Source organism: Microtus oregoni, unplaced genomic scaffold (genome assembly GCF_018167655.1).
Source record: "Microtus oregoni isolate MIOR12 unplaced genomic scaffold, Mior012 000002F_ref0000024, whole genome shotgun sequence".
In the NCBI taxonomy this organism is placed as follows: Eukaryota; Metazoa; Chordata; class Mammalia; order Rodentia; family Cricetidae; genus Microtus; species Microtus oregoni.
In genome coordinates, this window is record NW_024543061.1 from 82,539,940 (window position 1) to 82,828,297 (window position 288,358).

Genomic DNA, 288,358 nt, shown 5'->3' on the forward strand with positions numbered 1-288,358 from the left:
GGTGGTGGAGGTGGTGGTGGTGGTGGTGGTGGTGATGGTGGTGGAGGTGGTGGTGGAGGTGGGGGTGGTGGTGGTGGAGGTGGTGGTGGTGGTGGTGGTGGTGGTGGTGGTGGAGGTGGTGGTGGTGGTGGTGGTGGTGGAGGTGGTGGTGGTGGTGGTGGTGGTGGTGGTGGTGGTGATGGTGGTGGTGGAGGTGGTGGTGGTGGTGGAGGTGGTGGTGGAGGTGGTGGTGATGGTGGTGGAGGTGGTGGTGGTGGTGGAGGTGGTGGTGGTGGTGGTGGTGGTGGTGGTGGTGGTGATGGAGGTGGAGGTGGTGGTGGAGGTGGTGGTGATGGTGGTGGAGGTGGTGGTGGTGGTGGTGGTGGTGGTGATGGTGGTGGAGGTGGTGGTGGAGGTGGGGGTGATGGTGGTGGAGGTGGTGGTGGTGGTGGAGGTGTTGGTGTTGGTGGTGGTGTTGGTGGTGGTGGTGGTGATGGTGGTGATGGTGGTGGTGGTGGTGATGGTGGTGGAGGTGGTGGTGGTGGTGGTGGTGGTGCTGGTGGTGGTGGAGGTGGTGGTGGTGGTGGTGATGGTGGTGGTGGTGGTTGTGGTGGTGGTGATGGTGGTGGAGGTGGTGGTGGTGGTGGTGGTGGAGGTGGTGGTGGAGGTGGGGGTGGTGGTGGTGGAGGTGGTGATGGTGGAGGTGGTGGTGGAGGTGGTGGTGGTGGAGGTTGTGGTGGTGGTGGTAGTGATGGTGGAGGTGGTGTGCATGCAGGAAGGCACTTGTGCACATGCAGAAGCTAGAGGAGAATAGTGGTGTCCTGCTCTACCACTCTGCGTCTTTTTCCTGCACGGCTGCAGCATCCCCAAATATCTGTTTTCCGCCTCCCTTACTTGACCTCTGCTGTACAAGCTGAAGTTCTCCGTGTGGTTGCACAGTGGTAAAAACTGTTGATGCAGGGCTGGGATGGTTTGTTGGTCAAGTGCTTGCTGTACAAGCATGAGGACCTAACTCCAATTCCCCCCAAAAGTCCTTTTTTAAAAAGTGGGCACAGAGGCACATACCTGTAATCTCAGCCCTAGGAAGGTGGAGACCTTTAGGCTTTCTGGCCAGTCAGCCTCACAAAATGGGTAAGCCCCAAATCTAGTGAGAAACCTTCTCTCAAAGAGTACCAAATGGAAGCATTTGGGATGTTGAAATGTGATGAACTTCCAAGACGGTCTGACAAATCAAGTTGAATGTGAGGCCACCTTAGCTAGAGAATCCAAAACAGAAAGGACAGTCACTTGTCTAAAATTTAGTTGAAAGCCTAGAGATGGCAAGAGTTAATACAAAGCATAGGAAAAAACAACAAAACAAGGGAACAATTATTATACACACAGAAAATTGTAAAACATCCCATCAAGAAAGACAACCAACATCACAGAGCAGAAACTTCCCTTTCTCACGGAAAATGCAAACACCATTGAAATAGTTTTATCTTGCACGTATTCGTGCTCACTGGAAAGCATTGTCCATGCCTGAACCCATCTCAACAGAGTTAAGTGAAGATTGCCAAGCACGAAAGGGGGTATACAGCAACTGTCACAGACAAGCAGAAAACTTGACTCAGCACTTGGAATGGGTTTTTAATTGCTCTGTTTATCAATCGTATATATAAGGTCTGCAAGATGGTTCAGAGGGTAAAAGCACTTATCATGAAACTCTGATGACCCAAGTTAAATCCTTGGATTCCACATAAAAGTTGAAGGAAACACCTGACTCCACTAATTGTCCTCTGACCACCATATGCCTACTACAGCACACAGATACATAAACTCATAGCCACCCTACATACAGTAACAATGAATAAAACATTAAAAGAAATTTAATGTATATAATCCTAAATCGTATGCATGAAAATTTTATGTGTATGTATGTAAAACAATTTTTAGATTGTTCATCCTAAAACTGTAATCCAGTTTCTGGGCCCCTAGCATGTTGAAGTTGGGTAGCAGGAGATGCAAGCCAGATTGTAGGCAGAGACTTCTCATTTGTTTCCTGGCCACCCAGACCCAAAATAATCACACAGAAACTGTATTAATTACAACACTGCTTGACCTATTAGCTTTTTATTAATTAACTCTTACATCTTAAATTAACGCATTTCTATTATTTTGTATTTTACCACAAGGCTTATGGTTATTGGTACCAGTGTGCGGGCATCTGTCTCCTGCAGCAGCTACATGGCTTCTCTCTGACTCTGCCTACTCCCTCCTCTTCTATCTACTTGGAATTCCTGCCTTGCCCTATTCTGTGCTGCAATAGACCCAAAGCAGATTTGAGGGGGAAATTCTGTCAACTAATCTCATCTAATTAAGGCGTGGTGACCTGGACCCCAGAAAGAAAAACTGGGAGGACCCAGATGCTTGGTCTCTCTCTCTGCACAGTGCCCACCAGACAGATAGGAAGTCGTACCTCCCACTCTTGCAGCGTGAGTTTTCCCCTCTTATCCATTAAAAATAATTGTTATTTTTGAGCTGGCCTGGTTATTTATTGTACTGACCTAATTCACTACATCTGGTGCCCAAACGTGGGGCCACTACAGTCTCATGTGCCCTGCTACCATGAACATAGACTACCCTCTCAGCTTCCCTCAGCTCTGTGCCCCATGCCCCACAGCCCGCGCCACCAGAGCAGGACACTATTGAACAGCCAAAGAAAGTCACAGAACACACGATCTGTGATTTATACAATAAATAAATAAATAATAAATAAATAAATAAATAACTTCTTGATTTGAGTATTTTTCAGTATTCCCTTTAAATTCAGCCATCTAAAACCAAGCACGTGGATTCAGGTGCACCCTGACACCTACTGGCAGGCAACGGTTATTGCACCTGCTCTAGCTGATTGGACCACAGGTAAGATTTATTATTTTGAATTTTAAAAGGGCAATATGTCAGAAAATCTAACCATCCAAGCTTTCCATAGCCTTTTCACTTTACACCATGTGTGAGGTCTTACAAAATACATATGATGTCTCTCCTACATTGCTATTTCTAAGATTCACTTTTTTTCTTGTACTCTCTTTTTTTTCATAAAATATGGTTTAGCAATAGGAAAATGACACAGTCTTTACATACTGAATCCAGGCTTTTTAGAAAAGAAGTTGGAAATCTAAGGAAGACACAACCATCTTAACTAACAATTTTCAGTTGACTGGGGTACTTTTAAAAACAATACAGACTGATACCAACCTTTTCAATAAAGAGATTACACATCTAAAGGAGGATACTAGGATTTTGTTTAATACGATTCAGTCAACTGAGTTTTTTTTTTAAAAAAAAAGGTACAGTCTAGCACCCATGGCCACCCTTCTGTCTGAAGGGTCCTTGGACTACCAGGCATCCCTGTTTCTGTGCTGAGGAGTTCCATCCAGACAGGTGAGTGTGAACAACCCCCAGGGCAGACTGTCCTGAAGCAAGCACAGCTCCCCAGCTCCTGCTGCACATTTGTTACACATGACCCAGCCTCTCCCAAGCCTGCCCTATTGTCTGCAAAGGCCTTGGCCCGGGAACATTTCCAGCTCCTGCACTAAGGCGACCCACCCACAGGGGTGAGTGTCTGCCAGCCAGGCAGGCCAGAAGGTTCCCTCAAGGGAGTGCAGGGCATCTTCAGCTTCTGCTGCAGGGTCTTCTGTGTTCCACTCGACCCTGTCCTCCCCCCATGGCCACCCTGTCCTCCCCCCATGGCCACCCTTTTGTCTGAGGGGTCCTTGGAATACCAGGAGTCCCTGTTTCTGTACTGAGGAGTTCCATCCAGAAAGGAACAGTTCCTGCACCTACACTGAGGAGATCCACCCAGAGAGTCAGTCACAGCAAAGATTGGATCAAGAGAAAAAAAAAAAGATTGGATCAAGACACCAAGACTCTCCTGGCTGCATTTGAAGGAAGATGGGCAGGCACCAATGCAAGAATTCCTCCAACAACCTGAAAGGCAACATGACATCACCGGAATCCAGGGGTCATGAAACAAGAAGAATTGAACACTCTACTCCAGAAGACATAGAAGAAATCAACTTTAAACAGAACTTTATGAAAATAATAGAAGAACAGGAGGTGAAAAACTGCTGTAAAGAAATGGAGATGACAAACAATAAGGTAGAGTAAATGAATAAATCTCTCAAAGATAACCAAGAAAACCAAGAAAAAGCAATTAAATAGGAAAGGGAAACAGTTCAAGACTTGAAAAATGAAATGGAGGTAATGAAGAAAACACAAACTGAAGGAAGGCTGGATATGGAAAATTTGGGTAAATGAACAGGAACTACAGAGACAAGTATTACCAACAGAATACGAGAGATAGAAGAAAGAATCTCAGACACTGAAGATACGATAGAGGAAATAAACTCAATGATAAAAGAACAGAACAAATCCAAGAAATTCTTAACACAAAACATACAGGAAATCTGGGACACCATGAAAAGACCAAACCTAAAGATAATAGGGGTAGAAGAAAATGAAGATTTACAGTTCTAAAGCCCAGAAAATATATTCAACAAAATTATAGAAGAAAACTTTCCCAACCTAAAGAAGGATATTCCTATGATGGTACAAGAAGCATATAGAACACCAAATAGACTGGATCAAAAAAGCATCCCCTTGCCATATAATAATCAAAACACAAAACATATAGAATAAAGAATGAATATTAAGAGCTGCAAGGGAAAAAGGTCAAGTAACTTTATTTATTTATTTATTTTTTTGATTTTTCGAGACAGGGTTTCTCTGTAGCTTTTGGTTCCTGTCCTGGCACTCTTTCTAGACCAGGATGGCCTCGAACTCACAGAGATCCTACTGCCTCTGCCTCCCGAGTGCTGGGATTAAAGGCGTGCGCCACCACCGCCCGGCTCAAGTAACTTATAAAGGTAAACCTATCAGAATACACCTGACTTCTCAATGGAAACCATGAAAGCCTTGGTCTTGGATAGATATGCTGCAGACACTAAGAGACCATGAATGCAAACCCAGACTACTATACCCAGCAAAGCTTGCATTCACCATCAATGGAGAAAACAAGATATTCCAGGACAAAAACAGATTTAAACAATACGTAGCCACAAACCCAGCCTTACAAAAAATACTAGAAGGAAAATCACAAACCAAGGAAGCCAACAACACTCATAATAATACAAGCATCTGAAAACCCTCCACCAGCACAACTCAAAGAAGGGAAACACACAAACACTACCACCAGAAAAAATAACCGGAGTTAACAACAAGTGGTCATTAATATCACTTAATATCAATGGACTCAATTCACCTATAAAAAGGCACAGGTTAAGAGAATGGATACAAAATCAGGATCCAACATTCTGCTGGTTACAAGAAACATACCTCAAACTCAAAGACAGACACTAATTCAGAGTAAAGGGTTGGGAAAATGTATTCCAGTCAAATGGACCAAAGGGTTGGGAAAATGTTTTCCAGTCAAATGGGTGTGGCTATACTAACATCTAACAAAATTGATTTCAAACTAAAATCAATCAGAAGAGATGGAGATGGACACTTTATACTAATAACAGGAACAATTTATCAGAAGGAAGTCTCAATTCTGAATATTAACACCCCTAATATAAAAGCACCCATATATGTAAAAGAAACATTACTAGAACTCAAAGCATACATCAAACCCCACACTCAAATAGTGGATGATTTCAACACTCCTCTCTCACCATTGGACAGGTCAACTAGACAGAAACTTAACAGAGAAATGAGAGATCTAACAGATGTAATGAACCAAATGGACCTAACAGAAATCTATAGAACATTCTACCCAAACAGAAAAGAATATACCTTCTTCTCAGCATCTCATGGAACCTTCTCAAAAATTGATCACATAATTGGTAACAAAGCAAACATCCATAGATACAAATGAATTGTAGTAACCACCTGTGTACTATCAGATCACCGTGGAATAAAGTTAGAATTCAACAACAATTCTAACACAAGAAAGCCTACAAACTCATGGAAACTGAACAGTCAACTACTGAACCATCCCTGGGTCAAGGAAGAATGAAGAAAGAAATTAAAGTCTTCCTTGAATTCAATGAAATTTAAGACACAACATACCCAAACCAATGGGACACTATGAATGCAGTGCTAAGAGGAAAGTTCATAGCACTATGTGCCCACATAAAGAAAACGGAGAAAGCACACAATAGAGACTTAACAGCACACTTGAAAGCTCTGGAAAAAAAAATAAGCAGATTCACCCAGGAGGAGTAGAAGACTGGAAATAATCAAACTGAGGACTGAAATCAACAAAACCGAAACACAGAAAACAATAAAAAATAAATCAATGAAACAAAAAGCTGGTTCCTGGAGAAAATCAACAAGATTGACAAACCCCTATCCAAACTACTCAAATGCCAGAGAGAACACTCAAATTAACAAGATCAGAAATGAAAAGGGGGACATAACCACAGATACAAAGGAAATTCAGAGAATCATTAGATCATACTACAAAAGCCTGTATGCCACAAAATTGGAAAATGTGAAAGAAATGGATACTTTTTTAGATAAATACCATATACCCAAATTAAGTGAAGACCAGGTGAGCAGTTTAAATAGACCTGTAAGTAGTGAGGAATTAGAAGCTGTCATCAGAAACCTCCCTACCAAAAAAAGCCCTGGACTAGATGGTTTCAACGCAGAATTCGACCAGAACTTTCAAGAAGAGTTAATACCTATACTCCTTAATGTGTTTCACAAAATAAAAACAGAAGAGTCATTGCCTAACTCCTTTTATGAAGATACAGTCATCCTGATACCAAAACCACACAAAGACCTAACCAAGAAAGAGAATTACAGACCAATCTCACTCATGAACATCGATGCAAAAATTCTCAATAAAATACTGGCAAACCGAATCCAAGAACACATTAGAAAAATTATACATTATGATCAAGTGGGCTTCATACCAGAGAGGCAGGGCTGGTTCAACATACGAAAATCTATCAATGTAATCCACCATATAAATAAACTGAAGGAAAAAACATAAGATCACTTCATTAAATGCTGGAAAAGCATTTGACAAAATTCAACACCCCTTTATGATAAAGGTCTTGGAGAGATTAGAGATACAAGGTTCATTCCTAAATATAATAAAAGCAATATATAGCAAGCCGACAGCTAACATTAAATTAAATGGAGAGAAACTCAAAGCCATCCCACTAAAATCAGGAACAAAGCAAGGCTGTACACTCTCACCGTACCTCTTCAATGTAGTGCTTGAAGTTCTAGCAATAGCAATAAGACAACATAAGGAGATCAAGGGGATTCAAATTGGAATGGAAGAAGTCAAACTTTCATTATTTGCAGATGACATAATAGTATACATAAGCAACCCCAAAAACTCTACCAAAGAACTCCTACAGCTGATAAACACCTTTAGTAAGTTGGAAGTTTACAAGATCAACTCCAAAAAATCAGTTGCCCTCCTATACACAAAGAACAAAGAAGCAGAGAGGGAAATCAGAGAAACATCACCTTTCACAATAGCCACAAATAGCATAAAGTATCTTGGGGTAACTATAACCAAAGAAGTGAAAGATCTATTTGACAAGAACTTTAAGTCTTTGAAGAAAGAAATTGAAGAGGATACCAGAATATGGAAGGATCTCCCATGCTCTTGGATTGGGAGGATCAACATAGTAAAAGTGACACTTCTACCAAAAGCAATCTATAGATTCAATGCAATCCCCATAAAAATACCAACAAAATTCTTCACAGACCTTGAGAGAATAATAATCAACTTTATATGGAAAAACAAAAAACCCAGGATAGCCAAAACAATCCTATACAATAAAAGTACTTCCAGAGGCATTACCATCCCTGACTTCAAGCTCTATTACAGAGACACAGTAATAAAAACAGCTTGGTATTGGCACAAAAACAGAGATGTTGACCAATGGAATCGAATTGAAGACCCAGATATTAATCCACAAACCTATGCACACCTGATTTTTGACAAAGGAGCTAAAATTATACAATGGAAGAAAGAAAGCATCTTTAACAAATGGTGCTGGCATAACTGGATGTCAACCTGTAGAAGAATGAAAATAGACCCATATCTATCACCATGCACAAAACTCAAGTCCAACTGGATTAAAGACCTCAATATTAATCTGACCACACTGAACCTGATAGAAGAGAATGTGGGAAGTAGTCTACAACACATGGGCACAGGAGACCACTTCCTACATAGAACCCCAGTAGCACAGACAATAAGGGCAACATTGAATAAATGGGTCCCCCTGAAACTGAGAAGCTTCTGTAAAGCAAAGGATACTGTCATTAAGACAAAAAGGCAACCTACTGATTGGGAGAAGATCTTCACCAACCCCGCTTCAGACAAAGGTCTGATCTCCAAAATAAATAGAGAACTCAAGAAGCTAGACATTAAAACTCTAACTAACCCAATTAAAAATGGGGTACTGAACTTAACAGAGAATTCTCAACAGAAGAAATTCAAATGGCCAAAAGACACTTAAGGTCATGCTCAACCTCCTTAGCAATCAGGGAAATGCAAATCAAAACAACTTTGAGATACCATCATACACCTGTCAGAATAGCTAAAATCAAAAAGAGCAATGATAGCCTATGCTGGAGAGGATGTGGAGTAAGGGGCACACTCATCCATATTGTTGGTGGGAATGCAAACTTGTGCAACCACTTTGGAAATCAGTGAAGCGATGTCTCAGGAAACTGGGAATCAACCTACCTCAGGACCCAGCAATTCCACTCTTGGAAATATACCCAAGAGATGCCCAATCATACTACAAAAGCATTTGTTCAACTATGTTCATTGCAGCACTATTTCTAATAGCCAGAACCTGGATACAACCTAGGTGCCCCTCAATAGAAGAATGGATAAAGAAGGTGTGGCACATGTACACTTTAGAGTTTAACATTGACATCTTGAATTTTGCATGCAAATGGATGGAAATAGAAAACACTTTATTGAGTGAGGTAACCCAGACCCAAAAGATGAATATGGTATGTACTCACACATAAATGGTTTCTAGCCATAAATTAAGGACATTGAGCCTATAATTCATGATCCCAGAGAAGCTAAATAAGAAGGTGAACCCAAAGAAAATCATATAGTTATCCTCCTGGATATTGGAAGTAGGCAAGATTGCCAGGCAAAAGTTGGGTGCACGGGGGTGGGGGTGGGTGGGGTGGGTGTAAGGGGAGATGGGGAGAGAGAAGGAAGAACAGGAGGACTGGGGAGAGCTTGGGGGAATGGGATGGTTGGGATGGAGTAAGGGTGGATATGGGAGCAGGGAAGCAGATATCTTAATTAAGGGAGCCATTTTTGGGTTGGCAAGAGACTTCACTCTAGAGGGGTTTCCAGGTCCACACAGATGTCCCCAGGTTGTTCCTTGGGCAGCAGAGAAGAGGGTGCCTGAACTGGCCTTATCCCATAGCCACACTGATGAATATCTTGCATAACACCATAGAACCTTCATCTGGCGATGGATGGAGATAGAGACAGAGACCCACATTGGAGCACTGGACTGAGCTCCCAAGGTCCAAATGAGAAGCAGGAGGGAGAAAATGAGCAAGGAAGTCAGGACCGTGAGGGGTGCGTACGCCCACTGATATTGTGGGATTGATCTAATGGGAGCTCACCAGGGCCAGCTGGACTGGGACTGATGGAGCATGTGATCAACCTGGACTCTCTGAAGGTGGCTGTCAATGAGGGCTGACTGAGAAGCCAAGGACAATGGCACTCGGTTTTGATTCTACTGCATGGACTGGCTTTGTGGGAGCCTGGTTTGTTTGGATGCTCACCTTCCTAGACCTGGATGGAGCGGGGAGGACCTTGGACTTCCCATGGGGCAGGGAACCCTGATTGCTCTTAGGACTGGAGAGCGAGGAGGAGAGAGAGGGGGGAGTGGGAAGGAAATGGGAGGTGGGGAGGAGGTGGAATATTTTAATAAATAAAAAAATTCCCAAGATCTAAAGGCTGTCCCCAAATTCTATTAAATTATTAAATGAATTAAAAAAATAAAAAACAGAAAGTAATCATAAAAAAGGTATAGTCTAATAGTAATTCATTTAAGGAGAGATTCAGCACTCTGGAGAAGGAAACAGCTGATTTGACACTTAATATTAATTCATTTAAAGAGAAGTTCAGCACTCTGGAGAAGGAAACAGCCAATTTGGCACATAAAATCCAGTCCATGACAGTGGTGCTAAAACAGTATTTGAGAGGATTCACACTATTGAATGTATTAACTGGATTCTGACAAAGAGGTATGACAGATTGATAGAATGTCTCTCCAAGAAGGTAATACACATACCATAAAGATTATGTCCAAGGATGAGATATTATCTCTAATGGACAGACTTCATACCTTAGAATCCTAAATGAGGGCATTACAGCAAAATACTGGACAGGAGATCCAGATCTTGCAGAAGGCAATGGTAAACAGATTTAAATAGATTGAGAAAATTATCGACTTTGATGACCAGGAGCAAAAGGTAATAAGGCAAAATTTAACTTCGTCAGTATGTAAAACTCTCTGGGATAGCTTCCCCAGAGTTCTACCTACCTTTTCAGTAATAACATCAGAAAAAATAGCCGGCTCCAAATACTCTAATATTATCAAGGAACATACATGGAAGCCCTACGTATGAGTGATTTAAAAGAAATTAAACAAACAATTGTGACTTACGGACTACATTTGTCCTTTGTTAGAGAGATGGTCAAAACCTGGATTTTCAGTAACAAAGTCGCACCTCACGATTGTGCTCAGTTAATCTCAGCTGTCCCTGAAAGTGGGCTGCAATTGCACTGGAGATGCCTTCTTAAAGAGAAAACAAGAATTTCAGAGCAACAGTAAAGAGCAAGAGAAACTGAGATTTCCATAGATCAAATTCTAGGTGATGGACTTTACTCTGATCCTCAGGACCAAGCTCTTTATGAGCACACCCTGTCCGTATGTGCCACAACAACTTTAAAGGCGTGGGACAGGGTTCAGGAACCAGGACAGAGAGTGGAATCATATCTTAGAGTTAAAAAGGGTCAGAAAAAACCCTTTAGCAACTTTTTGCAAAGACTAACTAGAGCCATACAAATAGGGATAACTGACCCAGAAGCTAGATGTATAATAATTGAATCTTTAGCTTATGAAAATGCCAACATAGAGTGCAAAAGAATCCTGGGGTCTTTAAAGATCAAATCAGCACCCGTGGATGAATAGGTCTTGCATACAATAAATGTTGAGATATTCAGCTATGGTACTAAAGCGTGGGTAGGGGAAGCAATTTCCAATGGTAAGAGAAGACATCAAAATACCAAATGTTTTAATTGTGGTAAAATGGGACATATGAGAAGGGATTGTAGACAATGGATTTCCAGGAATAATGCCTCTTCTGGGAATAGCAGGAATGGGAGAACTCAGCCTTCAGATTTATGTAGGAGGTGTGACAAAGGCTGACATTGGACCAATGAATGTAGATCAACAAGAGATAGACAAGACAACCCGATACCATTGGAAAACGCTGTGGGGGGCCTCTTGCAGACCCCCATGACAAATGTGGTCCAGTCATTCCCAGTTACTGTGGATAAAGTGTCTTGTCAGAAAAATTAGAAGGTCCCATGCCTGCTGTCAAAAACAATAATGGTCTAAATGATGAGATAAATGTAAAAAATGACTCAAGAAATCTGATGGTACAGAGGAAACGTATATTCTGGCAGACTTCTATAAATGAACAAAGACCAAAGCTAAAGGTGTGTATAAATGACATTTTTACTGAAGGCTTATTAGACACGGGTGCAGATGTAAGTATCATTACTCCAAAATCTTGACATCTGAATTGGCCTCTTTAGGAGGTAGATGTTCAGTTCATGGAAATTGGAACCCTATCTCAGGTAAGATAAAGCACACGATGAGTTAAATACATTGGACCAAAAGGACAAATAGAAAAACTAAGGCTATATATAGCCAAAATTACAATAAATTTATGGGGTCATGACCTATTGCAACAACGGAATACCCAGATTAACATTCCTACAGCCCCTAAAGCTTATATTTCTGAGGAAAATATTAAAAGATATTACAGACAACAAACACCAGGCATTTGGGCTGTACAAAAACACAAAGCAATGGATAACCCTTCCGATGTACCAACAACCCTTCCTTTAAAATGGTTAACTAAAAAGCCAATATGGGTTAAACAATGGCCTTTAGCTGAGGAAAAGTTACAGGCTTTAGAACAGCTGGTAGAAGAGCAATTAAATGCTTGACATATAAAAATAACCTACCAGCTCTAGGAATTCTCCTGCATTTGTTGTTAAGAAAAAAAATCTAAAAAAAAAAAATGGAAAAGGTGACACATCTTAGAGCTATCAACAAGGCTATTCAACCTATGGGCCCTCTGCAATCTGGAATTCTTCTGCCCTCTCTGCTACCAAAGGGATGGCTTCTCAAAGTTATTGATTTAAAAAATTGTTTCTTCACTACACCTTTACAAGAAAAAGATAGAAAACAGTTTGCCTTCACAGTGCCTACTTATAATAATTCTCAGCCTACTACGAGGTACCAGTGGACTGTCCTCCCACAAGCAATTTTAGAGGATGCCGTCCCCTCTCCCAACAAAGTTTGCCCTCAGGCTTAGGGACATCATTTAGGGGTTGATTATAATTGGTATACAGTTGAGGGATGGGGAAAAAATTTTATAGGCTCAGGGATCTTTTTTTTTTTAAAAAAAAAAAACAAAAACCAGAGGGATAATTGGATGATAGGATAATAGATTAGTATTTATAAGTTATTGTTTTTAGACTATTATATTGGTATAGATTCTTGTATATTGATACAAAGTTAAATTATATTGAATATTGTATGGATGTATGCTTCTACCTGTTTAAAACATTGTTTATATATTGATATATATCTACCATATTACAGTGTACATTACTACCTCTGATAAAGATACTTATACATTGTTTACATTTAAAGGTCATTGTCCTCATTTATTGCACAGTTGTTTATTGTCTTAGTCTTTAAGTTAGATAGTTATTGAGAATTATAGATCAGTAGTCATCTATGTTTGTCATATTTATAATTAGACTAGTCAGGTTCTCTAGATACATAGAGATTATATTCAGTATAGATAATCTTCAACCTCTTCAAAGAGCTGTAAAAAAAATGGCTTTTAATCTAACCTAGAGTTCCATGGTAATGAGACACAATCACTCCTGACAACACTGATCTATTCCCAAAAAAATGTTAAGCACCAAAGACACTCTACCTGGAGCTTTTCTTCTTGGCAGAACTGGTCTTTGGGCAAAGAAATGCCCATACCTCAACTACTGACAGAGATACAGAGTATCTGTAAATGGATAAAACAGGATCATCATATCCTGCCAGGTGGGGATGGAGACACTGCTCTCAGTAGGTGGGGATGGGGACAGTGCTCTCATAGGTGGGGATGGTGACAGTGCTCTCAGTAGGTGGGGATGGTGACAGTGCTCTCAGGTAGGGACGGGGAGAGTGCTCTCAGTTGGTGGAGACAGGGACAGTGCTCTCAGTAGGTGGGGATGGGGACAGTACTCTTACTAGCACCTCCGTCAATACCTTGAGTGACAATAGAAAAAAAAAAAACCTTTCAAAATATAGAACCTGAACCAGAACCCTCTTCTGACTCCATTTATACAAAATGAAAAGTCATAGCAACAGGAAGGTTATTGCCAGCAAAGACCTGTAAGGGTTGGGGCTGAAGACTGGACACTGCTGCTGGGCACATGCTGCTCTGTGTGAACAGAGAGGTCTAGACAACACGTGGTGGCGGCCATGCAGCTCGAGGCCACATGGATCAGCAAGGAACTGCATGAAAGGGGCAAACTCCAGGCATGAGAGTCCTTGGAAAGCTGTGGTGAGCTGCAAAGGGCCAGGTCGACTGCCTGTCAGACTGCAGCTCTGCAAAGCACACCTCCCAATACTTCTGTGTGTAGACCGCTGGGCTGCAAGCTGGGTGTGCGCAAGAACTTACAGGTGTTTGTCATGACCCATAACCATGCCTGCCATCTAAGAGACATTCAGTAGCAGGCACTGAGCAGCTAACTGCCCAAGACAGCAGGGGTGCCCCCCCACGGTGATGCGGACCCACCGTGCAGTAGGTGCTCAGTAGATACTTACTGACTCAGGCATGAGAGCAGACAGGAAATGATGCCATGACTCAGAAACCGGTATCTCATCAAAAAGGCAAAGAATTGGGAATACTGTTTATAAACTTTTTATTTAAAAAATAAAATTATAAACAAAATACAGAAAAATATTGACACCTGTGTAACAATAAGATGACTTTTCATCTTTAGGGTAATTTACTGTTCTGAGAGAATAAAATGCTAACTTTTATAAGGGAATTCCATGGGGTAAAGGAGGACTTTGATATTTCATTAGCAGTGGGTACTTGGCATAGGTAAGACTTAATACATACATTCAACACTTCACAGCATATTCAAGTCTCATTTCCAAGTTCTATAGCAAACAGTGTACCTCACCAAAGTCCCCTAGTAAGAGTGCAATATAATATTATTAGAAAACAATCTGGTTCTTCCTAGGTCGACTGTACTTTCACTACTTGAATACATTTTACAATGGTCTCTACCCAGTTGAAGCCAAGCCTCTTCTAGACAATTACATATGAAGCAGTAGTTAGTCGAGAGGCGCCCTCCCTCCTTGATGTGGAGGCCTCCTGGGAAGCTCCTCAGAGCATCCGGGTCACACTGCAGATGCACACTGTAGAATCTTTCTTTGAAAAGTGGCTGAAGCACATCACCTGCCCAACTAACAAGTTCCTCATTTCAAGCAAGAGATACTGGGAAACCCACATAGTAATTTTCTGAAAATACACAGTAGTGTCCTCTATTTTACAAATCAACTACGGACTTGTTAGCAATCTGGATTCCCACTTAGTTTTCTAAGTTACAGAAGCTGCATATCCCAGTCTCTTGACAATCTTCCCATTTCATTTTTAAATATAATTTTACTAAAATCAACATAAATTACAAGTAACTCCCATAACTGAAGGTGCTAGATTCCATGGGATCTGTCTGTGTAAACAAGCAAATGAAATGTAGAGATAAGAAATTCTTAAGTCTCCAAGACGTCCACACAAACCAAACCAACTCATGCCCACTCCTCCTCAGTTATCTACCCCCGCTGAGGTTCTCATCTGTGAAGATGCTGACAAACAATGGAGACGGACGAATTTCACTCAGTTGAGCTCCTTCTGTCTTCAGGTTGTGACTTCTCCAGGACATGATGTCTGGCAGTTGACAGCAGACTGTTGAGTTGACATGGCCTCTAAGTCAGATTCACGAACAAAAACCACTGCGTCACCACTGACATTTATGAGACACTGCGCCTGTAAAGACAGCAGACAGAAGTCCAGGAGCATGCAGCACCGAGGTCATATGCCTGCTGTGCACGGGTTCTGGTAGAAAACCAAATCCAGCACAGGCCAATCAACCACTAGAACAACCCAACAGAAGATGAGGAAAGAAAAAGTTCACAGGAAAAGAAATCCAGAAAGCCTGAGAACACATGACAAAATATTCAAGCCCACCGTAAATCAGAGCTCTGCAAATAGACAGTAAGAGACCACACCACGGATACTGGGGAGACGTGAAAGCTGGACTTTACTAGGTGCTGACAGAGGCACAGGCAGCAAACACAGGTACTGGAGAAGAGCAGCCACTCTGAAAGGCAATGTCATCTCTCGCAGAGCAGGAAAAGCATGCAATCTCCAACCACCATTCCAGCCTGTACTTTGTATTTTCCTCTAGAGAAAAATCTTGGATGGGACTTTTTACTACAACATGTTTATAAAAGGAAAATAATTAAAATAATGTAAATACTATCAAGGAGAAAGTGAAAATATAGTTATACCTGATACTAAACAGAAATGAAATTGGCATAAACTCTACCAACATGGCTAAGCATCATGAATGTGATGAATTATTAATGAAAATAATTAGAATATGCAAAACAGTCTCAATGGAGGCAAATTTTATCATTATAGGAAAACTACAAACATCAGAGGCCTTCCCTTTGGATATACTCACTGTGCTAACCCCTTATATCCATGTTAGTTCTTACAGCACTGTATACATCAGAGAAACAGTCAACAGATACTACCCACTGCCATCAGGGGACAGCTGAGGATTCTGAGTGACCAACACTATGGAGTGCTGAGTGGCTAAAGGAATAATTAAGACAATCTTTTGGTCTTGAACTGAGAAAGTCACCAAGAAAAATAAAGTGATAAAACAAGCTACAGAACCATGAACACAGCAGCACTGTGCAGACGTGGGGTGAAATGTACAGCTGTTCGTGTGCAGTTAAGACTCTCTCTGGCATGCTGTGCCCTCAGGAACAGAAGTGACATTAAAATACACAAGAAGAAAAGTAAGGCACTAATGACTTCGGCTGTGTGTAGTAAAGAAACTGAATGGCCTAAACACAAAACGGGGAGAAACTTTTCCATTTACTTATTTTTAATGTTTTTGAGACAGGGTCTCACTATGTAACCCTGGTGTGGTGGTTTGAAAGAAAATGACCCCCGAAAGCGAGTGGCATTATTAGGAGATGTGGCCTTGTTGGAGGAAGTGTGTCATTGTGGAGGCAGGCTTTGAGGTCTCATATATGCTCAAGCCATGTCCAGTTAGTTCAGACTACTTCCTGTTGCCTGCAAGTCAAGATGCAGGACCCTTGGCTCCTTCTCCAGCACCACGTCTGCCTGCAGACCACCATGTCTGCCTGCATGCCACCATGTCGGATCATAAAGGACTAAATTTCTGAAAATGAAAGATGCCCCAAATAAATGTTTTTCTTTCTAAGAGTTGTAGTGGTCATAGTGTGCTGGGGGACAATGGTTTTACCCTGCAAAGATTTATTTCTTGTACTTGTTTAATAAAATGATGATTGTCCCGTAGTCAGGCAGGAAGTAGTGGCAGGGCAACCAGATGGGAAGTAGAGGTGGGTCAATGAGAACAGGAGAATTCTGGGAAGAGAGTCAGTCTGCAGTCATCACTCAGAGCACGTAAGCTGTGACTGCCTCACCGATAAAGGTACCAAGCCACATGGCTAATGCAATTAAAATTATGGGCTAATATAAGTTATAATTTGTTAATAAGAAGCCTGCGCTAATAGGCCAATCAGTTTATTAACTAATGTAGACCTCTGTGTATTTCTTTGAGGTTGAATGGCTGCAGGACCGGGTGGGACAGAAAACTTGGTCAACAATGGTGTCTTTTCACAGCCATAGAAACCCTAAGACACCTGGGTAGCCTGGAGCTCTGGGGACCAGGCTGGCCTCAAAGTCATATAGCTCTGCCTGCTTCTTCTACCTCCTACATTTGTTTTTTAATTGAATTTTTGAAGTTTGAATCTAGTGCAACTCCAAAACATACATTAAAATACAATATAAAAAAAGACTACATATATGGACAATATATCTTAAAAATATAAAAAGCAACTAGGTCAGGATGGTTCCCTCAGTGTGAAAAAACACACAGGCTACCGCAGAGTGTATGGGGTCGGGGTATGGGACTGTGGCACTCTAGCCTGCACGTGTGGAGACCAGAGGCCAATGCGTGACAATGTGCTCTCCTACTGTGACCTGCTTCACCAAATGTAACAGAAAGCTGTCTTCTAGTTTCAGACTAGGACTATTCTTTAACATCTCTCAATGTAGTGGAACAAACGAATAAAAATATGTAAGTTATGAATTGAAAAGGAGGTTAAATGGTTTATCTTTCTTAAGACACTGACTAAATTATTGGCTCTGAAATAAGACTAAGGCTGTGCTTAAGTTGGCGCTCTTCTTACACATTTATGGCAAAAGTCCACTGTGAGGATAACGTTATCCATAAAAGCCAGGAGTCCTGAGAATGCAAACGATCTGCCCTTAATTATAATCATCTAAGTATACGGCTAGCAGTAAAATTCGTACCCACACAGACACACACATCTACTCTTCTCATTCCTGTGAAACTGAAATACCGGACCTTGAGTGCAGTATCTGCCTGCATGTTCCCTGTTCTCGGGGCACAAGTACTTTTGCTCATCTATCGTGAGTGTGAGGCAAAAATATGATTTCTGGTATGTGCCAAGTAGAATAGGATGGAGCATGCTGCTTTCAAGACACTCTGTTACTTATATAATTATTCAATTTTACAAGAAACCCCTAAAATTTTTGAGCTATTTAGTTAAAATTAATAAAAGAATGATATTCTAAGGTTTAGTCTAGTAAGACCTCTTCTCATTACATACCCCATTTACAGAGTAACATTTGGTAGAAATACTGTGAGGGGCACCTCAGCCCTCCTGAGAGGAGGCACAGCCACATCCATATTCCAAGGCTTACCAAGAGAGTGGCAGGAATAGTAACTCCAGCAAAGCTTAAGTAAGGGTGATAACTACTCACGTGGGATATGGAGCAGAGCCTGAACAATGATGACTGTGTGAATAATAAAGTCATTTAAGTACGCTTTAACAGCTACAGTCAAAGTTCTGAAAAGCAATTCTTTTAGAAGTGAATGGATGGAACAGGCCAGAGGGTCAATTCTCCAACTTCTTACAGATATTTAGTCATCTCACCTGGTTCTTACTGGGATTTTCCATGAAGACACACTGCTTCATAATGTAGGAAACAACAGCATTCCCTCCCAGTGCGGCAACGTGAGCTCTTACCATGGCAAACACTTCAGCAATGAAAGCATGGAGGAAACCACTGACTCCTCCTTCCTGCAAAGGACAGACAGACCACTGCATCATACACAGGGTAGGGCCATGCAGAAAATGTCAAAAGCCAATAGTACACATTCTGAATTGCCTCAATGTAAAACACAGTCATTTATATTTTCCTCATAAGGGTTTTTTTTTTTTGCATTAATAAACATACTTGAGTAAGGATTTTAAAGTATTCATTAAATCTATGATAAATTGTAGTTTGCCCATCACTAGCTGATGTGGGATTCCCCTCTGTGTGCTGTAAATACCATTAGTTAATAAAGAAAGCTGGCTTGAGTCTATAGCAGGGCAGAACACAGTTAGGAGGGGGGAAATGATGGAGGAAGGTCATTGGCTAATAAAGGCACTGCCCTGGCCCATTTTATTGGTTAGAAGATAGGTGGGAGGAGGAGACAGAACAGAACACTGGGAGGAAGAGGAAGTGAGCTGAGTCTCGACAGCTCTCCTCTCGGGAGCAGACGCCTGAGAGAGACGCCATGCCCCGCTCCCGGGATGAAGCTCCGACCCAGGATGGACATAGGCTAGAATCTTCCTGGTAAGCGCACCTTGGGGTGCCATACACAGATGATTAGAAATGGGCTAAATTAGTATGTGAGAATTAGCCTAGAAGAGAATGGGCCAAGCAGTGTTTAAATGAATACAGTTTGTGTGTTGTTATTTCGGGCATAAGCTAGCCGTGCGGGCGGCTGGGGTGCTGGGGACGCAGCCCCGCCGCCCTTATTACTACAGGGAAACTAAACTGAATGCTGGGAGAAAGGAAGCAGAGTAAAGAGAGAAACCATGGAGCCACCGCCAGAGACAGACACGCTGAAACCTTGCTGGAAGGTCACAACCTTGAGGTGATATACAGATTAATGGAGATGGGTTAAATTAATATGTAAGAGTTAGCTAATAAGAAACTAGTGCTAATGGGCCAACCAGTGATTTAATTAATACAGTTTCTGTGTGATTATTTCGGTTCTGGGTGGCTGGGATAAACAAACAGCCTCTCATCAACAAATTGGTGCCAACATGGTTGGCTAAAATCCATTTAAAACCTGATAGGGCTTGAAAAGGAATTCTAGACACAAAAATCCAGAGTTTAACACAGCTTCTTGTTTGCTGGCAGCATGCCACAGCTCCTTTGAGGGAGGTTTTCCCAATTCAGCGGAAGCAGAAAAGAAGCCACGTCATTTTGAAATGCCAGCTTTCTGGGCCATGCTGCCAGCATGACCTCTGGCTCTTTCAGGAGACCGAGGATTTGAATGAGTTTGTGAGCAATGTGCTACAGCTTGCTTGGTGACAACATGGACCAGCTGTGTGCCTTGAGATGGGGTATTGTACATGGCTCTCAGAGGCAGTGAGCAGCTCCGCCATGCTGGACTGGGCGGGGCAAGCAGGCAGTGCCATATTTCCCCTAGCAATGGTGCCGCTTAAGTTCATAAGAAGGGCTTAGCATTTTAAGAAGCGCTTCTGGTCAGAAAATAATTACAGATATGCAATAAAGACAAATCTAGACATAAAAGACCTCTAAATGGGTCACAGTGTCTTTAAAAATGTACGTAGGCTTGGGATACAGAAGAAAAAAGTACGGAGAGTTATAAAAAGAAGTGAATGGTTTATAAAAAATGAAAGTCTTTAAAGAAATAGAGTACAGACAGTCATAGATTAAAGGAGTAAAGATAATAATATAAATATTAAAAATAATAGAGTAAGAAAAGTCACATAAAGATGTGATACACCGAGAGTCTGGATTATGTATATTATTGCGTTTTCTTTGAATTATTTGACTGTGAAGAAGCTAAGTACAGAGAAACATTTTATTGTATGGGCTGCTAAGCTAAAGCAGCATGTATATTAGAAAGTTATATTGACTTCAGAATTTGTGTCTAAGGATATTATGCTTTGGAAAAGAGGTTCTTCTTTTGTTTCCACAGATGATGAGAACCTTTGGATTCATTTCAGGCTAATGTGGTTGGATGCACCATGAGCCCCTGAAGTGTCATCTTGAACACCGCCCCCCCCACTAAAAGAAAAAACTTCACCCAACAAAAAGCAGGAAGCAGTTTGGAAAAGAACTATGCCCAAATTCCCAAATAATGTTTATAAATGTTTGTTTACATTTAATGGGGGATATGCTATAGAGCTTTGCATTGGTATGAATCTCAGTTTATTAATACATATTTAAGGTACACTGTGTATATGTATTTCTGATCTTGATTAAGGTATTGTGTCTGTGCAGCTCATTTAAAATGTAGTGTAATAGATAATCACCTATAATAGTCAAGCTTGTAGTAATATTAGGTTTTCTAGATGTAAAGAGGTATATTTCAGATGGATAGGGATTCTTTAAATCTTTCAGAGACCTTCAGAATACGCATTTAAAATATTTTAAGAAGTTAGGACTTTTCATGACAGTGAGACACATCTGCTCCTGGTAGCACCAAACTACTTCAAAAGGATGATGGACATTGAAGAGTCTCCTCATGGAGTTTGATAGTCATTTGGGCCAAGAACTGCTCTTGCCTGGACTGCTTGATGAACTGGACATGCAGGACCCACAAAGAAATGACTGCTGAATTTGCCTAAAGGTAAGACATCCTTCAAGGTTCCTGCTTCATTAGAGAACATGCAAGACATTGTACAGGACACAAAAGAAAGTGACTGACAAACTGCCAATATAGGCAAAACTGTCTTTGAAATTTCCTGCTTCATGGAAAAGTCTGCTGGGATACTATGGGCCAATAGGCTGAAGATGGATACCCCAATGGTACAGAAGAACTTTGGGTGACTATTCAGGCAGCGTGATGTCTCTTGTCATTTCTAGAGTTTTGGAAGTTGCTTACAATGCACTTCCTATTTACTTAGGTAATATTATATCCTTCTGGAGTCTTTGATGGACTTGAAGAGTAGAAAGAAATAATATAGTTTTCCTTAGTTATGATGAAAGATAAGATATAAATACTATAACTGAACTGTAATTCTTGCTTGATACCACATTAGATGCGAATGCACAATTCAGCAGTGCACAAATAGCATTGTGTACTATGCTATACACATTGCTAGAGGATAAACATAGTGGTATGGGGAACTTTTTCTATTACAAACCCAACACAACAAAAATTAAAGCTAGTCAATAGCTTACATGCTTTTCTACTTATGTTTTCTATCAGCTCTACTGAAGGTGAAGTTCAAGACAATCAAGGAAATTTCTGAATTAAACTGAAGTTAAGAAAACACAAGAGTCTACTATTAGGAACAAAATTATTTTCTTAAGTACATCTTTAAAAAAAAAGTTTACATGCATGGGTGTTTTGCCTGTATATCTATCTATATCTGTGTAACCCATATATGCCTGGTGTCCAGAGGGGACCGGAAGGGGCACTGAAACCTCTAGAACTGGAGTTACAGATGGTGGTGAGCCACCGTGTAGACTCTGGGAACTGAGTCTGGGTCCTCTAAAACAGCCTGTGCTCTAATCCTTGAGTCATCTCTCCAGCCCCAAGCACATCTTTTTAAACAGCTAAGGAGATCCTCCAGACTGTAACCCTGGGAAGCAACCTCTGTGTGAAACTCCAGAACTAGATCAGCGATCTGAGCCTCCCCTCGGGCGTGCAGCTCTGTACACTCTTCACCAGTTGCCTCTGCTTATGAGGTCAGGAGACAGGAGCAGAGTATGGACAGGTCAATTCGAAGGAGCAAAACTGACTGTAAGGGAGCTCACTAGGCAAGGCAAACATGGGATGCTGCACCTTAGGCTAACAGTGCGGGTCTCTGCTGCAGTGACTCACCATGTAGTAACACTGCAGCAGGAAAAGCTTCCACAATGCATGGCCAGGAGCTTGTGCATGAAGCCTACTATCTAGAAGGCTGAGACCACAGGATCATATGGGCAATAAAACTTAAACGTTCAAAATAGTATAGCCATACACTACTAGGAGCAACTAGAAAAGAAAACAACAGAAAAAAACAAAACATGCCAATTTTGAAACAAACCTATTTTGTCAAACTTAAGTAGACTTCAATTCTCTATTAAAAGGATCTGAGACTACATGGTTTATCTTCTACATCAACACAATTAGAGTATAATTAAGATAGTCTATCTTAAAGAAAATACCCACCTAATTAATTAACCTGTCAGACATTATCCATTCACTTACAGAAAGACATACTGTGCTCGCTCTGTGGCAGGCAGGCTCCCTGCTGGGAGAAGGAAGTGTGCCATGGAGACACAAGCAAAGCACAGCCGAGTCATCTTACAGGAAGGCACTTTCCACAGCACAAACTGCTGTGACAGTCAAATAGACAGAGATAATGAGGATTCACACCTCAGCAATTCAAAAGTTCCCCTATTTAAATATTAATTTGTTTAGCAGCCCTGACTCATAACATAAGATCCAATATAGTTTCCATTTCTATTAGGTTAAATTCCTGAGTTACAAATGACACAATAGAGTGGTCCTGATTTTGTAATTTAATCATATAAAGTTTTATAACCGTCATGTAGCAGTTCCCCATGTGCAATGAGGATGGGGAGAAGCAGCATTCCTGTGCACTGACAAGTCTGAGAAGTGTTGGCAGCGGCTGCTTGTTCATTCCTGGACGCCCCAACACGAAATAACCACACAAAAACTAGATTATTTGCAATACTGTTTGGCCAATAGCTTAAGCGTATTTCTGGCTAACTCTTGTATTTGAATTAACCCATTTTCATTTTATATTTTACCACGAGGGTTGTGGCCTACTGGCATGGTTCTAACTGGCGACTCCATGGCAGCTCCCTGACTCCGGCTGTTCTCTCTCTCTATCTCTTCCAGCCTGGCTATATTCTTTTAAGCCATTAGCCAAAAGCAGCTTCTTTATTAACCAACAAAAGCAACACTATACAGAGGACTTCCCACAGCATTTCAAGCGCCCTCCTACAACAGAAAACCAGCAGGCTCGTTCTTTTTTCAGAGGGAAGAAAGCATAGGGGTAAAGTACCCCTGTGTTTACATCTACTATAAAAATCTACTATTTCTAAATGCAGCTCCTTAAAAACTGCTGTTTAAATTCATATCAGAAAAATAGCTTAGAAAACTTAGATGTCCTGTCAGAGAAGTTTTAAATCTTGTATCAAATCTAAGAGGAAGTCATTTGCTTTATAGTAAGCATCTAGAAGTTCTGCATACAAATGGGCTTAAATCAGGCACAACTCTTACAAAAGGAGTTACTGTATGAAATGTACGTCTTATGTAAAATCCATCCAGACAGGTCACAAACAGGTGGGTCAAATTAAGTGTCTGTATTTAGAAGAAAGCAAAGCTTGACTTTATTACTAACTCTTTCAAGAAAAAAAAATTAAAGTTTTGTAAAGTTACCTCCCGAAGAGAAGTAGTTTCTCTAATAAAAAACATGTTAATGATGCCAAGATATTTTGTTATCTTTGCTCCAGGAATGAAAGAAAGAGGCGTCATCTTAACAACCCCGACTGTCGAACTTGCACAAGGTGGAGCAGAGCGATTCCGGAAATTTCCATCACCCATGGGACTTGCTTTCTCAACCGTCACAGCTAAAATTGGAGAAATAATGGAAACATTAAGAACAGCCACTGGAAACTGGTTAATCCCCTAAGGTTTCCACACAAGTGGTGACAACATTCAGCTGTCTGTGAGACTAAGCCATGTCATGAAAGAAGAGAAATTATCATGCACTACATGCAATTTAGAGAGAGACATGAGAAGCTGGAATGGAATTCTTTGGGAAGGAAATGACATCCCTGCAAAGGAAAATGTGATGCAGTGTAGCTAGACACACAATGATCGGTTACACAGTGGAGAAGGAAAAAGCGCCAGAGCAGTAAGGTAGCTGCTGTAGAAACCAATTATCCGAGGAGAGTGTGAAAGTTGGTACATTCCCGTGCATTTTCCACCTGTTTCAGGCCACTCCATCACTGCTGGCTTGTAGGCAGCCTAGGTAACACTGGGTGTAATACAGTTCTAAATTTCTTTCCCAAACTTTTTTGATTAAACAGCCACATAACTTTAACCTTGACAAGCATCTTGGCTGTCTACCAGATGTCTGGGGAAGTAACAGTAAAACAGTCAGCACCACTTACTAAGTAAGTGCAGTACACCACGTCCTGTCAGTAGTCACCACCACCTACTAGTAACTGCAGTGAACACATGTCCCTGTGTTTTACAGCTCACAACCAGCCACAGAGGCACCATCATGACTGTTTCCACAGGAGGAAACCAAGCCGCCTAGTTGTTGATTTAGCACCTCTAGGGTTAAAAATATGATTCTGGTGATCTATTTACTGCATTGTCCCTCTGAAATGCAGTTCTTTTCCTTTTAATGTAAATCCACTCAAATACTGTTTTCTCAAAATCTGCCAAAAACCAGGATCTAAAGACATCTCTCTAAAGTCCAGCAGTAAGACAAATTGTCTTCTTTGTAGATACACTTGATCCTTTGATACCCTGTCGTCAGACTTAGGAAGCTGACAGCCATGAAGTCAGCAGTTCACTGGGTCCTGAAGAGTGTCTTTCTAACAAGAAAGCTAGCCGTGTCCTCCTAGGTAGGGATGTAATATGCATCCATCTACTTTCAGAAAGCTTCATAAAGAGTGAAATTTAAAAGACAATTCTATATATAGCTAAAAATAAGCAATGAAAGGCTCTAAAATAACTTCTCACGAATGACCAAGTGTCTGCAGCTTTCACACTCAAGTACATGACTGATTGGCAATGTTGTTACTAGGCAGTAAGGTCTAGCCTTCACCACTGGGAAGTCAGGGGGATGCTTCTCGGGTCATCAGAATGTGGTAGAAACGTCCGCCTACTTGTCTTAATTGATCCGCGCCTTATGGTCTGAGCTTTCAGTTTAATGAGCTCTATCCAGCTGCTGCATCTGTCTGCAAAGGAACTGTAATCAACTGACGTTGCTGAAAACACAGACAGAAAACAAAAGAAAACACAAAGAAAAAATATGGATGACGTGTCTTACTCGCCATAATCCTCCTTGATGATGTAACTTAACTTTGCTGTAGCTAGGGAAAGAGTGACCTTTTCAGGCCAGACAGGAGAGGGAGGGGCAGTGGGGAGTGGAGCTTAGACATTCAAGTGTCCAAACCCAGTAAAGCTGGCGGAGGGCTGGGTGCAAGACCATGTGGTCTCAGGGGGACAAATGCAGTCCAGCTAACGCAAAAGCAGAGGACAGACTGCTTATTGTTCCTGCTCTCCTCCTTATAAGAGTTTAGTAGTTTCTATTTGATTTTAATTTATAATTCAATTTATAATCAACCCATTATGAGCAACCCCTTTCCCCACTTTAGCCAAGAACCTAAGCTAAAAAAGCATCAAGTGTTGAAAGCTACTTGAGGGAAACACAAAGGACAACAACAGCCCATGGCCTCACTAGCTGTATTTCTCACTAAAGTATCTTCTTTTCACCACCAATAACCCAGCTATTATACCAGCAAGAAAACCAAAGGGCCACTGTCAATGTTCTGCTTGCAGGTTGGATTTCTGGCTACATGACCTCTGACAAGATTTGAGGAGGGGCAGCTAGCACCCCCTCTATGAACAGTAAAACAGGTTAAAAAGCTGAAACTTGGAAACTAGAAAAACTATTAAAATACTAATAAAATAAAATGAGAACAAAGCAAACAATCGATGAATTTTTAAAACAATCTAGATACAGTAAAACCATATCTGTGGTCTATTCCACTGTCCGGTGCATTCCTCTGCCTGTAATTTTACGTCTACTGATCTACAACTTCTCACGTAGTACGGTGACTGTGTGCTTAGTTAGGCAAACTCACCTCTCTGTGCAGCTGGTGTACCTGAGTTAGAACTCGCACTCTCCAGGTGTTCTAGTAAGACAATACGAACAGCATTAGCTCGATGCTAAGCACAAGCCAGGACCTCTTCCCTGCTGATATTAATATCTTCCGTGAGCCCAAAGAATAGAGTAAGTAAATTTTTACGACTTCATTACAAAGGCAACCAAACACAAGTGTTAGGATTTAAAACACAGTTCCTTCATGTGAAGAATATCCCCATTAATAAATACCTTGCCCAGATGGTTGCTTACTACAACACCAAGCGAGTTTCTGGAGAAAACGTCAACAGTAGCACGCTAGCAGAATAACAGCACAGAAGAAAGGGCCAGTGTGCTGGGGAAGGCAAAGTTGGGGGGGGGGGGGGAGCTAGCACCATGACACCACCCATGCTCACACACATCACCCTCTCCATCTGGCTTTATCAACAGCTCCCACTGGTGGCAGCCAGACTTTGTGGTACTAAAGGGTGACAGATCTCCAGCTAGGTAGGAAGCCGGATCCCCCAAACAGATCCTAGCAGCCTAGAGAGTAGCATCCAGACGGGAATTTGTTGTATATATGTAAAATATTGTGAAAATGTAAATGTATTTTTGCTGCTCATGCTTTCTCTGCACTAGCATATTTACATTTTTGTTTCAAGGAATTATAAAAAAGAATAGCTCATTCGAAACAGTAAGAATTAGTCGGGCCATCCATTTTTTTTAAAGTGTCAACTAAGTAAATGTATTTTCCATCTCTAATGTATTGACATTTTGGTAATACTTTCAAATTAATAAAATCTAACTACTCAAGATATGATTTGTATAGAACATTCTCCTAAACGGAGTAGCTAACAGGAGAGCGTACAATAGTTGGCAGTCATCTAAATGTGGAGTTGATTAAGAAATGGTAATTGGGTACAGGCCACAGATGCCTATGAAGGTGCCACGCTGCAGACATGTCTGAACATCGACCATCATGTCCACAGACTCCATACCTAACTAGTACAGTGCTCTTGATTCAGGAGGCTGAGGAACTGAGCAAGTCCAAAGGAGATGGCACAGGAAGAAGCTGGGGAGGCTCTAACATGTATTCAGAGGCTTGATAGTCTGTAGAGACCCTACAGGGCAGGAAGGGACTCCATACATACATGGAGAACAAGCAGTCCACTACAGGCTTGGAGTTTCCAGGGTTCTTTGGGGTCCCTGCTGAGCAAGACAGACTCAGAGTATTACAGAAAGGACAGCCTCCAGAACGTGATGCAGGCCTTCCCAGCCTCCAGAACCTGAGCCACTGAGTTTCTAGTCTTTCTAAGTCACCTTGTTTTCTGGTGAGCAACACACATTGGACAAAGACAACACAAACTACTAATTCTACTGACTTTTCACTTCTCAACATTACAATTTATCAATCAGCTTTGCTATAAATTTTCTTAGAGTGAACATCTTTTTAAAAATTATTGTTTTAAAACTTCCTACAAATATAATATTTTCTTATAGAGTAAAAGGTATTACAGCCCAGAGTCTTTAATTTTTAACAATGTTCCCACTTTAACATTCAAAGTTTTAAGTTACTATAATCACAACTGAGTTTTGACATTCTTTCAGGCGTTTTATTAATATAATGAAGATTGGATATACTTTATCAATGACTAAATTAATGATGAATCTAAAGACAGATATAAACCTATCCATAATGCTACCTAGATGTGGATGAACTGATAAAGAAACTGCCACATAAGAGTTGTAAATTATTAAGGCATAAAGATAGAAATAAAAGCTTCCATTTGAATAGCTTATAATGGAAAACCAAAAGTAAGATATCAGCAATGTATACATTGAAAAACATATAACAAACTTGCATGTGGGTCACATACTCCAAGTCAAGACAAACAGCCTACACTACTTTCTTCTGTTGGATTCCCTATCAGAGTCCTACAGCCACGCCTGGGCATCCATCCTTCAGCTTCTCTTCTGAGCACTGTCAGCCCTCTGCCTCCTGGATCTCACTGTCCCCAAGCATGCAAAGACAGAGGGAAAGCGACCCTTGTGCTGTTTAAGTCCCTCCTTTCCATCCCATCTCTTAAATGAGCTAGATATGTGTACCCTATTATTACATTCTGTTTCATTCATTCATTTATTTGTTTTGGGGCCTCATATTCTAACAGTCCGGGCTGGCCTGCCTCAGTCTCCCACGTTCTGGGATTCCATCTAGCTTGCCTCTCTGGTTTTCATATCCCTCATTCTCAATCCCGATAGCTTCTCTCCCCTGCTACTGCTTTGGTCCAACTCTATGAAGACTATTTACAGATTCTTTCTTACTGCTGTCATCATTTTGATCATAATTTCAAAATATACAGTCTTTAAAAAGCAGATACAGCAGATATATAAGAGACTATGACTATATAAAGCTATTTGTAGTAGGATAAAGAACTACTATATAGAGTTAAGAATTCAGAACATTTATTTGTAGAAAAAATAAAAACTAGTGCTTACAGATTTCCAATCTTGCTACCACAGTCAGTGCCCCTGTACGGCTACAGCCCCTCCATTGAGCAGGAAGGACTAAGCAGGCACAAAGCAGCCCAGAGACAGAAAACAGGAATGGATGGAAAGGTCCTTGTCTATACTTTTAACCAATAAAAACTAAGCTATGCTAATTAAACTTCAAGATTAGTAAACTATCAACATCTAAACAGAACTATCATTCTATAATAGATTAGATTTACAACATATCTGAGATAGATTTAAAGTAGTATATGGCTTATAGTTGTTTAAGTCTACCACCTCACTGTAACTAATACCTCAAGATTTATGTCTTCAGACTTTTGTTTTTCTGTTTTTGAGATAGAGTTTCTCTGTGCAGCGTTGGCTATCCTGGAACTCAATTTTTAAATCAGGTTGGCCTTGAACTCAGAGATCATTCTGCCTCTGCCTCCCAAGTTCTGGGACTAAAGGTGTATGCCACCACTACCTGGCTTTTTGTTTTTAATATCTTCAGATTTTAAAGTAATGTTAACCTTTTACAAACATTAAAGCACAAAATTATTGAGCTCATCAATATTGTATGAGAAAAAAAAATCTCATTTTAAAACTTTTTTACTGAGGATATCTTCACTTAGGTTCTACGTTTTTACTCTATTTCTCTCTCTTCCTTCTCCAATAGGTATCATTTTAAAGTACCTTTAAAAAATGCAGAAAAAAATGTCCCAAGTGTGGGTATAGAGGAGGCTAAGTCATCGTGGCAGTGTAGAATCTCTTACAGCACAGCCTCCTGGACAAGCTTCGTGGCGATACCATACCAGGTATGTTCCTCCTAAAATCCTGACAGCCTTCACTTGACGTTCTTTAAGAAGTGACGGAAAATCAGCACCTTTTAATATTTCACAGCAAACAAACCTAAGTAACTATCAAGGTGACACTGAGTCGACCAGAAATCTGAGACCAATAAACTTTTGTTACTTAAAAAAATAAAATCAAATTCATCATGAAAGGGAAAAACTGACCATGGCTGGACAATTCAGAGCCTGGTTGACTCTTTACAGTGAATTAGGGTAGATACATGTAATGAAAGCAGTGCATGACATTTACCATTGTGATAACAAAAAAATAATGAAAGGTTTATTTAAAAGCAAAGATGCAATTGTTAATAAACGTATTATTATTGGCTCTTCAAACTACCTTCCCTGTCAACATAAAAAGAGATAAATAAAAAACAACCCCCGCTTTTATAAGACCATGAGTGGAAAGGAGCAGCCAAAGTCTGAGGGAGCAGGCTAGTCCCTGGGCATCCTTCCTAGCCCTCCTGCCTTCCTCAAGAAATATGCCTGCCTCTGCCTCCCAAGTGCTGGGATTAAAGGCATGTGCCACTCCAATATAAACATGTTAGCAACTATAGAACCACAACATATAGAAACTGAAGGAATTTTTAAAATTTAACTTAACTTAAAGGCTATAAGGAAGTATAAAACTTCCAGGTTTCCGACATGAGAAGCCAGGCTGACGGAGGTCTGCAGTCAGTGGGCTTGCACACCTGCAAAGCAGCCCTGCAGACAAGCTTCCCTCCCTCCATCTCAGGCCTCTCATGCTGCCTTTTCAAATGAGCCGCACACACTCCGGGCAGTTCACAAACAGACCTTCTATCCAAATGCTTCTTCCTTTGTTCTTTAGTTCACAGAATATCATTTCATAATGCTGAGCACGTGAGCAGTAGTTGGAACCCATCAGTATGGATGGAACCCATCAGCATGGATGGAACCCCTCAGCATGGATGGAACCCCTCAGTATGGATGGAACCCATCAGCATGGATGGAACCCCTCAGCATGGATTGAACCCCTCAGCATGGATGGAACCCCTCAGCATGGATGGAACCCCTCAGCATGGATGGAACCCCTCAGTATGGATGGAACCCTCAGCATGGATGGAACCCCTCAGCATGGAATGGAACCCCTCAGCATGGATGGAACCCTCAGCATGGATGGAACCCCTCAGCATGGATGGAACCCCTCAGCATGGATGGAACCCCTCAGCATGGATGGAACCCCTCAGCATGGATGGAACCCATCAGCATGGATGGAACCCTCAGCATGGATGGAACCCCTCAGCATGGATGGAACCCTCAGCATGGATGGAACCCCTCAGCATGGATGGAACCCCTCAGCATGGATGGAACCCTCAGAATGGATGGAACCCTCAGCATGGACAGGGCACACTCACAAGCTTCATCCTACTCCTCTGCATCATCCAGTCAGCAATGGCAGCATGGCTAAAATCCAGCTAATGTGCACCCCAACTCCAAACATACATTCTTGTAAATCAGCAACAGATTAAACCTTCATCGACTAGGTTTTAGGGGTGCTTTCTCATTGCAGAGGTTTCTCTTTTCATCCCGGAAAAGAGTGAGATCTAAGGACGCCAAGGAAGATATTTTTCTTAAGATTTACTTATCTTAGGTGTGCAAGTGTTCTGTCTGTATGTATGTCTATGCCGAGTATGTGTACTGACAACCACAGCGGCCAGAGAAGGGCATCAGATCCCCTGAAACCAGCTAGAGACAGTTGTGAGCGGCCATGAGTCCTGAATCCAAACCTGATCCTTAAACTCTGAGCCATTTTGTCAGGTCCCTCAAGAAGATTCTTAACAATAATAGTTTCTTCTCTAAAACTATGTTTACTCAGAAACCTGAACTAGATTTCCCCTTTATCTACCAAGAAGTTAAGGATTGCTAAGACTTTCTGTACAAATCCAAAATTGAAATTTAGTTGATGACAAAAAAAGATGACCAAAGTTACTAGGTGATAAAATTCAGAATCTGAACACGGATTATCTCTTTAAATCTATGGGCTATGAGGTAAACATATATTTCTACATGGAGAGATGGGCCTTACACTGAATGATTTAGTGAACACACACACACACACACACACACACACACACACTTATTCTGTTTTCTACATAATTTGTTACCAAATAAAAGTATGCATAGATAGAACAATTTCAAGTGTTATGATTATGATAATTAATTATCTGTTAAATGAAATATAACATAATATATAATAGAAATATAACATAATATATAATTAATTTTATGCCTAATTGAAAAATAACTTATTATTTCTCAATTAAAAACTTTAGAATAAAATAAAACTACATTTACAGACTATGTAATAGAAGATTAGACACAACAGTTTCGAGAAGTTAAAATAAAAATTATACTAAAAGAGAGAAATAAAGAAAAAAGCAACCCTTTTATTCTTTTCTATAGAATGTAGGAACCAAGAGTATTTTCCCATTAAGGGGAAATTATTTTGCATTTGAAAAACTATCAATTTCTTATAAAAACGATGTCCTCCAATAACAGCTATGGTGTAAAAGATGGAAACATTCTTGGCTAACCTGAACATCCCCCAGACAGTCTATGAAAATCTCAAATGGTAAAGACCTCTACTAGAAGAAAACTTACCAGACAAAAATCACTTTGTGTAAATATTTACACTGGGAACTCAAATCTTCAAACTTTAAATCAATCTCAATCTTAAAACTTTAGTATAAGGATAGAACATACGAAAAAGGGCCTTCACAGTTTATAATCTCTTCACATACTTTGCCCCGTTCATGCATATGGAAAACACACAATGACAGATGAAGGGCAGACTCCTCAGCTGACTAGAGAGGGGGCAGAGCTTCTCCCGTGGGACCAACCTTTGGTTGCTGGGAAAGCAGGAGCGGGCAGTGAGTCCGAGCAGAGCTCCAGCGGGAACTGCAGCAGCTCGTCATTATCCGTAGAGGCTGGAGAGGCAAACACAGCACTTACTGAGCAGTCATCTAAACTAAAAACCTGTCACACAGCTGTAACGGACAAACGAGAACTTAACTTCCTGACATCAAAATTTACCTCTCTGCAGTGTCTTTTCAGCATGGGCTTTCGTGGTCTGTAAAGCCTGGTTTTTATCAAAAGTTATCGCAACTGCTGTGACTGTAACCTAGGATTATAGAAACAATTGTGATCAGCAAAACGATCACTAACAACATTAAATGTCTTACAATTTGTTTTCAGCACCATGGGACACTCTCTATCAACTGACTAGTTTGCCCTTCCTGATTAAGACTCTCAATCAGAAAACTATGGAAACTCAGATATGCAACGTGTATAGCTAGACCTAAACATTTCCAAAAGAGCCTTCTCTGAAAGACAGGGACTGTTAAAGTCATGAATACTGAGCCCCATTCTGTTTACTGTGGCCTCAGTGGGAAGATACATGTGAATCCCCTGCAGATAACCAGTAATAAGGAAATTAAATACACAGCCAGATGCATACTAATATACTTCAGATAGTCTGAGTTAAAACATTGTGTCGTAGTTACTTAGCTATGGTAACAATAAACTAAAAACAGCACAAAGGGCTAGACACCTCTTCCACAATCAATGGCACCTCCAAAGTTACCTGGATTAGCTCGTCTTCAGGCAGAGACACTGTGAAGTTCACATGGCAGAGGCAGCAGGGAGTCATGGAGCGGAGTTTGAAGTACAGGCTCTGCACGGAAGAGAGGACTGGTGACTTACTTCTTCCTTCATGGAACTAATTCTGTCCAAGGACATTACATCATAAAAGGTGAAAACCAAGAAAGGAAAGCAAAACTGGCCCCTCTCTCTGACAGCACAGTGTCAGTGACTAGCTGTCAGTAAGCCTTAAGTGCTTACAGTGTATGATCATGTAAACACAGGACATGAAATCACAGGCAGAACTATCTCGGAAGAAAGATGACTGAGGGGAGCCCGGTCACAGCATGCACTGCAACGAACTAACACAACATTATGGAACCTACCATTTTATGCAAAGAAAATGCACTGATAAAGAATTAATGTTTGTCAACAACTCAGGCTCTTAAAACCACCCTGCAGATGTACTAGATTTTTATGAAAGTTTAGCTACTATATTAAATAGCTTCGTTCACAGTACCAACTCTTAGGAGAGTCTCTCTGTGGCGCAGCTGAGACTGACAGGCATGCGAGGCACGAGAGACAAAGGAGACTGGTCCAGTTAACCTGGGTTCTGAGTGGCAGGCTCCTACCTTGAGCAAGTTCTCACACAGGCCGTTGAAGTTCTTATTGAGAGCTTGATTAGTCAGGTTGAGGCTGCTCAGTCTGACCACTCTTACTGATGTAAACATCTAGGGGTGGGCCACAGAACACAACATCTTGTTATTCTTCCCTGTAAGTCTAATAATTGATAAAACTGGCAAACAATGGATAACTAATGAAATTAAAACGTGTTTGTAATTGCTACTCGGGGTCAACAGGAAGGTATTTAAGTGACACTCACTTATAATGTATATGGTATTTGTTTCAAATTAATAAAACAGTTTACCTGTATTTCTGATGTCCAATTATTTATGCCAGGCATAATTTCTGTATTACAACTATAAAAACCTGCCAAAACAAATTATAATTAAAATGTGATATTTTATTGATTATGGTTTTAGAAATGATGGTTCTCAACAATAAAATCTAAATATAGAACTTCCATTACTTTTGACTACATACTGAGTTCAATGCCACCCTGAGTTACATGAAACCCCATTTCAAAAACAACCATTGACTGAATTTCTAAGCTAAAAAGAAAGTTAGTCCTACAAAGAGGAGCCAGAACGTTGGTGCACACAGGCTTTATCTCAGCGCTAGCTTGCTGTGTACCTGAAGGCGGGGGAACATCCGTGAGGAGGGAGTGCACATCCTCCATGGCATCAGTGTCGTCAATCTGGAGACAGAGAGATAAAACTACTAAATGACATGGCATCGTGGCTTGGATCTAGAAACAGAAAGATAAAACTACCACATAACCACTAAACACAGAAGTTGTCCTGATTCCTTAAAATCACTTTCATTATCTGAAAGGCAGAAGATTTAAGAACTAAGAAAATGCAGAGCCATTTCCCCTGCCACCGCATTTAACTTGGGGGCTGGAGATAGGGCTCAGAGTTTAGAGTACCTTAAATGGCAGCCTCTGGTATGAGAATAGCCCTCACAGGCTCACAGATCTGCATACCTGCTGTCCAGGTAGCAGAACTGCTTGGGAAGGATTAGGAGGTGTAGCCTTGTTGGAGGAGGTGTGTCATTTGGGGTAGGATTTGAGGTTTCAAAACCCATGACATTCCCAGTTAGCTCTCTCTGCCTCCTACTCAAAGAAAAGGATGACAGCACCCACTTACTACTCCATCACCACACCAACCTGCCTGCTGCCATGCTCACTCACTATCATGATGGTCATGGGCTCTTAACCTCTGGGTCTATAGCCACAGTAAACTCTTTTCTTCCAGAAGTTGCCTTGGTTATAGTATCTCTTCACAGTAATAGAAAGGAACTAAGATACCCTCTTCTTGCCTCTGCAGACATCTTCACATATGTTCATACACCATACAAATACATGCATATAAAAAATAAAAATGTAACATAAAGCAAAATTCTAGCATCAGCGAATTTCCCCACAGTAACAACTTTAAATACTTCTAAGTGAAATCTTTTAACGTATACTGAGGTTACATTTATGTAGACTTTTCAAGAAGCTTTTCCAACAGTCCATATATAATATAAACAAGGCTAAACAGAACCATAGTGCTCTCTTATCCCAACATCCCAGCCATGCTTACCTCCACTCTTGTTTAGCTGCCCAGTCATGGCCACAACGCAAGCCACAATTCCCCAAACACTCACAAGCAGGACCACAACATTCCCCATCTCTTCCTTCTCCTGAATCTGTACCTTGCCCTCATCTTCTGCCCACATTGCAAGCACTTTTTCTTGTGTGCCTCTGCCCAACCAGGATGTTAGCAGCTGTCATATCAGTTATACTCCAGACCAAAATTCAAGTGATGCTTAGCCACCTAGAGAGCCTGGTAAAATATTTTTAGGGCCCCACCTTGAAATTCTCTTTTACTAGATCTGAAGTAGAATCCTAACAATCCCCATTTTTGAAAGCTCCAGGAAGTGCTGATATTACAGCTGGCCATGGTACCTTGCACAGCTTCAGAGCCTATGACCTCCTTGAGTCACACTGCTTCTCCACTGACCTCCCCTTTTACTTATCTCAAACTGCAGAACACTGGAGAACAGGTTACTACTTCTGCAAATGAAACTTCATCTCAGGGGACAGAGGGATGGCTCAGCAGTTAAGAACACATACTGTTCTTGGACAAGATCCAGGTTTGGTTCCTAGCACCCATGCTGGGTGGTTCATAATGAATTCCTGTAACTCCAGATCTGGGGATCTAGGTCTCTCTGTCCTCAAGGGGCACCTGAAAAAACTCATGAAGGTGCACACACACATACTCACATGAATAAAAAAAAATTAATAAATCTTAAAAAAACAAAAAGCCTCTCATCTCACTTTAATTGCTCGTCTCTCATGGGAGACATCCTAGGACAGCCAAAGGCACTGTTTGGGACTCTCATCCCAACACAATTCTACCAGCAGCTTCCAGAATCACCGGGGTAAACACACCAGATTCTACTCCCTAATGCTTCCCTCACAACATGCACACGTCATTCAGCTCCTTCCATTCTACAGTAGGAAGATCTCCTGCCCCTCCTGAAGCTACTCTCAGGACATGGCAACAGGAACTGGTCTGAAGAGAGTGAACTGCTGAGCACTGGCTCATGACTTCATGGCCACTCTCTGAAAAGCTTAAATGTCCTAACTGTCCTTTAATAAAGACTGTCACGACAATTCCCTGCACTCTATGAGAATACACAGTACTCAGTACTCAATGAGACAGCAATACTTATCAAATACAGTCATAAAGTGATGCTTACACTGTGTTTGAAACAGTGCATTTTGTGATTAAAGTCATTCAAGTTTAAAAAAAATGACTCCAAATGTTTACTATTACAGGTGAGTATCCTTTCCCTAGAATGCTGGGACCTAAACCCTTCAGATTCCAGTGTTCCAGACTCTGGTATCTACATATATTTAAAGGGTTAAACATCCCTACTCCTAAACTCCAAAGACTAAAATGCTCCAAAATCCAAAACTTTTAACATGAACTTTCAAATTTTGTCTTGGGGGGAGCAGGGGACAAGGAGACATATAGGGCCTATATAGTCTGGAGTGCCAGGATCACAACTTCACACCGGGTCCAATTGACATGGTGCTTGGGATCGCGCACATGGCCTCGGGAACACTAGGCAAGCACCCTACCCCCGCCACAAAATTTGGAATTTCTGGACAATTCGGATTTTAGATCTCTGATGAGGGCTGCTCACCTTGTCTTGTACTATTAGTCCAACCCACATTACCGCATCAGTTACCCAGTGCTAGCTTCATGTCTGCAGTGTCCACAACTTCCTTGATACTTGTAAAACTTACAGTACAAGTTGTATATCAGGTTAGAATTTAATTACAAAATATTTATCTTCTGAAACTTTTAGGACATTATTCCAATGTAGTATTACCTCTAACACGAATGCGTCTTTTTTCCCATGTGAAAGGTCTAATTCTGTAACTTCATCAGAACTTTCTGATTGTGATCTTAAAAGTCTTGAACGCTGTCTAGGTTCTGGGATGGGCGATCCTATAATCTCTTCAGATACCTCCTAAAAAACATACAGTAATGGAGAATGAATTTTTCTGTCTGGTTTTAAAGTTTTATACTAATAGGCATCTTTCTGAGAAGAAAACAATCCACACGATACATTCAGTGAACTCTCTATATAAGTTGAACCTTTCGGGTTATAGAAGACACAGATACTCCTTTCACCTGTAAAGCAGGTTAACTGTCAAGGGCATAACAAGGTCAAGCTGACATCTAGTGCACAGACGGGGAACTACAACAGGCTCAGAACCTTGCCAATCCAGGCTACAACTATTTCTATATACTGTATATATTTTCTATGAAGAATTTCAAAGCACAATTGGTTATATAAAGATTTAAAACTTTTCTAAGAAAGGGCTTTGTTCTTTCATAGCCTTTCTTATCGAGTAGCAATCTTTCCAAGATCTACCACAGTTAAATGTGAAGAATAAGAGAAATATGTGTAATAGAACAAGATAATACATACATATCCAAATGCATGTACAAGTTATGCAATCTGGCATGCTAAATAATCTTCAAAAGCAACAAAACTGATCTTCTACAATCAGTGTATAGTGTCATCCTGCATAGAGTCAAGGACCTGGGCCACAGTGTGTGAGCTCAAAAGGCAAAGCCTGCTACTGATGCCCAGAAACCTCCTTTACAAAAATGAGGGTTACAATAGAGGTTTTCCAAAATATAATATAAAATGTTCACTGCTGGTGTGTGCCTAAAAAAAAATGACAACCAGTGCAGTTCCAAGCCCCCCGTGGAGTGCTGTCGCACACATTCATATTATATACAGAACCCGCCCTGCATGCCTCTGAGTGAGTGTGTTATAATCAACAAAAAATGAGAGAAGAACACAACTCTAAGCTAAAAACCAAATGAGGAATCCATGCAAGGCAGCAGCTCTGGTGGATTTGTTGTTGTTGTTGTTTTTCACTAAAAACAATACTACCTTTTGTGATTGTGAGTTTTGAATTGTGTGACTGCCTCTCTTGCTACTAAATGGTAACACTTGATATTTGGTACAGTCAAGTCTTGTAAATTAGGGTACCACAGTAGTATCATTTTAAAAGTCTCTCTTACTTTGATACCATATACTGTCTTAATGAAATCTGAACATCAAAATATTTTCAATTTATTGAGGAAACTTAATCCAATGGGAGCAGTCAGCGAGGGCTCTCTTCCTAAGAGAAGGAGCACTGACCCACATCTCTATTTAACAGTAAGCGGCTGGAGTTTAAGAGCACACACTTCTCTTGCAGAGAACCGGATCACCTACGTGAGGTAGCTAATAGCCACCTGTAATTCCAGCTGCAGAGGATCCAGTGCCCTCTCTGGCCTCCACAAGCACATGCATTCCTATGCACATACTGCTGCCCCTATATATACATAATGAAAATAAACTCTATAGCTCAATATTAACATATTGAAAGGTGGGTATAGACTGACTGCTATATACAACTTAAAACATAAAATTGTAATATCAATACCAGGAATCAAGCCTGGGTACCAACTTTGTCAAACAGTTCCTAAAAATAAAGACAATTAATATACTTAGTGTCTGAAGGAAGAAAAGACATCCTGGAATAAAATCCATACCTGTTGGAATTTTTAAAATCACAACAGATTTTCTTCTTCCCCAAAAACCTGAGTTGTGTGAAAAGAAGAGCAACTCAGTGTTCTCTGGGTAGAGTAACTTAATTTGTATTCTTATTAAGTATCTGTCTCCAAGAGGCTCTTACAGCCATCCCTCCATATTCATAGGGTAATAGTTCCAGGACCCCATGGATATTAAAATATGCGGGTGTTTGAGTAGGCTTCACAAAATGACAAAAAATCTGCACATAACTTACACACAATTTGTTATGTGTTTGCTTTAACAATTTGAAGAAGTGGAGATCAAATCTAGGGCCTAGCACATTCTAGGCCAGTGTTCTACACTGAGCTACATGAGTTGAAGCTGTATAGACAGTTGTTACACTATGCTGTTTAAGGACTAATGGCAAGACACAGAGCATGAGCCTGCTCGTGGGATTTTAAGTATTTTTTATCTGAGATTGCTGGGGAGCAGATGAGAGTGACGATCAAGTCTGACTCTCACAGCAGTGGGAGACAGACGTGTAAATGAACCTCACTGACACTTGGCAGGCAGAGTGGCTGCAGAGCACACGGGCGATCAGGACGGAGTCACATAGGCAGTAGTGACTTAGTCAAAGAGTAGTGGACACCACCGGAACCAACCAACAAACTACACGGAGCTCCAGTGCAGCTTCATCGAACCCAAAAGGCATAAACACTGTAACAGCATGTTCAAATACCAAAATGTAATAATTATAGAAGAAAAACAATGTGCAAATGTTTATTAGCAAGGGCTATGAGAGCTTTTAAGACTATTTTTCAGATATTAATATGGTAACACTTCAGCATTTCATTGTTTTTACGTTTCAAGTCATTGTCCAACAGAAACACAAAGCAAGTGACACTATATAATAAAGAAAAAAAACAGAACAAATTTTAATGGAATTTTGTTTATCTCATTATACTTAAAACATTACATTTTCAACATGTAATTAAAATAAATACACTGAAGAGATATTTTACACTATCTTTACACTGTTTTCAAAGTGTATTTTATAATTAGAGCAAATCCCAATTCAAGCTGGTTGAACAGCAGAGGCCCAGTGGCCCCACACTGAGCCTCACACTTCTCATCAAATCCCTGAGCCCTCAGTCAGCTTTACCACTCTGCTCCAAGAACAGGACAAAAGCTATAAGTGAAGATGAATTCTGAGGCAGCATATCAAAAAAACAAGCCCAAACTAAATTATGTATAAAATTCTTAAAATGTTACTCAAGCAGTACCCCTTTGTGGGAGTAGTTATCATCTGAAGCTCATTAAAAGTGATTTAATTGTAACTGCGGCACGTTTCTGTTAGTGCAGACTATGGCTGAAGGTGTCTGCACTGTGCGAACAGGGGATGCAGCTGCAAGCTTAGGGGCTGACTATGCAAGGGTGTGAGGCGTCCCCGCTACTGCACTCCCACTTCTTAACAAGGGTCTCATTCTGCAGCCCAGTCTGGCCTCAAACACACAGCAACTGTTCTGCCTCAGCTTCCCAAGTGCTGGGATTACAGATGTAAGTCAATATGCCAGCCAGAAGAGAGAAATTTAAACCACTTACCTAACAAACATTTAACAAATATTTACTGAGAGACTGTTACTGAAAGGAGACCTTCCTACATCGAGACACAGCTGTGATGGAGCTGTACTCCACAGGTCACAGCAGGCAAGAGAAAAAAGTTTAAAACCTTTGGGTGTATACAAAAGCCAGGCCTGTGAACATGCATACACACTCATACACATATATGTAAAGGCACAACCACACGGGCATCACAGGAAACAGGAAGTAACAAGAAGCAAAACTTGAAAGGAGAGCTGCACTCTGTACACTCGAAGTTGGAGGAGTCCCATTCAGAAGGAGATGTTTAAGCAAAGACAGCAGGAGAGGTGGAAAACTCATGTCCACAGGAAGATCTCCTCCAGATACACCACATCCGATCAGTAACTGGTCCATTCCCCTGGCAGGCTCCATCCACTTACCGGAGGATTGATTTCATACAGTTCTTTGTTCTTGGCAATCGTGTCGTTGATTCTCTTCTGCATGTGGGAGATGTGCTGCTCATAGGAGCCGTCATTGGGGGTCTTCCCCGCAATCTGGATCCCACCAGGAGTCGGCAAAGCGGCTAGGTAGACCCCTGTGGCCGACTAGTGAGAGGAACAGGGATATAATCAGAGAGAACATCAAAGGACTGCTCCGTACTAAAGACACATGGCCAGGCCACGTCTATAAGAACACACAAAAGCTAACAAGTGTTGCTCTACTCAGGGATGTTCCTGAGTGATGGAAAACAGCTGTGAAAGGGATTCTCTAAGTAACCAAGTATGCCTTTTAAAGTTTTTGCCTCATTTATTAAAAAAAAAAAAGTAGAACTCTGAGCAGTTTGGGTAGGAGGATATGATGTTCAAGGTAAGCCTGAGGTTCAGTGTGAGTTCCAGACCAGTCTGGGCTATAGTGTGAGACCATGTCTCAAAATATCTAAAATACACACAAAAAAATAACTTGAAATCTAACATACCTTAGCAAAAAAAAAAACTACTAAAACAGTAACCAATGCGTAGACAGTCTGCTTGAGAAGGGCAACAGAGGAGATGCGCTGCAATCACAACAGAAAGGATGAGGTAAGGAATGCGAGCAGCCTCACCCCCATGTGCGTTCTCCCGCTCACTCCACAGCCACCAACACACACAACATACTTGACACATTTATTTGACTATTTAACACAATGATAATTTCTAATTCTTCAGCAGTCACTGTACAAAATCAGTACTGGAAAGTTATGAGAACTATAAAGCAAGGTAAGAATCTACGTGTGTGTTTAAGCTACCACAAGCAGAGCAAAGTGTGAAGAAATCTAAGCATTACAGTGGGTGAAGAGGCACATGCCTGTAATCCCAGCTCTTGAGAGGGAGACCCAAGATGATAAGGAATTCGAGATCAGCCTCAGTTACATAACAAGTTGAAGATCAACCTGGGCTTCTTAAAACCCTATCTCAAAAAGAGTAAAAGCAGGGCTGGCAAGGCATCAAGTAATGGCATTTCCTGCAAAACTTGATGGCCTGGATCATCAGGATTGATGAATCTGCACAGTGCAGGAGAGAAGTGACTGCTACAGGTTGTCCTTTAGTCCCAGCAAGTCCACCATGGTCTCTGCACCACAGGGTGTGCACACACACAAGTAAATGTGAGACAATATCAACAGCAAAAAGAGAAGCATTGAAGTGGGGGTACGGGAGAGGCAGCTCTTCCTTGGGTATCTGTATATTTAAGGTGAAATTGGTCAACTGTCAACTTTGTAAGATTCTATAATAACGTCTACACATCACCTGAAACTAGTCCTGCACAGTACTCTTCCAGAACATAATCAGCATAGCCATAACTTAGTTCCTCAAGTCCACCACTAAGGAGCCCTGCCACGCCTTAACATCACCTAAACACTTCTGCTCCATTCACTGACTGATGACACAAAACAGCCTGGACCTGCAGAACCAGATGAGCCTGGGTTTGAAACCACCGACAGCACATACGACCCTGTCACTCTAGAATGCCAGCCTGTGGCAGCACTGCCTTCTCCTCTTAAGTGATATTCAGCAGGGACTCCCATGTCAGCTATCCTGGAAGCTAGCTTTCAGATAGTTAGAGTTTGGTGCACACAATGCAACAGCACAGAAAATGGCAGGTGGACACAATCAGCATCGCTAGGAAACACAAAAGCACTGCCTGGCGCAGGCCTTAGGTTACACCAATGCCAGAAACTCATCAATTCACCACAACCACTTCACTGACTCCTACATACAAAAATGTACAGCTGAGAACGGTGGTGCATAGCTGCAAACCCAGCCCTCAGGAGGATGAAGGCTGAAGCAGAAGCATCATGATTTTGAGGCCAGCACGTGTTTATTAGCAAAAACCCTCTCTCAAAATTTAAAATAAGTAAATAAATAAATAAAAATTTCATGCTTGTTCTAATAAAAATAGGAAATGAAATAGGAAATATATTTTTTATTTTAAATATAAATTTTATAGAGAAAGACGAGAGTATCCATGGAGTTTTAAGTTAAATACCTCTATGTGTCTTGAAAAGATGGCAGTAAGAGGTAAAATTTGAAAGCTGCCAACACAGATGAGAATCCTGTAAATGTCAACAGCCCCAAATATGAAAATATAATAGAGCTCAGATCAGTGGTTTCAACTCAATAAACTGCAATGATAACTTTTAGACTGATCATAGTCCCTTAAAACTATGTAAAAGTCACTCAGCAGACTCACTTCCCTAAGTTTCTCCAGCCATTAAAGGCCTGATATGTGTTTCTTTAGCTAAGTCTACTTTTGTTTGCTTCTTCTGAGTCAGGGCCTTACTGTGTGTGTGGTCCAGGCAAGCCTTGATCTCCTGATCCCTCTGCCTCAGATGCCTACATGTTGGGATCGTAACGATGACCCACCACATCCGGCTATGCTATCTCTTACAGAACCGCTGAATCCCACACAACAGACTCCAGAGCCGCAGAACTGACAAAAGGCACGCAGACACTTCTCACCAGAGCCGCAGAACTGACAAAAGGCACGCAGACACTTCTCAACTCACCGCTAAGCCCGTCAACATGTTTTCGCCCACTGTGATCTGAAGTCTTAGTCCAAACAAAGCGTTCATTCCTTTCAGTTTGAGCTTGTTCATCAGTTGAGTGTGGACTTCATACTCCATAAACGGCAAGAGATTACTGATAGCTGTGGCATTGGCTTCTGCCTGGGCTTTCTTTTTTAGGCGACATAACCTACAAATGAAAATAATTCCGTCAGCCCACAGTGTTCCTGGTACCATCCTAAGAAATGTCCAGACGGGACTCTGGTTCCGCAGAAGACTTCTTTAGAATTTCCGGTGTTTTGGGTCTGACCTCCAGCACCACTGAGAAAAAGAAAAGACTCCCTAGAAGCATTCTTAGTAAAACACTAGTCTCAAACAGATTTGCTCTACTATAATCTGCTGCTTTGCCTTTACTGTCACTAAGTATGTCTTTACTGAAAGTTCTAGTTCAATTACGCAGGAATTTAAAATCTCAGAATCTCTAGAAATAAAATGATTAATGACCAGAACCACTACACAGTTAAAAATCTTAGATTCTAATGCTGGAAAGATGGCTCAACAGTTAAGAACACTGTTCTAGAGAACTAGAGTTTAAGTCCGAGCACCCAATGGCAGTTCACAATCCTATCAAACTCCAGTCCTAAGGGATCTGATGCCCTCTTCTGGTCTCTGCAGGCACCAGGGGTGTGTGCACATGATGTGCACACATACAAGCAGGCATACACATAAACACCCATACACATAAAAGTTTTAAAAATCTTAGGTTCCATAACTGCGTGTGATACAGGATAGAAGAACAGCAGAGAGGAACGTTAGCTTAGGCACAAATGTTACATGTGCACCCATTATGCAACAGAAAGCCTTCAAAGGGACCATCGTTAGATCAACACAGCACTCATAAATAACAGTAATGACAGCCGGAAGACAGTGGTAAAAGCACTGTGCTCAGAAAACACTTGCAACATAAAAGTAAACACATTTCCAAACAAAAACAGCATGCATTACCAACAGATCATCAAAAAATACTAAAGGAAATATACTTAGGTGGAGGGGGAAATAATCCCAGATGGGAACAGAAGACTGAAGAGGAAAAACACTAAATAGAATAAAAATATATTTTAGAACAGAACTCACCATAACTTTGGAATTAAGTTGTGTGTAAAAGAGGACAATATCAACAATTCCCTGGATATGAATAGGTATTGTACACCAGGTTTATGGCTCTGTACCTCACGGTGTCTTGGGGACACCAGACACAGTTTTCACAAACATACCTTGCCTGGATAAGACAACCTTTCCCAACAACCACTGCATCAGTGGGCAGGTCGATGGTTGTAAAGAGGACATCAGGGACTTTTTGTTTCCGGCAGTTGTAACAGTATGTGAGGTGAGCAGGAAATGGCATGTTCAGCTCATCATATGGTATATGGCAGAATCCGCAGCCCACAGGCAAGTTTTCTTCAATCCTAGGTAAATATATTTAAAAATTAAGACACTCTACTCAAGATTCAGAACCTGGTCATCCTTAGACAAAGAAAACTAGCACACAGGTGTCATGGAGCACTTCTAAAATACCTGTAACATCTACACAATATATATTACAGACACAGTATCTGTGCATAGACCCACACAGCTTATTCCAGAGCAGTGGGAATGCCGCTGCGACTGATAAATTGCTAACAACCATGAAGTCAGGGCTATTGCTACTCCTCTAAGAAAAAGTCATGTTATACTAATTCCGTTGATCATTTGCCATAACGTGACAGAGATGACTTCTGACACAAAAAACAAAGAATAGTCAGCAAGGATAGCATTTTCCTAATGGTTAATAAATAGAAACACATACACACCAAACAAACAAACAAACAAAAATGCTTGGCTGCCTATGGAAACAGAATGATAAGATATTACTGAGGCCACCACGTATTTTGGTTGCAGGACACATAAATACCAAGCTAGGACTGACCTGTAAACCTCCACCTACCCTGCTAACCAGCTCAGTGCTAAGTGATATACAGGTTCTGGAGGAAAAAGTGTGTTACCCAGCAGTGAACCCTGGGAGCTGCAACACCAAAATGTCAGGCAAATGTGCCCATTGGTGGAATAGCAGCATGACTACTGTAAGCAGCCTACCACTTTCTGATTGAATTTGAATTTGATTGAATTTGAAGCCCACTCCACAGGCTGGAGAGGCCATAGGTCCTACTGAGGAACCTACTCTTGTTTTGCAAAATGGACATGGTATCAAACTGCCATTTATAGCCATACACTAATACTGCTCTTAGCCTTGTTCAGAGAAGCTTCTATCTGCAGGGGTGATGGTTAATGCAAAGACTTTTATGTTGTAAAAGTGCCGAGAATAAGGGACTCAATGTCGAGCATTCAGCTCTAAATAAAACATCTGTATAACCCCCACTATGACCAGGGAACATTGCAAAAGAAAGCGTAGAAAGAATGTTAAGAACACAGCAGGATGGGGAGGAGTTCCGTGAGACACCGTCTTCTGTAGTTATCTACACAAGATCTGCACAAAGAGGGACCACTGACATCCACTGTGCATGGAGGAGGAGTGAAGCCCACTCCTGCTTGAGAGGCTACTGACACATTGACAGTTAATGGCTGCTGAGGGAGGGAGAAGAATTTTCTTCAGTGGAGTGGTCATTAGTATGTTGTCTGTGCCCCAGTAAGTAACTTCCAACTCCTGTTCCTAGAAGCAACCCTAATTAAATTCAGTGGGTCACCAAAAAAAAAAAAAAAAAGACATGAAAGCAGAAGGGACCTGTTAGGGAGAAGAAGTGTTTCAGAGGAATCAGAGGGTGATGAGAGATGGTAATGGAGGACAAAAAACACCAAAATATACTAAATACAGATGTGAAATTACCAAAGAATAAAAAAATAAGAAATTATGGGAAAATTTTAACAACAAAAAGGTATTTGAAAAAAAAGTGAGAAAAAGGTATACACTAAGATTGCTTGTTTCGAGCAACTATTTTTACATTTCTGAAAAGCCAAAAGACCTACTTTATGACATACGTATCACAAAAGCTGACAAGGAGCACCCACGGCCACCCCACTCACTGCCAGCAGGTCACAAACAGTGTGACTCCACACCAGTTATCTAACCTCTTCTATAAAACTGGAATGAATACTTAAAAATATTATATGGGGTTTCCTTGGAAAATTAAGGAAGCTACAACTAAATATACCTACCCTACAAATGTAATGTCTGCTTGACAGATGGAAATGCAAGTCCATGTAGCCTGAATTGGCCTAGGATACCACACTAGCCTGCTAAGCCACAATCTGACCTCCTGTTTGAATTCACATTTATTTGAACTCAGGAGGATGACTTAAGTGAAACCATTTTTAATTAAGCACTCTGCATAGATTTGAATATCTACAGCAAAATCACCAGGCACAAAAATCAGAACAGTACAATTTATAAACATCCAAAACACAAAAAGTACAGAAAAAACTTTCTGAGTCCTGAAATGAAGGTAATCATTTTTCTTTCTACTCTCTGATAGTCTCCAAATTATGGCTAGTATGCATTAATAATTCCATGGTTGTGGAGGGGATCTGGCTAAAGTAACCAGCAGGTAAGAGCAGCTCCACCAAGTCTGGTTACCTGAGTTTGACCCTGGAACTCACACGATAAAAGGAAAGAGCTCACATGTACACGCTGTCCTCTGAGTACCACCCACATGTCATGGCGTGTGTGCGACCGCATCCCTTCTACATAAACATGTACAAACAACAGATGTTTTACAAATATTTTATTAGAATTTGCTATACCCATCTAAACCCAGGACATTTTGAAAAACTTACTAAATTAGGTTTCTAAGACACCGTGGACATAGCTCAGTGACAAAGCACTTGCCGAACATGACAAAATCCTAAACTCAACCACCAGGGATCTTCTGCCTTACTCAGGAAAGCAATCAGATGGGACTGTCCCACAGGCGTAGCTGACGGCAGCCTGCCTAGCAATTACATGCCCTGGCTCACTCCTCAGCCCAGGAGTCCAATTCCTCAACAATGGCCCCTAGTTTGAAGGTGCTAGAATAGACTGGCAAGCATCCACTCAAAAGCAGCTACCTAAGGTCCTCCTCTTTCCCAGGTTAGCATATGATTCTAAATTAATAGAATATATTAAATCTTGCAAAGTTATACTTAATTTGGAACTAGAGGACTTTTATACTTTCTTCTTTAGTTTGTATAGTTGTTTCAAAACACAGTAGATGCCAATATTAAGATAATAAATCTAACATATTTACATATATTTATTTACATAGACATTGGATAGTTTCATCTGTTGATGAAAAAATTTTTTACATTTATGGACGTTAACAGTTTAAAGGTTACAATAACTAAGTAAGTTAAAAGTAAGCTAATCTCACCTAATACTTTCATTTTCCATTTCACATGTATTAAAGTCATAAAGCAGCACAATATAGTACGTGCTTTGACTGTTTTGTGAAAGAAGAATTTATGAAAATAAATTCTACTTGTGGTGATGAGACAAAAAGAAGAGAATAAAGTAAAAGAAATTAAAAGGGTCCACTTGAGTTCTTCTGCTGTTACTCCTACATGGGACTTTATCAAGACACCAAGGTGATATATAAGAAAGAATATTCTGGGATAGCTGTACACTGTGTGAAAATGTATTTCTGTGACTGGTGTAATAAAAGCTGAACAGCCAATAGCTAGTAAGAGGTCAGACAGACTTCGTGGAGAGAGGACTCTGAGAAGAAGAGAAGAAACATGGAGAGAAAACAAGAGGCGCAAGATGGAGGAGAGGTAATGCCACATGACAGAACACAGATTAACATCATTGATGCGGTAATTCCAGCTGTACAAACTAAAGCTTTCCTACAAGAGGTCTCTGTGTAGTTATTTGCAAGCTGGCTACAAAGGTAGAATCCTACACAGCTGTTACCAAGTGCCTGGTACTGGCTGCGACAGTCCCCAACTACCTGCCAACTACACAGAAAAACCTCCTGAGCTCTGAGATTTTAAAAAATCAACCTCGCCCTTCTCTGTTTAGGAAAGCAAGCCATGACAACCTCTGTTCCAAAGAGCCCTCCACAGTGCCTTCCTGAAGAAACCGAGGGTTCAGTACAGCTGCCGTGCCAGATGCTGATAAAATACAGACTTCTTCACTGGAAGAGAGAGGGAAAAAAACACAGCAAGTCACATCAAATGCAGACGGCAAAACTACTGCAAATAAAAAGATAAATTAACAGTATAGCTTCCTGAAAGATTAAATAGTTCAAAATGTAAACTCAGTAACAAGCTACCAAACTGTATTACTCTAAATATCTATGAATATTTATTAATATTATTCTAAAAGTACAACTATAAAAATTATCTATAGTGCTACAGTTTAACCTGAATTAGAATCACAAAAGTATCTAAAATAGTATCCAAAATATACCAAATAATACAGACTGTATCTTTCATATATATATATGTATGTATATATATGTATATGTATATATATGACAGAAAACTTACTTTAAAAGGAATTCTTTTAAGTTCTTCATTACAAACTGCCTGTCTTAAAAGCGAAACTAATTAGACAATAACAGATGGAACTGCTGACGGTATCACCCACAGCAAGTGAGACAGTAGCAGATGAGGAACGAGAGAGAGAGAGAGGAGAACAAGGAGAAAGTGTACAGATCAAGACAAAGACCAGACACATGAAGTCTGAGCACAGGGCACCAGGCTTTCAGGCAGACAGGCTGCGAGCACCTGAGGAACAGCCAGAGTTCAGGACAGCAGTGTGCATCAAAGAATTCCATCAATAACAGCAGGAAGGAGGGGATGGAACAGGAGAAAAAGTTAGTAAAGATGAAATTTAGATGCAGAGATATTTTGAGACAAGTAGCTTCTGGCACATGAATCCAGACTATGAAGGAAACTCAACAAACGTAGAGGTGCCTGTGCCCATGACACAGCTTTAAATTCACTACAACGTCTTCATTACACTTTGCACACGTGCATGCACGCTCCAGGACCCACACATGCCTCTCCTCTGCATTTGTGTCACTCATGTTACATCCCCATGACTTTGAACAAGCACCAGTCATCACTGGCACTTCTAAATGACGGACACTCATATTCCACTTCCGGTAACATTCCCACCCTATTCCAGACTTGCAGTCTTCTGGGGTCCTGAACAATACAACTTAACATTGATGTCATACTTCTCCAATGGAATATAAATTTCATGGCAAAAAATCATGTCTTGAGCGTCAAATCCTTCAGGCATAAAAGCATATGGCACTAGACAAGGCAGGACTTCCTTACCAGCAAGCAAGGTGGAGCAGTTATCTAAGTTGGTAGCTAACAAGCGGGAAAGCTACTAGGAGGCTGGAGAGATGGCTTAGTAGCTAAGAGCATTTGTTACTCTCACAAAGGATCCAGGTGTGATTCCCAGCCCTCAAGGGTGGCTCACAACCACCTATAACTACAGTTCCAGGGCATCCAACAGGCACACACATGTTACACATACATGCATGCAGGCAGGCAAAACACTCCTACACATAAAGTAAAAGAAATAAATCTTTTTAAAAAATCTATTCAATGGTAATAGAAAGATTCAAAGGTATAATACATGGCTTGAAACAGCAAAGAACACAACACAGTAAATACCATGGCAGTAATATTCATATTTACTGCAAGTTAATGGCCTTTCTCTGAGAGTAATGATGAACACATGAATAGAGAATCTGGTAGTAAGAATTATGCAGAGTAGAGAAGTAAGACAGCACAGGGTCAAATGGCTCCTTAACTACCACAATTATCAACTTTCTAGAAGGCCATGAAGATGAGTGCTTGTAGGCTGAAGATGGATGCCCCAACAGTACAGAAGAACTTTGGGTGACTGTCCAGGCAGCGAGATGTCTCTATCAATTTTAGAGTTTTGGAAGTTGTTTATAATGCATTTCCTGTTTACTTAGGTAATATTATATCCTTTTGGAGTCTTTGATAGAGTTGAAGAATTTATAGTTATAGTTTTCCTTAGTTATGATAAAAGATAAAATAGATATAAATATGGTAACTGTAGTTTTTGTTTGATACCTATTTTGAAATATGTAATTTACTATGTTAAAGTTAAAGCCTTCCTTTCCTTTTTAAACAGAAATGGGGAAATGGTGTAGGAGGTCCTTCTGTTTACATGTTGCTTTCATTGGTTAATCAATAAAGAAACTGTTTGGGCAGAACTTAGGCAGAGAAGACAGAATTGAATTCTGGGAGGAAGAAAGGAGAGAGAGCAAGCCGCCATTGAGCTGCCAGGTCAGACATGCTGAATCTTTCCCAGTAAGCCACGACCTTGTGGTGAACACAGATTAATAGAAATGGGTTAAATCAAGATGTGGGAGTTAGCCAATAGGAGGCTGGAGCTAATGGCCAAACCAGTATTTTAATTAATAGTTTCTGTGTGATTATTTCAGGTGGCCGGAACAAGGGGCCTCGCTCCCTGTAACAGATGAGGTTCAAGGATGATAAAATAACTAAAAGCAATGAAGACTGTATGTGCCGAAACAACGGGGTCAGAACTGGACATGAAGGCGTAAATGCTAATGGTGGAAGAGCATTAGGTTCTAACCTGAAAGTAAACTTCATAGTTTGAAATGTTGTAGACGGTGTCAATGGATTGGCAAGTCCATAACATACTCCAAAGTCAGTGGCAAGAGAAGACTAGTAACAAAAAAGCCCAATTCTAGCTGCAAGGAGGAAGAGAGCTGACAAGTGAGCAGGGCAGAAGGACAGGCGGTGCAGGAAACTAGCAGCAGAGAGCATAGAAGGTCTTGCATAGCTCTTGGCCGGCCTGGAATTCACTATGTTGCCCAGGCTGGCCTTGAACTCACTGAGACCTCTGCCTCCCAAGTGCTGCCTGAAGACTACCTAGAGACAGTTGGCAATTCCTTCACAAGACACCTAGATCCCCACCAGATGCCCCAGTGGAAGGAGTCAACAGAATCAGCCAAGGAAGTGCTACAGGATGAGGACGACTAAGGGGAGTGCCAGTTATTACATGCTCGTGTGACACTTCAAAGCTCAGAACACAGTTTGTATCCCCATCAGTTTAACAGAGGAGCAGAGGCTCTGGATTCATAGCGATCACGTGGGCAGGAGGCACCTGGAACCTGGTCTGATAGACTCAAGGTCCAGCTGGCCTCCCCACTGCTCCTCTTCTCTGACATGCATCGCATCGCTCCCAGTTCACAGGACCAGCCAATCACAGGGTAAGAAAATCCAAGCAGCCATTTACCAGATGCTGGTTGACTCGCTGTAGCCCACTACAGCATGGCAGCCTAAGGCTTTAGCGTGTGACTTTATCTCCTGTCTGATTTCTGCCCACCACGCATCTCGAGTTTCTGGTTCATCTGAAACATAAAGTTGAAGTCAGTTGACTACTCAGCAGCATATCATACGTTAACAGGAAATGTCTGCAGGCACCCTGACTCGGGGAGATGGAAGTACTGCCCCACGCTTTACACTTCCTGTCCTTTAAAGTGCGCTGACAGTGAGTGAGGCAGACCACTCGGCTCTACCAGCTTTCCTACTTCAAGGGACACTTGCAGGGTATGTCTTTGAGTGTACGCCGTATGTTTTAACAGCTATAACTTACGGTGGAGGTTCCAATCTGGTTTGTTGGTCTGACTGATTTGGGGGACAGGATCTCACATAGCTCAGGCTGGATTCAAACTCACATAGGGAGCTGAGGATATCCTTGATCTGATCCTTCTGCCTCTGTCTTCTGAACGCTAGGGTACAGGCATGTGCCATCACACCCAGGTCAGATTCTAAACTGAGAGGACACATTATGTCTCATCTCACTGAGTGAATGAATACCTTATATGTCCTATGCATAAATTTGATTTAAATTTTGACTTCATATTCTATCACCTACTTTTATAATCCACTACATTCCACGTTCTACCCAAGGTAGATTCACCAATATTTATAAATGGTAAAAAAAAAAATTATTTGCCATTCTTTTATAAAGATATAAGTCCTGGGCAAAGTAACGGTATTAAAAGAACAAGCTAATCTAAAAAGAAAAAATTTGATACGGATCAGAAAAAGAAAGAAAGTACATTTAAAAAGTTAACACAAATAATTTGGTTAATAAAGAAGGGAAAATTTAAACACACAATTTTAAACTCCATACATGGCCTGTAACTTCAAAAGCAATTATGGTCATGGTGACCTATGCCTGAAGTCCTGGCTGCTTGAGAAGCTGAGCACATGAGTTTAAACCTGGCCTTCTCAACAAGCTAGGATTCCTGCTTAGAGACTAGGGATAAGCTAAGTGGTAGAGGCAGAGATAGAGGCCCTGCATTCACTAACATCCCCTGTGATGGGGCAGTATGGAGGAAGGAGGGGCCGCATGCTTTCCAATCATCTGCGTTTTGTGAGTGAACAATCACTGCAAGTGACACTCACTCCATGGGCAAAGGGTTAGAACCAAAAGTGGTGCTAACAACGAGCAGATCCTGACTTGGCTCTTTCTTGTGGTCAGTGCCCCTTTGGAAGGACTGTGAAAGTTCAACGCTAAAGGTTCACGCTAAGCTCTGACTGCATATGATTTACACAAAGGGGCTACTAGTATAGAAACAAGCAGACACCACTTTCTATTTTTACGCATAGTTAGATCAAATTCTTAGCAGAGGTCTTCAAAACAAATGAAGGGGAAGTCTACTCACTAATAAAGGAGAGAAGAAAGGAAGGACGGAAAGGTTAAGAAGCGTGCTAGAACTCACATCCCTGGGATGATTGTGTCTCCTCCGCACGGAGGGGATGAAGGAGAGGGGCAAATGTCAGCCAGCTCTTGATTTAGTCTGGGGTCTGAGACAGAGCTACCCTAAAACTTTCCTTCAGAGAGAGATAAAGAAGCGCAGACTTGAGGAAACTGGGGAAAGATGAAAGAACAAGATAAAGGAAAGAAGAAAGAGAACAGAAAGGCTACACTCCCATACTATGGACCGAGAAATACACAAACATTCAGGTGGTCTTTTGTCCCTAAAGCTCACTACAAACTTGTTCTCACATTCTGGCTGAAATGCATACACTAAGAGTCCACAGTCACCTCTCTAGCAAGACATGCACGCCTTTTCGGTATTCTCTTTGAGATGGGACTGGTCAAGTAGCCTCAAACTCACTATACTGATTAAGCTGCTGGAACTTGCTACAATCCTCCTGTCTCTGTCTCCCCAGTGTGAGGATTACAAGCGTGAGCCACCATGTCTGGACATGTATGCTGGTAATGTCAATTTAACATCCATGTCACCGCATCCTTTTCCAGAAGGAAATTATACTAGAGAACAAGCTATTACCTATGTAGTGTTCTCATCTATCAAATTATCTATAGTTCTAAGAAAATAAGTATAACAAATAGAAATAATTTTGTCTAGAAAATAATTGTTTTGCTAAACACTGTATCAGGCAAGTCTAACTTTTCTCAAGCTCATTAATGGAATTTGCTATTTACTTTCTGAATCGGCCTAGAAGTGTAGAGTCCTTTCTAAGGTAACCATTGTACACCATGTTATCATGGTTTCCTCACAGTAGACCCACCTTATCTGTACCACAAGTAACACATGGTGGATTCCCTGGTTTTTAAAAAAGGGTTTTATAGGCAGCAGTCTAAAACAGCATTCTAAGAATAATGAGGAAATGGAGGGAACTAATTATTTTAAACTTGAAAATTATTTATTAGAAATGCCCAGCATGTTCAAATGGAGCAATCTTAACAGTTCCCTTGAGGTATTTGTAACTACGTAGAATACAGTTACTCCACATCAGACTTACCTTAGTATAACATAAAACAACAGATAGTTGAACAAAGCCATGGAAGAAAAAGGGGCTGATTAAACCTTAAAGGGAGCGAGAGCAAGAGCGAGCTGGCTGAGCGCAAGTGCAGCATTCACACCCTTCAGGCAAGCTCACAAGCAGCCTTCATTTTAACACAGCCATACAAGTGCATGAGATGCCAGTACTGTACTTAGCAAAGTATTGACAAGAGGAAAAAGCTACTTATATGACATGGGCACCAAGGAAGCAAATGGCATGTGTCCACACTCTGGAAAATGTTAAATTTGGTTTGGGCTAAAGCAAAAGCTAAGGAACAAAGGGTTTGCGAAGCAGATTTGGCAAACAGGAGCCAGGAACAGTGATGTTTTGGCGCATGCTCGGGTCAGGTGACAGCATGGACTGAAAACTATGGCAGCTCACTGAAATGGTCACAGAAAGGAATGGCCCTAGAGTCTAGGTGAGAGCGAGGCAAGCGCACAGGAGGAGCACTTTGTCATAGTCACTCCGGCAACCATGGCCACTGTACACAGGAGCAAGGGATCAAAGTTAGAGACTAATCAGTTTATTTAGTATTTTAAAAGATTCTATTTATCTTTAAAGCCTGCACTACAATCATGGCAAAGATGCGCCACAGACTCAGAGTATTTATAATTAGTATGATCTTATTATCAATAAATAATCAGCTATATCACATTTAATCCCTGTAATGGACTTTTTTAAAGTTTAATAACTGCTAACTAAATTTTAATAGGAAACACACTATTAAACCTATTTATTTTATTCACTGTACCAAAGCATAAATCTAACATTCTATCATACTTTTATAAAAAGAACAAAGTCCAGCTTTAAAATGTTTGGCAATTATCCATGTAGTACCTGGGTGCAATGTTAGCCATTTTAGGAAAATATAGCTGAGATGTGAACTTATTTAACCAACATTCCAAAAGTAATAAGAAAATGATTTCCACATTAAATACCATATTCCTAGCATCTATACAATTATTTCTAATTTAAAAAATTAGGAAAAATTAAATCTTAATTATTATACAAATTACATTTCACACTATTTTTAAGATTTTTTTCCATGGGTCAAACTTTTTCTAGGTTATACAAATCTCTTAACATCTTTGCGCAGCTGCCATGCACTGAGCTTTGCTTCAGCACACTGCTGGTCCTCAGGGATGCTGCGCTGTGGCTGGCACTACGGCCCGCTCTGCTCTACTGGCACCTTTCTAGAGCATGGTCACAGCTTGATATCTTGCCATCTCTTTGTTTCAGAAGTGTGGGTGGAACTACTGAAGATTAAAAGCCAATGTGTATCTTGGGAAGAAGAGATGGTCAGCTCAACAGAAAACGCCTGCACTAAACTCAGCCCTTTAGTGGTTTTAGGCAACTACACATCCATAATCAAGGCAAACCCGCTTCCCCAAAGTGCTAAAATCGGTTCTGTCTCAAGTTACTCAACATATTTTTGTTTGTTTGATGAAACATGGCTCAGCAAGTAGCCCAAACTAGCCTCAAACTCACAATCCTGCCTTAGCTTCAAATGGACCATGATTACTGAATATAAGCCATCATATCCAGCTCAACCGAACTTGAAAATGAATATGAGGAGATAAAGGTGTTGGGCTGGATGAAGCGAAGGCTGAACGTGATCATCTCCCTGCTGAGGGATGCAGGGAAGCTGCACTCCCAAACACTGGAGTAACAGAAACCAAAGAGTTCAGGTTCAACAGAGTATACAGACTCAAACTGGGTAGACATTAGAACCAGAAAAAGATCCTCACTGCACTGGAAGTGGTAGGCTGGGTGAGAGATAATATCTAAGCCTAGACGTCAGTCACTGTGGTAACTAACTGGCATACAAACCATACTGCATCTAACTGAATGCTGCTCCTTTTCACAGCCAGACATATAATCCACTCTGTCTATACATCATTTAACAGGACAGTCCTCATCCAAATTACTGGTGCACACAGCAAGCACGCCTTGCATGCTGCTGCTAAGACCTCCTGGCCTCAGCAGTTCCTAAAAACTGAGTACAGTTGAAAATCAGAAGCTGTCTACAGCTCTCACATCAACATCAATGCCCCGGAAAAGAACAGCTGAGACTCTCAGCAAAATTCACACTCGCAGGGAGCCTGCCCAACTTCTAACTAATGACTTAGCTACCTTTCCACGACTAAGTAAACCAGCCATGAACAGGAGGGTAACCTGGGTGCCGATGCCAGGCTCCACTCATATGGGCATGCCACAAGCATTCACTGACAGTGTCAAGAGTGTTTAAGGTTGGTTAAAACAAACAAAATGAATGAACAAATTCAGGTGCTATTCCGTGCTATTTCCCTTCAACCAGCTGACTCGCATCTGTTTTGTTTTAGACTAGGTTTCTCTACACAGCCCTACTGTCCTGGAACTCACTCTGTAGACCAGGCTGGCCTCGAACTTACAGAGATCCGCCTGCCTCTGCCTCCCGAGTGCTGGGATTAAGGGAGTACACCACTACACTCACATTTTCATACAATTAAATGTTTTTTAAAGTAATAAACTTATTTTTCAAGTTTTTAACTGAATTTTTGCTCCCAAAATGAGCTTACTAAAAACATGAATGTGATTAACAAAAAGGCAGCATTTTTCTAATTTCAAACTAAAGCTTACCTTGTAACTCGTCTATGATGATCAAATTAAAAATAAATATTAAGTCCTAAAATTCACAATTCATCTAAAAATATTCTTAAAACTTAAAAAAAAGATCTCAAAACCAAAAGCAGCAATCTCCTTTTAAACAACTGATTGTTCCTAATTCTGGACATAAGACATCAATTCAAAAATCTTGTGTGAAGCTAGCACCTCCCCTTGCCTGAGAGCTGACACACATCTGTTCTGCACACCACATGTACAAGCAAACCCTGCTGACATCATGCTTCAAGCACATCACCCAAGGTTAAGAGTGTAGGGTCCCGAAGCCAGGACACTTAGGCTGTGACTGTGGCTCGGCTACCTTCTACTGGTCCCTTAAGAAAATACTGCCTCGCTTTGCTCACCCACAGAACAGGATAGTCTCCCTCAAATGATCTGCTACTACTGTAAAGCATTCAGATGGGGTCTGGCATGCCGCAAAATCCTCAAGCCTCTCCAGTTTGTCTCCAGGTCTGTGGAGAGGCAGTGTCTGTCAGGATGACCAAAAGGCATGTTATCACAATCTCATTACCGGAATCTCCTGGCATCCCTGCGTGTCATGTGAAGAGCAGTAATGGCTCCGCCTCCTTTCCAGCTGTTAACTTTCACCCTCCCCCTGCCCTGCTTTTCTCAAATTCTGTCTACAGATAGAAGAATCGGGAAACAAAGGGTAACAACATACTAAGTTCTCAATTCATGAAAAGGGTTTGCTTCTACTAGAGCATAAAAATGTCCCATCACTGTGGCTAACATGGGACAAGATGGAGGCTAAGCAGGACCCTTTGTACTCTGAAGGGACTAGCAGAGCATCAGAGGAGCACAGGCTAGGACTGCCTCACAAATGCTGCAGGTTTACAACAGCACAGAGCATGCATTCAAATGGGGTTCAGTATCTTACTGCAAGAATTAGAACCCTCTGAAAACCTGATAGACAGCCTTCAAAGGTAAGCTTACAAATTAAATTAGCACAGCCCCCGACAGTTGGCCATGTCTGCTTCCGCTCTGTATACCACATGCCACAGTAACATACTTCATACTTTTCTATCATCTAAGAACACAGGTTTCATAAAGACAAGGTGACTGGCAATTTTTGTCCTCTAGTGCCTACCTACATAGTACAAAAAATATCCAATTCAGTCATGTGTCACTCAATGATAGAGACATGTGTTCTAAGAAATGCCACACTGGCCAGTGTTCACCACTGTGAAAACATCATGGCATGCAATGACACATGGAAGGCATCCAGTCCCAAGGCAATCTGATCTGATGGGACAGCTATGATGCATGATCCATGACCAAAAAGTCACTACGCAGCAGCAAAACTGTAAAAGCTGCATGGCATATTCTCACCCCGAGCTAAGAAAGTCTAGTAACTAGCAAGTGGTTCTCACTCAGAACTCTCCTTTCTCCTGCTCTTGGATGACTATTATCAAACTGACTGGAGTCTCACATTATTTATGGTGTCAAAGAACTAAAGAAATAAAGGATGAACAATTTTAAATTAAAAACAGTATCAACAATTGTTATTCTTACCAATGGGGTCAATTAATTGTTTGGGTGTTCTGTTTGTCTGCTTGTTGTTTTTAACCCTTGTGTACGGGCGTGTGCCTGCACTTATGACTGCATCATGTACATGCAAGTGAGCCATGGAGGCCAAAGAGGGTCCTGGATCCCCGGAAGTAGAGGCAGAGACAGCTGTGTGCTGCCATGTGAGTGCTGGGAGGAGCAGCCGGTGTTCTTAACTACTGAGTTCAGGCCTAAGTGTGGTCAATTTGTGACATTTTGACATTATGGGATAGCAATAGCAAAATACTTCTGAATTACAGGGAACATACAAAAACTATGTGAATATATTTACCAAACATATCACATTTTCTTCAGAATTATGAAATTGTTTTTTCTAAACTAGTATCAAAATTAGCCTTATTTCTAAAGGTAACTACCTTAAGGCCTGGATCATAGGGTTGCACCATGAACATACTAAACTAAAGGTGTTATCTTTATACTCTAACTGCGCTGTAAATCGTTTGGCTCATTCTTCTGAGAACAGTCTCACATCATAACTTGGGCTGGCCCTGGAACTACCTACACAGCCCAGTCTGCCGCCTCTCATCCCTCCACTCTCCACATGTGGCTCCATACCCACTTCTCTTCTACACACTTCCCATCTGACATTACTCAGTGATGGCAAGATATACCGCTTCTTCAACCATGTCTGTCCTTGCAAACTGCTGTTCTGTTTGCATGAAACAATACCTGTGCCCCAGAGATTTAATTTCTGCCCTTTCCTTTTATAAAACTTCTCTGTCATCTGACCAAAAACTATCATACCTAAAAGCTGCTGTTCTGACAAGATTTCACTTCCTTAAGTTGTGATCGATATCATTTTTATGCACAACCTATTTTTCTAATTTTTGAAAGCTAACCATGTATTGGAATATATTCTTAGTTTATAAAAACAAATCTGATAGGGTATATTTCATTTTCTCATTAAAAAGAAATCAATCAATAAAACATAATCATTTTCATTTCACGGTAAAACCCTGTCTAGAAAACAGGGGTACCTTCCTTAAGAGTTATAAATTAGGATCTCTCTCCATTTGCACAGGCTGACAAAGCCAGATCATGAATGTGACTCACGTGTCGCCAAATAATACCCATCAGAGCTTTTACCTTTGATGCCTGCGTACATAGAACACTGCAAGGAAAGCATCACCTAAAATGCTGAGTCCTTTGGTGCTTTTGGTTCGCTATAAAATACACTGACACAAAGAACTTGAAAAATTCTTTAAATATCAGCTTTAGTACTTAATTAAAATAGTACCAAATTTTAATTCCAAAAAATAATTTTAATATTTATATTAGTAAGAAAATATGCTTTTATCAAAAAAACTAATTGACATTACTAAAACACATCATCAGCTGTCAATTTTTCTTGTTTTTTTTTAATTGCTACACACTATATTCAAATTACTTATAAGAAAAGTTGGAATCTCATGTGGGAGAAGGAAAACTTGCAGATGTAAATCTACCTAAAAATCTATACTGCTATGAAATTTTGGAACACTTCTAGTATTATAAATGAAAATGATAAGAGTCCCATTTCCAGGTAATTTATAAAACAGTAAATATATTCTATTAAATCTAATCGTGCAGGTTAAACATGCTTTAAGGTTTATCAGCTGGCTGTTTAATGTATTTAACAAATGCTGCTTGATGATAAAGCTAATGCCTGTATCACTTACCAGATATGAAAACAATGGCCAAAATGCACAAATAGAATTTAATTATATCCTGAAAGTTAGTCACATAAGCAAAGTTATTCATAATTTATAGTATGGTTTTTATTCACTTTAGCGCACATATTTTTATACTTGCATTTCTATGCAAATTACAAGTTGTAACATAACTATTACAGAATGCATCCACGTAACTGAATTGATCTATTTAATCTAGAACATCTCTAAAACCTCACTGAGCTGCCATAATTTCTGTCAGCATATGTAATACTGAATGACCAGTAAAATACCTGAATTGAAACTATTCCAGTCTAGCAGTTTGTAAGATCTTGTGTTACCCATAATTCCGACAAAAGCTGAGTTCAAAACAGCAAATTAGTTGATCAGTTTTAGGTGCAGAATAGTAGGAATAAAAGAAAAAACTACAAACAAGAACACATTGACAACAGCACTTGACAGGAACTGGAAGACAGACAGCAGAGTTAATAGGAAATAGAGACAGGAAAGGCAGGAGAACAAGCTCCAGTGACCTGAATCATCTGTCTAGTCATTTGGTCACCTGGATGCTCGGGAACCACCCTGTTCTTCTGTTTATGCTTCCGCTTGCCTGGCATTTAACAAAAGACGGTACTCAAAGAACTCAGAAGCCATCACCAAGAGAACTAGTAGCAATGTGGTTTTGTTTTGTTGTTGTTGTTTTGTTTGTTTTTGTTTATTCAAGACAAGGTTTCTCTGTGCAACAGCTCTGGCTGTCCTGGAACTCACTATGTAGACCAGGCTGGCATTGAACTCACAGAGATCTGCCTGGCTGTGCCTTCCAAGTGCTGGAATTAAAGGAGTGTACCACCACCACCCTGCTGGGGCAATGGTTTTAAAATAAGACTGTTTCCCTTTCCCACTGAAAATGAAATTAAAATGTCTCACATTTACTAATTAAAAACTAACTGCAGGACATTGCATGCAGATACCAGCAAGCCCCAGTCTCTCCCGGCAGAGCAGCTCATCCCACTCCAGCATCACTAGTACAGTCTAATCCAGATTTTCATCGACTATTTCATCCCACTCCAGCATCACTAGGACAGTCTAATCCAGATTTTCATCCCACTCCAGCATCACTAGGACAGTCTAATCCAGATTTTCATCGACTATTACCATCCAGCTTTTCTCAACAAATTATGTCCTTTTTCAATAAAAATTACACAAGGGGCTTAGAGAAGCTGTTAGGTAAATGTTCCTTTTCAGTGCATAATATATACATAAAAGAATCCAAAGAGAGTTTATTTTAAATCAAAATAAGATATTGGGACCATCAGCTTATACACTTGTTAAGTTTTAAACCAAAAACAAGACAAACTAAAAATGTAACTCTATAGCATCTCATAGTATTTAGGTACAGATACATGTACTTGAACTTTTGAGAATAGTTCATTAATAATAACTCAGGCTTCCCATGCATGATGGACAGCCACTCTGAGAGGAGAGAAAAGTGGTGAGCTGCTAGCTACAGCACACACAACTCCTTCCGTGAGGACACTCTCCTGGGTTCTCGGCTTTCTTGTAAAGATGGTGAAGTGGCGGGTATGAGAACTCTCAAAAAGAAGATTTTGTAAAAGTAAGATAATTATCATCATTTAAAGCTAATTTAAGTAAATTGTTTGGAAGCAACAAAATGAACGAAGACATCAATGGAATGCATTTCTACAACTGTATTACGTCATTGGTGCCATCAGCCCATCAGGCAGTCATCCATGGAAAGCAGTGGCCATCAGGGTTGGTAGCTTAGTCTTTCCTTACACTGCTCGTGACTGAATTTCCTGCAGAAAACTAGAATTCAGGTCACCTGCATGAATTTAATGTGCTACATGGCAGCAGGCAGACTGCCCTCTAAGAGCTTCAGGGTGTACAAACACCATAAGGAAAATGACATCTGACACTACCATAAAAATAAGAAATGGGGACAATAAATCCAAATTAACCAAATACTGGTGCTGAGATGATGGATTTGCTCACTTTAGAGCTAAATAAACATGACTAGCATTGCCTTTCTGAGGTCTCATTTGCAGCTAGAAGAATTCATTCTTATCTGAGGTAAAATCAAACCACAGAGCACTGATTAAACTTAATTGTAAAGAACAGCAATGCTCTGTCACTCTCAGAAGTACTATCCACAATGTTCCCACCCAATAACTGCAGAGCACTCTTTTCTTCTTTTCCTACATGTCACAAAGGAGTTGCTGGAAGTGATGAATTCATCTTCCAAAATATACAAACTATAGATGTCAGTATCGCTTCAGGTTTGCGGTGCTTCAGCAAATATCTGGGCATGAAATCTGACTGCTTAAGGAGCTGCCGTCATTGATGATGCTTGGTAGAGAGTAAGAAAGTCACCCAGGTATTTCTAATCCAAGGCCCTAATGGTGCCAGCACCCGGCTTCTGCCTTCTGCGTCATTCCATGCTGTACCTAAAAGACACAAGCTACTGCTCTTCCTTGGTTGGCCGCACGGGCGAGTGAAAAACATTAACAACTTAGTGTAATGGCCGTGAAGGCCAAACAGTAAAAAAGTTTATCTCCCTAAAGCAAATAGAAAGCTAACTCAAAAGTTAATCAGTGATCCCCTCAAAATGACACCTCATCAGAAATAAATCAAAATGTGTTCATTTATTATACATTAAAAATAACTAATATATACTCCTTAATTTACCCTTAATTACGATTACTGAAAATATCTCAAAATAACATAGGTCAGCTTATAATCTTTTTTCACTTCTCTTCAGGTTAAATTTGCTTTCAATATTCATAAAAATCCATTTTTACAATTACAACTTAATCCAAAGTAGTAAAATCAAACATATTGGAAGACATACCAGGATTGTGGATCCGGTCTAACAGCTTCACAGAGCGTGCACTAACAACACCACCGACGTGCACGAGGAGTCCGGGAGGGAAGGCCGTCAAGGTGAGGAAGGGGAATTCCTGGTGAAGACAAGGACCAGGACAGAGATGACCGAATGGACAGTGGCAGGCTCTGCTCATGCAGATCCTAGCCCAGGAAATGCATGGCCTGAGATAAATACACTACACCTGCTTTTTCATTAAAACTTCCCAGACACTCATGCTTCCAAATCTGTTTCCTACATCCACCGTAGCATTCAGAATCCAGCTGCCTTATCAATTCTGACCAGAGGGAAATGTTCAGGAGTTCCCAGCTGAGCTACTTAGAACACACTCTTCTCTCTTCTTAAGCTCCTACTCAAACACCATTTCCCAATGGCGCAGGGCTGGACAGCCTGGCAACCCATATGCACTTCTCAGTAATGACGTCTCTCACATACAGGCAACCCAGGCTGTTGGCAAATACTCCCAAGGCCAGCGCCCAACAAGAGACCTAGAAAAGGGGAGTTTGAGACATGAAGTGAAAGGACAGGCTGTGTGGAAAGTGAGAGCCAATCACTGTGTGGCCAGATGCAAACAGACCACATACTGTATGCTAAGCAGAAGAAAGAAGTCAGACAGTAGAGTCAGGGAAGCTGCACAGTCCTGCAAGCCTTCCAAGCTGTGGTTCCCCTTCTGCCATAAGGATGACAAGAAAAATTCAAAAGAAAACTGAAGATAGGGACTCACCGAGAGAGAGCCAGCCCGAGAGGGAAGTCTGTGATTGCCAAAACATGGGCTATGTGCCAGTGTGGGAAAAGTGGATGCAAGAAGAGGTGCCGGCTGCCTGGCCTGCCTGGCTGTGAGTGAGTGAACTTCCCTTAACCAGAGTCACCCATCAACAGCCTGACCACTTTCAACATAGGAAGAGCGAGAAAACAGCCGGACAGAGCCCTCGAAAGTCTGCAACTACTAAGGTTCATGCACTGCATTCCCACGGCATTTCTGTAGAGGATGCTCACACTGGTAGAAAGTAGCTAAGATCTAAGACACTCATCATTCCAAACAAGTTCATCATCGTCAAATTTTCTAGGCCACAGCAGACAAAATGCAATAACCAAAAGGAAAGTGCTACTATTAAAAAGCAGGCACATATAAAAGCAGCAAGATGGCTGACCGGCTGCTTGAAGCATAGATACAAGGCTGCAGAAGCACAGTGCAGAAGGCAGAGCAACTTGCAATTCTCAGCACAGAGGAATAGTCCTGCATACCTCAGGATGCATAAATGTAAAAAATGCACAAAGGAGTATGCATATACATAGACACATTAAAATCCAGTCAAAACTTAGAAGTAATCTTCACTTTAATAATGGCAAGAACTGGTATACTGTCTAAGAAAAGTAAAAAAACAATCCATAGAATTGTTTTTGTTTGACCTAGACAGAAATATGGAAGAGAACAGTAGGAAAAACATGGTTAAAATTCTATAATAAATGTTATCAAAAATTGTATCTTTATTTCCACCTGAATTTTTATACTTTTGATTTGAAATCAGACACATGTAAATGGCTAATGTTATTAAAATGCAGTTAGCTGGGTCCATGGAATTTCCCAGGTTTTTTTTTTCAATATTAAATTTAAATTTTAAAAGGTCCTTAAAATATCTCAGTCCTATGATGATCCAAAAAAATAAAATGTACACTTATCCTTTATACATCCATCTTTTAAATATTAAAACAAGAATCACTGTGAGAAAAAAAATGTTTGTAAGCTATATGAAAAACAGGACTTCCAGGCCTGAGGCAGTAAGGCAGTATAGAGTCTGCCTAACTTTGTGCAGGGCCCAAGGTGCGATCATTTATAAAACAGATGGAGAGATGGACTGGAGGAGGGGAAGTGGGGGAAACAAGAGGGAGAAGAGGGGAGGCGGGGAAGCAGATTAGGAGACTTGATAAGGAATGAGTAGAATGTATCAAACTGAAGCAAGTCAGAGCAGAAAGATAACCAGCAATGCTGCAGAGGTGCAGACTTGCTCTGTTGATGGAGCCTCTCTTACACCCCGTCCATCCAGCCAGCACTGATTCCTCTTACACCCGGTCCATCCAGCCAGCACTGATTCCTCTTACACACCGTCCATCCAGCCAGCACTGATTCCTCTTACACACCCCGTCCATCCAGCCAGCACTGATTCCTCTTACACCCCGTCCATCCAGCCAGCACTGATTCCTCTTACACCCCGTCCATCCAGCCAGCACTGATTCCTCTTACACACCCCGTCCATCCAGCCAGCACTGATTCCTCTTACACACCCAAGTCCATCCAGCCAGCACTGATTCCTGCCCTACACCCCTGTCCATCCAGCCAGCACTGATTCCTCCCTTACACACCCCGTCCATCTAGCCAGCACTGATTCCTCTTACACACCCCGTCCATCCAGCCAGCACTGATTCCTCTTACACACCCCATCCATCCAGCCAGCACTGATTCCTCCCTTACACACCCCGTCCATCCAGCCAGCACTAATTCCTCCCTTACACACCCCGTCCATCCAGCCAGCACTGATTCCTCCCTTACACACCCCGTCCATCCAGCCAGCACTGATTCCTCCCTTACACACCCCGTCCATCTAGCCAGCACTGATTCCTCCCTTACACACCCCGTCCATCTAGCCAGCACTGATTCCTCCCTTACACACCCCGTCCATCTAGCCAGCACTGATTCCTCTTACACACCCTGTCCATCTAGCCAGCACTGATTCCTCCCTTACACACCCCGTCCATCTAGCCAGCACTGATTCCTCTTACACACCCAAGTCCATCTAGCCAGCACTGATTCCTCCCTTACACACCCCGTCCATCCAGCCAGCACTGATTCCTCCCTTACACACCCCATCCATCTAGCCAGCACTGATTCCTCCCTTACACATCCCGTCCATCTAGCCAGCACTGATTCCTCTTACACACCCAAGTCCATCTAGCCAGCACAAGACTTAATCTACAATAAGCAAACACTTGTGAATTATTTGGGCTGACGTCCATCTGAAAAGAATGCTCCAATCAAAAAAATTGCTGCTGTTACTGTCCACGGTAAGCACAGCATCTCCACATCACCAAGACTGCTGGCATATGCGTACACACGCCAGGGCTGTGTTAAATGCAGAAACTGACTTTCAAATCTGCGCCACATGCAAGAGAGGTGCTACTGTACTCAACATTTTAGAAAGCCAAGGAGGGCAGGGCCTTCTATTCCTATACTCCTTAGCAATAAACTTTACCACCTACATTTGTTCTTATTTCTCATCCAGGGTCATTCAGAACTTGGTTTAATGTACAGTCTGTGCATCACACCTGTTGAATTTATAGTTGCTCTTTTTCCTCATTGTCAAAGGTAGCTTCCCCAAGAAGTCAGTGTCTGAATGGCAGTGTGAGAAACTATAAAAAGTCATTCTCTAGAAAGTCCATTGATGTTTAAAGTATCCTTCCCTGTTGTCCCCAGATGGATTTTACTTGTTGTTGCTTTGATATAGGTCAATAACATAAATCATAAAAATATGTGATAGTGTGTCTTTAAAGAAAGGCAGTTGAAAAATCAATTGTTTTATTATATTATTTTCCAGAGATTTATATGGGGTTTTTCTTTAAAGATATACAAATGGTTCAAATTTTATATGAAATATTTTGTTATCCCCAGAGAACACAGCCCAATTCTAAATAAAAACTCCATACTAAAGCTGGGGAGACGGAGTAGTAGTTACGAGCAACTGTTGCTCCAGGGGATGCAGATTTGGTTCCCAGCACCCATGTCATACAGCTCACACTGCCTATAACTCCATGACCAGGGATCCAATACCTTCTGCTGGCCTCCACATGCATACAAACACACACAGACACATGCACATAATTAAACATAAAAATACATTTTAAAAAACAACCCAGCACCATCCCGGCAATGGTTTATCATACAATTTCATCCTACTAATAAGGTACCTTAATTCACTATAAATGTGCTTTTTATCCATGTTTCCCAAAAGTGTGTTCCTTGGGAGCAGGTAAAACACCAGGTTTACTAAGCTTCTTTCCTCTCCTTTTTGTCTCATATCCTTTACTTTCTTTTTTTTTTCTTTCCCATGTAATCCAGTCTGATCCTGAACTCAGAATCCATAAGCCTCAGATTCCAAGAGCTGGAACTGCAGCTATATGGCTCCAGTATCCGGCTCCAGGCTTTCTTAACTGAGGAAAACACACAACTAAAACCTATGTGAATATTTTTAAAACCAAGTGTTATGATGCTCTAAGTGTATCATCGCACAGATGTGTTCGTGCACATCTGCTCACTTCTACTGTACTGCTGCATGATTTTTCCCCAAATAAAAGTGACCTCAAGAGCAGCCAGAGGTGACTGGAAAAGCCAAAGCCACTGTTGCATTTGCTGTTTCTTCTGAACTCAGGGAAGTCAAGGGACTACTACTGCATACACTAATGGCACAGATGCAAAGCAATGATAGTTACATGTCAGCTTTTACACAGTTGTACACAAAAACTGCAGTTCTCTAGACTTTTGTTTGTAATCCTATGAAGACTATAACAACAGAAACCAAGAAAATATAAAGGGGCCGAGCAAGGTGTGAGTTGGGGGAAGGGGAGTTTTCAGGTAATACAAAGTAAGAATCAGAAAATAGGGAGTGGACTCCAACTCCAAAAGAATCAAGTTTAAAACACATGGTGAAGGAAGGAGGCAAATAATACCAGTTGGGTGCCAATTTGTAGTAAAAGAGGCTGCCTGTATGTTCCCGGCTGCTCAGACCCAAAATAACCACACCGAAACTGTATTAATTAAATCACCACTTGGCCTATTAGCTCTAGCTTCTTACTGGCTAGCTCTTACATCTAGAATTAACCCATCTCCATTATTTTATATTTTACCATGAGGCTTGTGGCCTACAGGCAAGATTTCAGCTTGTCTGTCAGGCAGCGGCTCCATGGCTTCTGACTCCGCCCTCTTTCTCCTAGCATTCAGCCTGGCTTTCCCTGCCTAACAAAGTTCTACCTTGCTATAGGCCAACCTGGTTTCTTTATTCATTAACCAATAAAAACAACACATAGACAGAAGGACCTCCCACACCACAGGGCTATTTTTTCTTGAAGGTTGTTTGATAAACCTTCAAGGAATCACATTATTTTATATTAACTTAAAATTATAAACAATAAATACAAGTGTATATATGTGTGTATGCACACAAACACATACACACACAAAATAGCTTAAAGGAAGTTAAGCCACTTGGGCCAACAACACTCCCCTACAAGAACTACAGACTAACAAAAACCCCAAGTACTAAACATGAGAAACCTCTTTTCAAATGGTTGGTATGTAAGGTTCAAACGACTCCTAAACAATATGAACTATTGAAACAGACCTTCACTGTCCCTCAGAGGTCAAGGATGGGCCCCTACTGCTGAAGATAGCACACACTTAGGACAAATGACTCCCAATTTGAGTTGCATCTGACCTGAAAGTTTTTTCCCCTGCACTCTAGCCTCCACAGTATCAGAAAATACTATGCAAGCTGCCAAGACAGGGATAGCATTAAACAGCCCTACCCAGCTGCAATGCCTGTGAGCCACAACAAAGACAACATGCAAGATAGCCTAAAGGTTCAATAGGGCACTCTTGTGGTGGTAATCATAGCTGTCTAAGCATACTTAAAGCCCACACAGCAGGAGGGAAATCATACCTGAATCATAGCTTCCTAGCTAGTGAGGTCATAGACATTAGAAAAGAAACAGCTGCATTCCTAAACCATCTTAATGCCATACCAAATTATAAATCTTATCCTTAGACACACAAGTGTGTAGGATATGCTCCCACTCTCCAAGAATAAAGCTTCTGTTTACAGCAACCTGAGACCACCTCAGGAAACACTGAACACAACAATGAGACCAACGGGTCATGTGGATCCCCGCTCCACAGAAACATCTATAACACAGCTCCTGAAACTATGACTCAGAAAAGCTCTGAAAAAAGGGAGCAGAGAGCCAGAATAACAAGAAGTCTGCTGTGAAACATTCTCTCCTAGAAATGGCTACATAAACAAGCCGGAACAATGGCAATAGCAATGCACACGCTAATGCAGAAGGGTGAAATTTCATGGCGTCCCACCTCTAGGCAAAGAACTACAAGCAACTAATGACTAATAGGAGAATTAGCTCTCTCAGGGATGAACCAACTTATTGACTGTCCAATGCTGAGTGGTCAGCCCTGAAACCATATGCATACAAACAACAAAAACAGCCTTAGCAGGTTGTACTTACATATTTTTGCATAAAAATACATATATGTATGTAATAATAACTTTTTTTTTTGATTTTTCGAGACAGGGTTTCTTCGTAGCTTTTGGTTCCTGTCCTGGAACTAGCTCTTGTAGACCAGGCTGGCCTCGAACTCACAGAGATCCACCTGCCTCTGCCTCCCGAGTGCTGGGATTAAAGGCGTGCGCCACCGCCCGGCTAATAATAACTTTTTAAAAAGAGACTATCAACATAAAAGTGGGTGGACACGGTAGGAGCTGGAGAGAAGGAAGGGGAAAGTGATGAACTTCTACTTCAATTTAAAATGTATTCTAAAGAAACACACACAAAAAACTTTTACCGAGGCATTTTAGTCCCAGCATTTGCCAAAGTTAAAGCAGTATGATTATGAGTTTGGGGCTAGCCTGAGCTATATAGTGAAATCTATGTTAACCTGGGCTACATATTACACGCCTGTAAAGGTCTGTGGCCCAGACAGTGAGGTCACCACCAGCGCTCCACTCCACACAGCCACATTTCCAGCATACCACGTCATCAATCAAGCTTTTCTGTTCGTGTGAATGCTAACATGGCAATTTGATTTAAAAAAAAAAAAAATGGGAGAAAAGCAAAGATAAAACCATTCTGACCTAAAACATGGTTTTAACAACAACAACAACAACAACAAAAAAACACTACACCGCCACTCTGAGCCTATTCTCCATACTTCTAATCTTTGGCTCTGTTTGACTTACTCCATGACCCCAGTTTTAGGAGAGCCTTTGGTGACAGTGGTTGGTGTGCTGCCGAGGGAGGACCAGCCGAAGAGCAAATGCGGCTTTAACACAAACGAAGATTAGCTCATGGGAAGGTGCTTGCCGAGCATGTACAAGGCCCTGGGTTCAATCCCAAGTACTACAAGGAAACTGAGACCTGGGTAGCTCAGCTCACTACTATACTTCAGCTCTGCTCACTCCACCCTAGCGAAAGGGAAACAGTACGTATACGGCTACTTGCAGCATAAGAAAGAAAAATTGCCTAGAGAATAAATTTACAATCTATTGTCACTGAATCAGAAAGAAACAAACTGCTCTCAGAGGCCAACTGCAGAGGGGAGGAGAGTCTTTTCTGGTGCTGTCTCACCTTTGCTCTCTCCCAAGTGCTAGTATAAAAGCAGCAAACAAAGGAAGAGTCTAAGGGCTTACAGCTTCCAGGGCAGACAGAAAGAGCTGTGGAGCTGTCTGAAGCACAGGACAGGACACACGGAACCATGCACTGCATCAGCAGAAAAGAACACGAGCCTCACAGTACTGAGCTCGGGAAAAGCCAGCAACATTTGTTAAGAGCTTAAATAAAACTTAAGTGAACAAGTTCTAACACAAGGCGCAGGCTGTCATACATGTTCAGAAACATACCCTCCTTCTACAGAACCTATGAGGCGATCCTCCCTTAGTAACGATGTTTATAAAGAGAGAAAGAGAAATCATCCAAAAACTAGACTCAGTTTCTCACTCAGCAAATTAAACATTAAGCATAATCATTAAAATAAAATTATACTAGACAATTACTCTATTAATTTTAATCTACAGAAATATAGAGTATTTGTCTTATCTCTAATCAACAAGCCAGTGACAAAAAAGATATCAGCAGACAAACATGTTAATATATTATAACATTGTTTTAATGTAATGTTATTGAGATGTTTTTCTGCAAAAGTATTAGCTATTTTCTTTTCTATATTGTAACTTTAATAGAAAAATAGAAATGATTTCAGCATTCAATAAATTTTCAGGAGAAATATTTTAAAGATTGGAACACAAAACAAAAAACAGAATTTTTTTAACTAAAAGTAAATGTTGGTAAATAAAATACTTTAATATCTTAAATACAATCGATCCCTAAAACTGCAGCATTACAGATATGATCAAAAGTAACTTTCAGGAGTTTAAGCACACAGGAATATAAGAACACAAAGCCATAGCTACAATGCAAGAACAGAAAGAAATGCTGAGTGACTCTTACCCGCTGTTCCAGGGCCGACTGAGTCTGTTGCCGTAGAAGCGCTTTAAAGGGCCCCCCTTCTTTTCCACCACTACCACTTCCCATTCCTACAGGACATCAGCACATAAATAACAACTATAAAACAGCAAGATCAATTGCATTCATCTTTATAAACAATATGAGTCAAAATACAAGAAAATTTTCCACACATTTTACATAGTCTGAGATGGCAACTGATACATACATTTTATTCTACTGTACTAAGGCTGTCTTTATAGCAAGACATCAAAATTCCAGTCACATCTAGCTTTAGAATCAATTTATTCTAATAAGAATATTATTAAAAGGTAACAAATTTTTGATAACATTCAATCTGTAAAATTTAATTTTTAATAAAATAATCAAAAGAATAACTATCACTATGCTAAAAATTTAAGTACACCAAAATATCTGATGACATATAGAGGAGAAACATACTAAGTGCTCATGTAAAAAAACCAGCAGAGAGCTAAAGAGCACGGAATCAGCGTTCAGAATGGAGTTTATTCCCTGCTGATGCCCACTTCAAAAGACAGTGTCACCCTGTAACACTGGGTTCATTCACGAAACTCAACACACACTTTTGGAAAAATAAATCACACATGGGTAAATAAATCTCAAATGTGCACAGTCAAGGAGGAGAGAATCCTGTCTCCTCCCTCTTAAAAGCACTGTTAAGGCTGGTGTCACATTCCTTTCTCTACCCCTTGTTGCTGCTGTTGTTTTGATAGTACCACAAGAACAAGTGTGACCCAGGACTAGTGTGGGATGGGATGGGCGAGAAGCTGGTGCTGCAGACTGGGTGAGCACACCCTCCCTAAGCTAAGATGCACACAGCCACTACTGCAGTGCCTTCAAAGGAACTAATTCACATTCACATTTTTAGCTGCTCTTGGATAAGGAAACAAAGGTTAGCATGTGTGTAGTCCCACTCTGTTCTTTTAAAAATAAAATTTTTCTTATAATAATCTAAACATTTTTAGAGACTATACAATGCTAACTGGAAATAAAACTAAGATATTTATATGAAGCATATTAAAAGTCATAAATAAAAGGTAAGTTTGCAGTGATAAATAAATTACCAGAAAACATAGCAGAATAAGTTGATTAATGTAGTGGATAAAAAAATGTATAGTAAAAGAATACCACCAAAATGAGACTTAAACTGGTTCAAACAGAATAATTTTCTCATGTAGCCTTATGGTTTAGCAACAGGATGGCAGAGGTCTGATGTGGGTGGAGCAGGTATGGAGGGGGCAAAGCATCTACAAGGGTCACTGAGTGAGAACCTAGGTACTGATAGTTACAATAAACATCCACATCCATGCCTGAGACATAATTCTTTTTAAGAATAAAGTTTAGTACATACTCATAATTATCCGTCAAATAACCTCCAATGGCATCTTTGTAATTCTGATTAACTGTCAGTAAAATAACTAATAGACACATAAAGCACACAATAATTCTTTATGGTATAAAGTAATAATATGTTCTCAAAGATGACTTAAAATAAAGGGATTAAAAAAGCTGACATAATGTGATCCTACCAGAAGCAGCCAGGAACAGCTCTTCACTGAAAGAAACACTTTTCCTCAGAACGGGGCTGACAAGGCTAGAGTGATGAGGGGTAAGGGTAGATTCCGAGAGGAGGCGGGACTTAAGGTGAAGGGAACCACAAGGGAGGGGGGTGGAGCTGGGGCACAGGGAGATCCCAGGCCCCTGTGGGTAAGGTGCTGTGGAGGAAAGTAGCAAAGATGCAGATTCAGAAGATCAGAAAATGCAGGAGAAGGAAAGCAATGATGAACAAAACATAACAATCAAATGGATTTCAAATGCAGACAAATTAGCACTGAGAGTAACAACACCCACCCACCAGAAGCTTCTAAATTAACGAAGTCCTTGCAAACTCTGCAGTCATTAAAAATTTCTAAATAACTAACAAGATTGTATGCCATTCGCATCACTTTTAACTGACTTCTTCAAGGACTTAAATTGCCCACCAATTTTTGTTGGTTGGTTGTGTGTCTAAGAACTTGTATGGTTAAAAACACCACTCTTTAGTATTATGATGAAAACTTGTTGCTTCAATCATAAGCACATATCTAAAGTGGTAAAGTCTGGTACCTCCCATGTCACTAGCTAAGATACTGCATACTGTGTTAACAGAACACTTACTGAAAAATTATCCAAAACTACTGCATTGTGAATTCAAAATGGTCAGGTTTTTCTCTCCAGCTTTGGAAACACTAATTAATCCTTTTACTTTCCCTCTAAAATTTTTCAACTTTAACCTGATCATAGTATGATTTACAGAGATTTACATACAAGATTAAAAACCCGTGGACAGTAAAAAGTATGTACAGCAACAGACTAAGTAAAAATAAAGCCCAGATCAAGTGTGTGAGTCTGTCATACACTGGCATTCAAAAATGTCACTCCTGTTGAGAACTTGAGGAAAATATTTTTAAAGTCTAATTTTTAAAAATGTCATAAATTAGATTCTAATAAGTAAGAAAAATTTTAAGAAATCTAACAGAAAAGCAACATTCATCATCAACAGAAAAATAACTTTCTCAGGCTACCTTTATTACCTATGCTCTGTTTTTGACTTCTCAGTTTATAAATAATAGATCAGTCCACCCTACTATTTCTCAGAAGGCTGACTCCTGAATATGGGATTCGAGAGCAGAGAAAGACACACATTGGGCCACTGCTTTGGAAGCGTGAGAACACTGCTCTGCCATTTCCTAGCAAGGCCAGGAGTCTGGGCACGCTAACACACAGTAAGTTACTAAGGCAAGGAAATGTAACACGGCACTCAGAGTCAGCTTCTAAGCAAACACGCTGGAATACACTGTAAACGAGACTTTTAAGAACCCCTACTACAAAGGTCACCGCTAGCACAGATGATGCCAGTCAGAAACCTTGACAGATCTGGCTCAGCCACTTATCTCAACAGTCTTTAGGTTTAGCCTTTTAGAGAAATTAACAAACAAAAGGCCAAGAAAACATTTTCAAACTTTATAAATTAACAAACAAAAGGCCAAGAAAACATTTTCAAACTTTATGGTATGACAAAAAAATCAGTAAGTATACTGAAAAGTAGCCTAGAAGGTGGACTACCCGAACCTTATGTTAGGAGATCCTCCTGTCCCTAAGGGCACACCCAGAGTCCCAGCTGCACTGAGGAGCCAGCAGATTTCAGCTCACAAGGTAGAGAACAGCCTCAGCAACTCAACAAGATGCGGTTCCCAAAAGCATCCGGGAGCTGGGAATGAAGCTGATCGCTAGAATACTGGCTATTCTAGCAGTGTGTGCAGGATGTGCTGGGCTTCATCTCCAGAGCTAAGAAAAAGGGGGCAGAGGAGACAAAACTATCCTAAGTCTATCCTGTTCTGACCATCATGAACATTAAGACCAGTCCGTCTCTTACTCTGTATGTGTGTGCTTCTGTGTGCGTCTGTGTGTGCATCTGTGTGTGCTTCTGTGTGCGTCTGTGTGCGTCTGTGTGTGTGTGTGTGTGTGTGCATTTCATTACAATTTGAATGGTTCAATTTTGGGGGGACAAAGATAGCTAAATGTCACATGCTACATTTCAAAGCATCCATCACTATAAAATACCACTGTATTTTTAACTGTTACTCATAATTATACACAGTAAGCTCTCAGCACCTGTAGGGATTGGTGCTGGAGCCACCATGAACACCGTACTACAGTTTCTTATACAAGGTGGGGTATTATCTGTAAATAACCTATGCACATCCTCCTGTCTATGTTAAATCATCTTTATGTTGCCATATGCTAAGCTGGAGAAGAAGTTCTAGTGCTGCATCATCTGGGCAATAACGAAAAGGAAGCCTGCCTGCACTGGGGACAGGAGCAATCTTCTCAGGGATTTCTGACCTGCAGCTGGTTTAGTATGTTAAGACTGACCATATACTTATGAATAAAGTAACTGTCAAAATAATCAGTGCTGGAGAGGTACGGCAGGGATGGCAATAAAAACAAAAAGAAAGAAACGTGTTTATAGTATTTATATTCAGTGACCATATTTATAAAAAAAAAGGAAAGAAAGAAAGAAATGGTCTATAATAAATAATACTGCTTTGGAAGTAAGATTTTGTTTTGATTGTTTTCACAAGATCTGGATCCATTTTATATTCCTCTTCTAACACTAAAATAAAACATGAAAGGTTATTAAAAATGGTAAACTCAAATTAATATAAATAAAAACTGTTTCAATCAATCTGATAGGAAAACTGCCAGAAATAGTACTTAAAATACCAATACTAGTAAGTCTACAAACTTTTAATCTTTTTAAAAAATTATTTAATTAATTTTATTCTATTTCAGGAAGACACTAATTTAATCTTTTATCAACTTTTTATCAAAAACACTAACAAAAATCCAGAATTCATTCATAATATAAACAGGAGAGGGAAAATTATAGATTTAATGAATTGAAAAATATTCACGGCTGAGGAAATTTAAAATCAAGTTTCACCCTGGAGAGCAAGTCTAGCAAAGCTAAGCACCCTGATCCCATGGACTTAGTATCAGCAATGGCTAAACAGTTAACTGTCACTCAGCAAATAAAATAACTCCTCTATAAAAAAATTAATTTTAATAATTGATATGATCAGTATTTATACTGTCTTTTTCATTTGTTTTTCGTTTGTTTGTTTGTTTGTTTTTGAAGGCAGGGTGTCTCTGTGCAGCCCAGGCTGTCCTGGAACTTGCTCTGCAGCCCAGGCTGTCCTGGAACTTGCTCTGCAGACCAGGCTGGCCTCAAACCCAGCGATTTGCCTAACTCTGCCTCCCAAGTTCTGGGATTGAGGTGAGCACCACCGCCTCCCGGCTACATTATCTTTTAAGTTAACATGTTATCAAGTTAATAAAGGGATGTGAAAAATGCCAATTCCTCTTCTCTTTTTGACTTTTTTTTCTGTTTTTAAACTCAGGACAATATCTTACACTGACCTAATCTTAAAACAATAAGCAAATGGACAGACATCTGTATTGCTATACAACCATTCAAGTTCTGAAATGTTTTCATAAAAAAAACACAAAACTAAACTCTAAGAATAAATAAGGAATAAATTAATAATAATCAAGAATTATGCTTCAAAAAAGCAATTTGACTGTAAAGCACTACGGTGACTATGCAGTGCCTTAGACAGCACACCTCTGGACCTGAATACGAAATGAAGGCTGTCAACATCCAAAACTTGATATCAACAGTGATTAAATTGGTTAAAAGGTCACCCTTCAAACAATGTCTCTACAAAATTTAATTTTAATAACTGAACTGATCATTCACATTCACTTTTAACTGAAATGTGGAAATGGGAGGAAGACTTGGGCGGGAAGCTAAGAAGAAACAGAACAAGCTTTAAAGGAAACACGAAGGGTGGGTGGAGAGCCTTACCAGTCTTGGGTGTCAGACTCAAGTCTGTGTCAGAAGAAGAGGACTGTCGGCTGTAGGACTTGGAAGGTGAAAAGGAATAAGTTTGGTTTTTCAGAGGGGTTGAGGGTCCTGATGAGTGAGGATTGGGATTGGGATCTTCATTGAAGGGAATCCTGCCAGAAGAAGGTGGAGACATATTAAGCAATCATGTGCCAAAGGGCTCGACAGTTGGCAGCATGATCCCAACATCAGGAAAGAACTGGGGTAGGGCCGGCAGTCATTTAAGTGTGGAGCTGGGAATGAGGCCAAAGACAACGAACTGCTGTTTAACCATTCACCATTCTCCAGATAATATTTATCTGCATTGAAACAGTTAATAAGCCAAGTGGAAAAGCAAAGAAGCATGAAATGGTAGACTAATGGGGATTAAAAAAATATACATATTAAAAGGAAAAGTAAAAAGAATAAATAACAAAATATTTAAATAAATGTTTTGTAAGTTACAAAAGAAAATGACCACAAATGGTGTGTGGAAATATCCGCAACTGTCTTCATATTTACACACACACAAGTATCTCCAAAAGAAAAAACTGTTTCCTTATCCTATGGCATCGGAGTACCACAGCTAAAAACACAGCAAGAGGACAGTAAGTAGAGCTACACAGAAACACTGCATTAGAGGCAAACCGTTGCTTACCTGTTTTCCAATAGCTCTCTTCCACAGAATGAACAGACCCTATTGTTTCAAAACCCTACAGACTTTGTACATGAAGAAAACAAGCAAATCAAAGTGTCAGTGTCTGCTTCATTAGAAGCGTTATCAATTTCAATCCTAAACAAACACAGAAATATTCACATAAATACAATTGGAGGGTTCTCAGAATGCAATACCAAAAATCATAGGGCTCTGAGAGGATCTGTGGAAGAGACTTTGGAAGCTGGAAAAACACCTTCGCTTCCATAGTCAGAGCCTTTATGTCAGCTAGACAGAAGTCCTTTATTGAAGCTGAATTTGAAGTAAGAAAGGGAAGAAGCAAAGATTTGTGGTACCTGCCTATGCTACCTGCCTGCCTGCCTCTGCAGCCACTCTGCCCGTGGCCTGTCTCTCCCCAGCTCTGGAGTCTGAGCAGTCTCGTACCAGTATAGATGAGAGTGGGAACAGACACAGAGAAGTTCTGGGTAAGTCGTGAGCCAGTAGCAGTGTGAATTGGGCTGTTGTGAGTCGAGCGGCATCCATGGCTTGGAGGATGAACCAGCGGAGACCTGAAGGAATTTGTGGTCAAAGTGGAAGAAAAGAAAACAATATATACAACAGATTGCAAACGTTATGTTAAAATTATTTTGGAGGAGCTTTTATTAAGGGAGAAAACTTACTTTTTTAATCCCTAGCATGCAAAAAGTTGAAATTAAAAAAGAACAGCCAATAGTTAATGTGTTAGGATATAAGTACAATTTTAAAGGATCAGATTAACAAATCAAGAGCTGTAAATAAGAAAAATAGCAAGTATAACTGTCGATGAAACTATGAAAGACTAAGACTTGAATTTTATTTAAGTTTTTAAAAAAAAAAATACTTGCTTTGTTTTCATCCAAAAAGAACTTGTTATTATGTTTATGAGAGGCAAACACCATAAAAGTGAGGTCACACAGCTTCAGCTTCTTCTAAAGCATGGGGAGAACTGCTTATTTTATTATATTATTTTCTGTGAAGAAAGCTCGGCAATAATTTATGTTTATATGACCAGAAGTTTAAGACAGAGGTACTTAGGAATATATAAGAACAGTCAGCAAGAAGAGAAAATGAGGAAGCGACTAGGTATGAACAGGCACAGCTCGGCCTTTTAACATACAATATATACTGCATAAAAACAGGGAAATCCGGCAACTGGACAGCAAGAGACCATGACTTTCAAACTCCTATGGGACAGATGCTCTGCTGTGCTCTGCTAACATAAGCCTAAACTAAGACACTAAACCTCTTAGAGGTGGTCTGTTTTATAGACACAACTAAGCAAGTGAGTTCTCTCCCCTAAGCGAAAAAGAGCCTTCAAATTCTCCAACTTGGAAGATCTACGACACAGTTCTGAGCACACAAGAAATCACAGGTAAGGCCCTTGGAAAGCATGTGTGTGCCGAGCAGTGATACATCACACAAATGACTTATTTACAAGGAAAGCTCAGTGAGGAAATCAAAGGGATGTGTACTGCTGCACAGCAGCTAAGAGGAAGGAAACTTACAGAGCACACACCTATTAATGCAGGTAAAGCATTACCAACACCAAGTATGAGAGCAAATCAAAGTTCGGATGTACTGGAGTGCTACCATGATGTACTGAGTTCTACCAGTTTCCTTGTATGAAAGTTTGCCTCAAAATAACTCTTTCCAGTGTTAAATACATTCCATCCACTCTAATCCTTCACTCATCTAGATAACCTACTAAATCCAATCTGTTTCCTTTTACCAAATTCCAATCTAAAATCAACAGTGTTATACAATAACCAAACATTAGATAAGTTTTAATAAGCTAAATCATAATGAAAGTTAAAATATCACCCAACCTCATGACAGAGTATAGCAGTTGAGACAGAGCAGCCTACATCCCAAGGGGCTTCCTAAACAGGGCCTACATTGCAAGATGCCTTCCAAAGATCCAAATTCTGCAGGGTGGAACACTTCACTCCAGCCTCACAATTTAAAGTAAATGGCTGTGAGAGCAAAGGAAACACAATTCCTCTAGGCTTTACTGAGGGTCTCTTTGCGGAACGCAATGAAACACAACCCTGTGGCTTTTCTAAGGCTCCACCAAGAAAAACACTGTTCAGTGTCCAGACTACTTCAGAGACACACCTGCAGAAGCCAGGGCGCAGGAGGTGGAAGTAAAACTACATGGTGGCAACAGACAGACTCAGGATGTGTGTATGTGTGTGTTCACTTATTTATTGATTTGTTTTTATTATTCTGAAGTAAAAAAAATCTTACCAAGTAGCCCAAGCTGGCCTCCAACTTGAGAGCCTCCTGCCTCAGCCTCCCAAACATTGAGATTAAAGGCATATACCATGGTAATTGGCTTGAAGAGGAAAGTCTTTAATTAAATTTGGTATGGAAAAAGGAATAGGGTCTGAATCTGCATGCGTCTAACTCTACTTATATCAGCTAAAAGTTCACCCTCTTTCAGGACACATCTTATTTATGCATCTTTATTACAGCATCATGAACACATCTGGGACCTCATGCTTGTTAGGCAAGCACTCTAAAAACCTCTGAGCAACAGCTCTGGCCTCAGGACACATTTGTAATGAAAGAAAAAGCAAACTGAGGTTACAATTTTTTAAATCATTTCATTTTTAAGTACATTTCCAAACAAAATTTGGTAATACTGTGCTAAATCTTGTGAGCAGAATTCAATCCAAATAACTAAAAAACATCAAAGGGGCTAAACAAGAATATGTTCAAGATAAAAAAAAAATCATTTTTTGGAGAACTGGGATCATTTCCGTTTGCCTTCAGCTGAATAATAATGATGTAGAAAATGGATTAGATTCTCTATCTACAGAATTTCGAACCTCCAATAATCTAAATTAGGGAAAAGTCAGCAGCCCATAGCCTGAGGCCAAAGCTACCTGCCATCTGCTTTGTAAAGGAAGTTTTACTGGAACACACAAACTCACTAACTTATACGCTGCTGGTGCTATAATGGTGCAGTTACACAGTAGCATCAGCAGAAGCTAGATCACCTACTGCCCTACCTGAGCACACAGCCTCCCAGTCCTTAACCTAGAACTATCCCCACATCACTGGTCCTTACGGAATTATTAATGGCTCCAGCATGGAACAAGTGTTACTTCACTTGCATGGAGTTGCTCCAATTATATAAATTGGCCAGCATTTCTGGTCTCCAACAAGACTTTCAACATAATTGTTACAACAGGAAAGAAAATCATCATTCAAACATTCTCCACTGACAGTTCAGAACAGCACTTATCTGTAGTATCTGAGAACATGCCAAGAGCACTTCTAACCTAAAAACCCCAAATCAAAATGCTCCAGAACCAAAGCTCTTGAGGACTGATACCCAAAGTGTTTCCTATTTGAAGGTATTCCAGATTTCATGCTTTCAGGTTAGAGATACCCACACTAAACCCTCCACCACCCATGCTCCTCAAAAAGTCTTCCTTTGATACAAGTGAGAAAACACAGGCCAAACCAATCACCAAGATGAGCTTTGCAAGGTATGCTGCCCAATTTTATGGTGGCACAATCTATGGTCATCTGAGAGAAGGGAACCTCAATTGAGAAAATGACTCCATAAGGTTGGGCTGGAGGCAAGCTAGATCATGTTCTTAATTAGTGACTGATGAGGGAGGGCCCAGCTCATTGTGGGGGAAGCCACCCTGGATTGGAGGTCCTAGGTACTACAAGACAACAGGCTACAGAAGTCCTGAGGAGCAAGTCAGAAAGCAGCTCTCCACCATGGCCTCTGCATCAGCTCCTGCCTCCATGTTCCTCCCCTGTCTGAGCTGCTGTCCTGACTTCCTTCAGTGGTGACTAGCGGTGTGCAAGTGTCAGCCACATGACCCTTTCTTCTCCAAGTTGATTTGGTTATAGTGCTTCATCACTGCCAGAGTACGCCTGACTGGGGCACTGGACACAGAGCTTCAAGCAAGGTCTAACTAAGTCTAAACGCCCTTAGATCACAGACTGGGAACTCCTTTGCAGGGATTTCGTATGGTTTGAGTTGTTATTTTTTGGAGTTTTGTTATTGTTGATGATGATGGTTTTTGTTTTCTGTCTTAGTACTGGGTGGAGGGGGCTTTCTGTTTTTGTTGTATTTTATAAATAAAGATAATCTATACCGCCAGTGTCTAAATTATTTACTACCTGGCCTTTCAAAGAAGTTTGCTTAAGCAGGCATAGTGCTGGGCACCTCCATCCCAGCTCTTACAAAGCTAAAGATAGCTTGAACCCAAGAATTTGGGGTGAGTCTGGGCAACAAAGTAAGAACTGATCTCAAAAAGGGAAAGAGAAGATATGAGAGAGAGAAAGGAACGTAAGAGAAAGGCAGGACGAAAGGAGAGAAGTGAGAGGTTTGCTCAGCCTGCCTTACACAGACCCCAGTATTACTAGTTAATGAGATCCAATGTTTATTTTCATGAACTGTTGGCACATGGTAGACACTGGAGGCTGAGAAGCCCATACAAGACAATCTGCAGTCTTCTGTACACACTGCCAACACTATAGCCACATTTAAGCAGCTCCTAGAAAGGAAGGCAAATTCCACACAGGACATGAATATTCGTTCTATGCTTTAAATAGACAACGGCTAAGGATCTCAAAAAGTTTAAGAAAAATCACACAAGTTAAAACCGTATGTTGAACACTGCTACCAAAATGTGAGAACAAATGAAACTTCCAGGTAAAATATGAAAATCTGCATGAGAACAGTTTCATTGATTCATACTTACTCCTTCATTTCTTTGGATGGGGAATTACATGCAGGAAGGAATGCTGCTGGGCTACTTAATTTATCCAGAGTGCACGCTGTTCCTATGGCTCGTACCACTAACCCAGACTCGCCTTCCAGATCAAAACACTGCAAGTATCCAACAACTGCATTTCCTCTCATCTCAAGCACTTTCAAGCCAATCTTTCTCTGTAATTCACCTACAGAAAGAAAGAAACTCACTTTTAACTTCATAAATCTATATTACATACTTTTGTTAAAAAGATTATAGTAGCAATACAAAAACAAAAGTTTAAAAATCATAGATTCTCAGAATTTGATGAGAACTTAAATGGTTAGCTGGTCCAGGTTCCACTTTCAGAGGTAAATAAAATTCTACCGGCAGCAAGTTGAGGCATTTTAAGTAAATGCTCACTCATTCATGTGCCTTATTGGGGAGAAAAACCCAGTTTGGGGTTTGCATTGTATGCTGGTATTCTTATCTCCAAGGTGGTAGATATTTGGATAAGCAAGAAAGATAGACTCCAAATCGAAAGGGATGGAGAGAAAAATTCAATGACTCAAGTATTGAGGCCCTGAGTTCAGATCTGCAGAACCATGTGGTAGGAGAGAAATGATACCTAAAAGTTGCATTCTGACATTCACACTATGGTACATGTATGTATACACACACACACACACACACACTATCGTCTACCTATCTATCTACTGACAGGTACATATATTATATATATGAAATACTTTTTCAAGATCTCAAGAATGACAGCATGCCCTTATCATCCCAGCAATGGGGAAGTTCTGGCTGAAGAAGCCCTGGGACTTGCTGCCCAGCCAATCTGGCCAATTGGTGACCTCCAGGTTCAGTGAGAGACCCTGCCTCAAAAATACAAGGTGCAGAGTGATCAAGGACAAAACCAGATACCAACCTCTGACCCAGATATACACACACATACACATACATGTGCAATTACACACACATGCATGTATACACTCACAGAAACACAGAAACAAGATCTATGTTCTGCTGGCATTTAAATACTGCTGGCCAGGCAAGTGGAAGAGGAGGGCAAAGTGGCTGGGTACTCAGTTCTCAAAAAAAAAACTATCCAAAGGTACCATGTGAACAGAGATCAGAGCAAAGCTCCACAGCTTGCCTGAGCTGTGACTCCAAATGACAGTGAAGAGGAAACTACAACAGCTCTGTCCCTTTACATCACACCGCTCATAACACAACGTCCTTCTGCTAGTTACGAGGGACCTCAAGGGCCAGAGGAACAACTGAATCAATACAGAGTTTTTACTGAAACTAAAGGAACCTGAGTTCAATTTCCAGTGTCTGCCCATATTAAAAAGAAAAGGAGGAGGAAGAGGAGAACTTGGCTTACATTTGTAATTAGAACACTGAGGAAGTAGATTCCTGGAGATCAACTAGACAGCCAAACTAGTCTGGTGAGTTCTAGACCAGTTTAAGACCCTGGCTCTAAAAAACCAATTGTTTTTAAATAAACAGTGTTTGAGGAATAACTGAAGTTGTAAATAGACAGTGTTTGAGGAATAACTGACGTTGTTTGTAAATAGACAGTGTTTGAGGAATAACTGAAGTTGGCCTCCACAACTATGCACACACCTCCGTGACCACATGCAAACACACACACACACACACTCACACACACAGTGAACTCACACATCTAATTCAGATCTCCACTTGTTAAAAGTGTTCAATGGGATGGTACCTGGCATAAGAAATCAACACAATTCACAGTGTTTGTTGTGAAATTTCATGTTACATGTGGAAGGAAAGTGGAAATGCTGTAGGACAATGGTCTGTACCCTGTCACTTGTATTTTAAATAAACGCTGATTGGCCAGTAGTCAGGCAGGAAATATAGGCGGGGCAATGAGAACAGGAGAATTCTGGGAAGAGGAAAGGTCAGCCTGCAGTCATCACCTAGACACAGAACAAGATGTGACTGCCTCGCCAAAAAAGGTACCAAGCCACGTGGCTAACACAGAAAAGAATTATGGGCTGACATGTTATAAGAATTAATTAATAAGAAGCCTGAACTACTGGGCCAATAAGTTTATAATTAATAGAGACCTGGTGTATTTCTTTAGGACTGAACACCTACAGGACCGGGCGGGACAGAAATCTCAGTCAACATGGAAATTTTAAGACTAAGTCAATCAACAGTAATGCTGCTTTACTAGAATACCTGACATTAAAGAAATAAGTCTCTGTCTGGCTTCATTTGATGCCCTTGGTGTGCGAATACGATCAATCCATTGATATTCCGGGTCTTCGTTGACCACAAGTTCTTCTACAAATCCATGGATTACCACAGCTCTGTAGCACTTTGGAATAGATGTTGCTGTTAAAACAAATTCTTTATTATCCTTCTACTAACCACAAAGCCAAACTTACATTTAAATATATATATTTGTTTATATATATATATATATATATATACACAAAAGGATAAATAAAAAAATAAAAAGTATCTGTGTAGCATTTGTGTTTTAGATACATAATGCAAGAATATCTACTACAGAAGTTCAATGAAATTTTAAAAGCTCTCTCAAACAAGCTTTTAAGATCTGTTTTATCTGAAAAGAAATTTCCTGTCATGAGGCATCTCAGTTTTCTCCTATAAGAATAGCAAATATATTTATTGGGGCTGGAGAAATGGTTCAGCAGTTAGGAGCACTGGCTGACCCAGGTTCCATTCCCTGCACCTACACGGCAGCTCACAACTGTCTGCAACTTCGGTTCCAGGGATCTGACACTCTCACACCAAAGCACATAAACTAAAACCAAATAAATGATTGTTTTAAAAAAATGAATAGCAAATATAAACTGTATTTTTAAGATTCAGAGAACAGCTATAGACATTAAATTACTGTTCAACACAAAGTTTAAGAAAAAGTTGAAATATCACAGAGTACCCATAAATCTGTACTGTTAAAGATAAATTTAAGTTTATAAAAACAAAATCAAAGTTGGCAGTTGATGCCAACTTAACAGGCAGAATATTCTTTCCGTCTCACACTAGAACCACTTTCTGAACTGTTGAGGAGTCCCACAGACTGCATGGCCATGCAACCCACTGCTGCAGCGGTCATAGTACTAATCAATAGATACACTGAATATGACGCTCACTTAAATAAATGTATCATTGGACTTACATAAAATCTAGTCAGACTCAAAAGGGGAACATCCACACCAAACTAGACTCTCAAAAAATGTAATCATGCACTGAGGATGACCCACTAACAGAGACTGGCATGCTTCAGAGTACAGCCACACACGTCACTGTCCTGAGGCCTCACGTGTCCAGGCTGTGTGCTGTGCACACAAGTCACTACTGTCCTGAGGCCTCACGTGTCCAGGCTGTGTGCTGTGCACACATGTCACTGTCCTGAGGCCTCACGTGTCCAGGCTGTGTGCTGTGCACACACGTCACTACTGTCCTGAGGCCTCATGTGTTCAGGCTGTGTGCTGTGCACACACGTCACTACTGTCCTGAGGCCTCACGTGTCCAGGCTGTGTGCTGTGCACACACGTCACTACTGTCCTGAGGCCTCATGTGTCCAGGCTGTGTGCTGTGCACACACGTCACTACTGTCCTGAGGCCTCACGTGTCCAGGCTGTGTGCTGTGCACACATGTCACTACTGTCCTGAGGCCTCACGTGTCCAGGCTGTGTGCTGTGCACACACGTCACTACTGTCCTGAGGCCTCACGTGTCCAGGATGCAGACCGCTCCACAGTGCCACCCACAGTTCTCCCTCACTCAGCATTCTATACCATAGCCAAATGGCTGGGGAATTTTTAACAAAAATTTCTAAGAACTTGTAAAATTTAGACACCATTTACTCTAAAAACCAAATAAATAGTCACAGAGTTACAGTGACTGTTTCTAGAAATTTACCATTTTTCTCTCTGGTAACAAAACCAAACTCTAATCTTTTTTTTTTTTTCATTAATCCATCTGAGTATTAGATTTCCATATTTAAAAATTATTAAATTTTCCTGTTAAATAAAACAATGCATTTACTTACTGCAAAAGAATTTGACTCCACATGATGACTGTCTAAATCTATTTAAATCATTGAAGAGATCTACTTTGACAACCACATTGATTTCTCCACGGATACCTATAGATTTAAAAAAAAAAATCAAGTTTTTAAGTCAAGAAAACAACATACTCTAAACCATGATGCAAACAGATACAGTCACTGAGCCTCGAGTAATGCACTATTAGAATAGTAAGGCTGGCTTTACTCTCTATATATTCTCACTCCAGGAAGGTCACTTGGTTACACTGGAGCTAAGTGTAACACTGAGAGAACCATCATGCCCACTACTGCCTAACAGCTCATCCCACTTGAGCCAAGACTGCTTGAAAAGAGCCGCATTTTAAATGATGATGGCACTGGTGGAAAGACTTGCTGAGCTCTAGGAGACGACCCACTAAATACTCACTGTGCTCACATCAACCCAGTGACAATTTACACAGTGTTGGTAACAAGGGCAAGGACAGGGGCAAGAATAAAAAGCCAGTTCTTTATGATAGCAAGGATAGATTCCTAATCCATTAAGACTCTGATTTAGCCTAAGTTTTATACATGGGGCTATCAGATCATGTTGCAATAAAAAGGAATGACCTCCCCTTACTGCTAAACATTCATTATATATCTTTAATCGACTGCCTTGATGTCTTGTCAACTCAGTGCTGATGAAGGAATTCCTTCTAAGAAAAACCTTTACTAATTTACTGACACAAGAGATATATCAAACACAGAGCCCATACTAAGTCAATCAGAAACAATCTTTAATGTTAAATGTCGGGAAACTATTTCATGCACAAAGCTATATATTGCCTTTAATCCAGACCCATAATTAATTACCTCTTTAGCATCACTGACTGACCAGTGAACTCCTGGGATTTGTCTGTCTCCTCCTCTCGAGTTCTAGGATTGCAGAAGGTGTTATGTCTTTATATGGGTGCTGGGGATCTGAACTTAGCAGCTTGTTCTTACATAGCAATCACTTTAATGACTGAGCCATTTCCCCACCCACTCCTCTCTTTGAGACAGGGTCTCTCTTTATACCTCGAACTCACTGACTTGGCTAGACAGTCTGTCAGCCGGAGGACCCCTTCTGTTAGTCCTCCCAGTACTGTGTACTGCTTTGTGTAGCTTCTGAGGATCAAACTCTGGTACTCACGCTTATGCAACAAGCACATTAACAATTAAGCCATCTCCCTAAGATTTGGAGCGTATCTTTATAACTGCAATAGCATTTGATTGTATTTACATCTTTGACTATAAAGATAACATATAATAGATACACTGTAGAAAACAGAGACTGAGGGAAGACAGAGGAAATCATTTATAATCCAGAAATGGAATTATCTAAGCATAAATATTATATCACACATTCTACCAAATTTCCTAATGTTATTACACATTAAATTATATTATTTCAATAACTTCGACACTATCATGTTTTATAACATGAATTCTGCAACTCCTAGTATATCATATTGGTATACCTGTTTGACTGTTTTCTGAAAACTGCATTTTCTTCTGACTGTAAAACAGGGCCTATAATAGGACCTAACCTATTTTAAAATCCCATTTCTCAAATTATTTTATCATTATGAATGTTAGCAAATAGTGGGATATAGATAAAGTCACAATGAACTATACACAAATGTCTCTCTTTGATACAAACATCTCACGTCCTTATTGCTAGGACTCTATCACTGAACTGCCAGACCAGGGGGAAAAACGCAACAGAAGAAGCAAGGCTGGGACATTTGTCAGTCCTGTGCAGGCTCAGCGCTCAAATGAAAGTAGACAGTTAGAACAGCCAGCCTCAGGGTTTCTAGTCATAGAAATCTAAGTTATAGAGAATTTCAAGAAATTTTTATGAAGGTTATTAACTATTGTAGTGAGCCGGACAGGATCGTCATTACAAGATGGCGCCGACATCCTGTCTTGTTGGAAACAAACAACTCCATATTTGGCTATGCCTTTGAGAGCTGCGCGTCCCCCGCTTCCCGCATGCACGGTGGATGAGGATCCTTGAGCCTATCCCGATGCGGTCTGGTGTCAGCTGTTGGTGGCAGCCAATTACAGGGCGACCCGTGTGCCAATTCCCTATTTAAGCAGCTGCCTAAGAGCCCTTCATCCCTTCGCTTCATGCTCTCCCTGCCCTTCCCTTACTGCCCCTTGTTTTCCTGCCCCCCTCGTTTCCTGCTCCCCATCAATCAAGGGTACTCCAGTAAAGCGTGATCTGAGTGGAATCCTGGTGTGGTGGTTGTTCTTTCTCGCCAGTCGAGAGGTCCGCCACAAACTATCAATATGTACCATAATAAAATTAAGATTATCAATTTTTTACAAATTAATCATTGCTCTCCTTCCTCATACTAAATGAGCATGAAGTTTTTGTAAACAGGGTGGCAAGCGTGCTCTGTGACATGATTACAAATCTCCACGCTGCCCTGCTAATGAGTCTTTCTACTGCTCCACAGTGTGTCACAACTCCTAAAAAACACCACATATTTGTGAGAAACTGAATAAAAACAAAGACTGACACAGTCCCTGTGCTGAAACAGCTCTCAGTCACAAAACCCACATCAGCATGTCAGGGACTTCAGGTGTTCCTAGACAGACAGGATGGCCTTGGACTCACAACCGTCCTAAGCAGCCTACCACATACTGGGATTAAAGGCATGTACCATCATTTCTGGCTGAGAATCCAGCTTTAAACAACAAAAAGACTTTATGAATCTTTCAGGAAACAAATATCAGTATTTATCAGTCTAAAACATGTCTTAAAAATAGAATAACAATACATTATTCTGTATTTTACTTTTTCTTTTCCTTTTTTTTTAAAGAATGTTCCACCAGAGCCAAACCCTAACTCTCAAGACATTTATTTTCTGTCACACGGAGTCAGCAGGCATTTTAACTGTGTTTGGAGAATGTAGATACTCTCAGCAACATTCGGCTACTTGACCAATTTTCAAGGTATCTTTTAGGAATATCTTAAAAAGCATGGTACAGCTGAAAAGGTAAGCAGAGAAGATTTCATTTTCTCCCAGTGCTACTCCTTACCATGGATGGTGTCATAAATTGGGAACCACCCTGAGATGACTGTGGCAGCTTCACTATACAGTAAAGGGTCGATGTCAATGTACACCTTGCCGATAGCATCGTTTGCACTGTAAGTATCGTGGTCAAGAACGGTGATCTGCAGAGGTTCATCTTGTAAATCTTCATCATCCACCTAAAAGTACACCCTGAAATTAAATCTTACACCTTTGAAATCTTATCACAAAGCTATACAAACCATAAAGGCATGTTAGGGATTTATCCGTAAGGCAGAGGTAGACAGATCAGCATACATGAGTGTGATAACTAGGGCCAACAACATAAATAAACAGTAGAGCATCTGCCTAGCATAAGACTACAGAAATTAACACTTCCTCAGGAAAAAAGACACACACACATATACACTGGAGACAGGCTTTTTCCATGTAGTCAAGGCAGTCCTAGAACTCACTAGGCAGACCAGGCTGGCCTCTGAGATCTACCTGCCTCAGCTGCCCCAGTGATGGGATTAAAGATGCGTACCACCAAGCCTGGCTTCTCAGAAATACTTTAAATGTTTAGATGTTTCACCTGAGTACCAATAGGCTCAGTAAAAGACTACATTTCCCAGCCTGTTTTGCAAACAGTAAGTTATAGGCACAGCTAGTACCCAGAGCATCTAAGGTGAGAAACCTCTTAAAGAGATTCATCTCTTGGAAACTTTGGAGAAAAGCTACTTCAAGGAGGGATCGTCCCTACAACTGAGTCCATTGGTAGAAAGCTCAGACAGCCGCACTGCTCGGAACGTGGTTCTTTTGAGAAAGACAGGCACACCACACATAAAGATCATTAAGAATGGCAACCACTGCCTGCTATGACGACTTCCCAACTGAACATCTTACTGGCTGTGAACTAAAGCACAAGTACAGTAGCTTTTCAACCTGCAGCCTGGTTTCTTTAGCATATGTAGTGGTTTGAATGAGAATGGCCCCCATAGGTTCATGTATTTGGATATTTAGTCATCACAAGTGGCATTATTTAAAAGGATTAAGAGGTGTGGCCTTTCTGAAGTAAATGTGTCACTGAGGGTGGGCTTTGAGGTTTCAAAGGCCCATGCCAGGTTCAGTCTCAGTCAGTCTCTCTCTCTCTCTCTCTCTCTGCAGATCCATGCCTGCTCCCATTTTCTGTCTCTCTCTCTCTCTCTCTCTCTCTCTCTTCCTCTCTCTCTCTCTCTCTCTCTCTCTGCAGATCCATGCCTGCTCCCATTTTCTGTCTCTCTCTCTCTCTCTCTCTCTCTCTCTCTCTCTCTCTGCAGACTCTGCAGATCCATGCCTGCTCCCATTTAGGCCATGATAATAAGGACTAAAACTCTGAAACTGTAAGCAAGCCCCCAATTAAATACTTTCTTTTATTAAGCTTGTCTTAATCATGGTGTCTTCTCACAGCAACAGAGGCACAACCAAGTCAGAAGCTTCTACCAGGAGTGGGGTATTACTGACAGGCCTGACCACGGTGCTTGCTAACAGAATGGATGAGAGCAGTTGAGTGTTTTAAGTGGGTTAATGATAGTAGGAGGAGCATGGGAGACACTGGTACTGAGAGTGAAGTAGATGATGGTGGTCTGGTGTGGGAGGTGTCAGAGGAGAAGAATGTCAAATGGGATAGCGACGGTTCTTGAGATATTTTGGAGGAGAATGTGGCTGCTTTTTGCCCTTGCCCAAAAAGTCTGCCTGAGATTAAGTTGAAGAATTTGGAAATAATAGCCAAGGAGATTCAAGATAGCCTGGTATTAACTCTACCATGTGGTTATTAGTGATTATTTGGAGTAAGCTAAGCAAGGAAAAATACAAAATGTACAATTTGAGGAGAAAAGGAGCACCAGGAAGTGTACTGGAGATAAGTACAGTGTGCAAAGAAATTTTAAAAAAAATTAAATAAAAGCTTGATACTCAATAGAATAAAGGGAGTGATGACCTCAGGGCAAGAGAAGGAAACCATCAAAACAAAACAAAAACAGAAAGCTGATGAAAACGTATTTGAATGAGAGGATCATGTTCCAGCCCCAACAAACAGAAGAACTTGGCAGCTTTTGCCATGTGGTTCTAGTTTAAGAGTCAAGGATACAAGAAAGGTGTCATAGAATCTCCCTCCATGACTAAGAAAAGCTACTGAGGCCAGGCATGTGTCAGAGGTGTCCCAATATGAAGGCTCAGAGAGGCCATTGTGTGAAGCGGTGAAGGTGAATCCTGAATTGCCTTGGAGACCCCAGAGTCATGGGATACTGCCAAGGAGAGTTATAGACCAGGTGTGGAACCAGCCCAAAAGAGAGAAGTGTGTTGCAATCAACAAAGCTGAAAGGAGTTGGAGATCTTAAAAGTGTTTTGATATCAGATATGGAGATGTATAGTTCACCCTGCTGATTTTAGATGTTGCTTTTGTCTATTATTTCTTGACGATGCTCCTTTAGCCCACTTTTGGACTGATAATGTGTATTATGTGCCACTGTATGTTGGGAGCATATGATCTGCTTTTTTTATTTTGATTTTACCAGAGGTTACAGTTAAGAGATTGCCATTAGTCTCAGAAGAAACTTAAAACTTTGGACTTTTAAACACTATTGAGACTGGGGCTTTGAAGTTAGACAGAATGCATTTTTACATTATGATATGGCTACAAGTCTATGGGGGCCAGAGAGTAGAATGTAGTGTTTTGAATAAGAATGGTCCTCACAGGTTTATATACTTGAATGCTTAGTCACTAGGGAGTGGTACTATCTGAAAGGATTAAAAGTATTAGGAAGTGTGGCACTGTTGAAGAAAGTATGTCACTGGGGGTGGGCTTTGAGATATCAAAAGCTCACACCATGTTCAGTCTATCTCTGCCTGTGGATCAGGATATAACTCTCAGTTACCCCTCCAGCACCACACCTGCTCTTACCATGAGGATAATGGACTAAACCTTCGAAACTGTAAGCAAGCCCCCAATTAAATGCTTTCTCTTGTAAGTGTTGTTTTGGTAATGGTGTACCTTCACAGCAATAAGCTGTGGCTAAGACGGCATGCCTATACCACTTATACCTCTATATTATCTAAAGAATACAAGTCTCGAAATGCCAATATTCAAACCAACCTTATGCCTAACTCATCTCAGAATATCATCCACTTTCACCAGTGCCAGCTCATATTAACATACACATAACTTTCCTGTGTGAACACATAATTATAGTCACCCTCTGAATGGATATACACTGAGAAAAAAGGAAGCTTAAAATGGGCAGCATGTGTGCAGACATTATAAATTAGCAAGTACAGGAATAGGACTTCTATTTTCTTTGTTTCGACCTCAGTATTTCACAACAGGCAGCTAGTCAGCATCCCGACTCTTGTAGAATAAGCTGTGGGAATCCCTACAGCCAGTAGCCTTTAAGTTACCTGCCCACTTGGGTGTGACCTCTTATACTATATATGCTGGTGTAAAGCACACATCCGGCCTCTCTTCTAACTGCGGGATTTGGTTGCTGTTCCCCATTTGAGCAGAGGACTATAACCTGTGAGTCTACCTTAAATAAATAACCCTCTATTATCCTCAATTCTGAGCTAGTGTGGGATCTCTTTTAAGCGTCCATCTTCATCTGGCACCCAACGTGGGGCCAGACTCCACACCTACTGGGTGGACTAACTTAAAGGCCTAACCAGTCCACAGCCCAGAAAGTCTCCCACCCCTGCCTTGTTGGCTTGCTTTGACTGAAGCATTTTTTTGTAAATCCCATGCCTCCACTTCCAAGCCTACGTATATTTATCCAACACTGTGACCCAGAGGTGAATTTTATCTGGATTTGTCTTTATTGCGTATCTGTAATTATTTACTGCCCAAGAGTGCTTCTTAAACTATTAAGAGCTTCTTAAAAAACTTAAGTTGCACCATGGCTAGGGGAAATACGGCACTTCCTGCTTAGCCCGCCCAGTCCAACATGGCAGAGGTACCCGCTACCTCTGAGAGCCATGCACACTGCCTCATCTCTAAGCACACAGCTGGTCCACATTACCACCAAGCAAGCCATAGCACATCGCTCACAAACCCCTTTCAAATGCTCAGTCTCCTGAAAGAGCCAGATCGTGCTGGCAGCATGGCCCAGAAAGCCGGCATTTCAAAATGGCAGCTGCTACAGCAGAATCAAGAAAACCTCTCTTAAAGGAGCCACAGCATGCCACCAGTGAGCAAAGCCTATTGTGGGGGAGGGGGGAAATGCAGCTAAACTTTGTTTCTTAGTGTCTAGAATTCCTTTGCAAGCCCTCTCAGGTTTTAAGTGGATTTTAATTGGCCACATTGATGCCACTTTGGTGAAAGGAGGGCCACTTGGTTACTTGTTCATTTCCCAACCACTCAGTCCCAAAATAATCACACAGAAACTATATTATTTAAATCACTGCTTGGCCCATTAGCTCTAACTTCTTATTGGCTAACTCTTACATTATAATTTAGTCCATCTCCATTAATCTGTGCATCACCACAAAGTCGTGGCCTACCAGGAAAGTTTCAGCGTGTCTACCTCAGAACCTGCCACTTAGCCATGCTCTTCTCTTCCAGAACCTTAACTTCTGCCCCTCCAGCATTCTCCCTTGACCCTTTGTTAGCCAACAAACCCCACAGACTCACAACTACTTCCAATAACCCACAGCAATCACAGTCAATGAGAATTAATCCCTAGTCTTGGTATATATCTCACATATAGCCCATTCTACTGGCTTTTTATAGATTGTGTGCGTGTAAGCCTGCCTGCGTACTACGTGTGTGTGTGTGTGTGTGTGTGTGTGTATTTACATATGTGAGTACAAATGTCCATGGAGGCCAAAAGGCAGCACTGATTCCTCAGAAGCTCTCTAGGCAGTTGTGAGCTGCTCATATGAATGCCAAGTATCCAACTCAGTGCGTCTGGAAAAGCAGCCAGTGTTTTAAGCACTAAGCCATCTCTCCAGCCCCAGGTTGACTTGTGAAGGGTGATAAGGCTCGTCAATGGAGATTTAAGTCTCTTAACATATGGTGATTAAACATCTGAATTTCTATATGTCCAAAAAGAAACTAGCCACTTACCTCATACCATTAAAGAAATTAATTGAAAATTAATCAATGACCTATAGGTAAGCGCTAAACCATGAAATTCTTAGAAGAAAAACAGCAAGTGGGTTTTTAATACCAAAAGCATAAACAGCAACATGAATTTACATTACTGAACTGCATCAAAAAAAATCTATACATCAAAAAAATATCAAGAAAGAAAGTAAAACTTATTGAACAGAAGAAGGCATCTACAAGTGATATGGGAACAGATTATTAAAAAAGATAATAAAAATAAAACATACAAAGCCCTAAACTCAATCTCTAGCACAAATACACATATATATAAGTGTACACACACACACAAAGAACTTCTACATTTCAATAATAAAAAGATCAATAAAAAATTAAAAATAAACTGGGTGTGGTATTGTACTCTTTAGTCCCAGCACTGGGAAAGCAAAGGCAAGTGGATCTCTGTACATTCGAGGTCAGCTAAGGTTATACAAAGAAACCTTGTCTCAAGAGGGAAAAATAAAAAAAGCTCTTGGGGCTGAAGAGATGACTCAGAGGTTAAGAGCTCTGGTTGTTCTTTGAGAGAACCCAATTTAACTCTCCAAGTCTCTTTGGGCATGCACATACATGGTGCTCATACATATAGTCAAGCAAAATACCTATACACATAAAATAAATAAAGTTTAAAGACAAATGTCTGTGATCCCAGAACACTGAAGATGAAAGCAGAAGAACCAGAAATTCAAGGTCATTCTCAACTGCATGTAAATTCTATCACAAGCAAATTGAAAGAAAGAGGAAGCAGATCAGAAGTCACCAGTATCTAGAAAAGGGGAATAGAAACTATGGCTCAAAGAATATGTTTCTGTTTAGGATGACAGAGATGCTTTGGAAATAGTAGCAATGTTTGCAAAACACTGTAAATGCAGCTAGTACTATTGAGGTGTACCTAAAATGAACCTGGGCATGATGGAATGCACCAGCTGTGTAGGACTGAGGCAGAAGGGTCTCAGTTGAAGGCAAGCATGAATAATATTGCAAGACTTGGCCTCAAAACAAAAAATACAACACTGGTTAGAACCAGGCAGAGTGTCACGTGCCTATAATCCTAGCACGTGGGAGGAGGATCAGGAAGTCAAGGCCAGCTTTAGAGACATTATAGATACAAGCAGTTAAAAGGACAAGCCTTTGTTCCTAAGTCTATATAATATAATGCTCTTCAGATCTGATAGATGCTAGAGCCCAAAGGAAACTACAGGAGCATAATGCCTATGAGGACTCATGTTTCTCCTACATTAGCACATATTTTAACTATGATGCAATGCTTTAAAAGTTCAATGCTCCAGCTGGGCAGTGGTGGCACACGACTTTAATCCCAGGACTTGGGAGACAGAGACAGGGGGATCTCTGTGAGGTCCAGGCCAGTCTGCTCTACAGGACAGCCAGGGCAGTTACATAGAGAAAGCTTGTCTCAAAAAAAAAAAAAAAAGGTCAATTCCCAATGAACAGAACAATGAAAGGAAATACTTCTCAGATATAAAAACTAGTACAGTTAAAGTAGAAAGCCTTTATCATGGGGGGGGGGGGGGGGATATCCAAACAGGAGACATTCAACAGCTTACCTCAAATTTAAACCATTCCGAGTTCCACTGAGGATTGAGTGACTTGAGGTACACATCTGTCTTAAAGGTTGTATTACCAAACTTTACCTAAAAAGAGAAGAGAAAGAAGGAGAAGAAACTATTCAAATACACGAGTAAGTGCTAGGTTGGAAGTAGTGGCACATGTCTTTAATCCCAGAAGGCACAGGAGTCAGATCTCTAAGTTCACGGACAAACTAGTTTGTATAGAGAGGTCATCTTTAAAGAAAAAAAAAAAAACTGGAGGAGAGGGAGGTGTTTCGGGGGGTAGCAAATGTTAGTACAAGCTAAGCAAAGTTATGGTTAACAAAATGAAGGAAAAAAGACAGACATCCTAAAAAAGAGAAGGTTGATCTGCCCAGGTGAGCAAGTAGGATACAAGGCACAACAGATCACCTGCTGGTCTACCTGACAACACCATAGGAAACAGAAAACATGCATCATGATATCAGCTCTGAGGAAGGAGCTGGTATGTCCACTTGAGAACAGCTAGAACAAAACACATGTAAAGAAGACATCCTCTTAGCATCTAAACAAGAGAAGCCAGAAACACACCCAATATAAAGACATAGTAGTTCCTTCTTTTCTAACTTCCTGACACTTATTTTTACATCCATTACCTGTGCACACAGTGGTCAGTGATAGTGACTGTACTTTATGTCCCTGTCCTTGAGGACAATCAAAGGGGCTGTATGGAGAGACTACCTCAATTCATAGTGATCCTGGTGTGCACAAAATCACAAGGCCCATAACTAAAGAGGGAAGAGAGCAAGTTAAGACCCTGGTATTTGCTCTCCTACCCCCACGCAAAAAAAGAGCCAGGACGCCAGGGCTACACAGAGAAACTGTGTCTCAGAAAGCAAACAAACTGTCTTCCACAAATGGTTACTGGTGTCAGTGCAACATTATCCCATGAAATTAGCACATTTATAAGGAGAAAAAGTCTAGTGAACAAACATGAATTTTTCTCTTTTCTTTTGATTTTTATTGAGCTCTACATTTTTCTCTGCTCCCCTCCCATTCAACCCTCTCCATGGTCCCCATGCTCCCAAATGCTCCCAATTTACTCAGGAGATCTTGCCTTTTTCTACTTCCCATGTATATCCATGTATGTCTGTCTCTCTTAGGGTCCTCATTGTTGTCTAGGTTCTCTGGAACTGCGAATTGTAGGCTTGTAGTAATAGGAGCAGCGGGGCTGAGTCCCCAGCACCCCGGCCGCCTGGCTAGCTTATGATCCGAAATAACAACACACAAATTGAATTCTTTTGAACACTGCCTGGCCCATTAGTTTTAGCCTCTTAACCCATTTCTAATAATCTATGTAGCACCACGAGGTGCGCTTACCAGGAAAGATTCAGCATGTCTGACCTGGTGGCTGGCTGCATCACCGTCTGCCTCAGAGAGCAGAGCTATTGCGTCTGGCCGGGAGAGGGGAGCATGGCATCTGAGCTCACTTCCTCTTCCTCCCAGCATTCTGTTCTGTTTATTCTACCCACCTATGTTCTAACCAATAAAATGGGCCAAGGCAGTTTCTTTATTTTTTAACCAATAATGACCTTCCTCCATCATAGGCTGGTTTTCTTCGCTTTATGTTTAAAAACCACTTATGAGTGAGTACATGTGATAATTGTCTTTTTGTGTCTGGGTTACCTCATTCAAAATGTTTTATAGCTCGATCCATTTGCTTGCAAATTTCAAGATATCATTTTTTTCTGCTGTGTAGTACTCCATTGTGAATCACATTTTCCTTATCCATTCTTCCGTCAAGGGGCATTTAGGTTGTTTCCAGGTTCTGGCTATGACAAACAATGCTGCTATGAACATAGTTGAGCACAGTCCTTGTGGCATGATTGAGCATCCTTTGGATATATACCCAAAACTGGTATTGCTGGGTCTTGAGGAAGACTTTTCTAATTTTCTGAGAAATCGCCATACTGATATCTAAAGGGGCTGTACCAGTTTGCATTCCCACAAGCAATACAGAAGTGTTTCCTTTACCCCTCAACCTCTCCAGTATAAGTTGTCATCAGTGTTTTTGGTCTTGGCCATTCTTACAGGTGTAAGATGAAATCTCAGAATTGTTTTGATCTGCATTTCTCTAATGACTAAGGAGAGCATTTCCTTAAATGTCTCAGACATTTTGGATTCCTCTGTTGAGAGCTCTGTTTAGGTCTGTACTCTGTTGGGGGAAGGGCCACTTGTTCGTCCTGGCTGTCCAGAACTGAAACAATCACACAGAAACCATATTCATTAAAACACTGCTTGGCCCATTAGCTCTAGCTTCTTATTGGCTAACTCTTATATTAATTTAACCCATTTCTGTTAATCTGTATGTCACCGCATTGCAGTGTCTTACCAGCTAAAGTCTCTGACTCCGCCCTTCTTCCTCCCAGCATTTAGTCCCATCTTCCCCTAAGCTCTGCCCTATCAGCAGGCCAAGGCAGGTTCTTTATTCATTAATGGTAATCACAGCACACAGAGGGGGCTCCCACATCAGTACTCCATTTTTTATTGGATTATCTGTTCTTTTAACGATCAATTTCTTGAGTTTTTTGTATATTTTGGAGATCAGACCTCTGTCTGATGTGCGGTTGGTGAAGATTTTTTCCCATTCCATAGGTTGTTGTTTTGTCTTATTGACCGAACAAACATAAATTTTAAAAGTTGACACCTACAACTACATCCTAAAAGAACTGACTAATAATACCTAACAAAGCACAGGTCTAATGATGTGGGAGTGTCATATATCAATCTGTTGATTTCATTGGTTAATTAATAAAGAAACTGCTTGGCCTGATAGGTTAGAACATAGGTGGGTGGAGTAAACGGAACAGAATGCTGGGAAGAAGGGAAGTTAGGCAGACACCATGCCGCTCCTCTCCAGGGCAGACGCGATGAAGCTCCGACCCAAGATGGACGTAGGCTAGAATCTTCCTGTTAAGTTACCACCACGTGGTGCTACACACATTAATAGAAATGGGCCAAGCAGTGTTTATATGAATACAGTTTGTGTGTTGTTATTTCGAGTATAAAGCTAGCCAGTGGCCGGGAGCTGGGAAGCAGGAAGTGGCCCACAGCTCCTACTACAGTCTAACAACTGGCATTGTAATACACCCCTATGGAAATGCTTTAAAAAAGCATTAATAGCCAGGCGGTGGTGGTGCACGCCTTTAATCCCAGCACTTGGGAGGCAGAGGCAGACGGATCTCTGTGAGTTCGAGGTCAGCCTGGTCTACAAGAGCTAGATCCAGGACAGGCACCAAAGCTACAGAGAAACCCTGTCTCAAAAAACCAAAAAAGAAAATAAATAAATAAATAAATAAATAAAAAAGCATTAATATATCCAAGTTAAAAGACTTTTTAATTCTTATTTACAGCTATAAAGAGGCAACTTCTAATTAACAATAGGTAATGAGATACACTTTAAAAGCAGAAACAGTTCACCTGACAGTTTTTAATATTGGTTAAAGCATTCAAATGTTTTTAACTAATGGAAGGCATTTACAAACAATATGTAGAAAACACACAGCCCATGGCTTCTACTTGGGACTGGGACTGCAGGTGGTAGCCACTGCCAGCTCGAACTGCACTTTCAGCTTTTGTTTCTGTCCCCCGTTTATGTAGGCCTGGTCTAATCATAGCACCACGGTATTCAAAGAAATGTGCTTTTAAGTATTTTAGACAAATTGTTGTTTATTTTACCTAACACTTCTATGTTTGAAGTCAAAGGTTTGCTAGAATTACATATCCACTCAAATATCAAATATATTTAAGGATTCTGGCAAAGAGAGCACACAATATTTTAACTTCTCGGCCCTCTTTTCTCCATAGCAGTAGCTGCGTTGATATTCTATCTTTTTGTCAATTGCCCACTCAACACAACTTAAAAATCTACAATATCCACACTTCCATTTACAAACAAAGACAAAAGTTAGACCATATGTGGTTATTGTGTGAGCCCCTTCTAGTGAAAAGCACAATTCCTCAAAGGAGATTTTATTACGTGGCAATTAAATGAACACTTACAACTGCCTTTAGAGCAGCAGGGATTTTCACTCTGAGGCCTACAGTGAAGTAGAGTGATTTCTACTGAAGCCACTTAATCTGTTCAAATCTGCCTTTCCTCTAAAAACGAGAGGTACAGGGTCATTTCATGATTACATATGACCCATGAAAACACCTGGTATGATGGAAAATACACACTATTTATTTTCTTCTCCTTGTCCCTCAGACTCTTGGATGAACACAAAATGACAGTACGGTTTAGCCAATCTGTACCATGAACATTAATATGAAGATCTATTTATTAAAACTTCCTTTGTAAAAACAACAACAATAACAAACCCCCTTGTCTTACTCCTCCCAGAGATTCCGCAGAAAGACCTTTCTGGATTTGCCTGCAGTGGCGTTAGACAGAGGGTCTTGCACACTACACCCCCGAGGAACATCACTGCTCAAGAGTAGCAACTCCTTCAGCCAGAACAACTTGGACCAAATCGGGTTCACTCACAGAATCACTAAAATCTTCAGGTCAGTAGGAAAAAATGAATTGCAAGCCTGACTACCTGAGCTTCATTCCCAGAACCCATGGTGAGAGAAAAGAGATCCTTGACCTCCCCATGTGCACCATGCACGTGTACAACACACAAACACACACACAATATCTTTTTGATTATATATTGCATGAATTTTACAATGAAATGTAAAAATGTAATTGTCTTTACAGGTAATGCCTCTTAAATACAGGTCTATTTTTTACAGTTTAACATCAGTTTCCGCATTAACTACACTGACAGGGTCTATGATCTAGTTTATATTTACGTGGTGGCACAATTCAAAGCTGGTTGTAATATTTTTAAATTTTAATTTACATTTTAATATGAACAAAGAATTTTATTTATTAACCTTTCTTCTCCTAATTCAAGAGCAATTACCAGTAACTATTTCTATAAATTTTTATATAGCATTAACTTTTAAACATTTTTATCAATTTATATAAGATTTGTATAAATTGCAGTAATAAATACAGCTGATAAAAACCTATGTGGAAGTAAATATTAGTGCCTCCTAAAGTATAAGACAAGTGGTGGGAGATCCAGGCACACTGGAGCTCTGTATGGCAGCTCAGCAGGTCAGCGGGAACTAGCGGAGAGCAAGCGGAAAGCACTGCTAAACAGACTTTGTGCACTAACTTCAAGACTGCTTAGCAATCTGAACTCGCTTTGCCAAGCAGGATTTATTTCCCTATCTCTTCAACACCGACTCTTTTTTCAATTACATATGTTCTATACCTGGCTTTGCCTTCACCAAGGTTGTCCTATTCACTCAAAAAATACTTTTCTGTGCACCTATGGACATTCACCTGTCCTCCAGACACACATCAAATACTTTTCTGTGCACCTATGGACATTCACCTGTCCTCCAGACGCACATCAAATACTTTTCTGTGCACCTATGGACATTCACCTGTCCTCCAGACACACATCAAATACTTTTCTGTGCACCTATGGACATTCACCTGTCCTCCAGACACACATCAAATACTTTTCTGTGCACCTATGGACATTCACCTGTCCTCCAGACACACATCAAATACTTTTCTGTGCACCTATGGCCATTCACCTGTCCTCCAGACACACATCAAATACTTTTCTGTGCACCTATGGACATTCACCTGTCCTCCAGAAGCACATCAAATACTTTTCTGTGCACCTATGGACATTCACCTGTCCTCCAGACACACATCAAATACTTTTCTGTGCACCTATGGACATTCACCTATCCTCCAGAAGCACATCAAATACTTTTCTGTGCACCTATGGACATTCACCTGTCCTCCAGACACACATCAAATACTTTTCTGTGCACCTATGGACATTCACCTATCCTCCAGAAGCACATCAAATACTTTTCTGTGCACCTATGGACATTCACCTGTCCTCCAGACACACATCAAATACTTTTCTGTGCACCTATGGACATTCACCTGTCCTCCAGACACACATCAAATACTTTTCTGTGCACCTATGGCCATTCACCTGTCCTCCAGACACACATCAAATACTTTTCTGTGCACCTATGGCCATTCACCTGTCCTCCAGACACACATCAAATACTTTTCTGTGCACCTATGGCCATTCACCTGTCCCCCAGAAGCACATCAAATACTTTTCTGTGCACCTATGGACATTCACCTGTCCCCCAGAAGCACAGCAAAAGTTCTCATAGCTCGCCAAGTGTGACAGTGCACATCAACGGCCTAACACTGGCAAGGCAGGAAGGCATGAAGGAGGTGGGTTTCTCATTAGGAGCTAGACACCTAGGTTCCGTTACCTCCTTTCCCTATGAGCTCATCTTGCTTACAGCCTACATGGCATAACTTATCCCTTTAACTGTAATCCTTCATTATCCTCTTTCTCCTGCTCTGATTTTCTCCTGCTGCTGGATTATTCCTATTAGACAAATATGTCCTAGAATCTCATTTCCTTAATTGCTAAAAGCTATCCACACCTTAAGGACCACAGATTACTCTCCTTTCTTGCAAAAGCTGCCAATTTGTGCTGCTTTCCCACTCCAAGCATCCTAATTCTCAGGAAGTCCTTAGACTGTGAGCTTCAACTTCACAAGTAAGATCAGTAACCATTTCCACTGGCCAATCTAAACATTTCCATGTTTTCTTTATTGCTTCCAAGTGTTAACACTTGAGGGTTGGGCTGCAAAGAGGGCTCCGGGATTAGGAGTATCAGCTGCTCTTGCAGAGGACCTGGGTTTGATTCCCAGTACCTACATGGCAACTCAAAGCAGTCTTAAACTCCAGTTCCAGAGGACTGATGCTCTCTTCTGACCTCCTTGGACACCAGTCATGCATGTGGTGCACATATATACATGCAGGCAAAACACTCGTACATATAAAATAAAATAATTATTTTTTAAAACTGAAGGTTTCCTCTTTCTAGAAACTTCTTCTCCAACCTAAAACATCACTCATTATTTTCCTTATTTTTTCCCACACTCGTTAACAGTTCCCTTCCCCTTATCCTCCTACTCATAGGACTTGTTTTTTTTGAGACAGCCTCACTATATAGCTCTGGCTGACATGGAACTCCCTGTGTAGACCATGCTGGCCATAAACTCAGAGATCCACCTGGCTCTGCATCTGGGGGAAAAGACATGCACCACCACACCAATCTTTCAAATGGCCCCATCATCAATGTCAAGTTTTTCCAAGGGCAGATACATCCCACTTGGTTAGAGAACAGGGCCAGCCCTTAAGTGGTGGTCAGAGACTTATTTATGTGCATGTATATGTTTGTGTGTGCACGGGCACCTATGAAGGTCAGAGGACAACTTCTGAAAGTCATTTCTCTCCCTCCACCATACAGGTTTGCAGACTGGACTCAGCTGCAGGCACCACTACCTGCTGAACCATCCATCTCACTAGCCCGAGCCTGGGAAAGTTTTAGCCTTGTTCAGGGAAATCCGAGACAGTACATAAGAAGAAACACTGGGTTGTCCTGCAATGCAAGACTCCCCGCAGTGATTTCCCCCTTGTGATGGTTGCTGAATAACCCAATAGTCAGTCACAAGACTAACAATCTAAAGCAAGGCAGCATAAGCCTGTAAACCCAGCACTTGGGAGATCTGGAGACTGAGCCAGCCTGGGCTACATAGTAAGACCTTGTCTCAAAGGAAATCTACCTACACCCTAAGTTAGTTTTATAGATCAAAGTTTTGTGACAAGGTTTTGGGGTTTTTTTTAAATTTTTATTTATATGCATGGGTGTTTTGTCTGCATGGATGTCTGTGTACCATATGCATGTCCAGTGTCTATGAGGGTCGGAGAGGATATCAGATTCTCTGGAAGTGCAGTTAGGCCATAGTGAATGGCCATATGTGTGCTGGGAATTGAACCAGGGTCCTCTGAAAGATGATTGAGTGATATTAACCGCTGAGCCATCTCTCCAGCCCCTACAACTGTCTATGTGATATTTTTATTCATGTGATTTTATCCACAACAGACACTCACAGATCAATTTTCTCACCATCTAGAACACTAATTATTTTGCATACAAATTACCTCTACCTACCAAAAGGTGCAGGCTACAAGCAAAGAAATTCTTGCTCCATTTATCACTGTTCACTGGCACCCACTACAGTCTGATATCCACCAGAGCTCAACAACTAGGCAACGACTCAGTCTGATTAGTTCCCATCTCCTCCTCCTCCTACTACATTTATAAGCAAGTACTTCAATACTGAAATAACAAACACAAACAAAACCCTGTCACACTGTTTGAGCCCAGTGCTCATTTTATTATAAGCATAGATAAACTATATTTTCTATTAGTATGTCTAAAGACAGACTTCAAAATATGTGATACAGGGTCAGCTACATAGCTCAGCAGGGAAAGGCCTTGCCACACAGCCTAACAACCTGAATGTGATCCCTGAAACCAACAGGAGACAACCAATTTCCAAAAACTGTTCTCTGACCTCTATACTCAGGCTGTAGCATGTGCACACCAATACAAACACATACACACCATATACACATATACACGAACAATAGTTTAAAAAGGCCAAGTGAGATGGTGCACGCCTTTAACTCCAGCACTCAGGAGGCAGAGGCAGGTGAATCTCAGAGTTCCAGGCCAGTGTTCTACAGTGTGAGTTCCAGGACAGCCAGGCTACATAAAGAAATCTTGCCTCAAAAATAAACGAACAAACAAACAAAAGCAAAATACATTTTATTAAAAGGGGTGTGGGTAACATGGACTGAAGTACTTTTAATCCACAGCTTAAGCAAGAAAATAATAAAGAGTGCTTGATCTCCCAGTGATGGAGGAAGGTCATTGGCCAATAAAGAAACTGCTTGGCCCTGTGGGTGGAGTAAACAGAACAAAATGCTGGGAGGAACAGGAAGTGAGCTCAGAGACTCCACAGCTCTCTCGGGAGCAGATGCCTCAGAGAGAGACGCCATGCTCCTGGCTCCTGGGCAGATGCACGCTATGAAGCTCCGTCCCAGGATGGACTAGGCTAGAATCTTCCCGGTAAGACCGGTTCTCACAGATTATTAGAGATGGGTTGATCGGGATAACAGAATTAGCCAGAAAGGGCTAGGGCTAAAGGGCCAAGCAGTGATTAAAAGAATACAGTGTCTGTGTAATTATTTTGGGGCATAAGCTAGCTGGGCAGGCGGCCGGGGTGTTGGGGACGCAGCCCCGCTGCCTTTATTACTTCATATGGCGCCCTTCTCATTTACTTAGGTAATATTATATCCTTCTGGAGTCTTTGATTGTGTTGAAGAAGAGATAGATATATTTTTCCTTAGTTATGGTAAAAGATAAAGTAGATGTAAATATTGTAACTATCATTCTGCGTTATAACTGTTTTGTTATATGTAATTTTGCTATGTTAAAGCCTTTTTTTTTTTTGTTTAAACCGAAAAAGGGGAAATGATGGAGGAAGGTCATTGGCTAATAAAGGAACTGCCCTGGCCCATTTTATTGGTTAGGACATAGGTAGGTGGAGTAAACAGATCAGAACGCTGGGAGGAAGAGGAAGTGAGCTCAGAGAGACTCCACAGCTCTCTCGGAGCAGACGCCTCAGAGAGAGACGCCATGCCCCGCTCCCGGGATGAAGCTCCGACCCAGTATGGACATAGGCTAGAAGACGCCTGAGAGAGATGCCATGCCCCGCTCCCGGCATGAAGCTCCAACCCAGGATGGACTAGGCTAGAATCTTCCCGGTAAGACCGGTTCTCACAGATTGTTAGAGATGGGTTGATCGGGATGTGAGAATTAGCCTGTAAGTGCTGGAGCTAAAGGGCCAAGCAGTGCTTGAAAGAATACAGTGTCTGTGTAATTATTTCGGGGCATAAGCTAGCCATGTGGGCGGCCGGGTGTGGGGGACGCAGCCCTGCCGCCCCTTATTACTACATCCCAGCATGGAGCAATGCTGGCCTCACTCCTAACTCACTCTGTTCTTTTGACTGTCACAGCCACAAATCCAGTTTCCTCTTTGATAAATGCTGTTAAAAGACATCTCAAGCCTACCGTGCCCAGAAGGACTGTCTCCTCACTCCATCTATATCCTCCTGCAGAGTTCCAGAAAACGGCCTGGTTACTCCAGAAAGCAAGGAATTGCCTTACTTCTCCTTTGCTTGACCCCTGGCTCCAAACTACCAACAAACACTCTAATCTACTTTCAAAATAGATCTGGAATTCATTCACTTCTTTCCATTACCAAATCCACCGTGTGGGCCTGTGATGTGAACTACAGTAAACTCTCCATTGCATACAACACACTACAAATAAAGTGCCATTTAGTAAGTTTCCCACTGACTTGATAAAACTCAACTCTTAACCACGCCCGTATACCATCAGCCACTTGACACCCCCCATGTGCCACACACGCTCTCCCTTTCTTCACTAAGATGTCTGCCTACTCCTTTATTCCCACAACACGCCAGTCTCCCACAGCTTCTTCTGCCTCCTCATCCTGCTACACACACAAACCGCAGTCTCAGAGCTGAGGCTTCCATCCAACAGGTGTCTGCCTGGCTGGCCCTGTGACTCCGCCTGACCTGATGCTCCTCAACATCCTCTGCTGTACTCTCCTGGGGCACTCGAACAAGCTTCCCTAACTTGTACTACAAGCTTAGTAAGTCCTTTATTTTTAAATGTCTATCTTAGTCACCAACATAAAAGTTCCTTAAAATCAGAAACCAAATCCTTCATAGAGATCATCATACATAATCAGCTAGACCCAAAATAGCACAGGCCTGGCCAACGACAATCAGTAACTAGTCACTCAAAGGCTGGGTTTGATAGCACATGTCTCTGACTCCAGCTACTCAGAGAACTGAGGGAGAAAGGGTTTATTTTTATATGTTTAATTTTTTATTAATTTTTGAAATAGGATCTCAATGTGTATCCCTAACTGGCCTTGGAACTGTGTACACTACACTGACCTCAAAGGTAAGAGATCCACCTACCTCTGCATCCAGGGCATGAGCATTATTAAGTCCTGGCTTGAGACAGGACTTTAATGTCAAGGTAAGCCTGGATAATTTAATGAAACTCTGAGCAAAATAAATATTATACCCATTCAGGCCATCCTGTGGGTAACCTAATTTAAAAAAAAAAAAAATCTCTTTCTGCTGAAAACCCTCTCCTGGTTTACGCTCAGTACGCACATTCTACTCCAAGGGTACCTTACACTAACATGGCGCCCTCAACAGGCCATGTACCACCTTCTGTGCCTTTGCTGTTTCTTTTGCCTGAAAAAAATCCTGGGTGTTCCTCAATGCTCGGCTCAACTGTCAGTCACTCCCTTAGGAACTCTTCTCAATGTCTGCTACAGAGTAAGTTCCCTCACGCAAAAGTAACATTCACCATCCTGCCTGGAGACAGGAACAGCAGAGCAGAGAAGACTGCCCCTAGGCTGTAGACATTAACAAGGTCAGTAATACCAGGCCCTTTATCACCACCCCAAGGCCTCAGCTGCCTAACCCTATAATATGGGATAACACTCCTAGCAGGACTGTTCTAAGAACTAAGAACTTAAAAGTACATAGCACAAATGTGACAATAATGAACCTGATACATGTTAGCTATTAGTTATTAATATCAGCTATGCGGGTCATTCGGCCTAATACTAACTTCAGTTATCTCTAGATCTGTAAGCATCTGACCCAAGAGCAAATGGACTTTCTTCAATGAAAATGAAACTGAGCTTAACAACTGCCATAAAAAAAAGAGGTGTACTGCAGTTAATTAGGTTCTAGAACCTCTAAGAATATTTTATATTGAGTATACTGCCATATACCTTTGAACCCTAAGCATTAATAGCTCAAATGATTATTGCTCTATGGTCTGCCTCGTCACAACTTTTATTATAATCTCTCCTTGGCTTCTTTCAGGTTCTGCTCATTAATTTCCAGGCCGTAGGCTTACGCTAATTTGCATGACTTTTAAACTAATCATTAGGTTTAAAAAGCAATTTTGCAATTGAAATCCTCGGCACTTAACTGACTTCCTACCTCAAGGCAATAAATTACCCTGAGACAGCTCATCTCCCAACCAGTCGACACAAGAGCAGATAAAAGTGCCACTGTTGTGTGACTCGCACGGCTGATTCAGACAGTGTTGGGGAAAGGGCTGGGTGTCGCCGCACCGTGGGACTGCGGCTGTGCCCTGAGGGTTGGCTGCGTGGACACGCTGCAGCCATGGCTCTTAACCTCCGACTCATAAACGAGGTCGTGCGAGCCAGTGAGCGTCTACGCGGCCACACCTCGGACTGGCAGGTGGCCGGGAGGCGGCTCTGACCCCAGAGTCGTATCCCGGGCCGCATCCCACGAGCTGGGGACGGGTGGGCATCCCTCCACGGAGCCGGGGATGGCGGGCAGGGCAGGGCTCGGCGCCCCGCGCTCTCGGAGGACAGGACCAGGCACCAACCTCCACGAAGGCATCCGTCAGGTCACTAGCACGGTCCATCACCGGCAAATGGCGACCGGCCACGATTTTCACCTTCAGCTTCCCCGGCATCGCCGCGGCTCCGGCCTCTCCTAGGATTCCTGCAGAAACAAACAAGCGCGTCTGCGCCTAGCCAGCGCCGGGAGCGGGCGGGGGGGGGGGGGGGGGGGGGGACGGGAGCGTGCGCGGGGGGGGGGGGGTGAGCGACGGGAGCGCGCGCCGCACTCACGCTCTGAGAAGGAACCGAGTCGTCCCGCGCGGGCGCCGAGGCCTCATTCCGGAGGAGCACCCAGAGGAAGGGCGCCGGCCAGCCGTGCTGCCTTGGCCCCGGCGTGCTGCCTTCAGCCGCCAAGTCCGGTCGGCATCCCGCGGAGCCGGCGCCGCGCCTCCCCCGCCTTTCTCCTCCCACCCGGCCAAAAATGGCGGCCGGCGGGGCGGGGCGGGGCGGGGCGGGGCGGGGGCGATCGATGACTCGGTTTTCTGCCCCTTCGGCGGGGCAGATTTGAATTCGCCGGGGCCCGAGGAGAGGGCGGGGCTGAGCTGGGGAGCAGGTGAACCGGCCGAGCCCTGCATCATTCACCCAGCCTCCGTTTGGGTGGGTGTGCGACGCTTGCAGCCAAAGCCAGCGCTCTGGAATCTGGGGTTGGTGACCACCACGCCGCGCTTTGTACGCTAAGGGACAGACTGCTGCAGCCGAGCCTGCTAGAGGAATCTGCTGTTAGTGTTTCCTATGACGGCCACCAGGAAGGACTGCAAGTGCGCGTGGTGGTTTTATGTGAATCTTCAGTTTAAAACCGTATGTGGGGGGACACCTGCCAGAGCTTGGAAGGCTAAAGCTGGAGGATTACTCGAGTTCTTAGCCAGACTTGGCGACGGGAGAGAAAAAAAAAGGCACGCCTTTAATTCCACCACCAATTGGGAGGCAGAGGCAGGCGCATCTATCAGTTCGATGCCAGCCTGGTCTATGATCTACAGCACGCGTTCCAGGCGCCAAGGCTACATGAAGAAACCCTGTCTCGAAAAACCAAGAAAAAGATTACACACACACACACACACACACACACACACACACACGCTCCTCAGATACTGAATAAGTATTTCCTGAAAGACTTGTTTCACTCATAGGCTTTTGTACCTTGTCCTGGGACACAGATGTCACTTAGACTCGAAGAGCCTTCCTTACACCCTTATTTACCTTAGTATGAACTTTTGTTTGTTGAGACAAAGTCTTTCCTGTGGTATATAATCCTGGTTGACCTCTTCCTTGGTATGCAGCCCAGGCTGGCTTTGAACTCGTGGCAGTCTTTCTGCGGGTGCTGGGATGATGGTCTTGCCCGGGCATACCCAGCAATCTAATTATTAAGCATTTACAAGCATAAAGGGGAGGCCTACAGGGCTGGCTAAAAGTCTGCAGGTGATGAGCCTGGAAGAGTTACCATAGTATAAGAAATGAGCCTGATTAGTACTGACCCCACAAAAGTGGAGGATTCTACACCGCTTCAGACTATCAGAAAAAGATTGCGGTTGAGGAACACACACAGGATGGAACGAGATCACTCCATTCCATGTGGCAAAACCCAGCATTCTCAATGTACTCCGTAGCAAATACCAAAAATCAACTTTTAAAATGCCAATGGGAAAATTATAGCACTGAATTTATTAGGAATGCAAAATTCCTAAATGAAGATATCAGCATGATCGTTTTAACTTCAAAAATACAAAAACAGGATAGAAAAATTGCTCCAAGCACTAATGAACCAGAAACATCTTTTCAAAAATAGTCCTCCTGGAGAAGGAATTTGCCCATGAGGGATGCTGAATTCTTCCAAAGAAAAAGAAACGGCATGCTCAAAAGAAAGAAAAATTTCTAAAAGATACATTGTTGCAGAATTTTGGCCTAGAGAGCATCAATCCATTAGAATATAACAAAAAAGAACACAATCTCACATAATTACCTTGGAACCACTGATTGCTTTTTTTCTCAACACTGGCTTTCCTTCTACTGTCCTTGCCAAACTCCAAGGTCCACCATGTGCAAGAACCAGGGTTCTTTATATTGTTGTTTCCCTTCATCTAACCAGCATTTGATGAAATCTATGTGTGAGATTGCTCTTACAGAATCTTCTCAACTGTTTCTTCCTGTTTGTCCTTTTCCAGTTTGGTGAGATTTGGCTTTCTGCTCTAGAACCTTTTGGTCGTTTTTGTCCAGTTTTAAGTCTGATGATAAACACCTCGATGGGGTAAATGCCCACGTGGACATTCGTACCATTGGTCTTTTCTGCTGTCCTTGTTCGTTGTGGATGACATTTCCTACAAACCTGCACTGCTTTGCCAACTAGCTGACCTTTTCAGTGTCCTCACACAACCTGAACTTCATCCTTTGTATACACAGAGATCAAACCTCTGTCTCAGATCTTTGGGAAAGGTGTAGTTACATTGAAATCCCTTTTACCTTGCTCAGGTTAGGAAGATCTGAGAATGGTGGCACATGTCTTTAATCCCAGTGCCGGGGAGGCAAGAAAAAGTAGATCTCTGAGAGTTCAAAGCCAGCCTGGTCTACATAGTGAGCTCCAGGCCTGTCAAAACTACATAGTGAGACATTGTCTGTCCTGCCTCCAGCTCCCTCCCCACAAGAAAAAAAATTCACAAATGTCCTTCAGTTTGACAGATGCCCGCAAGCAATGGTGGTCAAAGACAAGAGCCTTTTTATTGTTTGGATGGAACGATTGAGATGGCTTTTCTAATGGAAAGATATTGCCTTGTTACCATTTCCCTTTTGAAAATGCAAAAGCAAAGGAGAATTGGTGAGACTTCAGAGCCAACCTGAGCTACTGAGTGAGACCATCTCAGAAAGAGGGGGAAGAAAGACTCCCCCGGGGAATGTAGCTCAATGGCCAAGCACTTGCCTAGCACCACAGAGGCTTTAGGTTCAAGCCACAGAACCACAAACAACAACAAATCAAAAAGATGTACAGGAAAGTACAAGAAAAGTGAAGTTTAGCAATAGTTTTTAATGGGGCATAATTCACAGAATTCAAGATGTTGTGATGAAGAAACTATTTGCAAATGACTCAATTAGAGGTTAGCAGGCCCAGCCTCCTAATTAGAGGACTGGACCGCAAAGCCTTTGTGCATACCTGCTGCCCGAGGCATCATCAACAGGAGATTATAATTAAGATGCTTCCTGGAGACTTTCAGTGGAATCAAGCCTGGGTTCAGCTGAACCGGTTCCTAGTAATTGTGGTCGTTTGTTTTAATTAATGCTGGGAATGGTGCTTACTTTCCTGACAAATAAATCATGAGATGACCTCTGATTAGCAGCTTCAGCTTCATAGGCTGCCCTGCTTCTTGCAGATTAGTTTTTAACACAAGCTAGTGTGTATACTGAGTGTTTTCTGCGCATTAGACACCACGTTCAGAACTTGACAGCTTTGAAGTTTCACTGAAATCCTGTAAGAATTGTCAGACTTTGGTTTTGATCTTCTGTAGTGTTAGGAATGGAGCCGTCATTTTAAAAAAAAAAAAAATGATCACACTTGTGTTTCTTTATTTTTGTGTCTATATAGGTATGTATGTATGTGGGCATGTGCATGCCACAGCCACATGTGGAGGCCAGAGACCAACTTTTGGAAGTCGGTTCTCTTCTGCCACCACATGCATCCCAGGGACAGATTTGGCTCATTAGACTTGGCTGCAGGCGCTTTTACCAACCAACTGGACCATCTTGCCAACCGAGAACCAACTTGTTACAGAAAAATAGCCTCTGTTCGTTTGGTTTTCGAGACAGAGGCTCACACTAGTCCAAGCCAGCCTAGAATTCACTGTTTAACACAGGCTGACTAAATACGCTGCTGTCCTTCCAGCTCAGCCCCCAACACTGAGGTAGCGGGTGTGTGCCGCAGTGCCAGGCTCGTACTAGTTTTGCACAGCGACAGTGGTTTCCGAGGGCCTCAGAGCCAATAAAGGTGGGTATGATTCCCGAAGGTCTCTCACACGTGTCTTCCATCGTTAACTTGGGGGATAATCTCTCGGCACACTGTGAAGATATGTCCCTGGTTTAATAAAAAGATGAACAGCTAGTAGCTAGGCAGGATCTATGGGCATAGAAGATGCAGAGCAAGCAGGATGGGCAGTACGGTGACGAGGTAATAAAGCCATGAGGCAGAAAGTAAATTAATAGAAATGGGTTGATTTAAGTTCCAAGAGCTAGTTAGAAACAGGCCTGAGCTAAGGCTAAGCTTTTGTGATCAGTATAAGTCTCCATGTCCTTTGTTGTGAGCTGGCGGCCCAAACAAAAGCCCAGCTATATTAATAACTGTCACATAGAAGGTCACATCCGCCACTGCTTGTCTCTGTCCTCCAACCCACTTATGGCAAAACAGCCCAAGTAATTTATTTGTTGAGCTAAAGTTTCTCTGTGTAGCTCAGGCTGCGTTCAGACTCAAAGCCTCTTGCCTCAGCCCCTAAAGGACCTGGATGACAGGCATGCTCTACAACATCTGGCTTAGGGATTTGTTATCCGCTCTCTCATGTCCCAGAATGCCCTTGAACTGCCTATGTAGCCACGGATGACTTCCAGCTTCCACTTTCCCTGCCTCTATCTTGGGAGTTTGGGGATTACAGAGGTGTACCACCGCTAGTGCAAGTGACCGCCATGTCCAACGTATACAATGCTAATGTCCAACATATACAGTGCTAGTACAAATGACCACCATGTCCAATGTATGCACCGCTAGAGCAAGTGACCACCATGTCCAACATATACACTGCTAGTGCAAATGACCACCATGTCCAACATATACACTGTTAGTGCAAATGACCACCATGTCCAACATATACACTGTTAGTGCAAATGACCACCATGTCCAGCGTATGCAGTGCTAGTGCAAATGACCACCATGTCCAGCATATGCACCACTAGTGCAAATGACCACCATGTCCAGCATATGCACCACTAGTGCAAGTGACTGTTGTAATAGGAGCGGCGGGGCTGCGTCCCCGGCACCCAGCCGCCCGCATGGCTACCTCTAGCTTATGCCCCGAAATAATTACACGGAAACTGTATTCTTTTAAACACCACTTGGCCCATTATATCTAGCCTTTTCTCGGCTAACTCTTGCACCTGGACTAGCCCATTTCTAATAATCTATGTAGCCCTCGAGCTGGCTTACCAGGAATGATCTTAACCTGCGTCTGCCTGGAGTAGGAGAATCATGGCGACTCCCTGACTCAGCTTCTTTCTCCCAGCATTCTGTTCTGTTTACTCCACCCACCTATGTTTTAACCTAGAGGGCCAAGCAGTTTCTTTATTGCTTAACCAATGAAATCAACAGATTGATATATGACACTCCCACATCAAGTGACTACCATGTCTAACATATGCAATGCTAATGCAAGTCACCACCATGTCCAATGTATGCATCACTAGTGCAAGCATACTACCAGCTGGGCTACTTTCCCAGCCCCCTTGCAGAGAGAGAGAATGATACAGCTTGCTATTTTAAAACATACCTTTTTATTTTGAGACAGGGTCATGCTTTATAACTCTAGCCAACCCTAAGATCACCAGAGTAGCCCATGCTGGCCTCAGCTTACTTCCTAGAAGCCCAGCCCCCCAGCTGCTAAGATTATTGGTATGAATCAATACACCAAGGACATACTGCTAGGTTTTGATGATGACACAAAAGCAATTCAGACAGAGTTTTGTCAGCACCTGGTACAAGTGGTCAGCCACAGTAGAGAAATAAATAAACCATCCCATAGGAGATGCAGCAGCCTGGCGGTGGTGGCGCACGCCTTTAATCCCAGCACTCGGGAGGCAGAGGCAGGCGGATCTCTGTGAGTTCAAGGCCAGCCTGGTCTACAAGAGCTAGTGCCAGGACAGGCTCCAAAGTAACAGAGAAACCCTGTCTCAAGAAACTTAAAAAAAAAAAAAATAGGAGATGCAGCTCCTGAAGCCCTGGGTTCCTTTTTCCAGCACCTCATTGAACAGGCACACTGGCACACACACACTGTAATCCCATCGCGCCTGAGGTAGAGCAGCAGGTGCGAAGCTGAAGATCTTCTTTAACACGAGGAATTGGAAGCCAGCCTGGGATAGATGAGACATTTTTCTCAAAAAAAAAAAAAAAGAAAAGAAAAGAAACTAAAACGGTCAATCCCACCATCCTAAGAAATCAGAAAATGATGTCTTTCCTTGTGTGACCGTTTCCTTTATATGAAATTTTGAAAAAGCAGATGTGTAGACCTTCAGGGGACAAAGCGCCGTCAGAAGTGCATTCCTCTCATTTTCACCATCGGATTTGTCTGCGGTTGAGCTCCTTGGCTTCGCGTGGATGGGGCACTGATGGACCCCCCTCCGTTCATTTCACCTTGTCGTTTTCCAGAAACCTCAGTTCAACAAACCCACGTTGTAGTTGCTCTTGCGTCTTGAGATGTCAGCCATTATACCGCATTTCCTCTTGAGCTCACTTTCTTGTCCCTTTGCCAGTGAAGTATCACTGACAATTACAGTTTTGATAGCCTCTTTGGCCGTTATCTGTCCAGAGACACTGCCATTAATTAGATTAATTAAGTTGACACATCATTTCCCAACTCACTGGCTAACTTCCTGCCTTTCTTTATTGTCAGAGGAACACTCTGATAATGTAGCAAGTGTACCTAGAATAGAAACGTTGTAGCTATTTAGCTCTATCTGATGACTTTAGAATGAGCGCACAGCCCAAGCACAGTTCACCATGGACTAGCATTAGTTAATGGAGGAGCACTGACAGTGGACCAAGTTCAAATTACTGCAGCTCATAGGAAGACGACAAGTGAGGTTATGCCATCGTTAGCTGTCCATAAATGACTCACAGGAGATGGGACCTAGTCCACTGCCTCTAGATAGCTGCCTGTGGGTTTTCTAAAATCCCTGGGGGACTTGTGGCTTCCTGGAGCTGGGAGGAGCTCCACGTGTTACCTTACAAAAGCAATGCTCACTCCTCACCCTTGAGCCAATCCTCCAGCCCCATATAACCATCATCTAAGAAATGGAAGCATCATTTTATAAAAAGTAGGCACACGTATATTGTTTTTAACTGAGGGCCACCCAAAGCTAATGAAAACACATAGCAGAGAAATGAAATGGGCAGTGTTGTTAAGTTAGGGGTGACAGAAAACGCTTTTGGATTTTTTTTTAAGATTTACTTTTTGAATTTCGTGCATGTGTGTGAGGCTGGAGAAATGTGCACACGAGCGTAGGCGTGTGTGAAGGCCAAAGAGGGTGTCAGGTTCCGTGAGCTGGCAGTTGTGACGTGCCAGACATGGGTGCTGGGAAACAAACCCAGATCTTTTGGGGAAAAAAAAAATTAATCCTCTTAATTACTGTCAGCCCCATCTGAATATATGTTGCAGCATCACTTTTGAAACCATGTGACTTATGTAATTATAAAGTAACTTGCATAATTATAAAGTATAAAATATCACTTGAAAGCAAAGTGAAATAAATAAACCTAATTTGTAAAAAGATAGAAGAGTACTCACTTAGTTAAGTATTAAATTCCTCAATAGCGTGAAAATTTGTCTCCAACTGAAAATACCCAAGAACAAAAGTAACTGCCAAGAAGTTGTAAACTCTTTTATAACAATATGACAAGTAATGATATTGTTGTACATTTAACAAGTGGAATTATATGTGTGTAGATGCATATTACCCATACATACAAATGTGGTGTGTGTGTGTGCGTGCACACGTGCGTGTGTGCGTGCGTGCGTGTGTGTGTGCGTGCGTGCGTATGTGTGTGCGCGTGCACGCGTGCGTGCGTGTGTGTGTGCACTTTGAGAGACTATGGTGGTTTGAGTGAGAATGTCCCCGTATGCTCACCTACTTGAACACTTGGCCCCTACTATTTGAGAAGGTTTAGGAGATGTGGCCTTATTGGAGGAGGTGTGTCACTAAGGGTGGGTTTTGAGATTTTAAAAACCCATGCCATTCTTGGTTAGCATTCTCTCTCTGTCTTTGCCTCTCTCTGTCTCTCTCTCCTTCCCTCCCTCCAGCCTGTGGATCTAGGTGTGAGCTCTCTAGCTCAGCACAATCTCACAGCTTTTAATCCCAGCACACTAGGGATAGAAGGTGGCAGATCTTTGTGAGTTCAAGGTCAGCCTGGTCTACAATATGAGTTCCAGAGCAGCCAGGACTACACACAGAGAAATTCTGTCTCCAAAAACAAAACGAATAGATACATTGGTCATGGTGTCTCTTCACAGCAATAGGAAGATAGCAGAGGTCATTACCATCTTTCTTTCAATTTGATCAAGAAGCAAGGTTTTCTAAGTAAGAGAAATAAGGATAAGATATACATTAGGGACATAAAATACAGTAATACTGACTTGCAGGTTAAGCTGTCGGGGGCTGGGGGGATGGCTCAGCGGTTGGGAGCTCTTCCCTGCTCTTCCACAGGACTCAAGTTTGGTTCCTGGCACCCATTTTATCAGCTCTTATGACCACCTGTGGCTCCAGCTCTGGAGGTGTGACACGCTATTCTGCCCTCCACAGTCACTGTGCACATATTCATAAGTCACATGGACTACACACATATATACATAATTAAAAATAAAAAATACGTCTTTAAAATATAAACATGAATAGCATAACTTTATCATTATTTTCTCTATTTTGGTTTTGGATTTTCAGTGTTTTAATACAGGCTTTCTGGAGCCCACGTGGTCTGGATTCACTTTGTAGCTCAATCTGGTTTTGAAGTCCTAGTCCTCCTGTCTTCACCTCAAGCCTGGCTTATTTCCACTTCGTTGGTTTTCAGGGTCTCTCTGACTGGTTTGGAACTCACTTTGTAGATCAGGCTAGTCTTGAACTCAAAGAGAGTCTCCTGCTTCTGCCACTGAGGGTAGAGATTAAAGGCATGTATCACCACACTCAACTTTATTTTAACTTTTTCGTATAATTAATTTTATTTACTTATTTATTTTTTACATATCAGCTCCCCCTCCCTCCTCTCTTTCCACCCACCCTCATCTTCCCCCCACCCTACCCCCATCCTCTCCTCTGGGAAATCAATTAAGTCTGTCCCATCACATCCTTGAGGCAGAACCAAGCCCCCCGCCCCCCCATCTCTTAAGAAGATCATGTTGTCTCCCCATAAAGAATGGGATCCACAAAGTCAGTTCATGCATTAGAGTTAGATCTTGGTCCCACTGCCAATGGCCCCATAGGCTGCTCAAGCCACTCCATTGTCACCTGTATTCAGGGATCCTAGTTCGGTCCTATGCAGGTTCCCCAGCTGTCAGTCAGGACTCAGTGCTCTTCTGTGAGTGTCCCCATCGTGGTCTTGCCCCTTTGGTCACATTGTCACTCCTCCCTCACGTCAACTGTACTCCAGGAGCTCTGCCCAGTGGTCAGTTGCGAGTACACACTGTATTTGTCTTTCTGGGTCTGGGTTACTTCACTCAGGATGGTTTTTTTCTAGTTCCATCCATTTGCTTGCAAATGTCAAGATGTCATTGTTTCTTACTGCTGAGTAGTACTCCATAATGGAAATGTACCACATTTTCTTTATCCTTTCTTCAGCTGAGGGGCATCTAGGTTGTTTCTAGGTTCTGGCTATTATGAATAATGCTGCTATGAACCTAGTTGAGCAAATGTCCTTGTGATATGAGTGTGCTTCCTTTGGGTATATGCCCAACAGCGAGCGGTATTGCTGGGTTTTGAAGTAGACTGATTCCTAATTTTCTGAGAAACCGCCATACTGATTTCTACAGTGGCTGTACACGTTTGCACTCCCACCAGCAATGAAGGAGTGTTCCCCTTACCCCACATCCTCTCCAGCATAAGCTTTTATCAGTGTTTTTGATCTTAGCCATTCTGACAGGTGTAAAATGGTATCTCAGAGTTGTTTTGATTCGCATTTCCCTGATGGCTTAGGATGTTTAGCAGTTCCTTAAGTGTCTTTCTGCCATTTGAGATTCTTCTGTTGAGAATTCTCTGTTTAGATCTATACCCCATTTTTTAGTTGGATTTTTTGGTAGTTTGCTGTCTAGTTTCTCGAGTTCTTTGTATGTTTTGGAAATCATCTCTCTGTCTGATGTGGGGTTAGTGAAGATCTTTTCCCATTCAGTAGGCGACCGTTTTGTCTTATTGCCTCTGTCCTTTGCTTTATAGAAGCTTCTCAGTTTCAGAAGGTCCCATTTTTTTATTGTTTCTCCAAGTGTCTGTGCTACTGGGGTTATATTTAGGAAGTGGTCTCCTATGCCAATACACTCAAGGGCACTTGCCACTTTCTCTTCTATGAGGTTCAGTGTGAATGGGGTTATGTCTAAGTCTTTGATCCATTTGGACTTGAGTTTTGTGCATGACGATAGATATGGGTCTATTTGCGTCGACATCCAGTTATACCAGCACCGTTTATTGAAGAGGCTTTCTTTTTTTCATTTTATATTTTTAGCCTCTTTATCTAAAATCAAATGTTCATAGGTGTGGGTTAATATCAGTGTCTATGATTCAATTCCATTGATCCACCTGTTTGTTTTTATTCTTCAAACCAAGATGTTTTCATTACTGTAACACTATAATAGAGCTTGAAGTCAGAAATGGTGGTTCCTCCACATGTTCTTTTATTGTACAAGGTTGTTTTGGCTATCCTGGGTTTTATGAAATTTAATATTGTTCTTTCGAAGTCTGTGAGGAATTGTACTGGGATTTTGATGGGCATTGCATTGAATCCTCTTCAGCTTCGTTCTTCAAAAACTTAAAGTTCTTGTCATACAGGTCTTTTACTTGTTGGGTTAGAGTTACCCCATGATATTTTATGTTATTTGTGGCTATAGTGAAGGGTTTTCTTCTATGATTTTGTTGAATATATTTTCTGAGCCTTTGAGTTGGAGTTCTCCTTATTCTATCCCTATTATTCTTTTTTTGTTTTTTGAGACAGACTTTGGGGCCTGTCCTGGAACTAGCTCTTATAGATCAGGCTGGCCTTGAACCCACAGAGATCTGCCTGCTTCTGCCTCCCTAGTGCTGGGATTAAAGGCGTGTGCCACCACTGCCCGGCTATCCCCATTATTCTTAGGTTTGGTCTTTTCATGGTGTCCCAGATTTCCTGGATATTTTGTGTTAAGATCTTGTTGGATTTTACATTTTCTTTGATCAATGAATCTGTTTTCTCTGTTGTATCTTCAATGCCAAAGATTCTCTGTTCTACCTATTGTATTTTGTTGTTTATGTTTGCATTTGTGATTTATGATCATTTATCTAAATTTTCCATTTCCAGAATTCCCTCAGTTTGTGTTTTCTTTATTGCCTCTATTTCAGTTTTCAAGTCTTAAATCATTTCCTTCACTTGTTTGATTGCTTTTTCTTGGTTTTCTTTAGGGATTTGTTGAGTTCTTCCAATTTTTTATTTGTCCTTTTTCTCCACTTTTTAAAGGGAATTTTTCATTTCCTCTTTAAGGGCCTCAATCATCTTCATAAAGTTATTTTTAAGGTCACTTTCTTCTGGCTCATCTGCATTGGGGTGTTCAGGCCTTGCTGTTTAGAAACACTAGTTTCTGGTGGAGCCATATCGCTCTTTATGTTGTTGAGTACATTCTTTTTTTTTTATATAGTTTAATGTATTTTAATAGCAAACTTACAGGAACAGCACAGAAGACAGACAACATTAAAAACATGTACTTGCATGTAGGACAACTCAGTTAGAAAATTATAGTGAATGATGGAATCTACTGTATGATAAAAATGCTACAAACACCATTTAGTTGCCGTCAATAAGAAATTTACTTATTTTAAAAAAAAATCCAAATGCTGGCATTGTCCAGAAAATTTTAACAGGTTTATTTATAATTTTTATAAAGTTTAACTATTGAAATGTGTTCACTGAAACATATTGCTTGCATTAATGCTTTACATCTTGCATTTATATTAAAAATTCACACACAAATGAAAATGGAAAAACTGCCAGTACCTGATTTCTGTCCCCTATTTTTCCACTCGCAATCATATACTTAGGTACCTTTTGACCCCATGGAAAAAATATCTAACATTCAGAACTACTGATAACAGGAAGAAGAGGAAAAAAATTTTTGAGAATGAAATGTTTCCCCTCATAGTGGACTCTTAAGCACGTTCTCCGCGTATGCGGCGTGCTAGCTGGATATCTTTTGGCATAATTGTTACACGTTTGGCATGGATAGCACACAGGTTGGTATCTTCAAAAAGGCCAACCAGATAGGCCTCACTTGCCTCCTGCAAAGCACCAATAGCTGCACTCTGGAAGCACAGATCTGTTTTGAAGTCCTGAGGAATTTCTCGCACCAGACGCTGGAAGGGGAGTTTGCGGATCAGAAGTTCAGTGGATTTCTGATAGCGTCTGATTTCACGGAGTGCCACAGTACCAGGCCTGTAACGATGAGGTTTCTTCACCCCTCCAGTAGAGGGCGCACTCGTGCGAGCGGCTTTTGTAGCCAGTTGTTTCCTGGGTGCTTTACCACCGGTGGATTTACGGGCAGTCTGCTTTGTACGAGCCATGGTATGGGCACCTCCTTACTTACCCCCCTTCTCCTTCGGCTGGAGCTCGGCAAGCGAGAGGTGGCGCTGGCATTAGAGAGCCGCGGAGGCGCGGCTGCGAACACAATTTGTTGAGTATATTCTTACCTGGGTTGTCTACCTATCTTTTCCTCCAGTTGGTATAGGTGGAGCCAAGGGGGTCTGTCTTCCTCCAATTGGTGGAGCTGGGGTTGTAGCTTTGTTGATTGCTCCTTTGGGTGCAGGCAAAGCAGAGCCTCTGGATCACTGCTTCAACTGGAAGCCAGCCTTCCAGCTCCTTTTGTCCTATAGTCCTGGCTGGAGCATCCTTGTCACCTCCCTGACCTTTGCCCTACGGCACAAGCCATGGGCATTGCTCTGATGGCCTCTGCCTCCCCTCTGTAGCATGAGTTCTAATAGGTCTCTCAACTTTCCAGCGAAAAAGAACTCTTTCAACTTTTAAAACTATTTTTTTCTGCTATGCGTGGTGATGCATGTCCCAAATCTCACCAGAGGGGAGGTTGAAGCCAGTGGATAATTTGAGACTGGGCATCGAAGACCAGCCTAACTAGCTGGGAAGGGGGAAGTCCTAACTGTATTCATAGGATTATCATAGAACTATTGAATAAACATTGACAAAACAGGGCTAACAAATTCTTCTACTTCTTACAACAACCAACAACCAGACATCCTTAAAAAAGGGGCTGGTCATAGGAGTGGACTAAAGGACTCATCAGAGACTTTGGGGACATGACAAAGGAACTTGGGAGCCCAGACTCCCTCTGTCCAAAAGTAGAGCAATCTTGAGCATTGAGAGGATCAATGACGGCTGGATGGTGGTGGCATGTACCTTTAATTTCACTCAGCACTCAGGAGGCAGAGACTAATAGGGTCTACAGAGTGAGTTCCAGGGCAGTCAGGGCTGTTACACAGAGAAACTCCTCTAAAAAAAAAAAAAAAAAAAAAAAAAAAAAAAAAAAAACAAAAACCCAAGGAGGAGGAGGAAGAAGAAGAAAAAGATAGACAAATGACTAGTTGGGTGAGTGGCACATGCTGTACTCACCATACTCTGAGGCAGGAAGATCATGAGTTCCACATTCTGTGTGTGTACGTATGTATGTGTGCACACGTGCATACGGGGAAATAAAAATATGATCCATAAACTACAATAAACTGAAAGATATGAAATTTATAAAAGTTCAGAGTCTGTAATAATATTAACAACAATGAAAAAAACCCTTTGAGACAATGCTGGAGAACCAATACATAAGACTTCAGTTTCATGATAGTAAGAAAACCATATGCATTCAGTGGACACCATACTTCTGGCTCTGAAATGCCATGATATTTCATTTGTATTTTAATAAATAAAGCTTGCCTGAAGTTCAGAGAGTAAAACAGCTGCACTGGTCCATCTTGCAGACCAGGCAGTGGTGACACACACCTTAATCCCAGTAGTCACACTAGTTTGCCATAGAAACCAGGTGGTAGTGATGCTCGCCCTTAACCCAGCACTAGAGAGGAATATAAAATGGGAGGAGATAGCTTTCAGAGGCAGTCTCATTCTGAGATTACTGGAGGCAGAATAGCCTGAGGTAGAGGTAAGAGCCAGTGGCTGGCTATTGGCTATTTTGCTTTTTGTTTTTCTGGTTTTTGTTTTTCTGGTTTTGGTTTTTCAGGACAAGGTTTCTCTGTAGCTTTGGAGCCTGCCCTAGGACTATATCCCGTAAACCAGGGTGGCTTTGAACTCACAGAGATCTGCCTGTTTCTGCCTCTCGAGTGCTGGGATTAGAGACATATGCCACCACCACCCAGCCTGTTTTGCTTTTTTGACCTTCAGTTTGAACCCCAGTTTTTGTGTCTGAGTTTTTATTAATCATGTGACACTGAATTTTGCTCCTTTTCGGGATAAAATGATCTAGTCAGGAACTACAGCGTGTGTCTGGATAAAATGATCTAGTCAGGAACTACAGCGTGTGTCTGCAATCCCAGCACTTGGGAAGTGGTGGAAGGAAGATAGCAGCACTGAAGCCATCCTTAGCTTTGTAGGGAATTTCAAGCCAGTCTGGGCTACACAAGACCCTGTCTCAAAACGCAACAAACATTTTTCTTTTCTCATCCTATGTCTGGAATGCCCATAACTCCTTCCTTCTCTCTGCTCCCGTCTTCAGTTAAGCGATTACTAATCAGGACTCAGATTTCAACTAAGGTGTTAGTTCCTAACGTCTATGAACCCCCAAAATTGACCCGTTTCTCTTGTTATGTAGTATAATAACTAGCTAAAGTTACCGCTTCTGATGTTACAAGCATCATGACCAAATACAGTTAACTAATGTTTCTTCTCCACTGCTAATAACACAAGCCCCACGAAGCCAGCATCATCTGCTTCCCATGCACCTTTGCACCCCAGATCATGGTGCACAGTATAATGTTATTATTGCACATTTATTAAGAAAGGAAAACAGCATAGTCATCACAAGGTCTTGGGAGGGAGCTAGATATAGTGACTCATTTCGGTAATCTAACCACTCAGAACAAGAAGACAGGAAGAGTACAGCTAGTTCAAGGCCAGCTTGGGCTACGTAGTGAACACCAAGTCAGCCAGGCCTACATAGCCAACACCCAGGATTAAAAAGAATAAAGAGAGAGTATTGTGGAATATTACTTTAAAATGTGTTAAATTTGTTTATGTTGTAGAATATTTGTTTAAAAACGCAAAGATGTGTTGCATTCTTTCATGTTGAATATGTTTAACTCTGTAAAGTTGTGTTACTTTGCCTGTCTAAACTCCTGATTGGTCTAATAAATAACTGAATGGCCAATAGCAAGGCAGGAGAAAGGATAGGCTGGGTTGGCAGGCAGAGAGAATAAAAGGGAGAAGAGAGAAGAAGGAGGAGCAAGAAAAGGGAAAAAGAAGGAGAGAAAGATGCTGTGGGTCAGCCACACAACCACACAGCCACACAGCCTCACAGACACACAGACACACAGACACACAGCCGGACACGAAATAAAAAGAAAGAAAAGATATTCAGAAGTAGAGAAAGGTAAGTCCCAGAAGCAAAAGGGATGATAGATAGAAAAGCTGGCTAGCAATAATTCAAGAAAAGGCTGGGCGTTTATAAGTAATAAGTGTCCGTGTGATTATGTGGTGGGCCCCTGCTGCGGGAACTCCTTCAGCCAATAGCTTTTAAGAGAGCGGCCCACTTTGGGTATGGTGTCATGTACCATAAAAGCAAACGAAAAGCGTGTGCAGCCCTCTTGGCTGCTGGATTCAGTTCCAGTTCCCAATGCAGGACAGTGGATAGCTACTCTTTCTGTGAGTTTATCCCCAAATAAATAAACCTTCGTTATACTCCATTCCAGGCTATTGTGGAACATTTTTGTATGCCCAACGTGCCCACATGGCCTGAGTCCATGCCATTGCTGTGCCCTGCTCAGACCCCTGCCTGAGGCCTTCTCCCACCCCACGCAGCTGAACTCTGTAGCAGCTGTGTAAGGTTTGGCTCCAAAGAGTAAAGAGAAAAACAACAACGACAACAACAACAAAATAACAAAACAAGAGAGAGATATATGTGTATCTAACAAGGCTAGGGATTAACAAATAGACTTTAGCTCCTGATTAAAACCTTGACTTTGTCATTTACTAACCTCAAAACTGAGTGAGTTACTTCCCCTTCCTATAAAATAAAGAACATTTTTATTACAAATAAAATAAACATTTATTTATAGTTTCCAGCACAAGGAAGTCCACTAAATATTAGCTACTGCTTATTTATTCATCTGTGCATCAAGCACTTAAATACTGCAGAAACTGCTGAGGAAATCGGAGACAGATTGTGGGGTGGATGGCTTAGTTGATATTCCTGTCCTCACGGGATGCGTTTTACAGGAATGTTTCACTAAAGGTGCATGCACGTTTGTGCCCTTTGAAGAGTAATGGGAGCCACTTTTCAAAATAGGAGTGGGAACACGGCTCGAGGGTTAAAATTACTTACTGTTTTTGCGAAGGACCTGGGTTGACTTCCCAGCGCGCACATGGTAGTTTGCAAACCCCTATAACTCTATGCCCCGGTGTTCTGATGCCCTCTTCTTTTTTTTTTTTTTTTTAAACATTTTTATGGTTTATTTAACTTTATTTTATGTGCATTGGTGTGAGGTGTCAGATCCCCTGGAACTGATCTTCAGACAGTTGTGAGCTGCCATGTGGGTGCTGGGAATTGAACCCCGGGTCCTCTGGAAGAGCAGTCTGTGCTCTTAAACACTGAGCCATCTCTCCAGCCCCTGATGCCCTCTTCTGGTTTCTGTGGGCACTGCATGCTTGTGATTACCAAACAGACATTAGCACATACATACATGCCAGCAAAATACTCTACCCATAAAATAAAATAAATCTAAAACAACCCCCAAAGAGTTAGAGCAAAAGAGAGGGCAATGCAAAAACTATAGGCAGAAGAGGTGCAAGAAATAAATTTTCCGTTATGGTTTGAATAGTAATGTCCCCCACAGGCTCAGATGTTAAATGCTTGGTCCTCAGATGGCAATATTTTGTCAGGAATGACAGCTTTAAGTTGTGGAGCACAGTGGGAGGAAGAAGTAACAGGGGACTTTTGAAGAGCATGTGAGATCCCCATGCTTCCTCTCCCACCCTTACCCCTGGCCTTCCCCACCACAAGGTCCCCCTAGCAGGATGCTCAGGCCAAATGGATGGGGACCAGAGACAAGTATACCAAAGCCATGAACCAAAGTGATGTTTGTCCCTTTTAGCTGTTTGTGTCAGACGTTTGTTGCGCAGACACAAAGATGTAACACACTTCTCCAAAATAACCTACTACAATTGTGGATGTCACTGTTCACTACAATAAGTTTATTGTTGTGTACATGTATGTATTGGATTGTTACTCAGAGCCCACAAGAACAAGATAATTGCATCTTCCAGAAACCGAACTTTTTTATTATTATAAACTAATAGACTTTTTTAAAAGATCCATAAGTGTATTTCTATTTTCTTAAGACTTGATTTTTATTTCTTTCTCTATCCCTATCTATCATATGTCTGTCTATCTATCATCTATCTATCTATCTATCTATCTATCTATCTATCTATCTATCTATTTATCTACCTATCTATCATCTATCTACCTACCTCTCATCTATCTATTATCTATCTATCATATATCTATCATATATTTATCATATATCTATTATCTATCTATCTACCTATCTATCATCTATCTATCTATTATCTATCTATCTATCATCTATCATTTATCTATTATCTATCTATCTATCTTGAGGCAAGCTCTCTCTATGTAGTCCTAGTTGTCCTGGAACTCACTATGTAGGACAGGCTGGCTTTACACCTACAGAGATCCCACTGCCTCTGCCTCTAGAATGCTGAGAGTAAAGGCATGCACCACCATGCCTGGCTCTTGTTATGTGTATGTATGTATGTCTGTGTGGGAATATGTGCTCCCAAGGTGCTGACAGAGGCCAGAAGACAGTGTTGGATGCTCAGGAGCTGGAGTTTCAGATGGTGCTGTGCCATCACGTGGGTGCGGAAGCAAACTCACTCCTCTGCAAGAGCAGGAAGTGCTCGTGACCACCAAGCCATGTCTAGCCCGTGTGGTCTGTTTCACCTGTATTAAGAAAGCCAGGTCAACTTCTTGGAGGAAAATATTCTATTTCATTTGGTCACTTTCGCTGCTTATAAATTTTGTTTATGATAAGCAGTGTCATTGTATAAAAGAATCTGAAAACAAAGTAAGGGCTTCATCCAAATGGTTATTTCTCAATGTGTTATTTGATTAACCTTTGACCCTTCCAAATATATTCTCCCCATCTTGATTATGTTTTATTTTTTCAAGACAAGATCTCAGGATGTAGCTCACAATGGCTCTTCATTTATGATATGAGCTGGGCTAGTCTAACCTCATGATCTTCCTGCCTCAGCCCTCCAGGAGCTGAGATCACCAGTGTGTGCTGGCATGCCCAGGTCATTCATTCCTTTTCAAGAACTTGTAGGACCTCCTGACCTTAGGGCTGCATCGTCCCCCACACCTCTGAGTGCTCTTAGATGTTTCCTCCCTCCTAACCACAGGGCAACTCTAGCCGAAGAGTAGTGAGTATAAAAATAGGCCCCTTGGTTTTATATTTTAAGAAACTGGGCTAACATGGAAATTTGTCTATGTTTTGTGAACACCCCCTCTTTCCTTCCTGTACTACATAAACAATGTCTAATTTTAAAATTCTATTTCAGTGATCATATTTTCTGCAAGTACAAAAATCTAGAGGCAAAAAATTGAGTGTGATTGTATCTTAAAGGAAAATATACAAGACTAGAATTAGGGGCCAATGCTGCCACTGCTCTTACTGTTGCCAAAAACCTAACGTGGCTCAGGTTTGATGGTATCTTTCTCTAGAAACACACACACACACACACACACACACACACACACACACACACATTTTTCTGTTGATCTTGTTTCCCCTACATTAGGGTGGCCCTATTCAAATTTGACCCAAATCTTAAGGCTTCCTTCAATATTTAATGATAACACACTGTACAAAACATTCAGATCTGTAACTTAGACCTCAGAAGAAGGCTGACGTTTCTCTGAGTCACCTGTTCTGGTCTGGAAATCATGTTCTAGCCCAGGTTAGTCTAAAACTCACAGCAATCTTCCTGCCTCAGTCTCCCCGGTGCTGGGATCAGAGATGTGAGCCTGCGCGCCCTGATTCTTTTTATTTTAGATAAGACCTCATGTATCCCAGGCTGGCCCCGGGCTCACTAAATAGCCAAAGCTGGCCTTAAATTTCCTCCTGCCTTAGTTTCCCAAGTGCTAAGAACACAGCTGAGCACACCACACCTGACTATCAGAAAGTCACAAGTTAGGTGCATGGGTAAAAAAAATCTATGAATAAAAGGTAGGACTATAACAAATGACAGCAAAGAAAGTGTCAACTGAATGATTTCAAAAACAAATACAAAAAATTAATAATAGTCTGGGAGTGAACATGGCAGAACCCTCATGTCAAAGGCAGAATTTGATGGGAGGCCAAGGGTTCATGTATATGACTATAAAGGTAGCACCCAGAACTCTGAGGCAGGGTGTATTGATACCTAGGATCTTGAAAAGAGGACAGAATTTGAGTTAGACATTTTGAAAATATTTTTATTTACATATATGTATGTGTTTGTGTGTTCTTATAGAAGAAAGGTATAGAGAAATAGAGAAAAAGAAAAAGCCCAGAGGCAAAAGGTAGTCAAGACAAAATAAGTTAAGAAAAGCTGGCTAAGCTGGAATGGGACTGAACGAGCATGTGATCAAACTGGACTCTCTGAATGTGGCTGACAATGGGGACTGAGAAACCAATGAAAATGGCACTGGGATTTGTCTCTACTGCATATACTGGCTATTTGGGATTCTAGTCTCTTTGGATGCTCACCTTCCTAGGCCTGGATGGAGGGGGAGGGCCTTGGACTTTCCATAAGGCAGGGTACCCTGCCCTCTCTTAGGACTGGAGGGGGAGGGGAAGGGTGAGTGGGAGAGCAGGAGGAAAATGGGAGGAGGGGAGGAAGGGAAAATTTTGAATGGTATTATTTATAAAGCAATAAAAAATAAAATAAAATAAAACAAAATTTTAAAAAAAGAAAAAAAAAGAAAAGCTGGTTAGAAAGAAGCCAAACTAAGGCTGGCATTCATAACTAAGAATAAGCCTCCAGGTGTGATTTATCTGGGAGCTGAGTGGCTGGCTCCCTGAAGAGTCAAAAGAGCAAAGAAAAAAATACAAACAACTACATACGTGCATGAATTATGTGCACAATGTGTGTGCAAGGGCCAGAAGATCACCTGGAACTGGAGTTACAGGCCCTTGTGAGCCACCCAAAGTTTTTCACTGTGAACTGAACCCGGGGCCTCTGCAAGATAAGTAAGCAATCTTCACCACTGAAATTTCCCTTCAGTGTTTGTGTTGGACATTTTTTTAAATATTTATTTATTTATTATGTATACAATATTCTGTCTGTGTGTATGTCTGCAGGCCAGAAGAGGGCACCAGACCTCATTACAGATGGTTGTGAGCCACCATGTGGTTGCTGGGAATTGAACTCAGGACCTTTGGAAGAGCAGGCAATGCTCTTAACCACTGAGCCATCTCTCCAGCCCCCTGTGTTGGACATTTTTGATTGAATCAAAATCTGAACAACAGAAATTCAGTTTAAAATACTCGAGAGCAAATGGCCTAGATGAGAAGCAATGACAAAGTTAATTTGGCCAAAAGTGGGATTAGTGCAGAAAGATGGGCAACTTAGAAGAAATAAAAGTAATGTCTGGGAAAATAACATGACAGCCAGAACTGGGAGGGAAGTGTCCCAACAGTCAAAGGAATTGTGCTGTCAAAGGAAATTGTGGAAAGAAACCCTGATAAAGCTACTGTATCTTGCAGTGACCATCATATGAGATTTCAGGATAAACTGGAAACAAAAAAATCCAGGGGTTTTGTTGTTCTTTCATTACTAAGATAGCGCAAGAGCAGTGGCAGTGCTTGTGGATGGGACGGCTGAGAAGAACATCATTGAGCTGTCTTGTGCTTGGTGAAAATCAAGTGGAATCTGTTGAGTCGATGTCCAGGGGAAGGAAAGTAGGGAGGAAGAAGGTATACAGCTGTGTTTCTAATGGAGTAGATGAGCAGTAGTGGTGGTGTTAGAACAAGTCAGAAATCGAGGAAGATGAGCCAAGAGCTGGCAATGTGGCTCTGTGCACAGAGTACTTCCCTAGCTCATATAAACCTCTGGAATCGGTCTCCAGTATCACATAAACAGGTCATTGTAGATGTGTAGAAGGCTGCTAATTAGTTCCTGGCCACTTAACCCTGAAATAATCACACAGAAACTATAATATTTAAATAACTGCTTGGCCCATTAGCAATATCTTCTTATTGGCTAACTCTTACATATTAATTTAACCCATCTCCATTAATCTGTGTATTGCCATGTGGCTGTGGCTTGCTGGCTAAAGTTCCAGTGTCTGCTTCCGGCAGGGCTACATGTCTTCTCTCTAACTCCTCCTCCTTTCTCACAGCATTTTGTTTAGTTTTCCCCACCTAGCTCTGTTCCCCTATAGCTCTACTATAGGCCCAATGCAGTTCCTTTATTAACCAATGTTATTCACAGCATACAGAGGGGAATCCCATATCACCCCCTTTTCTGTTTAAATGAAAAGGAAGGTTTTAACTTTAACATAGTAAAATTACATGTATCTACTTTATCTTTTATCATAACTAAGGAAAGCTATAACTATCAATTCTTCAACTCCATCAAAGACTCCAGGAGGATACAATATTACCTAAATACATTGTAAACAACTTCCAAAACTCTAGAATTGACATTGACATTTCACTGCCTGGACAGTCATCCAAAGGTCTTCTGTACCGTTGGGGCATCCATCTTAAGCCCACAGGCCCATAGTATCCAGCAGACTTTTCCACAAAGCAGGAAATTTCAGAGACAGTTCTGGCTATAATGATGGTTTCTCAGTCACTATCTGCTGTGTCCTGCAGAATGTCTGCAGACTCTTTCATGAAGCAGGAACCCCGAAGGATCGTCTCACCTTTAGGCAAGTTCATCAATCATTTCTCAGCAGGTCCTGCATGTCCAGTTCATCAAGAAGTCCAGGCAAGAGCAGTGTCTTGCTCAAATAGCTAACCAACTCCATAAGTAGCCTCTTCAATGCCCATCTTCCTTTTGAAGTAGATTGGTGTTGCCAGGAGCAGATGTGTCTCACTGCTAAAGAAAAGTCCTAAGTACTTAAACAGAACCCTAAGTTATTTAAATGTCATGTTCTACTGTTCTTTGAAGTGGTTGAAGATTACCTATTTATGCGGAAAACAATTTCTATGTATCTAAAGAACCTGATTAGGCTAACTATAACTGTTACAAACATGTATGACTATTGACCTCTAATTCCTAATACCTGTATTAGGAGCTGTGGGCTGCGTTCCTGTCGCCCGGCTCCCAGCCACTGGCTAGCTTTACCCGAAATAACAACACACAAACTGTATTCATATAAACACTGCTTGGCCCATTTCTATTAATGTGTGTAGCACCACGAGGTGGTGACTTATCTTGCCTAACCCATATTTAGTCATCTGTGTAGCACCCGTCTTACCGGGAAAGATTCAGCATGTCTGACCTGGCGGCTTGCTTCATTGCGTCTGCCCTGGAGAGGGGAGGCATGGTGTCTGCCTCACTTCCTCTTCCTCCCAGCATTCTGTTCTGTTTACTCCACCCACCTATGTTCTAACCTATCAGGCCAAGCAGTTTCTTTATAAACCAATGACCTTTCTCCATCATTTCCCCTTTTTCTGTTAAAACAAAAAAAGTAAGGTTAACTTTAACATAGCAAAATTACATACAACAAAACAGTTATAAAGAAAGAATTACAGTTACAATATTTACATCTACTTTATCTTTTATCATAACAAAGGAAAACAACTATAACTATCTATCTATTCTTCAACTCCATCAAAGACTCTAGAAGGATATAATATTTCCTGAGTAAATGAGAAGCAACTTACAAAACACTAGAAATCATAGAGACATCTCGCTGCCTGGACATTCACCCAAAGTTCCTCTGTACCGTTGGGGCATCCATCTTCAGCCTACAGGCCCATAGTTTCCAGCAGACGTTTCAATGAAGCAGGAAATTTCAAAGACAGTTCAGTCACTATCTGCTGTATCCTGCAAAATGTCTCGCAGACTCTTCCATGAATCAGGAACCCTGAAAGACCATCTCACCTTTAGGCAAATTCAGAAGTTCTCTCTCTGTGGGTTCTTTGTGTCCAGTTTATGCATCAGTCCAGGCAAGAGCAGTTTCTTGCCCAAATGGCTATCAAGCCCCACAAGGATCCTCTTCAATGCCCATCTTCCTCTTGAAGTAGATTGGTGCTGCCAGGAGCAGAGTGTCTCATTGTTATGAAAAGTCCTAAGTTAAGCCGGGTGGTGGTGGCGCACGCCTTTAATCAGAGCACTCGGGAGGCAGAGGCAGGCAGATATCTGTGAGTTCGAGACCAGCCTGGTCTACAAGAGCTAGTTCCAGGACAGGCTCCATAACCACAGAGAAACCCTGTCTTGAAAAAAACCAAAAATAAAGGAAAGTCCTAAGTTAATAAAATATTAAATGTCATATTCTGTAGTCTTTGAAAGATATGAAGAATGTCTATCTAACTGAAATATTTCCTATATACCTAGAAAATCTAACTAACATGACTACAAGCTTGACTATTATAGATGATTATCTATTAACAACATATATACATTACATTTTTTTTTTTTTTGGTTTTTCGAGACAGGGTTTCTCTGTGGTTTTGGAGCCTGTCCTGGAACTAGCTCTTGTAGACCAGGCTGGTCTCGAACTCACAGAGATCCGCCTGCCTCTGCCTCCCGAGTGCTGGGATTAAAGGCGTGCGCCACCACCGCCCGGCTACATTACATTTTTAAATGAACTACACAATCACAATACCTTAATCAATATAAGAAATACATATACATATAACAAGATTTACCTTAAATTTATATCAATAAAGCCAAATCCATACCAATGCAAATTATTCATATCTCTATCATATTCCCCTTTAAATGTAAAAGAACATTTATAAGCAATATTTGGGAATATGGGCACAGTTTTTTCTCTCCAAACTGCTTCCTGCTGAATGGGGGCTCTGTTATTTAGGTCTTTCATGGTATAACCTGTGAGCTAGATTCATCTCAGTCAACAGTTGAGTGAAGTAATTTTTTGAAGGTGTTCACAGCAACCTTTCAGGAGGCCGTGGTCTATCATACCATATTGGGATAGAAGCAATCCACAGGGTCTCATCCTCTGTGAAAACAAAAGAAGAAACTCCTTTCCAAAGTATCATATCCTTAGATCCAAATTCTGAAGTCAAGGTATTTTCAAAATATCTATATTGGATTAGTTCAGCAGCATTTATACACAAATATCTTTTAGCATCTGTTACTCCTTCCTCAGCATTCAAACAATTCAAAGAAAGCATAATAGCATATAGTATCAAGATTTTCTGTGTATTTTCCATCTTTGTGCAGCTTTTTTTAACCTCTATTTCTTTTATTTTTATTGTTTTTCTTTTACCTTTTGAGACAGGTTCTCTGTATATCTTTGTCCTGGAATAATTCTGTAGACCAGGCTGTCCTTGAACTCTCAGAGATCCTTCTGTCTCTGCCTCCCAGGCATTGGGATTAAAGGTGTGTCCTACCACACCTTGAAGTCATAGAGGTCAATCTACCTCTGCCTCCCAAGTGTTGGGATTAAAGGTGTGTACCACAACACCCAAACTACTCTCTTTATTTCTTTTTCTTTTTTACTTTTAAGAACTTGAACCTTTAGCCTACATATATTTTGAACACACTGTAAACCATTTAGAGGTTTTTTTCTCTTTGAATCTCTCTTTACTGTATATCTCTCTTTTTCTGACCACATGAGTCTTTAATTTACCAAGCAATATCAGTAGGACTAAAGCCGGGGCTTTGACGGCTGGATCCAGCCCATTCCTTAGCTTTCCAGCCTCATGGTGGAGGTACCGGCTGTAGTCATTTTTATTGCCACAACTCTATGGCGTTTCAAGGTCCCTGCCAGCAAGCAAGCGGCAACAGTGTCTCCACAGGCAACACTCAAGTCAGCCTGCCTTTATGAGTCAGAGTTTTCCCTGGCAGTACGGACCAGAACACCAGCATTTTAAAACAGCACAACTTTTTTCCTGATACGGCTGAAAACAAACAAGCATGAAGTCAGCTTTTATCAGCACCATTTAAGTGTTTCGTGGCAGGACCTCTTAAGAGCTGCAGGGTTTTGCAGCTAAAGCTGAGTCAGGAAGCCTCCCTTAGATGAGAGTGCTTGCTTGCCTCTAGCAATCAGAGCAGACCCAAGAAATTGCTGCTACCAAGAAAACATGCTTTACTCTTTCCCAAGCTTTCTCAGGCTTTTTGTGGACTGATTTATCCACGTGGGGCACTGTTCTGTAGTAGGAGCTGTGGGCTGCGTTCCTGTCGCCCGGCTCCCAGCCACTGGCTAGCTTTACCCGAAATAACAACACACAAACTGTATTCATATAAACACTGCTTGGCCCATTTCTATTAATGTGTGTAGCACCACGAGGGGTGACTTACCTTGCCTAACCCATATTTAGTAATCTGTGTAGCACCAGTCTTACCAGGAAAGATTCAGGATGTTTGATCTGGCGGCTTGCTTCATCGCGTCTGCCCTGGAGAGGGGAGGCATAGCGTCTGCCTCACTTCCTCTTCCTCCCAGGATTCTGTTCTGTTTACTCCACCCACCTATGTTCTAACCTAGCAGGCCAAGCAGTTTCTTTATTAACCAATGACCTTCCTCCATCAAATACCTATATATTTTAAATATATAGAAAAGGAAGCAAGTTCAGGAAGCCAGACTGGAGCCTCATGTAGACCTCTGAAGATATGCTGATGGCAGACACCAACAAACATGGCTGACCATGACTGAAAACTTTCAATGCCTTCTCCACCTCTAAGGAAACCAGAAACCAAGCCACCAAATTAGAAATTTGTCCAGTGTCTGAAGAGAAAGACAAAACAGAAGCCTGTGGCCTTTTGTCTGGCTCCTGAAAGAGCTGGAGAGAGATCCCGCTGGGAATTAACACCCCTCAGTAGGAAAGACTCCTGGTTTTGGTTGTAGCACAGATGATTGTCAAAGAGCCTTTGAACCTCCCCTTCCCTGAGTGGCCTTACCAATGTGACCTCTGATTCATCTTTTCTACAATGAAACAGAATTCCATGTTTTGTGGTTATCTGTCTCTACAGAAGTTCCCATGGAATTAATCAGTTCCATTAGGAATCGTTTGGGTCAGTCCCAGGTTTAGGGGGGTCTGCCAATAGAGTAAACAGGGGTAGGGGTGTTCCTGCCACCTACAGCTACTGTTTAATTAGCATTTTGGAATGCTCAACTGTTTCATGCAAAAAAATATTTAGAAAGTGCAGAGATCACCTTTCCATCAAAGCATAAAGAAAAACCAATTCTTTCATAGTCCTGCCTCACTGAGAAAAATACTGATTTCATTATGATGTTTAAAAAAAGAAGAAGGTCAGGCAGAAAATCCAAATGGAGATGTAGAGAGAGAGTAGGCAGAGTTGAGAATATACCATGTAGCTGCCAAAGGAGAGAGATGCCCATGAACCTTACTGGTAAACTATGAGGTTCAGGGTAAAATATAAAATAATAGGAATGGGTTAATTTAAGATGTAAAAGTTAGTTAATGAGAAGCCAATATTATATAATATTAATAATTAATATTGGCCAAGCAGTGTTGTAAGTAATATAATTTCTGAGTAATTATTTTGGATCTGGCAGCCGGGAAATGAATGAGCAGTCTCCGCCTACAGGACATGGTGGCACACACTTGTAATCACAACATTCAGGAGGTACAGGCAAGATGATCAGGAATTCAAGGTCATCCTTGATAGACAGAAATCTCAAGGCCAACCTGAACTAAAAGAGATCCTGCCACCCCTCAAAAAATATAAAATCAAAACCAACGAGACCAGCTGTGAGCATAACAGGTTCCATGGAATCCTCCAGCTCTCCCAACTTTTTCTGACCATTCTGAACATGTAGTAGCTTACCAACATTTATGATGCTTCTGCAGGCTGGTTTGCCCATTGCTCTGTCTCGTATCCTTTCGTTTTGCAGCACACGCTGGGTGAGCACTCTGCCACTGAGGTACATCACTGCCTAAATGCTTCTCAGAGCAGACATATAACTCAACCAAGGGCTTACCACAGCCCTCCCACCACTCACCCAGAGTGTGGTCCATCTTAGAGTATGCCAGGATGGCTTTCATAGTCACATGGCAGGGGCAGGAATCACAGAAACTATGTCGAGAGGAAATAGGTGTCTTGCTCCTTGAGGTTATTTTTGCAATTGGTCTCTTTTTAAGTGGTTACAAAAGTCACAGTGTTGGCGCTTAAAATATTCACTCTCTGCCTAATCTGATGGAAACTTTGAAGGAAAAAAAGCCTTGTATTTCTATTCCGAATAAGGCACAAATTCCAAAATAGCCAGCTGATCTGCTAAGTAAAATTTCAGCAGTCACACTAGCCGAGGGGGGTTACTAGAATTTGTTTCCTCTCTTCCCATTGGACTATTCTGAGATTCCTCAGCCAAGAACTTCTCTAGTCCTCATGCTTCCAGTTTTATCCTGTCTCCCATGTGTGTGTGTGTGTGTATGTGTGTGTATGTGTATGTGTGTGTGTATGTATATGTGTGTGTATGTTTGTGTGTATGTGTGTATGTGTGTGTATGTGTGTGTATGTGTGTGTATGTGTGTGTGTATGTGTGTGTATGTGTGTGTATGTGTGTGTATGTGTGTGTGTGTATGTGTGTGTATGTGTGTGTATGTGTGTGTGTGTTTAAATAAACAATTTTTTGTCATAGTCAGACTCAGGTTTGGGACCTTGTTCTAGGCAAGAGATCTACCACTAAGCTACAACCTACTACTCAGCTACAACTCCAGCCCCACATTCTTTCTCTTTCTTTCTTTCTTTCTTTCTTTCTTTCTTTCTTTCTGTTTTTTCAAGACAGGGTTTCTTGGTGTAGCTCTGACTGTCCTGGAACTTTAGCTCTGTAGACCAAGCTGCCTCAGACTCAGAGATTCACCTGTCTCTGCCTCCTGAGTGCTAGAATTAAACACAGGCGTTACCACTGCCTCTTTTTTTTGCCCACATTGTTTCTTAAGACAAAACTATTGCATAGAATCCATGAAATCTATGTAATATCAATATAGAATGTGCCACCAACACTTGGATTTTTTATTTTAATTAAATGATTAATTATTTTTATGTGTGTGGTCCCTACACATATGTATGCTTGCATACCATGTGCAAGTAGTGCCCATGGAGACCACAAAATGGCATCAGATCCCCTGGAACTGGAGCTACAGATGATTGTGATCCAACATGAGGGTGCTGAGAACAAATCCAAGTGTTGTAGAATATTTGTTTGACTGTGCAGAGATGTATTGCATTTGTTTTTACCTATGTAAAGATATGTTACATTTGTTTATGCTGTTGATTATCTGTGTAACTATATAAAGATGTGTTGCATTTGTTTAATTTTGTAAAGAAGTATTGCCATTTTACCTTACCTCCCTATGGCATCTGATTGATCTAATAAAGAGCTTAACAGCCAATAACAAGAGAGGAGGTATAGATGAGACTTCTGGGCAGGAAGAGTAAGTAGGGGGAGGAATTTAGGCTTGAAAAAGAAAAAGAGACGCTAGGGAGATGTCAGGGGCCAGACAGGCAGTTACAGAGGAAGCAGGAAGGTAGGACATAAGGAAAGAAAGACCCTGAGACAAAATGTACATGAGTAGAAACAGGTTAAATTAAGTTATAAGAGCTTGTGGGACAAGCCGAAGCTAATGTCAAGTTTTCATAATTAATAATAAGTCTCTGTGTCTTTATTTGGCAGCTGGTTGGTGGCCCAGAGAAAATTCCAGCTACACCCCAGTTCTCTGGAAGAGCAGCCAGTGCTCTTCTAATCCATCCCTCCAGTCTTCTACAGTTACTTTTGGGACACGTTCTCACTAACCCTGAAGTTCATCTATTTGGCTAGACTACCCAGACAATGAGCTACAAGGATCTGCCTGTTTACATGGATACACACACACACACACACACACACACACGGGGGGGGGGGAGAAGGGGGACAAGGAGGGAGGGAGAGAGAGAGAGAGAGAGAGAGAGAGAGAGAGAGAGAGAGAGAGAATTTGATTTTGTGGGCACAAGCTTCCATGTCTGACTTTTTAACATGGTTCTCAGGATCACAGGTCTTCAAGCATGTGAAGCAGACACTACCAGCAGAGACACCTCCTCACCCCCAGGGCTCTAATGTTTTTAACAACGGCAGCTTCCGTGTTCTCAACACACTCCTTTTATGGCCAAACTGGATGCTCTTCAAATCCTTCCGCTCTGTTTTTGGTTTCTGATTGCCATTGCAAATTTGTCTGAAAGGAGCCAACAGTATCCATGCTGCCGCCTAAATGCTATCCTGCCTTGATATTGTCTGCGAGTTTAATTAGTCTGTCACCTTTCAACTCAGTGTCGTAAAAGACATGAACAAAATGTAGACAGTTTTGTTTCAACCAGGCGATATGAATGGCCGCTGTCCGATTCCCTATGCATTCCCTGTTCCCATGTGGGAGTTCATGAGCTTGGCTTTCATTGTCCACATTCCCATTGACATCCTGGCTCTCTGTGCTCCCACCAGAATCATGCACGAAGCTGATCTTACCACATACAAGGTATCACTCACTGGCTCACAGCTCCAAACCTTTTCAAATTCTTCTCACAGCAATTCACAAACCACGTGCTCAGGTTTAGTCTCGGCATTTCTCAGCACCAATGCCTCCAGCATGATGACGTCCAGATTCCTAAGAGAAACAACTTCAGGAAACATTTAACTAGGCTCATGGTTTCACGCCACTGTCCCCAGTTCACTGACTCAGGACCCATGGTGGGACAATTATTACTGCAGACACGTGGAGAAGGAGACTCAACACCATGGTATGTGGGAAGCAGAAAGTCAAAAGGGCCTGAGACAAGATACAACCGCCAAGCACATGCTCCTAAGAGACCCGTTTCTTCCAGAGAGACCCCACCTTTAAAGGTTTACAGAACCTCTGAACATACTGGATTGGGAACCAAATGCTCAACACACATACTAGGAACTTAAGGGGTCAATTCATATTTAAAGCTTAACACCCAGTTCCCACATGCTCATGGCTCACACATGCACACACACAGGCTTACACTTCCAAACCACTACTAATTACAAGTAAGGTAGAGAGCACTTGACACCTTGCACTCTCTCTCTCTTACACACGCATGTGTGCATGCATGTGTGCCTGTGTGTGGACACATAGCATGGTCTGCAGGTGAAGGTCAGAGGATAATGTTCTGGAGTTTCTCTCCATCCACCTGAGAACTGAACTCTTGCCATTAGGCTTTTGTGCTGTGCTTTTACCCCCTGGTAAGAACCTGCCCAGATGTGGATTCTAAAACCTCCACTCCTTGTTTCCAGAAAAGCAAAAGAAATGTGAGAGCTGTGGAACAAAGATGAGGACTGGGAGAGAGGCTGGAGAGCTGGCTCAGCAGCAGGAACTCTCACAGAGGAGCGGAATTCAGACCTTAGCTCTGTACTGGGCAGTTCACAAATGGCTGGGCAGCTGAAAATCCAGATACAAGGGATTTCCAAGATCCTCTCTGGCCTTCATGGCTTGTGACCCTTTTGGGGGTTGCATATCAGATATTTACATAATGATTATTAACAGTGGCAAAATTACAGCTATGAAGTAGTGACAAAACAATTTTATAGTTGGGGGTCACCACCGCATGAGGAACTGTATTAAAGGGTATCAGCGGAAGGAAGGCTGGGAACCACTGGACTAGAGGCATATGCCATCACCGCCTGGTGTCAGCACAGGAAGGCTGGGAACCACTGGACTAGAGGCATATGCAATCACCGCCTGGCTCTGTATTAAAGGGTGTCAGCATTAGGAAGGCTGGGAACCACTGGACAAGAGGCATATGCCATCACTGCTTGGTTCGACAAGCTATGTAAACTTGCTCTAGCCTTCATGACAAAGTCTTAGTTTTATTAGTCAATGGCCATGATCAACCATGGACCTTGAACAGTCTCAAAGGAGTTGGTGAGAAAATTGCAGTGGTGTCTTGGTTACAGAGTCTCCTAATGGTCAAATGGCCCCTTTGGAAATGTCCTCGAGGCTGCAGATAGGCTGAACAGAGTCTCCCCACACGCATGCCCTGTTGAAGGACCTGTACTGTCAAGGAAACCCACCTTCTCTAGAATATGAGAATGGGATCAACATTGTGGTTTTGATCCTCCTGCTCCTGCAAAGGACTGAGTTTGATTCCCGGCACCCACATCTGGTGGCTCCCAAACACCTGTAACACCAACTCCACAGGGTTTTGACACCTCTGGCCACTGTGGGCACTGCATTCTTGTGTCCATACCAAAACAAAGACAAAGACATACACATAAAGAAAATAAAAATGAATACACACACACACACCACAGAACCCACTGTGTAGCTACACCCCTCTCTCCTCAGGGACAGCCCGCTCTAACCTTTCTTTGGGGCTCTTTGCTTTGTTCTGCTAAATAAACTTCTGCTTAAACTGTCCGTACCTTTCCTCTGAATTCTTTCCTTTGAGAAGATAAGAACAAAGTGACCACTGCATCAGAAACATCAATAACGCATGAGACCAGTGGCCTCCTGGTGTGTCCCTTGAGCCTCTAGCACAGCTTAACCGCGGTCCTCCCAATGTCGTCAGGAAACCACGGAGGTGGCCAGAGTTCACATTCCACCCCCAGCAGCTGGAATAGGCAGAGCCCTTTCTCCTACTTGCCTTTCAACTGCACTTTGAAAATTCATTCAGTCTTGCTCTCATCGTGATTTTCCTGTGATCTTCGAATCCCTGATAGGAGCATCTCGCTGAACGATAGTAGAATCACACAATGTACTTCACAGTTTTAGTTCGTTCGTTTCTTTGTTTTTTAAAAAAGGCTTGCCTACTAATTAGATAACTATGTGACTTCATCAGTCAGTGCGGTGATCTGCCCGGGCTAATTGCTGTGATGCCTAATTGAGTTCATCATTTTAATCATGTGCAGAACATCAGAGCTATGAGTTTATAGAGGCTTGCACCAAGGTTTAGAGAAAAGCCACTGATCCCAGGCAGAGCTTAGCTGGGAAGAAAGACCCCCCCAGCCCCGTGGGTAGGACTGTGAGACTTAACACAGAGCTGTAAGGCAAATCCAAAACTGTAGTGGAGATTCCAAAACACCAGAGATGCCAGGAACAGGGGATGTGGACTGGGTGAAGCTCCAGATACCAACTGAATGCAGCCTAAGAGAGGGCGCTATTTACTTGGTGCCAACATACATGAGAAGTATGTCATGTGCTTGTTTACTTAAGGAAATGACGGTGAACAGTTTGCCTTGGTTCCCAGAAGATACTTTGGACTTCTGAACAGTCCTGAGCCTGCTGAGACTATGGGGGAGACTCTAAAGTTGTGCTGAGAGCATTGGAGACCAGGAGCAGCGCGTTAATGTCAAATATGAAATGTCCTCAACAAACGCATGTATTTATAATACTTGGTCCCCAGCTGGGAGCCACTCACCAAGCCCTCTGCCATGTCTGCTCTGCTGTTATGGACTGTTCATCCCCAACTGTGAGACAAAATCCATCCTTCCTCCTGGTGTTTCCTTTCTGTATTTGGTCAAAGCAATACAATCAATTCAGACAAACAAGCAAGGGCAAAGGAATGTAGACCGAAGCTGTGTCCCGGAAACACGAAAGGGAACAAAAGTAATGTGAACATTGAAGACAGTAGCCCATGACACTAATAGGTTAAGTCAGCTATGGAAATGAACATTGGAGCAAGAATAATAAACTCAAGAAAGAGGCTGATGTGGGGCCCTGAGAAGGATGGGCCCGAGCCTGTGGTCAAGCATTTCCCTGCTTGTCTTAGTCACTGTTCTATTGTGTGAAGAGACACCATGACCAAGGCAAATCATATTTTATAAAGCATTTGATTAGGGAGTTGCTTACAGTTTTAGAGTTTCAGTCCTTTATCCTCATAGTGGGAGCATGGCTGGAGAGCAGCTGAAAGCTACATCCTGATCCGCAGGCCCAGGGAGAAAGAGAACTGGGCCTAGCATGGGCTTTGGAGAGCTCCAAGCCCCACCCAACCCCTCTCACCCCTGGAGCCCACTTCCTCTAATAAGCTACACTTTCTTATCCTTCCCAAATAGTGCCACTCCCTGATGACTAAGCATTCAAATACTGAGCCTAAGGGGCCGTTCTTATTCAGACCACCGCTGTTCTTCTAGACAACCTTGATTCAGTTTCTAGCACCCACATCCGGCAGCTCACAAGAGCCCATAACTCCAGCTTCAAGGGCTATGACACCATTTTCTGGATGCCAAGGGCAAATGCTCTTGTGTGTGCGCGCGCGCTCGCACACACACACATAAGAAAGAAAGAAAGTGGTGGTGTATACCTTTAATTCCAGCTCTCAGGAGGCAGAAGCAGGTAGATGTCTGAGTTTGAGGCAGGCATAGGCTACAGCACAAGTTCCAGGACAGCCAGGGCTACACAGAGAACCCCTATCTCAAAAACAAACAAACACAAAAACCAAAGAAAGATAACTGATATGGCTGAGTGCTTCTTTCAATGAACTGCATTGAGCATACAATGACGATTTGGATCTTTTTGCTTTGCTTTGTTTTGTTTTTTTTTTGTTTTTGAAACAGGGCCTTGCTATGTACCCCCAGCATCCATCAGCCTTGTTGTTCACTATGTAGCCCAAGTTTGCTTCAAACTGCCTCAGTCTCCCACTGACTTGGGTGCCAAGCGTGTACCACTATGCCATAATATATTGAGAAATGTTGAACATTGTCAAACACAGCCAGGTGTGTGTTTTACTGGACTATCCCTTACGGGAAACAGATTGAGGCAGACAAGAACGGAAGTAGGGCTCAGAAAGCACAGGATGAGCTACTTCATGTTGAGTATGCACAAATCAAGAGGAATGTTATTTTAGAACAAGCTTTAGAAAATCAAATTAAGACCAGGGGTGAAGTAGGAGCTGGGGGCTGCGTTCCTGCCGCCCGGCTCCCAGCCACCAGCTAGCTTTACCTGAAATAACAACACACAAACTGTATTCATATAACACTGCTTGGCCCATTTCTATTAATCTGTGTAGCACCACGAGGGGTGACTTACCTTGCCTAACCCATATTTAGTAATCTGTGTAGCACCCGTCTTACCGGGAAAGATTCAGCATGTCTGACCTGGCGGCTTGCTTCATCGCGTCTGCCCTGGAGCGGGGAGGCATGGTGTCTGCCTCACTTCCTCTTCCTCCCAGCATTCTGTTCTGTTTACTCCACCCACCTATGTTCTAACCTATCAGTCCAAGCAGTTTTTTTATTAACCAATGACCTTCCTCCATCACAAGGGAATATATGATTAGGGACATGAAGATTTGGAAAGAAGATATGGCTATTAGGGAGTGCATTGAAAGGATGATACAGCAATTCATACTCTCAAGAGATGGTATGGGACCAAAGTAGAGGAGCGGCACAGTAGCACAAATTCTAATTGTTTTTAATTATAAACACCCGGAATCAGATATAGGGGTTAATCCTGAAAGATCAGAGATGCAGAACAGTCAATCACTAGAGTTCTTACGTCTACTAATGCTCAGACCAAGGGGCAATTCTGTCTCTACAGATCCTCATACTGGTGCTGTCTCTGCAAATCCTCAGACTGCATCTGAGCTCCTGTCTCCTCTCTCTGCTCAGCCATATCACTCCTGTCTCCACCTCACTAGTGCTGGGATTAATGGCGTGGGATCCCAAATTCTGGAATCACCTTTGTGTGAGCTGTTTCTCTTTTAGACAGATTCAATCTCACGTAGTAGCTCAGGGTGGCCTTGAACTCACAGAGATCTGTCAGCCTCTGTCTCACAAGTGCTGGGATTAAAGGTGTGTGCCACCACTGCCTGGCCTCTATGGCTAACCAGTGACTTAGCTCTGCACTCTGATCTTCAGACAAGCTTTATTTGTTAGATCACAAACAAAATATCACTACACGGCATTGGATTTGAGATAGTTGGATAGATTGAAGAAAATTACAACAGAAGTAATTTGCATGCTTGGGGTGGAGAGGAGGGACCTTTGGTTATGTCATTTGCCAAAGCACATAGAAATTAATAGACGGAAATAGTGGTGTGTCCGGGGAGAAAATGAAGTTCTGTTTTGGAAATACAGAACTTGAGAAGCCTCTGAAACATCCCCCTTGGAGAGTACACTAGGTGACAAAACAGAATGAAGGGGCTGTAGCAATGGCTCGGCAGATTCGAACTGCTATCTGGGCAGCTCACAAAAGCCTCTAACTTTGGAAGATTCGACCCTCTTTTCTGGTCTCCCTGGGCTCCTGGTCTCCCTGGGTATCTACATACCTGCAGGCACACATGAACACATGTCCACATTCCAAAACTCGGCTTTTGTGTTCCTTACTGTTTAATCTTTTATTTTTTCCCTTGTCAGAAGAAAAGGGACCTTAAAGGACCTAAATCCTAAAAGTATAGAAGCATAATTTGAGAGCTGGCGTTGAAAGGGAAGTAGTGTGGTTTGACTTTGAAATGTCTGCCATAGGCTCAACCATTTGAACACGTGCCCTCCAGCTGGTGGCGCTGTTTGGGAAGACTATGCCATCTTTGGGGGAAGTGATTCTCTCAGGGCTGGCCTTGCCGTGTCCCAGCCTGACCCCCACTTCCTTTCAAACCTCTGCTTCATGCAGATGCAGTGCAAGCAACCAGCTTCCTCCTGCTGCGGTGTCTCTGTCAGTTTGATGGACTTTACCCCAAAATAAACCCTCCCTCAACTGTCTTCTCCTCGGATGTCTAGACACAGGAAGGAAGTAAAGCAGGAGGTGACAGAAGATAAGAAATGCCCTTCACCTGTGTGAAACACTGTCCTGGACTCTTCAGGAGTCTAACTACACTTCCATTCTCAGTGATCTATTCTCATTCATGAATCAACTGTTATCTCATCTCTACCGCCGACATCTTGGTCATTCCTTCTCTCTCGGCAAAGACTTTGACCTGCACGGAAACCATACACTGCACTTCCTCATACCAAGGACTCTTTACTGACGTCTGAAGTTCACACGCACCGTGAGCTTTCATCTTCCCGGCCTTCCTGAAGTCGTTTCCATTACAACAGTTCTCTAAACTCGGTAGAGCTCTGTGACCCTTGATCTCTCTTCAGGAAGTCTGTCAGACACTCTTGGCCTTCCCTTCCACCCTGCCCAGATCATATCACAAGGAGCGTCACTTCTGCCTTAGCTTTGCCTTTGCACCCTTCCCATGCTTGTCCCTGTCATCACTGGTTTGTGTGTGTGTGTGTGTGTGTGTGTGTGTGTGTGTGTGTGTGTGTGCCTATACCTGTGCACATGTGTCTGTATGCCGGGGCTGCATTTGGTTGGTTGGTTTTTTTGTGTGTACACACATACACATGCACATGCACACAAGCATGCGCACACACACATGTACTCATGCAGAAGTCAAAGAACAACTTGTAAGAGAAGGTTCTCACTTTCCACCATATGAGTTCCAGGGAGAGAACTCAGGTTGCCTGGTTTGACCACAAGCATCTACTCTGAGCCATCTCGCTGTGTCTCCTGTTGTCACAACATCTGGCAGATCCCTAGCTCTCTGACGACCACCACAAACACAGTAGCTGTTTTTTTTGTCAGAGCACCCTGCAATAGAAGTCAAGTTTTGTTTACAGATAGGGGCACCTTTTCCTAATCTACCACATAACCCAAACTAGAGGTTGCCACACTAGCCAAGTGCACCCTCTGGCCTATTTATATATGTTGTTTGTTTGTTTGAGACAGGGTTTCACTATGCAGCTCTGGCTGTCCTGGAAGTCACAGAGATCCACCTGCCTCTGCCTCTACCTCCTAGTGCTGGAATTAAAGATGTGCACCACCACGCCTGGCAATTTCGATATTTTCAAACACTTGAAAAAAATCAAAGGAAAAATATCCTGTGAAAAATGAAAATTATATTGAATTTAGACTTCAACCAGTAAAATTGGATATGGTCATGCTGGAGAGACACAGGTGTTTCCTATGGTGGATGTCGTGCCAGAAAGCCAGCTGAGCAACTGTGGCAGCAGGTGCACAGGTGCACACAACTACATCCTACCTGCCACACACAGCTGAGGACAGCCGTGAGTACAGCCCAACACGGAAATCCTAAACCCACTTTAAACACTGAACTTTTTGCTATTTTTTTTTTCTTGTCGGTCAACTGCATGGTTCTGGAATATGAATTATGTGGAGGATGTTGTGTTTCCATGACAAAAAGTGGGAAGGACTGCAAAGCTTGCAAATCTTCACCTCAACTCTCAGCTGGGAGTGACCAAGCAAACGAGTCCTCCCAACCCACAGGAGGCCAGCGTTGGAGGGTTGCAGTGAGGCTCAGGTGAGCCTGGGCTCCTCTCTTACATGTGGAAGGGTCCTTGCCATTATATTGGACCTCACTAGCTAAATCAGGAGAACCTCACTGTCACTATTCCTAACCTGCTTGGCACATTTAATCCCAGCACTGAGGAGGCTGAGGCAGGAGGATCATCATGAATTTCACGCCAGCCTAGGATGGATATATATATATTGGATGAATATATTGGATATATATTCCTGTCCTCTGTGAGGCTTTATCACTGCTGTGGAGCACATTCCGCCCCGTTAGCCAATAGCCTTTGAGATACCAGCCCACTTGGATGTGGTCTCTGGGACTGTAAAAAGCAGCTGTAAAGCGTGTGCTTCCGCTCTTGCTTCCAGCTCCCACTTCTGGCTGCTAGACTCTGTTTCTGTTTGCACAGAGGGCTGTTATCTAGGACAGTGATCTGTAAGTTTTCTCTTAAATAAATAACCCTTTTATTATTCATGATTCTGAATTGGTGTGGGATTATTTTGTGACTTCCACCATCACCTGGTGCCCAACATGGGGCAAATTGGTGTCCATGTGGCCAACTAAATCCATGTAAAACCTGAGGGGCTTGAAAAGGAATTCTAGACAGTAAAGAAAAAAAGTTTAGCTGAATCCCCCCCCTCCCCCGATGGGCTTTGCTTGCTGGAGGCACACTGTGGCTCCCTTATGAGAGGTTTTCCTGATTCAGCAGTAGCAGAAAGAGAAAGCTGTGGTCATTTTGAAATGCTGGCTTTCTGGCGTATGCTGCCAGTGCAATCTCTGGCTCTTCCAGGAGAAGGAATATTTGGGTGGGGTTTGTGAACAGCCTACTGTGGCTTGCTTGATGGCAACATGGACTGGCTGTGTGCCTAGAGATGGAGCTGTGTGCATGGCTCTTGGAGGCAGAGAAAAGCTCCTGCCATGCTGGACAGGGTGGGGCAAACAGGCACTGCCATATTCCCTTTAGCAATGACGCAGCTTAAGTTTTTGAGATGCACTTAGCATTTTTAAAAAAAAGCATTCCTGGACAGTAAAGAATTGCAGATATGCAAGAAAGACAAATCCAGATGAGTCACAGTGTTGGATAAATGTACATAGGCTTGGGAGAGAGAAGAAAAAGAACATAGAGAGTCATAAAATATAGTTAATGCTTAAAAAAAAGGGCAAAGTCCTTAAAGAGACAGAGTACATATAGTCATAGATTAGAAGGAGTAAAGAAAAATAAGTCACTTAAAAATGAAAAAAATTACAGAGAGTCTGGATTATAAATATTATTGTGTTTTCTTTGAATTTTTTGACTGTGAATGAGTTAAGTACAGAGAGACATTTCAATGTATGGACTGCTGACTGCTCTTTGGACTGGAGAGGGAGGGGGAGAGGAGTGGGGGGAGTGGGAGAAGGCGGGAGGAGGGGGAGGGAAATGGGAGGCTGGGAGGAGGCTGAAACTTTTTTTTCCTTTTCTCAATAAAAAAAAAAACTTGGAAGAAATCACAAAAAAAAAAACCAACATAAAGGTATCTTGATTTTAAAATTTGAGTCTAAGGATATGTTACTTTGGAAAAGAGGTTTCTCGTTTGTTTCCACAGAAGATAAGAACCTGTGGATTGCGTTCAGACCAATGGTTTGATGGAACAAGACCCCCTGAAAGGTCTCCTTGAACACCCCTCAAAAAATTACTTTGCCCGATAAACAGCAGGAAGTAGTTTGAAGAAAAACTACACCCATATTCCCAAATATTGTTTGTAAAGGTTTCTTTACATTTGGATATGCTATAGAGATGAATAATTTCATTTGGTATGGATCTTGGCATATTGATACAAATTTAAGGTCAATTTTGTTATACTGTATACGTATATTTCTGCCCTTGATTAAGGTATTGTGTTTGTGTAGCTCATTTTAAAATGTAATGTATAACTAAGAAATATAGGTTAATAGATAGCCATCTATACTAGTCAAACTTGTAGTCATATTAGTTAGTTTACTAGATATAGAGAGATATATTTCAGTTAGCTAGGTATTCTTCAAATCTTTCAGAGACCTTCAGAATATGGAATTTAAAATGTTTTAAAAATTTAGGACTTTTAATGACAGTGAGACATATCTGCTCCTGGCAGCACCAATGTACTTAGAAAGGAAGATGGGCATTGAAGAGGCTCCTTGTGGAGTTGGTTAGGCATTTGGGAAAGAAACTGCTATTGCCTAGACTGCTTAGTAAACATGTAGGACCCACAGAGAAATGACTGCTGAACTTGCCTAAAGGTGAGATGGTTCTTTAGGGTTCCTGCTTCACCAAAGAGTCTGCTAGACATTCTGCAGGATACAGAAGAAGGAGACTGATGAACTGCCTATATAGGCTGAACTGTCTTTGAAATTTCCTGCTTCGTGGGAAGGTCTGCTGGATACTATGGGCCTGTAGGCTGAAGATGGATGCCCCAATGGACAGAAGAAATTTGGGTGACTGTCCAGGTGGTAGGATGTCTCTGGCAATTCTAGAATTTTGGAATTTGCTTATAATGCACTTCTTGTTAACTTAGTATTATATCCTTCTGGAGTCTTTGAAGTAGTTGAAGAATTTATAGTTATAGTTTTCGTTAGTTATGATAAAAGATAAAATAGACATAAATATTATAGCTGTAATTTTTGTTTGATACCTGTTTTGTTATATGTAATTTTACTATGTTAAAGTTAAAACCTTCCTTTTTATTTAAACAGAAAAGGAAGGTGATGTGGGAGTCCCCTCTGTGTGCTGTGATTACCATTAATGAATAAAGAAACTGCTTTGGACCTATAGCATGGGAGGAGAAGGGCAGAGTAAAAGTGACACTATGGAGCCACCTCCAGAGTCAGACATGCTGAAACCTTGCCAGTAAGCCACTGCCACGTGGCGATATACAGATTAATAGAAACGGGATAAATTTATATGTAAGAGTCAGCCAATAAGAAGCTAGAGCTAATGGGCCAGGCAGTTTTTAATTAATACAGTTTCTGTGTGATTATTTGGGGGGGTCTGGGCGGCCAGGAAATGAACACCAGCCAACTGGCCTGTTGCTACATATTATGTAACAAAACCAGTTCCTAACTTAACCCATGAAAACTCCTCTTGCCTATGTAGGGCACTGGGAACACAAATTGGGGCAGGACACCTGGGGGAGGAGTCTACTTACTCTCACACAGGAAGTAACCAAAGGAGGAAACTGGAGTCTTTTTTTTTATATATTTTATTGTTTATTATGTATACAATATTCTCTTTGTGTGTATGCCTGCAAGCCAGAAGACTCCATTACAGATGGTTGTGAGCCACCATGTGGTTGCTGGGAATTGAACTCAGGACCTTTGGAAGAGCAGGCAACGCTCTTAACCTCTGAGCCATCTCTCCAGCCCAGGAAACTGGAGTCTTCTGGGCAGTAGAAACTCAGAAGATTCTACAAGATACCAAGGAAGGTGATTGTGCAACTTTAATCAGTTGGTATTTTAGCTGAGAAATAATAGAGGATATTGGGGGCTGGGTGTAAATGGCTTAACGGAAAGACATTTGCCTAGTAACATATGCAAAGCCCTGGGTTCCATCCCCAGCCGGCCTCTTTCCTGATTGTCCAGCTGGTGGCACTGTGCTGGGGAGCTGGGGAACATTTAGGAGATGGAGCCTAGCTGGAAGAAGTGTGTCATGTCAGGGCAAGCTTCCAGCCAGAGCCTTCTCTGTTCCCTGGCCATCACCATACATGAAGAAGTTGCTGCAAGCTCCCACTGCCATGTACCAAGCCCACTGCCATGCCTTATATATTGGCTGGCTTTTTGTGTCAACTTGACACAAGCTAGAATTCCTGTCCTGACTTCCTTCAGTGATGAACAGCAATGCTGAAGTGTAAGCCGAATAAACCCTTTTCTCCCCAGCTTGCTTTTGGCCATGGTGTTTCCTCGCATCAATAGAAACCCTAACTAAGACACTTTCCTGCCATGATGAACTGTTCCCTGTAAAGTATAAGCAGAAAACAAAAAGAAGGAAGAAAGGAAAAGGAAAGGAGAAAAAAAAAGGAAAGAAGAAAAGAAAAGCTAAAGATGGCTCAGTGGTTAAGAGCACTGGCTGCATTTCCAGAGGTTCTGATTTCAATTCCCAGCAACCACATGGTGGCTCACAACCATCTGTAATGAGATCTGGTGCTCTTTTTTGGCCTGTGGGGATATATGCAGACAGAGCACTGTATAAGTAATAAATAAATAAATCTTAAAAAAGAAAGATAATCGGGCTGGAGAGATGGCTCAGTGGTTAAGAGCATTGCCTGCTCTTCCAGAGGTCCTGAGTTCAATTCCCAGCAACCACATGGTGGCTCACAACCATCTGTAATGAGGTCTAGTGCCCTCTTCTGGCCTGTAGGCATACACACAGACAGAAAATTGTATAATAAATAAATAAATATTTAAAATTGCAACTTTTCGGAAAAAAAAGAAAGAAAGATAATCAAAAGAAAAAGCTATAGAAAAGAAAGAAAGAAGGAAAGAAAGAAAGAAGGAAAGAAAGAAAGAAAGAAAGAAAGAAGAGAGAAGGGAAAGAAACTCTTCCTTTCTACATTTGGTTCTGCCGGGTGTTTACTTTGTCACAGTAAGTGGTAGTGACATGATGCCACGTCCAACTGTAACCTCTGCCACATACAGCGAAGGAGAGCTATGGACATAGCCCAACATGAAATCTTAGCTCACTTAGAACACTGAATATTTTGCATGTTTTCCTCATAGCTCAACCGCAGGGTTCTGGAACATGAATTATATGGAGGATGCTGTGTTTCCCTGCCAAAAAGCTGGACACCCTGCAAGGTCTTACAGATCTTCAGGTGTAAAGACCAGCTAGGAGGAATGACAGAAGCCAGAAGCGAGTGCTCCAAGCACTTGAGCGGCTGAAGTGAGAGGATCCAACTGAGTTAGGGGCCTGCCTGAGCTACAGTTCTCTAGGCCAGCCTGTGCTACACAGTGAGTAAGATCTTGTCTTTAAAAAACTGTTTTTTTTAAAGCATAATATAAACTATCTGACTTGTGACAGAACATGCCTGCCCTTGGTCTAAACTGCCTGTTCTTTGCCCTCTCTGTACCAAATGCTGGGCTGTTCAATATTTACTGAAGAAAAACCATCAGTTATACAGATTGTGTCTCGATTAGTTCATGATTCTGACCACCTGGACAGTCTATGTTCTCTCTCTCTCTCTCTCTCTCTCTCTCTCTCTCTCTCTCTCTCTCTCCCCCCCTTGTCTCTCTCTGCCTCTTTCTCTTTGAGCCTCTACACCCTTCACCTCCTCCCCATCTCTCCAGATACCTCCTCCTACTTCAAAGTGAAAATAGAAGCCATCAGATTGGCACGCCCTCAGTTTCCTGCTGCTGCTGCCGCCACCTACGTGTTTGCCTGCAGTTGGCTCCTTCCTTTGTTTACTATCCATCACTTCAGAGCTGAGGACTTTCACTTGTGTAGAGCCGGTTCTTTGGCCAGGGCTGTGGTGGTTAATTTTGTGTGCCAGTTTGTCCTGATTAAGGGAAACCCAAATAACCAATATAGAACAATTTGGGGGTGTTTCTGAGAGGGTGCTTCTGGGAGCAATTAACTCGAGAATCAGTAGGCTGAGCAGAAAAGACCCAACCTCCCCAATGAGGGCAGATGCCAGCTGAGTCTTTGAGAGCAGGGAAGGAACTAAAAAGCAGAGGAAAATGAGTTCGTTAACTCCCTGCCTGGGGAGCACAGAGCCTTAGATTGCCAGGCCTTCTGACTGCCACCAACTCAACTCGTTGATTGGTGACCTATGAATAAAAGAATTAGGCACAGTTCAGAGGTAATGGCACTTGCTGTACAAACGTGAGGGTCTTCGTCTGACCTGCGGAACTCAGATCAGGTGGAAAGAAGGGGTCCAACTCCACAGTGCTGTCCTGTGACCCCCCCCCACACATGCACCGTGGCACACGCATGGCCCCTCCCCCCATGATATGAACATTGGCTTTTATTCTAAACTAGAAAGATGGGATGTTTGTGTGTCTTCAAAATTAACACCCCCAACAGAATTCCTAATGCTACCTTCTTCCTTCAACCTGCCATTTCTGCATTCTTCAATACCTGACATAATGATGTCATCCATCTGTCTACTTGTTCAGAAAGAGGGGAAAAACAAACCCTCTAAGCTTTTCATCCGGCTCAGGCAGTGTGTTGGTAACTTGTCGTGGCTGGGATGGATATCTGAGCCACTGTCTATCTCAGTGCATGGTTTCAGCGGTTTTGCCATCATCACCGGAAGGTGTGACAGCTCACACCACTCAGCCAGAGGCCGGCTGAGAGGAAGCTGTGCTAGCTGTTCTCCTCTTTCCCCCTTTTTTCCCCCATCCAGGTCCCTCACTGAGCAGATGGTGCCACCACACTGTAGATGGGGCTTCACCCCTCGGTTGATCTCTGGATACGTGCTTGCCAATCTCCTAGGCATGTCTCAAGCCACCAATCAAGATTTACCATCACACTTGCTTTCCAAGTATCAACATGTTATCGTAGGTTCGGAACCAGATCGGTACCACTTCTCATTTTCTGTCCATACAGTAGTCTGAGCACCAGCATGCCATAGCTAGCTCACCGCGGCCCTTTCCTGACAGATAGCCCGATTGTTTCCTCGGCTGCCAGGTTCTTATTTTGCTGTGCGGCGATCAAAGCAATGGTCTTGAAAGGTCAGATTCTGTCACTTCTTGGCACGCAACTTTCTTTTTTGTTTCCTGTTTTCTTTCATAACCTTTCCATCTCACTTAGGATAAAAGCCAAAGCTGATATCATGGTACGTTAATTACATAGTGCTGCATAAAAATCAAACTTCCCAGAGCATTGCTCTCTGACAGCACCTCCATTGTTTGCTAGTGATCCCATGGATCAGGGAATCTGCCTTGGGCTCCAGGTCCAGATCCGGGTACTGTTCTTGCCTGAGGCTGTGCATGTGCCCAAAATCCTGCTAGCTTAATGGGAGCTACAGTGTCTAGGTCACTGGCGTGGTGGTCAGAGTCAGAACTGACTGGGCTGCATGGCTACAGCATATAGCAGACATGCTTGGGTTTCCCATGGCCATCTCAGAAACGAAACCAGCACAGTGGACTAGGGAGATAGATGACTTAGCAGTTACGAGCGCAGAAGGGGCAGTTCCCAGCACCCGTGTTACAAGTGCCTGTAACTCCAGTAACAGATCTGATGCCCAGCACAGACACCTGCATCACTCACATGCATGCACACACACACATACTCACAAATAAAAAAATTATTTCTTTAAATGGCAAAGCAAACACGGGACCAAGCCCAGAGTCAGTATGGGAGCACACGCCACATGAGTATGGGTCAGTGATGCCCATGAGAGACAGAACACTCTGCCCTGGCAGCATGCACTTTTAGAGGACTTACCATCCACTGAGAATTTAAGACAACGCTTAAAGCTCCTAAGAGATGATCAGATTTTTCATTAGTACGGTGATGATAAATTCTGAATAATGGCACTGACAGCATACTGCTTTCTGAACATTTCTTTTGTTGGCTCAAGTTCCAACAGTCATTATAGGTGTGGTTACATTTTAATATCACATCCAGGAAAAAGTGTGTGTGTGTGTGTGTGTGCGCGCGTGCGCACATGTATGTATGCTTACACGCACATGCACACCCTTGGAAGCCAGAGGCGGCAGATGCCTTAGAGCTAGAATTCCAGGGACTGTGTGCTTCTGATATGTTTAGCAGGTATTAGGCCGTAAGTTCAATCCCCAGTGCAAAAGGAAAGAAAAAGAGCTTGTTTCTTACTTTACCTATAAAAACGGAAAATTAAGCATTACGTTAGTAGTTATATTTAGTAGTTTTCTAAATTGCTCCCATTGAAGACATTTTCTTTAGGCCATATTCACCACTACTAAGCAATTAGTTATATCATATCATACAAAACATCAAAGTTCAAACTGTTGTGTGTCTATTAAAGTCATTGAGTAAATAACCATTTGTATGTGTTTTCTATGGAGAAATATTTACCTTTGATTTTCCTTTATATTCTGCTAGCGTGATTGTATAGAGATTCAATACGAGACCATTTTCCATAGTGTTTGTTCCTGGCCACTATAGTGATGGATCTTTTTTCTCATAATTGCTATTGAAAATCATTTGTCATCTGAGAAAGCCGTCTAACAATGACAGGAGCCTGGCACAGGGTGTGCAGCTGTTGTCCCTGCTACCTGGGAGTGACCACTGGGTTTCAGAGTTCAAAGTCAGTCTGACAAAATAATTAAGTCATTAATTCAAAATCGACTTGGGAGATTTAAAACAAAATCTGGCGGGAGATGTTGCACATAGAAGATGCCAAAACCCCTATTAAGATAGAAGGAGAAAAATGAGTTCACAAAGTTGACCTCTGACCTCCTCATGAGGGTCCACATGTGCACACCATGTACATAACATGTACACACCATATACAAACTATGCACACACAACAACAATAATAAATTAAGCAAGGATTTAGAAATTAAAGTGGCGAATTTTATGTCAAATATATTTTACCCCAATTTTTAAAAATTTGTTTGGGGTTAGAGAGATGGCTCAGTAGTTAAGAGCACTCAGCTGCTCTTCCAAAGGATCTAGGACCAATTCGCAGCACCACAAGGAGGCACACAACCGTTTGTAACTCCAGGGCCAGGGAATCAGACTCCGTCTTCTGACACAAGTGGTGCACAGATATACACACAGGCAAAACATCCAGACACATTAAAAATGATCTTCTTGGGATACTGTATCTTTCTGTTTGTTCTCTAGATTTTTGTTTGCTTGTTTGTTGATTCTAGGGACCAAGCTAAGAGTTTTGAATTTCTAAGGGAAGCACTGAATTAAATTCCTAACCCCTATCTTCTGTATTTGTTAAAAAGTAAAATTATAAGCCAGATAGGGCCATGTTTGCCTGTAACCCAAGAACATAGGATGCTGATGCAAAAGGATACTCCTAAATTGAAGCTGGCCTGGTCTATGAGAGGTGGTCTCAGAAAACATTCATTCAAATTATTTTAAACAGGAAGAAGCATGATCTTTGTGAACCAAGAATCCCAAGGCACCAAAGAAAGAGAAGATGAAAACAAGGTTAAAAACCTGACTGAAGACAGAGACTGTACTTTCATTTCCCAGCTACCCAGACCCAAATAATCAGACAGAAACTATATTAATTACAACACTGTTTGGCCAATGACTCAGACATATTCATAGCTAACTCTTACATCTTAAATTAACTAATTTCTATTGATTTGGGTATCTCCATAATGTTGTGGCTTACTGGTAAGGTTCTGGCATCTTTCTCCTTCAGAAACTACATGGTGTCTGCTTGACTCTGCCTACTTTCTCAATGTATCTCTGTTCAGATATCCCACCTGGCTTTACTCTGCTAAGCCATTTGCCAAAACAGCTTTATTCATTAACCAATAAAAATAACACATATAGAAAAATTATATCCTACATCATCTCCCCTTTTCTATCTAATTTAAAAGGGAGGTTTAAATGTAGTAAAATTACATATGCAAAATAGTTATCAAGCAAGGATTATACTTATGATATTTGGTCAATTTACATTTCGCAAATTAAGGAAAATATTTTATCATCTATCCTTTCTTTGTGAGTCTAAAGTTTTCTATCTACTTTATCTTTTATCATAACTAAGGAAAACTGTAACTATCTCTCTTCAGTTCCATCAAAGACCCCAGAAGGGTATAATATTACCTAAGAAAACAGGGAGTGCATTGTAAACAACTTCCAAAACTCTAGAATTGACAGAGACATCTCACTGCCTGGACAGTCACCCAAAGTTCTTCTGTAATGTTGGGGCATCCATCTTCAGCCTACAGGCCCATAGTATCCAGCAAAATTTTCAGTAAAACAGGAAATTAGACAGATTGTTTGTCTCTATTGGCAGTGGGTCAGCCATTTTCTTCTGTGTTTTGCAGAATGTCTGACAGCATGAAGGACCAACTCACCTTCTTTAGGCAACTTCAGCAGTCATTTTTCTGTAGGGCTTACATGTCCAGTTCATACAGCATACCATCAAGCAGTCCAGGCAGAGCAGTTTCTTGCCCATATGGCTAGTCTTGAAGGCAAATTCCATAATGAGTTTCTTCAATGTCCAATCAATCTCTCTGAAGTAACTGGTGCCGCCAGAAGCAGACATGTCTCACTGTTGAGAAAAGTCTGTTCTTAAAACATTTTAAATGCCATTTTCTATAGGTCTCTGAAGTGTTGAAGATTATCTAACTGAAATATATCTCTATATATCTAGAAAACCTAACTAACACAATTACAAATTTGACTATTATAAATGACTATCTATTAATCTGTAATTTTTAATTATATGTTACATTTTTAAATGAGATGTATAAATATAATACCTTAAACTAGAGTAGAAATATACATATAATAAAATTGACCTTAAATTTGTATGGATAAACCAATGTCCATACCAATATAAATAATTTATTTCTCAAAAGAAAAACAAACAAAAAAAAGAATTTATTTCTATATCATATCCAGCCCCACACCCTTGTTTTGAAAGAAACTGACTGTGACCATAAACCACTAATGGTCAACCCCCTTTAAATGAAAACAAACATTTATAAAATAATCATTTAGGGAATTTGGGCATAGTTTTCTCCAAACTGCTTTCTGCTATTTGTTGGATGAAGTATTTTTGGGTTTCATGGAGACCTTTTGTAGGTCTTGTTCCATCAAATCACATTAACCTGGAAGAAATTTACAGGCTCTCATCCTCTGTGGAAACAAAAGCAGAACCTTTTTTCCAAAGTAACAACATACCCTTAGATCCAAATTTTGAAGTCAAGATACCTTTAAAATATATGTGTAGAATTAGCTTAGCAATCCATACAATTAAATGTCTTTCTATAGTTAGCTCATTCACAGTCAAAAATTCAAAGAAAACACAATAATATACATAACCCAAATTCTTTGTGTGGATTTTTTTTACTCTATTTCTTTTATTTTTATTTTTTAAGTTTTAGATTTTTGAGACAGGGGTTCTCTGTGTGTCTTTGTATTGGATCTCACTCTGTAGACCAGGCTGCCCTTGAACTCATAGAGATCTGCCTGCTTCTGCCTCCCAAGTGTTGGGATTATAAGTGTGTGCTACCACACCCGGTTACTGTTTCTTTTTTTTTAAAGGACTTTCTCTTTTCTTTTTCTTTTCTTTCCCAAATCTACATTATTTTAAAGCATACTATAAAATGTTTAGAGGGTTTTTTCCATCTGAATCTGTCTTTACTGTATATTTCTATCTTTCCAGAGCACATGAGTCTTTAATTTACTAAACAACATGGCTAGGATTAAAGCTGCAGGTTTGGTGGTGACTGGCTCCACCCCATTCCTTTGCTTTTTTTGAGAGTCTCACTTCATGGCATATATACTGGCTAGAACCAGATTTATTGCCAAAACTCTGTGGAGTTTCTAGGTTCATGTGACCACCAAGAAGCCTAATGCTGGCTGCTCATAAACACCCTTTAAGTGTGTGGTGGTAGAGTCTCTTAAAACAGCTGTGAGGTTTTTACGCTAATGCTGAGTCAGGAAGTCTCTCTTAAAAGAACCAGGCCTCTGCTTGCCACCAGCAAACAGAGCCTACAGGAGAAAACACAGTTACCAAGAAGCTTCTCTTAGCTCTGTTCTTGTCTGTCTAGAAATGTTTTTTCTTTTAAAGCATTTTCAGAGCCGGGAGGTGGTGGCGCACTCCTTTAATCCCAGCACTCGGGAGGCAGGGGCAGGTGGATCTCTGTGAGTTTGAGACCAGCCTGGTCTACAAGAGCTAGTTCCAGGACAGGCTCCAAAACCACAGAGAAACCCTGTCTCGAAAAACCAAAAAATAAAAAAACAAACAAACAAAAAAAGCATTTTCAGGCTTTTTGTGGAAATTCTTGCCAAACATTTGGATATCATTTGTAAACAGAGACTGTTCTTTTGTTTCCCAACTGCCCAAACCCAAATAATCACATAGAAACTATATTAATTGCAACACTATTTGGCCGATGGCTCCAGTGTATTCTTAGCTAGCTCTTATATCTTAAATTAACCTTGTATTGCCACAAGTCTTACTGGTAAGGTTCTGGCATCTTTCTCCTTTGGCAGCTATATGGCTTCTGCTTGACTCTACCTACTCTCTCAATATATCTCTGTTTGGATTTTCCACCTGACTTTACTCTGCTAAGTCATTGGCCAAAACAACTTTATTCATCAGCCAATAAAAGCACCACATATACAGAAGGACATCCCCCATCACTCGACATCAAAATTAAAGTCTCTATAGAGCTGGAGAAATGGCTCAGTGGTTAAGAATGTTGACTGTTCTTCTAAAGGACCCAGGTTCAATTATCAACATCAACATAGCAGCTCAAAACTGTCTGTAACTCAAGTTCTAGGGGACCTTACATCCTCACACAGATATATAAACATGCAGGAAAACCAATAAGAAAAAAATAAATTTAAAATTTAGCCTGGAAGTGGTGGTGCTTGCCTCTGAGTTTGAGGCCAGCTTGATCTACAGAATGAGTATAGCCGGAACCACACAGAAAAAAAAAAACTGTCTTAAGAAAATAAATAAATAAAATAAGTAAGTGTCTAAATCAAAACTGGTAAAGAACAAAATTGAGGGGGGAAATTTGGTGCAGTGTCAAAGATGAAAAAGGAAAGTGAAATAAGGATAGAGAAGAAGACAAAGACTCAGACAGGGAGAAAGTTCCATTATGATGCTGGCCGGATGTCTGAAATAGCAAACGAGGAGAGCACTTAATACAGAAATACAAACCGAACCTCAGCCCCAGTGTCTGGACCAACCACATGGATGACCAAAGGGAAGAGAGTTGCTGTCTGTGATGATGGAGGTGGGTCTTGTATCTTATCTGTTGCTTTCATTGGTTAACTAATAAAGAAAACTGCTTGGCCTCATAGGACAGAAAATTAGGTAGGCAGAGTAAACAAAACAGAAGGCTGGGAGGAAGAAGCCGAGTCAGGCAGTCGCCATGATTCTCCCACTCCAGACAGATGCAGGTTAAGATCTTCCCTGGTAAGCCACCTCGTGTGCTACACACATTATTAGAAGTGGGTTAGATCAAAATGTAAGAGCTAGCCAATAAGAGGCTGGAACTAATGGGCCAGGAAGTGTTTAAAAGAATACAGTTTCCATGTAATTATTTCGGGTATAAAGCTAGCCATGTGGGCGGCTGGGTGGTGGGACACAGCCCCGCCACTCCTCCTCACTACACTGTGAACTTCTTTTTACAGAGGGATGACAGCAGCCAAGAAGGATGACCACATGCCCAAATACCCAGAGCTGGCAAATAGTGTTCCTGACTTCATGTCAGGAAGGCCTTGTAGTTTTCCAGGTGTCAGAGCTGTATGAAGGAAGCAGATGTGGAGACAGTACCTTACCAGTGAAGGTACACAGTGATTAATTCTATCCATCTTGTTCTTGCTGGCTTGTTGTGTCATGTCCTGTGTTCCCAGTCCATTTGCAAGAGGCAAATATCCATCAGGTGTCCAGTCCCTGGAGACCAGTGGGGTGTGTAAGAATGGGAGGCAGAACAGGCTCCATGGCCACAGCATGCATTCGGAAGTCTGAGAGCATTTACTCCAGTAGTTTGTGTATCATATAACTCAAGATTATAACTACTTGTCCTCTTCTTTGCTCGTGATTTTTGTAATAAGTTGAAATAATGGAAATGGCTTGTGTTGGTGTGCACTAACAAGATGGATAGCCTAAATATGATAGAAATCCATCATCTCCAGCCCTGGAGGATAGAAGCTCAAAGTGTTGGTGGTCTTGGTTTCTTCTGAAGCATGTGAGAGACAACCTATTTACCCATCCCTCTCTTTGGTTTTGGGGGGAGAGCTTGAAGTAGTTGGCATTCCTTAGCTCACAGAAACATCATCCAAACATTTGCCTTCATCTTCATATGTCATTCTCTTCATGTGTACATCAGTATCCAGATGTTCTCTTTCTTCATAAAGACACCAGGCAAAGGAGATGAGGAATGACCCTTCCAGCAGCTATACTTCATCTTAACCAACAAAACCTACAAAGATTCATCCCAAACAGGGCCAGCTTCTGATGTACTGGAAGCTAAGACCTCAACCTTTGTAAATTTGGAAAAATACAAGTTAACCCCCCATAACATGAAAGGTTAATAAGAACTTAGGTGTTAATCGGGGGTTTTTAGGAGAAAAAAAACACAATACACATGCACAGGCACATACCTCAGAGAGGGGTGGGGGAGAGGGAAGAGAAAGAGAGGATGTGTGTTCTCACAGTGAATTATTGGAGGCTAGGCAGTCCCATAATGGCCTTCTGCAGTTTGGACAGCCAAAGAATCTAGTAGTACCTCAGCCCACAAAGCTGAAAGTCTCAACAAAATTTCTAATGTGTACCCTCAATCTGAGGCTGAAGGGCACTGAGTGCAAAGTCCACTGTGAAAGGCTGAAGAACCTGGAGTGTGGGGACTGTGGGTGGTGTCAGCAGCCAGTGATGTGCTTGCGTAGAGTACAGCTTGGACATGGCTTTTTTTCCTTCCACTGTTGTTCCATTGATTGTTGGCAGAGGCCACTAGTTCACTTCCCAGCTGCCCAGACTTCCTGCACCATTTCCCCTTTCCTATCTAAATAAAAAGGAAGGTTTTAACTTTACCATAGTAAAATTATATACAACAAAACAGTTATCAAGCAAGAATTATAGTTATAATAGTCATGCATACTTTGTCTATTATCATAACTAAGGAAAATTTTAACTATAATTATCTATGCTTCAACTCCATCCAGTTCCTCAGAAGGATAATATATTACCTAAGTAAACAATAAGTGCATTGTAAGCAACTTCCAAAACTCTAGAATCGACAGAGACATCGCTGCCTGAACAGTCATCCAAAGTTTTTCTGTAATGTTTCAGGCACCCACCTGCAGCTTACAGTCCCCATGGTATCCAGCAGACTTTTCCATGAAGTGGGAAATTTCAAACACAGTTCTACCTATATTGGCAGTTTGTCAGACACTTTCTTCTGTATCCTGTAGAATGTCTGGCAGTCTCTTTCATGAAACAGAAACCCAAAAGACAGTCTCATCTTTAGGCAAGTTCAGCATCATTTTTCTGTGGGTCCTGCATGTCCAGTTCAGCAGTTCAGGCAAGAGCAGTTTCTTGCACAAATGACTAACCAACTCCATAAGGAGCCTCTTTGATGCCAATTATCCTCTTGAAGTAGATTGGTGCTGTCAGAAGCAGATGTGTCTCACTGTCATGAAATGTCCGAAGTTCTTAAAACATTTTAAATGCCATATTCTGTAGTCTTTGAAAGATGTGAAAAATATCCATCCATCTGAAATACGTGGCTGTGACTTACCAGGTAAAGTTTCATCCGGCATCCCCAGCAGGGCTACATGGCTTCTCTTTGACTTTGCATTCTTTCTCTATATATCTTTTCCAGCCTGGCTATATTCTGTTAAGCCATTTGCCAAAAGCAGCTTCTTTATTCATTAACCAATAAAAGCAACCCATATACAGAATGACTTACCACACCAATTGATGTCCTAGCCTACTGGTGAGTTTGAGCCTTTCCCCCTCTGCCTCTCTCCCCCATGACAATAGATATGGACACACCCAGAAATATGCTCATATCTCTCAACCTATCAAGTTGAGAATCAAAATTTTTTTCTTTAGTTTTGAGACAAAATATCCCTCTGCAGCCCAGGTGAGTGAAAAGAGTAACAGTGTGTAGGAGGCATGGAGGTCTTTGTGCTCATAGATAAGCACTAAGGGAGCCTGGGATGTTAAATACACAGGGTTCCTCTTTCAAAGGAAAGGATGCATAACTTGCTATCCACCCAGAAGGCTGACCACTGTGGTTAACAACCTGGTGACCTTGGCACTATTTGTAAACCCACAGACCACAGTGGATCCTCCCCCAGACCCTTACTGTAAACTTGTTTTTCTCAGTCAATCTATTGGCCCATCTTTATAGGTGTCATGTGTGGTCAATCTATGGAACTCATCTTTTTAGATGTCACATTTGATCAGTCTCTATGGAGGTGTTGTATGTACTTTACAAAGAGTCGTGATGAAGTCATGTCTGATCTTTCTTTGTTTTCTTTTTGTTTTTGTTTGTTTGTTTTTCTGAGACAGGGTCTTTCTGTAGCTTTATAGCCTGCCCTGGAACTCAGCTCTGTAGTCCAGGCTGGCCTTGAACTCACAGAGATCTGCCTGCTTCTGCCTCCTGTGCACTGGAATTAAAGGTACACACTACCACCACCCAGCACATCTGATCTTTGTTTGGCTTACTCTGTGTTTTATTGTGCACATGGGATTCAGTTAATTATCACGAGGAAAGTTTTCACCAAATTGCACTGGACAGAAATCTCAAGGTCCACAGCAGGAGCAGAAGGAGAGAGAGCACGAGCAAGGAACTCAGGACCGCAAGGGGTGCACCCACACACTGAGACAATGGGGATGTTCTATTGGGAACTCACCAAGGCCAGCTGGCCTGGGTCTGAAAAAGCCTGGGATAAAACCAGACTCGCTGAACATAACGGACAATGAGGACTACTGAGAACTCAAGAACAATGGCAATGGGTTTCTGATCCTACTGCACGTACTGGCTTTATAGGAGCCTAGGCAGTTTGGATGCTCATCTTACTAGAACTGGATGGAGGTGGGCGTTCCTTGAACTTTCCACAGGGCAGGGAACCCTGATTGCTCTTCGGGCTGAGGAGGAAGGGGGACTTGATTGGGGGAGGGGGAGGGAAATGGGAGGCGGTGGCGGGGAAGAGACAGAAATCTTTAACAAATAAATAAATTAAGAAAAAAAAATTAAAAAAGGAAAAAAAAAGAAAAGAAAACTCTTAGATACAGTCTATCATGATCACGTGTGGTAAGTGGAAGACTTCGGGATTAGAGTGCCCTGAATCATGGGATCCGAGGAGAGGCACCTCTGCCAGGATGGAGATAGAAAAAAACCTACCGGCTCATGAATAGTTTTCTACTAAACTACTAAGTGTTTGGCAGAGTAACTTCCTGGTCTGGTGATAAAAACTTCTCATGGCACACACGTGTGCATGCTACTAGGGACGTGTGTAATCCAGCACACCCTCCTCTGGCATTTTACTCTAAAACCATACAAGTTTTTCTCAACCAATGTTTCTCTGCATTGAAATGAGACACGTCTCTTAAAACAAAGGAAGAAAGTATAACTCACCTGCTGGAGAACATCCCATGCTTTCCCAGATAGTGAGGCACAGGTTCTTTGTGCCCCCCCCCCCTCATTCCAGGAAACCCCCACTCCCTCTACTCTGCCCAAACTCCTTAGGTCCTATGTAACTGTCTTTGTGAGATACTTCTTCCTTGCCTAGAATCTCATCTTCCCTCAAAGCTCAGCTCAGGGGTTGAGGGTAGCTCAAAGCACAGTGTTTGCCTGGTATGCACAAGACCATGGGTTCAACTGCCACCACCTGGCACCCCATATTCACCCCTACCTCCCACAAAGGCTGAGATTAGATTCCCCCACCTCTATGAAGCTTCTTCCCAATTCTCCAGGCCTTGCCTTGTGCTCCAGCTCACAGCACAAAGGAACCCAGCTAAATATTAAAATGTCAGTCAGTGGGAAGTAAGAGAAATTGGGTTCAAGGTTACAGTAGGAGGAGCAAGGAGGATCAGAAGTCTAGATGTGTGGCCGCAGCCCATAAATGAGGTTTACATAGCAAAGAAACACTCCAGCTGATGTGGTGTGGTAACACATGCCTGTGACCTTGACACTCTGGCCACTGAGACAGGAAGATTACCAGTTTAAAGCCAGCCTGGCCTATATAGCCAGATCTGGACTTTGTTTGAAACAACACAACAAAAACCTCAGGGCAACTAACCGTTTCATGGATCTGTTTTGTAAGGTTTCTAGTTGGTCACCCCAGTTCCTGTAATACAATTATGCTATTTGAAGACTGGGTTTTTGTCACAGCAAGAAACAGCTCTGTATCCTTGGCTGGGGTCACAGGAGTGGTGGACAGTGCTCCAAAGAAGATCTGAAGTGCTGAGTTTGCACTCTGTGCTTGTCTCCCTCTGTGAGTTGGGCTTCTAGCAGCCTGACTCAGCTTCACCCTAAAGTTACACTTGGGGACAGGAGTCCTTAATATCGAGTTCATGACCGTGGCTGAGAAGCTCTTGCATCCTCACTTTAGAATGCTTCCAGTGAGGGTGGGCAGGGATGGCTTACTGGTTGAGGACACATACTGCTCTTGCAGATCAGGCATTCACGTGGAGATGGAGGAGTTGTGTGTTTACGACAACCTGTAACCATAGCCTCCAAGAGATTCCACACCCTTTTCTGCACCCTGCAGGCACTGCACTCACACACACAGAGAGAAGTAAAAATAATGAAAATAAATTAAAGTGGAGCACGGTGGTGCATATCATTAATCCTAGCACTTGGGAGGTATAGACAAGAGAACCTCTGTGAGTTTGAGACCAGCCTCGTCTACATAGTGAGTTCCAGACCAGTCAAGCCTACACAGTAAGACCTTGTCTCAAAAAAAAAAATCAATTAAAAAGAAACCTTCAGCTAAAACAAAATATTTCTTTAATTGTGATTTCCATAACAAACCAATGTGTAGTATCATTACCATGCTATTTGGTGGTATGAACCTCGGAGGGTGGAACCCAAAAATAAGGTGGACTAAAGTCTTATCCAATAGCCAACATTATTCAGAGCATCAGACAATTTATATTCGGAGGATATTCTAAGGTTTTGCAAAGTCACATCTTGAGCAAAGTTCACTTGAGTTCAAGTTGTATACAGTCACCAGGGCTAGTCATATGAGTTCAGCTGTATACAACTACAAGGACAACTTATGCATTGTTCTAACTAACTGGGTAAGAAGATGAGAAATCTAAAGGAAACTCTCCTACTATCACACCCGGGAGGTACACAAAAACACATTGCAAGAACAACTCATGTTATGGAGGAAGTTTTATCACAAGCTCTAGTCTTGTTCTTTCCTTGGACTTTTAGTACAAGCTCTCAGAACTCTTTTTGTTGGCAGAAGCTGTTTGTTCGTTTCCCAGCTCCACAGACTCTCGAAAAAACCACACAGAAACCATATTAATTAAATCACTGCTTGGTCTATTAGTTCTAGCCTTTTATGGGCTAGCTCTTACATCTTAATTTAACCCATTTTCATTATTTTTTATTTTACCACAAGGCTATGGCCTACCAGCAAGGTTCCATCCAGCAGTTTGCATCTTTCTCCTTGACTCTGCCTTCTCTCTCTCTCTCTCTCTCTCTCTCTCTCTCTCTCTCTCTCTCTCTATATATATATATATATATATATATATATATATATATATATATATTTTCCAGCCTGGCTATATTCTGTTAAGCCATTGGCCAAACACAACTTCTTTATTCATTAACCAATAAAAGCAACACATATACAGAAGGGTTTCCCCCACTATCTTCTCACAAAGCTTCATTTATGGACCATCTTCCAACATAGTACTAGCACTGTTTATGAGTTTTCTACACAGAGAATATTTTCGTGTAATATTACACTTTGTTTAAATACCATTTATGGTCAATCCTTCTTCAAAATGATGGTAGTCATTAGACCCATTGCTACACTAAATTGTTTAATGAGTTAAGAATTCTATTCAGCTGGGTATGAATGCTCACATATGTAATCCCACACTTGGGAGACTGAGGTAGGTGGATCACTATAGCTGCATGCCTGCCTGCATGGAAAAGCAGGGGGTGGGAGGTTGGGGTGGGAATCTAATTTCCTTACGGGTCTAAATTCTTTCAGTTTTTGCTATACACTATAGTTTTATTATATGGTCATCAAACAATTATTTCTAGAATAGCCTATGCATCCTCTACCCAGGACTGGGTTCCCACAGCATCACTTCTTTTTGATGAAGGTGGCAATAGAGGACATGGTGGTGCACGCATGCAATCCCAGTGCCCTCTGGTTGGAGGCAAGAGGATCTGAAGCTCAAGGTCACCTTGATCTATATACTAACCAACCTGAGATACACGAGACTTTCTGTCTCTGAAAATAAAGAGAAAGGAATTTTTAAAAGGTGATACGTGAGTTGCTAGGTGAAAACACAGTGAGTCTGAAATAGTCGGAAGTTCACACTGCTGAGTCCTATGATGCTGGGGTGTGCTGTCTCTGGAAGGCTTCCCGAGCCCTGTCTTTTAGGAATTTGAATGGCGCTGGAGAGTAATCTAGAGCCTCTCACATAGGAGGTGAGTACTCCACTGCTAAGCTACACATAAAGACCTATTTAGTTATGTTATTCTTTTATTTAGATAGGATCTGTTAAACTCCCCCAGTGGAGAATAAGTTCACCACCACAACTTCAAGTCAAATTTGAAGCAAGTTTTAGTTAAATAAATACTGGCCAGGTTGACGGACCCTAGCAACGTCCATCTCTGGGTTCCCCAAAAAATGGTCACAAGACACATTTTGAAGGAGTTTAAAAAGTCAAAACCAATAATTTGCCACATTATCCATAAGGTCCAATCAGGGGCAAGCAAACATCCTGGCATCTTCCGTGCCCACATACCTCCTGCCCACTGTGATCAAGCACATCCTGAGTAGTTGGGTCAGAGAAACTTGTTTAGGGGGGTGAAAAACATGTGACTTGTTATCTCTCATTAGCAACAGCCTCCAGCATTTCAGAAAGCATCTGTCATAGGCAAGGGGCTTACAAATGAGAGGCCTTTTTGTTTCTATGATCTCTTAGGTACAATAAAGAAAACTTAAAGTGTAACTCTGGCTCTCATATTCCTCCTCTTGAGTTGTACCCTGAGTCAAATTCTTGACTCTCTGATGGGAACCTATTTACATGAGGATCTAATAACCATCGGCTTCATGGCACCCAGACAGGAATAATCATTTAAGTAAGGAAATTAGAATGCAAGAGCCAACTGCAATTAGCAGAAGCAGAAGGGCCAAAGGCCCTGCGATGGCTGACGTGAGAGTTACTATCTAGGAGGAGCCTGGAAATGAGAATGGAGACCAGCCACTTATTTCATCTTAGGACCCATTTTCTGCAATGTTTTTTGAGTACAGCCAGATTATCTCTAATGATACTTAGTGTTTTGTGTAGTGACGACTATTTTCTCTTAAAGCCATTTACCTCCCTGTTCTGCATAAAGGTCGAGAGTCCTATCATATGGCAGAACTATTTCAGCTCATGGATCTACCAGTTGATAGAACTGGGTCTATTTGCTTTTAACAGGTTCCTTTCCTGATATGACAATAGGCACTATGGTAGCCACTTTGTCCCCTATGCCAGGACGTCTCCTTTTGAGCTAACATTCTAGCCTGTTAAATGGCAAGTGGTGATGTCCTCTCTTCTGTAACTACTTCCTGATAAAATTAGGGCATCCTTGGAAGATTGGAAGGCTAGTCAAAGGTGGGGAGGAAGTCAGTCAATGGGACAGCCATCAGAAGCAGTTGGTTCACTGACCCAGCTAAAGAGACAGGGAGCATTCACATCAACTGGACTGGCTCACATCAGCTTTTAGCAAGTCCAGGGCTCACAGTGATTTGGAGCAGGTTATAGTAATTAGCTGTTTCCTGGACGGTGTCTGTCAGGCAAGTGGAAATCTGCTGAGACAAATATGGACTAGGGACAGAAGTTAAAGTTAGGAACTTAAAGAAAAATATTACATTTGGAACTCTTAGGCCCATAGTTTTGGTAGTAGGAGGGGAGGAGTCCCAAGACCAGGGGGAGAGCAGGAGGAGATGTCATCCTCAGGGATAGACAGGTGAGGAAACAGGCTGTACTTATCTGGAGTCTGTTTGACCTGTGAGAGATGGATTCAAGTCTTACAGCTGCCTCTGTAAAACTTTAAGACAATTCTGAAACCATGTCTGAGGCCTCTCAGCAGTACTGCTCCCCCCTCTTCTGGGAAACAAGGACCTAACACCTACACATGCACATATTGAAATGTTGGCTCCCACAAAGCCAGCACATTGCGTAGGATCAAAAACCCGTGCCATTGTCCTTGGCTTCTCATCAGCCCTCATTGTTTGCCATGTTCAGAGAGTCCAGTTTTAACCCATGCTTTTTTCAGTCACAGTCCAGCTGGCCTTGGTGAGCTCCCAGTAGATCAGCTCCACTGTCTCAGTGGGTAGGTGCACGCCTCGTGGTCCCGACTTCTTTGCTCATGTTCTCCCTCCCTCTGCTCCTCATTGGGACCTTGTGGGAGCCTAGCCAGTTTGGATGTTCACCTTCCTAGATATGGACTGAGTGGGGAGGACCTGGGACTTACCACAGGGCAGGGAACCCTGACTGCTCTTTGGACTGGAGAGGGAGGGGGAGAGGAATGGGAGGAGGGGGAGAAGGGTGGGAGGAGGGGGAGAAGGGTGGGAGGAGGGGGAGGGAAATGGGAGGCTGGGAGGAGGTGGAAACTTGTTTTTTTTTTCTTCCTTTTCTCAATAAAAAAAAATATTAAAAAAAAATGTTGGGAACTTTCCATCATCTCCCTGAGTCCTTGTAAATGTTCTCCAAATAGAACTCAGTTATTGAATATGGGCAAGATAACCCTTAGGTGTTGACTCAGTTATTGGTATTTTGACTAAGTTCCTGGGAAAGGAGCAAAATGACTCTCAGATGATTTTCCTTATCTCATCTGATCTGGCAACCGCTCTCCAGCCAATTATTGATAATAGCCCTTTTAAATAAGCCAATCATAATAGTTAAAGAACAACCCTCAGACACTCCCCTTGCTTCTATGGTTTTTTTTTCCTTTAAAAATAGCCTGTACCAGCTATTCGGGGTCTTTCTGGCCTCTCTAATGCTGAAAGACCCTGTCATGACAGAATTAATAAAATCCTCATGCTTATACATCAGCCGTGGTGTGAGAGATGGTCTCTTGGGGCAACTCCTCCTCAGTGATGGGACTCTAGGGTCCAACAGCCTCGACTTCCTGAAGTTTAGATGAATTTTTAGTTTGAAGAAAGGGATCAAAGTGTTAGATATATTAGCATTATCACTGTTTGTAATCTGTACTGAAATCCACATTTTAGAGAAAATAGCTAGCAGATGTCTATAAAAGAGCTGGAGTAGACTCATGCCTTCAGGTCCTAACAAAAGCTGTAGCTTTGAATTTAAAAAAGCATAGACATTTTTTCTTGTGTTCAAAGACCCAGACATAGAGATTGGACAGTGATGTTTTTAGCCTAATGAGAAATACCTCTAAGTCTACACTTAGAAGACCACCAAAGGAAATTTAGAGTCCTGAGCTTATGACTGATAATAAATAGTAATCAGTGTTCTACCACCTTATCAGACCTGCATTGATCAATGCTAAAACTGAACTTTTGGTATCTTAGCATACCAATAACATAGAAGAGGAAAGAGGCATGAAACATTTCCATTTTTCACATACCTTAAATCTCTGTCTTATAACCTTACAACTTTCATTTACACACCTTAAGTAATTTTTATACCCTCAGGACTTACTTAATCTTTTCATATCCTCAGACCTTTATACATCTTAGAATGTTTCTTATACCCTCAGAACTTGCATAGACTTTAAACCTTTTTCTTTCCATCTAATCATTTACCAGAGACAGTAGTTATCATGAAGAACAGTCATGGCAGAGTAGATTGTTTTTAAAAGAGCTACAGTAAAAAGTTACATCTGAAACCTGTTTATCCTTTACTATGAAGAATTCTGTTGGCCAGGCAAACCTGTCTGCCTTTTTTCAACAGGATAGCTAGTAGATCTAGCAAAAGCAAAACATGATTTTTACATATGAAATCAACTAACAAGGTGGCTACAGCCTTGGGGAAGCACCTGGTTGCCTGCTGCTGCCAAGATGACAAAGTTATAGTTAGCCTACCCATTAACACCATCAGAGATCTGAGAAGGATAAATTATAGCTGCAGACAGAGGCCGCTCATTTGTTCCTGGCTGCCCCGACCCAAAATAATAACACAGAAACTACATTAATTACAATAGTGTTTGGCCAATAGCTTAGGCCTATTCCTGGCTAACTCTTATATCTTAAATTAACCCATTTATATTAATCTGTGTATCATCATGTTTTTGTGGTCTACTGGTAAGGTTCTATCAGGCGTCTGTCTCCTGTAGCAGCTACATGGCTTCTCCCTGACTCTGCATGCTCTTTCCTCCTCTATCTGCTTAGAATTCCCACCTTGCCCTTTTCTGTGCTGCAATATACCCAAAGCAGATTCTTTATTAACCAATGGTATTCACAGCATACAGAGGGGAATCCAACATCATATAGCAGAATGTATAATCCAAATAGCTTATATGCCAAGTAGAATAACAGAGACTGTCTGTTGTCCATTACCTAGACAGTCATCTCAGTCACCTGTGATCTCCACAGCACTGGGGGCAGAGGTAACAGGGCAGCAGTAATCTTTAGATGTCAGGCCCAGAAGATCTGAGAGGCTTTCTTGTGGAGGAGGAACATGGGGGACTGTCTTTATTTTGTATATGCAAAGGAGGCAATTAACTCCCCAGTATCTTGCTTGTTGACAGTTTTTGGTCAGCCTTAAAGCCAGACAGTGGTAACACACACCTTTAATCCCAGTAGCCACACAAGTTGCTATAGAAAATGAGCGGTCCTTGCCTTTAATCCCAGTGGTGCATGCCTTTAATCCCAGCCCTAGAGAGGAATATAAGACAACAGGAGACAGCTCTCAGACACAGTCTCATTCTGAGATTCTTGAAGGCAGGATTGCCATTTTGGACTAAGATAGAGGTAAGAGCTGTTTTGCTTTCTGGACTGTCAGGTTAAACCCCAATTTCTCTCCCTGAGTTTTTATTAATCGTGCTTTAATTTTGCTCAGTGGTTCAAGTTACCACGATCCAGGGGGAATTATTGCCATGCCCATCATCTTCTTTGGAGATCTTGGGGTCACTGCTAGGAGCTGGGAGTTTCTGTCATAGTTTGCTTTTCCCACTAAACATTTTAAATGCTGTTTTCAGCATATCTCTGACAAGTTTGAGGACAGTTAGCTTTCAAGTATATCTGAGCTGTTGAAGGAGCTGCAGGCTGCGATTCCGCTGCCCGGCTCCTGGCCACCAGCTAGCTTATGCCCCGAAATAACAACACACAAACTGTATTCTTTTAAACACTGCATGGCCCAGTAGCTCTAGCTTCTTACTGGCTAATTCTCACATCTTGATTACCCATTTCTATTAATGTGTGTAGCACCCCAAGGTGCGCTTACCGGGAAGATTCTAGCCTACGTCCATCCTGGGTTGGAGCTTCATCGCATCTGCCCCAGAGAGGAGAGCTAAGGCATATGAGCTCACTTCCTCTTCCTCCCAGCATTCTGTTCTGTTTGCTCCACCCACCTAAAGGCTGGCCTATCAAATGGGCCGAGGCAGTTTCTTTATTAGCCAATGACCTTCCTCCATCACTGAGCTAAACAAACTGTGCTTGTTTTTAGTTACTTGTTTTAGGCTCAACCCTGGAAATATATCAGGAGACTAAATAAAGCTTTCTCCTGTAACTAATTACATTAGTACTTAGCATGACTACAAGTATCGTTCTGAACATATTAAAGAATTTGATACTGTATGAGGTGTCTGACCATTAACTTGTATGTCTTAATTATGTTTGATAGCTTACAATTAAAAACTTTTATAGGATTAAGATTTTATAGCTTTATCTCTATTAAGTTTGAGCCTTAAAAAAATAATGATTTCTGAATTGAAGTTCCTTTTAGTATCAAAATAAAACTTTTAATCATGACTATAGTTCATGGGAGACTGGCAGCTTTACTTTCCTGATCTCACAAGTACAAAATGTGAGATTATAGAATGTCACAGTTTCTTACATGACTCAGTTTAACAAAATAGCTAAAGCTTAACAGATTTAGCAAAGACAAAGGAGCTAGTCATACGTTTTTCATAAAATGTCTTATATTCTTAGTATGCTATCTTAAATAAATAAAGGAAAGGCTAAAAACTTAGTGCTACAGCTATGAGCACTAAAAACTAAATACCAGACACTGGGGTGTTCCTATCTTATGATATAAAATGACCTAAGCAGTTTGTCAAAAAGCTTGGAGCAGTGGTTCTCAACCTATGAGTCTAGACCCTTTGTGGGGGTCAATCACTTCACAGGGGTAGCCTAGGATCATTTGAATGTCAGATGTTCGCATTGCAATGCTCAACAAAAGCCAAAATTGCAGCAGCAGGTAGAAAAGAGAATGATTTTAGGGTTGGGGGTCACCGCAACATGGGGAACTGTGTGGAAAGGTCACAGTATTAGCACAGTTAAGAACCACTGGCTTAGAGGATGTCTCTCCTTACCTCTGGTCTATTCAGGCTTAAAAATGTATGTCTAGCCTGGTGGTGGTGACATAAGCTTTTAATCCCAGCACTCCAGAGGCAGAGGCTGCTGTATCCCTGTGAGTTCAAGGCAAGCCTGGTCTACAGTGTGAGTTCCAGGACAGGCTCCAAAGCTACACAGAGAAACCTGGTCTTAAAACAACAACAGCAACAAAATATGTAAAATTCCACAGCTTATCTCCTCTTCAAAAAAGTTTAAAAACTCTCAACTGTGTGTTCCTGCAATATCAAAAGTAAAGTGCCTTCTTTACTTTAAAGGGGACAGTAGAGGGCACAACCACACTCTGCACAAGGCAAAGCCAAGCTCCGGTAGTGCAAACAATTCAAGGCTCAGTATCTGGAATTCACTCACAACCCTGCAGGGCTTGGGTCACCTCTGTCCCCACCCTCAGCAGCATATACAGTACAGTCTGCCTTCTAGGTCCCAGCAGGTTCCATTTAATTGTGGCTGGTGTTTCTGGTGACTGTAACATGGCACCAGCATCTCCAAAACTGCTAGGGTCACTCAATGCAATTGGTCGGTCTCTTCTTGCAAAGCCAGTCCTGCCGCACATGTGCAAACCTCATGACCCTTAATACCACCTGGGTGACAAAGTTTGCCAGCCAGCACAAGGGATATTTTTGAGTATGAATGCATGGAGGTGCAACTTCAATATCTTATTAAGCAAGCATTGTTTTTTTTTTAATCCTATCATTCATAAACCTTGTTTTCAGGGCAGAAATTACAACATAATAATTGGGCTGGAGAGATGGCTCAGAGGTTAAGAGCACTGACTGCTCTTCCAGAGGAAGATGATGAACTCAGGCCAGGTCCATCTCTAGGTTTCCAGAAAATGGCCACAAGTTATACCTTGCAAGGGCTTACGAAAGCAAAATCCACAATTCACCCCATTTCCCATCAGGTTCAATCAAAGGCAAGCAAACATCCTGGTGTATTTTCTGCCTGTGGACCTCCTGCCCACAGGTGGTCAAGGGCATCGAGTCAAACAAACTTGTTTATGGGAATAAAAACACGTGGCTTGTTATCTCCCATAAACAATAGCATCTAGCATTTCAGGAGGTATCTGTCCTTAGGTAAGGGGCTTACAGGTAGAGGTTTTTTTTTTTTTAATGAAACTTTTAGGAAGAAAAATTAAAACATAAGATGTAACTTTGGCTCGCCTAGATCTTGTTAAGTTGTTTAGGAAGATTACCATTGTGGATCCCCACACACAGCTCTTTGAAGACTTATTTTTAATTTATTACTATTGTGGGTATGTGTGATGTGTGTAAGTGTGGCGCATGAGTGCCAGGAGCAGAGGTCAGATGACAGCTTTTGGAGTTGGTTCCCCTCTTCTATGGTGGGTTCCAGGAGTCGAACTCATAGCAGCTGCTGAGCCTGGCTCTGCAGATTTTTCATGGAACTTTGTTGTGTGTGAACGGTCATAGCCATGGGTGAGTAACTCAGTCTCCAACCCTTGTCTCCTCCTAGGAGGCTGAGGATGGCCCTGGACATTTCAAATTTCTGATTAAGGCCTGGAGTTTCAGACAACCATGCCCATTCTGAGACTCTGGGTGCCTGGCCAGGAGGGATCTCACTAAGAACAAGAGACACTCTAAGACTCCAAAATGCTTATAGTTTTATTTTTCCACCAGGATCCAGGGACAGAGACAAAACGTCTTGTCAGAGATGGAGAAAGGATTGTTCTGTTTTATTGTAGAACGCCAGTAAACAAGTATAGAAGGGAGCCAAGCATGGGAGGGGCATGTCCTGGAACTCCCACTCAGGAGGCTGAGATAGAAACAGTGATGAGTTTAAGTCATGCCTGAGCTATAAAGTAAGTTTTAAGTCAGGCAGGGTTATACAACAAGACCTTGTGTCAAAAGTAAATAACCAAATACATTAAACAAACGAATTAGTTTAATTAAAAATTGTGAACTCAATTAATTTCAATGGAGTTTATAATTTTAAAAAGTGGTTTGCAGAATACTATGTATAACATAATATTTGTTTAACATGTATAGAATTGCAGAATAGTATTGTACAGTGCTACAGTGTGCATCAAAAATAAGTAAAACGTTTATGAAAAGTACATGCATGCCAAGTTTAGGGTCATGGTTTTCCTTGGGGAAGGGAGGGGGAAGGATCACTCCTAGTGCTTCATTTCTTAGGAAAAATGACCAAAGACAATTACTTAGTCTTTGAAATAACTGGCTAACATGCGCCTGCTGACTTGTATGCAGTTCTTGGAAATCTTCCATGTGCCTTTTTTGCTCCGTGTTTAAAATGTTATAGACTGGGATGGAGAGACGTCTCAGTGGCAAAGAAGAGTGCTGACTGCTCTTGCAGAGGACCTGAGTTTGATTCCCAGCACCCACATGGGGAGGCTCACAACTCCCTGTATCTCCAACTCCAGGGTGATCTGACACCTCTGGCCTCAGTAAGCACCTGGACAGACAGATAGACAGACAGACACACCACACACATATATAATTTAAGATAAAATCAGAAACGTTTAGAGATGTTTGCCTTGTGTGACTTAAGCTGCCGGTGACTCTTGATGACACCTCGAAGCCTTGGTTACTCACAAAGTCCCCGCTGATGTTGACCTGTGACTATAGAGATCATTGGTATACCTAAGGGCACCTGATATCAACATGATTGCAGTTCATTGGCATATCAAAGGGCGTCTCTGCAGAGGTTGCTTTCTCCTGGTTGCCAGGTAAAATAGTAACAGCCCAGGATTCATGGTCAATTGTCCGTGACTGTTGCTAAGTTAAGAAGAGCCAAAGAAAACCAAAGGGTGCACGAGTGTGTCCCAACTGAACGTTCAGTCTAATGTTCAACCCACTGTAAATCACGGTGTTAACCCCTTCCAAGGGTCTAGACAGAATGGAAATGGGCTCAGTCCTGTTTTCAATGTGTGTACTTTAAATGTAATAACAGAGTGAAGTACGGAAACAGGGGGCTGCTGATATGGGCACTCAGAGGCAGAGACACATCCCTGTGCAGTAAGATTTCAAGAGCGAGACAGACCGACAGAGAGACACATGCGCACACAGACACACACAGTCACAGACAGGCACACAGACACAGACTCATACAGCCATAGACAGACATACAGGCACATACCCCCATACAACACCCCCACAAACACACACACACACACACACACACACACACCACCCACCCACACCCATACACCCCCCCACACCCCCACACCCACCCACACACCCACACCTCCCCACACCCCCCACCCACATCCACACACCCACATACACACACTCATACACCCCCCACACCCACACACCCACCCCTCTACATCCCCCACACCCCCACACACCCCCACACTACCTACACCTACCCCCACACCCCCCACACCGCCCATACCCCACACCCACCCCTCTACATCCCCCACACCCCCACACACCCCCACACACCCCACCTCCCCACACCCCAACATCCACACACAACCCCCCCACACCTCCCATCTCCCCCACCCCCCCACTCCATCAACACTCCCCCTACACACACACCCCATACACAGATACCCCCTCACACACGTGTGCATGTGCGCGCTTGCTTTGAGTTGGGAGTACAGTAGTGAGAGCTAGTGAGACAGAGTGAAGGAAGCAAAATCTAAATTTTTACTGTGCAGCTCTGAGGCTACGGGGCAGACCCCGCATTGTGGCACTACTAATCGCTTTGTCCATTTCAACCCACTCCAAATTATTTTCATTTCACTTTAAGTGAATATAAGCAGAACAGCAAATTCAATGTGAGAGAAAAGGTTTTGTCTTGTTAAAGAGGACCTGCAGTGGGCCAGGGTGGGGCTGTGGGTAGGGCACAGATGTTAGGTATCAAACCCTGACACAAATAGTTCAGGTGCCTATTTAATGTATCAAACTGGATCTGGTTGCCAGATCCCAGCATCCCTCAGTTACAGAGAATGGCTGGCATAACCACCCCCACCCTAAACTTCTCCAGCCCAGAGGTTGGGCTGCCCTTCCCTATATAATCCAGCCATTTTGGCTCTACCTCTCTCTTGGTCTGTCTCCTGGCCCAGGCTTTCCATCTTGCTTGGCAGTTCCTGCCTCCTCTCCCCTCCCCATCTTCTCACAGGGTCATGGCCATTCTGGACTCTCTCAGATGTCTCTGCCTCTGCCTGTGACCCCCTTTTACTTAAAATAAACCTTCTCCTTCGCCATACCTAGCAACGGTCATGCTCGTTTCTTTCATTCAATGACGAAGAGCAAAGTAGGTCTGGAAATGTCATAATGAGACATACTACTTTGTATGCTGACTTAAAGATTAATTTAAAAAAGAATCAATTTAATAATTTTCCGCTCTCTATAAAAATTTTCAGATATTCACAAAAGTAAAGCCACTAGTATAACGGATTGCTCAGATTTTAAAAATTATTTCATCATTCTGGTCTTTTTTATTAGCATTTTTTGGCTAAAAAGTCTAAATCTAAGACCTCTTGAGACTATGTTTTGCATATTTATAGTTCTGAGTTTTAACTGAGCTGTTGAATAACTGGTTAAGAAAGTGCCGGATATCTCAGGAAATGCCTTGTGAGGTGCTAAGCGCAGCCATTAATATGTTTTCCTTTCTAATCAAAGAAAGCAGCGGGATTCAAGTTGTATCAATTATGCTTTGAAATGGAAAAGTTGTTTTCCTAAAATCAAAAAAACCGTGGAGGCAATTTTGAGCCCTTCAATCCCTGACTTCTGTCTTCCTTCCTCTTGGCCTCCCGGTGAACACAGGCTGCGTCTCAGCGTCCTTTGCCCTGGGTGTGACCCGGCAGAAGGCAGCTCTCGTTTGCTAACTCCACAAGGAGCTGGCAGGCTCTGGATCTTAATTAAGAGAGCTTTTCGCTTTTGCAGCAGGCTCCCGTCCTGTTTGTGTCAGGAACTTCCGGCCTTCACATGTGACCACGACCACGTCTGTTAATATCTTAGGTCCGCATCTCTCCGTTTTTAAAGATAAATTTGGAGCCCGGTACGGTGGCTCAGGCCTCGAAACACAACTTCTTGGGAAGATGGGACAAGAGGATACCCTGAATGCAAGAATTCAAGGCCCTGACCCGGGTCCTCAGGAGGCCCCACAGCAATCTTCTTTGTAGCAAGGGATGTCCAAGGCACACATGCTGATTGGTGCCAATTACAACCGTGACGTGTACGCTCTCCTGCCGCAGCTTGATCTGGTCTTTCAAAAGAAAAGAGCATTCTCTGTGAGTTCGAGACCAGCCTGGTCTACAGAGCGAGTTCCAGGACAGGCTCCAAAGCCACAGAGAAACCCTGTCTCGAAAAACCAAAAAAAAAAAAAAAAAAAAAAAAAAAAGAAAAGAGCATAATTGGGTCGGGCATGGCCGTACGTGACTTTAGTCCCAGCACTAGGGAGGCAGAGGCAGGTGGATCTCTGTAAATTCAAGGTCAGCCTGGGCTACATACAAAATGAGTTTTTAAAAAGTCACAGCAATTTTGTTGCTGTCGTTTGTTATGTTTCTTTGAGACAGGGTCTCACTCATATGGCCCAGGCTGGCTCACAGTGTAGACAGGGTCTCACTCACATAGCCCAGGCTGGCTCACAGTGTAGGCAGGGTCTCACTCACATGGCCCAGGCTGGCTCACAGTGTAGGCAGGGTCTCACTCACATAGCCCAGGCTGGCTCAGAGTGTAGGCAGGGTCTCACTCACATGGCCCAGGCTGGCTCACAGTGTAGGCAGGGTCTCACATAGCCCAGGCTGGCTCACATTGTAGACAGGGTCTCACTCATATGGCCCAGGCTGGCTCACAGTGTAGACAGGGTCTCACTCACATAGCCCAGGCTGGATCACAGTGTAGGCAGGGTCTCACTCACATAGCCCAGGCTGGCCCACAGTGTAGGCAGGGTCTCACTCACATAGCCCAGGCTGGCCCACAGTGTAGACAGGGTCTCACCCACATAGCCCAGGCTGGCTCACAGTGTAGGCAGGGTCTCACTCTCATAGCCCAGGCTGGCCCACAGTGTAGGCAGGGTCTCACTTACATAGCCCAGGCTGGCCCACAGTGTAGACAGGGTCTCACTCACATAGCCCAGGCTGGCTCACAGTGTAGACAGGGTCTCACTCACATAGCCCAGGCTGGCTCACAGTGTAGGCAGGGTCTCACTCATATGGCCCAGGCTGGCTCACAGTGTAGACAGGGTCTCACTCACATAGCCCAGGCTGGCTCACAGTGTAGACAGGGTCTCACTCACATAGCCCAGGCTGGCTCACAGTGTAGACAGGGTCTCACTCACATAGCCCAGGCTGGCTCACAGTGTAGACAGGGTCTCACTCACATAGCCCAGGCTGGCTCACAGTGTAGGCAGGGTCTCACTCATATGGCCCAGGCTGGCCCACAATTTAGTGTGGACAGGGGCTCTCTCACATGGCCCAGGCTGGCTCACAGAATAGGTGAGACAGGTTGACCAGGAGACTCTGTTTCAAACAAACAAACAAACAAACAAACAAACACGTAAAATAAAACCTTATCAGCTGACTCACAGCCAGAGGCCTTGAACTTGTGAAATGCCTTTAAAAAATGACTCTGTGATTGGAATTCCACTCCTGTGAAACTGTTTCTAGTTATTTACAAACACGTCCATTCTCTGAAAATATCTGTTTAATGATGGTCCTGTAGCTGATGCCGTTCTCCCGGAACTGGACTTATATCATCTCTGACTTCCTTGTGTTAGACTCTATGATGAATTTACAAATACAGAATTAAAATGTTAAATTTTTAGACATCTTATACTGTCAAAAATTGTGACTTTAATATATGAATTTAGATACAACTCCCACAAGAAATCTATAAGAGACTTTAATCAAGAGTGAGCCTGGATAATCTCAGCCCTCAGGAGGATTAAGAATTGGAGGCTAGCCTGGTCTACACAGCAAATCCAGTAGACAGAGCAACCTGGATTATCTGGCCTAATTCTGTTTTAAAACAAACAAACAAACAAACAAAACAAAACAAAAACCAAGATAAAACAAAGCACTGACCAGGTGCTGGTGGCGCACGCCTTTAATCCCAGCACTTGGGAGGCAGAGGCAGGCAAATCTCTGTGAGTTCGAGGCCAGCCTGGTCTACAGAGTGAGTTCCAAGACAGCAGGGGCCACACAGAGAAAGAGAAAGCACTGGGCAGCGCCTTATTCCCTGGGCTCGTTGCTCTAGGGCTGTTAATAACTTTTGACATTTACCAGGTCACGCACTGAATAAACCTTCCTAGTCTCAGGAGGAACTAGAGACCGTCAAATTAAATTGTATTTACTCATTTGAAAAAAATCTTTAATAAATTATCTCCTTCTCTCCCCCCTTCTTTCCTTCCTGCTTGCCTGTCAGCTTGGCTGGCCTGCCTTCCTGCTTCTTGGCTGTCTCCTCTCTCTCTGCTTTTTTTTTTTTTTGATTAAAAATTGTTTCATGTTTATTTTGGAAAAAAATTTAAAGAGGAAGAAAAACAAAGCCTTCTCCTGGCAATAATAACCCAGAGTGTGTCTCACGGTGTGAAAAGAACTCAGAGATACAAAAAACGAGATCTAATCTGTCTGGAAAGCTCTGGAATAAAGAACCCACAGTGACACTTGTCTGTGCACAGAGACATGTGCCGGAGGGCTTCTCTGGCCTGCAGGGCTCTCTCAGGACAGCTGTTTACTCCCAGAAGTGACCATGTTTATAGGTTAGCATTATACGTCGTCTGGACACACATTAGGCTGGGACTGTTCTTTGAAAACAATCACACTATTGGTTAATACTGCTCAGACCCGCCAAAGAGGGTGTTCTTAGAACACTGAAGCACAATGTGGTGTTTGGAAGTAACAGCGTTCTTGCAGTAGTGTTCAATTAACATTAGTTGTGTATTAGTGGTTAACTGATATGTTCTGGAACACTCAAACACAGTTAGTGTGCACACTTTCTGCTTACATATATCCACAACATCGTCAAGAAAGTCTTTTTCTTTTCCAATTATTTAAATGGCATTGTAAATTAATGATAGTCACGCAGAAATCTAGTGTGAACTATTAAATTAACTAGTTAAAGAACTAGTACTTTTGGCCGGGCGGTGGTGGTGCACGCCTCTAATCTCAGCACTGGGAGGCAGAGGCAGGAGGATCTCTGTGAGTTCAAGGCCAGCCTGGTCTACAAGAGCTAATTCCAGGACAGGCTCTGAAACTACAGTGAAACCCTGTCTTGAAAAACCAAAAAAAAAAAAAAAAAAAACTAGTACTTTTTTTGGGATCTATTTGGTTTGTTTTTAAAACAGAGCCCAGGCTATCTTGGAACTCACTGTGTAGCTCAGACTGTCTTCAAACTCACTGCAATTCTCCAGCTTCAGACTCCCAAGTGTTGGGATTATAAGTACGAGCCACCATACCTGGCTACTTTTCTTGATCTTTTACTGTAGATTACAGCCATCAATTTGATTTAAAAGAAGCAGGGGGCCAACAAGGGTGGCACACACGTTTAGTCCCAGCACTCTGGAAGCAGAGGCAGGCATAACTCTTAAGAACCAGGTCAGCCTGGTCTACAGAGCAAGTTCCAGCACAGCCAGGACTACATAGAGAGACCCTGTCTTGAAAAACAAACCAACAAAATAAAAATAAGAGAAACAAGGGGATCTTTTTAAAAAGTCTATCACCTATAACTCAGAAACAGTTATGGAAGAAAAGGAAAGAAACCCAGGGTTGGTGGTACACTCCTTTAAACTCAGAGTTCAGGAGACAGAGGCAGGCAGAGCTTCTATGGATTCAAGTCCTACTTGGTCAGGCCAGCTAGGAGAGCATAGTGACACCCTGTAATTCTTTAACTGTGGTTTTTAAATCTAAGCATTATTAAATTAAATGGTAATTTTGTTTTTCTTTTCTTTTTTGCAAGATGTATTCATAAGCTAGTGATCAAAAGATACGCAAAGCTGAAACAAATGTTCAGATTGTTGCCAAGTGGGTATCCCCTCCTTCACCACATACACACACACCTTTTGTTTCTGTTGTGGTTGTTTTTGAGACAGGATCTCCTGCAGCCTGGACTGGCCCTGAACTCTTGGGCCTCGTGCCTCTGCCTTCCTAAGTGCTTGAACTAGGCCGTACAACTCAAACTGAGTTTTCTGTTTTAAAAAGTTTATGAAAATACCCCGTTGTTTCTCTGAAGAACTTGTATTTAGACATCAGATACTGTACTCAAGTCAACAAATAAGTCACTGTAAGGCAACCATCACCTCAATGCCAATGCCACAGGAGCCTGAAACACACACACACATGCACACTAGTATAAACAAAACAGTGTTACATTTGCCTTTTAAATAGACTTTTAGAATTCAGCAGCACACCCCGGTTCCCATGTGCATATTTGAGTGGGTGCCAAGTCTGAGGCACGACTCTCAAGGCAAAGGTCAGCTGAAAGCTTTTGCACAAATCTGAAGTGTAGAGTTTGTACTCCAAGCCGAGCAGTGGAGTTACCATCTCCAAATCCGACAGACACTCACCAGCAGGGCGTTATCTCTTGGTCTGTGCAGCAAAGGAGTTCCCATCTCCAAACACACTTGGGAGTCTATGGGCTTCCTTCAGGAGCCTCACACACGCCCACACAATCGTGACTTCAGGAATACAAACAGTTAATGACTTACTGGAAGAAGTTAAACACCCGTATAGAATGGCCAGCCTCGGGTCATGTTCCACAGTCCAACTCAGGTGTGACTCTGCAGGGAAGGAAAGGTCGGCTTGCAACTGCTCTCCGTGGACTCCAGCAATAAATGCCTCACAGCCTGCTGCAAACAGTGAGCTTTAAAAAAGAAGTGTTGATGCTTTTGAGTTGCAATACCTGTGTGTGTGTGGAGGCAGTTTGGTGGACAGGGAAGCCGATTATTAGTTTGGTAACTCCGTAACCTTACTGAAAAGCATCTCAGTGGCCCAGCACATTCAGTGGGTGTCATCACCAACATCAGTTAGGGTGCTAGCCAAGCCTGCAGTGGCTTTCAGCTTCTCTGTTAGGAGAAAGATATGATGTCTTGAATTCACAAACACCTTCATTTTCCGGTGCGCATCTACTGCTGACTATGTCCATATCCCTAGTCTATCCCCGTTATATTTAAAATGCCCTGCTACGAGTCAAGCATCTTGGTAAGCAGGATTTACAAAAAACAAAAAACCGACATTCAATAAATAGACACATACATTCAATGTCCTTAAGTAAAACACTGTTCATTTTGGTAGGGCCTGTACTCAGATCTTTTACAGCACCGAGACTCGAACCCACGGCTTCTTACCCACTAAGCCAGGGCTTGACCACTGCACTACATCAACGGCCCTCTTTGCAAGGCTTTGCTAAACAGCCCTGTCTGGCCTTGAACTCACTCTGTAGCCCAGATTGGGCTTGATCTGTTCATCCTTTGGCCTTAGCCTCCCAAACAGCCAGACCACGGGCCAGCGCTCCAGGCCCAACTTAGATGGTAAGTGGCGTCAGTGTATAGCTATCAGGCCTGTAAACTGTCAAGAAAGAAAGGAAGGAAGGAAGGGAGGGAGGGAGGGAGGGAGGGAAAGAAAGAAAGAAAGAATAAAGTTCAGCATATTTCTGCCAGAAAAGCTCACACATAACTGGTTTCATAAGCAGCCTTTGCTCCATGGTATAGAAACAGAAAATATCTTTTCCTAACTCAGATTCTGCTCTACCTAATCCCCTGGGTCACTTTTAAGGACATCTTGGACAAATCCATGGATTTCAGTCATACTGAGTTATTTAATATTCAGCCCGGTTTGACCTACATCTCTGCCCACACAAGAGCACCTCCCCCACAGGATGTTAGCGAGTTTGTAGCCCCAGGGACTGCAAAGGAGCAGGAAAAGGGTTCTTTGCCTCCAGGTCAGAGATCGTGCCAGAAAAGTACCACAAGATCTTCGTGAGCAGGAGAGTGGGATGGTGTTGACCATGAACTCCTTCGCCAGTCTCTGGGAAGTCATTAAAATTTTATTATCTGTCGTTATCATCAGCCAAACTCTCAATGGCATACCTCCTGAGTGCACGCAGAATAAACATTTCGCAATGTGCAGCAAGCAGCAAACTGTTTATAACCCTATAGCTTTATTCATTAAAAAAAAATGCTTAGGGGCTGAGGGTGTGGCTCTGTGTAAGCTGTGTACTTACCGTACAAAGTCCAGGAGTCAATCCAATCACCCGATACAAAATAAAAAAAATTATAGATTACCTAGGCTGCACCAGACGTTGTATTGTATATAGATCAAAACGATGAGTTATGGGTTATTAAGAGAGCCCAGAGAATAAAAGACACTTGTCACTGAGCCTGGTGACCTGAGTTCCGTCTCCATCACCCACCCGGTAGAAGGTAATACTACTTTCTGCAGCTTGTCCTCAGATGTCAGCATGCACAATCTGGCATGCACACACACCCACATTAAGTAAATAAATAAACGTACACGCTTTAAATGAGTAAATAAATAAATGTATCAAAAACATAGTTTCATGTGACTATGTTACTGTTTAAATTTTGGGGTGAGACCTCACTAGGTTGCCCAAGCTTGCCTTGGTCTTCTAAGTTCAAATGATCCCCTACACAGTTTCAACTCCAGATAGGAGCTACATCCTGCTGACTGTGTTGTTTAAAGATAAAACATGAGGAGGTAGTACAAACAGTATTTTCTTTTTATTGATAGAAAAGCAACCTAATAGCAAACATGTACTTAGTAGAGACTGTTTGTTATTGAGACCTTGTTAAGGGAGTTACACGTTCTACTTGTACTTAGGTGCTGCTCCGGTGAAGGAGTTAGTCATGCAAATGGTCACAGCGAGGCTCTTCTTCCTGTCCCTGCTGAGACGATTTCCAGTTCTGATTCAGAAGGCCACTAAGTGTCCCAGCAGGAGGCTCAGAACCGTGGGGTGCGCGTAGTCAGTCACGTTCGCGTTCACGAAGCCATTTAGAGAAGCTGGGCATGATGCCAGCCCCTGGGAGGTGGCTTCTGGAGTTTCAGAAACTCAAGGCTACTCAGTAAACCCGGAGTCAAAATCTGTCATGGAAAAAAGGGTGGTGAGTGGAAAAGGCTTAAGACACGTTCCTTTCAGCCAAAAAGAACCTAATGGACAGTGTCCCGAAAATGAGAGTCTTGCTTTCTTCAGTGAGTACACAAAACATCCTCCAAGAGAGATCGACAAAGAACACCTCATGATTTTCAGATGACTGAAACCGTGTCCCGTTTCAGCAGCATGGAACTGGAGGACTCCGGAAAACTTGCAAAGGTTTGGAAACTCACTAACAAGCTAAGGAGCAAACAACCAGAAAAGAGCTCAAATGGGTAGTAGTAAGACGCAGAAACACAGTCTGCTGAACTGTACGGCACACGGCAGCTGGATGAACGCAGACCACAGTGCCGGTGTCAAACAAACAGAGGAACCATCTCAAACATTAAACACTGTCGTTTAGGTGCTAAAGGTTGAAAAAGAACAAATTTAAGGCCAGAGTGATAAGAAAGAAATAAACAGTGATCAGACAGCTGTAAATAAAATAGGCAGAGGCTGGAGGGATGGTTCAGCCATCAAGAGCACAGACGGTTCTTTCAGGGGACTGGAGTTCAGTTCCCAGCACCCACATCTGACAACTCATCTCTAGCATCCACACACGTGTCTGTCTGTCGTCTCTCATATACACACTCATGTGCAAAGTAAATGAAACAGAAACAAAGCAAGCCATCGAGTGTCTTATCTTTAAAAGCATTAGCTGTGCAAATGCCGACGACCTAAATTCAATCCCCAGAACCCACAGTAGAAGAGAGAACGGATTCCTGAAAGGTGTCCTCTGACTTTGAGACAAGCATGCCACGGCACATATGCAACCACACTCACATACATGTATCTTACACACACATACACACAGAGAGACGAAAACTACGCACACTAAGATTTTTTTAAAAGAGAAGAAAAATGTAAAAGTGACACAAATGGACAAATCCTTGGCTAGGTTGAAGAAAAACAGACAAATTAAAGCAAGAGCAGCCGGCAAGATGGCTCAGTCAATAAAGGGGACTGTCAACACGTCTAACCAACTGTGTTCAATTCTGAGAAACACATCCTGACATGAAACACATATTTTCCTTTGTTTGACAGTACATTAGGACGCTATCTATGTTATTTGGCTTTTCTGCCCCTCTGTATGGTTTGCTTATCTCTTGAATTTCTTTATTTTTTTCCACCTGAAGATCTAAACATTGTCCACCATTTATGTATTGGTTTCCAGTATATATGGATTTGGGTCAAGAACATGAACTGTTTCTCTGCGCCTTATCCCAAAGAAATAGGAATCGGTAGAAGCTCCTGTTGGTTTGTATTTTTTTCTCTAAAATAACTCATCCTTGTTACATACATGTTAAAATCCTTGTTACATACATGTTAAAAATCCCCGGGGCTAGTCCTTAAATAAAGAATTTGATGTGGGTCGTGTAATGATCCACAGTGGTCTGTTACATTTGAGGAGATCTACAGTCAGCCTTCTAATTAATAACACTGGATATCAGGCCATGTGGGGTTAGTGCGCCGACTCAATGAGAGAATCGTGCCTCACTGAAATCCAAAGAGATGGAATCCAATGTTTCCTCATTATGGCTAATGGCCTAACACCATCACAAAAGTTAATGAATTAGTATAGCGGGCCTTGTGCCACTGGGACTTCCTCTCTATGCACTAAGCTCCCGTGAGCAGCTATAATCCGAGCACTTGACAGTCTGTTACGTAGTAGTTATCTGGGCAAGGTGGCAGTTCATCTTGCAAGTCTACAATTAATAGGGTGACTGTCTGCTCATCTTAATTAAAAGCAGCAACCCTAGGATCTCATTTAACTCTTCAGTGGTCTCCAGAGTTCCTTTCGTGTGTCTGTGGACTCTCCAAAATCCACAAAGGGCCCTCCTGCATCTAGTTGGTTTCAGGTGGCATCGCAGGCATCATGATAAGCCACCAGGTTCCTTGTCACTCCTGGTTCTTTGCTATGGTGCTCTTTCGGGTCGTGTTACCTGTGGCTTTAAAGTACAATGGGAAGAAAAAAAGAGTAACATGAGCCAGTTTAATCCATTACAAAAGGCCAGAGGAAGTAGGCCCTCGATACTGTCTTTACCCTTCTCCCTGTAATCTCTATCCCGGAGAGTCTGAAAGGATGGAACTCAGATCTGGCCTTTGAGTCCCTTTCCTGAATGAAGATTCAGACATTGCAATGGTCCCCTTGGGCAGAATGAAAATGTCTTTCACCATGGCCGGTTATGTAGTAGTAACAGCTCAGCAGTGCGCCAAGCACCGGATACCTCTTCACTGCAGACAGAACTTTACTAAACTCTTAAAACCCCTTGGAGAGCTGGGGGTGCGGCTCAGCTGGAGGCTACCTTTCTAAGGACTGATCTCTGGGTTCAACCCTTAGCATCGCATAATCCGCGTGGGGTGGTTCACTCCTGAAATTCCAGTCCTCGGGAAGCAGAGGCAGGAGAATTAGGAATTGCCAGCCACACAGCACCAATATTGATGTTGATGAAACTTTGTCTAAAAACAAACAAGCAAATGTGAGCTCTGGGCCTTGTGGTTCATGCCTGTAATCCTGGTACTTGAGGCGAGGCTAAGGCAGACAGATGAGTGTGGCTGTCAGGTCAGCCAGAGCCACACAGCAAGACTGTCTCCAAACAAACAGAACGACAAACCCACATCAGACCAAAGCCTAACAAACACCAACCCCAAAGTTGTTATTAGTCTAGTCATTATTCTTAAGATTTGATAACTGACCGTGTGTGTGTGTGTGTGTGTGTGTGTGTGTGCTGGTGTGTGTGTGTGTGTGTGTGTGTGTGTGTGCTGGTGTGTGTGTGACTGTGTAGAGTGTGTGTGACTGTGTGACAGAGTGGATGACTGCCTGAAAGCGTGTGTGTTGGTGTGTGAGAGTGTGCCTGTGTGTAAGTGTATGTGTGCTTGTGAGTTCTAATGTTAAATTGTATCTTTTCACACAGTAACCAAGCACACATCCTACCACCTGAATGAAGACCACCGTCACTGTCTAGACGTCCAAATCTTAAATTCACCTGGTTTTCATTGCTGTGCTGACAGGGCTCCTAAGGTGAACAGAGGAAGTGAACTCAGTTCTAGAGCAGGACAATGGCAAAGGTCCTCAACGAACCAGAGGGGGCTTCTGGGTCAAAGCAAGCAGGGTCTGGGCTTGAGACAGCAGCCTTATTCATGTGTTCTGCATCTCGGTGGATACCCAGGGAGTGGGTATTCACCCTCAGTAGCAGGTACATATAAATACAATTTCTCTGAAATCTTTTCTTCAAAGTATCAAAATGCTGTTACGAGTACTCATTTCGAAGAACTAAGTAGGCATAAAAATGGAGACATTTGCTGGCGGTGGTGGCAAATGACTTTAATCCCAGCACTCAGGGAGGCAGAGGCAGGCAGATCTGAGCTCAAGGCCAGCTTGGTCTACAGAGTGAGTTCCAGGACAGCCAGAGCCACACAGAGAAACCCTGTCTTGACAAAAAAAAAAAAAAAAAAAAAAAAAAGGCATTGTTAAGTTTGAAGTGATATATTTGCTACTGTTGTATGTGGAACAAAGATGAAAATTGATCCATACTTGAACTTTTAATTGTAGTGGCATTTCATTTGTATTTTAATAAATAAAGTTTTCTTGAAGATGAGAAAAGTAAAACAGTCACACTGGTCAGCTTCACAGACCATGCAGCAATGACACACCCCTTTAATCCCAGCAGCTACCATGACACACACTTTTAATCCCAGTAGTCACATTAGCTTGCCATAGAAACCAGGCGGTTGTTGTGTACACCCTTAATCCCAGAACTAAAGAGGATTATAAAATAGGGGGAGACAGCGCTCAGTTTCATCCTCACTCTGAGATTCCCGGCGGCAGAGGCACCATTGTTGGACTGAGGTAGAGGTGAGAGCCAGAGGCTGGCTGCTTTGCTTTTTTGACCTTCAGGTTGAACCCCAATATCTGTTTCTGGGTTTTTATTGATCGTGCTTAAATGATTAACATTTAATCACTATTTTTGGCGGTTTATTGGTTTTTGACTTTTTAGAATTGTTTTTTATCGAGCCGTGGTCTCCTATAAGCCTGCCTTGAACTCGCCATGCTGCTGAGAGTGGTTTTAAACTCCTGACCCCCACGTTCTGGGCTCGCAGATCTGGGTCATCAGGACCAGATGACTATTGCCATTTAAATGACAACAATAAGGACTGCTAAACTAAATTCATTAAATTCTCTGAAAAACAATTTTATAAATTTATTCTTGAGTAATACACACTCCTTCCCCTGATTTAAAGTGTCATCTGTACTGAGCCAAGTGTAAAGATGTCTGTTGTTCTGTCAGGAGGCTGAGGTAGGAGGATCAGTTGGCAGTCGTCCTGGGAACATAGACTCAGCCTCAAGTCAACCAACAGGAGATCGGCAAAGACATTCATTACCTTTATTACTAGTGGAGTAGTTATGCATACTGGGATCTTTCATTTAAAAAGTAAATCAAATTTGTCTTTTTCTGTACCAGCCTTACAGTTTCTGGCTTGACGTGGGAGTGTCATATATCAATCTGTTGATTTCATTGGTTAAGTAATAAAGAAACTGCTTGGCCTCATAGGGCAGAATTTAGATAGGCAGAGTAAACAGAACAGAATGCTGGGAGGAAGAGGACGTGAGCTCAGAAACCATGCAGCTCCTCTCAGAGGCAGACACTATGAAACTCCAACCCAGGATGAACGAAGGCTAGAATCTTCCCCATAAGCGCACCTTGGGGTGCTACACACATTATTAGAAATGGGCTAGTCCAGGTGCGAGAGTTAGCCGAGAAGAGGCTAGATATAATGGGCCAAGCAGTGTTTAAAAGAATACAGTTTGTGTGTTGTTATTTCGAGTAAAGCTAGCCAGTGGCGGGAGCTGGGTGGCGGAATTCAACCTGCAGCTCCCTATAACACTGGCTTCTAAATTTCATAAGGTGGTCCCTTTCCCGTTTTTCCTGTAATGATCTTTGGTCTGCAGTGTAGCTCAGTAGTAGAGCACTTAACTCTTCTGTGTGGGATATCCTGGTTACAAGAAAGAAAAGAAAAGATAAACCAGGAAAGAATACAAGATATTTCTAAGTTGTTTTCTCTCTAGTGTGTTTTGTAACTGGCAGTACAGCATGATCCTAGCCCGTGCAGAGCGTGATCAGATTATCAGGCACAGAGTGCTATCCTACCATGTGCAGAGCATAACCCTAGCATGTGCAGAGCGCGATCCTACCATGTGCAGAGCATGATCCTAGCATGTGCAGAGTCCCAGCTTCACTTCCTATACAAGAACTTCTGACGTATGTGACGACACAGGACAAAAGCAAGGGCTGGAGAGAGGGCTCATCAGCCAGGGCACTTGCTGCTCTTGCGGGGGACCTGTGTGTTCTCAGCACTCACATGCCAGCACACAACCCGCTGTAACTTCAGATCCCAGGCTCTCTTCTAACCTTCACAGACACCAGGCACACATGTGATGCACAGACATAGAGACAGGCAAAATGCTCACACGTAAATTAAAAATGAATGAATCTTACAAAACAAAACCAGAAAAGTTTACCCCATATATTGAATTTATTATTATTATTATTTGCTATTGTTTGTTTTTTGAGTCAGGGTCTAATGCAGCCAAAGCCTCCTCCTGCTGCCACATCTCCGAGAGCTGGGGTTGAAAGCACATATCAGCATGCCTAGCCCCTGTGGATTTATATGATGTAACAGGGGACAGTTTATTCTTCTTTGTTCTGTCAGTCCACAATTATAACTTGTGATACACAGACACTGCTTAGAGTCCTGGAGGGGACAGCAGTAAATGGTAGAATCTCTCCTCTTAGAGGGCATTCTGATAGGAGAAGTAGGTTTATCCCCTGACACTGGGAATATGAGGGAGAGACAAGACAAGACCTGCTGGCCCGCCCCACCTAATGGCGAAGCATTACTGGCTCTCAGGACTGTGCCCCCACCCCCAGCAGTCAGTAGCAGGGTCTGTCTCTAATGTGGGGTGTGCAGACAGTAGGCAGCTGGCTGCCTCAGGCAATCTTCACGTTGCTCAGCAGAGCAGGTGCAGCCTCCCTGTTTAGCCAAGGCTTCTTCCTTCCTTTTGTTTTTGCTTCTCACTGAACGTTTGGTGTTGCAGATGTTTTGAATTCCTGAGTTTTCAGTTATGTTACAATGACAAACCCTAGTTTTCTGTTAGGTATACGGGAGTATTTATGTTTTAAGGAAGTTTTCTTTCTTTTGTTTTGTTTTTCTTTAAATTTTGGGGGTTGATGTACAAAGAAATGGGTATCATTCCAGAATCTTCATGCATGTGTGTTATTTCCTGGTGTTCTAATTTGTGCCCCTCCCCCACTCCGCATCGTGTGTCCTCTGCCCCGCCCCCTCTGTCTGGTTCCTTTTCTTCCCTCAGTCCCTCGTTGGCTTTGATGTCATAGGAATCTCATTACCCTCTCTCTTTTTCCTTCTCTTATCTTTTCTTTCCCTTTTATGATCTTTTAGTTTCAACACACGCACACATGCACACGCACACATGAGAGAAAACAGAGAGAATTTGTCTCTCATTCTGGCTTATTTTGCTTAACACAATGATTTCCAGTTCGATCTGTTTTCCTACAAATATTACAATTTCATTTTGCATTAGAGCTAAGCAGAATGAGTTGTGTATGTCTACATACTTTCTTTATCCGTTTGTCTTTTTTTCGTATTTATTTATGGAGACAGGGCCTATGCAGCTTTGGTCATTCTGAAACTTACTATGTAGACAGGCTCTTCTCTGAACTCCCAGAGATCTTCTATTTGCCTTTTGACAGCCAGTTAGGCTGCTCCCCCCTCTTAGTATTGAGACTAGCTCAGCAATAAACATGGATGTGTGAGCACCTCTGTGTTATGTTGATTTAGAATCCTCTGGGTAATAACCAATTAAACATGTTTTCAATTGGGTAGATGTTCCAGCTGTTAGGCATGCCTGCATGATTTGATTTCACCGAATATTTTCTTCAGTGGATGCTTTATGTTGTTACTCTGAGTATGAGATGGAACCCCATCATAATTAAAGTGTTTATCGCTCGAGCCTCTGGGTTTGCGCTTGGTCATCCATTCATTCCCTCGTACGGAATGCTCGTTACATAACAAGCTAGAAACACTCTCCCTCGTCTTTTATATGTGGCATAATTCTCATGCCTTAACAGCACAATGTGGGGGTCACAAAGCAGATTTTTAAAGATGTTTTAACATGTGCAAAAGCAAGAAATGGGGGGCCAGCAATACGGTTCAGCAGGAAAAGGTGCTTGCTGCCAGGCTTTATGAATGGAGTTTGATCCCTAGGATCCGCAGGGAAAGGGAGAAAACAGATGTCTACAAGCAGTCCCTGCTTCCAACACTCTGCCCCTCACAAAATAAATACAATGTCATAAAACAATTCAAAGCAAGAAATTCTTGAGGCCTGGATTATAGATAACACATTAAGTGTTTGCCTAGGGTGCACCTGAGTTTGCCCCTGACACCGCCACCACCGTTAGCAGCAACAATCGAAAAAGAAAATAAAAGGGAGAAATAAGTTTGCCACAGAAGAACCAGAATAAACGTCATGACAAATACTGCTGGAGCATCAGTTCTTGCACGGAGACTAAATGCGTGAGATTCCCAAGGACAGATGCAGAGGCAGTGATTCTGAGAACTGGGAGACCTATGTTGAGCGGCATATGGGAAGCTACTAGTATGGGCTGGATGCTTGCAAATAATACATGTTTTGAACACCATCCTATAAGGTGCAACACAGTTTTACTGACACACTGGAACGAAGACCAGCCCAAAGACACCTTGGGCTAGCCACCAAAGCATTCACTATAATCTACAGGGGATCTGATAATACAACCCTTGGCAGAGGCTAGTCTTACAGCAGGCTGGCAGAGTTTCAAGACCTAACTAGCTTGGCTTACAGGTCGATTAGCATCACTTATGTCATGGTTACTATTTTCAGCTGTGGAAACGTGGCAATAGATAAGATAAGCTGTACCTTTTTCCTCTTGGGGCCAACTTTCTAGTACAGAAGATGAACTGGCGAGAGGTAAACAAACCAACTCCATGATAACTTGCAATGTATTCAGTCTGATGGGAGGCAGAGGCAGGAGGATAACTGTAAGTTGAAGATCAGCCCCATCAGCTAGGGCTACATAGGGAGACTGCCTCAAACAGATAGACCAATGGACCCCACAGATCTTTGCAGTAGGGAAACAATGGGAACAGCCTCAGGGAACAAATTGTGTGTAAGACCATCCCAGTAAGTAGAGCAGATGGGACCAAGAAACCAGTAGGCAGAAATCACGACGCTAAAACCTAAAACCAAAACCCAAACCAAACTGACTAGAAAGAAAAGGCAGAGACATGAAGAGTTTGCCAAGTGACAGTTTTATCTCACGGATGTAATATTTTCATTCCATTCATTTCTTGATGGACATCTTGATTGCTTTTCAACTTATGTATAAAGGTTCTATATACACTCATAATTGGGTTATGTTGACATAACTTTCCAAGTCGCATAGGTAAGTGTCAAGGAGCACAGTTAGTGGCCTCCTGTCTTTGGTGGACACATGCTGCCTGTTCCACCGGCATTTGGTCTTTGCAGTCCTTTGAATTTTAGCCATATCCCATTGTTGTTTAAAGCTACAGTCCCTGGTGAGTAGGAGGCTGCACAAAGTCTCCTAAGATGCTTGCTTGCAATCTGCGCATCTTCTTGGTGTTAGCTGTGCTCTTCTGCACATTCTAAAGCATAAGTCTCTCCTAGGTGTGGTATTACATGTTTTAAATCCCAGCACGCAGATCTCTGAATTCCATGCTAGCTTGGTCTTCCTAATGAATTCCAGGTCAGTTGGGGCTGAATAGTGAGAATTTCTCTTGTTCATATAGAGAGATAGGGTGAGAAAGACAGAGACAGAGAGAGAGAGAGAGAGAGAGAGAGAGAGAGAGAGAGAGCGAATGGGTTTGTTTTCCTCTGTAGTTTGCTGGGAATTTCAGAACTGAATCCATGACCTCTCATATACTAGGCAGGTCCTCTCTCATCCCTATAGCCTGTTCCCAGCCCTCTGTGAAGTTTTAAGAGTGAACAGTGTATTTTGGAGACAAGTATTATTATTAGATCTATGTTTTGTGCATATTTTCTCTGAATCTGAGACTCACCTTTTCACTTCCCTAACGAGATGTGTAGAGTAGGCGCTTTCCATTGTAATGAAACACAACATAACAATATTTCATGAATTATACTTTTGAGTAACAGTTTTTTTTTCATGGATTCTGCTTTTGATTTCTTACATCTAAAATGTCACTGTCAATCCCAAACATACCTAGATTTTCTAGTCTGTTACTTTCTAAGAGCACATACAAGCACATGCATTTGCTAATGCATATACTCACACAGACATGTACATAGACATAAACACACATGAATGCATGCACACAGACATGTGCTCACAGACGCAAATACATAGGCACGCTCATAGACATGTCCACACAGACAAACAAACACTTGTGCAAACGCACTTATACCCTGTAGTCCTGGGGATCAACCCAAGGCCTCGCAGAATCTATTATAATTCTTGTCTTGTGTGTCATCTTTATATCTCTGATCCAGTCAGTTAATCTTTGGGAAGGTTAAGTCTGTATCTAGATTTCTTTCTACAGGGATGAGCCCAGTTGTCCAACACTAGCTACTGGAAAGATTATCCTTTCTCTGTTAAGCACCCTGGCTCTCTCTATTTTCAGGTAGCTGAACCATATGGCTCAGTTTCTCCACTCCGATTTCATTTCTCTGTTCATTTAACAATACCACACTGTCTGGATTACTATTACCTGAAGGAAACCTGATGATAGCTGTCCTTTTAACTGTTTTACAAAATGTTCTTTTGGCTCTTGGTCTCTTGTTTTTGCATTTGGCTGGACAGTTGTTTCAGTTTTTAAAAATAATTATTTTTAATTGAGTGTATTTTTCTATACTTGTGCATGTGACTTCATTTCCCAGGGAGGCCAGAAGAGGTTGTCAGTCCCCTGAAATGGGAGTGACAGGCAGCGTGAGCCATCTGATGTGGGCGTAGAGACCTGAACTTCAATGCTCTGTAGAGGTCTCCTACAAGAGCAGCAAGGGCTCCTAACCTCTGAGCTTTCTTTCCTGAACTTCTTCAGTGCTCCATAGAGATCTCCCACAAGAGCAGCAAGGGCTCCTAACCTCTGAGCTTTCTTTCCTGAACTTCTTCAGTGCTCCATAGAGATCTCCTATAAGAGCAGCAAGGGCTCCTAACCTCTGAGGTTTCTTTCCAGCCCTGGAAATTAGTTTCTTGATATTCATATAATAACTTTCTGAGCTTTTGATAGGAGTTGCATTGTATTTGTAGATTAAGTCAGTAAAAATTGGTTTTCAACTGTGTATGGTGGTGTATGCCTTTAGTTCCAGCACTCAGGAGGCAGAGGCAGGAAGATACCCGTGAGTTCCAGCCCAGACTGATCTCAAAAGAATTGGCATTTTTTTTTTTTTGAAATAGGTCCTCATATGGGTTCACTATGTAGCTGAGGCTGCCTTTGAGTTTCTGATCCCTCTGCGTCTCCCCAAGCACTGGGATGGCAGGTGTGGGCCACCACGCAAGAATTTTAAAATGTTTTTTAAAGTTTTATTTTTAACAGTCAAATTGTTGGTACTTGTTTTAATTATAACAAATTTCCATATAATTCTTAAAATGTCATCTTTAATAGAACATCTCAGACATGACTTAAACTGTGGAACTAGTAGTATGTTGTGTTATTTTATCCCCAACTAAATGGGAGGCATAATCTAGTGTTTCCTGTAATACTTTTCGCTGTCCTTTTGTGTGTGTGTGTGTGTGTGTGTGTGTGTGTGTGTGTGTGAGCGCGTGCGCACAGGATATTGAAAGCAGGGCCTTCCACAGTGATTTTTAAGTCTGGAAAATGTTCAATAAATTTACTAAGTTGCAAAACTGCAAACCTGGAGTACCCTCTCTTTTTAGCTTAGGTAGTTTATCATTGTTTCCGACGTATTTGCTCTGCGACTTACAAAGGTAAGTAGGCTCTTTCGGAACAATGAGATCATAAATGTTTGCTAATAGGTAACACGACGTTGTGACCATTCACCAACAAATGTATTCACTTAGGTGAAACGGATTGTCTCCATCACAAAAGGGAAGTGGGAAGTGCAAATCCTTGTAGATGATTCTGTTTCCGACATTTCTCTAACAGGCAGAGAGCCGAGTTTCTAAGGGACACCAGCGGTTTCTCGCAGCCCCGCGAGTCCCAGGGCCCACGCTGAGACTGGAGTCTGTTTTTCTATCCTCTCCGTCTCCCAGTCTCTACCTTGTCTGTACAGGCTTTGAGTACTTCTCAGCAAGGCCAAGTATCTTAAATGAGTGCTGTAGTTAGTTGTCTTACCCTAATTGATGGCTAAGTAGCCCCGGCAGACCTGGAACTCACTATAGCTCAGGCTGGCTTCGAACTCGTGGCAATCCTCCTGCCTTAGCCTCATGAGGGCTAGGATAACAGGTGTACCGTTGTCGGTTTACTCTTATTTTGCCTAAAGTTGTCCCCGATTCTGTGATCTCTATGCACCGCGAAAGGGAATTTGGTTGCTGAATCTAGCAAGTGTACACAGCTTCTGGACTAAGACGACCAAATTAATCCAGTTTGGACGGATTGTGGCCAAGCTCACAGTCTAAATTTAGGGTTATTTCAGGTCATGCCTTGTGTGCCCCCTAAAAACCTCGCCCCTAAGTAAGGCCAGAGCCTACGATCCTATTGATCTTGAAAGGTGTCATTCTTTTAACGCCTGACGGGCCTGGGTAGCGCTCCACAGGGCATCAGTAGACTTCGGCAGGGCTCGGCAAAGCTCGACAGTACTCCGGCAGGGCTCGGCAGAGTTCGGCAGGACCCCGGGAGGGCTCGGGCCAGGCTCCTTTGAGCACCGGCTGGGTTCGGCAGAGTTCGGCCAGGCTCGTTAGAGCTCCGGCAAGGGCTCGGCAACATTCGGGTCCCTTCGGGTGCAGGAGCCCAGCCGCCTCCACGATCGCGGAGCGCCCGGCGGTGCGCGCTCCCCGAGACCCCAATCCTCCTGAGCCCCGCGGCCCGCCCATTGTGCCGCGGGGTTCGCCACCCGCCGGCCGCCTGACGCAGCCGAGGCTCCGCCCCCGGCGTGACGCCAGCGTCAGGCCAGTCCCGGCGTGCTCCGCGGCTGCCCGCGGTCGAGAGCACTGAGGCATCTTCCCGAGAGCGGCCGATCGTCCGCGTCGCTGCACTGCGCACCCCGGCCGGCCACCCCGTCGCCCCCCGCCGCCCGCCCGTGCGTCCGAGCGGCCGCAGCCCTCCGCCGAGGGCGCCCCGGGACGGAAGGGTCCAGCAGCCTGCCGGCGCCCGCCGCGCTCGTGGTCGCCGTCGCCGTGGTCGTCGTGGTCGTGTCCGCCGTCGCCTGGGCCATGGCCAATTACATCCACGTCCCGCCCGGCTCGCCCGAGGTGCCGAAGCTCGACGTGACGGTGCAGGACCAGGAGGAGCAGCGCTGCCGCGACGGCGCCCTGAGCCTGCTGCGGCACCTGCGGCCGCACTGGGACCCCCGCGAGGTGACCCTGCAGGTGAGGCCGGGCGGGGACCGCGATGCCTTCCCGAAGCCCTTGGCCGCGGCAGCGACGCCCGCCCGGCCCCCCGGAGGGGCTCCCGAGGGTGGCTGCCCCTGCCCTTGTCATGCTCGGGGGTTCCTTCCTCTCCTCCCGCGGTCCTCACGGCGCTGCCCTCCCTCTCCGCGCTTCCCTCCCATCCCTGCCTTATCCAGCCTGGGATCTTCCCACATCCTCCGGGCCCAGGGAGAACTCCCTTCCAGAGCGGAATGACCGTGGCCCTGCTGCCCACGCCAGGATGCTAGGGAACGCTATTCTGCGTTAGTGGAAGGCTTATTTGAGTTGGTGCTTCTACATTTTATGTAAAGTCTTAGTGACATTAATGCCCTGGGTTAGAGGAAGCTGCGACCAGAGGATATTTTCGTGAGTCAGTGTATTTAAAGACAAAAATTCTCAGGAAAAAAAAAACCCGAAAATCTAGGATTAAAATAACAAACCCTTGCAAGTTAGGATTCCTCATACCCAGAATTTATTTGGCGTGATTTGGTATTAGTTTTTGCAGTACATTTCTTTAGGAATTACCAAGATGTGCTTCCCTTTTTTCTTTGCAAACAAACAAACCAAATTATTATTATTATTTTTTTAACGGCTGGAGCTTATTTTAGAGTTGAGCAATAATGGTGGAACATTTATTTGGATTATTCAAGTCATCTGCTTGATTTTAATGCTAAATTGTGGGGTTTTAATTTTTTAATATATTTTAAATTATTTTTTAATATATTTAAACCATGAGCAGTGTCTAGGGTTCAGAGCAGTTCCTGACACTTGGGACTTTCATGAGTTTTAGTTTCAGTTCTTGCTAGAAAGGTTCTGAGCAGATTAAAGGAACCCATATGTTTTGGGGAAGAAACTTGTTAGACAAAAGACTGAATTTTAAAGCATGCTTGTTGACTAATCGTAAAGGAAATAGTGGATTCAAAATTTTTTTTATATAGCTTGGAAAATTATTACATTTCCTTCAAGGAAGTGCTTTTCAAGTGGAAACATGTTTATTTGTGTATTTTTTGCAGTTCTGGGAAGGCTGAGGCTGTTGAGTCCTAGGCGAATGCTCTAGCACTGAGCTGTGCCTGGAGCCCCCACGTTAGACTGTTATATGTGTTAACTTCCTTGAGAGGGTTTTAAGATTTAATGAGATTTATTTCTGGAAAATATCTTACTAATTAAAAGCAGTTCTGCTTCCTGGTAAACTGCAGTGTTGGCAACCATGTTTTTTTAGCAGTGACTTTTAAAGTTTGAAACTTTGAAGCTTGGAATTTCTTTTGATTTACTTGTATGTAGAATAGTGATAATAGCTGTTGGATGGAGTGCTGTGTGCTGGATCGAGCTATATTCTTTTAAATCTTCGTTGCCTAGGAAACCATATTAGGTAGGTGCTATTTCCTAGTTCATGTATTTAGTGAAGAAAAGCCAGGGTATATGTAAAAAAAAAAAAAAAGGAGAAGCATAAAACTATTTTGGTTGTTGTACAGGAAATCCAGTTAAATCATGGTTTATGTGTACCAAAAAAAAAAAAATTTTTTTTTTTGAGACAAGATGGCCAGATTGGTCAGTCACCTGGCAATCCTGTTTCAGCTTCCCGTTGTGGTGGGATTATAGGTTTTTGCCCCCATTCCTGGCCTATGTTGTGACTATTATCTTTAACCTTTGGATTTGTAAATCTGAACATATGTATATTTGAAAGTGATGACATCACTTCTCCCTAGAATTGATAATTAGAAATTCATTTCCTCCTGTGCAGGCAGAACTCTTGGATCAGAAGCTGAGCCCTTGGTGGGCCAAGGTTATGGTTGTTCATTTACCTCCAGTCCTCTCCTGCTCAGTGGAGTGGACTTCACACATACTAGGGCATTACAAACTAATGATGCCTTGGGGCTTTGTTTAGTGATTCTGTTTTTGTTGTTATTTTTATTTCCTTTAGACAGGGCCTCACTGTATTGTCCCATCTGGTCTGGAACTGGCTCTGTGGACCAGGCTGGCCTTGTCCTCCTGAGCCTTGGGCTTAAAGGTTCTTGTCACTACAGCCTGCTTGTTTAGTATTTTTTTTTTTATGGCTAAAGTTCCTTTTGAAATTTTATCTCCCTTGAACTGTAAAGATAATATTCCTACCTTATTTCAGGAAGGGAAAAACATGTATCCGATAGCCAAAAAATAATATAATTTCCAGTCAGCTGGAATCAATAATAGCCTTTTTTTTTTGGTATGTTCCTCCCTCCCCTTTTTGCATGTTTATGGGGATGGAAGCCTGCGCCTAGTGCTTGCTACATAGGCTTTCTACCCCTTGAGCTATGCCCCAAGTCTTCACCTGGCTTTTTTTCCCTCAAAATAACCTTTTTCTTGGCTGCATGTAGTGGAGACAGGAGGATCAGGAGCTCAAAGTTGTTTCTAAGTCTTCACATTAGGAATTCCAGGCTAGCATAAGCCACTTGAGAGCCTGTCTTAGCACCCCATCCCCCCCCCAAAAAAGAAAAAGTACGTTAAAAATATTCTCTAAACAAATTTTAGAGGCTTTTTGTGATAACCCTTATCTTTTCTGGTAGTTACTTCTATAATAGCAACGTGTAGAAGATGAAAAAAATGTAGAAAGAGCCCAAGACCCAGAAAGAACTAGATGTGCTCTAAGTGATAGTTTCTGCTCAGAACTCAGTGGCACGTGAAATTGGTTCTTGTTTTGGATAAAGCTGCCCTTATCAGAAGTAAAAACGCTGTAAGGAATGGTTTCATGAGGTTTTTGGAGTTAGATTTCTGCATAGGCAGAGTAGTTCTGAGACAGCACCAGCCAAACGCTTTCTGTTTCATACTGTCTTGTTCGAAAAAGCCCTTCTACCGCATTCTCCAGCCGCCTTGTGAGGAAGACAGACAAGAGCTGCTAAGGTATTACAGTGAAACTGAGCCTGTGCCTAAGTGACAGATCCGGGAGGGACTTATCTGAGGAATTACTGCTCCTTGACCTAGAAAGGTTGTGTGTATGTGTCGTGGTTGAGCCAGGGAAGCCATGTCTGTGCAAGATGAATTCCTTAAAACACTGCCATGGCCCAGGAAAGACTGCTGTGAGCTCTCTTGAGCACATCTGCATTTCCTTCCACTATGCTCCAGGTTTAGGAAATGGCAGAAACTCCTTTTGTTATGCAGCATCTCCTTCAGTTGAATGTGATTTTTTGACGTATCTACTTTTTGGGGGATAGTTATGTGTAAAAGATCAAAGACTTGTTTTTTCCTCTCTATTGTTATTTTCTCAGCTCTTCCTGCCTCAGCTTTACAAGTTAGCCATGCCCAGCTAATTTTTTTCCCTTTGAAAAAGCTGGCTCTGTGTCTTGAATGTTCCATCAGATCACCTTAGGGCTTCCTGAGTACAAAAGTGTTTGAGCAGCACTTTCTCAGAAGTTCTTTTTTAGAGATCATGATAAAGCAGCCAAGGCTCCATAGGCTAGGGAGACCGCCCTTGTTAAAGAGGTTGTAAAATCAACATCTCTTAGAGGCTTGGAGGCAGAGAGAGGGGATTCTTGGAGCCAGCAGGCTTATCCAGCTCAGGGTCCAGGGAGAGATCCTGTTCTGATATACATGGTGGAGCTTGATTGAGATAGATTGATGTCAGCTCTCAGCTTCCATACGCACACACTTGTATCATGCCTGCACGTGTCTGTGAGCTCACACATGATGTAGCAACCTCTCTGTCATCTGTCTGTGCTGTAGCATCCCTGGTAGCCGGTATTAGTAAGGACGGAGAACATGGGGTTTGTGTCTGTGCCACAGCTCAAGTTTTGTTCTATTTCTTTTTGAGACGGTTTCACTCATTCTGTAGCCCAGGCTAGACTATAACTTCCAGGCAGATGGCCTACCTTAGCCTCCCAAACTCATACTACAGGTATGAGGTAGAGAACCTGCCTCCTGGCCAAATTTCTTAACCTTTCTAAGCTTCATTACCCTTAGCTGTAAAATGGATCCAATAAACAGTTCCTTACCCCTGAGGCTTGTGAACGTGAAATAAATGCTAGCTCATGATAATTATGCTTCTGAGCGCTGGCTGCATAGGGCCTCAATCAAAAACATCTGCTCTTTGAAATGCACAGCCTGAGACAAACCAGAATATGTAATGTGATGGCTTCTGAATGACTGTTCACATTTTGTCACATGCAAACGTGGCCCAAGAACATTTTGGAAGCCTCCGATTCCTGTGACACAGGGTTGTGCTTTCCCCCAGTGCTGGTGAGTTCAGTGTGTTCACTAGGCACCCCAGCCTCGTCGATATTTCTCTTTGTTTTTGGAATCTCTGACTTTTAAGCATATGCCAGGTTTATAATTCTAACATACAAAGTTATGGTTTTATTGTGGTTTTCCATTTGCACATCTTTTTTTTTTTTTTTGTTTTTGTTTTTTTGGCCTTGTTCATTTTTGCCTTTACCCAAATTCAGTGGTCTGTTTCCTATCTGTTCACCCAACCCCACCCACCCACCTCTGGTTTTTCAAGATAGGTTTCTCTGTATAACAGTCCTCGCTGTTCTAGAATTCAACTTTGTCGACCAGGCTGGCCTTGAACTCAAAATGATCTGCCTGCCTTTGCTTCCCAAGTGCTCCGGTTAAAGGCACCTACCACTACCACCCAGCTTCCTGTTGTTTCTGATGTCTTAGAAAGATAATGTACAAGGGTGGGAGAGATAATGTGCAATTGATTTTTTTTTTTAAAAAAAAGACTATTTTTGCACTTTTGATGTAATTATTTAACTATGGTTAGGAGATGTAATTGCTAGTTACTTTCCAGATATTAACACCTGTGATTTGGCTCAAGCAAATCATTTCCTTTCCTTGGGTCATCATTGTGGTGGAGAGGATGGCTTTGTAATCTTTGGCAAGCATTTAAATCTGTACAGAAATGAATTGTTTGGAGAGTTGGTACATGCCTGAGATACCAGCATATAGGAGCTCTGGGTGGTAGGATTTTGACTTCCATGGCAGTTTGGATTTCAGTGTAACACCTGGCCCCCAAGACCTAAAAGAAACTCTAGTGAAAACACCAAAACATAGCATAGGCAGTGTGCGTATCTTAGAAAGCACTCAGGAAAACATACAAAACTCTAAACATAGTAAAGTGTGTTTCAGTGTGGTGTTTCCTATCATCCACTACCGTCATTGCTAAATGGTAGATTGAATAGAAGGAACTGTGAAGTTTCAGAGCTCAAAATGTAGCTCAGTAGTAGAGTATTTGCCTAGTGTGTGCTGCCTAGGGCTCAGTCCCAGTTTTAAGGACCAAGTTCCTAAAATTCAGTAATTGTTAATGTACTTTTAAAGTAGCGATAATGTTAATTTTTAGGTGGGTTTCTTTGTGCTATGAGTTGGAGCACAAGGCAGGCCCATGAGAATTGGGAAGAAGCTTCATAGAGGTGGGGGATTCTAATCTCAGCCTTTGTGGGAGGTAGGGGTGAATATGGGGTGCCAGGTGGTGGCAGTTGAACCCATGGTCTTGTGCATACCAGGCAAACACTGTGCTTTGAGCTACCCTCAACCCCTGAGCTGAGCTTTGAGGGAAGATGAGATTCTAGGCAAGGAAGAAGTATCTCACAAAGACAGTTACATAGGACCTAAGGAGTTTGGACAGAGTAGAGGGAGTGGGGGTTTCCTGGAATGAGAAGGAGGGCACTAAGAACCTGTGCCTCACTATCTGGGAAAGCATGGGATGTTCTCCAGCAGGTGAGTTCTACTTTCTTCCTTTGTTTTAAGAGACGTATCTCATTTCAATGCAGAGAAACATTGGTTGAGAAAAACTTGTATGGTTTTAGAGTAAAATGCCAGAGGAGGGTGTTCTGTAGAAGGAGCTGTGGGCAGGCCTGCTTTTCATCCTGCCCAGCTTCCGCATGGCTAGCTTTACACCCGAAATAACAACACACAAACTGTATTCATTTAAACACTGTCTGGCCCATTCTATCTAGCCTCTTCTTGGCTAACTCTCATATCTTGATTAACCCGTTTCTGTTAATGTGTGTAGCACCACGAGGTGGTGGCTTACTGGGAAGATTCTAACCTGCATCCATCTTCAAGAGGAGAGCTATGGCGTCTGCCTCATTGTCTTCTTCCCCCCAGCATGCTGTTCTGTATACTCCACCCACCTATGTTCTGACCTATCAGCCAAGCAGTTCCAGTTTCTTTATTAATTAACCAATGAAAGCAACACATTGAAAGAAGACCCACCTACATCAGTGTGCTGGATTACCCACGTCCCTAGTAGCATGCACATGTGTGTGCCATGAGAAGTGTTTATCACCAGACCAGGAAGTTACTCTGCCAAACAGTTAGTTTAGTAGATAACTATTCGTGAGCTGGTAGGTTTCCTCTATCTCCGTCCTGGCAAAGATGACTCTCCTTGGATCCCATGATTCAGGGTGCTTTAATCTTAAAGTCTTCCATTTACCACACATGGTCATGATGGATTGTATCTAAGAGTTGTCAAACTTTGGGAGTCATTTGACTCCGAGTAGTTTATTTTAGGCCTATTTAAGTGAAGTGCAATTTGGTGAAAACTTTCCTGGTGAAAATTAACTGAATCCCATGTGCACAATAAAGCACAGAGTAAGCCCAACAAAGATCAGACGTGCTGAGTGGTGGCGGCGCACACCTTTAATTCCAGTGCTCAGGAGGCAGAGGCAGGCAGATCTCTGAGTTTGAGGCCTGTGGAACAAGTTACAGGGCATGCTCTAAAGCTACAGAGAAACCCTTTCTCAAAAAGCCAAAAGAAAAAAAAATCAGACATGACTTCATCTAGACTGTCTGTAAAGTACATGTGACACCTCCATAGAGGTGGGTTCTATAGATTGACCACACGTGACACCTATAAAGATGGGTTCTATAGACACCTTTCAGAAACATAGGTTGTATAGATTAACTGAGCAAAACAAGTTTACAGTAAGGTGTAGTAATAAGAGTGGCGGGGGGCTGCGTCCCTGGCACCCCAGCCGCCTGGCTAGCTTATGCCCCGAAATAACAACACACAAACTGTATTCATTTAAACACTGCTTGGCCCTTTAGCTCTAGCCCTTACTGGCTAATTCTGATATCCCGATCAACCCATCTCTAATAATCTGTGAGCACTGGTCTTACCGGGAAGATTCTAGCCCACGTCCATCCTGGGTCGGAGCTTCATTGCGTGTGTCTGCCCAGGAGCCGGGAGCATGGCGTCTCTCTCAGGCGTCTGCTCCCGAGTTTAAATGAATACAGTTTAAATGAATACAGTTTAAATGAATACAGCCGGTCAGCCTTCTGGGTTATGCATCCCTTTTGAAGGAAGAATCTCATCTGTTCAACATTCCAGGTTCCCCCAGTGTTTATCTGTGAGAACGAGGGCCTCCATGCTTCCTATACAGTGGGACTCCGGAATAATATGACTTTGAATAAATGATAACCTTGGATGGATTTAGAAGAACCCAGTGACTACCACACACTAATAGAATGTCGGGTAGATACTGTGGGCTGAGACAAGTTTAATTTTACTTGTGCATATTTCTGTGTATCCCATGTGTGTACAGGTACCTGTGAAGGGCAGAGGGTGGCTTTACATTCCTGGAGCTGTCTGGGTTCTGGGAACAAAACTCTTGTTCAGTAGAAGATCTGCTCTTAACTGCTGCTGTCTCTGGCCCACAGGACAGGTTACACATTGAGTTAAGGGCTGGCTAGATTACTCAGTTGACGAGGAAGGCACTTACTTGCTGCTAAGCCTCTTGAACTGAGTTTGAATCCTAGAATCCATGTGTTTGGAAGGAGAGGACTAACTCCTGCAGACTGGTTTATGACCTTTATATGTGTGTGTGTGCACTCACAGATGATTTTAAAAACAGTTTTTGAAAAAAAAAAGTTGCATTAAGATGGGATAAGAGGGACTGGATAGATGGCTCAGCTGTTAAAAGCACTTGTTTGTTTTCCCAGAGATCCTGTGTTTCATTCCCAGCACCCACATTCCACCTCACAGCTATCCATAACGCTAATCTCAGAGGATATGAAACTTCCCTTTTGGCCTCCTGTGGGCACAAGACACACACATGTGCACAGACATGCACAGCAGGCAAAACACCTATACGAGTCAATCAACTTTTTAAAAAAATTTTTTTTTTTGGTTTTTCAAGATAGGGTTTCTCTGTGGCTTTGGAGCCTGTCCTGGAACTAGCTCTTGTAGACCAGGCTGGCCTCGAACTCACAGAGATCCGCTTGCCTCTGCTTCCCGAGTGCTGGGATTAAAGGCATGCGCCACCACCGCCCGGCCAACTTTTTAAAAAATTAAGAAAAGATAGTATAAGATCAGGGCTAGAAGATGTCTTAGCTGGTAAAGCTCTTGGCTGAAGTGCTTGCTGTGTTAAGTGTGGCCTGGAGTTTTGACCTGCAGTACCTGTAGAAGTGTTGAGTGCACACGTAGACCTGCTTGTGACCCTAACAATAGGAAGGTGGAGGTGGCTTTCTGCAGCAAGGTCGCCAGCTAGGTCACCTGTGCACTAGCTCTGTGAGTTCAGCAGAGGAGTGCCTGAGGACGGTCAGGCTTGGGCCTCTCCATGTGTTTTTGCGTATGTGTGAACACACACACATGTACACGGCATGCAACAAGGAATTGCCCCTAGAACCTTGTTTTATATTTAAAAGTGCATGCTTCATCAGGTGGTGTCTTTGTGTATGCATCTCAGAAAGGAAGCTGGGCAAGTGACTCTGCTCATCTGGGTTGTTAAACTCAGGAGGTGGGGAGGGTGCTTGAGTTCAGGAGTCCAAAGCCTGCCTACCCACACAGCAAGATCACTTCTTAAAAGTAAGTTTGAGAAAAACCTCATGAAGCAAACTGTATCGTGTAGACCTAAACTCTGGGCAAGAGATAAAATAATGCCAGCAACTTAGACTTTCTCTCTTTCCTTTCTGGTCTTACCCTTGCCCTCCATTTTGAGTGCTGACCACCATGGTAGCAGTACTTTCTCTTTCTCCTCCCTCCGTTCCTGAAAATGGATCGGATTTTTTGGATTAGTTCTTTTTCACAAGTTAAGTTCCTAGATAAAATAGTCACCTATGCATCATTTTATAAGAGTCTGCATAAACACTGTCATCTCACTAAAAATATCCAGAGTTAAACCTTAAGAGTAGAAAGGAAGGACTACTTTCTGCATACCTACATGATTAATCTTAGTTTTTTTTGTGTGTGTTTTTGTTTTACTGTGATCTACTCAAACATTTTACAAGAGTTATACCCTATACTCATGTATACAGTTTCACATTAAAAATATCTGGGTGGTGCTATAGGTCTTTAATCCTAGCACTTGGGAGGCAGAGGCGGATAGATTGCTGTGAGTTCGAGGCCAGCCTAGTCTACAAAGCAAGTTCTAGGACAACCAGGGATACACAGAGAAACCCTGTCTTCAAAAACAAAACAACAGCAACAACAACAACAAAACCTTTCAATTACATTTAATTTATTGCATGAGGACAGGCAGGTATCGGATCTTTCCTGCTCTCATGTGGTCCTTGGGGAACTGAACTTGGGTCCTCAGGCTTGACAGCAAGTACTTTTACCTATTGAGCCATCTTGCTATTTCCTTGTCTTTTTACTAGCATTTTATAAGAATTTATTCATGTATGATAGCTGCAAACATTTGATTGTGTAAAAAAAACAGGTAATTTACCAGGTGTGGTGGTATATGCCTTTAATCTCAACACTGTGAAGGCAGAGGCTGTGAGTTTGATGCCAGCCTGGTCTACATTGTGAGTTCCAGGACAACCAGAGGTATGTAGAGAGACTCTCAAAAAATGGGTGTGAGGAGGGGTGGGGTGGGCGACTAACTGTAATTTATGTTTCCTTGTGACAGGTCATATGCTCTTGAGCGTAAGACCCTCTTGCCTCTACCTCCCAAATACTGGGATGTCAGGCATTGGATGCATAGCTTGTCTTTTTATTTATTTATTAAACTGTTTTAGTTTTGTAGTAGTTAAAATAATATTCTAGCTCTGACTACCTGCATGTATATTTGTTACTTTGAATTTTTTGAGTATTTCCATAGGGTAAATTCTTACTGGAATGGAAAAGTGATAAACTGTGTGTCAGGGTTTTCTGGAAAGTGAAGTTGTTGAAGTGGCTTATGTGACAGCTAGCGGGTCTGCAGTTCCTAGGACGGCAGCGTGAAACTCAGGCGGAGCTTGATAGTGCAGTCTCGAAACAGAATTTGTTCAGCGTTGTTTATTTTTGTTTTATGGTCCTTCTGATTAGATGAGGTCTACCCATGTTATATAGAATAATAAGTCAACTAATTGTGTGTGTTTCCCCATGGACAGTACATTTTCATAGTGACACTGAAAAGATAGGTGGAGTTTAATCACTCTGCCAAGATGTGGGCCATAGTAAACAGCTGAGCTTTTGATTCTTATGAAGCCAGGCTTCATACAACTCAGCTACTGTACCTAGTCAGGGTGTTCTATTTTAAGTGCACAGAAGAAAAACACAGGTAGGTCCCTTCCAAAATCTGGGCAATTCTATTCATTTTACCAGCTTGCACTTCCTGGAATGAGATTGCAGCATGCTCGCATGTCACAGCTGTCAAAGACTCTTCACTAGTGAGTTTTGGGTTCCCTGTTAGCCCAGCCATAACTGACTTATAAACTATGAAAATGTACTCAAATTTGGCCTACAAAATAACCCACAAAATAAGTTAACTCTACACATATGTGTGTATAAATGGAAATTATCTTACTCTGTAGTTCAGGCTTGCCTATAACTCACTGTGTAGCTTGTCTCAGTGGATTTAGAAAAAGAGGCAGCTCCTATGTCCTTGGTCACCTTCTCCCCCCCCCCCCCCCCCCCAGTTGTAGTAGTTTTGGTAAGCAGGGAGCTGCCAGGCAAATACAGTTTTTCTCCATTGTGATGGTTCTGGGATTAGCGGCCCCAGATTTTGTTTGACTATGTCCACATCCATTCCTGCTTTGCCTTTGGTATCCATTCCTAGTCAGCCTGTGTCCTTTTACTCGGATAGTGTGGCTAATGGCCAGGGAGTCAAGCACTTTCTCAGTGTTTTGTACACTCTGTAGATACAGTGACAGAACGCTTCTGCAGTTGATCATATCACTGCTGGGTTCTGCTCACCTTGGAATCCTGTTAGCGCTTGTCAGTGTTGTGACAGGACAGCCCTCAGTGCTGAGGATCAGCGCGCTCTCTGTCCCAGTTCTTTCCCCAGGTAGTGACTGGGCTCGTGCTGCTGACCTAGACATTTGAGTCATAGACAGCATCAGGGTTATGTGGGCTCCATTACTCTGGGTTTAGATAAATAGGACAGCTTTACTAACGACATGGTTTTCTCTTCCTACAAATGGATGATTTCTATGTTTGAGTTCAGAACCACAAACCATTGAAAAGTGAACAGTTTCCGCCCCTCAGAGATGAGGCTCCCCTCCTTTTTGCTGCATCCTCTCCCGATTTCTGTGGGCATGTCCCGGGGTTCCTCGTTGATGTAACTGATCTGTGTGTGGCATTCTCTTCTCTCCTACTTTTAACTGAAATGCCCTGCACAGTCTCTGTCGAGTGCCCACGTGCTTTCTTTTCTTTAGGTGTTTTTGATCCAAGATTGTTTGAGTCCACAGATGCACAGCTCTTTCTCTGTGTATAAATTTTATACAACTACATGTTTGTGTACACATGTATTTTCTTTCAGATAATAAGATGTGACTGGAGAGATGGCTTAGTGGTTGAAAGCTCTTGTTGCTTTTCCAGAGGATTCAGCAGGTTCAATTCCTAGCACCCACATGGCAGCTCACAACTCCAGTTGTAGGGGATCTGATGTCTGTCCTCTTCTCATCCTGTACAGGCACTAGACACATTCATGGTGCATAGACATATATGCACATAAAACACTTATACATATAAAATAATTAAAAATAAGAAAACTAGAGACAGGGGCATGATGGCATGTCTGTAATCTCAGCAGTGAGGAAGTAGAGGTGGATGATGGAGTTCAAGGCCGTCCTTAGCCACATAGTGCAAGGCCAACCTGGGCTACATTAGACCGTATCTGAAGCACACAGACAAACTTAATATTTTCAGTGTATTCATATTTTGTTATTTGATGGAGGAAGGTAGCTCCTACTACAGTTATTGAGGTATATGCATTAATTTTGAAAATTTGAACATTAAACCACCTTTGCATTCCTGGAGTAAATCAGATTTAGTTGAGATGTCACATTGTTTTTATATGTTTCTGTACTGATTATTAATTTAAGAGTTTTGATCTTTTTTCTTTTGAGACAAGGTCAGCACAGGTTGGCCTCCAACTTATGGTCCGGCATTACAGTCCTGTGCTCCGGTCACACCCATCTCATGGCTGCTCATAAGACACTTGCGTTGTTTCCCTTTGTAGTGTCTGGCTGAGATTTGTTTTTTATTTAAGTGTTACTCCTAACGATATATGTGTAAAAATCTGTTGTATGTGTTGCGTAGAAGTTTGTAGTGGGAGCTGTGGGCTGCATTCCTGCCACCCAGCTCCCGGCCGCCTGGCTAGCTTATGCCCCAAAATAACAACACGGAAGCTGTATTCTTTTAAATACTGCTCGGCTCATTTCTATTAATGTGTGTAGCACCGAGGTGCACTTACCGGGAAGATTCTAGCCTACGTCCATCCTGGGTTGGAGCTTCATCGTGTCTGCCCAGGAGAGGGGAGCATGGCATCTGAGCTCACTTCCTCTTCCTCCCAGCATTCTGTTCTTTTTACTCCACCCACCTATGTTCTAACCTATCAGGGCCAAGCAGTTTCTATATTAGTTAACCAATGACCTTCCTCCATCAGAAGTTATCTTAATTCCCTTTTTTGTTTTCTTCCTCCTGTCCCCCTCCCCTCCCTCCCTCCTTCCTTTTTTAGCTTCCTGGTTTCTCTGTAAGGTCTGTCTTATTTCATTCACCAGTAGCCTGGGCTATTCTTGAACTTGGGGTCCCTCCTGCCATCCTTTGTGCTGAAATCTACAGGTATGCACCACAACTGCCAGTTTACTCCTAGCTTGTTGAGCTGTAAGGCTAGATCCCTTTGTGTGTGTGTGTGTGTGTGTGTGTGTGTGTGTGTGTGTGTGTGTCTGGAGGGTCGAATCTAGGCCATATCTGCATGTTAGGTGTATAGTGTACCGCTAATTTATACCCTTCACTTGTAGTTCCTTGCCCTTTTCTAATACATTAAGCTTAGTTATTATCTCTTACTTTGCTTATATGTCCTTTGCTGTGTATAGACTAAGGCAGTCTCTCATGCAGTCTTCTCTACTTTTCTCATCTTGTAGGATTGGCCATGGGCCTGTCATACTTAATTACACAGGCCACACGACCTGTGCTGAACTTGTCACTGTCTGTGGTGATCTTTCCGTTCAGACTCAGCCTGTGCGTCTGGTGTGATGTTTAAGCATGTAAGTCATTGATATCACCTTGCCAACTTCTAGGAGGACAGAAACAACCTAGTAAGTCTGTCTTCTGTTGGTCGGTGACAGTTCTTTATGCTGAGCACAGGAATATGTGCAGGTATCTGCTGGTAAGAGGTATCTGCTCTTTGCAGGGGCTGACAGCCCCTACGGAAGCTTGCATGGCTTGTCTCCTTTCCCACCTGTCACGTTCTGTTCAGCACCTGACTGCTCATTTTGCTCGCTGCGGTGACACCAACACCAGGATGCAGTGGACTGACGCTCACACTTCTGCTGTTCAGTCTGACATGTTTCTGAATTGCCCCCAGCTAATGTCTACTCCTCAGACGATTTGAATGTGCATTTGATTCGTTTCTAAAACAGGTAAACATTGGGATAAATAGCAAAATTAACTTCAACTATTTCCTACTTGAAGGTCTATGTGCATATTTTGTTTCTGTCTAGCTCACTTCCAGCTATTTGAGAAACTGCTCTTGAATGTTAAGCTTTAGGCCTTACTGAGGCCCTCTTTATAATCCAGCCAGTCATTTGGTCAGATGATACAGCTTTTGAGAGGAGGTTGCCTAGTTGGATGTGGTGTGTGTTCTTTGGGTATCCTTGATCAGTTTCATCGAAGCATTTTTCTCTGCCTTTTGAAAATCAGCACTTGAGAGGCATGTTTATTGCCAACAATTATTGGGGCATTTTATCTATCTGGTTTTGCCATGTACACAATTGAAAGTATTGGTACCTCCAGATATAGATGCCAAAGCTTGGTCAACTGAGGTCTTTATGACCAGTCTTAGTTATATTCACAAGGATGTACTTTCTCTCTGGGTGTCTGCACCAGCTTTCTATTAGCACAGTAAGTACCAACTAGTTTGATGATGTGGGATATTCTGCTGTTTATGTGTTGCTCTTATTGGTTAGTAAATAAAGCTACTTTGGCCTATGGTAGGGCAGAATATAGCCAGGCTGGAAGAGATATATAGAGAGAGTAGGCAGAGTTAAGGAAACGCCATGTAGCTGTCAGAGGAGAAGGATTCTGTTAAGCCATAGCTTTGTGGCGATACATAGACTAATAGAAATGGGTTAATTTAAGGTGCAAGAGTTAGTATAACTAAGAAACCTGAGCTAATAGGCCAAGCAGCATTGTGAGTTACTGTGTTCTTATGCATTTAGTACAATTACATACATTTTTTTCTTTCCTCTTCCCAAAACTGTGTGTGTGTGTGTGTGTGTGTGTGTGTGTGTGTGTAGAGGGATTATAGGATAGGTGGGAGAGTGTGAGATGGTTTCACTCTGGCTTAGAGCTCGCTATATAACCCAGACTAGCCTTGAACTGAGGATCCTCCTGAGTGCTGATATTACAATGTTGAGTCATCATACCTGGCCTTTCTTAGATATCTGAGACAATACTTTTTAATATATTTTGTGTGTATATGTGGGTAAAGACATGCTGTAACCTATGAGCAGAGGTCAGGGACAGCTGTCAGTTACACTCTCCTTTCCCTACTAGCTTCTGGAATTGAACTCTTGTGTCAGATGTGCTATTAAATGCTCTCACCCTCTGAGCCATTTTGCTGACTAGAAATATAATTTTTTTTTGTCAGTTTTTTAAGCTTCTAAGCACTGAGTCTTCTTCCCTCCTCCTTTGTCATACTGTTATCTGTGCATATCAAGATTGTCCATCTTCTCAAGTGGGCTAACTCACTGGTGCTTGTCAGGTCCTTCCCTGTATACAGCTGGGGATCACAGGCCTTGCCTGATAAGGAAGCACTTCATTTCTGAGCGGTGGTCCCACATTCTCCAAACAGATTTTTGATGTTAAAAAGCAGGTATTTTTCTTCTGTTTTTCCTGGGTTTTGGAGATTGAGCCCAGGAATTGGTGTGTGCCATCCCCACTAAGCTATACCCAAACCCTTGGTGTTTGCAGTTACCCTTTTATTCACCTACCGAGTTATCTGTAGTCCGATCCTTAGAACTGCATAGTCGAATTTCTCTGTCTTTTCTGCTTTCCCTGGCAGCTCTTCACAGATGGGATCACAAATAAGCTCATTGCCTGCTACGTGGGTGATACCATGGAAGATGTGGTTCTGGTGAGAATTTACGGCAACAAGACTGAGCTGCTAGTCGACCGCGATGAAGAAGTGAAAAGTTTCCGCGTGCTGCAGGCTCATGGCTGTGCGCCTCAGCTCTACTGTACCTTTAATAACGGACTGTGCTATCAGTTTATACAGGGAGAAGCTTTGGACCCGCAGCATGTCTGCAACCCAGCTATTTTCAGGTAGCTGCCTTTTCTAAATATTTTCCCTTAGAAAAATAATAGTATGTTTACTAAGGAAATACATTAAAAATTTTAAGATCACATTTCTTGGTGTGTGGGTTGTGGAGAGAGGTGTGTGGGTACGAGTTTGGGTGTTTTGTGCTGCAGCACAGTTTTAGTGTCAGGACAACTTGGTGGGGTGCATTCTCTCCCTTCACTGTGCCTCTTTGGAGTCAGATTCAGGCCATTTGCAAGTTCTTATGTGTTTTTAACAGCTGGGTGTGGTAGTCCATATAGGTAATCCCAGGAAGATCTGTTCAGGATCATCCTCACCCACCTAGAGAGTTTGATGTCAGCCTGGGCTACATGAGACCTTGTGCCCCTACCCTCAAGAAACTTAGTTCTTGAACACCCAGATGTAGTAAGAATGGCAGGCCGCTTCCCAACACCCAGCTAGCTTTACCCAAATTAATTACACAGAAACTGCATTCTTTTAAACACTGCCTGGCCCATTAGTTCCAGCCTCTTATTGGCTAATTCTCACATCTCGATTAACCCATTTCTAATAATCTGTGTAACATCACAAGGTGGCTTACCAGGAAAGATCTTAACCTGCGTCTGTCTGGAGTGGGAGAATTATGGCGACTGCCTGACTCGGCTTTCTTTCTCCCAGGATTCTGTTCAGTCTACTCCGCCTACCTAATTTTCTGTCCTATTAAAGGGCCAAGGCAGTCTCTTTATTAACCAATGAAATTAACACAAAACAGAAGACTCTCTCCCATCATTTCCCCTTTTTCTGTTTAAACAAAAAAGAAAGGCTTTCACTTTAACATAGTAAGATTACATATAACAAAACAGTTATCAAGCAAGAATTACAGTTAACAATATTTATATCTATTTTATCTTTTATCATAACTAAGGAAAACTATAATTATCTATCCATTCTTCAACTCCATCAAAGACTCCAGAAGGATATAATATAATATTACCTAAGTAAACAAGAAATAAGAAACTTCAAACTCTAGAAATGACAGAGACATCTCGCTGCCTGGACAGTCACCAAAGTTCTTTTGTACCATTGGGGCATGCATCTTCAGCCTTCAGGCCCATAGTATCCAGCAGACATTTTCATGAAGCAGGAAATTCCAAAGACAGTTCAGTCACTTTCTGCTGTGTCCTGCAGAATGTCTCACAGACTCTTTCATGAATCAGGAACCCCAAAAGACCATCTCAACTTTATGCAAGTTCAGCAGTCCTCTCTCTCCTTGTGTCCAGTTTATTTAACAGTCCAGGCAAGAGCAGTTTCTTGCCCAAATGACTATCAAACTCCATAAGGAGCCTCTTCAATGCCCATCTTCCTCTTGAAGTAGATTGGTGCTGCCAGGAGCGGACATGTCTCATTGTCATGAAAAACCCTAAGTTATTAAAATATTAAATGCTATATTCTGCAGTCTTTGAAAGATATGAAGAATGCCTATTCAACTAAAATATATATACATATATCTAGAAAATCTAACTAACATGACTACAAACTTGACTATTATTAATGATTATCCATTAACAACCTATATACATTACATTTTTACATGAACTACACAATCACAATACTTTAGTCAAGGTCAGAAATACATATAACAAAATTGACCTTAAAATCCATACCAATGCAAATTATTCATATCTATATCATATCCCACTTTAAATGTAAAAGAACACTTATAAACAATATTTGGGAATATGGACGTAGTTATTTCTCTCCAAACTGCTTTGTGCTGAATGGGGGTACTGTTAATCAGGTCTTTCATGGTATAACCTGGGTGCTCAGACTTTTGATTTATTGTCTGATCCGTGTTTATCAGTATCTGTGTTAGAAGTTGAAACACATTAGAACATAAAGAATATCAAGTGGGGGGCTGGAGAGATGGCTCAGAGGTTAAGAGCACTGACTGCTCTTCCAGAGGTCCTGAGTTCAATTCCCAGCAACCACATGGTGGCTCACAACCATCTATAATGAGATATGTTGCCCTCTTCTGGCATAAAAACATACATGGAAGGAATGTTGTATACATAATAAATAAATAAATCTTTAAAAAAAAAGAATATCAAGTGGATATCTTATTTTAGCTGCCAATATGGTGATTGCAGGTAGATTCAACTAGAGTAAGATTACATATAACAAAACAGTTATCAAACAAGAATTACAGTTAACAATATTTAACTGTGGCCACGGTAAATGATGTCTTGTTAAAGAGCCTTACAACGGACCCTTCCTGAATGGAGTCCATGGGTTTTATTTTAAAAAATTTCAAATGAAAACTGATTAGAAATGAAGTGTGCCCAATCATTTGCCTGTGTTGAAACTGCCTGAAATTCTGTTAAATGGTATACATTTTTATTCTTTTTGGGGGAAGGGGGTTGTTGTTGTTTACTTGCTTTTTGTTTATAGTTTTTTTTTTTTGAGACAGCATTTCTCTCTGTAAATGCCTTCGCTACCCAGAACTTGCTCTGTAGACTAGGTTGGCCTTGAACTCAGAGGTCCGCTAGTCTCTGCCTCCCAAGTGGTGTGTCCCACCACTCCCAACAATGTTTTTGTTTTTTAAGTTATACTATTAATTTAAATATATTTAAATTTTATTTTGTAACACTGTAAGACTTTGTAGCAGGTATAATTCTACAAGTATCAGAGTTCTTTACTAAAGTTGGAGACTAACATTGGAATACTTAGGAACTTTGTAGTGTCTAATTTAATAAAATTGATGCAAAATAACCCTATGAATAAGATATTGATAAGCCTGCTTAAGTAAATGAGAAACTAAGGCATAAAAACATTTCAGTCATTAACTTTTGATCCACCTGTAGATGCTGAAGAAATACCATTGATGGGTGACTAAGTCCTTATGTATTAGAATAGAATGTAAAGGAAAGTGGTGTAGGAGGGGTCTTCTTTCTATGTGCTGCTTTCATTGGTTGAATAAAGAAAACGGCCTTGGCCTTTTGATAGGGCAGCCCTTTAGGTGGGCGGAGTAGACAGAACAGGATGCTGAGAAGAAGAGAAGTGTGGCAGACGCCATGGCTCTCCTCTCCGAGACGGACACTGGTTAGACTCATGCCGGTAAGCCACAGTCAAGTGGTTGTACAGATTATTAGAAATGGGTTGAATCAAGATGTGAGAGTTAGCCACTAAGAGGTTAGAACTAGTGGGCCAGGCAGTGTTTAATTAATACAGTTTCCATGTGGTTATTTCGAGGTTAAGCTAGCTGGGTGGCGGGACATAGCCCGCTGCTCCTCATTACCACAGGAAAGCAGGGCTTAGTTGTGCTGCATAGAAAACTTGACATTGTTGGACTTGAAGGGGGCAGGCCGAGTGAGTGCAGACCACCAGACTGTTCTGTTACCATTTTAGCAGTCACAGTTACATAGTAATTCAGCAGCTGCAGGGTTTCTTTACTAAGGAAACTGTAATCTTTTTGAGCAACCTCAAGTGGAAAGAATAGATTGTTTACAAAGTTCTTCCTTAATGTCATTGAGTGACTGATTTTAAACTTCCTCCTATGTACTGACCAAGTTTGGGTGCTCAGTTGAGCCCCTTGTATGAGATGACAGGCGTCTAGAACATGTGTGCCTTCCACCTCCAGTTGTCTGTGTTACTTATTTCCACACACAGTGTGAACACCTCCAAAACTATTAGACTGTACTCTTGAGCATCTGAGTACATGTTGAGTACAGTTCACCATTGTGGATAAGTCTGGCCCACAGATAGTGCGTGATAGTGCGTGGAGGACAGAGAGAAAGCAGCTGGGGTGGGGAAGGCTGCATCATGGCACTTCTGTGTAGTAGTATTTGTGTAGAGATTGTGTAGGACTTGGTGTGTAGCAAGGTGTAACTTGGTGAGATTATTTTTTTTTCCTCACTCATTTTGGTTTTGCTTGGTTGAGTTCATGGATATGGGACCTACAGAGATGGAAGGCTGACTGCAGTTTTTAAGTCTTATGTAAAGGTTTGCCAAAGCTAATTTTAGTACTTATATAATTTATAACTATGTTTGATTAAAATGGTTTTACTTAATATCTACTCCTTTAGAACTTACGTGAATGATACGATCTAGGTCTTATACTCAGCACGCAGGTAGAGTAGTGTGTACTGGTAGAAACCATCAGCTGGGTGCTGGTGGTACACGCCTGTAATCCCAGCACTCGGGAGGCAAAGACAGGCTGATCTCTTTGAATTCCAGGCCAGCCTGGTCTATAGAGCGAGTTCCAGGACAGCCAGGGCTTTTACACAGAGCAATTCTGTCTCGGCAAGAAACCAGGCATTGACCTACACAAGGATATTGTGTGACAACTGGCTTACATCAAGTGATGTGTTGAATTGATCGTTTTTTAAAAAGGAGGCTGAAAAAGGAAAACAAGAAATTGATAGGAATCGAGTTAGTTGGTGTTTGAAGGGAGTATATTTGCTATTTGCTTTCTTACTCAGTTTATTTCAGATTGTGTTGTAACTCTTTTATGGCATTTTAAAATGCTTAGCAGGTTTTATTAACCACTAGAAAAAAGAAACTACAAAAATCAGGAAAGACAAGATTGAATCACTAATATGTCTGAATCATAAATTATTTTGAAAGGGATTATGGAAGTTCTCATCTTTACTGAACTTGGAAGAAATGAAGGATAAGCCAAATTCCCACACTCAGCAAAACAGAACAGATAACAGGAAGTGAGGCCAACTCAAACTCCTCACCCAACAAGAGAAGAAATAGGATAGGAATGATTCTTTCCTGGCATGGAGTATACCTTTGTTTGGGACGTGGAACCAGGTGGTCAGGAGTTCAAGGTCATCATCCTCAGCTCGTAGGAAGTTCCAGGCTTGTGTATACTTCTCCTTCCTTCTCAGACGCTCACTTGTACACATGTGACATGAACAGGAACATCAACAACAAAATAAAATTTTTTAAAAGCTGATTGATGCTGGAGTTGATGACTCTTTAGTTAAAAAAGCACATGCCTCTTGTAGAGGACCTGAGTTTGGTTCCTATGTCAGGCATCTCACAAAACTGCTTTTAACTCCAGCTCCAAGGGATACAATACCTTTAGCCTCTGGGCACTCATATGCCCATAGCCACACATACACATATTCATATCCATAAAATTAAAAACAAAATAATTCTTGCCTTGCCTTAGTGGTGCATGCTTTTAATCCCAGCATTCAGGAGGCAGAGATAGGCAAACCTGAGTTTGAGGCCAGCCTGGTCTACAGAACTAGTTCCAGGACAGCTAGGGCTGTTACACAGAAACCCTGTCTTGAAAAAGAAAAAAAAAAAAAAGAAACCTTTAAAAAAAAAAAAATCCAAAAATTGAGCTAGGTGACTCATGCTTGTTTTGCCAGCCCTCTGGAGGCAGAGACAGGAGGATTGCAACATGTTCAAGGCCAACCTGGGTTACAATTGAGTTCTAAGTCAACTGGTAGAACAGTGTGGTCTGTCTCAAAAAAAAGAAAAACCAGGAAAGGTTGGGGGGTATTGGAATATTTGATTGGGTTTGATCACTAGCACAGAGAATAAGTTAAAAAAATAGCAGCAAATGAGATTTATGGTTTATTGCTTTAAAAGCATACTATGATATACTTGTATTCTGTTTCTCCATACATCCTGGGCAAGTATTATATCCCTGTGTTGGCGGAGACTGCTTGTTTTTTTGACTGCCCAGACTTGAAATAATTGGACAGAGACTATACTAATTACAATACTGTTTGGCCAATGACACTAGCATAGCTAGTGTTTACACCTTGAATTAACCCATTTCTGTTAATCTGTCTATTGCCACTAGGCTGTGGCTTACTGTTGCTGGCATATTACTCTTTTGGCAGCTACATGGTGTCTTCCTGACTCCGCCTTCTTTTCCTCCTCTGTCTCTGCTTAGAATTCCTGTCTTGCTCTATTGTGCCCTGCCATAGGCCCAAAGCTGCTTCTTTATTAGCCAGTGGTAATGAAACACCTTCACAGCATACAGAGGGAACTCACATATCACCCCTGAGCTTTGCTCCTTTCACAGGCTTAAGTCAGTCTGTATACTCCTAACTTTGGTGATTCAGTGGGTTACAGTTTTAGGATTAAGATCAGCATTATATAAGCCACATGAATAAAACTCAAGAATATTCATGATGGAGGCTGGGAATATAGCTCAGTTGGTAAAGTGCCTGCCTGACATGTGTGAAGGCCCGGATTGGTTCCCTAGCACTGCTAAACTGGGTGTGCCGGCACCCAGCTGTAACCCCAGTAGGTGACACAAAAGTATCAGAAGGTCAAGGACATCCTTTACTGCCTAGTCCATACTCCAAGGCCTGCCTATGGTGCTTAAAAGTCAGACAAGTGGAGTAAATGTGGTAGAAACTGCTAGCATGGGTATTTGTTTAATCACAAGCTTTTATGACACTTGATGCTCTGTGTATTAGTTTGAGTTCTCAAATATTTTTGTATGTTAATGTTATCAGGGAAGCTTTTAAATGCTCTCATTCATTGGCTAGATCCCAGCCAAACCCATTAAACCAGATTTTTGGGGATAATAATTTGTTTTTCAGCAATACCATTGATGAGGATTGCTTCTACTTCTGGGCTCCTCACTGCAATAGTACCTTACGTGTTAAGTGTCTTGACTGTGGCGATGTTATTTTCAGAGGGAGAAGAGACACTGGCCTTAACGTGAGTAGAGGCGAGCCAGTAGGGATTCGTAGCCAAGGAGCAGGATGTGAAGTTAATAGGTCAGACGTTCAGTAGGCCAAAAAATATTAATAGATCAAAAAATAGAGTGGTGTCAGGGATGTTAGCATACAGCCTGGTAGGAGATGCACTGCAGCAGGGTGCAGGCCCAGCAGCCCTGCCTGGCATGGCCAGGCATGTGGTAAGCAGCCCTGACCTGACTGGGTAGAATCACTGTTACAGTGGGAGCTTAGAAGGAAAAGCCACAGAGATGGGGAAGACAGTTGAGACACCTGACAAAGGTGATCAGTGAGGACCAGCTTTATTGTTCTGAACATTTTTGTGCTGTTTTGTTTTTAAACAGGCTAATAGCTCGTCAGCTTGCTAAAATCCATGCTATCCATGCACACAATGGCTGGATCCCCAAATCTAACCTATGGCTTAAGATGGGAAAATACTTCTCCCTCATTCCCACAGGATTTGCTGATGAAGATATTAACAAAAGGTAAATTACTAAGGTATTTGTATTTCTTTGCCCTTAATAAGGACTTAAGGATAACAAAGCTTGTATAAAGTTTGGTTTGCTCCCCTCTCTACACTAAAGTGGCTCTCAGATGGCACTACAAAAATAGCCTTGCTATCCTTTTGAAGGCCCCCACCCCTGAAAAAAATGGCCCGAAAATATTAAACGGATGATGGAGATGAGACAAATACAGACTACCTAGGAGTAATTCTAAAGAGTATTGCAAAAGGGTGCAGTGATACCAATTGGGATTGGCCATAGACACCTTTAAATGTTTCTGTCTGCAAATGTCTAGAGATGTGCACTGGGCCTGTGGAAACTTAGGTTGTCTTAGTTTGCTGTGTCTACTTACATAACAGATTGTCGGGTTGTAAATTTACTTTCTGGGATCTTAACTTTCCTGGCTTGGCTCCCAAGTTCAAACTACCTATGGTGTTTCATTATTTTTTAATATTAGATTTTTATAGATTAATCTTTAGAATCTATATCATGAATACTACAATGACAAATAAAATAAAAATTGAAAATATTATTACGTCTTACCTAAAAGTATTAAGGCTGCATCTTTGTATAGCAAGTCTGTTTCTAGAATGACAGAGGCAAGCAGGATCTTTAAGTTTACAGTGCACTTATCTGCATGCATGTATATGCACACACAGGATCTTTAAGTTCACAGTGTGTCACATGCCTTTGCACACATACGAAGAATAAATGTAAATGGAGCAGGGAGCAGCAGACTTTGGGTCCAGACTGGCCCAGTTACCAGTTATTGTCCCCCTCATGTCCCCTTGGCAAGTGCTCAGCTCCATGTTGTCGTCTGTAAAGAGAATACTGTAGGTTATCAGCTGGGTGTGCTGGTAGTCTCCCCATGTAGATCACCGGGGAGTAAGGAGTAATTGATAGACTACAGATGAAGAAACGAGAGAGCAGGCAGCTCTTTGGCAAGGAGTACTTGAATAGCAGTTTGAACCTTGGTGGTGTTCTTGGCAAGCTGGGCCAGGTCCCTTATTTTGTATCAGTTTTTTTCTATCTAATTTTTACAAATATATCACTCACACCTATACTTTGGGGTTCTTACTTTTTCCCAGTTGCCTTTCTAATAACCCCTGTGCTTAAAATCTATTTTAAAGATCTTTCAAAAACTTCTGGGCACTGGTGGCTCACACCTTTAATCCCAGCACTCTGGGAGGCAGAAGCAGGCGGATCTCTGAGTTCAAAGCCAGCCTGCTACAGCGTGAGTTCCAGGACAGAGCTGCTCTACAGAGAAACCCTGTCTCAAAAAACCAGAACCAAACCAAACCGAAACAAAACCCAACCAACAACACTCTATCCCCACTGCACTGAGCAAACTGTAGAACTTTGCTGTTAAGATAGCTAGGCAATATGAGTGTGCGTCTCCATTTCAGACTCTGGTCTAGGATTTTCTGAAAAATTGAACTTTTTGTTGCATTCATCTTTCCTTGCTTACAATAAATATTTTCAGTCTATAACTTTATAAATAATACACTTAGACCTCTTAATGAATTCATTGTGTCTCAGTCCCTTGTCTGTATAAAGTGGTGGTAAGTGTGCGGTGTTTAGACTGTCACGTAACAGCTGGTAACTGCTCACACTATCCATCCTCAGTTATGTAGTGTCAGAGTTTTTGTCATTTGCTCTGTAGTTTTGGTTTTTTGAGACAGGGTTCTCTGTAATCATGGCCGTCCTTCAACATGCTCTGTAGACCAGGTTGGCTTTGAATTCAGAAGTCCACCTGCCTCTGTTTTTGAAGTGCTGGGATTAAAGGGTGATTGTCTTATGTTTAAATGGATTATAAAGGTTTCCTTTATTCAAGTGTTGGAACACACGAATCTATTGTTGAAATCAGGAGTATGTGCTTGTTCGGTGGGAACATTTGAAATAGATTTCTAACTGTGTCACCTGGATAAACAAGCTCTAACCCTTCTTTTACAATGGCAAGGTTCCTAAGTGATATCCCGAGCCCTCAGCTTCTTCAAGCGGAAATGACCTGGATGAAGGAGATTCTGTCCAACCTGGGCTCACCTGTGGTGCTTTGCCACAATGACCTGCTGTGTAAGAATATAATCTACAACGAGAAACAAGGTAGGTGCTTGACCTTAGCATTAAGTAAGTTGATTGCTCGTATGCTCTTAATGGTTCCCTGTCTCTGTATCAATAAACAAGGATTAAAAGCATACACAAAGATTTTCTCTTGAAGTTATAAAAATCATTGTAATTGCTATTAGGGATATATATGTATGGATAAAATGCCTTTAAAAGTTGGCTTATTAGAAACAGTTGGTGGTTCCTATTGGCTTTTTAAGTGTAAAATGATGAAATGATTGTGCGTGTGTATATACATATATATTTATAAATATATACATATAAATATATATTTCCTAAAGCTGTTTGGATATTTGAGATTTGAAAGCATGTCTGCCGTAATGGGGAGTGCGGGAAATGAACAGATTCCTATGCACTGTTGGGTTTCTGTGGGAACCCTCTCAGGGCTGTGAGTTTAGTAGCATTTAATATCTCCAGGCCTTTTAATTCCTGTGTATATGCTGACATCAGTGAGAGACTCAGGAGTAGAGAATACTGATTTTGTTCTTATTTATAGCAAATGAAGTAATAAGGACAATAGCCTTGGTAAATAGAGTTAAAATATTATGAGGTAAAAGTTGGTACTTTTGGTGTAACTTTTTGTGTGGCTGTTCATACCTTGATTCTCTGTGTTTGCATCAGAGTCACTGGTTGCAGTATTAGAGCACTGGGTAAAATGGTTTGAGGTTTGGTTACTCAACAATAAACACCTTGAAATACTAATTTAAAATTTAAAAGTATAATTCATGTTAAGAAGTTAGTATTTGAAAAGTGTTCTTGAAACTGTGAAACTGCTGCTTTTTACAAGAAACTCATTTTGAAAGTAATCATATTTGGAAGACCATATTTTAATTTAAAAATACTTTTGTGAATATACTGTTGCCAAAGAATTACTTTTGATTAGTCATAAATGTGTTAAATTTACTATTAGTGACTTTTATATCCAAAAAAACTGTTGGAACTGTTGTCGTGAAAGAACTGTTGTCGTTGTGACTAACTTTAACCTGAAGTGCAGCTAAAGGGGCACTGTCAGGACGGTGGCCTCAGGCTACACTTTCAAACCGTTTATCTTTCAGATTTAAATTTCAATGTGGATCAGAGATTATTTAAAAAATGCTGAGCTATAGTCGTTGTTTTGAATCATGTTAATTCTTATGTGGAATCACCTTATTTAAATCTTAGGTATACCCTAAAGCATGAACTCTTTGACAGTTTCTTTTAATATGTCATTGTCCTGATTATCGAGTTGTTACAGTAAATGAGTGGTGACCAAATCTCAATGCCATGTGAGACAGGAGCCTGAGCTATGCTAAAGAGTGTGCTCGCCCAAGTTGAGAGCAAGGCTTGATAACACATGTACGTAATGGAGTTTCAAGTAAGGGACTTCATCTTACATCTGAAGTGGACACTCAGCTTTATTTTTAACTGCAAGTTAAAGGGAATTTGTGACTTCTTTGGAATATAATTTTAACTTGTCATATTTTTATTTTTATGTTTCTTTTACATACTCATTTCATAGAACAAACTTGCTTATCAAACTAAAAAATAAGGGACCAAAAAAATCAGATTACTCTGTCATAGGTACTTTTCATTTAAACAGTTGTCAATCCCAGCTGTTGATAATTTACATGTAAAGTGCTTCTATTTCAAAGGGAGCAATTATACTGTAATTTGGCGTTAGAGGTCAAAGTGCCCCTTCCATGTCTCTCTGTCCCTCTCCTTCCAGTAGGAGTCCATATTGTATTGCTTGCTCCTCGTCTTTGTGGGTGTTTGAGTGTTAGTAATGGAAGGCTGTGTGTACGTTTTCCCTTAATCAGTGAGTTGTTTTATGTCTTCTAGAAAGGCTAATTGGATCTTGTAGCATTCCCTTGTAAGATTTCTGTTAGTATTTAATGCACACTGTGATTAGACTGTTCAGTTAATACCTGAAATTAATGAACATATGACCAGAAGTTACACTGTGACGGTGTTTCAGGTGAGGAGCTGGTAGTTTTGAGATAATGAAACAATAATGACCTGTTTGAATTTATAGTTACAATAGAAGATACCATGCCTATTCCAACAATTTGGTAAGCTTAATGCATAAGAAATTATTCATTTGTCTTTGGAGCATCCTTTGGAGATCCAGAGGTGATCTTAGAAAGGGCAGTGTGGGAGCCAGGCATACGTAGTGTCACACGTCTTTAATCATATCACTTGGGAGGCAGAGGCAGGTAGGTCTCTGTGAGTTTGAGGTCACCCTGGTCTACTTAGTGAGTTCTAGGACAGCCAAGACTACATAGTGAGGCTCTGTCTCTGGAAAAGGTGCACACACACAGACAGATACGCACAGACACACGGGGGTGGGGGGCAGAGAGATTGCTCAGCCATTAAAGGCTAGGCGCCAAGCAAAAAAGGAAGGAAAGAAAAAAGAGGGAGGGCAATGTAGACTACACCATTTTAGCCGTCTGCTTCCTTTACTGTAGCATATGAAAGCCAAACTGAGCTGTTTGAAGGGAAGATAGCTTACACGTACATAATGGATTAAATTTTGTGTTATGCGCACATACACATTTGATCTGTTGCTCTAAGGCCATTCGTGTGACTTGGGTTCAGGGCCTCACTGTTTTCTGCTTATCTTATGAGACACAAATAGATAAAAGCAATGGATGAAGTGAATATGAGATACAAATAGATAAAAGCACTGCCTTGATATCATCAAGCTGTCTTGGTTGTATGTTTTAACTTTTAATTTTTCAGAAGTGTAAAATTGAAACTAACAGTAAATTTTTACAGTATCATTTTGAGGTGCCTACATTTAAAAATAATAATGTGATGAGCTGGCTTTGGCATTAATATAAGTACATAGTTTGCCAGCCCTTATATATGTTGCTAGCATGCATTTTATACAATGTATCTGATCAAAAGAATGAAGGGTAGTTTTTAAGCACTGTGGCCTGTGTGTGTGACACTCAGTTTTTAAGTGTTTATTTGGCATTCTCTTGAGTAAATGTTATAGGAATGCATAGTTAACAGCAAAAAAAAAAAAAGTTGCACACTTAACACCCTTAAGTGTAGAACATTTATTTCTACCATCTAGGAGAGGGGCTCATGTTTTCATGAAGAGTAGTACTGTCTCCTAACCCTGTAGTGATGCTCAAACTGTCAGATGACAGCACTTAGGGGACACAAGACAAGGTAGATGTCCTTCTTTAATGAATTAGTATTGATATTTTTAAAAAGTCCCAGAGTTAAGGTGTTTGTTAAGCAATAGTCCGCCCATCTCTGGCTGTCACTGAAGTGACACCCTTCCCCAAAGTGTGTGCAGTGTATAATGATGAGATTGACTTGGGAATAATAAAATGGAAAGCAGTTATCCCTCCTTCAGAGCAGCAGGACAGCATTATGTAGTTATCTGTTAATTGTGACTTTCACAGGCTTGGTGTGAAGAACCTGGAATATCGTTTATTGACTGACTTCCAATGTAATATTTTGATCATAGCTAACTCTTTAGTTGCTGACATGTCAGCAGCCATTGATGAAGCTTTGAGATTGCTTTCATGTCTACTTCTGCCAGAATGTTCTGATGGTTAGTTCTTTCCCCACCCCATTCCTTCCTAAGAGCCTACATATGGGGATGACTGTGTCTTTGTTAATCATTGTCCATTTTCTCTTCAGTACAATACAGGAAGTTGGTTGGTAAGCATTTAGGCAATTCAGAGGAGTAGAAGAAAATGAAGACCATTTCTTGGGATTTCTTTAGTTTTGCACGCTGCAGGTAGGAAAGTCACCACTACTCTGAGTCACCTGATTGGCTCTCGGCTAGATCCATTCTGCTCTTACTAATGCCGAGCTTTGTTGTTTCATTGACTTAGAAGATATTTTTCTATTGAAAAGTACGAGATCTAACGTGTTAGGAGATTTGTAGAGATTTTTTTTTAGCACCTTCTTGTTAGACTGAGGCGGGTCTCCACCGAAGCTGTCCCTGTGGTACTTGGTTGGTATATTGCTGGCTTAGTATACTCAAAACTTTGGGTGCCATAAATCTTCAGTATTGCACATATGTGTACGACAGTACTCTTAATCTAGTATTTGGAGGGTAGAGGAAAGGGGATGGGAAATTCAAGGCCATCCTGAGGACCACTTGAGTTTCTTTTCAAAAAATAAAATAACAGAAACAAAACAATGCTGTCTTCATTTGAAAGATAATTCATATACAGACGAATGTAAACATTTATTGATGAAACAACTAGTAATAGGTATATAATTATACAAACGTGTTTGCTTATAAAAGCCAATATATCATACATATACATCTTTGCTTACCTGCTTGGAATACCACCGTATTCGTTCAAATAAAAGCTGTGTATTTATTATTTGATCTAAATATCTACAAATATAGATAAAAAAATAAATCCCTTTAATAAATAAATAGCACGTGACTGATGTATAGTCATTACCCATGTACCTGCCACCTAGAGTCTGGATTTGACAAGTTTGTGCTTTATCACCCCACGTCACCTATCCATCCGTCAGTCCATCTTACTTTATTTTATGTGTATTTCACAATGAGTGCAGACGTGAGTGGCCTCCACTCTCAAGCTGTTTAGCAGCACAGCCTCTCTAGAGCTTAGCGTCTCCCTAGAGTGTTCTGTGTCAGTCTTAGTTCATCGAGCTCAGTGTGGTGATGTGTACACCGGAATTGTAGCCATTTGGAAAACTGAGCTGTAGGATATCTGGAGCCTGAGAAGTTCAGGATCAATCTGGACAGCATAGTGGAACCCGCCTTTTTTTTTTTTTTTTTTTTTTTTTTTTTTTTTTTTTTGGTTTTTCAAGACAGGGTTTCTCTGTGGCTTTGGAGCCTGTCCTGGCACTAGCTCTTGTAGACCAGGCTGGTCTCGAACTCACAGAGATCCGCCTGCCTCTGCCTCCCGAGTGCTGGGATTAAAGGCGTGCGCCACCACCGCCCGGAACCCGCCTTTAAAAACAAAAGGGAGCCGGGCGGCGGTGGTGGCGGCGCAAGCCATTAATCCCAGCACTCGGGAGGCAGAGGCAGGCGGATCTCTGTGAGTTCGAGACCAGCCTGGTCTACAGAGCTAGTTCCAGGACAGGCTCCAAAGCCACAGAGAAACCCTGTCTCGAAAAACCAAAAACAAACAAACAAACAAATAAATAAAAACAAAAGGGAGTTGTAAGCATGAGTGAATTTGACAGGTGTCTGCAAACCTGTAACTGGAACGCCCTTAGGTGTAGAACATTTCTACCATCTTGGAGAGAGCCTCGTGCCCTGTAGTGATTTGTTCTAGACTACTGCATAGGAAAAGAAAATACCCCAAAGTTAGGCAGGCAGTTGTAAAACTGAACCCCAGCCAGGCAGGTAGCTCTCAGGAGGCTGAGGCATAAAGCTTGCCTGTGTTGTCTACATAGTGAATACCAGGCTAGCCAGGGCTGCATAGCAAAACCATGTTTTAAAAACCAGCCAAACCATTTCTAAACTATGAAGGGACAATGACTAAGACATTATAGATCTTTGTCTTCAGTGTTTCTTTTTGCTCTTAGTTGTATACATGTTTGTATTGTACTTTGGTCATTCGCCTCTCCATTATTCTCTTAGTCTATTGTCACCCCTGCTTGACCCTGTCTTCTTTAGCCCTCCCTCTTTGTGTGTGCACCACTGAGTTTAGTTAGGGCTGTTTGCATGGGCGCAGGCTGAGGTGTACTCTTTTACAGTCCCTGTGTTCAGGTCCACTATATTTGAGTCATGCTTGAATGAGAATGTTACAAATGCCACATTGTTTTTTTTGGATTCTCTTTTGCAACCCCTCCTCATATGTTACTGTGTCTCTGTAGACCTCCATTTTTCTCCCAGCATTTGACTATTTCTCGTGTGCCAGGAGGGCCCTTCTGTCCCTTCCTCCAGGCTGTATATCACATAGCAATTGCCAATCCCTAGCCCCAAGATTGAGAGTGATTTATGCTCTGATGGAGGTGATACAGAGCAGAACTGGGTATTTCCCAGCTTAGATCCTCCTGCCTGTTTCTGTGTAAGACAAACAATGTTTTTGCAGAATTCCTGTGCAGATTGGTACTCTCCCTTATCAGTGTTTTTGTGAGTCTAACAGCAGAGTAGGTAGAGTGATCTGGAAGAGTGTTCATGTTCTCATTTTGTTAACTTTCTTATTTTTTTATTTTTAAATAGTTGAGACATTTGTTGTCTTGTTACAATTAAATAGCCTTGGGTAGTTATTCATTTTTGGCTTTAAAGCACTTTCATAATTGGAAGACTTTTTCTTGTATTGAGATTTGAACAGTAAAGCTATGGATTTTTCCTACTGTCGTGAAGGGCTTCAAATGAGTAAAACCCAAAAATATAGTTTTGAAAATTCAAATTCATCCATCGTTTGTATTATGCTTTGTATGTGTGTTGTTGATGTAATTATCTAAGATAATGAAAATCAATGCTACCCCTTAGGCTAGTCATTGTTTTTAAAGGTTAAGAATGTCTTGAGAATCTGGATGATCTAGAAGCCCCTCCATAGGAACTGAGTGAGTGCACATAGAGTTCTAGGGGGGTGTTCTCATTATCTGTCTACCTCTGCGAAATTCTCTTCTTAAGGAATTATTTATTAATAGTGATATGAAATTCTTAATATGGGAAGTATTAGAAATAAAAAATAAACTTACTGAATAAAGAAATAGCATATTTCTGTTGCTAGGAAAGCAATTTCCAATACCGTAATTTGATTTTTCTGGCACCCTAAAATAGGCCTCTATAATTTTACATTATTGCAGAATTTTAAATTTAAGGTTGAGTTCCACTTTGTAATAACTTGAAAAGAATAGTTAATGCAGATTTTTAAAACTTTCTTTCCTTTAAAGCTTTGTGTCTTGTACAATGTGAGTTTGCCAAATTCTCTTCATCTGCTACAGATTAGGTATGCCATTGCTGCTGCCATGTGGCGGCACACCCGTGCTTCTTAAACGCACTGACTGGAGCTTTGTCGCCTCACTTGTTCACATGCACGGAGCCTGGTAACAGCCCCATCTGTATTTTGTTAGCTTCATTTTCTTATCTTTAGATTTCATTATAAACTCAACATAGCATTTAAACATAAAGGCCAGTGTTAATGAGTTAACGCTACTACAAAAGTCACTGCTAAAACTTTTCATGCTGAAACAGATTTTAACTTTTCTTAAAATGATTTACGTTTTAATTAAATTATGTGTATAAGCAGGTCTGTTTTTACCTGCCATTTTAACTGTATTTGCCAAATTCTAAATGTAATTTTGAAAATCGAAGCTGTTATTTATGTGGACAGTAAGCTTCAGGACTGGCTGTGTATTTTATTGGCATTTAACTAACATGAGCTCTATGGGGAGTTGTGCTAAAGAACCAGAATCATCAACAGCAGCATTTAAAGTTCTGTGTGCTAGGCATGTTTGCTTGGTTCAGCTGTGGACCTCCGTAAATGTTGTGTTCTGTCTTTGAAGGCTGGTGGAGGGACAGACGTGTTCTGGACCATTCTATTTAGTTTTACTCGGTGACAGTTTTGTATAGAATATACATAGTATTCTAAGAATAACATTTTTCCCTCAGAAATGCTCATTGTAAAGAAGTTAAAAAAATGTAAAGAGAAAGTCTCTTGTTATCACCGGTAGTAAAAGGAGCTGAGCATTTTGTTAGGGTTTGTTTCAGTTCATTTCTGCTCGTTATTCAGTATGCTCTCTTTTCTTAGACGTATTTTAATAAATTGCATCACAATGTATTGACTGATTCAGCATCCATATTCACAACTCATATTTTAGCTATTAATTTTGAAAGCTGTTTAACGGCTTTGTGTGAGTCAAGGACTTGCCCTGCGTGGTGCTTATCTGCAGTTTCTCATTGCCAGCCTTGCTCTGGTCCCTTCTGTTGCTCAGTGAAGTCCTTTAGTTATGGGTGTGCTTGTCCAGTAGTCCTGGGCTCGCAGCAGGTCACACTTGTGGCTGAACTGCAGTAACACTTAGAAACCTTACATTTATTGGAACAATATTTTATCCAGTTTTGCAAACTTAAATATGCTTTGATCACGCCCCCCCCCCCCAAGAATTGACGATCAACCCCAAGCCTGGTGCCTGCTAGGCAAGCACCTCACCTCCAAGCTACTGCCCAGCCCCTGGCATTCTTAGAGTTTTAGAATTTTATTAAATATAATTGTTTTCTGAAAAATTTCATGTTTATCACACATTTTTTTGGTCGTTATGTTTTTGTTTTTCCTGGTGATTGAATATGCTCAATATACTTTTTTGGATCAACTATACAGATGTCTATTAAGACATTAAAATTCTGATGCTGTTTTATTTGGGAAATGCCACTGTATAGACCAGGAGTCTGTTTTGTCACCTGTGGTCACTGGTTAAAAGTTGGAGTGACGCATATTTTCTCGACCTGGGCATCCTGGAAATGACTCTCAGACATTCTTGTGTCCACCTTACCTGTAGCTCCATGGAGTGCACATTGCTCCAATGTAGACAGTAATGTACATTAGCTTTTTTCTTTTCTCAAAATTAATGACGTCTAATTTTATTTATTTTGTGCATATACAACTTGTAGATTTGCATGTAATCCCCCCATAATGGATACTTAAATAATAAAAATTCCTAAGTAGTAATATTCACTTATAAAAGGCTAGCAGGATTGCCCCCCTCTCTCTCTCACACACACACGAAATCTTAATTTTAACTCATGTAAAAATTAATAAAACTTATACATGTTAGAAACTGTAGCATTGTTTGTTTTAAAAGGTGAAAGCACTACTGTAATTCCCCTAAGACATGGAAAGCTCAGTTATGTAATTATGCCAAACATACAAATTCATTTCTTAAACTGGTGATAATGTCAGATTGGTCAATGAGTGTTAGCACTGTCAGTCACGGGATTCAGGTTTTCAGAGTTTATGTTTGATTTTTATATGTAGATAAGCTTGCTATACAGTGTCTTATAGGTGATGTTTTGTTAAGATAGGCTGTTAACAATTTCCAAAGAGAGTTATTTCTCATTAAACATGAATTTTTAAATTGCTGATGCCCCCATGTGGTAAGAAACATGTTTCTTCTGTTATAACTCAGAAATGACTATATTTTCATTTAAACAAAAATATGCTCTCGAAATGCTGTTGATCAAGATACATAATTTGAATTTTGAAAAGCTCATTGCCATAAAATTCACAGCCTCACCCTGTGTTGTCTCAGAAGTGCATGTAACCAAGCACACGCATTGAGACAAGTATGAGAGGATTGAATTACAGGTAGTATAGGGATCTTTTGATCATGTATGTGATTTCTTATCTGCCTTGTTTTTGTGTCTCATAGGTGACGTACAGTTCATTGATTATGAGTATTCTGGATACAACTACCTGGCATATGATATTGGAAATCATTTCAATGAATTTGCAGGTGAGACCCACACATCACTGTTGGGGCTCCTACTAACAATGTCATTCCCAGGGTTGTTTTAAGGATGATAACCTGGGTAGGAGCCACATGCCTGCCCACTCACTTGATCAGCTGGCTGTGTTTACTTGGAGAAAAGAGCTTTTTCGTTATTTGCCATTAAAAAATACTGCATAAGAGGGATGGTCATAGTTTGTGTGAGAAGAGCTCACTAGTACTGCAGGGCAAGAGCCCAGGTGTTGGTCATATAATGTCCTTTTTTGGGGCTGGGGTTTTATGTCCATGCCTCTATGACATGTGCAAAGTTTCTGCCTTCCATCCCTAGCACAGCAGAGCAGCATGGCTCTTGAAATGCTTTTTAACAAAATGCTCAAATTTTGCATTTTTTTTTCTTTTTGATTATAGCTGTTAAAAGATTGAACATTTTTTACTCCTGAATTTTATAATATATATAAAATACAAGGTATTTTTATTTAGATGAAATTAATATACAATTATCATGGCTATATTGTTCTAAAAATAAAGATTAGAAAATGCTTTGAGTGTTTTTTCTTTCCTAGTGAGGATATCTTATTGCAGAACTTGCTCTTGCAACAGACTCCTGTCTTTTTGTATATTTCAGATTAGCAGGCTAGGTGAAAGTTCTGTTTCTAGTTACTTAGTCCTGTCAGATGTACCATACATATGCTGCAGCCTGTATCTGTGCTGCTGCACATATGTTCACACGTGGTCCCGTAGGCAGGAATAGGTTTGTGTATGATAAGAATTCACCTTTTCAAGCCAGCACGTGGGAGGCAGAGGCAGGTGGATCTCTGAGTTCAAGGCCAGCAGGGCTGAAAAGAGAAACCCTGTCTTGAACTTTCTACTCCACTCACAGTAAAAGAGATCACCCTCTCATGACATGCATACTGTTGTAGCTATGAAGGAATAAGCCACCATTGCTTAGAACTTCTGTGGGGAAAAGCTGAATTAAAACCTGAATGTTAGGTAGTATTCGTATATACGCAAGTAGAAGAAAAGGGAGGGAAAAAGAAAAGCATTGAGATGAGCGCCTTAGGGTTTCTGTTGCTGTGAAGAGACACCATGGCCATAACAACTCCCACAAAGGAATAGCATTTTATTGAAGTGGTAGCTTAGTTTCAGAGGTGTAGTCCACATGATGACATGCAGGTAGACATGATACTGGAGAAGTAGCTGAGAGTCCTACATCTTTCAGGCAACAGGAAGTGATCCTGAGACAGTAGGGCGGTATCTTGAACATATGTGAGATCTTAAAGCCCGCCTCCACAGTAACTCAAGACCACACTTTCTCCAACAAGGCCGTATACCCTGATGGTGCCACTCCCTTTGCGGGCCATTTTTCGTTTATTTATTTATTTTTTTCAAACTACCACAATGAGATTGCTGTCAGTAGGATACAAAGCTCTCGAAGGAAGAGCAAAGCTTACATTAGAGAGGTGGGTTTAGAATGTTTATGAAGAATCCCAAATGCCAGGCAAGAATAGTAGAAACTTTAGGGTGGGTCATAGGACTGTGGAAATGGCTCACCTACTTTTCTTTATTCCTTCTTCTTTCCCCCTCCTTCTACTTCTTTCAAAAGAAATGAAAAAAGTAGAAATAGGAAATACCAGAGTTGGATGGTAAATGGGAGTAAATATATTGTTTTTTTGAAACTTTTAAACAGTTTAACCTAGGGATAAAGTTTTCAAGAAAGAGTATGTTTACCCTGAGTGTGCTCAGAAATTGTGTAGAGGCTGGTCTTGCTCCTCTCTTCACCCTGTAGTGCTTAAAACCACCCAGGGTGCGTGCAGATGTAGAGTTGGGAAGGGCATCAGCAGCTGTGTGTCTGATGTAAGCTGGGATTCTGAACGGCTGGCCTGTTGTTTAATAGTAAGGTTGTGCTAGCAGAAGTGGAAGGTTTCTTTACTTTTCAGTTAAAGTTGGTGGTAGTACTTAGGCATGCTAAAGGGAGTTTCTTATGGTCTGTTTCTCCCCAGGTGTCAGTGACGTAGACTATAGTCTCTATCCAGATAGGGAACTCCAGGGCCAGTGGCTGCGCGCTTACCTCGAAGCCTACAAGGAGTACAAAGGCTTTGGAAATGAAGTCACTGAAAAGGAAGTAGAGACACTCTTCATTCAAGTCAATCAGTTTGCTTTGGTAAGTTTAAATAGAATCAATGAAAATTTTCTTGGGATTCCTGGAACCATCTAACTTGCTGGACTAGCTCACTTGGTGAGCTCTGGGTTCAAGTGATAGATCCTCCCTCAGTGTATAAGGTGGAGAGAGAGGAAGACACTATAGGCAGTGTATAAGGTGGAGAGAGATGATAGGAAGACACTATAGGCAATAACCTCCGCACATATGTACATACACAGGTGTGTATGTGCCCAAACACCTGTATTCACAGATAATATACATGTTATTGTCTCCATGTGTACATTGTTCCCACATCATTTATTATGTTCTCTTAGAAAAAAGATAAGGGACAAATAATAGAGACATCAAATTTCAAAATTATTTTTGAAAATATTTTGTTAAATTTCGGTGTGTGTGTGTGTGTGTGCGCGTGCGTGTGCGCTCACATACCTGCCACACATGATACGTGTGTGGGGAGCAGAGGACAATTTGCAGGTATGAGTTCTCACCGCCACGTGGCAGCAGGCATTGAACTCATGTCTTCCGACTTGATGGCAAACACCTTTGTTTACTGAGCCATCTCATTGCCTAATTATTCTAATAATATTACTCATTTAGCAGTTTCTCTCAACTTGTGTGTGGTTTTCTAAAAGGAAGAGAGTGTGTGTGTGTGTATGTGTATATATATATATATATATATATATATATATATATATATATATATAGTAAGTTCATATATTGTGAGATCTAATGCCAATTTCTGGTTGTTCGTGAATAATACTAGTTAGTTTTTGTCTAAATCCCTCTTTTTCTTTTTAACCAAAATTCTGCTGGCCCCTGTTATTTAAATGTTTTCTTTTCCATTTGTGCTCTCTGCAGAATAGAAAGACGGGTAGGACCTGTGCTGACGTGTGCACAGACCTTCCCTTTGAGACTTGTGCTTGCTAGCTTCCCTTTATTTGCTTGTTTTTATTTTTTGTTTTTTCTTTTGTTTTGTTGTTGTGGTTTTAGACCAGGCTGGTCTTAAACTCACAGAGATCCACATGCGTCTGCCTTCTAGGTGCTGGAATTACTGCTTTGCTTTTAGTAACTCTTATTTCCTCTTGCTGACACTTGAAGTGTTTATCGCATTTTACATGTTTGAGTGGATAAGTAACCTCCGCACTTAAAGTTTAAAGTCTTTCTCCAGTTGCCCTTTTCATCATTGCTATAGAGCAAGAATCATGGGGAGGGTTCCTGGTATCATGATTGATAGTGTCAGTCTCATCTATCCTCAACCCTGTCTCGCAGGATCCCTGTGTCTTGTCATTAGGATCTCCATGGTGAAAATAATGTTATTTGAGGCTTATTTCATAAATCACAATAGAAACCCCCATTTGGGATTACAACACTTAGCAAGTGGGGGAAATGAGATCGCACAGGGACTATGCCATATAGTTGAGCTACGGATCAACATGGTGGGTGAGTTTTAACGTGATTAATCTAGTAGTTCAGTTAGGATTAAAGCATACGTGGGAATTAGTGGAAAGCCGTAACTTCTCATTAGGTTCCCGATGTTCCTTTTTGCCAGTGGCTTCTTTGGGGAAACTGGCTTGATGCTGAGACCTGTGCCTTAGTGCTGGTGGCCGTGTGAGGTCCAGGGTCATTGTGAGGCTGTAGAGTCCCATGACCTCTCACAGCCTAAGGCTCGTGGTGGTTTATCTTTCTCATTGCTGCCACAGAAGCCTGATAGAAATGACTTAAGGAAGGTTAGTTTGGTGGTGCGTCATTCTGTCATCCCTGGGGGCAGAGAGCTCAGGCACTCATTGTGTGCTCAGCCAAACACAAGGGTTCTGACTGACCTTGAGAGGCAGGTCAAAAACAGCCCTCTTCTGTGTGTTCTGAAGGACTGTACTTGAAGTTAGTAATCCACATGTAGAATATCATAAGCTGTTAGAAATTATTAGAATTCTTCACATGGGGGTTAGTAGGACTACATTCTTTTGATTTTGGGGTCCTGGGGATGGACAGGGTCTTAACTCTTGACTGAGGCTGTCCTGGAATTTGGCCAAGTTTACTTGGAATTTATAGTAATTCTCCTGTATCAGCCTCTTAAATTTTAATTTAAATTTGAACTTTATTTTTTTTTAGTTTAGATTTGTTTATGTGTATGAGTATTTTGCCTGCATATGTGCATGCATACCATGTGTTCTACAATACCCTTGGGGACCAGAAGAGGGCGTCAGAGCCCCGGGAACTGGGACTTACAGGTTATGAGCTACCATGTGGCTGCTGCAACCAAACTGGTCCTCTACAAGAACAATAAGGTTCTTAACATTGAACCATTTTCCCAGGCCCAGTTAAAAAAAAAAAAATATTATACAAGGTTACATAAGGCCATTACATGTGTGTATACAGTGTACTTGGAGTATTTTCATGCATGTATACAGTGTTCTTGGAGCCCACATGCCTGTACACAGTGTTCTTGGAGCATATATGCATATATACAGTATGCTAGGAGCATACATGTGTGTATATAGTATACCTGGAGCATTACATGTGTGTGTACAGTATACTTGGAGCATTTTTGTGCGTGTATACAGTGTACCTGGACCATTTAGATGTATATGTATACAGTGTACCTGGAGCATTTAATGTGTTTGTACAGTGTACCTGAAGTATTACATGCGTGTGCACAGTGTACTTGGTGTTAGGAATTTTCCTAACGTGAGCTCATGTATTTATTTACTTTGTATGGGCACGTCATATTTCTCTCCTGCTATATGGTTCCTGGATATTAAACTCAGATTGTCCGGCGTGGTTGGTAGTAAGCCGCTTGACTCTGAGCCATTGGTCCTCAACATTCCTAGTGCTGTGACCCTTAAGTGTAGTTCCTCATGTTGTGATGACCTCCACTCATAAAATTATGTTCATTGCCACTTCATAACTGCAGTTTTACGACCTCCACTCATAAAATTATGTTCATTGCCACTTCATAACTGCAGTTTTACTACTGTTGTGAATCATAATGTAAATTTCTGTGTTTTCTGATGGTCCTAGGTGATTTCTATGAAAGGGTCACTCAACCCCCAAAGTGGTTTCGACCCACAGGTTCAGAACTGCTGCTCTGAGTGATCTCACTGGCCCCTTTTGGTGCTTTTGCCTTAGAGGATATACCAGAAATAAAATCGGGCTTTTAACATTATTATTATTTTTTTTAGAGCATCTTTAGTAAAAGTAAAGTATTTCTGGGGAAATAAAATTTTATTTTTGTTATTAAAAAATATGTATGAGTGTTTTGCTGTGTGTATGTCTTTGTACCACTTGTATGCCTGGTGCCCCACAGAAGTAGGGAGAAGACATCAGATCTCCTGAGTTACAGATGACTGGGAGCTGCTCTGTGGGTAGGTGGTAGAAGCTAGGAATCACATCTGGGTCTTCTGGAAGAACATTTCCATGTTACCAGAATTAGAAAATATTTTAAAATATTTAAAATATAAAAATATTAAAAAATGTTTAATTTTAGTTTGTCATTTGTGTGTGTGTGTGTGTGTGTGTTTGTGTGTGCATGTGCGTACACATGTCCATATGTGTGTCCGTGCACACATTGGGGGAGATTTCCCTTCTGTCATGGTTTCTGGGATTAGAGTCAGCTCTTTTCCTTACTGAACTGTCTTGCCGCTGTCTGGTACTAACAGAATTTTAAAATATTATGTCTAAATGGAAATTATTTGTAGGCTAATGAAATGACCTAATGGCCAGAATAAAATTCCTGGAACTCATGTGATGGAAGGAAAAAACAGTTCTGCAATTTGTCATCATTCTTTCGCATCCATGTGCATGCACACAATTTGAATTACTAAATGTAATTCAAAAAGAAAATGGGGCTGGACAGATGGCTCATAGGTTAAGAGCACTGGCTGCTTTTCAAGAGGGAGTTGGCATTTGGTCCTAGCACCCACATGGTGGCACACAGCAGTCTGTAACTCCAATTCCAGGAGTTTTAAAATGCTCTTCTGGACTCTGGGCACCAAGTATGCACGTGGTGTACGTAGATACATGGAGCCACTCAAACAAACATGTAAAATAAAAATGCTAATCATTTACGAAATTGTTGTAAGGCATAGACAAAATTATGTTACAATTTCTAATCCATTAGTTTTAAGTTCTAGGATACAGGTTTCACGGATAGACTCTCTAATCAGTATTGTCATTTATGTGTATAGTGGAGCCAATAATGGAAGGGTGTGAACCACTACTTGTGTCTGTATATTACGTGGAATGCTAAATTCTGCACTGGGCAAAGACTATTGAAACTACTAGACTTGAGTTTACAAGTCATTCTGACTTTGTTGCTTCCTGTATAGACAGAGTCAGTAGTGATAACCAAGTAACTACCTTGCTTCAGTATGTTCTGTTCCAGCTGTGTTGTGTAAAAATTAACAGAAGGGAGAAGATACTATGGGGGCTAGAGTGTAGGTAACTCTGTAGATCTAGGTTCAGTATTTACCAAAAAAGTAGAAAGAAGGAAAGTACTATGCATGCAATTGACGGAAAGCGTAGAGTTAACAATTTTGTATTGTGTACAAAAATTTGTTTTCATAATTCTTCATTTTTCTTCTCTTTAAGGCTTCTCATTTCTTCTGGGGACTCTGGGCTTTGATCCAAGCCAAGTACTCCACAATTGAGTTTGATTTCCTTGGGTAAGATGATGTGTGAACTGTGAGGTGCTGTCTGTCTGGAGTGTGTAGAGGTGGCAGGCGGTGCTTTAAAGGGCATGTGCACTTAAGCCGCGCAGAAGCTTCCAGGCTGGCGAGTGCTTAGCATAGGAGTGTCCAGTAGGTGGTGTAGCAGGCTAAGCTGAAGGGCTGAGGTCAGCTCTGAGTTTTCCTTGTTCTTTCTTCACTAGGTACGCTGTTGTTCGCTTTAACCAGTACTTTAAAATGAAGCCCGAGGTCACAGCGCTAAAGATGCCTGAGTAAAGAAGACACCTCATTGTTCTCCAGGAGCTGAGCAGTGCTTGTGGATGTTTCTTAAGAAATTCCGAAAGCCAATATTTGTTAACACTCATTTAATTTGGTTATCTTGCTTTACAAATTATGCCTCTAAACAGCCAATCTATTTTTAAATAGAATGATGTTAAAAATATGGTTACTGTTGTCAGTATGTGACAGGCTAGAGATTTGTCCACCAGTGGAAAGAATCGAGTCGGCTTTAGCCTTTGGCAGCACAGTCCGTGTTCCATGTGATGATTTGTTACAGATTTGACATGACTGACTACCTTTCATCTTTCCTTTGTTGTTCAGTGTATGAAATGAGATGTTGTAGAGATCTTTTAAAAGTTTTGTTATAGGGTTAATTTTAGAAAAGCATTCTTGTTTAGTGTGACCTTTGTAAAATGAATCATTTACTCTTGACATGGCAGTCACTGCCTTCGTAGTAACTTAGGGTGTTCTAGACTTTTCTAGAGAAGTGCCCACTGAAGAGGGAGCAAGGCAGTTACTGTCTCTAGGGGTATACTTTCTTGAATTGGAAATATGAAATGATTTCTCTGAAGAATACAACTTAGAGTTAAATTGTCTCTTTATATAGCCAGACAATATAAAATATATTTACTGTATAATCCTGGAATATAAGTATAACAATTTAATGTTAAAATGTGTATTAAGTCATGTTTTAAAATACTAGATATGGTCATTTAAGGTAATAGTCCCAGTTTTTAGAATTTACCTATCAAATTGTTTCTAATCAAAAATTTTGTTTAACTTGATTCTTTTTTTGTTTATTTAGTAGTAGCCGATATTGTTCATATTTGAAACAAACATGCAGAGTTCATCATACTTGGAAGCAAGGAATATCATTTAGATTCTTTCTATTCGGATTCATTCCTTAGGTTTGTTTTGTGTCTGTAGAGTCAGCAAATGATTGCTTATACATGTAATTTCAGAGTAATATTGTTAAAGCAGTTAGAAGAACCAGTAAGGAACATTTAGGTAGGTCATTGAGCTTGAATACTTAAAATCTTAACAAATAAGGAAATGTGAATTAAATAAGTAGTCGTGGTAGGAGGACTTGTTTTATCTTGTTTTTGTTAGTCTAGTTTTTATTTTTCTATAGATGTGAGAGGGAAGCAATTATTAAATGGAAGGAAGTTAGGTCTTTGAGGTAGACCGGAAGGCTTTAATCTTTGAAGACTGTGGACTTGAACAGTCACAGCTAACTTAGCTTAGTCAGATAGGCTTTGCACTTTGGTCACATAAGTGCTTTTGTACTAAGTTGGCTCCATGGATCTGCATATTTAAAGTCTGCAGTGCAGATCTATCCTAAGACATTGGTATATTGTTCCACATGACTTCTGTTCTCAGACAAGTGCTTTAAAATACTTGGATTGTCTCAACGTGTTCAAAGCTAATAAAGTAAGTACAAACACTTACAGGCCATGGCCATTTGAGATGGTAAATTCTAGCCACGTAAACAGACTCCTAAGTATGTGTCTCTAACAGTGTTAGACCTGGATTTGGTTTCTACCTCCCTAATGTTGTAAAGTTCACTTTTGTTTTTATGAATCACATTACTGTAAGATCATTACAATTCTGCCGACTTCTTTGAATGAAAACAAATAATGACTACTAGCTCTTTTCAATGTTAAAGCAAACCTACAAAAACTGGCTTAGTGGAATTTTCATTTGTGATTGGAACATTGTCATAGAATGATAAAAATGTGAGCCTCCTGATTCTTTGCTTTCCTCCTCTTAAAATCCAAGAGTATGTGTCACATGGAAACACTGGAGAAGACAGTGTTGGCTAGTCTGTTCCTGTTCTTACTTGAGAGTGCTTTGAGTGGAGGCTTACCATGCTGCTGCTTCTGCTGGTGGTGGTGGACTGCGTAGCAGCCAGCTGAGACCGCTGCCCCAGAGACGCCGGTGGCAGTGCATGCACCAACAGCGAGGCGTCCTTGTTCACCCTGCTAGCATGGAGGAGATCTTGGAAGAAGACGAGCACATGTAGCACATGTAAACTGTTGTCCTCATTCCTTGGCTAGATTTGGGTGCTCTGATGTGCCTGCTTCCCATGCAGCTTTTGGGGATCATGGTGTAGATTATCAACAGGATTCAAAAATGTCTTTCCTTTGTATTGACCATGTAAGGGATTCTAAAGAGGGTACATTGGGACAGCTCGGAAGAGCATCCCTCTAAAATGTGTCCTGTGGCTTGCTAGGATATTAGTTGCCTTCTTTTGTTAAGCTAAGGAACTTGAATGCCTTACCTAATCACTCAACTGGTGGTAAGCTCATTTTGTAAATATGAAAGTGGATGTTAGAAGTGGCATTCCTGGATGTTCAATGTTAATCAATAGACCGTAGTGGCCTGGATGCTGTAACAAGCAAAATTCCACATTTCTGCCCTCTTGCCTGATCCTGTCCCCCTGGCACACCTGTATGATCTTGAACCTGACCAATGATATTTGATTTCCCTCCCCTCTTCTAATCCTGTGCTACCACCATTTTCTGGAAATGAGATGTGGTGGACACGTCTCACTGTTGACATGATCTGCCTGAGATCAACATGAGCACAAACCTCATCAACTAGGTCTGCCTGGAGTGTAAATAAGCAGCTGTAATTAGTGTAAGTTGTGTCCTGCATACAAGAGTGTGTAGTTTTGCATTCTCCTTTGTAGAAGTTTTTCTGTCACTAAATGATCCAGTCTGTTGGTGTTTGGCTGGGAACAGTGCACACCTCTAGCTGTGCAGTGAGATAGCAAGAACTGGAAGTAAGCTTTATTGGGTTTAGTTAATGTTGTATTTATTTATTCAGCCTCTCAGTGCCTAATAAGACTTTTCTCCAGTTTTTACTCAGCTGTTGATTTGTGTGTGTGTGTGTGTGTGTGTGTGTGTGTGTATTAGATTCTGGGAAGCAGTGAATTTATAGCTCACTCTTTGACTCACAATTTGAGGGTAAAGGTAGCTAAAAATGTAATTTGGTGTTTATAAACTGAAGTGTGGCCCCCTTTTCTATTTTCAGAGTTTGTAGACACTTTCGACAAAATCTTGGTATTCAGTGTGACTGTAAATCACACCCATAAAAGACATAGGGCAAATGGCATCTCTTCGTTCTGTCAGGTGGCTTCTCTGGAGCAGTTCAGTGTGGGGCTATGAGAAGAATGGTGGCTTTTATGACAACTATCCCGTGTTTATTTTAACTTTATGAGTTTAGACTTAAAGGAAGATTTCCCCCAAGCACTCTAGAGGAAATGTCCTCAGGCCTCTGAGTTACCCAGAAACCGCCTGCACCTCCTGATGCTCTCACTACCTTACCTGATGGAGAAAGGGAGTAGTGTCAGGGTTTGGGGTTTGGTTTTTCTTGACTTGCTTTTAAGCATTTTATACTGCATTCCTGAGTACTGTAGACTTAAATATTTCCCTGTTAATCTGTCATCCTGTTGACAAAGTCAACAGTGCTTTGTCCTGGGGTTTTCACACAGAAGGTGAGCGCAGGTGGAGACTAGCCTCTGAGTGTCTCTCACTTCAGGGCCTGTTGCTGTGGTCTTTCTTCTCCGTCAGATGTCATGATGGCCTTTACTGTGAAGCTGAGCTGCATCTTCAGTCATGTTTCTGTTGTGAAAGGCAAGTTGAGGCACCGCGAGCTGCCTATAGTGACGGCAGTGTTAAATCTTGGGTTTGACGAATGCTATTAGCTATTCCAGATAAAACATCCCTGTTTTTGGAACTTCAGCCCATATTTCTGTAAAAGAAAATACTTGAGGTTTTTGTATTACCTTGAATTCCTGAAGACTAAATTCAGTGATATGTGTTAAATGAGTTAGATTTGTTTGAGTAGTTTTTATGCTGAAAAATTTTCAATTTTGGCACAATTTGATATGGGAAGAAACCCCAAAGTGTTTGGATTAGAAACAAATACTGATGCTTCACTCATAAGCACTTTAAAGTTGTATGTTGGAGGCTACTCTCCTGGACTGTGCGCTGTGGTACCACCAACACCACCTTTGTCCATTGTGCATTGTATGGCGTGTATACTTGCAAAAATACTTCTTAAAATAGTTATAAAGTTTTACCTTTTAGTTATCTTGCTCACTGTGATAATTTTGAGCCGATTAATACGTTAATAAAACACTAGATGCTTACAGAACTGAAACATCACCTTGTCTTTTGATTGGTCTGTGAAAGTGGAGCAGGAAAACCTAGTGGATTGGAATTACAGGCTTCCTAGCCAGGAACTTTGAGAGCTGGGTTGAAACCCAATGACACCTGCAGAGCAGTGGAGGGAGAACAGAGTACCTGCTCGCCATGCCTGCACTGTGGCATGCGGCTGCTTATTTGTAGGTAGTGACGAACTGAGTGTTCATTGTCAATAATCTAAAGTTGTCCTCTGTATTTACCTGTACTAAAGTAACTGTAAACTAATGGAACCCACAAGAACTTTTCTGTATTTAGGAGCTTTTGTACAGCAAGGTCAAACATCCTGATTGAAGGAAGAAGACATGGTGTTATCTATATGCAAGGGGAAAAGCTGAACTTTCATTCAGAGAACTGTCATTGCGTTAGCCGTCTGTTGAATTGGGAAGCTGTGGCATAGATCTGAAATTTGTGTTTCTCAAATGTGAATTGTAGTCTGATGCTGCTTTGTATAGACTGTAAGTGCTATGGATAGTCTCAGCACTGAACATGCATCGATACCTCGCAGATGAATGCAGCCTTTGTCCTAGGTTTCCCTACGCCTCAGCCAGTGTCTGAGTGCTGGAGAACTTGCTCAACTGTTTGCTAGCGGAGATACTTCCTGCTTTTTCCTTTGTTGTTACATATTTTTATGTTTGAAATTTAAGTTTTACTACTGTTAATTTAAGTAAGATTTGTTTCGTGGCTATAATGGCATCGCCAGTGAAATCAACAGCCTCATTCATGTAGCTGCTGAAGTGACATTTGTGTTCTGTGTTCATGGACTTGCAACGAAGCCGTGTTTCTGTTAAGATACAAGTGCGGCTTAGGCTTTATTTCTGTTTAATAAGGCTTTCTACCATTGATTAAATGAAGGAATGTATCTTTTTGAAGAGATTTATATTCTGTAAATAAACATTGGTTGTAACAATAAAGTTGAGTTCTAACTATAATGTGTACCTGTTATTTGTACTCTTCTTGGAGATTGTCTATTGTAGAATATATGGAAATACAGGACTTTAAAGGATTGGAGTTTAGTGATGAGTGTTTGCCTAGCAAGTGTACTCACTGTCTTAGTTTCGCTCCCTAAAATCAGAGGAGAAATAAGGGCTTTCCAGAGTCCCCAGTAAGGCCTGGGGAGCCATCTGCTTAGGAGAGCAGTTAGTGACTGAGCAATCATGAGGCCTGGAGTTTGGATCCCGGACACACATAGCAATCCAGGTGCTCCACACACACCTGTACCCCAGCTCCCAGGGCATGGACACAGATGGTCATTAGGGCTTGCTGACTCCCAGCCTAGCCAAGGATACATGAGCCCGGGTTCAAGGAAAGACTCTCAGAGGAACAGATGAAGCATGACAGGACTTGTAGCTTCCTCCTTCAGACCCAGGCACCCACATAGGTTTGTGCGTAATTTTTTCCTTTAAAAAGGTATGTAACTGTGTTTGGGGCAATTTAAAGTTTCTGATTGTGCTGCTGTTCTGTTGCTATGATAATATGCCATGGCCAGAAGCAACCTAAGAATTTGTTTTGTCTTACAGTTTCTGAGAGATAAGTCATAGAGGAAGGCGTGGTTGTGGTAGAAGCAGGAAGCTTGGGTGGTCCTTCTCTTCCCTCTCTTCTCCCCTCCGCTCCCCTCCTTTGTTTTTTTGAACAGTGTTTCTCACCTGGCTGACCAGGCTGGCCTTCAACTCAAGAGATCCACTCGCCTCTGCCTCCTGAGTACTGGGGTTAAAGGTCTGGGACACCACCGCCCAGCAGACTGATCGAACTTCAACCACATAGAAAAAAGCATTGGAAGTGGCATGAGGCTGTACACTCAAAGTTCACTGACATGCTTCTTCCTGCAAGCCTCTACTAAGTGTTCTGTAACCTCTCTAGATAGCCTCCAGTGGACCAGTTGTTCACATACATGAGCATGTGTGGGGAAACAACTCATTCAAACTACCACCCTCATACTCTGATTTTCAGTATACTGTGAAAACATTTTGAAAATTTGCTTTTGGAGGTCCAGTTGCAGAGGTGTGCCTCCACTATACTTACATGATACTGGGTATTGATCCAAGAGCCTAGTGTCCTTCCTGCACAAGCACTCTGCTAGCTGAGCCACACCCCTAGTCTAGATACCTGCTTCTCATGGTTCCTACCTGTGATAGTTTGGATGTAACTGGCCCTCATAATCCCAGGGAGTATCACTAGTGGGAGGTGTAGGTATGGCCTTGGAGGAAGTGTGTCACTGTGGGCTGACTTTGAGGTTTCACACACTCAGGATACCACCCAGTGTATCAGTTGACTTCCTGTTGCCTGTAGAATGTAGCACCCTCAGCTCCAGCACCACATCTGCCTGCACACAGTGATGCTCCCCATCATGATGATAATGGACTGAACCTCAGAAACTAGGCGAGCCACTTCAATTAGATGTTTCCATTATAAGAGTTGCTGTGGTCGTGGTTGCCTCTCCACAGCAATAGAACACTGACTAAGACACCAACAGACTCATTCTTAAAAGTTGTACCCAAACGACTTTGGAAGTTTCTTTCTACTAAGCAAGTTGTGCTTTCTGTTGTCTTTGCCCGCCTTACTGCAGTACCCCATAGGCACCTCTTGGGGTACTTGTTCTAGTTCTCTGCTTTGGGGATCTTGTTTTCATGCTCCCTACCTAGCAAGATGGAACTTACTTCTCTGCTCACAGCATGAGAGCACTTTGAGGTACAAGATGAACTCTTGCTTCCCACATGAAAAGTATGGAAAGTAGAGAAACATTTTAAAACATGAACACGGTAGGAAGGCAGCATTTGCCATTGCAGGGAGGCTAATCTCTGGGCCCAGTTGTCCAGGTTAATTTACCTAAGCCAGTTTGATGCCTACAAGAGAACCTATTCTGCTGTCTGGAAAGTGGAAATGAATACTATATTCTTTCTCCTTCCCCGCTCCTCTCTTCCCTCTCCTTGATTTGGTTTGCTATTTATTTGAACCTCAATTGAGGGAGATATGTTTTATATGTAAATTTTATGTATATATTATTAACTGCAGATAATTTTTTCGGAGGTGACCAGAATTCAGTGTTTTTAGATTTTGGTATATTAAAAGCTTTCAAAGCCCCCACTAGTATATTTTAAATTTTAAATATAGTGTTTGTGTGATGTGTGCACATCGGTGCAGGTTCTACTGCACCTGTATGGAGGTCAAAGGACGATTTTGAGTTGGTTCTTTCCTCCCACCTCTACATAGTGTGGGTTTAAATGAGAGCGCCACCCCTCACTCTGTATATAGGCTCAGACTTTCCAATACACAGTCCTTGCTTGGTGATACTGTTTGGGTATGTTTTGGAGCGTGTGGCTTTGCTGGAGGAAGTATGTCACAGTGGGCTTTGATGTTTAAAAAAGCCAACACTTTAAGTGCTTGCTCTCTGCTTTTTGCTCATGGTTGCTGCTTCAGAAGCCATGCCTGTCTCCCCGCCATCATGGACTCATGCTTCTGGCACCATAAGCCTAAAGAAGTAGTCTGGTCATGGTGTTTCATCACAGCAGTGAATGTGGTTTGCAGAGATCAAGCTCAGGTCATTAGACTTACACCATGCTGAACCCCTGAGCCATCTCACTTTCCTAGTTCTGAGACAGGAGGATCTCTCGAAGACAACTTAGGCTGTCCTAGAAGTGGTTCTATAAACCAAGCTGGTATTGAACTCAGAGATCCCCCTATCTATCTCCGAAGCACTGGGATTAAAGATGTGTATCACAATGCCTGGCTCAGTCTAGTTTTTTTTTTTTAAAGGTGTGTGCATAACAGTGAAAGAAGCAGTACGTACTCTTTTTTCACTCTCAAGAAGAGTTACAACTAAAGCCTACAATCAGTTTTCTTGTAATATTTTATAACTCAGGAAAACCCAAAGCAAATGCTATTGACTTGCACTAGATCTGTCTGTGAAAGGTACTAAGAGCTGTCAGTAATGGCCAAAGGCTTGGCACTTGCATTGGGTTATCACCTTTGGTACAAGAAAAAAGGAGCCAGCCTGTCTTTGTCACTTTTGTCACTATAATAAAGCACCTGACAGAAGTAACTTAAGGAAAAAAGGGTTTATTTTGGCCACAGTTGGAGGGTAAGGTTCATGGCAGTGAGGTCACGGTGGTAGCTGCTGAGGCGGCCAGTCATGTGGCATCTACCTCACTCAGCTCACTCCCTTCCTATACCCCAGGGAATGGTGCCATTCATAGTGATCTGGGTCTTCCCAATTTAACCAAGCTCCCCACAGATAGACTCAGCTGGTTCTAGAGCTCACAAAGTTGACAGCTGAGGTTAGCTATGCAGCCTACAATTTCTTTGGACACAGCAGATATTTTTCTCGAATTAAATACAGCAGAAGACTGTGAATCAAAATCAAACACCCGTCTACTAAGATCTCTCTAGTCGGTTTTCTCAACTATTTGTACTGTGAATCTTAATAGCTGAAAAAAAATACCCTTTTTACAAAAATGTTATATTTAGTAATTAGTTGGTGAAGAATGCTATTTCAGTCTTCACACTACACCAAAGATGCTAATTCAAACTGCTCTCTTTCCCCGTTTCATAACACTAGGAGAGAATTTAAAGTGTGACTGTGATTCCTGCATATTTCTTTTCTCATGGTGGCAGAAGGCTGTGTAGGTACCTTGAAAAAGGCTGTCTTGTTGACATCCCTAACAAGAGGCTACAGCCGTCCCACTCAGGGATTTGTGAGCTCCAGCTTTGCAATCTAAAATGCAAAGTGCTGATCCTGTTTGCCAGCGCGCACTTCCTTACCAGTCTCACAGAATCCTGTTGTCCCGAGTGTTGACAGCACCCTTTCATCTAGCTTTCAAAATAAAACGGAACACCGGGGCAGGGTGTTGCGTGCATCTCCAAAATGTGAAGACTTCACCATTGTAGTCTTTGTCTACATTCTGGTTTATCTAACTTTGGTGATATTCTTCTCCCACCTCAGTAAGTACTCTTAAAGACCTCTTCATTTCTGTTTCTTTTCTGGCCTTCATTAGGGACCCTTGTCACTTCGGGCTCTCCTGCCATCCCATCACCACCGAGAAAACAAGCTTGGATGTGCCCAATGTAAAGGGGAGACCCTTTTACTCCTTTATTGGCAGCTGACTTTGTGTGTGTGATTAAGGGTTTCTCTGTGTAGCATCCCGAACTATCCTGGAACTTGCTCTCTAGATGAGGCTGGCCACCATGATGATAATGGGCTAAATCTGTGAAACTGAAGCCACCAACAATTAAATGCTTTCTCTTACAAGAATTGCCTGCTCACAGTATCTCTTCACAGCAATAGGACACTGACTAAAACTGTGTAGGTGCTTTGCCTGCAAGCATGCCTGTGTTCCACATTTGTGCAGTGCTCCCTGGAGGCCAGGAGGGGATGTTGGATCCTCTGGAACTGGAATTGCAGATGCCTGTGAACCTCCTTGTAGGTGCTGGAAATAGAATCCAGATACTCTGCAACACGAGTAAGTGCTTTTTAACAATTGAGCCATCTCGCCATCCCCTTACTTTTCTTTTAATTTACCTAACTGATACTATTTTATTCATTTCATTCTCATTTTTCCCTAAGTATGCTATTTTAAAGGCCAGTTTGTATAGTACTCTATATGTTGCCCAATAGGTAGAATGCTTACCTAGCGTGCACCAAGCCATGGTTTCAGTTGCTAGCACTGAATACATTGGATATGGTGGCACATGTCTATAATCCTAGCAGCTGGGAATGGAAGCCAGGAGGATCAGAAGTTCAAGGCTGGGCTGCAGCAGGTGAAGGCACCAGCCACCAAGCCTGAGAACCTGAGTTCAGTCCCCAGAACTCACATGGTAGAAGGAAAGAACCGGCTTCCCCAAGTTGCCTTCTGATGGATACGTGTGCTTGATGGCATGTACATCCCCCTCCCCATGTCGAATAAAAGCTAAAAACTGAAATAAAGTAAGAGCTTCAAGGTCGCCCTTGATTAAATAGTGAGTCAGCCCGAGGTACTTGAGATCCTGTACTGGATAATTAATTCACAGAAAAAGGAAATAAAAGCTAAGTGAAGAACGCATCTGTTTGGACGCACGTGAGCTTGTTGCTGGGAAGATCCTCTCCAAATGTACATTTCCTGGGAAGGGGCCAGGAAAGGAGGCAAACTGGCTCCCAGTTGGGGTTCCCAGGAAGCAATTTACTGGCTGAGCCCACATCCCACCCCCCCAGAGATTCCTTTTTTACTGAGGAATTTTCTTTGTGAACCATAGCTTGGAAATGTTTGCTGAGATCTAACCTTGGGTAAAAGAGTCAGGCTACTTAAAGGCAGGAAGTGCAGATAGGAGGGGGATCACACAGCCTGGATCCCCCAGGGATATTTCTGTGGATGTCCTTGAGGATGCTCTAGGTCCCTGCAGTCTGTGATGGGGCAACACAGGATGAAAGGTCCTGTGAATAGTCCGACCCAGGATACACACAGATAACACCATTCCCTCCCACCTCCCTCCACTGCAAGCGATTTCCATTCTCAGACAGTGACTTCAAATGCACATTGATCTGAGTACTTGACACTCAGGCACCTGTGACCAATTGGTTTAACCTCTGGACAGCTCCACAGGCCTTTAGGTAAGAGGTGGGGACTTTTAAAACCCAGGCCAGCTTATTGTATTCTCTTTTATGGCCTCTAGGACTCAGCCTCCATACCTGTTCACTATAGCAAAGTGACTACTGAGAAAGCAAAGGTTAAGTTGTAGCCCTATGTAAATAACATGTCTATTTCAAGTTTTCATCATTCATAGGCATCCGTATATCAGCAGGTGTATCACAATAGTTAATAGACATGAACACACAAATTAGAAAACTGACCACAGTTATTTCATACTAGCATTTTTTCCTTTTTAAAGTATTAAAAATTATTTTAAATTATGTATGTGCGAATGTGAGAGTATGTGTGTGAGTGTGTGTGAATTTAAGAGTGTATGTGTGTGTGTGAGAATATACTAGTGGGTATGTGTGTGAGGATATGTACGCAAGTGTGTGTAGGTGTGCATGTGTGTGCGTGTGCCCATGGAGGCCAGAGGCTTGGGATGTTCTCGGAGCTGGAGGTACAACTGATGATGAGCTACGGGACGGGTGGGGGGAACGGAACTCAGCTCCTCCTCAAGAACAGCACATGCCCCTAACCACTCGGCCATCTCTTCAGCCTGTTTTTTCCTTTTTAAAAGGAAAACTTTCAGCCTCCTTTCCCCCCTCCCCCACCTCCCTCTGCCCTCCTTTTTTCACAGTGACTAAGGGTTTGTACACCTTGAGCAGGGCCCAGGCACGGAGCTCCATGCCTTCCCACCTTCCAATTTCTTCCTGGTTTGCTGCTTCTGCTCCACTGTGGGTTACACCTCAGCACACAGTGGGGCTTCTGCTCTGGACATTGTAGGTGTGTAGCCTCCCCAAATCATGTCACCACGATTGTGACACATTCTTGCCACTAACTACACATTGCCACTTTCAATTTTGGTTCTAATGTGCACAGTTTCAACGAACTTTCCTTTCTGAACCTGGGTCTCAGGTCTCATAGTCAGACTGTCCTCGAACTTGCTATGTGGCTGAGGATGGATTCAAACTCGTTTCTTCTGCCTCCACCTCTGGACTACTGGGATAAAGGAAGTGAGCGCATTATCACATCTGGTAAATTATCATTAAAGGTATTTGTCTGAAATGGTATTTTGCTTTCTTCTTGAAAGTTCTGACACCTCTCTCTCTCTCTCTCTCTCTCTCTCTCTGTGTGTGTGTGTGTGTGTGTGTGTGTGTCTCTACACGTTAGGGAGGCTCTTGGCTTCTGGCCTGCATTCACAGCCCTTGCTAAGTGGGTTACAGAAAAGCAGCAAATCTCTTTAGTAGCCTTGAATGTTATCTACCGATGTTCTTAGCCTTTGGTTGCTGGAATCCAGTTGTCTGTTTTATGTCCAAAAGCATTTCACCTGATAATCACAAGGATGTTGGGTCAAACACAGAAGTGGGCAATGAATGCCTATTAGGAGGTTAAGCGTAGCTCACGTCCAGTAGGAAGTGACTCCAGGCCTGCAACATTTCAGGTCTTTTCACTCACAGAAGTTCTCATCACTGTCCTGCAACTTCTAGCACAGGTTCGGCTTTTTCCTCAGTACAAGTGGGATGTTCAAGGCGATAAAAGAATTGAGGACCGTTCCGGCTTGAAATGACAAGAGGATGTGGTAAAACCCAAGGCAAAGTGTCTCCAAGGTTTACACAAAGTGACCAAAGTTTTGTTCCTGGAGTCCTGAAACGCCGACTAGGAACTACTGAGGTTAGGACACTGGGACTGTGAAGACTTAGGAAATATGAGACTCACGACAAGGAGAAGGGATGAAGCGTGACGGGAGATTCAAGGGAGTTTATGCCGTAGACAAGAACTCCTGCCACTGAGCCTCAGGCCCCCTTCTGTGTGTGTCTAGGTTCTGCCCACAGCCTCTTAGCAGGCCAAGGTGGCCCAGTGCTAGCACTCAGGAGCAATATCCTTACAGACCACAAGGTGGTGATACAATGTCACAAGTCTGTCTTGGAATCTTGCTTTCATTCTGGACACTTCCTCTGTTTTTAATCTAAGACTTTTTTTTTTTGACTGTGTTTTAGTTCCTTTAAATTTTTTTGCACCCTCTCAAACTGTTTTCTCCTTTTAAATTTCTCTTTAGCTGTCCGTTAAAGCAATCATGATTTTTACACTAGTCACTGAATAGAATGCATTAAAATTTTAAATTCCATAACATTTGTTGTAGACCATCGAGAGAGACCTGTATGAAAGGGCCGGAGCATAGCCGAACAAGCCTCCCCAGACACATCACTCCTAAGAGATCCCCACTCACGCTGGCGCTGTGCCCCTGCCCTCACATCACTCCTAAGAGATCCCCACTCATGCCAGCGCTGTGCCTCTGCCCCACACTGCTTCGTTCCATCTTTGGAAGCTTGTTCAGGCTGATCTGTAAGGCCATCTCTTATCCATGAAGTTCTCCAGCATAACTACAATGCCAGTGTCACTCCTAAAACACTATCAGTTCCTTAATATTACACTTGCAAGGGTAACATCCAAAGCTCCAATGGCTCAAAAGTTAAAAAAGATTATAATTTGATCCTTGGGATTTGGCATCTAAGTAAAGCCCACATACTATGATTGGTGGATTTTCTCTATTACTATTAATTATTACTATTTGTGAGACAAGGTTTCACTACATAGCCCAGCTGGTCTCAGACTCGTGAGGATCCTCCTGCCTCAGTCTCCCGAGAACTGGAGTTACAAGTGTGTACTGTGATCACACCTTTAGGGGGGTGTTGGGTGTGTTTTGAGACAGGGTTTCTCTGTGTAACCCTGGAATTCTGTCCTGGAATTCACTCTGTAGATAAGGTTAGCCTCAAACTCACAGAGATCCACCTGCCTCTGCCTCCTGAGTGCTGGGGCTAAAGGCCTGCACCATCACTGCCCGGCTACACCAACTCCTTCTTTAAAAAATTATTTTCTTAAACTTTGTTCAAAAGTATTTTAAATCATGCTTTGAGAATTTCATACATTGGGTTTTGCTCATTCCCCCCATTTCTCCTCATTTCTCTCTCCAAATTTTACATCCTTAATTTCTTTTTATTTTAATTCACGGAGTACAACTTGTGGTGCCCACATAATCTTGGGTGTGCAGTCATTCACTGGAGTGTGACCAACCTGCCCACGGCCACACCCTTCTAGAAGGCTAAGGCTCCCTCTCCTATCAGTGTGAATAGCTCCTGAACTAGGGGTGCACACCCCTCCTCGCTAGGTGCTGGGATTTTGTTTAAGTCGAACCTGTGGAGTGCCACTCTCTGTTTCCATCTGTCTGTCTGTCTGTCGTTCTCGGCTTGCAGTTTATTTGTTGAGAGAACTAAGTTGTTGGTTTTTTCTTTTCTTTTTTTGTAGTTTCCTGCAGTCTAGATTTCTCTGATTGCTGTCAACTCTTAAAACGGGTAGTGAAACATTTGGTAATTTTCTAAGCAAAGTTTAAGATGAAACGAAGCGCTTGCCTTCTTTGTTCCTGTGGCGTGGCTGGGCTTCTAGACAGCTGGGGGTGTGGGTGAGGGTGAGGGGACATCCATACCTTTACGGCCTGTCACAAGGGACTCACGTGTGGAGTAGGTGGCCACTGAGGATCAGAACATTCTACAGTCGAACACACCTTGTTTTTCTTGTTTCAACGGCCTCCCGGCTCCTGACGCCCCGGTTCATGTCAGTCTCTCTGGAATCTTGCCAGACAGTTGAGTACTAAGTTCGACACTTCAGCTAGTCTCTCCGGTAGCCCACTCTCTGATCTCCGAGGTTTGCTCCACTCGTTCTAAACAAGCTTTGGGGGGTTCTGTGAGGTAGTGTCCTGGGAACTAGGTGTTCAGCGAAAGCTCGTGCTCCGTGAGGCGAGGCAGTGCTCACCGGGGCATGCATCACTCTGGGGCATGCTGCAGAAAGTTCAAGAGTTCCAGGTCAGCCTGAACTTCGCCACAAGATGCAGTCCCAGAAAATGAAAACAAAACAAAACCCTACCCTTATGGAGCTTATGTTGTAGTACAGTAAATCAGTTACAAAAGAGTTCGTGTTTGGTTTGACTACAGTGTCTGCATAAGCTCTTTGCTGACGGCTTCCTTCCTAGTGGCATTTATTTTGCCCCCCCAGTCCCCCTCAGGCGGAAGTGCGTCACTGGAGGCGGGACCTGCCTCTGGTTTTCTTGTCGCTCTGCTTCCTGGCTGCCACGTGCTCCTAGAACCGTGCAGGTCTGCTGCACCTGGGGCTGGAGGTGACGTTTTCTCTTAGGAATGTTGGCTGCAGCTGCCAATAGGTAACCAATACAAAAGTGGGGGAAGGAAGTACTGTCCAATGAAGCCATGTGACACGCCTTCCACTTACTTGCCTCCGGGACTCTTCCAGGGCTCCCCTGGTGGTGATGGAGAAGGAGCCCAGCCCAGGTCTGGGAGGCCAGGGTGTAGCCTACAACCGGTTACTCACTAGCTTTGGGCAAGCTGCCTTCCCAGTGTCTCAGGTCCCACAGCATCCAGTGGATACCGGAAACTGAGTGAGTCTTCTCGTTGTAAACACAAAAGTAGGGATTCAATCACTCAAGTCACATGGCATCTGATAACTATAAAGACACAAGCTTTACCAGAGGCTGATGAAGCTAACAGGATGTGTGTGGTCCCCATTCTTAGGACACCCGGTTAATGGTCACACCATAAGCTAGTGGCCCCCAAAGGAGAAGGAAAACTGTTTCTCCACCAGCTTGGAGAATCCGAAGGGACAGCTTCACAAAGTGAAATTGAGGGAGTTTGGGGCACTCTGATAGGGCACATGTTGTTTTATAGGTGCCTCCATCTGGGTCTGAGCTGTGCCTATGAGTGGGTAGTGAGCTGTGAGCCCACGAGTACTTTGTTTTTGGGACAGAAGATCTCATCCGAGGGGACCATTCACTCTCCCAGCTGCTATTTCAGATGCACAGAGCAGGAGTGGGCTTCCAGTGTACATCTCCCAGGAAGGTGAGGGAAAATGTCAAGGGCTGTACCGGGGAGATGCTGGGACATTCAATGTGAATGTGGCTATTTGGATGAAATGCCTCTGAGGTCCTAAGATAGCACTACAGGCTATGAATAGAGAGGGAGAAAGGAAATGGGGCAGCATGCTTCACTGATGGGTGTCTAGACCCAACGCTGAGAAAACACTGCAGGGCCTTAGGATTAAAATGCTAACCAAACTCCTCTTTCCCAGAACAGCATCATAGAAAAGCTATGACTGATTTCTTCTGGGTATCAGGCCTTATTCTATGATTTTACTGATTCCCCTGGAAATACTGTTTTAAAAATATGAAACAGGGAAGATGGCTTGGTCATAGAGTGCCTACTTCACAAGCGGGAGGACCTGAGTTCACATCCCAAGCACCCACAGGAAAAGCAGGGCCCAGCGACATAGACCTTTAACTCCAGGGCGGTGGGACAGAGACAGGTGGATCGCTGGGACTTACTGACCCGGCAATCTAGTTTGAATTAGTTAGCTGCAGGTTCAGTGAGAGAGTGCCAGTTGGTGGCCTCTGTACATATGTACCCATGCACCTGCAGCGTGTATGTTTGCACATCCATGTTGCACATCCACCACACCCTTGTACTAGAGAAAAGAGCTGACACTGAATTCCGTGTCACTGTACTGAAGAGTTCCGACACTTATAAAACTTTCATAAACGAGAGAACTCCTGTGCTCACTGGGAATGTTCCATCCGCACGGAGAGCATCAGGTGTGTGTTTTCTTACTTTGATCAGTGGCCGACTTAAGCTACCGTGTAGGGGAAACACCTGACAACATCTCCCCCAGACCTTGGGTACCCACCATTAATCAGCACCGTTGCTGTCACCCGCTGGTGTCTAGCCTAGCAGGATCTCCAAAAGGTTAATCTTCCGGAGTTCCTTGGGATTTGTAAGGCACTATTCTGAAAACCTAGTTTTAATTTTGATAAATGAATTTAGTAAGTGGTTAGTCCCAGAAAAGGTTCAAGATTTACAAGTCAGTCAAGAGATGAAGGTAGCAATTTATTATACTTGTGGGCTGCTCCAGTCTCCCCTAAGCTCTTTGACAAATCAAATGAGCAGTAATCAGATGCCAGAGAGAAATTTAACACTAGCCTTTGTCCCTCCCAGCTTTTATCAAGGAGCCTTTTTGGGAAAGGCCAGTGGTACACAGTGCTTACCTCTCTGGCATGTAACGTTCTGTTTAAGATAACATGGGAGTGTCTCCCAGTCTCACTGTCAAGAGCATTCTTATCCTGAGCAATAATCCTATGAACATGAACACTTTATCAAAGTAAACCATCACTTGGATCTCATAGAAAGGAAGCAATGGCATTTTGTTCTAACTGAAAGCCAGAGTTTGAAGGCATGGCATGGGTATCAGCATATGATGTGTCTCCTCTAAATTTTAGCTGGTTTTGCATTTTTATTCCGCCTGTGATTGGGCTATTTTGCCATGTATATAGTTAGGTGTCAGAGCACATGCCTTTAATTCCACCATTTAGGAGGCAGAGACGGGGGAATCTGGAGTTCAAGATCATCCTTGGCTATGTAGTGAGTTCAAGGCCAGCCTGGGCTACATGAGACCCTGTCACGACAGAAGTAAGATGAAACCAGGAAGAGAGGAGTCATGAGCGTATGTCATGGCTGGCTAAAGTCAAGTCTCATGTTATTTACTTTCTAATTATAATTTCTGGACCTACAACAGATAATGTAGAGTTATGGTTTCAAATTAAATGGTTTTTGAGCTCATCCACAGTTGTCTATGGGTTTACTCAGGTTTTGCATGTTCCAGCTTCTCTCTCTCTCTTTTCTTACTGTCTTCCCTTGCTATCATTCCAAAATTCAGACTCAGTTCATTTGAGTCCAACTTTTCTTTTCTTTTTTTTTTTAAAATCCCTCCACCCTTCAATGGTGTCTAACTGTTGCCAGGATAAAGGCTACATCCCATATGTGGTTCAGAGGCCTATGGGATGGCCTTTAGCTCTCTCCCACGCAGTACCACCTGCCAACTGTGTGCATCAAGCATATTGAATCATTTGTGGTTTCTGGCTGCCATTAAGCCCTGGGGTCAGCTGATTTCATGCTCATCAATGGGAGATTATGCAAAGAGGTCCTGGCCTGACTGGAAGGCGGACACCAAGTGAGAGGAAGCGGAAACAGCAAAGGGAGCCTCCTTGGGCTTGGAAGAGGTTGCCTGTTGTCGGAGGCCTGTGCCGCTGGGCACTGGGTTCGTCTCTGGGGACTCACAGTGTGACCCTTCGAGAAGCCCAGCAGGAACCAGGGAGCTCTAGAGCCACAGGAGCTGGCCTCTGCCGGCCAGTGAAGTAAAAGAGCTTGGGAGAGAGAGAGAGCTCACTGGTGCCTTTTAACCACTCTGCAAAAGCCCAAACCTGGAGCCCAGTCCACTGCTGTTGGTGCCTGCCCCACGGAAACAGTGGAAAGGAATTTGCTTTAGTGGGGACTGCTCATATTAAAACATTCGCTATGCATGGATAGATGAACAGTATGGAAAGACAGAAAGAATGTAAAGAAGGAGACAGGAAGTAGAAGAGGAGGAGAAAAGGAGGAAAGATTGGGGAGGAAGGAATGGGGATAGAGACTATGTGGTCACGCTCTACTTTTGTGTAGACGTAGAAACATATTTATTGTTCACACCAATGAATTTTTATCACCTCAGAAAAACACAGCACTACTGAGTTGCTACGTTAGTTGTCAATCACAGTCTTTAGTTACTGCTGTCCTCTGGACATCAGCTGTGGCCACACTTCACCTTTGTTCTGTTCCCTAGGTCAGAAAGACAGTGATGATTTAGTCATCTTTGAGGAGAAAGCATTGTTCGTGAAGCTCCATGTGCTTTGTGAGCCTCTAAGCAACTCCTGCAAGCTTCACCAAATTTGCTCAGTCATGTGCAAGCAAGAGGCGTCATCATTTTATTGTAACTGAAAATAGTTTATTTTATTATTTATTTGTGTGTATGTATGTGGTTCCCTGCAGAGGCCAGAAGAAGGCATTGGGTCTCCTGGAACTGAAGTTACAGGCAGTTGTAAGTTGCTGGGCATAGTACTGGGAACTGAACTCTTAACAACGGAGCCATCACTCCAGCCCATATTATTATTTACAAATGTATGTTTGTTTATTTGTTTTATGTGTGTAGGAGTGTGAGTTTGCACATGTCACATCACATGTGTGGACATCAGAGGGTAGCTTTCTGAAGGCATTTTTCTCCTATCATGGGGATTGAACTTAGCTCACCAGTCTAGGCACAAGTACTTTTAATGGCCGTGCCATCTTGTCCTCTCTAGCCTGGTAGAACGGGATGGAGCCGAGATGTTCCTGTGGCCTAGTGACACGCTGCTATACTACCTGTCAGGCCTGTCCTACAGTGCAGAGTTTATATGCAGGAATGCTGCCTAAGATTCTGTGTGACTGCATCATTTGCTTACTATGCTCTACTGTTCATCATTAATTTAGCATCTACCTCTGCTTACAAGAAGTTTAGAAGGGTCAGGAGAGATGGCTCAGCAGTTAAGATTGCGTGCTGTTGTGGGGCAGTTGTGGCTCACGTCTTTAATCCCAGCATTTGGGAGGCAGAGGGAAGTGGATCTCTATGAGTTAGAGGCCAACCTGAGCTACAGAGTGAGTTCCAAGACAGCCATGGCAGTCACACAGAGAAACCCTGTCTCAAAAAAACTAAAACCAAAACAAAAAGATTATGCGCTGTTTGGAGAATTTTGTTTATTTGTTTTTTGTTTATGTTTGTTTTTTATTTTTAGAGACAGGGTTTCTCTGTGTAGCTTTGAAGTCTGTCCTGGAACTCACTCTATTCTCCAGGCTGACTTCAAACTCACAGAAATGCACCTGCCTCTGCCTTCTGAGTGCTGGGATTAAAGGCGTGTGTCACCACCACCTGGCTTGTGTGCTGTTCTTAAAGAAGGGATTTTGATTTCTAGCATACACACCAAGTGGTTCACCACCTGCCTGTAACTCCAGCTCTAGAGGACCCAATGCTGCCTTCTGGCCTACACACACACACACACACACACACACACACGCACACACACGCACACACGCGCACACACGCACACACGCACACACACACACGCACACACATACACATATACACAAACACACACACACACACACACATTAGAAACCACACACCGTGAAATGCTTCATCAACCTCTTCCACTTGATCATACCCTTTTCTTGTTCTCGATTTAATTTCACATAATTTCTTCCCGTGGAGCAGTGGCTCTGTATTATTGTACGTTATGTCAGGCTGTGCAGTGGTGTGAGGCTACATTTATAACATCCAGCCCGGGTGTGCAGCAGGCCCTGCCATTTGTTTGTATGATTACTCACTATGCTAATTTACACAGTGGACAATTTACCCAGCAACACGGTTTCCAAACATTCCCTTTGCTAAGAAACGTGTGTATAGGAAATGTCACTATTTTTAGCTATCCTACCTAATAATAGACATCAGTTTGGGCTTAGTTGATTTTATATTGTAGTTGAGGCTTTTTTTATATATAAGATTTATTTATTCTTATTTTATGTGTATGTGTGTGTGCCTGCATGCATTCATGTATACCACGCAGTGCATTGCCATGGAGGCCAGAGGAGGTGTTAGATGCCTGGAACTGGAGTTGTAGGGGGTTTGCCCTGCTGTGTGGGTTTTGCTCTTAAGTGACAAGCTCCAATCCTTGGAACTAAGATTTTATTAGTTCAAGCAATGCTGCTGACATGTTTGTGACCGTAAGCCATGAGCAACAATTTCTCTAGAATTCATGCTTAGGGATGGCTTTGTTGTATGTCTGGTTTGTCTTTTGTTTGCAATGAAGTGTCCTGATAGAGGCAACTTAAGGGAGAAAAGGGTGATTTTAGTCACAGTTCAAGATATAACCTGCAGGTAGGGGCGTCAAGGCAGCGGGAGCTTTAGGCCTCTGGCCACACTGCATCCATCCACATTCAGGAAACAGAGGGTTGAATGCCAGCCAGCACTCAGCATTTTTTGCACTTCAGTCAGGAACCTCCTGCTCAAGAAACAGGTGGCATCCAGAATTAAGTTGGGCCGTCCCCCATATGATCATGTGACCAAGAGAATCTTTCACATAGGGCTGGACAGATGGCTCTCAGGTTAAAAGCACTCATTGCTCTTGCAGAGTTTTGGTCCCCAGCACACACATGGCAGCTTACAGTCTTCTGGAGCTCCAGTTCCAGGGGACCTGGCATCTTCTGACCACCATCAGATCTGTACACACACACACTGCATAGGTATACTTCAGGCAACATACCCACACAAACACAATAAAAAAAGATAATTCCTAGACGTGCTCAGAGGTAGTGGTGACACACACCTTCAATCCAAGTAGCCATAGAAACCAGGCAGTAGTGGTACACACCTTTAATCCCAGCCCTAGAGAGGAATATAAAATGGGAGGAGACAGCTCTCAGTCTCATTCTGAGATTCCTGGAGGCAGGATCGCAATTTTCAGATTGAAGTAGAGGTAAGAACCAGTGGCTGGTTGTTTTGCTTTTCTGACCTTCAGGTTGAACCCCAATTTCTGCCTCTGGGTTTTTATTAATTGTGCTACAAAGCCTTATAATTTTGTAAAAATATTTAGGACACACTGAATTTTCTAGCTTGCATACATTGAAACAGTGGGTTTCATTATTACATTTACATATACAAATGTACATCATTGTGTTCTGCTATGCTCCTGACGCAACCCTCCAGTGCCCCTCATCCACACCCTCCCATGGTTTCCCTTCTGTCACTAATTTTCATTTTTATTTCGTGTCACATGTACGTTTGTATTTCATGTCATGCATGCAACTTTGTATTTAGATTTAGAGTCCATATATGAAAGGAAAAGCACACACGCTGTTAGTTTTTCTGAGCTTGGCTTGTGTTGCTTAAATGATGCTTACCAGTCCAGCCACGTTTCCTGCAATGACACAGTGAAGATCCACTTGATGGGCAAAGACAACGTCATTGTGACTGTGTGCGTGTGTGCGTGCGTGTGTGCATGTGTGTGTGTTCCCCATTCATCCGCTGATGAGCAAAGAGGCTGGTTTGTTATTTTGATCGTCGTGAACAGCACAATAGTAAGCAGGGAGGGGCAAACAGTCTTTGAGGTCACAGCAGCAAGTAGGCTGACGCAGTCAGGTGTGTACGCAGGAGTGGCGTGGCTGGACCCTGTGGTAATTCCGCTTTCAGTTGCGTGAGGAACTTCCACACTAGTGGCCGCACCAGGTTAGAGAGTCGACCAAGAGTTCTTTCTCTCGCCATCTTCAGCAGCCTTCCTCCACTTTGTTCCTTCCTTTCTCTTTTTGCCAGGTATGGAAATAAAATTAGGGCCTTGTGCTTACTAGACAAACGCTCTTACCACTGAACTACCCCACCCTCCAGCCCTGTTTGCTTTGGTGATGGGCATCTGACTGGGATAATGTGGGGTTTCCATGTAGTTTTTAAATTTGCGTTTTCCTGGTGGCTATCACTTAAATTTTAACATTTTGGCTTTAATATTTTACTCTTTTCACTATCTATTAACAAAACAAGGTTTTTCTCACCCATTTTTGACATGTCCACCCTCTCCCCTGTGATCTACAGTTTCAGATGAGACCTAAGTCAGGTTGTCGCAGGTGGCCTGCTCCCACGTCACTATCTCACCTTCTTGGTTATGCAGCTTTTATTTCTAGTCTCTCAGCGCAATACACACTTCCTTCTTTTAAGGACCGTCTGCTTTAATTTTAGCCTTCGGTGTTTCAATAAGATTCTTTCTCTGGTTTCTATTGTGACTCATTTAAAACTGAGATCAGGAGGACAGTGTTTTCTAAGACACTGTGCCCTAGACAAACACCCCTAACTTCCCTCTTTAACCATGCTGTTCTGCCACACAACTGTCTGTTTATCCATTAATCTGCATGTGTTCCTGGAAAACAAGCCTTTGAGTTCCCAGAAAACCCTTGTTGGACCACGATTAAAGTTAATTTTTAATATATACACAAGTGAGGGATAATTGTTATTGCTGTAACAGACACATGTTGGTATAACCCATGGTCACGGTAAATCTTGCCCATCTAACATTTTACGTTTTTCTTGATAGAGATCTTCAAAGCTTTTGTTAAATTTGCTCACATATATCATTATTTCAAAGAAAATTTATTTTTAATTTTATGTATGTGAGTGTCACCAGGTATGCATGTACCTGCTGTGTGTGTGCAGTTCTCATGCAAGCAAAAGAGGGCATCAGACTCCCGGGAGCAGGAGTTACAGGTGGCCACAAGCAGCCACGCGGGTGCTCAGTACTGAACCTGGGTCTCCTGCATGAGCAGCAAGGGCTCGTACTCTTGGGCCATTTTTTCAGTCTCTTATCTTTTACTTTATGGTGTGTGTGTGTGTGTGTGTGTGTGTGTGTGTGTGTGTGTGTGCGTGCACTTAGAGGTCAGAGGTTTACTCATGGCTGTCTTCCTTAATTGAGTTTCACCTTCTATAGTGAGACCAGATCTCTCTCACTTGAATCCAGAGCTTTCCAACCGACTTATTCAGGTCAGCCAACTTCTCCGGAATCTAGTCTCCACCTCCCGAGTGCTGGGTGACTGGCGGTCTGGGGCTTTGGGACTCCAGTTCTCACAGGTCCACTTTAGCTGCTAAGGCATCTCCTGGTGCTGCTCATTTCCGCTTTGCTCCTCTTTTCCTGGCTCTCTTATTTCCCTACAGCACGTCATGTCACCAGGCATTTCTAAAAGCTTATTTCTAGCTTTAAAATAAGTGCTTCAAGATTTTCACCACTTCGTTGATGTTTGCTGTAGGTTGTATTTTGAGGGAGACGTGGATGCTTTTATTAGCCAGCTTGACATTTATTTTTAAAGCCGATCCTGACTTTCTGTGCAGCTCTGAATGTTTATTTGGTGTTTGAAGCGCTGAGCCTGGAGGAGCCTAAGAATGGGGCTAGCATTGCTCACCAGAAATTCTGCCTTTCATTGTTTTGTTTTCGGCTATCTTCCTCAGCTGAGACGGCATTAAGCACCCAATAAACACTCACTGATCAAGGTCATGGGCATTTTCTTTATATGTCTCTAACTGAGAAAGTTGATAGTTCATAGTGAAAAAAAATTGTTTCTAGCCTGCTGATTTTGTACATCCCAAAACTGACATATTATTTGAGTCAGCCCCTACTTTCCATTTGGTTATCTGGTTGTTTCAGAGAGTAAACACCAAAAATGATGTCTATGTGTGTGCGTGTGCGTGTGCATGCGACTGTGTGGATGTGATTGTGTGCTTGCACGTCCGTATGTGTGTGCATGTTTTGTACATTTTTAGTTCTTTTAGTCATTCAGAATTTCTGTGAGCTCTGCTTACGGCTCTTTTCCCATATAAATATCAGATGTACCGCGGGGAGAGTTGTAGGAGCTGAGGTATCTAAATTGAGACCAAAAGGTACCATAAGGACAATGGAATATTTGGAGATTTATTTCAGTCTCAATGAAGCATGGAAAGTCGTCTGGTTCTTGGCCCGTGTCTTAATCAGCTGTTGCTGAAGCTCTGGCGAACACCAGGCGTCCAGTTCCCCGGCTCCCAGGCCTGTGTATTCCTTGGGACACACCTGTTGCCGGAAACGCCTTGGCGCTAAGCTTCGGCTGCCATTTATGTAGGCAAATGACACAGCTTAGAAATTTGTAAAGCAAATCAAAGGGAAAAGAATCCGATTACAGATCAGAATCGGCCCCTCCACTTGGTCACGTCCCCTGAGTCACCAGATCAGGGGACGTGATCAGGCCCAAGGTCCACGAGCTCACCACTGTGCACCGTAGCCTGCATGCCAGAGAGGGCGCTACATGCAAGTCAGGTGTGCTGCCTCCTGTCTGTATTTCCGGTCTTCTGGGAGACGGAAGCAGGAGGATGGCTGTGAGTTTGAGGCCAGCCTATACTGTGCAGTAAAGAATCAGTTCTCAACCAATCTGGACAACAGGGTGAGACCCTGACTCCTAAGCCCAAAGCGCAATCAGAATCTAAAAGCGACAATGTAATCAGCTGTCAGCGATGGTCAACTGTAATAGATGCAGAGAATTTAAACCAGCAACACTCAGTTGTCACTAAAGCATCTAGAATCCTCGTTGTAACTCATTCTCACCAGTGATTCAGCTCCTCCTGCTGACCACGGAGGAGTCTTTCTCCTCCTCGTATTCCTGTTTCTTTCCTACTATAGTAGAAATAATAAGAATCTTGGTGTCCATTTCCAAGTGTTAGCTTTCATTTGCAAACCTCTTCGCTAGTCTCGTGGTGGGAGTTTTAATGCTCACTGTTCTCAGAGTCTTTAATGATTGGGATGCAGCCTTGTGCCTGGGAAGACACATGGCTGGCTATTTGCTTTCCTCGCTTGCACTGGGCGAAAGTTAGCTGTGCAGATGACTGTTGTTCATTCTAACAGGCAATTTGATTTCAGACCTAATTATTGCAGAAGCAATTGTGCCTTGGCCAAGGGGACCCTCTAGTGTGCCCAGACTCTAGTGTGTCACAGCCAGCTGGATACAGGGTCCGCTCTGAACCCCTGATGGAAACTCTCTCACTGACCTTCATGTAGCTAGGATTTCAGCCGATTCAAGCATGAGACCACGGTGGTGACTCCCCAGAACCCACGTGAAAAGGCAACTGTGGTGACGTGTGCTTTCTCACTGCGAGCACTCGGGTGACAGGGTCAGGAGGGTCTCGGAGGTTCTGCCCAGCCTAGGAGGAAGCTGGGAAGGAAGTGGGAAATCGCAGAGCTACCCAGCTCAGTACTTCTGCGCTCAGGTCAGCGTTTGAAAAGTCCTCTTGCAAGCAGACTCAGAATTCTGTGTTTGTCAGAATCACTTGGGAGGATTTTTTTTAAATCAGTTGTTTGCTTAATATTGATGAAATAACTGTAAATTTGTGTGCATGTGTGCCCCTACCACAGTGTAGTTGGTATGCATGGGAAGTCAGAGGACACCTTGTGGCATCTGTTTTTTCCTACCTTCTGGGTTCTGGGTATCAGACTCGGGTGCCCATTTGGGTGGCAAGCCTCTTTACTTGCTGAGCCATCTGACTGGCTCTGGAAAGACTTTTTCAAAAGACTGTATAGACCCTGCCCTACTCCTTGGACCCATTGCCTGCAGTCTTGGGAAGACCCAGGAAGAATCTGGCAAGCCTTCCAGTTGATTGTGGTCTGTCGGGCAGTGAGGCTTGGCTCTGGAGGGGATGAGTGGAGCAGTGAATCCGGGGTGAACTTGCTGTTCTAAATAGACCGTGCATTTGGGGAAAGGCTCGAATCTGGTGGTTTCTACCGGTTCCCCCTCGAGCTTCCAGATTGATGTTTTCAACCCCTAGATGTTACACCTGTTTACTGGCCGGGTCTTTGCTGCATCAGGGCTTTACTTGTGTTCTAGCGGCTTCTTGGCCATCTGGTGATTGTGTTGATGGGAGCAGAAATGGAAAACAGAGAGTACTGTTAGCCCACAACTCCAGAACGTAACACTTGTCTGACTTTCCACCAGTCCTGCCAACGTCAGGCCAATGACAATATTGTTCCTAACCCTCATGCGTCCCTTAGGCCAAGTTGGAAAGTCATGCCTTGCGGCAGCGGAACAAATCTGCCACTGATGGGCAAGATTCAAAAGGTTCAGAATTAAGGACCAGGTCCAGAGTTCTATCAGCATCAAGAAACACTCTTCATTAGGCCCGGCGCAGGCTTGTGAGCAGCCTCGTTTTCTTTGTCGAGTTCCCTGGAACTCTTTGAACTTGTTGAAAAAGGACCAAATGGAATGGAATGGACCGCAGTATTAGCGTTCCCCTAGCCAGCAGGCTAATTATTTCTCCTGACAAATGTCTTGAGGAGGGTGTTATAGCATCCTGATTTATGGCTACTTCACTTTGCAAGTCATATGCTCAGTTAGGGGAGCACAAATAGAAGGATATTTTAAGTGCCAAAAAAAATATATGAAATGCTAAACTTTATTTCGGAGTGATTTTCTTTCTGTCCTCGATTTAGACGCATTAATGTATTTTCCTGACAACCGAACAGTGATGCCGACCTCCTGACTGGTGTGAATACCTATAAGCTCCATGCGGACCACATTTGTCAGAGTTTTGACGAGATGAGAATTTTAGATTAGCCACCCTTGTAGCAAATTAAAGTGGAGAGTGGGAGGGACCAAGGAGCAGGATTTTATTGTGCTGAAGTCTCCCTCGGGACCCTGGTCTGACGAGAAGAGAAGGTCTGTTCGATGGTGAGGAAACAGGCAGAGATGATCTGCGACCCCCACGGGAGTGTCAGAGGGAGCGATCTGGGGTTCTCCACAGGACAGACCCAGAGTTCCCCGCCTGGCTCCTCGATTCAACTGGTCACCAAGACTGATGAGACCCATATTACTTATTTACTGAAAAAGCTTTATTTATTTTTACTTTATGTGTTTTGCCTACACGTATGTCTGGGTACTGTGTGCACGCCTGGTGCCCACAGAGCCCGGAGGAGGGCACTCTGATCCCCTGGACTGGATCACAGGTGGCTGTGAGCTGCCCGATGCGGAGACTGGGAAATGAAGCCGGGTCCTCTGCAAGAGCAGCCGGGGCTCTTGTCACTGCGCCTTCTTACTGTGTCATTTACTTTTGATTGTACTTTCTCTTCTACTTGCTTTAGGCACTGGTTTCTCCCCCTAAACGAAAGATATGGGGGGGGGGGGGTGGGGTGGGCATGACCGGACATTTGCCGGTCTCTTTTTCTTTATTTCTTTCTCCTTTCTCTAACTCACCCACTGGACAGATTACAAGTCAGACAAGTCCCGCACAGCAATTGAGTGAGCTGGATGTGGCGACTCACACATGGAATTGGGGTAATTTTTATGAATTTGAAGCCAGCTTGGGGCTAGGTAGTGAGTTTTAGGGTCTGGAGTGAGGCTTCATACCTTCCAAACAAAACAAAGCAAAACAAGAAAGCAAACGGCTTTCTCGGGAGTCTTCTCTGACTCCTTGCCGGGACAGACCGGAAGGTCAGAGCTCCTTGCGCTTGTATCTCCTCTGCTGCTGGCAGCGTTTTGCTAGGGTTACCATCTCTCTACCTTCTTTGGCACAGACACACACGGAGGCAAAACACCCCACACAACACCAAATAGAAATAAGTAAATGTTACAAAAAGCATTATTCTGAGTGGAAGAAACCAGCTCTAGAGGACAGATTGTATGGATCTGTGTAAGATGGAGCTTTGAACAGAAGCAGCCGAGTTCTACAGAAACTGGATCAGGTGTCGCCCACAGGTTGGGCCCAGAGGGCAGGTGAGACAGGACAAACCGTATGAGGATATTTTTGGGGTGATGCATAGATTCACCAGCTTGTAGCATGGTAACGATTTCAAGGGTATATATGTCTGTCAAACCTTGTCATGTATGTTTGTATATGCCTGTGACACCTTTAAAATAAACCTTTAAAACCAGAAAAGAAAAAAGTATGAGTAGCAGGTAGCATAAGGAGAGATGTTGATTTTATATAATCTACCTAGATTTAGAGTAGGGTTAATTTTGCTGTGTGATTTTTTTATTTACAAGTTCTTTGTGGTAAAGTTTTAATAAATTAAAATTATGTCTGTTTAAAACCACATCTTTTGAGTCTGGGTATCATAGTGTATGTAGGCTGAACTTGGACTTCCAGTGTAGCCAGAGATTGTTTCACACTTCTGAAGCCCCTGGCTTCACTTCCGGAGTGCTGGGAGATAGGCCTGCACCCCCATACCCAGTTCATGCAGTACTGGGGATCGAACCCATGACTTTGAGAATGCCAAGCAAGCACTGTACCAACTGTGCCACCTTCACCACCTATGTGGTATTTTTTTAAATATGCTAAATGCACTAAAGTCACTTAACCAAACTTTATGCTCCAATTAAGCCCTGACTGTTTGCACCTTCTGAAGAGCAGTCTCCCATGCAGAGGAATGCCAGCACTCGCGTGGCTTCAGGCTCCCGTCCCCTCTCTGTATCAGGTGGGACACATTAGGTAGCAGGCAAGCATCAGATGGAGAGGAAAATGTGAGGCAGGCAGAGTGATGATTCCGACAGCCCTTCTCATCATGCCATTTGTAAGATGACTACAGTAATTTTTCACTGAGAGGATGGGGTAGAGACAGGCCGACAGGGTGGATAGTAAGAGTACTGTTGGAATCTTCGAAATAGAAATTATTTCAATTTCTCCCTATTCCCTCCATCCCAGTTTTACCGCTCCCTGGAAATGTCTCCCCATTTTGCTTCAGTTGGCATCTTTTCGATTGAAAGCTAAAATGTGTTGAGTCGGCAGATTTGACGGACTCCTGAAGCCCCTGGTGGCTTGGAGCTGACAGAGTCTTAACTCTTTTTGGCCGGAAAGCGAAGCTCAGGGAATTGTCAGTTTGGAGTGGCTCTTGAGGCTGTGGCGGCGTTTCCCCACACTTGGTCTTCAAGGGTAGCAGATTGATAGAAGAGCGACTGAATCCGTGTTTACGTGCAAGCTGAAGATCTTAGGAAAAAATTAGCAACTGTAAGATTTAGGGGAGGGTGGAAATGCATTCCTTGACAGATGGGGGCACTAGAACTTCCTAGAACTGTCTATTTGAGGTGAGCCAATTTAGCAGTCTGTACATCCTACCCACGATGCACTTGAGTGGCTGCTTCAGAGAGACAGTATCAGTATGTCCATAAGTACCATGCTGGTGCCATCACCCAGCACCGATTTACAGTGGGAAGCAAAACAGGATGCTGGGCATTTGCATAAACGATTTCCCAGTGACCGTCTCTCACCTTCCTGGAGGCTGGAGGACAACTTCAAGCAGCGTGTGCTGGTAAACTTTTAATAATGGGCTCCAGGGGAACGGCCTGGATTTCCAGTGCTCGCCAGTTGCTATGGCTGAAGTAGTTTTCACCATAGCGAGTTTCAAGCCTCCAAAACATTGTCAACAGGCTCATAAAATTCCTGGAGATGAGCTTTCAGAAGCCCATGTGAGCTGGCTCCAGGACAATCCTGGTTCCACAAACTGTGGGGGACAGACCCCTTAGGTGAGGTGGCCACTCTCCGTATCTTTTTCTTCAGCCTAACTCCTGGACTTGCACGCTGTGAACTGCCTCTTGGAGTTCATCAAGGTCCAGGGCGCTCAGGATATGCCGAGATGGAGATGGGACTTCCTCAAGGACCAACGAACCTGTCTGGTGTGGTGGTTCCCCTCCTCTCATTTGTTGGTGGTTGGTCTGTTGTACGCCCTACAACAGAGAGCCCTCAAGAGTGTGCTCCGTTCCCTGGAGCAAGCTCCTATGACTGACGGTTGCTGTGTATTTCCGAGTGAAGGACAGTGGTTGTGTACTTTGTGTACTTCTGAGCTGCAGTGAACCCTATAGCTACTGAAGAAGACTCTGTCTTTTCTCTGAAACACCTTTTCAAGCACAGCTTCCCCCAACCTGCACTGGGGCCTGGGAGTGTTCTGGACATTTGGGAGGTTATCATGCTCATTATTTAAGTGCTCTAATAGCATAGGAGTTATCACAGCACAGACGGGAGTGGGGGGTGGGGAGAGAAGGATGCTAAGCATCTTGTCATGCAGAGGATGATTCTGTGCAGTTTCATGTATTCCCAGGAGCTGTGCATGTAGGTGGATTTTTTTTAAACCATTTTTCGAGCCTGGACTGTAATCATTTTACTTATGCACATAAAATAAACTTGTTACCACTTAACGATACATAAAATATGCTAAGCATGCAGGTGCTGTGTGAACTGGTAGTCTGTTTTGTTGAAAATATATCAGAGAGTTATATAATGTTGTTTCAGGGTTATCTCCAGGTTTGGGAAAGAGTTTCATCACTCATAAGAAAACCTAATATTGGTGGCTGTTACATATTCAGAGTGACTTGTGGTCTGTGGGTCATTGTCCTTTATTCTACAATGTCAAATATAACAAAAAATGTTTCTCTTAAACACAAATATTCATTACAAGTAAAAGCAGTTGCATAGATCCATTGTTCTATCATCTGGTTGATTGTATTTAACAATTTCTATAATGAAATAATATCCACCTATTTAGTCTGGCAAATGAGCCAGGAAAACAGCCCTAATCTGTACACACACCCCCCCCCCCCCCGTCTTCTTCACGATGACACCTAGTCGTGTTGGGTCCTCCTCACAGTCTCCATCCTCTCTTTACACCAGTGCGGCTCTCCTGCCTGCACTCCTCCAGGAAATCTCTCACTGTGCCTCCTTCTCCCGCTACAGCCCATTCTCCACATTAGCCACAAACTTGGAAGTCTTATTTCCTTGCTGAAAACCTCATTGGTTTGCGATGATGCCCAGAGAGGGTCACAGCTGAGCTCCCCTGGTCTCCAGCCACACACGAGTGACTGTGGCCACATCATGCCAGCCGTCTCCCGTCTCTGAGGATCTGACCCCTACTCTCTTAGGACAGTTCTGTCATCCCAGACACTCCTACTTTCTTTATTATCCCAGCCTCTTCAGAAGACCGAGCGGGGAGGAGAGATGTCATGTTCTTTGGTCTTGACTGGCGCGCTGTCCCTTTTGTCCCCTACTCACGAACTGGCCACCGCTAGGGGAGGAGGTCTCTAATGCCCTTATTGGGAAGGGAGGACAGCGCATTTAGATCCCTGCCTGGCTTTTCTCTGAATGGCAGAGCTCTAAGTTCTTTATTTGAACTTAAAAACTGGAAGCTGAGGGTGTGTGCAAGTTATTTCTGAATTTCTACTTTAAAATTGAGACGCACAGCAGTTGCAGTGCGTGTTGGCCACAGCTGAGAGCTAAAGTCACCATGTTGCTGTCATAGCAAAGATTGGAGAGGGGGGCGCGGGTGGGGCTTGCCAGAACTCTAGTAAAAAACACCACTTACCAGGTGGCCCCGGAGAGCTGCCTACAGACAAGGTTTCCTGTCCTTTAGTAGGGCCCACAAGAGAGCCGCGTACACAGGAGACATCATGTTCTGTACTTCTATGTCTAGTTTGTATTGTGGTGTAGTATATGTGTACATGTGTGTGTGTGCGTGTGTGTACATGTGTTTGTGGGCGTGTGCGTGTGCACTGATGGGTGTGAGGGTAAGGAGAGGCCAGGGAAGATTGCCCACGCCATCCTCTATCACTCCCTGCCGTGTTCCTTTGAGTCAGGGTCTCTCACTGAACCTGTAGCTAGGTTGGCAGCCAGCAAGCCCCAGCTGTCCCCCTATCTCTGTCTCCCTAAAAATACAGGTGTGCATAGTCGCACCCAACTGCTCCAAGAGCACTTGTAAGGGAGCTGAACTCTGGTCTTCATGCTTATGTGGCCAGCATCCTTTTCCACAGAGCCGTCTCTCTGGCCACGATGTTATATTTTTATCTACCTTCCTTCCTTGTCTCTTACTCCCTCCTTCTGTCTGTCAGTCTGTCTGTCCGTCCGTCCATCCACCTACCTATCCATAGATGGTGCCTTATCACATAGTCCAGGCTGACCTCAAGTGTGAGGAAATGGATGGGAATAAAAACAGCTCTAAGCAGAGCCCACTTGTGTCCTTTGCCATTTTCAACACTGTTTCACACCGAGTGTAGCTTATTTCGGTTTATTTTTAGAAAGGACAAATATGTTAAACAATTCCGCCGGACGGTGGTGGCGCACGCCTTCAATCCCAGCACTCTGGAGGCAGAGGCAGGCGGATCTCTGTGAGTTTGAGGCCAGTCTGGTCTAGGAGCTAGTTCCAGAACAGGAACCAAAAAGCTACGGAGAAACCCTGTCTTGAAAAATCCCCCCCCCCCCAAAAAAAAACAAAACAAAAACAAAACAAAACAAAACAAAATAAAAAACCAACCAAGCAAAAAAATATGTTAAACAATTCCTTTGCTAAGTTTGGTATCGTTTCTTTGAAACATTCAATTTCTTTTTGGTTCATCAAAACAAATATTTCACTGATATTTCTAGCTAGCATGATATGTTTTGAACTCAAAGTCCCTACTAACTAGCTTAGATTTTTAGTGGATTTAGAGCCCTGGTGGAAATATTTGCTAATTTCGTTCTCCTAATTCAGCCTTCACCTGATGAGGTCAGGGCTGTCCTCAAGGTCACACAGCCCATCCGAACACAGTCAAGAGTCAATTTTTCATCTTCCTTTTTCAAAGCGCCACAGCCCTATCACGAACGCCCCTTTAGAATATAAGTATATAGAATAAGCCGGTTTCTGTTCCTTATGAGAATTTAAAGCTGGGAGTCGAGGATGCGTGTAAGTTATTTCTGACTTCCCGCTTTAAAAATGAGATGTTTGACAGTTGCAGCGCGTGTTGGCCACAGCTCAGAGCGATGGGTGAGGTTTTATTATGTTTCAGTCCCTGCATAATTAAATAAACAGCAGCCCGTAGAAATTACAATGTGAATCTCTTACATTTAAATGACACGGCTATATAAAACGCTATTGTGAAACGTACGTGTAGTGATTAAAGCCTTTTGTACATATAGAGTAATTTCCCTCTGTGCGTAAAAGGTCACCAGGAAGAAAAACTGACAAATTTGCTACTTTAAGCTCTTTTTTGCCACTTTAAAAATGTCACAGTGAGTGAGAGGCGAAGCCGCCCAGCAGCAGACGAATTGAGTATTGACAGCTGCGCGCGTGCGGGTTCTGTAAGGCAAAGCCCAGGGAAGGGGAAACAAACCGTACGCACACTTCCATATTGTCTTTTAAGCTGACGTAAAGAGACCTCAACTCAGGTCTTGTCTGAGGTGGACCAGGAAGGCGATTTGCTAGACAGACCTGTGCACTTGCAGAAAAGCTAGGTATGCGATATAGGGCATTTTAATCGTGCACTAAATGTAAAATTATCCCGACAACACATGTGATATTTTATAGTGTCCATATGGTATTGCATATGCAGCCTGTAATATACAACTGGTATCTGGTAACATATGATATAGACACCAAGCACGAGCTACAGGCTTGGAATTCTGTGATTGCACACGCACACACAGGGATGAGATAGTCCTGATTTCTTGTGTTGAATGTGCGTTTAACCTCTGTCCCTGTGGATTCATGCGATGGAGAGGCCAGGTTAGTTATGGAGGTAGATTAGATTCCTTTTGGCTAGAACAGCACTTCCACCAGGTATCCTCCATCCACAAATATGTGAAAGGACCAGAAACAGGTTTAGTGGGGGAGACAGCGACGGAAAACCCCATATTGCCCCCGTCGAGGTGTGTCTCCTAGCTCACGCTGTCTGGGGTACTTATAATTCAGGGGCTGGGAGACTTGAACTCTGGAAGCCGCAGGGTTGCCAGCTGGGCTGCTGCGGAGGAGCCCAGAGAGGGGCCTTTGTCTCTGATGGTGCTTTAATATGGCCATCTTCCCCAGAGTGGACCCTGCTGGTGTTTTTCCTGAGTAACAGCATCTCCAAGACAGGCTCCTCCCCTGCTCTGTACTCTGTCCTAATTATGGGCAAATCCCTCAGGAGTCTGCTTCTCCCACTGCGCTGGTGCAAAGGCCCTTCCTTTTTATCCTCACACCACGCTGCCCGCCTTTATCTAGTTAGTGCTGGAAAGGAATCCGGTGACTGCCGACAGTGTTCTTTACATCTAAAGTGAATACTTTTCTACGTTTCCTCAGGACCCTGGGCAGTTCACTGTATTCAGAGAACTTTTGAAATTACATTTATTTATTTGCGTGTGTGTGTGTGTGTGTGTGTGTGTGTGTGTGTGTGCTCACCCGTGCCGGGATAGCTCTGGGGAGTTGTTTCCTCCTCCTACAGCATGGTTCCCCAGGCTGCAACTCTTGCCTTCAGGCTTGGCCACACACCCCGCTGCTGAGTCATGTCTCCAGCGCTTTGGCACTTCTGGCACCAGGATTTCCAAATAAATGGAGTCTGGATGGTCAGTTTTTATTGTCAACTTGATTGGCTTTAAGAATACCGTGGAACATAGTCGAGCATAGCCTGGGATGTGTCTGTGTCTCTGGAGAGGGTTACCGAGGGGAGGAGATCCACCCTGGATATTTGGTGGTGGAGGGTGGGGTGGGGCGGCACCCAAGGGCTGAATAGAAAGGGAGAAAGGATAAAACTTGCTGAGCGTTAGGTCATTCAGCTGTCTTGTTCTCTGTTCTTTATGCTTCCCAATCCACCCAAACACAAGCAAGCTCCACCTGGAGAGCCGCTGGACACTCCTGCGTGTCTGTATCCTCCACCGTGGTCTGTATTCCCGAGCCGAGAGTTCAAGTACACCCTACCTGCTCAGGTTGTTCCTCTTCAGGGTTCCTTGGTTACTACTCAACCCCTGTACCCTACAAAATTTGCCCTGGCAGCAATTAGCCACCAAAGATATTTCGCCTGTCATTGGAATTTCCAGTTAAACATATTAAAAAAAAATAGTAAGCCCAAGAGAAGATTATCAAATGTAATGTTAGTTTACATAGCTAAAACCCATTAAAAAGCAGTGATCCGGCTGATGGGAATACCTGGACTATGGGATTCATTTTCTTTCACTTTGCAACCTCTTTAAAGAACCTACCAGCATACTAAAAAGAGAGAGAAATTACATTAGCAAATTACTTTTTTTGTATAATTAGAGCACACATAAATTTTGGAAGCAAACGCTGTCATTTTTTATTTTTAAACTATATCTTGTGATGGATGCAATCACACCTGGAAACAATTTTATAAATAAAAAAATAAATTGCCTGAAATTTTATCCAAAGGTGCTAATGAATGTCAGCAATGGTTAAGGAGAGAAAAGATGGTTTTTTAGCCCTCAGCCTGTGCTACCTAGATGTATTGTTTTCCATAGCTGATCTCACTGGAGCTGGAATCGCTAGAGAGATGACTTAGTGATTTAAAGCGTTTGTTGCTCTTGCAGAGGACTCAGGTTTGGGTCCCAGCACTCACTCATGTGGAGCTGTTCACAACAGAGATGCTTCTTCAGCCTCTGTGGGCACCAGCACGCATGTGTACATACCCTTCCCTATAAACTTAAAAAGCCAATTTATAGATTTTCTAAAAGTTCTGAAAACATATCAGTGTCTAAGTACTCCCATAAAACTGTGTCTTGAACTCATTTTCTTCCTCAATGAATCAACCAAGTTTTCAAATGAAATCAAAGACATATGTAGTTTCTAATGACAATTGGGAATCTGAGGTCTGCTTGGGAGTTTTTCTACATCATGTCTCACACTGCAGCCTGCACAGGGAACAGGTGGACCACACTGTGTCCCCTACATACCCTGACACCAGGTGGACCACACTGTGTCCTGATGGAGAAGGGTCATCTGTCTATGTGTTACTTTCATTGGTTAATAAAGAAACTGCCCTGGCTTTTTGATAGGACAGAAAATTAGGTAGGCGGAGTAAACAGACCATGATGCTGGGTAGAAGGCAGTGAGGCAGACGCCATAGCTCTCTTCTCCAAGATGGACACAGGTTAGAATCTTCCTGGTAAGCCACCACCTCATGGTGCTACACACATTAATAGAAATGGGTTAATCAAGATGCGAGAGTTAGCCAGTAAGAGGTTAGAGCTAATAGGCCAGGCGGTGTTTAAATGAATACAATTTGTGCATTGTTATTTTGGGTGTAAAGCTAACCATGTGGGAGCAGGGTGGAACGAAAAGCAGGCCTGCTCGCCTCATCACTACAGTGTCCCCTACCTGCCCTGACACCAGGTGGACCACACTTGTGTCCCCTACCTGCCCTGACACCAGGTGGACCACACTGTGTCCCCACCTGCCCTGACACCAGGTGGACCACACTTGTGTCCCCTACCTGCCCTGACACCAGGTGGACCACACTGTGTCCCCTCTGTCCTGACACCAGGTGGACCACACTGTGTCCCCTCTGTCCTGACACCAGGTGGACCACACTGTGTCCCCTCTGTCCTGACACCAGGTGGACCACACTGTGTCCCCCACCTGCCCTGACACCAGGTGGACCACACTGTGTCCCCTCTGCCCTGACACCAGGTGGACCACACTTGTGTCCCCTCTGCCCTGACACCAGGTGGACCACACTGTGTCCCCTCTGTCCTGACACCAGGTGGACCACACTGTGTCCCCCACCTGCCCTGACACCAGGTGGACCAAACTGTGTCCCCTCTGCCCTGGCACCAGGTGGACCACACTGTGTCCCCTCTGTCCTGACACCAGGTGGACCACACTGTGTCCCCTCTCTCCTGACACCAGGTGGACCACACTTGTGTCCCCTCTGCCCTGACACCAGGTGGACCACACTGTGTCCCCTCTGTCCTGACACCAGGTGGACCACACTGTGTCCCCCACCTGCCTTGACACCAGGTGGACCAAACTGTGTCCCCTCTGCCCTGGCACCAGGTGGACCACACTAGTGTCCCCTCTGTCCTGACACCAGGTGGACCACACTGTGTCCCCTCTGTCCTGACACCAGGTGGACCACACTGTGTCCCCTCTGTCCTGACACCAGGTGGACCACACTGTGTCCCCTCTGTCCTGACACCAGGTGGACCACACTGTGTCCCCCACCTGCCCTGACACCAGGTGGACCACACTGTGTCCCCTCTGTCCTGACACCAGGTGGACCACACTTGTGTCCCCTCTGCCCTGACACCAGGTGGACCACACTTGTGTCCCCTCTGTCCTGACACCAAGTGGACCAAACTTATGTCCCCTACCTGTCCTGACACCAGAGGCCAGGCTAGTTTTCCCATTGTGTGTACTGTGTCTTCTCAGGGAAATCGATGGTGCTGTGAGTTGTCCAAAATGATGGAACTCCATCAAATCTCCATTTTCGAACCACCCTGCTAATAATAAGGCTAATTATTCTGTCCCCCCTTTTTCCTGTAGGAGCCCAGTATACAGTTTTGCTCTTTGTGTTTCTCTCCATCAGACAGTTGTAAATGAACATCTGTCCAAGGCCTATTCGATTGATTTTGTGAATGGACTGGTTGATGATCTATCCATCACTGAACAGGATAAAAATATGAACATTTATATGGCTGAATATATGATGGGCAAAGAGGTCACATGAACCCGATGAGATGTTTGCGTGTTGAGTTTAGCAGAGCAAGTTTCCCTCTGTCTCTCTGGGTGTTTGTGATGGAGAACTTGAGGCTCTAGGCGACTGTTAAGGGGAGTCTGGGAAGAGTGGACTGTAATTCTGAGTTAGAGTTTGGCTAGAACCCTAGAATCAATACCTCTCTCTTACATAAAAATTACTAAGGGACTTATAATAATCCAAAGAAGCCTGACCAAGAGCCAGGCTTAATGGGTATTTACTACTTACTAAAACTCTGACTGCATGAAACCAGGAGTCGAGCTGTTCTTTAGTTCATGGGCTTGGCAGTCATGACAGCCATTTGAATCAGTTATGCAGTCAATTTGCTTCTCTCTTATAGTTTGAATTCTTTAAGCAGTTAGGTGCAATGTCACCAGAATGGACCTCACTTGTTGAGTTACTTTTCAGGTGACCCAAGTCGCATCTGTGATGAATTAGAGTTCTCCTGGGAGCCACGTGAAGTCTTTCTTCAGTGATCAGAAGAACACTGTGTTTGGCAGAGGCCATCACGGAGGGCCTGGAGCAGCTTAGCTGAGGGAATAATCTGAGCACAAGGGACATTGAGCATCACAAGAGTTTATTAAACGCTTGCCTGATGTGTGTGTGAAGGAAGAATGTGAAGTTCAGCAGAGCACAGACAGGGAACAATCCAGTGTCACCATCTTTCACCATTTCCGGGCCCACCTCTGACTTCTAATCTGGACCGGGCTCACCTCTGGGGTCAAGTGCACAGATGTAAACCGCCTGCTAGTATGTCAGCCTCATCACTTCTTAGAGACTGTTTCCTGGTCTCAGCAGCTTCTTGGAGTTTGCAACACAGCTTTCAGAATTCATTATAAAAATATCCTTGTGCTGGGTAGTGGCGGTGCACACCTTTAGTCCCAGCACTCGGGAGGCAGAGGTAGGGGGATCTCTGTGAGTTCAAGGCCAGCCTGGGTTATAGAGCAAGTTCCAGGGCAGTCAGGGCTACACGGAGAAACCCTGTCTCAAAAGACAAAAAAACCCCAACAAAACAAAACAAAAATCCTTGCTCCAGTTCATTTTGTATCTAATTGCTTTCCAAGAAGACATGGCCATTGATTTTGGTTGCATAAATAAAACTTTTTTTTTGGAATCTTCCCTCTACAACCTGTCAGTGTTTGGAGGAAATCTAAAATTGTATTTTAAAAGATGAATTTTCTGAGATATGTATGTTTGATAGATCTTTGACCCTCATCTTGATGCTGCATATCCTTCATATATACCAGTCACATACGATGTTGTATTAGTTACTTCATGTATATACATATATGATGCCGTATTAGTTACTTCATGTATATACATATATGTTGCTGTATTAGTTACTTCATGTATATACATATATGATGCTGTATTACTTACTTCATGTTTATGAATATATGATGCTGTATTAGTCACTTGTTCGCAGATAGGAAAAAGGCACGGAGGGAAAGGCTTACTGTAGGCCATGGTAAGGAGTGGTACTGCCCTTCCCATGTGGCTGCGAAGTCGTGGTGGCAGGAGTTTTAGGCCATTGGTCATGTTTCATCTTCAGCCAAGAAGCAGGGAGGGAGGGAGAAGTGAATGCTGGCGTTTGGCTTGATCTCCTCTTTCTATTCAGCCCTTGAAATGGTGTTGACCACATTTGGCATGGATCTTTCTCCTCAGTTTAAAGCTTTTTGGACACTCTCTAATGATGCCCCTATAGGTGTGTTTTCAGAATGATCCTAAGTCCAGTTCATTGGACACTGAAGAGTAAGCATTGCAAATATAATCAATCAATCCATCAATCATCAATCAATCAATCTTCCTACATGTATAATAAATGCACAGCACTCATGTCATGCTTGCTGGTGGAGAAAGGAAGAACTAAACTGGAAATGATAACAGGAATCGACATGTTTTTTTTTTTTTCTTTTTGGTTTTTCAAGACAGGGTTTCTCTGTGTGTAGCCCTGGCTGTCCTAGAATTCTCTCTGTAGACCAGGCTGGCCTTGAATTCAGAGATTCGCCACCTCTGCTTCCCAAGTACTGGAACTAAAGGTGTGTGCCACCGCCTGGTTATATGTTAAGGGTGTTTTTTTTTTTCCTTTTTAAAAAATTATTTATATGGCTTTTGAGACCTGGTGGTGTGAGCACCGGAGCTTGTCTGGTCCTCTTGTGTCCAGACATCCGTTGTCTGCTCTGGTTGAGGAACAAGTTGGTCCGGAAGCTGCGCCGCAGCCGTGGCTTTTGCAGATCCCGTGAAAGACGCCCGAGGAACCCAGACATCAGGTTCACCGGATTTGATCACGCTCACCAGCTGCAACGTCAGTCAAGTCGCTGGAGAAGGTGTGTGCCAACGCAATCAGAGAGCAAAGGAGAAAAATCTGAAAGTTGAAGGATCAGTGCGCATGCCTGCCAAGACAGCATCGCTACAAGAAAACACCTTGTGGTGAAGGGTCCAAGAAGTGGGATCAATTCCAGATGCGAATCCACGGGCGACTCACGGACTTACACAGTCCTTCTGAGGTGGCTAAACATGTTACTTCCAGCAGTACTGAGCCAGGAGTGGAGGTTGAAGTCACTATTGCAGAGGCCCAAGTCAACTGTTTTAGTAAGTTGACTTAATCAGAAAAAAAAAAAAAGTAGGTCTATGTCTAGTCACACGTGGGTGTATTCACACGTGGATTTGTGGGTTTGTGCATGTGAGAGCCACAGCCATGGAGGCCAGAGGCTGTCAGATCCCCTAGAGCTGTGGTCACTGACAGTGAACTACCCAGTGTGGGCGCTGGGCGCTGAGCCCCTCTTAACTTCGGAGACATCCCTCTGACTCCTATATGAAAGGTTTTCTCTCTTAAAGAAAAGTGTTACTATGATAAAATGCCGGCGTTTCCGAAAACTGTGCAGTAGCTCCAGATGTTAAGAGCGTTTGTTGTGCAGGACTCTGAGCCACCGTGTTGTGATCAGCACAGCTGGGGCTTGTTGAAGGTGGCCTTCTCTCATAGGAGGAGGGGGAGGGTCGAGACATGGGATGCTTACCCACGCATCTAGCCACTCCTCCTCATCAGCTGTATGCAATTCTGCCCTAGTGCCTGGGACCTGGGGGCCGGGACCAGAGGATGGAGGTGTGGAAGGACTAGGGAGGGGGCCGTATCCACTCACGCTTCGGGAGTTGCCATCCACGCTGGGCACAGACCTTCCACGGTAGCTGCTTTTAAGGTCACCCACGTTCTTGTCCTTCAGCCATGCTCTGTAAGTAACCTTGATGTGTTCATTTGTTCCCCAGGATGAACTTTGGTAGGATTGTGCCTGGGTTTGTCTTTGGGAACATAGGAGGGGTAGGCATTGTTTACATCCCCTTGGAAAGAAGTTTTAGCTACGTCTAATTGGACTTAGCTCTATTTTCAACAACATTTCAGGAAAAATGATGTTTTGTTTTATTTTATTGACACAGGGTTGATACTAGACTTGTAGCAATCCTCCTGCCTCAGCTTGCCGAGTGCTGGGATTGCAAGTGTGTGTACCTCCATGCGTGTCCTGTAGGATGGTGGCTTACACGGTTTCGTTGAGCATCTCGTTCCTGTTGAGCTTTTTCTTAGCCTTATTTTTATTTAACTTCTTATATTCTTGTCCTTCATTCTTCACCTGGGACCAGACATTACTTTGGCATGTTTGAAGAATGTTGAAAATCTCAGGTTTGTTGGGGAAAAACCCCTGCCAATTCATCAGAGCATTTATTAACAAAACAAAACATTAGTTTATGCCTGTCCCCTCTGTTGCATTGTTCTTGAGGGGCTTCTCATAGTCTTTATGTCCCCCATCTGCTCTTCTAAAGGAAAACACAAAATGAGTTTGTAAGACGTGGCCCAATTAGCTCTCAGCTGCCTGATGGTTTGTGAAAAGAACTTTCTGGAAGTTAGAGAGTGAATGGCACTGAGCCCCTGGCTAAGAGGTGTTGCGGGAGGTCCTCCCACTCCTCCAGCCTATAGCTGCTGAGATACCAGCCCATTGGGGCGTGGTCTCTCTCCCTTTAAAAAAGCGGCCACTTCCCTCTCCTCTCTCTCTTCACTTCCTGCTCCGCTGGCGACTAGACTCCCTTCCTGGTTGCATAGAGGGCTGTTGCCTGGGACAGTGATCTGTAAGTTTTTTCCCCTTTAAATAAATACCACCCTATTAATCATAATTCCAAACTGGTGTGACATTGTTTGTGACTTATGCCTTCATTTTGGCACCCAACGTTTGGTTTTAGAACCTCTCCTTTCCCTGTTAGGCTGCCGGCCGCGAGTTCAGCTTGGCGGGAGCCCTCCCTTCCTCAGCCGCCCGCTGGCGGCCTTGGCCTCCCCACGTGGATTTAAACTCCACAGGCCCGCGTAGTCTCTGCCCGCGTGGTTTGCTCTTTTCTGAGTCGTTTTTAAATCTCCCTTGCAAGTACAGCTCTTAAGTGGCACAAACCAGAGCACGCGGTTGCTGAAAGCTGCAACCCCTCAGGGTGACTCTGTCACGTGGAGGCATAAGCGGCTTCCAGGTTGCTCTTCTCTACCCCTGGATTCTGGGTTTCTGGTTCCGTCTCTGGAATTGATTTAATTACATTTACTTTGTTGAGAAACTTGCATCTTCCAGTTTTTAACATCTACTAAGGCACTGAAACAGGACCCCGTTTTCATCGCTACTCGGCAAATAGCGCCACCTGCTGGATAATAGGTAATATGGCAGTTTTCGTTTCTAATGCAAATTTTACTGCTTTGTTTTCACTAATACAATGGATTAGTAAATTTATATTTACTAATGCAATGGATTACGTCATACAAGGTTTATATGATTATGGGGATACCTTAATTTGCTTGTTACTCGGTTTCAGTTTTCTTTTCCATATTCTATCATTAAGGAAGAATATGGCACTCCTAAGAATGATAGAATCTTTACCAACTAATAATGAACAACTAATTGACAGGATTAAAATTATTGAAAATCAGAGGTTATCTAAACAAGTGGATACTATGACAGACAAAATTGACTCCATATCCAAGGGTATTAGAAAGTTACCAGAAAGGGTTCAGGCTGTTGAATTTGACATTCAGACTTTATCACAAAGCTTTGATAAGGTAACAGACAGAATGTACCTCCAAGATGTGAATCTACATGATATACAAGAAAAGTTTAAGGAGGACATGTTATTTTTGAAGGAAAAAATTAAAGCTTTGGAATCATAGGTGCAGAATGGGGATCAAAAAATTGATGCCTCAGTGAAATCACTGGAAATATATACAGGTCAGGAGATTCAGGATTTAAGAGAGACAATGATAAAAAAGATTTGAAAAGATTGGAGAAATTACTGCAGCTGGTGAACAGAGTAAGGAAGCACAAGGACAGGATACAATGCCTCCACCAGCTATTAGAACTGGCTTACCCAGGGTTCTAGCAACATACCCTATACTTAATTCTGACAAAGCGTCAACTTCTAAAGGCTCAAAGGGAGTCAGAGGAGCTAGATGGATGCCAATAGCAATGAATGATCTGAAAGAAATTAAGCAAGCTGTTGTTAATTTTGGCTTGCACAATGCATATGTAAAGGAAATGATAAGGACTTGGGCTTTTAATGCTAGAGCTACCCCCATGATTTCCATCAGTTAGTGTCTGCAGTTTTAGATAATGGACCTTCCTTGATGTTTGGAATTTATTTCAGAGAATAATCCAAACATATGAAACAGCAAGGAAGAGCAAAAGGTGTTGAGGTTTTCTAAGATCAAATTCTTGGTGCAGGAGAATATGCTGATCCTCAGGTCCAAGCTCTTTATGACGATGAAGTACTGTGTCTATGTCACCAAGCAGCTTTAAATGCTTGGAATAGGATACAAGATCCAGCAAAAAGGGTTAAATCATATACCAGAATTAGGCAGGGACAGAGAGAACCCTTTATTGACTTTTTGCAAAGATTAATTAAGGCTCTGAACATAGGGGACCAGACCCAGAAGCTAGATGAATACTTCTTGAATCTCTAGCTTTTGAGAATGCAAACATAGAATGCAAAAAGATAATTGGGCCTTTAAAGTCTAGATCAGCACCTATGGATGAATGGATTCAGCATACAATGAATGTTGAGACGTTTAGCTATAATGATGAATCTTGGGTAGGAGAAGCGATTTCCAAAGCAATGAGGAGACATCAAACTGCCAGGTGTTTTATTTGTGGTAAATTAGGACATTTGCAAAGGGATTGCAGGCAAAGAATTTCTAGGAATAATATCTCTTCTGGGAATGGCAAAAATAGGAGACCTCGGCCTCCAGGTATATGTAGGAGATGCGGTAAAGGCCGGCATTGGTCCAACGAATGTAGGTCAACAACAGACAGACGGGGCAATCCAATATCATTGGGAAACTCCTTGGGGCGCCTCTCGCAGGCCCCCAAGCCAACAGTGGCCCAGTCATTCCCAGTCACAGTGGAGAACGTGCCTCAACAAGAAAATTAAAAGCTCCAATTTCTGCTGTAAAAAGTAATACTGGTCTAAATGATGAATTATGTGTGGAGGATGAGTCAAAAAACCCAGTAGGACAGAGTAAACATATATTTTGGCAGACTTCTATTAATGATCAAAGACCAAAGCTAAGAGTCTGTATAGATAGCACTTTTATTGAAGGCTTATTAGACACAGGTGCGGATGTAAGTATCATTACTCCAGAATCTTGGCATCCAAATTGGCCTCTTCAAGAGGTAGATGTTCAGTTCCTGGGAATTGGAACCCTATCTCATGTAAAACAAAGCACAAGATGGGTTGAATGCATAGGGCCCGAAGGGCAAATAGGAAGACTAAGGCCATATATAGCCAATATTGCCATAAATTTATGGGGCCGTGACCTGCTACAGCAGTGGATTACCCAGATTAACATTCCTGTAGTTCCAGGAACTCATAATTCTGGGAAGGATATGATGAGGTATTATGGAAAAAGGTCACCAGCCATTCAGGCTGTACAAGAACATACAGCAAATACCAAACCTTTAGAGGTACCAACAGTCCTACCTTTAAAATGGCTAACTGAGAAGCCAATATGGATCAAACAGTGGCCTCTAGCTGAAGATAAACTACAGGCATTGGAACAGCTGGTGCAAGAGCAACTAGATGCTCACCATATTGAAGAATCAACCAGCCCTTGGAATTCTCCTGTGTTTGTTGTAAAAAAGAAATCTGGTAAATGGAGAATGGTGACAGATCTAAGAGCTGTCAACAAAGTAATTCAACCTATGGGCCCACTACAATCTGGAATTCCTTTGCCTTCTCTGTTACCAAAAGGATGGCCTCTTATAGTTATTGATTTGAAAGATTGTTTTTTCACTATACCGTTACAAGAAAAGGATTGAAAAAAATTTGCCTTCACAGTGCCTACTTATAATAATTCTCAGCCTAATAGGAGATATCAATGGACTGTCCTCTCACAGGGTATGCTCAATAGTCCTACATTGTGCCAATATTTTGTAAGTAAGCCACTGGAAATAATTCGTAAACAATTCCCCAAGTCCATAATTTATCATTACATGGATGACATCTTGTTATCTGATTCAAATAAAGATACTTTAGAAAGGATGTTTGAAGAAATAAAGAAAGTCTTGCCTAGGTGGGGATTACAAATTGCCCCTGAAAAGATTCAAAGAGGAAATTCTATTAATTACCTAGGTTACAGATTTGGGTTAGAGAAAATTAAAACGCAAAAGGCACAAATTAGGAGAGACTGGTTAAAGACCCTTAATGACTTCCAAAGATTGTTAGGAGACATTTCCAGTCTACGACCAGCTGTTGGGATAACACCTGATCTAATAATTCATTTAAACAAAACCTTAGATGGTGATAAAGATTTGAATAGTCCAAGAAAACTGACAGCTGAAGCAGAAAAGGAACTGACAATGATTGAGGAAAAATTACAGGAGGCACATGTGGATAGGGTGAACCCAAATCTTAGCTGCATCCTAGTTATATTGCCTTCCAGAATTTCTCCTACAGGGATTCTAATGCAGAGGGAAGATATTATTTTAGAGTGGATATTTATGCCTAATAAACCAAGTAAAAAATTAAAAACGTATGTGGAAAAAGTCTCTGAATTAATTATAAAAGGTAAGCTGAGACTTCGTCAACTAGCAGGTATAGACCCAGCAGAAATTATAGTGCCTTTTACTACTGAAGAAATAAAAAAGTTATGGGAACACAATGAACCATGGCAAAGAGCTTGTGCTAATTTTTTGGGAGAAATTATTAGCAACTATCCCCAAAGTGGTAGACTTAACCTCATAAAAAGAACTTCTTGGATTCTTCCTAGAATTGTACGTGATGCTCCAATAACTGGAGCCCGTACATTCTATACTGATGCAAATAAATCAGGGAAAGCAGGTTACAAGTCAGATGAATTGAGTAAGGTGGAACAAAGCCCTTATAATTCTGTCCAGAAGGCAGAATTATATGCCATTCTTATGGTGCTAAGGGATTTTAAAGAACCTCTTAATGTAGTTACAGATTCACAATATGCAGAAAGAGTTATCTTGCATATTGAAACCGCTGAATTTATACCAGATGACATAGAGTTGACTTCATTGTTTATCCAGGTACAAGACATAATCAGGAACAGGCTTTGTCCGATGTACATAACACACATCCGGTCCCATACAGGTCTGCCTGGTCCTCTAGCCCAAGGCAATGTTTCGATTGATCAATTATTGATTGGAAGTGTGTTGCAGGCCTCAGAATTTCACAAGAAGCATCATGTCAATAGTAAAGGCTTAAAGAAAGAATTTTCCATTACTTGGCAACAAGCTAAGGACATTATAAAGAGATGTCCTACTTGTTCTTTCTATAATCAAACACTGTTGCCTGCAGGGAGTAACCCAAAGGGTACTAAGAGAAATGAAATCTGGCAGATGGATGTGTTCCACTTTATGGAATTTGGTAAATTAAAATATGTACACCACACCATAGACACGTATTCAGGTTTTCAATGGGCTACTACACTGAGCTCAGAAAAGGCTGATTCAGTAATCACACATTTATTGGAAGTTATGGCCATCATGGGTATACCTGCACAAATAAAGACAGATAATGGTCCAGCATATGTATCTAAGAAAATGAAACGCTTTTTTGATTATTATAATATAAAACACATTATAGGTATACCAAATAATCCTATAGGTCAGACAGTTATAGAAAGATCAAATCGTACTATAAAGGATATGCTGAACAAACAGAAAGGGACTGAAAATACCCCCAGAAATAGATTACATTATGCTTTATTAACCTTGAATTTTCTTAACGCTAATGAGAAAGGAACAACAGCAACAGGAAGACATTGGATAATAGTAAAGTCTGCTGAACTAAATCAACTGATTTATTTCAAAGATTGCTGACCTCTCAATGGAAGCCAGGAGATGTGCTACGTTGGGGAAGGGGTTTTGCTCTTGTTTCCACAGGAGAAGAAAAATTGTGGATACCATCAAAATTAATAAAGTTTCGATTTGAAGAGGAGAAACCTCTTGGAAAGGAGAAATGACAACTCATCCACAATGATGATATTCATACAGGTGGTAAGAAAAACATATAGAATGGGGGCAGGGTTCTGTTCTTATCTCCACAGGAAAACACTCATCTTTGAAAAATTCAAGGGACCCTGGATGTTTGAATACTGACAGATGGAAAAATACCTGCCCAATAGGAAATATCAAGAAAACTGAAAGGGTTGTGCAAGTAATATTAAACCATATTTCTAAATTTATAAATCCGGCGTTGAAGTTGGACTCTGGCTCAGTCCCTCTCCAATTCCAAGCCTGTTAGTAAGAGAAAAACCCAGAGTTTCTGGAGTTTCTGTCTCATGTCAAGAGCCATGATATGGGACAGAAAGAAATATGAGTTTAGAAAACATCTTTGCTTTTCTTCATATCTATCGTACTTTTCATTGAATATATCTATCATGCCTTTTATTTAATATATATATGTATGTCTATATATGTCTATATGATTAATGTTTAAGTTTTTCACAATGAACAATGAGTTTTTCCTGAAGTGACATTTGAAGTTTCCAGGGAGAAGATGGGGCCCCATAACAACAACTCCACCTGGTTGATATGATGCCATGATACTGATTGCGCTAATACAAGACCTGCTTTTGGTACCAGCTGCACAAGACAGTTCCAACTTGGTTAGCTGAAATGGTGCACATCTTATACAACATTTTGGTCAGACCTGCACAAAATACTCAGAGACTATTTGCAATTTTAAAAGACATTGATCTTGAAATTTAACCATCATTTTACTTTCACAGGATCCCCCAGAAAGAACGTCGCCCCCATGACAGCTGGAAGTAATTCTAGAGGACGACGTCCCCTCTCCCAGTAAAGTTTGCCCTTGGGTTTAGGGACATCATTTAGGGGTTGATTATAATTAGTATATGATTGAGGGTTGGGGGAGGAATTTTATAAACTCAGGGATCATTTTGAAAAAAAAGAAAAAAAGAGGGATGATGGGATAATAGATTTGTAATTGTGAGTTACTGTTTTTAGTCAAATATATTGGTACAGATTCTTGTATATTGATACAAAGTTAAATTATATTGACTCTTGTATGCATGCATGTTTCTACCTCTGTTTAAAACATTTTTTATGTATTGACATATATTGTATTGATATATATATATATATTGTATATATTTACCATATTGCAGTGTACATTTCTACCTCTGATTAAGATACTTATATAATATTTGTGTATTGATATATATTTACCTACTGCAATGTATATTTGTACATTGTTTATATTTGGAGGTCATTGTCCTCATTTGTTTCACAGTCGTTTATTGTCTTAGTCTTTAAGTTAGATAGATATTGAGAATTATATAGACTAATAGTCATCTAAGTTTGTCATTTATAATAGACTAATCAGGTTCTTTAGATATATAGAGATTATACTCAGTATAGATAGATAATCTTCAACTTCTTCAAAGAGCTGTAGAAAATGGCCTTTAATCTAACTCAGAGTTTTGTGGTAGTGAGACACAATTGCTCCTGGCAACACCACTCTATTCCCGAGAGAATGTTGAGCACCAAAGTCACTCCACCTGGAGCCTTCTTTTTGGCAGAACTGGCCTTTGGGCAAAGAAATGCCTATACCTCAACGACTGACAAAGATACAGAGCGTGCATCAATGGATAAAACAGGACTGTCATATCCTGCCAAAACAGGGTAAGATAGTTTTGAAAAGTTGCTTGCCTTAGAAAATGGTATGTCAGTTATGTTAGGCCTTAGCCAAAGTTGGTTGCTTCAACACTGCTAATGTGACTTTGGGTGATTGCCCAGGTAGCTAGTTGTCTCTGTGATTTGTTGCATGTTTTGGAAGTTGTTTTACTGAACTTCCTAATTACCCAGGTAACATTATTTCCCTTCTCAGATCTTCGATGGAGTTGAAGACTATATAAATGTAGTTACTTTCTCTCATGACTTGGCCAAGTTATTTATTATACAAGACCAAGCTAGTTAGAATAGGATATTTGTACTTATTGTATA

The 288,358-nt window shown here is 42.3% G+C and overlaps 3 protein-coding genes across 21 annotated transcripts; 1 reads left to right on the forward strand and 2 right to left on the reverse strand.

Moving 5' to 3' along the window:
- Positions 1–14,255: 14,255 nt before the first annotated feature.
- Positions 14,256–109,362, reverse strand: C2cd5 (C2 calcium dependent domain containing 5). Of its 19 annotated transcripts, none has more exons than XM_041630497.1 (29): positions 109,185–109,362; positions 108,938–109,056; positions 96,462–96,548; positions 89,794–89,965; positions 86,728–86,823; positions 84,883–85,038; positions 82,672–82,870; positions 77,230–77,381; positions 71,784–71,869; positions 71,177–71,209; positions 63,468–63,576; positions 60,892–60,957; positions 52,138–52,252; positions 48,920–49,015; positions 45,128–45,319; positions 43,857–44,043; positions 41,254–41,418; positions 37,526–37,666; positions 34,772–34,835; positions 34,446–34,507; positions 34,150–34,248; positions 33,522–33,611; positions 32,972–33,059; positions 32,779–32,865; positions 26,578–26,628; positions 25,597–25,698; positions 24,134–24,324; positions 18,642–18,788; positions 14,256–15,405 (listed from the first exon to the last, which is right to left on the reverse strand). In XM_041630497.1, exons 2-29 carry the CDS (start codon positions 109,025–109,027, stop codon positions 15,277–15,279), a joined length of 3,252 nt encoding a protein of 1,083 aa, XP_041486431.1. In that variant the 5' UTR covers positions 109,028–109,056; positions 109,185–109,362; the 3' UTR covers positions 14,256–15,276. The 19 variants fall into 19 exon arrangements, with proteins under 19 accessions (XP_041486431.1, XP_041486438.1, XP_041486445.1 ...); XM_041630504.1 differs by lacking the exon at positions 77,230–77,381 and adding an exon at positions 78,347–78,471; XM_041630511.1 differs by lacking the exon at positions 71,177–71,209.
- An 11,679-nt stretch (positions 109,363–121,041) lies between these two features.
- Positions 121,042–121,482, reverse strand: LOC121441262 (histone H3.3A-like). The gene has a single exon (XM_041642409.1). It carries the CDS (start codon positions 121,470–121,472, stop codon positions 121,062–121,064), a length of 411 nt encoding a protein of 136 aa, XP_041498343.1. The 5' UTR covers positions 121,473–121,482; the 3' UTR covers positions 121,042–121,061.
- A 75,717-nt stretch (positions 121,483–197,199) lies between these two features.
- Positions 197,200–244,254, forward strand: Etnk1 (ethanolamine kinase 1). Its single transcript, XM_041680363.1, has 8 exons — positions 197,200–197,615; positions 213,056–213,315; positions 220,347–220,487; positions 222,466–222,608; positions 231,939–232,022; positions 234,017–234,177; positions 238,765–238,838; positions 239,045–244,254. Exons 1-8 carry the CDS (start codon positions 197,460–197,462, stop codon positions 239,115–239,117), a joined length of 1,092 nt encoding a protein of 363 aa, XP_041536297.1. The 5' UTR covers positions 197,200–197,459; the 3' UTR covers positions 239,118–244,254.
- The last annotated feature ends 44,104 nt before the right edge of the window (positions 244,255–288,358 follow it).

Coding starts and splice junctions, on each gene's coding strand:
- C2cd5 (XM_041630497.1), bottom strand. CDS start 109,027: ATGCCGGGGAAGCTGAAGGTGAAAATCGTGGCCGGTCGCCATTTGCCG. Junction 34,249..34,445: donor ATTGGACATCAGAAATACAG/GTAAACTGTTTT, acceptor GCCCACCCCTAG/ATGTTTACATCAGTAAGAGT. Junction 15,406..18,641: donor AAAATCCCAGTAAGAACCAG/GTGAGATGACTA, acceptor CTGTCTTTACAG/GCGCAGTGTCTCATAAATGT.
- LOC121441262 (XM_041642409.1), bottom strand. CDS start 121,472: ATGGCTCGTACAAAGCAGACTGCCCGTAAATCCACCGGTGGTAAAGCA.
- Etnk1 (XM_041680363.1), top strand. CDS start 197,460: ATGGCCAATTACATCCACGTCCCGCCCGGCTCGCCCGAGGTGCCGAAG. Junction 220,488..222,465: donor GATGAAGATATTAACAAAAG/GTAAATTACTAA, acceptor TACAATGGCAAG/GTTCCTAAGTGATATCCCGA. Junction 238,839..239,044: donor ATTGAGTTTGATTTCCTTGG/GTAAGATGATGT, acceptor TTTCTTCACTAG/GTACGCTGTTGTTCGCTTTA.